This window comes from Callospermophilus lateralis, chromosome 3, assembly GCF_048772815.1.
Source record: "Callospermophilus lateralis isolate mCalLat2 chromosome 3, mCalLat2.hap1, whole genome shotgun sequence".
Classification (NCBI taxonomy): Eukaryota; Metazoa; Chordata; class Mammalia; order Rodentia; family Sciuridae; genus Callospermophilus; species Callospermophilus lateralis.
The window spans coordinates 67,494,928-67,735,944 of NC_135307.1; the positions used below are offsets into that span (position 1 = coordinate 67,494,928).

At 37.3% G+C, this 241,017-nt stretch overlaps 2 protein-coding genes and 1 pseudogene across 5 annotated transcripts in view; 2 read left to right on the forward strand and 1 right to left on the reverse strand.

Annotated features, from left to right (window-relative positions):
• Wdr89 (WD repeat domain 89) overlaps positions 1 to 7,808 on the forward strand; it is a 24,268-nt gene extending 16,460 nt beyond the window's left edge. Inside the window, exon 3 of the mRNA XM_076850389.2 lies at positions 5,996 to 7,808. Coding sequence (XP_076706504.2) covers positions 6,027 to 7,190 — 1,164 coding nt within the window. The 5' untranslated portion in view covers positions 5,996 to 6,026 and the 3' untranslated portion in view covers positions 7,191 to 7,808. The remainder of the gene's footprint in view (positions 1 to 5,995) is intronic.
• A 39,473-nt stretch (positions 7,809 to 47,281) lies between these two features.
• Ppp2r5e (protein phosphatase 2 regulatory subunit B'epsilon) lies at positions 47,282 to 204,094 on the forward strand. Of its 4 annotated transcripts, none has more exons than XM_077109150.1 (14): positions 47,282 to 47,369; positions 50,928 to 51,088; positions 130,417 to 130,613; positions 157,712 to 157,813; positions 164,336 to 164,428; positions 178,508 to 178,638; positions 178,797 to 178,856; positions 179,812 to 179,920; positions 181,507 to 181,560; positions 181,674 to 181,724; positions 183,395 to 183,514; positions 186,441 to 186,568; positions 189,052 to 189,153; positions 199,315 to 204,094. In XM_077109150.1, the coding sequence occupies exons 2-14, from the start codon at positions 50,932 to 50,934 to the stop codon at positions 199,412 to 199,414; spliced, it is 1,404 nt and encodes a 467-aa protein (XP_076965265.1). In that variant the 5' UTR covers positions 47,282 to 47,369; positions 50,928 to 50,931; the 3' UTR covers positions 199,415 to 204,094. The 4 variants fall into 4 exon arrangements, with proteins under 4 accessions (XP_076965265.1, XP_076706505.1, XP_076965264.1 ...); XM_076850390.1 differs by lacking the exon at positions 47,282 to 47,369 and adding an exon at positions 48,080 to 48,689 and having other exon boundaries at positions 50,925 to 51,088; XM_077109149.1 differs by lacking the exon at positions 47,282 to 47,369 and adding an exon at positions 48,080 to 48,689.
• LOC143396158 (small nucleolar RNA SNORA40) lies at positions 68,051 to 68,167 on the reverse strand (annotated as a pseudogene).
• Positions 204,095 to 241,017: the final 36,923 nt, after the last annotated feature.

Genomic DNA, 241,017 nt, shown 5'->3' on the forward strand with positions numbered 1-241,017 from the left:
TAAAACCCTGTCTCAAAATAAATAAAAAAGGACTGAGGATGTAGTTCAGAGGTAAAGCACCCCCTGGGTTCAATCCCCAGTATCCCTCCCCGAAAATGTTGCAGGATGACTGTTCAACAAGTAGTTATTATTTGAAGCCCCAAGGTGTCCATGAGGTATCTTTCTAAATTTCTCCCAGCCACTGCACTATTTACATACCTGAGAATTTTGTATCCCAGTAACAATCCCAACAGCTTCCATGGCTTAGCACCAGGGCACTGCTAGTTTTCTACTATTTCTTGGACTGAAGTAGATAGCTCTTTGAAGGAATTATAGGTCAAGATGAGATATTAGGGGCTGAGGCTGTAGCTCAATGGTAAAGTGCTTGCCTTGTATGTGTGAGGCACTGGGTTCAATCCTTAGTACCACATAAAAATAAATAAAGATACTGTGTGTTAAACTACAACAAAATAAATATTTTTTTAAAAAAGATGAGATATTAGTAATTATTCTACTTCCATTCCCAGAACAGTTAGGTCCAAATTTAAATTGGATATGGTTGGGCGAGCGCCCTACTACTTGAGCCACATCCCCATCCCTCTACCTGTTTCTTTATCTGGACCTTCTCTTATCTCCTCTCAGTGTTGGGAAGGGTATGGACAGCAGTGTATCTGTAGGATTGAAAAGGAAGTAGCAGTAACTTCGCTTTCACTTATGTATTTCTCTTTATTGGTCTCTTTTTGCCTATCTTCATTTACTATCTCCTTTGGTACTCTTCTGTCCCTCCATGTGTGCATGTGTGTGTAGATATGTGTGTGTGTGTGTGTGTGTGTGTGTGTGTGTGTGTGTTCTCATATATCTGTTCTAGTCAGCTTTTTTGCTGCTGTGACCAAAAGACCTGACAATAACTTTGGAAGGGTGGGGTGGGTATTAGGGATTGAACCTTGAAGGGCACTTAGAACTACTGAGCCATTTCGCTAGCCTTTTTTTTTTTTTTTTTTTTAAAGACAAGGTCTAACTGAGTTGCTTCAGGCCCCACTAAATTACTGAGGCTGACCTCAAACTTGAAGTCCTCCTGCCTCAGCTTCCCAAGTTTCAGAGGTTTTAGTTTATAGCTCTAGGCCCAAGGTGTGGCAGAACATGGGAAAAAGGCATGGTGGGGGAAAGCAGTTCTGGACATAGCAATCAGGAAGCAGAAAGAGAGCTGCACTCACTAGGGACAAAATATAAACCCCAGAGGCAAGCCCCCAGTGACCTGCCTCCAATTACTACACAGTTAATCCATGTCAGTGGTTCAATCCACTGATCAGGTTCAAGTCCCATAATCTAATCATTTCACCTCTGTTCTTGCATTGTCTCATACATAAGTTCTTTTTTGGGAGGATACCACATATCTAAACTATAATATTCTCATTTCACCTTCTTAGCTCTCTCTGTAATATTTCTTAAACTGTTGAGATCTAGAATGCTAATTAAGCATTATTTTGTGCATCTAACAAACAGACAAAAAAAAAGATTAAATTCATGGTTAATTTTGTTCTCCACATGTGTTGGTTAGGTTGAGCCATATGAAATTATCAATATCATTTGATCTACAGAAATAGATTTAATCTAATGTTTCTCTAAGCAACTTGCTCAAAAGTAGGATTTGGAGATTGAATGAGTGGTCTGAATGGAAGAGTGAGATATTTATGAGGATTTCTAACGTGAGAACTAGATAGAGCAAGGTACCATTATGATGCAAATACCATTGAACAAAATGGAGACAATTGAGACTTATAGATTGTTTAGTATTTTTCAAGGGCAAGGTTTTGGGAAGAGGGGAGCATAAAAAACCACTTTTGGGGCTGGGGATGTGGCTCAAGCGGTAACGTGCTCGCCTGGCATGTGCGGGGCACTGGGTTTGATCCTCAGCACCACATAAAAATAAAATAAAGATGTTGTGTCCACTGAAAACTAAAAAATAAATATTAAAAAATTCTCTCTCTCAAAAATAAATAAATAAATAGCCGCTTTTGTTTTGGGGTATGGTAGGACACATCCAAGGAGAAATCACCAGTAGACAGTTGGACCTGTGGATTTGTGTATAGATAGATGGGATTGTTCACTGACAGGTGGCAATTGAAAACATGAATGTAAATGAGGTCACCCTGTAATTGTGGACTGAAAAGTTAAATGCACATTTTAGGATATTTTGAATATCTTGTGGTAAAAAATTATGCTAAATGAGTTTTTTCTTCACAAATGTAAAATCTTAGTAGTTTCATTTTGTACTTTGAATGCCTTCATTTTACAAATTCCCATGAGTGGAATTCCCCTGCAAACACAGAGATGCATGCAATGTCCTTTCAGGTTTATTCTGTTGCTCCTAGAACTCTTAGGCTCTTTTATTATTTTTTTTAATTGTATTTTATGTATTTTTAAGTGGTGCTGAGGCTCAAATCCAGTGCCTCACACATGTGAGGCAAGCACTCTACCACTGAGCTGTAGCCCCAGCCCTCAATGACCAGTTTTTAATGGCATAAACAACCATTTTCCTATAATGTTCATTAATAAAACAGGGCTTTTCAAAAATTATTGAATGAATAGTGTAAATTTCACAGCAGATACACATAAATGTAGTTCCTTTTTATAAATTCTTAAGCATAGGAGTAAAAGTTTTCGTTGTGTCTGTAATGTTTCAATTATTTAAATAAAAATTCTGAAGCAAATGTGGCAAAAATGTTAGCATCTGTTAAATCTGGGTATTACATATTTGGGTGTCTGTTATACTTTCTTCTACACCTATTTGTACATTTGAAGTTTTCTGTAATTAAACGATTAAATTTTTAAAATTAATAGAATAGGCAATGTGACAGGGTACAGGAAGGCTTCTTTATGTTGGTTGATGGGGAAGTTCTCTCTGGAGAGGTGACATATACTATGACCTGAATAACAAGAAGGAGTTATTCATGTGGAAAATGTGGAGAAAGAGTATTCCAGGCAGAGAAACAGCTGTTGTTATAGTACTGAGGTAGGAGAAACCATGATACATTCCAGGAAAGAAGCCATTTTAGCCTGTTTGGTTGGAAAACCAACAGTTATGCTGGTAACTATCACAGCATAACTAGTCATTGGTTCTTTAGTCTCGAAATAGTTAAACTGAAGGAAGTTTACTATTTTTAGTTTAATGTAATTCCATAGTTTGTCCATGTAGGGATTATAGACTGACAGGGTAATGTTATTTAAAAAAACAAAAGTATTTCTCAGTGTCAAGTTGGAACAGTTTGGACATCAAAGGCAACAAGCTGGGTGTGGTGGCTTATGCCTGTGGTCCCAGCTGCTTGGGAGACTAAGGCAGGAGCTGCTTAAGCTCAGGAATAACTGGACAAAATAACTAGACCATGTTATGGTTTGTATATGTGAAGTGTCTCCCCAAAGCTCCTATGTTGCTGCAGGAATATACAGAGGTCCAGTGCCTAGATAATAAGAGCTCCATTCACACTGTCCATCCTGGAGACTGGCTGGTAACAGTAAGCAGGGGCTTGTGCCCTGAGAGGGTTCATCTTCCCTGAGAGCCAACCCCTTTCCCACCCCTTCTCTCCTTTCTCTGCTTCCTGACCTCTTTCCTCTACTGGGTCCTTCCCCCATGTTGCACTGCCCCATCTTGGGCCCAGAGCAGTGGAACAGCAATCTTTGGACTGAGACTTCTGAAAATGTGAGCTCCAAATAAACTTTTCCACTTTTTAAGTTGTTCTTGTTGGGTGTTTTGGTTGCAGCAATGAAAAAGCTAATAAATTCCCATCTCAAAAAAAAAAAAAAAAAAAAAAGCAATGAACTATTATACAATTATTAAAAATAATTTCTTAGTGACAATGGAGAGGAAGGGAGGGGCAGAGAGTGAGAATCTTTATAGTTTTCTAGATGAAAGTCAAAATGAGGTAGAAAGAATGATTGAATAACTGCTTAGCAGATCCCAGTATAACTTGACATCATATGCCTCCCTGATGTGATGCAACAAGAAGTAGTGCTGCAGTCCCGCTGCAGCAAAATAACGGGTGGGGGGGGGGACGAACAACTTGTGTAGATTGATACAGCAGGAGTGGGAGCCGTTTATTGTAGGACCAGAGGGGTTTATATATATTACACACATTTTATCTTGATTAACATAAACTAGATACAGCCGTCAACCAATAAGGAATCTCCACACTTAATGGCTCGCTGGCGTTACTTCACAAACCACTTCCTCTGCAAAATGCCAGGCGCCATCTTGACTTGTTTACAGACTCTAACACTTAATATCACCTAAATAGTATCCCTACCCACAGTGTTAAACTGCTATTTAGTCATGAGGAAACAGACACGTCGAGAATGTGGGACATCTTTTGAGACAGTTGGCCTGGACTTTTAAAAAAAAAAGGGATGTGGCTTAGTGGTAAAGCACCCCTGGATTAAATCCCCAGTACCAAGAAAAAAAGCTGTGATAAAGTCACTAGGAGTTCAGACTTTTCTGGCTTTGAACTTTCTCCACATAAACTCTACCAGGGAGAGGCAATCTAGTGTGGTCGTATGAGTTCATTTCCTAAAGACAGAATGTCTGTGTTTAAATACCAGTCCCACCATTTAAAAGTTGCTACTGCCTGAGAAACACTTCTCCAAGATTCTGTCCTGGGGACTTATTAGTTTCCTATGGGGCTATAACAAATGACTATACACTTACTTCAAAGCTTCTTGTTCTGAAGGTCGGAAGTCCAAGGTGGCTATCACTGGACTAAAAGTAAGGTGTCAGTGGACCTGCATTTCCACTTGAATCCTCTGGAGGAGAATGCTTTCTTGCCTTTTCCAGTTTCTAGAGGCTATCTACATTTCTTGGCTTATTACTCCCATCTTAAAAACCAGTGATGTTATATCTCTCTGTGCCTTTCTTTCATGTAACATCTCCCTCTGACACTTCTGTGTTTCTCTTCTACTTTTTAAAAACACTTGTGATTATATTGGGTCTACCCAGATAATCTAGGGTAATCTCCCTATTTTAAGGGCAGCTTTAAATTAGGCTAATTGGCAACCTTAATTCTATCTGCAACCTCATTTCTCCTTTTCCATGTAACCTAACTTATACTCAGATTCCAGGGATTAAGGCATGAACATCTCTGGGGAACTTTTTTTTCCCTCCATAGCCTACACATCCCTGCTAAATTCTTTTTTTTTTTTTTTAATTAATTTTTATTGTAGGTTGTTCAAAACATTACATAGTTCTTGATATATCATATTTCACACTTTGATTCAAGTGGGATATGCGCTCCCATTTTTACCCCATATACAGATTGCAGAATCACTTCAGTTGCACAACCATTGATTTACATATTGCCATTCTGGTGTCTGTTGTATTCTGCTGCCTTTCCTATCCTCTACTATCTCCCCTCCCCCCTCCCCCCTGCTAAATTCTAAAGTTGTATAAGGGACCTGGGGCCAGATGATGATTCACAGTGTTTGCCAATACTGAGGACGGTGAGCAGGACCAATAATTGGGTTTGAACTAAAAGGAACTACTAAGTGATATATATATATATTATATGTATATAATTTATATCTTTTCTTACTAGCTAAGAAATACCTATGGTAAATGCAGCATTAAAGAGTAAATTAGAAGGCAACTGAGTTTTAGTTATATTGTGATAGGGAAATGATTAAAATATTAGAACAGCTTCTATTTCTATTCTGTGCCTTTTTTTTTTTTATTTATTTTTTTTTTTAACTAGGGATCAAACCCAAGGAACTTAACCACTGAGCTAGATCTCCAGCTCTTTTTATTTATGTTGAGACTGGGTCTCACTAAGTTGCTTTAGGACTCTCCCCTAAATTGCTGAGGCTGGCTTTGAATTTTCAACCCTCCTGCCTCAGCCTCCCAAGCTGCTGGGATTACAGACATATGCCACTGTGCCCAGCTGTGTCAATTTTTTTTATTACCTAATTGCAACATTAGAGAAACTAAATTTAATTTAGTTTAATTTTTTTTTTATATATTTCTGTTTTACAGAGTTTTACTATCATTGGATGATACTGTTGATATGGAGAAGATTGAGGAACAATTTTCTAACCTGTATATTGTTAAGCGTTCCTCGGAACCGAAGGAACCCACTTATCTGCTTGACATAGACACATCGAAGACTGTACAAGAAGAAAAAGGAAGCTTGGTTGCTGTTTTATGTTCTAATGGATCAATAAGGATATATGATAAAGAAACTTTAAACATATTACGAGAATTTAATGGATATCCTGGACTTCTTAATGGAGTCAAGTTTGCCAATTCATGTGACAGTGTGTATTCAGCAAGTACTGATGGCACTGTAAAATGTTGGGATGCTCGATTAGCCAGTGAAAAACCTGCTCAGCTGTTCAAGGGGTACACTTCCAATGTTTTCATCAGCTTTGATATCAATTGTAATGATCATGTCATTTGTGCTGGTACAGAAAAAGTAGACGATGATGCATTGTTGGTATTTTGGGATGCAAGATTCAATTCTCAGGGTTTTTCTACTAGTAGAGACCCACTCGGTACATATTCGGAGACACATAGTGATGATATCACTCAAGTACGTTTCCATCCCAGCAATCCCAACATGGTCGTCTCCGGTTCAACTGATGGCTTGGTAAATGTATTTGATATTAGTGTTGATAATGAAGAAGATGCACTAGTTACAACCTGTAACTCAGTGTCATCCGTAAGCTGTATTGGTTGGTCTGGGGAAGATTATAAACAGATTTACTGCATGACACATGATGAAGGATTTTGTTGGTGGGATCTTAATCATTTGAATACTGATGAACCAATTACATGTTTGAACATCCAGGATGTCAGAGAAATAGTTAACGTGAAAGAAGGTAATTTGGACTATTTGATTGGTGGCCTCTATCATAAAAAGATGGACAAATTGTTTGTTATTGGAGGAACAAACACAGGAAGGATTCACTTAATGAACTGCACCACGTCAGGACTGACCCATGTGACTACCCTTCAGGGAGGACATGCCGCCACCGTTCGTTCTTTCTATTGGAATATACAGGATGATTCTCTGCTGACAGGGGGAGAAGATGCACAGTTGTTACTTTGGAAACCTGGAACAGTAGAGAAGATGTTTACAAAGAAAGACAGCATGAAAATAGCATCCTCTGTGCACCAGCGAGTACGCGTTCACAGTAATGATTCTTACAGGAGAAGGAAAAAGCAGTGATGTTGCATTAGGAGTTTCCTTGATAGGTTTCAAAGTTTCAAGTAATGGTTTCTGTCTGTAACCTCTAGTAAGCATGTTTAAACCTTGTATGTAACAAATGAGTTCACAAACAAATCCTGGACAAATGTTGAGAATGGTTTAATTCAAGAGGTCTGTTTGTATTCTAAAATATTTTTAAGCCTCCAGTTGAGTTTTGAAAATCAATGAGTTGGAAGTAAAATTACTGCCTCATTTTAAAGACCCATCTGTTGGGTTAGTAAATGTTGGGTATGAATAGCTCTGATAAGGACTTTTTAGAAGTAGATAGTTGATGAATCTTAAAGAAACAGGTGGTTTGAGCTGTGGATTTTGTTGTTGTTTCGTTTGTTTGTTTTTTTGGACCAGGGATTGTACCAAGGAGTGCTTAACCACTGAGCCAAGTCTTAGCATGCATGAGGCCCTGGGTTCAGTCCTAGCACCCTAAACAAATAAATAGAAATAAAGCATAGGCATTTACCTATAATGATAAAAACATATTTAGTTAATATTTATATTGTTTACTTTTGTCTAAATAGTTGCTGATGAAAAGGAAATTATCTTGTGAAATTCATTTTGACACTCAAAATATAAAAATGTTTGTAATAGGACTATTTTTATTTCAAAATATCCTTTCGGTAATATTTGTGGTAAAATTCTTTTACGGTGTTTCATCTTTAATTTTAACCTTGAAGTTTCGCTTACTGCTAATTTTGTCATTCTTTTAAAAAATATTTCTGTAAAGAATGTTAATAAAAGAAATTGATTATTCTTTTCTCAAGGGTAAGAATATCTTTCTGTAGATACTAGTAATATTGTCATGAAAAACAAGTATTTCATTATATCTCTTTAAATCTTAATTAATAATAACATCTTTGAATCTGTGATACTAGGAGAAAATCAATCAATCTATCTATCTATCTATTTATTTATTTATTTATGGTACTGGGGATTGAACCCAGGGCCTTGTGCATGCAGAGCAAGCACTCTACCAACTGAGCTATATCCCCAGCCCAAGAAAATTTATTTTTATATAGAAAAATATAGCTTACAATTAGGCTGTGATCTAGAGTAGCTCACCTGAGATTACAAAAGAGGTAAGTAATAGTTTAACATATTCAAACTATATAATTAGTTTTCTGTTGTGTGTTTTTTGTGTGGTGCTGGGATCAAATCCAGGGCCTTACAGTTGCTAAGCAAATGCTCTACCTCTGAGCTACAACCTAGGTTCCTTGCTTAATTTTATAAGACCTATGAGGTGTGAATGGTTTTCATATCTTTAAATAGCAGCAAAAGCCAAAAGAGTATTTTGTAACATGTGAAAGCCAAAAGTTAGAGATGATTCAAGTAACCATCAGTAGATGAATGGATAGGCAAAATGTAGTACATCCATTCAGTAGGATGATATTTGGCCATTAAAAAGGAGGAGGCTGGGTGCAGTTGCTCATGCCTGTAATCCCAGTGGCTCTGGAGGCTGAGGCAGGAGGATCATGAGTTCAAAGCCAGCCTCAGCAATTTAGTGAGGTGCTAAGCAACTCAGTGAGACCCTGTCTCTAAGTAAAATACAAAATAGCCTGGGGATGTGGCTCAGTGGTGAATACCCCTGAGTTCAATCCCTGGTACCTACCGCAAAAAAAAAAAAAAAAAAATGAAGAAGAAGAAAGAAAATCTGAGATACTAAAGGAAAAAAAATATATGATACTGAAGGGGAAAAAAAGATTATCTTAATTGATACAGAAAAATACATAGGAAGGTTTTATATCTGTTTAAGAAAAAAATACAAATACCAAGCTAGCAACAGAATGCTTTTTTGTTTTTTCTTTTTTTGTACTAAGGATTGAACCTAGAGGTGCTTTACTACTGAGCCCTTTATATATTTTTATATTGAAGCGGGGTCTCACAAAGTTCCTTAGGGCCAGTTGGGCATGGTGGCACACACCTGTAAGTCCAGCTGCTTAGGAGGATCACGAGTTCAAAGCCAGCCTCAGCAACATTGAGGTGCTAAGCAACTCAGTGAGACCCTGTCTCTAAATAAAATATGAAATAGGGCTGGGGATGTGGCTTAGTGGCCAAGTACCCCTGAATTCAATCCCCTGCCCCCACAAAAAAAAAACCTACACTAACCATTATACTTAATGTGGAAATGCTATATTAAAAGATATTACATATCCTTTAAGAAGTAATAGTTAAATTGCACTATTTTACTGTAGTCAATGTGCTTCAGATACAAGTTGTGTTCAGACTCCTATTGGATTGTTAGAAGGGAAGTGGATAACCTAGGTAATGACATACATTAATTCAACTCTGTTCCAGTATTTACTATGGATCCTACAGAAGGGATACCATGGAGTGAGATGCAGTTGTGTCTTGTAAGAGGTCACAGATTATGAGATAGACACGTTTACATTAAGCATATTTAAATACAGCATCGAAAAATAAATAAATACAGCATCAAAAGAGCTGTAAGTGTTGAGAGCCACAGCCGAAGGGGCCCCAGCAAACTTTCAGACTGCCAGCTGATGAGCTGAAGGGGCCCCAGCAAACTTTCAGACTGCCAGCTGATGATTGGCTCACAGCGGCCCCAGCAACATCTAGCTGATTGGCTCCTCTGCAGTGATGCTCATTGGGCTGTTTCCCTGCCCTTTCAGACCACGGAGCTGCTCATTGGGGGACTTTTTTGGCTCCGCCCATGCGACCCAGCCAATCGGCCTCAAGAGCAGGAGGATTGTGGGAGGAAGAGGTTGTTGGGGTGTGTGGCTTGTGGGAAGCCGGTGGTGGCAGTTGGGCTCTGAGGGTTTTTTCCTGAGGAGCTGTTTTGTTTATCTTGTGTAGTTCTAAAAATAAAGTTAGTTTCTTTTGACAAGTGGCTCCTGAATTGTGCCCAGCCAGACTGCGGCATTTGGTGGCCCGTATGGGGAATATATACCCCTTCCCAATTAATGCATTCTGGTTCTGTCGTAGATGTAAGAATAACCAAACTTGAGTTCTGGATATCACATCTTCTTTTTGGTCTGTAGAAATCGCTTTAGTTAAGCTCTCTGGAATCCAAATCGGCTGCTGTTCTCCCTGTGGAAACACATAAACAGACCCCCGATTCCAGGCAATCACTGGGTCAGGACCTTAGTTAATCTCTCTGGAATCCAAATCGGCTGCTGTTGAAGATTGTTTTAAAATGTGAACAAAAAAGAAGGTTAACCCTGTGGATTTTTGATGGGCTCCCTTCATGCCAGAGAAAAAACTAAAGATGTTATAGCTCATTGCTTACAAAATTTTGCCACTGTGGGCGTTCCAAAACAGTTAAAAACAGATAATGCCCCTGGTTATACTTCTACATCTTTTAAACAATTTTGCTCATCATTTGGCATTACTCATATAACAGGAATCCCATACAATCCACAGGGACAAGGCATAGTTGAAAGAGCTCATCAAACTATTAAAATGTACTTATTAAAGCAAAAAGAAGGAATTGGGAAGGGGTATATATTCCCCGTATGGGCCACCAAATGCCGCAGTCTGGCTGGGCACAATTCAGGAGCCACTTGTCAAAAGAAACTAACTTTATTTTTAGAACCACACAAGATAAACAAAACAGCTCCTCAGGAAAAAACCCTCAGAGCCCAACTGCCACCACCGGCTTCCCACAAGCCACACACCCCAACAACCTCTTCCTCCCACAATCCTCCTGCTCTTGAGGCCGATTGGCTGGGTCGCATGGGCGGAGCCAAAAAAGTCCCCCAATGAGCAGCTCCGTGGTCTGAAAGGGCAGGGAAACAGCCCAATGAGCATCACTGCAGAGGAGCCAATCAGCTAGATGTTGCTGGGGCCGCTGTGAGCCAATCATCAGCTGGCAGTCTGAAAGTTTGCTGGGGCCCCTTCAGCTCATCAGCTGGCAGTCTGAAAGTTTGCTGGGGCCCCTTCGGCTGTGGCTCTCAACATGTAAGCATGAACAAAATGTTGTGTGAAATCCAGATGGCAAAATGCCATAATATGTACAATTGTAGTAGCAATTCACTTCTCTCCTTGGTCGTTTACCATTGTTCACTGTTCTTGCCTTCCTCCCCATCCTTTCTTCTTAAGCCTGCCAGTCAACTTGTTATAGTTGAGCTCTCCCTTTAGTGATCAGAGTTACAGAAGTCTCTGATGGTAATTGATTAAAAGATTTGCTTTGGCGCTGTGCTTGTAGCTCAGTTGTAGCTCATGTAGCACACGAGGCACTGTGTTTGATCCTCAGCATCACATTTTTAAAAATAAGTAAAATAAAGGTAATGTGTCCATCTACAATTTTTTAAAATCTAATAAAAAAGAATAAAGAAATTGGTACCAGGAGTGGGGTCATTGTTGTGACTAACCTGACCATTGGTTCACAAGTCTTTGGAACTGATTTTTCAAAGGAATTTGAAAAAGTTTGGAGATGCATGGTGGAAAAAACTTAAAATATTGTAACCAAGGCTTAATGGGTGGTGCTGGTGATAACCAGAATGTTAAGAGCGTAGCAGACGGTAAAGACTGTCCATGTAGTTTCAGAACAGGGACTCTATTGGAAATAGGACTAGAGACCATTCATATTACATTCTGGCAAAGAACTTATTTACATTTCATCCATGTTCTGAGACTTTGCGTGAGGCTGAATATAAAAGTGATGGACTAGTTAATCTGATGGAGAAAATTTCAAGACAGCAAAGCATTCAGATAGTAGCATGGATTCTGATGACAGCCATATTTACTGTTAGAATCAGGAGCATAAAGCAGACCTTTACAAAGAAAGACAGCACGAAAATAGCTGAAGAATTTTAAAAACTTACAATTTGCCCAGAAAAGTGCATGAAAAACTGGGGCCAAAGGAGGTGTGGCTGATAAAGAGATTTCACTCTCTCTTCTTTCTGGTCGCCATGAATAGAGTAACACCCTTCTACCATGTTCTCCCGCCTCAGCATTCTGCCTTCCTTCAGCCCAGAGCTATCAAGTCACCCAAGCATGGACTGAACCTATAACCCCAAAATAAACTTTTCCTCCTTGAAGTTGTTCTTGTCAGGTATTTCAGTCACACGAAGAACACCACAATTGCCCAGGCTGGTCTGAAACTCATGATCTTCCTGCCAAGCCTCTCAAGTATCTGTAATTACAGGCATGTATCATCACATCCAGATCCTAATATTACTTCTATGAGTCAATCATATTAATTTGTTCTCTTCTTTAAAGACAGGATCATTGGAAAATCCTATCTTCCTTTAAAAAACTGAAAGTTTGGGGCTGGGGATGTGGCCCAAGCGGAAGCGCGCTCGCCTGGCATGCGTGCGGCCAGGGTTCGATCCTCAGCACCACATACAAACAAAGATGTTGTGTCCACCGATAACTAAAAAATAAATATTAATAAAAAAAACAAAACTGAAAGTTTGGGCTGGGGTTGTGGCTTAGTCGTAGAGCGCTTACTTAGCATGTGCGAGGCCCTGGGTTCGATCCTCAGCACCACATAAAACAAATAAACAAAATTGTGCCCAACTACAGCTAAAAAAAAATTAAACAAACAAACTGGAGGTTCAGCCATTGTTGTAAGTAATAACATATCCATCCAATTCTATTAGGTGAATTTCTATGTAAGTTGTTGAAAGCAACTACGTGAGTATTACTTTGTTCACTGTAATTTTACTATTATATTACTGGTCCATTTTTTCTTATAAAAACAAAAAATAAGTGAAATTAGAAATACATATTTCATATATATATATATATATGTTTGCTTTCAGCTACCTCTTACCAGCTGGATTATAGAGTATTCAACCAAGACACAAGTGTGTGAACAGAAAGTTTCATTAGAAATAATTCATTATTTGGGGATGTGGCTTAGTGGTAAAAGCACTTGCCTAGCATGTGTGAGGCCCTGAGTTCAACACCCAGCACTGCCAAAAAAAAAAGGAAATAATTCATTATAAACCAGGCACAGTGGCACATTCTGTAATGCCAGTGGCTCAGGAGGCTGAGGCAGAAGTATTACAAGTTCAAAGCCAGCCTCAGCAAATTAGGAAAGCACAAAGCAATTCAGCAAGAACCTGTGTCTAAATAAAATATTTTAAAAAAGGGTTGGGGTTGTGACTCAGTGGTTAAGCACCCCTGGGTTTAATCCCTGTTACCAAAAAAAAAAAAAAAAAAAAATTCATTATACTTAAACATTTTTGGTTTGAAACTTGGTATTCTACTTGAATTAAACTAACTGATTATTCTAATGGTCATTTTTTTGTTTTTGTTTTTGTTTTTGGGGTACAGGGGATTGTACTCAGGGGTACTCGACCACTGAGCCACATCCCTAGCCCTATTTTGTATTTTATCTAGAAACGGTCTCACTGAGTTGTTTAGAACCTTGCTTTTTTTTTTTTAATACTCACTAGTTAATTGACCTTTATTTTATTTATATGCAGTGCTGAGTTCCTCACACATGCTATGCAAATGCTCTATCACTGTGCCACAAACCCAGCCCTAGAGCCTTACTTTTGCAGAGGCTGGCTTTGAACTCCTGCCTTAGCCTCCTAAACCACTGGGATTATAGGTGCATGCCACCACACCCAGCATTTTTGTGTTTTTAATGCTGAAGTTATTTGAGACACTTTCTGTAATAAAATGATGAGGAGGAAAAATTGATATCACTAAATCTGACATTGAATCAGGTGTTTCTCTTGTGATAAATTATTTGTTTTCAGCTTGGCATCACAAACACCTCCATTTTAAGAGGCTTTTTTTCTCTTTTCATTGTAGAAAAGTTAGGAACATTCCTCAGAACAGTCTTTCCCATCCATCTGGCAAATCTGCAAATAAGAGGTATTCATATGAATTTTGAAAGACAGAAAAGAATGAGACTATTATTATATAAAGATAGGTATAGGCAGATGAATGGACATATGTGAACTTTAAAACACCTTCTAGTTGAGCTTCCAGTGAATCATTTCTTATGCTGTTTTATACCGATTTCAAAGAAGTTTGTGATACTTCCTACAAATTCAAGTGAAGCTCTTATGAACTTTAATATCACCAGTGCAAATGTCTGACATTTGATATCTTAGGAATTACAGTGGTTATTTTAACCTCTAACTCTCTGTATTAAAATCATTCATGGAGTGATGAATCCTCTCAGGTGGAAGACAATATCATCAGACTACACTCAACATCTGATATTCTGTAATAAATACATAGGCACATGAAAAGACAAAACTAACTGAAAATCTATGGGAAAAGTAAAAAAAAAAAAAGCTGATCTAGATATTATCATTGGCAGACAAAGCCTTAATTATTAGATAATATGTATTAAATAGACAATAGATTAGAAGGATGATTATTTTAACATCAAACAATGTTAGTTTTTTTTTTTTCTTTTCTTTTTTAGAACTGGGGATCAAACCCAGGGCTTCATGCATGCGAGGCAAGCAGTTTGCCCCTGAGCTACATCCCAGTCCTTACATCAAACTATACACACACACACACACACACACACACACATCCATATGGACATTTTATCACTGAATTAAGAACTCAGTGAATGAATTTTATATCAGATGTAGAAAAAGACTGTATTAGTGAACTGGAAGACAAGTCAATAAAAAATATACAAAATGCAATAAAGAGAAAAAAAGCCTTAAAAAAGGTTAGGAGACATGTGATACCATAAGTTCTGCCATTTGTATAATTAGAGCTGTAGAAGGAACAGGGAGAGAAAATGTGGGGCAAATCAAGTATCTACAAGGATAATAGCCACGAATTTTTAAAAAATGTCATTGATCCACAGCTTCATTAAATTTAGTATCTCCAAACTGGATAAATACAAAAACAAACAAACAAACAAAAAATGCATGGTTTCATTATCAAATTTCTTAAATCTAGAGGAAGAAAAAGGCAAGCTCCCTTCTCAGCAATAACATTAGGCTAACAACCAACTTAAGAGAAAAACTGGTATCCAGGAGGCAGGAAAGAAAATTCTTAAAATGATAAAACAAGGGGCTGGGGTTATAGCTCAGAGTTAGAGAGCTTGCCTTTCACATGTGAAGCATTGGGTTCGATCCTCAGCACCACATAAAAATAAGTAAATGAAATAAAGATATTGTGTCCATCTTAAGAAAAAACTTTTAAAAAAATGAAAAAACAAAAAATAACCCAGCCAATACAGAATTTTAAGCAGAAAAAAAAATTGTTAAAAAGGAAATTAAGGCTGGGGATACAGGTTAGTTGGTAGAGTGCTTGTCTTGCATGCACAAGGCCTTGGGTTCAATGCCCAGCACCACCAAAAAAAAAAAAAAAAAAAAAAAATTAAAGTGTTTTTTAGACAAACAAATAGAATTACTCATCAGTTGGCCTGCATTAAAAGAAATACTGAGAGCATGGCACAGTGGCCTACATCCATAATCCCAGCAATTCAGGAGGCTGAGGCAGGAGGATCTGAGTTCAAAGCCAGCCTCAGCAATTTATCGAGGCCCTAAGCAACCCTATTTCTATATAAAATATACAAAGTGTTGGGGGTATGGCTCAGGGGTTAAGCATCCTGAGTTCAATCCCTAGTACCAAAATAAAAACAACAACAACAAAAACACTACGAGGGTTATTCAGATAAAAGAAAATGATTTAAGACCAAAACCTAGAAATAAAAAAATAAAAGAGGCTCCAAATAGTAACTGTATGTGTGATAATGGTCCACTTCACCTTTTGAATACAGCCCTCACTGTTTATTTTAAAAGATACATATTTGGGCTGGGGTTGTGGCTCAGAGTTAGAGTACTCGCCTAGCATGTGTGAGGCACTGGGTTCTATCCTCAGCACCCCATAAAAATAAAGGTATTATATTAAAAAATAAAAATAAAAAATAAATATTAAAAAAATTAAAAAATAAATATTAAAAAAAAAGAAAAGCATGTTTTTCTTCTCCTCTTCCTCTCCCTAACCTGTAGGCAGAAAACAAGATTACCTTTTTCCCTCCTGGGGAGAATTATCTGTCTTTCAGCACACACCCATCACAGAAAAGAGATGTCACAGGAAGATCTAGGCAGTGACTATTTCCCAAATTACAAGTGAATTTCAACATACCAGGGTGTACTTGAGACACACACCCTATCCACCCCAGTCTGGGCACACCTGGAATACAGGCTTTGAAGAGCTTCTGTAAAAGCCCTCTCTTCTCCCTTAAGGGCAGAATCATAGCCTCAGGACAGAAGTACCCTGTGTTCCTCCTTTGCCAGCAAAACAAACTTTCTTTTCCCTTTTTTTCTCAAAATTGTATCTTCCTTATTAAATTGGCATTGGGGACAAGAACCAAGCTTTCGATACGATGTGAGAAATATAAATTAAAATTAATTGTAGGTCCAGTGTAGGACATGCTTGTAATCCCAGTTACTTAGCTCCATCCTTGTCCCCATTGCCAATCCAATAACAAGGACAGGCTTTTGAGAAAAAGGAAAAAGAAGGTTTATTGCTTTGCTGGCAAAGGAGAAACACAGGGGACTCCTGTCCCAAAGGCTGTGATTCTGCCCATTAGCAGGAAAAGGAGCTTTTATAGAGGTGATTCTGAGAAAATAAGATTAGGGAGGAGAGATTAGAAAGGAGAAGGTCAAGGAAAAGAAGATCAGAGAGGAGCCACGTGCAGTGGCACAGGCCTGTAATCCCAGCGGCTTGGGAGGCTGAGGCAGGAGGATCATGAGTTCAAAGCCAGCCTCAGCAAAAGTGAGGTGAGACCCTATATCTAAATAAATGAGACCCTATATCTAAATAAAATATAAAATAGGGTTGGGGATGTGGCTCAGTGGTCCTCCCCAATGCCCCTTGGTTCTTCTCCCCAATGCCAATGCCCCTGAGTTCAGTCCCCAGTTAACCCCCACCCCCCCCCAAAAAAAAAATAAAAAGATCAGGGACATCAGGCAGGAGAAGGTTAGGGAAAAGATCAGAGAGGAGAAGTTTAGGTAGGGAAAATATTGGGAGAAAGAAAAAAACATGTAAGTTTCAAAGCCACTGTTATGCTTGAATTCGGAACCCCCAAAAGACCACCAGAGACCAAGATTATTGCGAGCTAGCTCGATCCCCCGCACACATACAGCAACTGGTGATGCTGAGAGGCCCCCAGCCCAGGGTTTGCAGCAATTTTATGCACTCTTTGGGGAAGGCACGGTCCTCACATACATCATAGCATCTCTTAGCAAATCATCACACACCACGGGAAAATCATAAAACAACTCTAAAACATGATTAGCACATTCACTGGCAGGAACAAGTTGGGTAGGGGTGATTGGTTAGTACAAGAGGGGGATTCGTTTGAACTGATTGGTTTAAGCCAAGAGGGGTGTTCGTGCTGAACTACATGGTTTCCCAACACGTTATCAACCACCATAAACTACTAGGAGGGTCATCTGGCATCAGGTATTTTCCCTGTCTCATACTGATTGGTGATTGCTAGGGGGTTGCTATGGGTCCCCACCTAGCCTGACTGAGTCAGGGACACCTGGCTCAGCAGATTTCCTGTTATTTGTAGATAAACAACTCAGCAGGGTGGGTCTGTGCCTAGGGGTGCTTTGTGGGTCTTTCCAAGGACAAAGGTCATGCCCCTTCCTTGGACAGGCTTTGCTCTGAGGTGAAGGCTGGTTTTTCAACAGGATCTTTAAGGGGGACACCTCAGATACAAACCATAATATCCTACGTCAGGCTCCTAAGCTCACATCCATTTCACATTGCAAAATACTTACTCCATCTCCAAGAGTTCCAACAATGCCCAAAAATCCAAGTCCAAAGTCTTCTCAGAGACTCAAGGCAATCCCTGGGTTGTGAGCCCTTATGAACATCAAAAGCAAATTACATATTTCCAATACACAGTGACACAGAGTAAACATTCTTATTCTAAAAGAAAGGAATTGGGATATTGAAAAAAAAAAAAAGGATGAAACCAAGACCTAAATTCAGTGGCACAAACATTTCCTGTAGTTCTGCCTCCATTATGTAGGGCACAAGGTATTGATATGTTCTCTCCAAAGGACATTGGGCAGTTCCACCTCTTTCATCTGGCTGTTTGCTGTGCTCACATGCTATCTTTAGCCAGGCTCCCCAAAATCCCCAGCAGTCAGATGCTTTCCTTGGCAGACAGTTCAGATAACCAGCATCTTTTAGCTTCTTGGGGTCTTGATTCCTGCTTTGGGCTTTATCTTCATGAATTGCCCTCTCAGGGGCAGTCTGCAAGGACTCAGACCCTGCAACACTTTGCCTGGTCACCCAGGCCTTCCTTTGAAATCTTGGTGTAAGCCTCCATGACCCTTTAACTTTAGCATTCAGAATTCCTGCAAAACTAGCACCTGTGGATGAGAAGGGTGAAACAAATTCTTAGACCCCCTCTGTGCAAGAATTTCCCCTTCTATACCCTGGAGCCTGCAAGAGAGTAGGTCTTGCAAATTCCTGAGATATCTTCAAGGTATCTTTCCTCTTGTCACTGTGTAAAGTACTTAGCATTTCTTTAGGCGCTGTCATCTAAAGATCTAAAGCACATTTCCTGGGCCCCAGCTTTACTTGCACTTTTTCAGCCAAACTATGTTTTTAAAATCCCTTAGCTCTTTGGGCTGGGATTGTTGCCTCAGTGGTGGAGCGCTTGCCTAGCTGGAGAGATCTGCTGCACCTGGTGTCCCTGACTCAGTCAGGCTAGGTGGGGACCCATAGCAACCCCCTGGCAGCCAGCAATCAGCATGAGACTGAGAAAATACCTGGGATGCCAGATGACCATCCCAGTAGTTTATGGTGGTTGATAACATGTGATGATTTGCTAAGAGATGCTATGATATATGTGAAGTCCCTGCCTTCCCCAAAGAGTGTATAAAACTGCTGCAAACCCTGGGCTCAGGGCCTTTCAGCGTCACCAGTTGCTGTGTGTACGCAGAGGACCGCAATAAACACCTCTTTGCTGCTTACATCGATCTTAGTCTCTGGTGGTCTTTTGGGGGTCCCAAATTCGAGCATAACACTTTGTTACTGCAGGAATGTTCTGGAGGTGAAGTGACTGGATTGTGAGCTATAGCCTAACCAGTTCATCTGGTTTGAATGGACTGACTGGGTGATAACTATAGGCAGATGGGGCATGGCTGAAGGAGGTGGGTCATGGGGCATGCCTTGGAAGTGTGCATCCTCCCAGCAGCTCCTTCCCCTCCTTTTCTGTTTCTTGGCTGCCATGGGGTAAGCAGCTTTTCCCCACTAGGCCCTTTGGCCATGATGTGCTGCTTGGTTTTGGACCCAGAGCAATGGAGTCAGCTGTCCAGATTAAGCCCTCTAAAACCATGAGCCAAAAGAAACTTTCCCTCATCTAAGTTGTTCAGGTATTTTGGTCACAGTGACACAAAGTTGATTAACACAGATACACTAGAAAGGTCTTGTGGAATTAAAAATACATGTAGAATTAAGATGTATGAAAACAATGAAAAAGACAAGAAGGAAATACATGGAACTTAGGTGTCTGATGTTCTAGGACTGTTAAGAAGTAATAAAAGTAGCAGGGAGTGGTGGCACATGCCTATAATCTCAGCGACTCAGGAGGCTGAAAGTTAGCCTCAGCAATTTAGCAAGGCCTTAAGGAACTTAGTGAGAACCTGTCTCAAAATTAAAAAAAAAAAAAAAAAAAGGCTGGGTATTTGTTTTAGTGGTCGAGAGTGCCCCTGAGTTCAATCCCCAGTACCAAAAAAAAAAAAAAAAAAGTAGCAAAACTAAAGATTTGTTGTAGATCGTAATAAGTTAATATGCATGTTATAATTTATAAGTTAACCACTAAAAGAATAAATACCAATTTAATAGAGGGGGATATAGAATATAAGTAACATTTCATTACTTTTTTTTGAGGGTGGGAAACTGGGGATTGAATTCAGGGGCACAAGACCACTGAGCCACATCCCCAGCCCTATTTTGTATTATATTTTGAGACAGGGTCTCATTCAGTTTTGCTTAGTGCCTCGCTTTTGCTGAGGCTGGCTTTGGACTCAAGATCCTCCTGCCTCAGCCTCCAGAGCCACTGTGATTGCAGGCATGTGTCACCGTGCCTGGCCTCATTTACTTTTTTTAAAGGGAGGAAAGGAGAAGCCAGTGCAATGGTACACACCTGTAATCCCAACGGTTCAGGAGGCTGAAGCAGGAGGATCACAAGTTCTAGGACAGCCTGGACAACTTTGCAAGAGCCTGTCTCAAAATAAAATACAGAGGGCTGGGGATGTACTCAGTGGTAGAGCACTTGCCTCACATGTGTACGGCCCCTGGGTTCCAAGCCCCAGTACTGGCAGATAGGGGTGGGGGCACAAACAAGTAGGTAAAACAGTAAAGAAATAGCATTGTACACATAAGGATTACTAACTTCTTGCCAACTTCCTGAAAAGGAGATGACATTTGAACCCACACCTGAAGAATCAGAGGGAGTTGTTCATTCCAGAGTATTAAAAGAAGTGCATTCCTGGTAGGGGAAACAGCAAATATGCAAACCTGAAGTAGAATGAAAAAGACGTGTATACATTTATGAAAGATAACATATATTGTAGCTCCCACATACCCTCATTTTTCAATGAGAGGCAAAAATATTAGCATATAAGTCACATTTTTGATATTGCAATATGATTCAAGAAACCCCTATTTGAGGTCATTCTCTCTTTCACCACTCTGATTATTCCCTTCTACACAATGAACACAACCTTCACTTTAGTGTTCTTGCTTAATGCTATCTCATTTCTTGAGAATTAATAGAGGGGGATATAGAATACAAATAACAACAAGGATCTTATCCATTGCTGATTGCTATGTCCCTAGCTGATGCTTGATACATTAGTGAATATTTGTAGGTTAACTGAATCTTATAAAACATATATTTCTTTCAGATTTGAAATTAGCAGACTGAATAGCAAGAATAGTTTGTAATTTTGCATTTATCGTGCTCTAAAAGAAAGCATCCCTGTAATTAGACAGTAATATTGGAGAGAAGGGCCACAGGGGAAACAAAGTCAGATTTGAGAAGTTAAACTTAAAAAAAAAAAAAAAAACTAAACTGAACAAACAGAACTCTCAAACATTTTATCCCTTAAGGGAAAAAACTTGGCTAGATGTTAATAATGCAATATAAAAACAAACAGGATTCATTTTTTAATAGTGTTTTGCCTCAGAGAAAAATAAGCCCGGTGTGTTAGTGCATGCCTGTAATCCCAGTGGTTTAGGAGGCTAAGGCAGGAGGATCACAAATTGGAGGTCAGCCTCAGCAACAGCAAGCCCCTAAGCATCTTAGTAAGCCCTGTCTCAAAATAAAAAGGGCTAGAGATGTGGCTTATTAATAAAGCACCTTTGGGTTTAATCCCTAGTACCAAAATTTAAAAGAAAAATGAGCATGGGAGTAAGACAATATAAGTCACATTCCTTTACTAGCAGGGCTTGATTAAACTAGTCTTTCCTTCAAGTCAACTGAACTGTACTCAATGAAGAGTAACTGCTTAAGGTTTTATAACATTCCTAATCATCTGAGATGCTCTAAAAACCATCTTGATCTTATGATATAATAATAAATTATAAATATATACTATTTATATTATATATAATTTTTACTAATCTGTTAGCAACAAAGTTATGACTTTGAATTCTGACACTTTACATGATTAAGAAGAAAATGGGCAATGAAATGCGTAAAACCAGGCAGCGCTGAAGTATAGAGGATATAATGTATGAGGAAAATCAAAGCCAGAAAATTGAGGGCTGATTTGTGGAGCTGAACGATAGACTTACCAAAGGGTCAGTAATTGAAGAACAAATTGATTCAATACAACATTGCTGATGATATTGGCAGAAGATGATATAAAATTTGCCAAATGAACAACAAAAATCATCTGAGATATTTTTTAGTTTCTCCTTTTAATTTTTCTAGGAAGGCCATTTTCTTTTTTTCCTATTTGCCTAAACCATAATTTTTAAAAATAAATTTTAAAAAAGATTTTTTAGTTGTTGATAGACCTTTATTTATTTATGCATGGTGCTAAATGGCAGGCAAATGCGCTACTGCTGAGCCATAGCCTCAGCCCTAAACCATAATTTATTTTTAAGAAATTAAGCCCCTTCTTTATCAAAGATAAGAAGGAATGTCAAACAAGGCAGGTGGTAACTAAGTGCCTACCCTGTGTATCAGGCCAGGTTCTTACTGAGATCTTCCAATCACCCCAAGAAGTAGGTTTATATTATATACAAATGAGAAAGCTGGGCGTTAGAGGGATAAGTTAACTTTCTAAAATGTGACAATTTGAAATTAGATGTGAATCTAGATTAGGCAAAGATAATGGGAGAGAGCAAATAAGACAGCTAAGAGGCCTCTTAGACATTGTACTCATTAGCAAGAGCTTACTCTTCTTTTTTCCTTAAAACATGGATATAAATGCCCATTTTCAGGCTGGGTTTGTGGCTCAGTGGTAGAACTCTTGCCTAGCATGTGTGAAGCACTGGGTTTGATTCTCAGAATCACAATAAATAAATAAATAAATAAATAAATAAATAAATAAATACCATCAAGGAGGGAAATAAAAAAAAGGTCCATTTCCCCCCTTCCAGTGATTGCATATGGTAGAACATTCTATTTGCCTTTTTTATTATTGAGTGATAAGATTGTTTGTATATTCTAGATATAAATCTCTTAAATCCTTTATCAGATAAAATGACTTACAAATATTTTTATTCCCATTTTGTGCCTTGTTTTTTCACTTTCTTGAAGGTGTCCTTTGAAGCACCAAAGTTTTTAAACTTGATGACGTTCAACTTATCCATTTTGCCTTGTACATGCTAGGCAAACTCTACCACTGAGGTATATCTACCACTGGTCCTTTTTTTTCTTTTATTGCTAATGTTTTTGGTGTTAAACTGGTTATTTTTATAAAGATCATCTGATAATGGTCCTTAGATATTGTTTTAAAATGCCTTTTTCATTTTATGTATCCCAAAACCATTTACATAGGATTACCAAGAATAGATACACTTTACAACCAATTTCTTAAAATAAAATTTATCTGCTATCTCAAAGCCTGTAAGATCTCATTGCCATCTGCCCAATCACTTGCCAACTAACTTACTATAAGTTATATAGCTAGAAGAAATTTTGAATGTTTTCACCACAAAGAAATGATAAATGTTTAAGGTGATGAATATGCTAATTACTCTGATTTGATCATTACACAATGTATACATATATGGAAATATCACACTCTACCCCATACATATGTACAATTACATGCCAATTTCAAAAAGAATAAGTTGCAAAGTTTGGGAGTATATTTGGGAAGAGACTGCTATGTTACCATTGATATCATTATAATCTCTGACTTCTCCTTTCTAGAATGTTTGAGCAGGAAGGACTCTGAGAACCCAATGTATCCTGTCCTCTCATTTCATAGATAAGCAAGCCAGAAAAGTTCTGTGATCTCGTTATAGTCACACCTTAGCTCCCAATATAATTGATGATGTCTTGCTGCAACACATTAAGACCTGATGGAGGGCTGGGGATATGGCTCAAGTAGTAGCACGCTCGCCTGGCATGCCTGAGGCACTGGGTTCAATCCTCAGCACCACATACAAATAATATAAAGATGTTATGTCCACCTAAAAAAGCTAAAAAATAAATATTAAAAAAAAAAAAGACCTGATGGATTGGCATGGCCAGGAGTTTAAAGTAGATACTTGAGGAGAAGAGGGGGCTGCAAATTTCCTATTTAAACTAGCTCTGCTTTCCTTCAGTGTTTCAAGAAATATCTTCTGGGAGCTGGGGTTGTAGCTCAGCAGTAGAGCACTTGCCTAGCATATGTAAGGCCCTGGAGTCAATCCTCAGCATCACAAAAAGATAAATAAATAAAATAAAGTTATTGCATCCATCTATAACTACAAAAATATAAATAAATAAATTAATTAATTAATTTTGTTTCTACTTGGGATGCTGAAGCAGAAGGATTGGAGGTTCAAGACATGCCTGGGTAATTAGTAAGACCCTGTCATAAATTTTAAAAAATAAAATAAAATAAAGGGCTGGGAATGTATAGGGATGTAACTTAGTGGTAGGCAAAAAAAGAAAAAAGAAAAGAAAAAGAAAGACCTTGTTTCTAATTCTACATCTAGGCCAATAGCACTACTATTTTGATAGACTATTGTGGCTACCTGAATTGGCTATATATACACAGCAGGAGCTTAGTACAGATTTTATTTCACTCAATATTGATCTATTGTCCTTTGCTGATTCTCTTTCTAAAATCATGCTGGCAAGACATTGTCTCCCTTCCCATTTTTGCTGCAGTTTCTTTGCATTTAAAGAGGAGACATGGGAGGAATGGAGAGGGAGTCTGTTTCTCATAGGTGGTTAGTAAAATGGTCACTGCTGTCCAGGGTTGTCTTTCCATTTCTGAACAATCTCAAAACTCAGTTTATAGAATTGTCAAATTACTGAATCACTGAGTACATGAATAGCATACACAGTCTTACCTTTATGATCTGATATCTTGATTATCTTCCCAGCAGGTGTTCTTCCTGCCTTACACTTTATGAATAAACCAAAAGAAACTACTTAAAACTTCCTGAGTGCACCATGAAAATAATGCATTGGTTTTGTCTTCTAAAAAATAAGCTTAAGTGTATGTGGCATATGTGACATAAATAAATAACTGTCTCCATCAGTTATTCTCCCCTTCCATAATTATAGAACCCCCAATTTTTAGGTGATGTTATGCCCAGAATAAATACTATATTTCCCAGGGTATTTTGCAGTTGATTGTGGTTATAAGATTGTGTTGGAGTAATAGGATGTAGGTGGAAGCTTCTAAGAATTTACATAAAATAACAGTTGTTGAGTGTCCTTTGCCCTCTTTTCTGCTGCCTGAAATATAAAGAGAGAAATGGAACCAATAGAATGGATGGATGGATGGATGGATGGATGGATGAATGGATGGAGAGGGGATATATTAGAGAAATTGACTCACAATCTTATGGCAGGCAAGAAATCCCACAACATGCTATCTGCAAGAAAAACTGGAAAGTAAGTAATATAATTTATTTCAAGTCTGAATGCTTGAGAACCAAGGATGCTGATTGTGTGACTCAGTTCCATGTCAAAACCCTGAGAAAGTGAGGGAACACTGGTGCATGTCCCAGAGTTTGAAGATAGAGTTCTGACAGAGTTTGATAGAGTTTGATAGAGTTCTGATATCCAAGGGCAAGAAAAGAGAGATGTCTCAGCTCTGAGAGAAGAAGAAGGGGAAGAAGAAGGGGGGGAAGAGGGAGAAGGGAGAGAAGATGGGGAGGGGGAATGATGGTATTATTTTCATGGTACACTCAGCAAGTTTTAAGCAGTTTCTTTTGGTTTATTCATAAAGTGTAAGGCAGGAAGAACACCTGCTAGGAAGATAATCAAGAGATCAGATCATAAAGGTAAGACTGTGTATGCTATTCAGTTACAAGACTATAACTGACTCAGTAATTTGATTAATTCTTTTTTTTTTTTTTTTTTTGGTACCTGGGATTGAACCAAGGGGCACTTGACCACTAAGCCACATCCCCAGTCCTATTTTATATTTTATTTAGAGACAGCATCTACCTGAGATGCTTAGTGCCTTGCTTTTGTTGAGGCTGGCTTTGAACTTGTGACCCTCCTGCCTCAGCTACCCAAGCCACTGGGATTTCAGGCGTGTGCTACCACACCCGCTTGATCAATTCTATAAACTGAGTTTTGAGATGGGAGACGGGGGAGGGGAAAGAAGGGGAGGAGGAGTGGGGGGATATGTTCACCTTTCCTCTGCCATTTTGTGCTATCCAGATCGTCTGCTGATGAATGGTTCCTGTCCTTTTTGGATGAGCACAGATTTTCCTTGTTCAGTTCAGTGATTCAAATATCAATCTCTTCTGGAAACACCCTCACAGACACTATTAAGAAGGAAGGCTTTAAAGGGGGCTGGGATTCTGGCTCAGCAGTAGAATGCGAGGCCCTGGGTTCGATCCTCAGCACCACATAAAAATAAATAAACAAAGAAGGAATGCTTTACCAGTTTATCTGTATATCCCTAATCCAGTCAAGTTGACACCTAAAATTAATCATCACACTTGACAAACTCCCATTTATCCTTCAACGCCTAGATCAATAGATTTCCTATACTAGAAACGTTTTCTGATATCCAACAAGGGATTTAATTCCCCCTTTGCTTTATTCTGATTTTTAATCTTGGGCATACTTTTATAGCAAATAATACTTTTTTGTTTATATATTTGTCCTCCTATTAAACCACTTTCTTCACTAAAGCTAAACAAGCAACCACGGGGCTGGGGATATAGCTCAGTTGGTAGAGTTCTTGCCTCACATGCACAAGGACCTGGGTTCCATCCCAGGACCACAAAGGAAAAATAAGCAACCTACAACCTGGACTCCTCCTTTAATTCAAAGTATCACAGCTTACGTAGATTCTGATGGTGCCTTCAAACCTACTGTAGTTCAATATGCCTATCCTACAAACCATTGCTACCTACTCAGATTCTGATGTACCTCTTTGGGTAGGCTTCTCCTTTTCCCCCTCTCCTGGTCTGCGATCAGTTGAGATGAATATGGCTATGGTATGAATATGGTTTAAGTGTATCTCCCAAAGACTGATGTGCTGGAAACTTGGCCCCCAATAAGGTAATGTTGAGAGGTAGTTTCTACAGTTTAGATCTGAGATGTCCCCCTAAGGCCCATATGTGTAAAGGCTCAGCAGTTTGGTGTTACCGGAAAGTGGTGGAAACTTTAATAAGAGATGAGGCCTAGCAAGTTTTTTTTTTTTTTGGGGGGGGGGCAGGTATGACCTCAAAGAGGACTCTGGGATACTGTCTCTCTCTTTGCTTCCTGGCTTCATGAGGTGAGCTGCTGTTCCAACCACACACTTCCTGCCATGACGTACCACCTCACTACAGACTCAAAAGCAGCAGGGCCAACTCACCATGGACTGAAGTCTTTAAAACTATGAGCTAAAATAAACCTTTCCTCTTTATAAACTGATTATTATATCAGGTTTTTGTTACACAATGGAAAGCTGACTAATATAGAGTTGGAAACTTCAAGAAGTGGGCCTAGTGGGAGGTAAGTAATGCCCTTAGGAAGGAGTAATATATTTCTCTTGGAGACCCTGTTTAGTTTCCTTCAGTAGGAGATGGTTATAAAAGGAGTGAGCCTTGTTCCTGGATCTCCGAGGCTTTCTGTCTCATCATGGGATCTCCTCCACATAAGCTGCTGACATTGTGATGTTACTAGAGGCCAAACTGATGGTGCTGCCCGATCTCCAAAACTATAAGCTAAATAAATCTTTAAAAAAAATAAATTTCCCACCCTTGGGTATTTTGTTATCGCGCAGAAAAATGGAAAAAAATATAAGTACCTATTGAGTCAGGCACTGTGGTAGGTGATGCTAAGGAAAAAGGTTTAGTCTCTGTCCTTATGGAGCCTGCAGTGTGCTAGGGGAGACAGATCTTCAAATAATAATAATGGCACACGGTGCAGAAGGAGAAGAGACAAGGGAATGATTCATTCTTTTCTTAGCCACAGGGTATGAAAAGATGATACCTGGCCTGCTGTTTGAAAGAAACATAGTTTATCCAATAGAATGAGAAAAGGAAAGAAAAGGGTAACAGAAGATCAAATGGGCAGAAGGGATGACACGTGCAAAGGCACAGAGACATAAAATACGTGGTTAATTTTAGTCATAAGCATTGGACTCAGGTCTTCCCAAGTTTCTGAACAAACACATTCATAAAACATTTCCTAGGGTGAGGTACCTCTGCAGATGGCTCGTGTCATCTTTTATGTCTTGTTTCTGCACTATTTAAATTCTGAGGACAATGTTTCCTCAAGCCTGTTCCCTAAATTCAATACCACTAGGTAATAGCTGAAATTGTTAATATTACTATTTCTGGGAAAATGTCCCTTAATGCCAATTCAAGGCCTACCATTGACTCATCTTGAAGTTGTGTACATTCCTTCTCAAAGCTCATTCTTTTCTCTAATATTCAGAACATCTGCAAGAATGCCTTATAAAAACTTCCTGGTTACTTTTTATTTTCAGGGGGCAGGTACGGGGCATTGAACTCAGGGGCACTCTACCACTGAGCCACGTCCCCAGTACTATTTTGTATCATATTTAGAGACAGAGTATCACTGAGTGCTTAAAGCCTCGCTAAGTTGCTGAGGCTGGCTTTGAACTCCCAAGGCTCCTGCCTCAGCCTTCTGGGCTGCTGGGATTACAGATGTGCAACACAGCACCCGGCCTGCTTACTTTTTACCTGCCCGTTTTTAGTTACCAACAGGTTCCTCCGCTTCCTGCTTCTGTGTTTAATCCCAGCCTAGGGGCAGTGGTGCATTGGTCTAGCTGGAGTCCATTCTTTTTGATTCTTGTAGCGTCCTCATTAATTGAACTAGACTATATGTGTGAAGTTGCCTCTGTGCCTTCAGATCTCTGCTCCAGGACAGAAAAAAGGATCCTGGGTCCAGGTCAAAAAGGTGGTGGCGGCAGATTCTGCATTTTGGCTTTCTAGGCTGCGAGATCGGTCCTGCCTGCAGGTGGGGTAGCCTGTGTCTGGTGGTGCCCAGGATCCGGAGGGCTTGGCTTGCATGTGGAAGGCCCTCTCTTACTTTATTGCCCTCGGGTGTGGGGGGGTTAGTGTGCGTGTTTGTGTGTGTGTGTGTGTGTGTATGTGTGAGAGAGAGAAGGGGGGGAGGGAGGGAGAGAGAGAATGCTGAATGTTTTCCTTGAGTTGCACCACAGAAAGCATGAGACACCTGAGTTCATGGCCTTTCCTGGTCTCCACATCAGAATCAAGGCCTTCCCCCTGGGAAGATGGTAACCATTCTCTATTCCATAACCCTTAAGTGAATTCACTTCCAACTAGTTGTGAAGATGAATGGAGAATCTGGTCCATTACCCAGGCACTGGGACCACCGCACTGGTTCAGACCATTATTCTATATGAAGATCAAGGAAGTACCAGGTCTTAAGCTCACCTTGCTTGTAACAAATGATGCCCTTTGTATGGATCTTCCATCCCTTTGTGGGGGGGAGATAGCTTAAATAAATAACTTAGATTGAAAAAAAGAAAAAAAGAAACAACAACAACAAAAACATCCTGGCTCCTTAGGACCTTTACAAATAATGTACCTTGTTTCAGAAATTGAATTAAATCCCAGTAGGAAGTTTAACCAAATTTTCTCACCCTGGAGACCCTCAGTGGCTGTGATTCCCACAGAGATCTTACCTTCAGTTGGCTGGATGGAGCTGCAACTCTCTATCTGGCAACTCCTTTTAATGGTGAATTGATTAAAAAAAAAAAAAAAAAAAAAAAAAGACTTAAGGGCCACTCTGGATCTAAGCACTGTCTGGTGCTGCTCTCTCTCTCCTTGCATTGTTCTTTACTCACACCTCTGTTATACGTGTGACATGTCATGAATTTTTATTTCCATTTCTGTTTGTTTCATCTGGTGTATAAGGCTAACAAGTTCAGAAATGAATGTCTCGTCTTTTGAATGCTTATTTTCTTCATGAGATCTTGTTTGTTTGGCCATGACTGATAAGGCCTAAATTAGATTGCTAGACTTCAGTGTCATTTGGACATTTAAATATATGTATTAACAGATACTTAGCTCCTCCCCAATTAGGATTCATTGTCCTCTGTAACAGGATGGTTATTTCGCTTCTCTTTACTGCTGTACCTGTTACAAAGCAATCAATTGCTGACTCCAGCTCTAGGTTTGATCCCCTTCCTGTCATTGTGACCTGAGGTGGTGTCAGAGATAATCCTTGAAAAAAACTTTGTGAGTTAGGAACCATTAATATCCCCACTTTACATATTGAGGAGACAAGGACTTATAGGGATGTTGCTTCTGACTCAAAACTGGAACAAGGAGCTATGCAGGGATGGGAAGTAGTTGGCTCCTGTTAGGATCAGGGCTCATCCTCAGAATCGTATATTTGAGGTAGTCATATGAAGTGGTTAGGAGTGTGAATTTGAGACAGGGCGCGGTGGTGCATGCCTGTAACCCCAGCGGCTCGGGAGGCTGAGACAGGAGGATCCCAAGTTCAAATCCAGCCTCAGCAAAGGTGAGGCACTAATCAACTCACTGGGACTCTGTCTCTAATAAAATAAAAAATTGGGCTGGGGATGTGGCTCAGTAGTTGAGTGCCCCTCCGTTCAATCCCTAGTACCCAAACAAACAAACAAACAAACAAAAAGAGTGTGGACTTGGATGCCAGGTTTCCTAGATTCAAATCCTCTTTATTTCTATGATTTGGGGTGGGGGCAGGAGGGACAAATTAGATAACTTTTCTGGGCTTTAGTTTCTTCGTTTGAAAAAAAAAAAATGGAGGCTGGGTCGTGGCTCAGTGGTAGAGCGCTTGCCTAGCATGTGTGACGCACTCGGTTCAATTCTCACCACCATGTATAAATAAATAAAATAAAGGTCCATCAACAATTGAAAAATTTTTTTTAAATGGGAAAATTAATATCTCTTAATCCCTATCAGTTGTAATAAGAATTAAACCAGTCAATGTGGGTTAAACACTTTTCATAGTGCTGGGGACTCAAAAAGTACTCAGTAAGTGTTGGCCACCACCATTACTGTCATCATCATTGAAACCCAGTTTGCCAGGTAGTGGAAGCCAGATGAAGTCAGATCCAGAGGTATTAGCCATTGATTATGTTATTTGGTACTTGCATAATGCTTTCCAGTCTAAAGAACTTTTGCAATCGTTATCTTGCATGATCCCATCACTGTGACACTTTTGACTAGTACTGACAATTATATCATCTTCATTTTATAGATTCATTCCTTTGATACTATTTATGAAGGAGTCTTATCTATTAGGAACTATGTTCTGAGAATCTGAAGAAGGAAACTCATGGTTCCTGCTCTTATACAAGAATGGTCTTTGGGAGATTTTTCAGGAGACATTTTGCCTCCTGTACTTTGAACTTATATGATTAAAAATGTATCACTTTTAAGGGTTAGGGATATAGTTCATTGGTAAAGTGCTTGTTTAGCATGCTAGAGGCCCTGGGTTCAGTCCCCAGAACAACAACAACAAAAGATACCACTTTTATAGTTAAAAATGAAAAGCTGGTGGTACATGCTCAGGAGGCTGAGGCAGAGGATCACAAGTTCAAAGCCAGCCTCAGCAATTTAGCAAGGTGCTAAGCAACTCAGTAAGACCCTGCCTCTAAATAAAATAGAAAATATAGGGCTGGAGATCTGGTTCAATGGCCGAATGTCCCTGAGTTAAATTCCCAGTACCCCCAACAGCACTCCCTCCCCCCCAAAAAAAAGAAGAAGACAGAAAGAAAGGAAAAAGAAAAGGTAGTGAGAAAAGGAATTTGATGGAGAGGCAGATCTTATTACTATGATCATGCAAATAACTAATTATAATACAGTCATCTCTGTGTAGGAGTAGATAGTGTAGAGAAGGTCAGTGGACATCAAGGAATCTAGAAGAAAAGTCAGGGCTGAGATAGAAATGTTGGGTACAAGTTTGTTTGCCAAATCAATGAAGAGGTGTTAGAGCACAGGAGGTGTGAGTTAAGTATGTTTATACAGTGTTGCTTGATAAAAGTGAGCAGCAAATTATGGAAGTTAAGGCTGGTTCCATAAGTTGCAGTCTGATAATGAAGGAATGTCCTATACAGAGATATTTGGAATTTGCCCTGAGGGCAAATGAAGGAGAGAAACACGGTCAGATTTGTATCTTTCTACTGGTGATGTGGATAATAGGTGATGACAATTTTCTAAAAGTCTAAAGTGGTCAAAGCAGTACCAATTCCTGAAGTCAAGTGTTTTGACCCCAAGTTTAGTTGATTTTCACTTAGCCATGCTGACTCCTCTAAAAGCAATATATTAAAGGTCCTCACTATTTACTGTATTGATTTGCTGGTGTGAATTTAAATTCCTGAATAAGAATAAGAGAAGATTCCACGTTGTCACTAAGCAACCTAAGCTTGTCTTTCATTCCTTTTAGAAGACAAAATAATTTTCTCTTGAATTCAGTCCCTTCATCTGAATGGAAGAGAGTTTACAATTCATTAACTCCTAAAATATGTGCAAGCATAATTTCTACTGAATAATTTGCTCTAGGATCTTTACTGTTTATAAATCTGTGCACTTTTTATTCAGTCTATTTAATGTTTATTAATTCAGTATAATCCCATTTCCTATAGTTCTTTCCCCAAAATTATGCATCCACTCTAAAGATGGAAGGAGAGTAGGAGAGCTTGCTCCCTCCATGAGACAATAACTACTTTCAGTGTGTTGAATTAATTCTCTCTCTGCCCTCATGCGCCGGGTCCCATCAGAGGATGTCAGTCAACCTTGTGATCTCCAATTGGCCATCGAGGAATCTGCTACCAGGTGTGACAATGTTTTTGCTTCCAGTGCTCTCCGCCTGTGGGCAGGAGAGATAGGAAAAGTGGCTCTGTACTGTTAGTACTCTCCTGCCTTTTCCTTCCTAGAGCACAGTTCTACCAACCTGGCAGGACCTTATCATTAGAATTCACAGATTCCCAAACTCCCTATTGCTCATGGTTGGTATGATCTTATGATCAGAGCTTTAGTCTGAATTTGTCTTAGGGATGGTATCATCATTCTGGCAAAAATCATGTCATTGACTGTCTCTTTGCCATCTGTGTTCTACTTCCTGCTTGCTGGGAACAAGAGGTACTATTCTCTGCTCTACACACACCTCCCTCCAGGGTTAAGTTCAATTTCTTAAACTATGCTCAGCAACATGGCTTTTCATTCAGGTACTTACTTGCTCTTCTATCCAATTTTTTTTTTTTTTTTTTTGAGTGTGTGTTATATGCCAGTTCTCTGGGGCATGGTATTGAACAAAACAGGCTCTTCTATCCTGCATCTTCTGCTCTAGTGACCCTGGATATTGGGGGCGGGGGTTGTTAAAAGTGAAGAACAGCTTGTTAACTGAGACTGGGAGGAAATGGAAGTGTCTACAGTTGCCAACAGTGTAATTGATGCATCCTAAGTAAGAAGTTTAAACATATTTTAATGGTTATATATGAGCATGATTGCTATTTTCAATTTAATTAGAGGGAAGGCAATATGCCGCCTGTTACCATGTTGCAGTAGAGTCCATGAGAATGGGCTATTTGTTCAAAAGTGAACATAATTCCTCAAAAAATTAAAAATAGAATTACCATATGATCCAAAAATCCCACTTCTGAATATATACCCAAAAGATTTGAAAGCAGGACTCAAAGAGATATTTGCACACCCATGTTCACTGCAGAATAATCATGACTGTCAGCGGGCAGAAGAGGCCAAGGTGTCTGCAGACAGATGAATGGAGAAAGTGAATGTGGTATACGCATGCAACGAAACATTATTCAGCCTTAAAATTTAAGGAAATCCTGTCACATGCTACAATGTGGATCGACCTTGAAACATTATGCTGAGTGAAACAAACCAATTTCAAAAGGGCAAATATTCTATGATTCCACTTATATGAAACATCTGAAGTAGTCAATGTCATAGAAATGGAAAGTAGAATGGTTGTTCTCAGGGAGGGGCTGGTGGGAGCAAGAAATGTGAAGCTGTTTAATGGTTGTAGAGTTTCAGTTTTGCAACATGAAAAAGATCCAGAGATATGTTATACAATGTGAATATACTACTGAACTGTTCAATTGAAAATGGTTAAGAGGGATCGGGCGCATTGGCACATGCCTATTATCCCAGTGGCTCAAGAGGCTGAGGCAGGAGGATCTAGAGTTCGAAGCCAGTCTCAGCAATTTAGCAAGGCCCTAAATAACTCAGTGATACCCTGTCTCTATAAAATAAAACAAAACAAAACAAAAAAGGGCTGGGGATGTGGCTTAGTGGTTGAGGGCCCCTGAGTTCAATCTCCAGTACCCCCGCAAAAAAAAAAAAAAAAAAAAAAAAAAACCAACAAAAAACAATTAACCATTTTCTTTCTTTTTTTCCTTTTTTCTTTTTGGTACTGGGGATTAAACTCAGGGGCACTCAACCACTGAGCCACATCCCCAGCCCTATTTTGTATTTTATTTAGAGACAGGGTCTCACTGATTTGCTCAAGGCCTCACTTTTTTGAGGCTGGCTTTGAACTCCTGATCCTCCTGTTTCAGCCACCTGAGCTGCTGGGATTACAGGTGTGTGCCACCACACTCAGCAAGAGGGTAAATTTTATGTGGGTTTTATTACCAGGACTAAAAATAAAAATCCAAAATGTTTAAAAATTAGCATGATTAATGGGGAAGCAGCTGTGGATATGGCAGAAAGAATGGTAAACTGATGTCAATTAGAAGGTAGAATTACAGACCTGGCACTATCCATTCCTAGCTGCATAACCTGGCATTTAACCTGCAAGCCTCTTTATCCTGATTGGTAAAATGGAGATCATGCTGCCTACTGCATTGAGTTTTTCAAAGGTTAAATGAGCTGGTGTGTGTGCAAGTTGGCAGACCTCAGGGCCATAGCTGGGCATGGTGAGCTATGGAGGAACTAGCTCCAGTTTCTCTTTTCCAATTTATCCTGGTACTTCCTCTACTTCCGGGCTCCAGATATGGAAAGTGGAATACCTAACTTGGCTGCTGTTCCTTTCACCAGCAACTGCTCTTACTGACTTCTCTCCAGGCAAGTTCTACGTGTTTCCTTTTCCTTATTTTACTTAAACTCAGAGAATCAGAGAGTTTGAAGACAGACATGTGAGGCAAGTGGATGGCAGTGTGAGATAGCGAGATGACTCCTGATGAGGATACAGATGCAGCCCAGGCCAGCCTTTGGAAGAAGGAAAGGTTTGAATAAACAAAACAAGGAGAAGCGGAAGGAAGGGTTCAAATTCTTGGTGGGAGGGAATCTTATAGGCAAAAAAGTTGGAGTGAAAATCAATAAGGAATGCTTGGGGGACAGGAGGATGAGGACACAGTTCTGATATAAAATTTGAGCCTGAGACATGATTGTGGGTGAGACTTGAGTTGCAGGCTGAGGGCACTGGATTTTGTGCAGTGAGGAGCTTAGTCATTTAAGTTTGAGAACAGGAGAGGATCATTCTCAAATTATTCATGGGCTCAAAGTAATTATAGTGAAATTCCAATGGGTTTTTTAGGACAGCTCTACAAAATGATACTGAAATTCAACTAGATGAATCATCAAGTGAGAATAAGAAAAAGAGAAAAGCTGGGTGCAAGCCAGTTATGGTGGCGCATACCTGTAATCCCAGTGGCTTGGGAGGCTGAGGCAGGAGGATTAAGAGTTCAAAGCCAGCCTCAGCAATAGTGAGGCACTAAACAACTCAGTGAGACACTGTCTCTAAATAAAATAAAAATAGGGCTGGGGATGTGGCTCAGTGGTCATGTGTCCCTGAGTTTAATCCCCAATACAAAAACAAAACCAAAAAAAACCCCAAAAAACTGTGTGCAGTGATGTATTCCTGTAATCCCAGCTACTCAAGAGGCTGAGGCAGGAGGATCACAAGTTGGAGTCAAACTGGGAATCTTAGTGAGACTGTCTTAAAATAAAAAAGGCTAAGGATATAGTTTAGTTGGTAGAGTACTTGCCTCACAGACACAAGGCCCTGGGTTCAATCCCCAGCACCACAAAAATAAATAAATAAATAAATAAAAATAAGAAATAAAAAGGGTTGGGGTTGGGGATGTGGCTCAAGCGGTAGCACGCTCGCCTGGCATACGTGCGGCCCGGGTTCGATCCTCAGCACCACATACAAACAAAGATGTTGTGTCCACCAAAAACTAAAAAATAAATATTAAAAAATGAAAAAAAAAAAAAAAGGGTTGAGAGTGTAGCTCTGTAGTAGAATGCTTACTTAGCCTGTGTGAGGCCTTAGGTTCCACCCCTAGTTGTGGGGGCAGGGGAGTGTATAATGAAGAAGAATGTGGTTTGTCAATAAATGATAGCAGGAGAATTGGTTATTTATTAGTTATCAGTTCAGGTTCTTATCACAGACCACAGACACAAATTAATTTAATGTTGATTAGAATTTAGTGAAAAGAAAAATAAAAACAAAAATTAGAAGATAACATAGATAAATGTCTGCTCTGGGTGAATAGTTTTTTTTTTTTTTTTTTTTTAAGCCTTAGAATATCTTAGATACTGCTAGTAGATTGTAAATTGGTACAATTGTTAAGGAAAGCAATTTACTTGGTATCACTTCTACATACACACACTAGACAAACTACAGTATACAAGGAAATGTGCCCGGGAATGTCCACAGCACCACTGTTCAAAGTAGTAAAATGCTGGGAATAACCCAAGCCACACAAACAAGAGGATAAATAAACTACAGAGCATTTATAAATAGAATGCTACACAGCAGTGAGAGTGAGTGATCTAGTGTTCATGTTAATATGGTCAAGTTCAAAACATGATGAGCCTGGTAAAGTGGCTTATACCTGTAATCCCAGAGACTCTGGAGGGTGAGGCAGGGAGATCTCAAGTGTGAGGCTAGCCTGGGCAATTTAGCAAGAATAAAAATAAAAAGGTCTGGGGATGTACCTTAGTGGTAGAAACACCCAAAGTTTAATCCCTAGAACCTTAGAAAACAAGCGAAAAATATGATGTTGAGTGAAAAATTAGGTTATAGAAGAGAACATTCAGTTTAATACCAACTAATAGAATCCTAAAATATAAACACATGGAAACAGCAGAAAGTTCCCCACCTAACATTCATTTTGTGCAATATGACTTCACTGCTCAGACGTAGTGGATTGGACCAGCTGGGCCAGGGTCCCTTTCCCAGAAACTTTGAATTAAAACTAAAGGATTATGGCAGAAAGGATTCAACCCATACCCCAAAGTCTTTACTGTTGTATCCCAGACCTTTTATTTTTCAATTTTTTTTCTAGTTTTCGGTGGACACAATATCTTTATTTTATTTTTATGTGGTGTTGAGGATCCAACCCAGTGCCCTACGCATGCTAGGCGAGTGAGCTACCGCTTGAGTCACAATCCCAGCCTATCCCAGACCTTTTTCTAGGTATTTACAGGGGTTATGTCTACTCTAAATGCCCAGGTTTATTTTGTATACATCTATGTATGTATTTCATAGCTCAGGTTTTCCTAATATAAATAAGATACTACTTTACCTATAATTTTGTGATTTGCTCTTTTTTCACTTAATATCATAAACATTTTCCCATATGATAGACATTTCCTTTATATTTAATGCTTACATAGCATCCCATAGTCTGGATGCACCACAATTTTTTACTATCCTTCAGCTAATACATATTTAGGTTGTTTCTATTTTTTGTTATTAAAATTCTACAATGAATATCCCTGTGAACCTTAGGAATATTTTCGTATGAAAGATTTCCAGGGGGAGAAATTTTTAAGGGAAAGATTTTCTAAGAATTTATGCTTAGCAAAGAAAAAAAATCCCAAAGGCAATAAATTACACTCTTCTATGTAAAATCAATTTACTTCACGTAAATAAATCACAAAGACACTAAAACTGTAATAGAAAAAAAAATAAGCAAAAACACCATTACTCAATTTGCAGAAAAAGAAATACAAATCACTACTAAATCCATGGAAAATATTTTAACTATTTTACCTGTGTAATTAAAGGAATAAGAGTTATAATTAGTTTCAAATATTTGGTCTATAAATGTAGACAAGGTGAGAAAGTGAGTTATAGGGTTGATAATGTGGCAGAACTTTATCAAGAACTCAAAACATTCAGATCCTTAGACTGTTAAATCTACCATCATAGCTGGATGTGGTAGTGCCCACCCGCAATTCCAGAGACTGGGGAGGCTGAGGCAGGAGGATCACAAGTTTAAAGTCAGCCTCAGCAACTTAGCAAGGCCTTAAGCGACTTAGTGAGAACATGTCTCAAAATAAAAAATGGGCTGGAGATGTGGTTCAGTGGTTAAGTGCCCCTGGGTTAAATCCCCAGGACCAAAAATAATAAAATAAAATTATAAATAAATAAATAAAATAAGTCTATTATTTTAGGATTGAGGATGTAGCTTAGTGGTAAAGTGCCCCTGGGTTGAATCCCCAGTATCCAAAACAAACAAATGAAAAACAGAACCCTACTACTCTAAATTTAATTTGAAGAAATAATCAAAGATGTTCTAAGTAGACAACGGGGTGCATTTCAGGGCTCTGGTTTCTTCTCTTTTTTTTTCTCCCCAACTCACATGGAAATGTCAGAATTTATGCTTAGCAATAGAAAAAAATATTTCAAAGGATTCGTTGACCAATTTTTATTTTGTGCAATATGACTATAATACCCTGGCCATAGTTGATTGGACCAGGTAAGGGTATCTTTTCCAGGAAATTTAAATTAAAACTAAAGGATTCTAGGGGCTGAGGTTGTGGCTCAGTGGTATAGTGCTTACCTAGCACATGGGAGGCACTGGGTTCAATCCTCAGCATCACATAAAAATGAAATAAAGATATTGTGTCCACCTACAACTGAAAAATATATTTGAAAAAAACCACAAAACAACTAAAGGATTCTAGTCTAAGTTCTGGCTGTCCTCTTCAGTGGAGGCAATACAAATGTGAGAGCTTGACCTGCCATTTTGTACTACCTAGTCTCACCCCCAAAGAAAGCAAGAGAAGAAGGAAGAAAGTACAATTATGGCAAGGGATAGAGACCAAAAAGGGCCTGAGGCCCCCCCTATCCTGCCACTAGTGTCTGCTTGCTGTGGGTAGGTGCATCCCTGCCCAGAATTTGAATTATATGTTCCTCTCTTGGCTTCCATCAACCCCGGTATGTCCTCAGGAAGGTCCTTGCTGCTCCACCTGAAGAGCAAGAACCCCCAAATCTGTTCAGTACCTTGATATCCCAAAGCATAGAAAGCCAGTAAAGTGAGGGTTCTAATTTCCAATTTTTTATTTGTTTGTAGTTTCCAATTCTGAAGGGAAAAGAGGAGGACATTAATACTGATTTTTATGATTTGGATCTGGTGTGTCCCCTAAAATCTCCTGTGTTAATGCAGGAATATTCAGAGGTGAAATGACCACACTGTGAGAGTAACCTAATCAGTCCATCTTAAAAAGTTTGAATGGACTGCCTAGGTGGCAGGCAGGTGGGCAGCATGGCTAGAGGAGCTAGGTTAATAGGGGTGTGCTCTGGAAGGATTCATCTTCCATTTCTCCTTCCCCCTTCCCTTTCTCTGCTCCCTTGGCTGTCACGAATGAAGAAGCATTCCTCCACTGGGCCCTTTGGCCATGATGTTCTGGATTGCCTTGGACCCAGAGCAATGGCCTCCTCTAACGATAGACTCAACCTCTGGAACTGTGAGCCAAAATAAATTTTCCTTCTCTAAATTGTTCTTGTCAGTTTTTTCAGTCATAGCTGAAAAGCTGACTAACAAACACACTTAGTAAGATGAAAATAAATATTCTACATGGACCACTTTGGATAGTTCCTGGTCCACAGTAAAGAATACCTTAAACAAACAAAAAACAAAGGAAGCATGTCCCAAGCCAGAAGTAAACAAGAGTTCTGAGTGTTACCAATGTCACCTTCTTTTCCTCCCTTTTTATTTTTCCATTTCCCCCTCCTGATCACAAGGTATTGCACCAGGATCCCATAATAATTAGCCCTTGATCATAACATCTTGTAATACCCTAGACTGAGAGCACTTACGGTGTCATAGTCATATTTGAATTTACCCAGAGTGGGTTCCTAAATGTTTAGAATGAATATATGAGAGAATGGTTAAATAAAAGAATGAAAATGTTCATGGTGAAAAAAAAAAAAGAATGAAAATGTGGTTTGAAAAATTCTCCTATATTAAGTATTGAAAATATTTGTAGAAATGTCCTGAGCATCTTGAGGATAATGATTTCTCTTGAAAATTTACTACAATTTGCCTGTGAAGCCAGTGGCTTTTTAGCCAATGATGACTTTTTTTTTTTTTTTCCTTAGGGGTCAGGACAGCTGAGATTTTATGTTTTCAATGAGGCTCATCCAATGCTTGTTTTTCAAAGATACTTTTCCATAAATACTTTGTTCTAGTTGCCAACTAGTTTGTTAACTGGGTCACCAACCTCCCCATTCTGAGAATATAAGCTTTCTTGACTTAGAAATACCATCAAACAGAACATTTTTCAAGTACTGGAGATGACTACTGCCTCTATCCTTGTTTTCAAAGTTCTTTAAACCTAAATTCTCTAGAAAATCTTCTGTTCATTAAGAGGGAGGTTGGTTTGGATCCATTCTGCAACCTAACTCTAGCAGTAAAAAGTGTTTCTCATCAAAGACAGAGTGGAGATTCTTTGTGTTTTGGGAGAGACTTAAGTATCAAGGAAATGTGCTGGAAAGGCTTCATGTTTTCTATATATTCTACACAGCACCATATATAAGTTTTTTTTTTTGGTACCAGGGATTGAACTCAGGGGCACTTAACCATTTAACCATTGAACCACATCTCCAGCCCCAGCACTATATATAAACCATATTATATTGTTTTGAGACTTTCTAGGGGTGGATGGGGTGCAGGGGAGGAAAGGAATTTCACTGCCTGACTTCTAATTTTAACTCCTACTCAAGATTTTCTACTAGATGTATGACCTTGAAAAAGAATCGTAGGCTTCCTGTATCTTTGTTTCAAGATCTGTAAAGTGAGATAATGTTTCTGTTCATGTGTTATTTTGAAGTTTAAACAATATCAAACATATAAAGTACTCGCCAAAGTTCCTGGCTCATAGTTTCCAACAAATGGGAGATCATGGTGGTAATGGGAAGATGGCGTCCATTGTTTCTACTTTCTTTAAGTTATGACCTCATAGAAGATATTTAACCTGTGTATTTTAGTAGTCTTTCCTTCTGTAAGATGGAAATAATAATATTCAGTTGGGGCTGGGGTTGTGGCTCTACTTTAAATCTGAACATTTGCCTCGCATGTTCGAGACCCTGGGTTCGATCCTCAGCACCACATAAAAATAAATAAGTGAAATATAGGTATTGTGTCAAAAAAATAATATTCAATTACTTGGACCCATCATTAGCAAAGAGACAGAGGTTACTTGATATTGTATGAAGAGGTCTGGCTCTTGGAAGTGTTTGAATTGTGATTCTACTAGTTATTAGTTATCTGATATTGGGCAACCTCCCTGATTCTCAAAGATGAAAATAATATGTGCCAGCAGAGTTAAGGCTCAAATTAAATAGTACATATGAAAGTGCACTGCATTGCTATGCAGATGTTTGCAGTTGTAATTACCAGTACCATGTAAGATTATATACATTGATCTTAAATGTTTATTTTGTTTTAGTAACAGTGTGCTCGGGTTTAAATTTGTACCCGCTTTTTGTTGTCTTGCTGTTTTAGAACACTTTAGTTATGATTTACATGTTCATAGATTTTTACCCAATTTTATCACCTTAAAAGCAACGTTCTTTCTCTATACGAGATAGATAAGAGGGCTGGGGTTGTGGCTCAGCAGTAGAGCACTCGCCTAGCTGGTGCAAGGCCCTGGGTTCAATCCTCAGCACCACATAAAAAAATAAATAAAGATAACTACAACTAAAAAATAAATATTAAGAAAAAGAACACTAGCTGTAACTTTCAACTAGATTGAATTATAGAAAATATGACCTTAGTGTTTCAAAAGACAAAGTAAAAAAAAAATAACTTATTCAAAGGCAGTTTGATAAAGAATAGTGATTTTCACATTTGGTAGGTCTCTACACTGTTCCTTTCTTATATATCTGTGTTCCAGAGGGACTTATACAACTCTTCAAGTGTAATTCTTAAGAATATCTACTTTAAATCTGAACTTTAAAAAAAAAAAACCTCACACGAATAAATTAAACTTGATGAGTTACATCAGGAAACAATTCCTGGCAGGTCACTTTAAATGTTTCCCTTTCATGCATAGGATTAGATTTATTTATTTTAAATTTCTGGTACCAAGAATTTAACCCAGGGGCGCTTTACCACTGAGCCATATCTACAGCCCTTTTTATTTTTATTTTTTATTTTTGACACAGGGTCCTGCTGAATTGCTTAGGGCCTCCCTAAATTGCTGAGGCTGACCTTGAACTTGCAATCCTGCTGCCTCAGCCTCCAAGTCACTGTAATTATGGGTGTGGGCTCTTATGCCCAGCAATATTAGATTTAATCTAAATATTTCATTTAGTTCAACTTGTAGAAAACCCCAAGTTCCAGACTTAAAGTAAATTGAAGCATGGAGCAGTTAAGTGACTTGCCTAGGCATTATTATTCAGAATTCTTTGAGTGTAAGTTATAGAAATCCTACTCCACAGCGGATTAAACAAAAAAGGGGAAAAATCTGGTGAGGAGGCTTATATATGGGAAATGAGTTTCATGAATAGCTGAATCCAGCAGTTCCAATAATTGTTAGAACTTGGTGTTTGCTCAAGTTTCTTCCAAGGGTTGGCTTCCTACAGGATGTAGCTTTACCACTTTATAGTCACAAGTAGTTCCAACTTACATGATTTCTCTTTCTCTTTCTTTCCTTCCTTCCTTTCTATATTTCTTTCTTATCCCCTTCCTTCCTTCCTTTCCTTCCTTCCTTCCCAGCAACTGAACCACTGAGCCATATCATTAAGTTGCTTAAGGCCTTGCTAAGTTGCTGGGGCTGATTTTGAATTTGGGATCTTCCTGCCTCAGCCTCCCAAATTGTTGGGATTATAGGCATGCACCACCCCACCTAGCTCCAATTTACATCATTTCTATAGGGGTAAGAAAGCATAAAGAAAAATTTCTAGGTGGATAAAGATCATTAAAAATAATAATAAAATGAAAGATTGTAATAGCAAGTAATAACTAGCAATTTTGAGGAGTTAACATTTGCTAGGCACTAGAGTAAATATATAACTTTACTTAAATCTGATGACTATCCTGTGAATTAGGAAATGTTAGTTTGCTTATTTACGGGTGAGGAAACCAAGTTTGGGAGGAGTGAATAATTTGCCCTAGCTCCTGTCAGAGCTGGATAACCTCTGATCTCAGTCTGTTTTTTTCAGCATGTAAACAGTAAATCTTTAGAAAGGTCCAGTTGATTCTTTTGACTCATGTACCCATTTCTCTGGCGGGAAGAAAGAGGGAAGACTTGTGACCAAGAGTTACTCCAGGATCACATGAAGAATGAGAGAGTGTGGTCCCCAAAGGGAAAAGGGGGTGTGTGGGAAGCATATGGTCATCACACTAATGATGGCTAGACCATCATTAAAGGCAGGGTTAGGATAGAAACTAGAGCTTCAGTCCTAGGGCAGTTCTAGAAGTTATGGTGGGGAAGAAAAATAGGTAAATTTAGAAAAAAAACTAGTTTGAGTCTCTTAAGGAATATAAATTAGAAATGAAGATATAGCTCTGAAATGATGTTAAATCAATTATTTCTTTTTACTTTCAGAAATATATATGAGTATTGTAAAATGAACCCCCTGCTATTGCTAATGAATGCTCCTACATATATTCTATCATTTAGTGAGGAAGTGGATCGAAAGGCATGTCTCTGGTTTCCTTGCTCCTTATTTTCTTCATGCTACAGGAGATATGCCAGAATAAAATTTTGAGGGGAGGGGGAAGAAAGCTTAAGGAAAAATTTCAAGATGGATAAAGAGTATTAAAAATAAGCAAATGGATGATTGTGGCAACAACTAATTATTGAGCAGTTGACATATACTAGGCATTGTAGTAAATGTATAACATTATTTAAATCTGATAACCATCCTATCAGTTAGGAACTGTTAATTTGCTTATTTTTTTAAAAAATATTTTTTTAAATTGTAGATGGACACAATACCTTTATTTTATTTTTATGTGGTGCTGAGGATCGAACCCAGTGCCCTCCACATAAGAGGTGAGCACTCTCTCACTGAGCTACAACCCCAGTCCTAATTTACTTATTTACAGGTGAGGAAACCAAGTTTGGGAGGAGTGAATAATTTGCTCTAGCTCCTGTCAGAGCTGGATAACCTCTGATCTGAGAGTCTGTGTTCTTCTCATAATACTTATAATTAGGCCATTTAATTGTGTAAATTGACTATTTTACAAGCAAAAGTATCGTTTCTGGCACATCATTTTATCCTGTATGAAATAAAGTACTGTTGAAATTGTTTTTCTCTTCTTGTTCCCATTCCCCCAACTTTCCTTCACTCTTAGCAATAGAAGACTGCTCTCCCTGCCTTGACCCTAGTGGGTGACATGGGTCCTCTCCTGAAAACAATTCAAAGGTCCTCTGATAGTCATTTCTGAACTGCAGCTCAAATTGCTAAGTAGAGAATTGGAGTACCTAAGCATTTTAAATCTCAAGCAATAATTATGAACATTAATCATAGAAAGCTACGAAAAAGCTACAATCTTGAAGTACATCCAAAAATGTAGCTGTAATATTTAAATTGTGACCCAAGAAATTCACTGCTGAAAGTATTTCCTAGTGGGTAGATGTGGCTCAAAGAAACAAGATACCAATATTCCTTTTTTACACTAGTTGTGTATATATTTCTTCTTCTTCTTCTTTTTTTTCCTCCCAAAGAAAGCAGCCATTGTCTCAGCTCTTTCACTATTTTTACAACAACCAGCCTCATGTACTCCTATCTTCCACACAACCAATTTGGGCTTCTCTAACTCTGAAGATGGTATCTCATTGATAATTGGTTTTAATGCTACTTCTGTTTATTACCTTAGCCCTTCCTTAGTTCACCAGTCAGCCACCATTTGATTGTCTATGTCTTCTAATCACATGGTCAGCTGGCCAGTAGATTAATAAGCTCAGCTTTCATATCTGGGAAGTGAATATTTTCATTTTATAACAACAAACTGTGTTTTGTCAATAATGTTCTCCCAAATGGTTATAAAATATTTCTTTTCATATAATCTAGAATACAGGTCGCCAAACTTTTTTTTTTCAAAACTTTTTAATCATGCATTCCTGTCAGTATATATTTTTGTGGGTATATTCTTCTAAGTATATGCATATTTGGTCATAAAATACACATATGGTACCATCATATAGCTTATAACAGTCATGATATAGTTATATTTAGGATGCCGTTGTTAATGATAGTAGATGTAAATTTACATTTCAAATAGTCTTCTTGATGATTTTGTTATTGTTTAGCCAAAATTTGGTTGGACTTATTAGATTGTCATTTTAACTTTGAAATGTGGCTGTCAAATATTTGAGGCTAAGCCAGGGTGATGGTGCACGCTTGTAATCTCAGCAGCCTAGGAAACTGAGTCAGGAGGACTCAGCGAGTGATAAGCAACTCAGTGAGACCCTGTCTCTAAATAAAAATACAAAATAGGGCTGGGATGTAGCTCAGTGGTTGAGTACCCCTGAGTTGAATTCCTGGTATGGAGCAGCCTGCCAAATGATACTAAAAGCCTCAGTTCTATCATTTACTTGTTATACATTGTGGTTTCCTTGCAGAAGACACTTGTAATGCCATTTGTCTGTTTTGAGGGTTTAATTAGATCAAACCTAGATAATCTAATCAGTAAATACACTTAATTTAACCCAGAAAACTGCAGTAAATCACAACAGGTTGATGGGGGTTGACTAGATTGGATCACCACTGTCAGCCTCTGGGAATGCGTACCTCTTTCTTTTTCCTAAGGACATCTTATGCTGCTCTTGCCAAGGGACCATTTCATGGACAAAGAGAAGAGCTGTTTGTTTTGTATATATTAGGTGAGCTTAATGCTATTTTTTTAAAGAGCAAAATTAAGCATAAGTAGATTCCCTCTTTTTTTCTCCTGTCCCAAATGGATTGCTTGGCACTATCCTTGGAGTATACACACCCCTAGAATGCATGGACTGCCTTAAGAAATTATTGGTTCAGAAAACAAATTATCACATAGGCAAGGATGTTTCCATTAAAAAAAAATAAAAAACAAAAAACAAACAAACAAACAAAACAAACAAAACCCAAACCCAAAAACCCTGCTAATTTCAGTTGCTCAGCCATTTTATAGAAATGAAATGACTTTGAAATGAATTGTCTTTATAGAGATCCATAATTTGCAAGCAAAACCCTCACTCTACAAAATGTGAAATGTTCTAAGCAACAGCTGTGAGCATTTCAAATATGCACTACTTTTTAACGGTTCAACTGTTGCCAAGGGAAATTGAGTTGGCTTCAAAATCTTTCTTGGTTTTAATTCTACATTTACCCTCAATCAGAGATTGAGGAAATAGGTTCTACTTGGCTGAGTTACCGAACTTTCATGAAGACTGAGGTATGGAAATATAAGTTTCTTGAAGGTAGCAAACAGGCTGGTGGTATTCTATACTTCATCTGGCCTACTGGTAACCATAACTATCGGAGCAAAAATGGCCATAAGTTTATACAGTGGCCAATCATCTGGAGACAGTAGGGGGAGCCGGTTTCCATCTAAGACTCACCTTTTGGCATTTCCCATTTCAGTTTAAAGCAGGAACATATTTCTTTCATGATACAAAAATCATATTTCCACCCGAGTCATTTTTTGGAGCAGGCATATAAATTTGCAACAATTGAGTGTTAGATCGACAAGAGAAACACAAATGCGTTTTTTTTTTTTTTTGGAGGGGGGCTGTCATTTGTATATATGGTACAAAGAACTTTATAATTCCATTCCCTAAGTGTATAGAAAACATGATATAATACTGAAGGGGAAAATTATGCTACAGAACAACACGGTAACATCAAAGGAAGAAAATACCAGAAGGGAGTACACCAAAATGCTTACAGTGGTTATCTTTGAGTTGAGGAATTGTGAATGTTTATTTTTTTATCTGCCCTTCCCCCACTGTCCGAGTTTCAAACAATTGGCGGCTTGATGTTTGTAGTTCGCATTTAGGATTTCTTTCTTTTTTTGCCTCAAAAAATGTATGTAGCATGCATTCAAACAGATGGACAATCCCAGAATATTGTCTGGAAATGCACCATTTTGGCCTAGGGTTCACCAGAGATGCAAGCACATTTGTAAATATTTTTATCACGTGTTCTGGATAGAGGTGAAGTCTTCTTGGTTAAACTGTTAGGAACTCCACTTTCCAATTAAAAGCTCCTACAGTTTGCAGTTGGGTCTTTCCGACGCTGAAGCAGCCAGCTGGCCAATGAGGTGAGCCTGGTGACGGTGTTCCCTTCTGCCTTAACTGAACCCTGGCCACCACGTAGACTGGCAAGGAGCTTCAGGGAGCCCATATTCAAAACAGACATTTAGGGTAAGATGAGGTGAGAGAGAAATTAAAGCGTTAACCAACCCTCGGTCGGGCCCTGGGGGTTTAAATTCCCGTGTCATGCTCAGGCCTCTTTCTACAAGGTTCTGTGGAGAGAGGTGGCTGGGGTTTTTCCCAGCGAGCTTCAAGGGACCCATTTATACTAGCAATGGCACGCTAGCGCGGGCGGGGCACGTCACTGCTTTCTACGCGGCGTGTGGTTCAGTCTTGAATGGGACTAGTCGAGCCCGGAGGGGACACGCTAGCCACTGAATGGGGCGGACTCAGGGCCCAGGGTCTCGCCCACCCCGGCCCTCGGAATCCTCCGGTTGAAGAGGATAGCAGTTCAAGGGTCCCATTGCACGGAGCCTCTCTTGCTGATGTGCCAGTCGCACACCTCCCGGAATTACGGAGCTTCTCCCAGCCAAAGTTACTTTTTTCCCTTCAGCCCACCCAGCCGCTTAGCGGAAGCTGCGGCCGCGCGGCCCGAGCTCGCGGCTGCATCCGGGTCCCTCACGCCTCGGCCCAATCCCCGGCCTCTTCTCTTCCCACCCTCCTGTTTCTCCGCCTCCCCCCGCCGCCAGTCCCTGATCAGCTCTCAGCCGAACATGCTGGCTGGGGAGTGAAGGCAGACGACGGCCAATGAGGTCTCGCTTCCCGTTTGAAGTCTCCAGTGGGCGGGCGCCGGAGGCGGGTGCTGCTGGCTAAGAGGTTCGGTTGAGCGTGTGCCATGGACCCAGCCGCCCGGTGATATTGACAATAGGAGAGAGAGAAAGGGGCATTGACTGGGACCCACCGCGGGTAGCGAACGGCGGCTCTGGCAGCGGCGGCTCCTGCCTCAGCGGCTCCTCCTCCTCCTCCTCCTCCCGACTCCTCTGCCTGCTGCCGCTGCAGATCCAGTCTTCCTCCCTCCCTTCCCCCCCTCCCCACGTCGCCGCCGCCGCCGCTGGGTCCGGGGCTACGAGCTGAGGCGCCGCCCGCCGGGAATGTGAGCGAGGAGCCACCGGCGGAGCCGCAACGGGGTCGGTGCCGATTTGATGGGACGGGCCCGCGGGGGAGGATCGTGAGGCCGCCGCCGCCGCCGCCGCCGCTGCCGCCGGAGCGCTGAGGTTCGGGTCCGGCCCTGAGGCCTAGAAGCGCCGCCACCGCGGAACCGGAGGGACGCCGCACCGGACAGCCGTCGCCCCGGGCTCCCCGCAGCTGCCCGGACCTCCCTCCCCCCTGCACCTCCCGGTTCCACCGCTCGCCCCCTCCGCGGCCCCTTCGCCCTTCTCCCGCCCCTCGAAACCACAGATCATCTTTGGATTCTTCCCCAGAAGCTTCAAGGTAACTTCGTCCCTCCAACACCGCGGCTTGCCCGCTTCCGTTCCTCCTCTCGGTTTTCTTGGGGAACCTGCAGGGTACCGGACTTGGGAAGGCCTGGCCCAGGCAAGCGAGGGGTGCGGTGGGGTGGGGTGCGGGAGAGGGAGCGCCGGTCCCACTTGTCTGATTTACCTGCAGATGTTTCTGAGGCTACCTCATTCACTCTTCCTCCCTCACCCCTTTTTCTCCACCTTTTGAGATTGAAGGCGTTTTCTTGTTCCCCTTTATCCACTGGCCGGGTTGGTGAAAAAGGGGGGTTTGGTGTAGTGAGGAGGATTCTGTAGCAGCGTATCTTTTCCAGGGCTTGGGGTGTAAGTGAGCATCCCTACAGCTAACCCCCCCCCCCCCCCCGCGGGATTATCCTGAGCCTTGGAACTGCCCCGCGCCCGATGCTGAGAGGATGATAAAGCTTCAGGCGCCCTGGCTTAGGTGAAACCTGTTTCCCTGGGCTTTGCACGGACCCGCTGTTCCCTTACATTCAATTCTGCTTGGCTTTTTAGGGTTGATATTCTGACGTTTGTACTGGGTTGCGGGCCTAACTGGCAAATGATTAAAAAAAAAAAAAAAAAGCTACCTTCAGATCGTCCTTAGAGATGGGAGAAGACTAAAGAAGAGATAGAGTGATGGAGGAACAGGATTTAACAGAAGTCTTGTGTTAGGGTTAGAATGAAATCTAAATAATTCACTTGCGAAATTGGAAAATCCGCCCTTAAATTTACAACATACAAATGTGATGTGTCGCTTTTTGCTGATGCAGTCATTTTATTTTAAAGTGAGCATACATTTTCTATACTATTCATAGTTTGCATTTCCATTTTGAATGTCACATTATGTTTAAGGATAGTTAGGTACATTTAAAAACATTTCCTAACTAAAGACTATCAAGGAAGTCTTCAAATTTCAATACCTTGACCTCATAGGTGTCCCCCCATGCTTTTATTTTTACTTTGCCAGAATGCAGGTAATCCAGGTAACTTTTTAGTCTTGCACATTCAGGAAGAAATGTAGAAGTTAAAAAAAAATCTTATGCATTGGAATGACAGATGAGTAATTACATTTCAGTATTTCCCCTGTATGCTTTATTTCTATCCAAGTCTGCCATTAATCTTGCATGGAGCCTCAGTGCCATGGAGATGATGGCATCTGTTTAACTTGGTGAATGAAATTGAGTGTAATGCTTGTTACTTTTAGGGAATAGCCTTCAATAACCTTTATTTTAATTATTTGAGAGGGTTAAAAAAAATAAAAGAACTACTCAGTTCCATTAGTTTGATAGAATGAAATTGATATTTGAACTTCAAAGTCTAAACCTCAAGGAAACTCAACTTGGTTTTCTAAGAAGATTGTGAAGTTATGTTTTCAGTTCACCTTGGTGTGTGGTTTCTAGTGGTTTTGATCATTTTGCTTTAATAACTTAAGATGGATTCATTCAAAAAGAAGACTTCTTTAAAATGATTTTAATTATACCTTTTGTGTGTTTAAAGAAATCTAGTCTGTCCTCATTTGCAGTGTAGTGGTTTATCATAGCAAACACTGCACATTGTATTAAAAGTCATGCTTAGTTTCAGTAATTGTAAATGCACCTTGCTGTGATACATTAGTGTAAATTCTTGAAGTACAGTAAGGGTTTCAGCCCCAGAGTCTATTCATAATATTAAATATGTTAGGAAAATATATCTGTGGGGATTTTTCAGCTGCAGAATAACTCCAAAATTACTTCAAGAATCAGATGAAGAGCTTTCTTTGAGTGAAGTAGTAAAAGCATTTGGATTATGATATTGTTTACATGATAGTAATCTTTTTTCATCAAATTCTTATGTTTTCTCATCTTCCTAAGACTTTCTTTAATTAATTAATTTACTTTTTTTTTTTTTTAAAATGGTACTGGGGTTTAAACCCAGAGATACTTTACCACTGAGCTATACCAACCGTTTTTATTTTTTATTTTGAGATAGGATTTTGCTAAGTTGCTTAGGGCCCTGCTGAGTTGCTGAGGCTTACCTTGAACTTGTGATCCTCCTGCCTCAGTTTTACCAGTTGCTGGGATTATAGGCATGCCTCACCATGTCTGGCTTATTTACTTACTTTAGCACACATTCTTATTTTCATGATTATTATATGTGAGAATTTTAGAATTTGTGTAGCTCACATGTATGCTTCCACCTTGGGAATATTTTTATGATACCTCTTTCTCTTCAGTAGGGATATGTCCTCAGCACCAACTACTCCTCCATCAGTGGATAAAGTAGACGGATTTTCTCGGAAGTCCGTCAGAAAAGCCAGACAGAAGAGGTCACAAAGTTCCTCACAGTTTAGGTCTCAAGGCAAGCCTATTGAATTAACACCTCTGCCGCTGCTAAAAGGTAAGGCTTGTGACCAGGTGATTCTTTTTCAGTGAATCTTTTGTATCTATATAATTTCCTTTTTTTGTACAGTTTCACATCTGTTAAAATTCTGTGTTGCAAGTTGAAAGGGTAGGTGGCTTCAGATATATCAAAGTTACCTGTGGTTGACCAAGTATACCTGTTTTCCTTTTTAAAGAGCTCAATTCAATCTAAATAGCTGTGGACAAGTGAAAAGAAACTTATGCGGAGACTCTCACACTAAGTTAAAAAACTAAATGGCAGAGTCTGGGTCTGTGTTTTTTTTTTTTTTTATCTTTTGCTAACATTTAGGTGGATACGCTATGTACAATGACAGCTACAAACTGTGCTGTCTTAGGAAGTAAAGGAGATGATAATTTATATGAAATGGTTTTGAAAAAAATCTATTTTTAAAAGCCAAATTTACAATTGAGTAATACATTCTTGTTTTCGGAGAGTGAAAATAGACAAAGTATATGATGATCATACTTGCCTAATAGTTTTTTTTGGAGTCCATTAAGAACTGTTATTTTTCTAAATTAGACCTTTGAACTTTTGTTTTAGTATATGGATACTGTTTGTCCCTTTAAATTTTCATCTATTTGCCTCATGTTTATGAATAGACGTTACTTGAAATGATTAGAACAATGACTGTTATAATATGGAAACTCTTCGAATCTACCTTTGAAGATGGAATTTTGTCTGCTGAATACTTGAGTGGGGAGGAAGGGAACATGTAAAACACAATGGACTTGGTAGTTCAGAGGAAATCAGACACTTACTAGTTAATTAATGCACATTTGTTTTCAGATGGTATTATAAGAAAAACTGGAATGTGACTGGAAAGAATCCTCACTGTTTAGGATATTTCAAACTTCTGTTTTTATATTTGTAGTCAGTGGAAACTAAATAAATACTAATATTGTAAAGACGATTTATCTATCATTTAGAAGGCTTTTGCCTATAAAGATTTTGGTGGCCAGAATGACAATAGTTTGTATGAGGTTTCAGAAGGAAAATTAAGGAAAAATTCTGGGATAAAACCACCATGTTTGGGGCTGGGGTTGTGGCTCAATGGCAGAGCACTCAACTAGCATGTGCAAGCCCTGGGTTCAATCCTTAGCACCACACAAATATAAATAAAATAAAGATATTGTGTCCAACTACAACTAAAAAATAAATATTAAAAAAACCACCCATATTTGAAATTCACAGTTGGGAATTGCATTAGAATTGCATTCTATAGTAACATTGAATCTGAAGTAGACATGTAATAGCTATGGTCATCTAGATCTGGTGAAGGTTTATTTTTCGGAAGCCTAGATTAAACTTAGGAGGAGAAGTAATTTTAAAACTTAATTATTATATTAATTTCTCAGGGCTCATGGTAAACTTCTAAGTTAGAATGTAACTGACCACTTATAGCCAAGGTGTTGGTTTTATGGGAAGTGAAAGAGACATGCATGAGAAAAACTTGGACATGTATTAATACTCTGTTATCCCTTTTTTTAAATTGTGTAAAATATAATCTAAAATGTACTATTTTAACCATTTTTAAGTTTGCAGTTCAGTGGCATTGACTATACTAATCTTGTTGTGTAACCATTACCACCATCCATTTTCAGAACCTTTTCATCTTCCCCAACTGAAACTCTTACCCAGTAAACACTAAATTGTTTTCCCCTAACTCTTAGCTCTTGGCAACCACTTCACTACTCTAGGTACCTCCTCTGAGTGGAGTCATGCAATATTTGACTTAGCATAATGTAATTCACTTAGCATAATGTTCTCAAGGTTTACTCATGCTGCAGCATATGTCAGAATTTTATTATTATTATCATTACTATTTTTGGTACTAGGGATTGAACCTGGGGGCACCTTACCTCTGAGCTACATTCCCAGTCCTTTTTATTTTTTATTTTGAGACAGGATCTCACTAGGTTGTTTAGGGCCTCACTAAGTTGCTGAGTAAGTTCTTGAACTTGTGATTTTCCTGCCTCAGCTTCCTGAGTCCCTGGGATTATAGGTGTTACACCATGAGGCTGGGCTAGAATTTTATTTTATTTTTTTAAGGCTAACTAATATTTCGGTATATGTATATATCCCCTATTTGTTAACCCATTTCTTCATTGGTGGACATTTAGGTTGGTTTCACCTTTTTGGCTGTTATGATTAATGCTACTGTGAACATGGGTGTAGAAATATCTGTTCAAGTTCCTGCTTTTATTTGTTTTGGGAACATACTTTGAAATAGAACTGCTGGATCATGTTTAATTTTTTGAGGAATTGCCATACGGTTTTCCAGAACAGCTGCACCATTTTTCATTCTCATCAGCAATGCAAAAGGGTTTTAATTTCTCCACATCCTCTCACACTTGTTGTTTTCTGTTTTATTTTTTCCTAAAAATGGGATGCAAAGTGGCATTTCATTGTGCTTTTGATTTGTGTTTACCTAATGATTAATAATATTGAACATATTTTTTCACATGCTTATTGTCTGTATATGTATCTTTTTCTCAGTTTTAAAAGCAAAGTCTGGTAGTATTAAAAGTTTTCTGAGAACTCTTCTTTCCAAGAATAATATTTTTTGTGAATTTATATATTTTGCCAGCATTGGAGAATTAGAAAACAACAGGACAACACTCACAAACATAGTTCTAGACTGATTAAAAATGATTATTGTGTAGAAAGTATGTTCTGGGTAAATATTCTGGAAAATATTCCATAAATTAGATTTCCATATCCATCTATAAAATAGTAAAGAAGTACAATTAGGTGTAGACTTTGGAAATTTGTATTTGCTCTTAATTTTTATAGTGTATGTAGAAGTTGTTAAATGACCTTTGTTTTCCTTATAGTGGATTCACTTATTTGTGTTTTGTGTTCTTTTTGGAATTAATTTTATATAGTATAGAAAGTTTGTTTTCCAAGGTTTATTTATTTTGGCAATATCTTAGCAAAGACCAGAATAAATTGCATATGCATGCTAAGCAATAGATAATTGATTTCATTTTCTGTAATATTTCTTCCACTAAATTAGAAGGTTTGAGTTAACTTTATTTGGGGTACAATAAAATTGCAATTGTATTTTATGAATTGCTTTAAAGAATAAAGTAAAGGACACATGTCAAGCTCTTTAATTTCAGGAGTGTTTGAATATGAAAATTGTATAAGCATAATAATTGTCTTTAATATGTAATTTTTGAAATTCAGAAATATTAAATATTCATTAACAATCACTTGATTTGTCTGTATTATTGTTTGTATGTTTATTATATGCATCACATTGTTTGACAGACTTATAATACAACATGAATTCTTAGCATCTTAAGTATGTTTCCTGGCAGTATCGTAACATAAAGTGAAGGAAAAGTTTTCTATTTTGCCCTTTTCTAATAGGAGGGGTTTTGAATTTTGCATTATTGTTATTTTCTGTAGACAGTAGCAGCAGCATGTAGTTCTGTATAAATATGTAGGGAATGACTTGGCTCAGCTATGTGTAATGAAATTACATGGTGAACTTTGCAAATATAGACATTTGAATTTTTCTATTTTGATTTACTTCTGACTGTGTTTTTAGAGTGCTAACATTTTTGAATCTGAAGGATTCTTACCTATATTTCCTGATAAGAAAAACCTAGCAGAGGTTTAAACCTTAGGTTTTGGATAAGAAAGACTTGGATGCTTTTCTTTATATCTACACAGCAGGACATGAAGCAGTCTTTGATAGTTATCTAGGTAAGTCTACAGAATAATGACAATCAAACTTAACACTTAGGTAGACACTCTCACTCTCTCACTCTCTCTCTCTCTCTCTCTCTCACACACACACACTCACACACTCTCTCTCTCTCTCTCTCTCTCTCTCTCACACACACACACACACACACACACACACATACACACTCTTAATGAGTAATAATAGTAGTACTTGGTTAGGGGATGTATGTTTTCCTTCTCATCACATTCTCCCTCCTTTCTTTGATTTGAAATGGTTCTATAAGTTTATATTTGAGCAGAATATTTTGAAAACACTACTTCCTTAAAGATGAAATTATAGTGGTGTCATTATTTCTAAACTCACCATTTTGTTTCTGAGACATTTTGTAGGTAGTTTGGACATTTGGTATTAAATGTTGCAACATCTTTGATGACTCGAGGCTCCCCATTCAGCAGAGGGTACTTTTGCCCCTGGGTAGTGATACTCTTCTAATGAAAATACTTTTTTTTTTCCCCCCCTTTTTCTCCTTGCTGGGGATAAAACCCAGGGCTTAGCATATGCTAAACAAGCACTCTACCACTGAGCTACCCCAGCCCCAAAACCACTAAGAAAAATATTTAGGCTTAAGATTCAGCTTACATTCTTATTTTTGAGGGGGACAGTTTGTAAGAATTACAATTTAAAGGTGGTTTTTATGCCTTTCTAATGATTGAAGTCTTGTATTTTTTATCTGCTTTGTGTAGTATAAAACAGGAATGTGCAGTATAATTCTATATTTTTGTAAAGTACTAATGTACTAAGGTGCATTTATAATAACAGTCTCTTAAAGTGTTTTAGTGTTTACCATCTTTATGCTTTGTGATGCGTCTTGGTGCAGGCGAAATTTTATGAGCTTTGTTGGCCTGAAAGAGTCTTAGCTCACCCACAGATGTATTTGTCTTGGGCAAGTGAATTAACTCCTGAAAGTCTTGGTTGTCTATAAAGTGAAGAGGTTGATAAAAATCAATAGATGTGGCAGTGCCACATTCAATAGCTACTAGCTGTTGTTGTTTTATCTGAGAGTTTGGAGTTAGAATATGACTAATACAGAATTATTCTGACATTTTCCTAACAAAAAAATCAAAATTGGAAATTTCTCTGAAAATTATAAACTGGGAGCATAGTTTTGCAGTCATGAACCCTTTTAAACCAAAACATTAAAAAAAAAGTGTAAATGTTTTGAATAGTAAGCTAGATTTTCTAAACAACTTTATCAGATGATTTTCACATATAGCACTGATATATTGTTATTTAGTGTAACTCTATTTTTAACTGTTTTTTTGCATAGGTTAAGTACATGCTTTAAATTTCAAAAGGTACAAAAGGATGTGTAGTGAAAAATCTTCCTCTTGATCTTGTTCTTCTAGTTTCCTTACCCAGAAGCAACTAGTTATAATATTCTTTTATAATAGTTATAGAGATTTTTTTTTTTTATTTATTTCTTAGTTGTAGTTGGACACAATACCTCCATTTTATTTTTATGTGGTGCAGAGGATTGAACCTAGGGCCTCCTACATGCTAGGTGAGCGCTCTACTGCTGATCCACAACCCCGGCCCAAGATTCTTAAATGAACATTTTATATATGTTTGTGTGGGAAGCCATTCTCGCACGTGATTGCACCTCCCTGATTGGGTGTGAGGCGTTCTGGCTAAACTGTGTCTGAACTAATCCCCACCCTTTCTAGGTGCGAGAGCCCATCCGTGTGGGGGTGTGACTGACCATTGACCCTGAGACCAATCACTGACCCTGACCTTGGAATGCTGTCCCCCTCCACCTTCATTGGATGGAAATTTCCCCTGAATTTCTTGTTCCCCAATAAAAGGTCACTCTCTGGCATTCTCTCTCTCTCTCTCTCTCTCTCTCTCTCTCTCTCTCTCTCTCTCCCCCCCCCCCCTTGCTAATTCTGAGTAAGCCTGGCTGCCCCACAGGGGTGGCTCCAGGCAGGAACCAGAGGGAGGGCCATCTCAGACCTGGTCAAAGAAAAAGGTAAATTGAGTTTTGTGTGTTTATTTACGAACCTCTAGTATGAAGCGTGCTGGTCGTGTGGTTGATGTTTGTTTTTTTAAATGGGGCATTCAGTACCATTTTTCAGATTCTCCAGAGCATATCTGACTCAAAATAGTTTGAAAATCATTGATCTTTTGTACCTTGGATTAATGATGTGTCTTCTTTAAATTTTTTTTTTTTTTTTTTTTTTTTTTTTTTTTTAGTTGTAGATAGACACAGTACTTTTATTTCATTTTGTTTTATTTTTATGTGGTGCCAGGGATGGAACCCAGTGCCTCACACAAGCTAGGCAGACACTCTACCACTGAGCTTCAATCCCAGCCCATGTGTTCTTTTTTTTTTTTTTTGGTACTGGGAATTGAACCCAGGGGCACTTAACCACCGAGCCACATCCCCAACCCCTTTTTGTATTTTATTAGAGACAGGGTCTTGCTGAGTTGCTTAGGGCCTCAGTAAGTTGCTGAGGCTGGCTTTGAACTTGCTATCCCTCCTGCCTCAGCCTCCTGAGCCACTGGGATTATAGGTGTGCACCACTGCTCCCGGCATGATGTATGTTCTTTTGGCATCTTTTTTTTTTTTTTTTTTTTTTAAAGAGAGAGAGAGAGAGAGAGAGAGAATCTCTTTTTAAATATCTACTTTTTAGTTTTCGGCGGACACAACATCCCTGCCCGCATGTGGTGCTGAGGATCGAACCCAGGCCGCACGCATGCCAGTCAAGTGCGCCACCGCTTGAGCCACATCCCCAGCCCTTGGCATCTAAATTGGTGTGTGTGTGTGTGTGTGTGTGTGAAAATAATCATAAGCTTTGCTTTTGAACTGGAAGAACATCTGTAAGTTAACATGTTAAAGTTCAGTTTTGTACCCTTTTGAGAGACTGGTAATATGTTTCTTTGGGAGAAAGCATTAAAGATCCTGAATAAATCCAATGCCAAACAATACATTATTTTCATGTGTGAAAGATTACACTTAAAAAAAAAAAAAGATTACACTTAGTTGTAGCAAAGATGTATTTTGTTCACTTTTAGGTGGGAGTATTTTTTCTTTAATATCTTAATAGTTTGTTTCTGTAGTACAGAGAAAATTCCCATATAGTTATGTAGGGAATATATATTCATATTCCATTCTATCTGTATTTGATAATTACAGGTTGAGTACCCCTTAATTGAAATGCTTTGGGACGAGATGTGTTTCTAATTTAGGATATTTTTTGGATTTTGAAATATTTACATATACATTTGTCCCTTGAACAATGTGGGATTTAGAGGTACTCCCTACCTCCTCCCCTATGCAGTTGAGAATCTGAATATAGAATTTAAGAAATATTAAAGCCCTTATTAGTTACTTGGCAATTTGACTTTTAGAAAAATTCAAGTTGGAGATTTTTACTATATATTAAAAATGAACTTTAAAAAAATCTCAACTTGACTAGATATGAAACAATTTAAAAATCCTTAAGAGTGTTTTGAGAAAACTAGGTTCAAAATCAACCAATCTATTATTACTTAAAAGAGCTGTCTTTGGATAAAAATAATAAAAACCTCATGCTACATAGTTAATAGTGATCTTATCTAATTAACTTGCAAAAAGCAAGCACTTCAGGTCTTGAGCTCCCATCTTTATTTTTTGTCTTAGCACTGAGGATTGAACCCAGGTGTGCTCTTCCTTTTTCATTTTTTATTTTGAGACTAGGTCTTGCTAAGTTGCTGAGGCTATCCTTGAACTTGTGATCTACCTGTCTCTGTCTCATCTGCCTTAGCCCCTGTCTCTGATTGCAGATGTGTACCACTGTACCTGGTTTAAGTTCTCATCTTTTTTTCATTTGCTGGAATTTCTTGTTCATTTTGTCATCTTGGGTGATTTGATGATGGTAGCTATGGTAAGGTCACATTTACTCAGCCCCAGTTTACTCAGCTAGGGGAGTGCACGCATACTCAGATGGTGCATATGCTGCCTTCCTCTCTGTCATCTGTGGTGTAGGGTTTTCTGAGCATCTGTGTGAGTCGTTGAAGTTGAGGTTTATGTTTAAGTTAGCTGCTGGCCTGAGGTCTCATCTGTATGATTCCCCGCCCCCCCCCACTTTTTTTTTGGTGGGGGGTACCAGGGATTGAACTGAGGGGCACTCAACCACTGAGCCACATCCCCAGCCTTATTTTGTATTTTATTAGAGATAGGGTCTCACTGAGTTGCTTAGCACCTCACTGTTGCTGAGTCTGGCTTTGAACTTGCGATCCTCCTGTCTTAGCCTCCAGAGCTGCTGGGATTACAGGCGTGGATGATTTCCCTTATTCTCTTCATTTTTTTTTCTCTTCATGCAGTTTTTGGTGAGAAGGGCCCTGTAGAATTGTGGTCTGTAACCCCCAAACCTTCTTCTCCAGTACCTGGCTATTGGCTGTCTCCATCACTCTTCTCCACACAGGAGGGTTGGAGTACTTTGATAGAGGCCCATAGGGACTTCACTTTAATAAGGTGGGAACCTTCACCTGTGGTAAACAAGCATTGTTGGGCTGGCCTTTGGAGCATTTCTGTGTTCTTTTTTCATTCTTACTGTTCTGATAATTGTCTAAAGAACCCCTGTGATGGGCATAGCATCTGTCATAGTTATGGTCTTCTGCATATTTATTGCCTTGAACTAGAACTCCACCTAGGCCTGTAACGTTTGTTACCTCTACATCCTTTTCTCCTTCAGCAACATGAAGCTTCACAGTCTATTACACTGTGCATTTACTTCCTGGAGTTATTCTTTCTGGTAGTCTGGTATACAGGTACATCTGCCTTGGTGTCTTCATCTCATGAAAGCATATCAGTAAAAGTATATCAGTAAAATGTTGAGTTGTTTTACTGCTCCTTCCTTGTAAAGACAGTAGAATGAATCTGACATAACTTTTCCATGTACATATATTGAGTATACCACAGTGTATCTCATCATCATATACATCCACAAGACAGGGATCCTAATTAGAATAAAATATATTCCATGTTTGTATAAATATATCAAGATAGATTTTATTATCATATATAACTAAAATGAATAAATGAAAATTAAGAAAAAATCCAAAACCTTCCTTGTGATGACTTTCTTGTTTCTGTCAGCAATTACTACCCAGCTGCGCTTCCTGTACTGCTGTCCGTGGTGCTGGGCTCAATGTGAGACAGGGTGGGTTGTTGCTGGGGCTTGGCCTTATACTGCTCACACTTATGGTGATGGTGCCTGTGGCCAGCAGGGGTGCTGCTCTTCCTTCTCTGGGCATAATGGCAACTAGGCTGTTGGTTGAGCATAGGACTCTCTGGGGTCAGCTTGCTTCCAAATGAACTTGGTGAATTTTTTTTTTTTTTTGTAGCATTGGGGATTTAACCCAGGGGTGTTCTACCACTCAGCTCCAGCACACACCCCACCCCCCCAACTTAAAAAATTTTTAAAAAAATATAGTTGTTGAGGGACAGTTGTTAATGCTATGCACATCACAGGGGTGCCTTTATTTAATTAATCTATTTATTTTATGTGGTGCTGAGGATCGAACCCAGTGCCTCACACATGCTAGGCAAGTGCTCTGCCAGTGAGCTCCAGCCCCTAGCCCAGCTCCAGCCTTTTTTAATTTTTATTTTGAGACAGGATATCATTAAGCTGTCCTTGAACTTATGATCCTCTTGCCTCTGCCTCCTGAGTCACTGGGATTATAGATGTATGCCACTGCACTCAGCATCAGTATAATTTTGATTGTCCAAAAACCTTGATACTAATGGCATGCTGTACATATTTAATGTTTTGTGTATTATATATGGTGAAAAATACACATGATACATGGGATAACACTTGTCCCCCCCCCCCCCTTTTTGTTTTGATGGGGATTGAACCCAGGGCCTCTTGCATGCTAGGTTGGTGCTCTATTGCTGAGCTGTGTTCCTGATCTAAGATATCACTTTTGATGGCTCCTTGAAGTTTACTGGAGAAAGGCAGTGTTTGCATGGAGGTATCACACAGCTTTAAACCAGTAGTCTCTACTTTTGAGTTCACCGCAGGAAATAGGTTATGGCTCTGAAATTGTTACAGGTGTACTATGGTGAATTTTATGTAGTTTTGTTTTAATACCTCATTTTTATGTTTGTTTTTCTTTCTCTTGACTGTGAATGGTGCCTTGTACATTTGTATTTGTGTGCATAATTCTGATATGTTAACTTTTCATAATTTTGTATATGCTTTATGGTAGTAAATTATAAAATTGAGTATTATATATTTTATGCATTCATGACATACATTTTCCCTCATTTTTTGACATTTCTAGACTATGAGTTTCATCTTTTTAAAAAAAAGTTGTTACAAATCTCCAAAAAAAAAAAAAATTCCTTATGTAAGTGGACCTGCAGAGCTTAAATCAAGGGTCAGCTGTACATAATGAGACCTCTTGGGAATGGGACCCAAGTGTAAACATGAATTTCATTTATGTTTTATGTATACCTCATGCACATGGCCTGAAGATACTTTTATACAATATTTTTAGTGTAAAAGTGTTTTGACTGCAGCCTGTCACATGTATGGAATGGTATGAAGTAAGGTATGGAATTTCCACTGTGTCATCATGTTGGTGTTACAAAAGTTTTAAATTTTGTAGCATTTTTGGATTTCGAATTTTTGGATTAGGGATGCTGGACCTACATTTAGTTCTTAACCTAAGGTTCATGGTTTTGGGTTGGGACAGTGCATTATGGATGGGATTCAAGTTTCCAAGAATCTCCAAAGTTTCCTTCTGTGTGCATTTTTATTTGGAGGAGAGAATTCATCACGTTCATCAAATTCTCAAAGATTTAGCCCTTCCATTCTTTTTCTTTCCCCATAGTTAAGAGCTTTTGATTTAGATTAAAAGATTGAGAATCATTGATTGAGTATTGTGTTTGTTAGTTGTGTGTATGTGTGGACACTCACCATAAAGTGTTATAAGCTGTAAAAAGAAATCATGATATTGGTCTGTCCAGTGTGTAACCAAAACATGGCATATAAATATTGAACTTCCAAATGAATGTTCTCATGAAGGTGAGGTTGTCCTTTTTTACTTAGGACTTTCTTTTCTGACTGCATAGTGTTCCTCAGGTTTTAGCTCAAATGAGACCTCTTCAGGTTTCTTCCTTGATGATCTTTAAGAATAGTCTTCTTAGAGTTTTTGTCATCCTGTTGTTTCTTATCTGAAATTATTTAATCTGTTTGTTCACTTGTATATTATCTTTCTTCCCCCATTAAAAAAATATAATCTTTGGTGTAGAAATCTTATTTTTCTTTGTGGCCTCTATTAGAGTATTGTATATAGTTTGCATTCAATAAATATTTCTTATTAATTGACATCTAGTTGACCAGTTTATTAATAGTAATATAGACACTTATTTTTTCCTTCCTAAATATTAAAACATTTTCCCCCAAGTCCAGGTCAGCTTATTTTAGTAAAATAACATTTTAATGCAAATTTTGTTTTAACTTATAATTTACACCAAATTATGTGGATCTATTTAATAAACCCTTTTTATTTTTAAAGAATCAAATGCTGAGTGTTCACTTAAAATCCCAAGGGTGTTTTGTTTTAAATTTTTTTTTATTCTAGTTATACATGACACTAGAATGCATTTTGACACCTCACGCATTAGTATAACTTCTTATTCTTCTCATTGTACATGATGTAGAGTTAAACCGGTCATGTAATTATATATGCACTTAGGGTCTGAGAATGGTTTTGTGTCCTGATAATTCTTTCATGTTTCAGGTTAAAACATAAAGTGGAATGTTGTGGAGAAAGGATGGAATGAATCTTATGTCCATTACTTTGGGGTTTATCATTTTGTGTTGCAGAGTAAAGATGTTAAGTACAATGAATCCCTTTTCTCTTTTAGTGTTTGGGGTTCAATTATCGGCTAGTCAGATGACCAAACTTCATATAGTTTAAGAGAGATTAGCATATCTGAATATTATAATCGACTTTCAGAGCAGAGTTTTATGGATAATTTTCTCTCATTTGTAAAACTAATAATGTTGGCTTATTAGTAATTAGATTTTGTAGTGCTTGAAAAAGATAAGTAAAATTTCTAGATAATTTCAAAAAGGCTCTGGTGATTTTTTTGTTCACAAAGATGGCATCTTCTTACTATTAAATTTTTTTTCTACTTTTGTTTTTCTTTTAAATAGCCACTTAATTTTTTTTTTAATTTTTAGTTGCAGTTGGACATAACACCTTTATTTTGTTTATTTATATGTGGTGCTCAGAGGATTGAACCCAGTGCCTTGCACGAGCTAGGCGAACGCTTCACCACTGAGCCATAACCCCAGCCTCTTTTTCTACCTTTTTTATTTGAAGATTGTTTGAAAACAAAGATGGAATTTTATTTTCATGTTACAGTAGAATTGAGCATTTAATGAACTTTTTTTTTTTTGGTGTGGGGGATTGAACCCAGAAGCACAAACACTGAGTTACACCCCCAGCCCCTTTTATTTTTTATTTTGAAATAGGGTCATTCTAAATTGCTTAGGTCTTGCTGAGTTGCTGAGGCTGACCTTGAACTTGGAAGTCCTCCTGCCTCAGCTTCCTGAGTCACTGGGATTACAGGCTATAATGAACATCTTAATTGAACAGTATAATTTGCATATATTACTCAAGTAAGGCAGATGGCCTTTTTCAGGTAAGAATGTAAGGCCTGGGGTTACACCTTCTTCCTACCAGGATTTAATTTCTGGGTCTACTATTCACAGCTATTTGACTTTTATGCCTTGATTTTCTTATCTGTAATATTGGGAGAGTAATAGGACGTGTCTCATAGAGTCAGATTAAATGACATGAAACAGGTAAAATATTTAGTTCTGTCTGGGTACATTATATAGAAACTGGAGAATATTAACTACTATAATTATTGGAAAAATTTCACAGGTAAAATATTTAGTTCTGTCTGGGTATATTATAGAAACTGGAGAATATTAACTACTGTAATTATTGGAAAAATTTCACAATAGCAAATCCTTTTTCAGTTTTTTATTTTTTTAATACATAGATTATTCATATTCAAGGAAGAAAAATATGAGCATATAGAGCTGTGAGAATTAGACTTTAAAAAATAAATTTTTGTAGCTGTAGATGGACAGAATGCCTTTATTTTATTTGTTTATTTTTATGTTGTGCTGAGGATCCAACCCAGTGCCTCACACATGCTAGGCAAGCTCTCTACCATTGACCTATAGCCCCAGCCCCGAGAATTAGACTTTTAAAGTAAAAAGGAGAACTAGTTCTTATGGAATAATCTTAGTGTTACTATTCTGTTAATGTCAGTTTCAGACTGACTTCTTGTTTCAGAAATAAGAACCTACAGTGGCTATTACAATTACTATTATTTTTTTAAAGAGAGAGAGAAAGAGAGAGAGAGATTTTTTTTTTTAATATTTATTTTTTAGTTTTCGGCGGACAACATCTTTGTTTGTATGTGGTGCTGAGGATCGAACCCGGGCCACACGCATGCCAGGCGAGTGCGCTACCGCTTGAGCCACATCCTCAGCCCTACAATTATTTTTAAGGGAAATTCCATTTGTAGAGAATGATGAGGTGAAATTATTGTTAGGTAAACTAATATTGGTAATTGTCTGCGAGGGAAGGCTTTCTAGACTTTCCTGTGATTCTTACTTCTACCTAAGTATTTCCCTTACATTTGTGCTAATATACAACTATATAATATACATTAAAATATATACAAACAGATTTCAAAAAGATGATAATGAAGAGTAAAGTAGATGTTCTAATACTTAAGTTTTGCACCTCCTTTTCCTTTGCTTATCCTCCACTGGCCAGGACACAGCTTTGAGATTTTGCTTCAAAGAGAGAACCTTCTGCTGGGTGTGGTGGTGCAAGCCTGTAATCCTGGTCATTTGGGAGGCTGAGGCAGGAGGATGGCAAGTTTGAGGAAGCCTGGATAACGTGGTGAGACCTGTCTTAAAATTTTCAGAAAAAACCTGAGGATATTGCTCAGTGGTAGAGCATTTGTTGAGCATATGTGAGGCCCAGAGTTCAATTCCCAGTACTGCCAAAAATTGAGAGAAAACCTTCTCTTGAGGTTTTAAACCTAAACATGTTAGTTTTGTTGCATTTTGTTTTGAACCACAGAGAGTCAGGAATAGTCAAATGAGAAAACTTGTCTTTTGCCTTTTGCCTTCTTGAGGTTTTTGTCTGGGCTTTTGAGTTTATTATACCTTAAGAAACAAAGTCTGAACTGATACTCCTTACCAGTGTAAGGAGTATCAGACATGGTTCTTAGTTGAGGGTTCATACCTTGAGGGCCCTTGATCCTCTTGAAATTTCAGCCAGTATTTTGGATCTCTGTGCAGACTGACATTTTTCTGGGCAAAGATGTAAAGCTTTCTTTAGATTCTTGAGGAGTTCACCAAAGGCTAGCAATTACTGCTCTGAATGGGAGGGCATCAGTTTTCTCACTTAGAGAGAATTTATTATTATAATCCAGATCTGTATAAGATCTCATGACTAGGAGTTTCTTGTTCTGTAAGTTGTTTCCAGTTTTTAATTTGTTTTGGTACCAAACAGAATTTTAAAAGGTGTTTGAAGATAGAAATTGCTGTGTGACTGCAGTGTAATTATTTGCAGATTTTTTGATCGGTATCATTTGAAAATTTAAGTTGGGTAAATAGGAGTACCAGTGGTAAAATTGAGTGTACCTGTAAAAGAGCATTTTTATCCAGAACAGCTGTGGACCTAGAAGTTGAGAGAGGAAATTCAGGTTGTCTTTGCTGGTAAAGAAATATCTTGGCAGCCTGTGAAGGAGAGAACTAATATCTGTTGGCTCTGCTATGTGCCAGGCAGTGTTCCACATGGTGTCTCATTTAAGCCTTCCAGCAACACCAGTAGCAAGGCGTGTTTGCTGTTAACTGGGAACCAAGGAACTTGCCCACTCCTGCAAAGAGGACTGGGATTGGGACTCCAGGCTCTTCTGGCTCCAAAGCCAGTGCCTTTTCTGTTGTGGCCATTAGCAGTAAAGGTACCCAGATGAGAACTGGAGCTAACCTAGCTCTCACTCATTCTGTGCTGGGATGATGTACTAAATGAATTGTGTTGTATCAGCTCTTGTAAGAACCATGAAAATTGTGAGGAGACTGAAGCAGGAAAGAAATCGGAGAAGAGCCATAGGAACAGCTAACCAGCAACAACGCTCTGGGGGTGATGGGGAAGAGTCATGATACAGTAGCAGACCAGGACTCTGGGTTCCTTGAGCAGGCTGGGTAGGGAGTAGGATGGGGTAGAGAGGGAGAAGATGCTTCTCTGACTCCTATTTGACTCAAGACTGGCCCCATAAAGGCATGACAGCAACAGGGTTGTGCACAAGGGTTTGGTACACTGTGGCAGTGGTGTCCTTTATCATTCATTCATCTTTCTGTCTTTGGGGAACCCACTTATTGTGGGAAGAGGGCTGTGCTCAAGACTGGGCACTAATTCTGGCTTTGTGCATTGAGAAAACTTATTTAACCTCTTTGAGCTTTAATTTCCATTTTTGTAAAATTGAAATCCTATTTCCCCAGGTTGTTGTGTGGAGTAAGGGAGGTAAGGTGGGCAGACTGGGTGATGCATAGTCAGTTGCTTAATAAATATGTGTTCTCTTTCTTTCTGTTTGCCATTGATCTTTTTGAAATCAGCTGTGTGGATCCAGATCTTGTTTAGAATATGCAGTGCGCGCAGCGATGTTAAATTTTAATTTAATTAATTTAGGGTTGCTTGTGCCTAAGACACTGTTCAAAGTAATATGTTAAAAACAGTAAAAAGAACATGGAAAAAGATTGGGACTTGGCATCATTTCAGGTGAAGTACCATCTTCTAATAAGGAAATATAGGCTTTAGAATTGGCCTTTTACCAAGGGCAGAGGGCAGTGTCTGGCAGTGGTAGGGGCTTCTCCTCTGCCATACCTTATGAGGAAATGCAGTGAGAATTCACAGTGAGTTCAGGCTCCTAAGGAGCTATCTTGTCTTAGCATTGTAGAAATCACAGCTGTTGCCTGCCTTCCACATTATAGGCACACAACACTTTTCTTTTTGAATGAATATTTTGAAACCAAGGACATTTATAGGAAAAGGGAAGTTTTTTGATGGTCAAAAGGCTACTGTCAGCCTTTGCCTCATTAAATTAGTTTTTCAGAAAGATACACATGGATCAGAAGGTGTGGTGTTTATCCCTAATTTTGAGCAATAGTCAAAAAAACTTGAAAACAGATTGACACAGGACCTTTTAAGTAAAAAGGAAGTTTTAGTATTCCCCCTTCTGTGCTGTCTTCCATTTAGCTATCTGTCTACATTTACCTTTTCAGCTGTGTCTACAGCTGATAGAACTAACTGGTATGCTGTTTGTTTATTTATTTTTTCCCCTTCCTTCCCTTCCTTTATTTTTTGTTCTGGGAATTGAACTCAAGCCATTGAGCATGTTAGGCAAGTGTTTTTGTACTAAACTAAATCTTCAGCCCCTAAAGTCAATATATTTAAAAAATTATATTGTTTGTTTGCTTATTTATTTATTTACTTATTTTTGAGACAGGGTCTCCCTCTGTTGCCCAGGCTAGTCTCAAACTCCTGAGCTCAAGTGATTCTTCTGAGTAGCTAGGACTATACAGGTTTGTACCACTGCACCAGGCAGGGGTCTGATTTCTTAAAGCAGTTTACTTTTGGATCATTTTTAGAGTAGATGAATCTGCTTAGTTCTCAATGTCTGACACCATTCCTAAACCAGAATGAGTTTAGTCACATTCATTTCTAAACTATCACATTCAAGAGTAGTACAAATCTATGGAATTTTCCATTATCTTCAATCTAGACATTTAAAAAAAAAAAACCCTTGAAGTCCCCTTAAAAATTGGAATATTCAGTCAGTATAACTGAGATTTCACTCTCATCCTAGCTTTTTTTTTGGTCCTGGGGACTGAACCGAGGGGAGCTTTACCACTGAACTATATCCCCAACCCTTTTTATTGTTTATTTTGAGACATGGTTTTGCTGAGTTGCCTGCCAGGCTGGCCTTGGAATTAGAATCCACCTGCCTCAGCCTCCTGAGTATCTAGGATTAACAGAAATGTACAACTGTGTCTGGCTCTTTTTTTTTTTTAGATTATCATCAACAATTCAGTCCTGGCATAATCCTTATGATTATCAATATTCCCATCACTTGGAACTGTCCTGGGTTTCATAATATTCTTCCTTATATGTGTCAAGATTCATATTGAATTCATGGGTTACAAAAAGATTTAGTTTTTGCACCTGTCTATAAGTCTTTGTGTACAAGTTAAAAACTACACCCAAGTGCTACTATGGCCTTTAATGATAACCTGACATTTAATATTGATTTTCATTTTACTCTAAGAAAGCTTAAAGATATTTTAATCATAACCAATTAAAATGAAGTTCTAAAACTCAATCGCTTTAGTCTGGGATGTGGCTGAGTCTTGAGAAATCTGTCTGAAACTTTTCAGCTGTGAGGAACCTGATGTAGCCTTTGGCTGTTGAGAAAACTTTGTACTTTATTTCTCATAGTTCTGCTTTTAAAACATGTGGGACAGAGCTGGGCACACTGGCACACAGCTGTAATCCCAGTGGTTTGGGAGGCTGAGGCAGGAGAATCGTGAATTCAAAGCCAGCCTAAGTAAAAGCTAGGTGCTGAGCAACTCAGATCCTGTCTCTAAATAAAATACAAAATAAAGCTGGGGATGTGGCTCAGTGGCTGAGTGCCCCTGAGTTCAATCCCCAGCATTCCCTCCCTCAAAATGTGGGACAGCTGTATTTCTTTGTATTTACATTTACATCATAACATTGTAAAACATATTTCAAATAATTGTGGAATTTTGGCTTTTCTGGTTTAATGGGATGTTCTATATGTCATATATACTTTTGAGATACTAGAGCTTGGGAATGGTAGATTTCACTTATTCTCTTGAATTATGGGGAGGCTTGATTGTAAAAGATTGTGTGTAAATGGTTTTCAAAGCATGTATGAAGTAAACAACTATGAAAGGAATCTACGTATGAGCTGGTTAATTGAGTCTCCTCCAATGAACTTAAATTCTTTTTTTTTTTTTAAGAGAGAGAGAGAGAGAGAGAGAGAGAGAGAGAGAGAATTTTAATATTTATTTTTTTAGTATTCGGCAGACACAACATCTCTGTTTGTATGTGGTGCTGAGGATTGAACCCGGGCCGCACGCATGGCAGGCGAGCGCGCTACCGCTTGAGCCACATCCCCAGCCCCGAACTTAAATTCTTATTTAAATAATATGCATAATATTTTGTGATCCATTCACTCAACAAAATTCTTTTGAGCTGTTGGTATACTAGACACTGTTTTAGGAGCTTAGTGATAAGCAAAATTGGATGGGTGTCTGTTATTCTAGGAAGAGAAGACATGAATTAACAAAAAGACAATTCCAATAATGCTAAGTTCTACTGGGAAACTTGGGTAACCTCAGGGAAGGCTTCTTGGAGGAAGTGGTATTTATGCTGAAATCTAAAAGATGGAGCATGTAGGTTGATGAGTTTCTTCTCAAGGTCATGAGAGCTGGAGGTCAGAGACTGGGTGGGTTATTAAAGTTGTCAGGGGCCATATAATCCAGGCTGAGGTAGAGAGTTTATCCTTCCTCTTAAGGGCATTTGTAGATCCATAAATAATATAACCACAAAATATATATATTACACATAGACCCCTTGTCAGTTATGAGAAATAACATTTCCTCTCATGTTTATATATTCTTTGTTATGCTTTTTTTCCATGTTCAATGTGATGATTAATAGCATTATTGTGGAAGGTTACTTTGAGATAGTTTTATTGTTGGAGTTGTGATTTTACAAAGTTCTTTTGTCATGATGGCATTATGCTTTTCATATATTATGGTCCTGTGGCTTTTCTGAAAACAAATCAGTCATTGTTTGTTTTAGGGAAAAATGACAATTTTAATTTGAAAATGGAAAAAATGTCTTGTCTTTTTAAAATGTAAGTGAAATTCATCTGTAGGTTTATCTCTGCTGTATAGATGACACTGGGTTATTAAAGTGCATAATTTTAAGTTTTTGGGTGTTTTTAATTTTCTGTGTTATGAATTACTATTTGAATAGTGGGTACAGGAGATTTAATTATGTTTAGAATATTAGAATTAAAATTGTCAGCACCAATTGGAGTTCAATAAATGAGTATAAGCAGTAGTAAAAACATACACAGGCAAAGCAATGAACTTTATGATGTTATGCTTATTGTGAAGGTTAGAGAAATAAATAATTGAAAGTATTTCAAATTTGACAAATGGAATGAAGTTAAAAATTGAACACACCTCCTTGTAATCCCCGTGGCTCAGGAGGTTGAGACAGGAGGATCGCAAGTTCAAAGCCAGCCTTAGCAAAAGTGAGGTGCTAAGCAATTCAGTGAGACCCTGTCTCTAAATAAAATACAAAATAGGGCTGGGGATGTGGCTCATCGGTGGAGTGCCCACCTCTTTGTCACTCACCAATTTAAAATTTTCTTGAAATGTTGTAATGTAAATTATTGAGAGTTATCTCTACTCCATTTTTGTGAGTGGTAAAAATGGAATGGAGTGTGTTTTAGTACCAATGCTAGAAGTGGAACTGGATTTGTGATGGTCTACATATAGAAAAAAGCATCAGCTTTGATTATTTCAGTCTCTGACCTGTGGTAGTCTTAACAAAGTAAATAAAAAGACCATAGAGTCTGGAGTTTTGATAGTTCTTCCATGACCACTTTTATACTTAAATGGTCAATGAATTTCAAAATTATTTTAGTCATAGTTAATTGGACAATGTGCATTCTGGTGAGTACAGATGTATGCTTGATATTAGAATAATCTTGGTGAAATTAGAAAGAATCTTGGTAAAATGTTTCTTTGCAATTTTACTTAGTGGTATATTCTTATTCATTTGTGATAATGTAGTATATTTCACTTACATTTCTTGGTTAGAAGAATATCTCATATATATATTTGAGAAGGCTGTTTACAATTGTGTATTCTCTATTAAAAGAATAATTTCTTGGACTGGGGTTGTAGCTCAGTGGTAGAGTGCTTGCCTAGCACATAGGAGGCACTGGGTTTGATTTTTAGTACCACATAAAAATAAATAAAGATATAGTGTCCATCTACAACTGAAAAAAATAATTAAAAAAGAGAATTATTTCTTCACATCAGAGTATTATAGTTAATGATTTTATACCCTTTCTGTCCATAAATGTGAGGATAATTGACCACGTATTTGCATTTTTCTTGGTGGGCTAATCATGAAGTTTTACTTGATTGATTTAGAGAACATGAGTAGTTAAGAACCTGGTGGTTATGGGGCTGTGGCTGTGGCTCAATGATAGCACACTTGGCTAGCACATGTGAGGCACTGGGTTCGATTCTCAGCACTTCGTATAAATAAATAAAATAAAGGTCTATCAGCAACTAAGACACATTAAAATTAAAAAAAAAGGAAAAAAAAGAACCTGGTAGTTATGAGGAGTGAATGAGTTAGTGTAGCTAATAGTTAGAACATGTCCCAGTTCATGGTAAGTGAGATATATACATATATCTATATTTGTATAAATGTTGTCTTTTTCATTATTGCTGTTATTATCTATTTATAAATACTATTATCTGAGTCTTATTATTTCATTCTCAAGTTGATCTTGTAAAGATGATTTCTTTTTGTATATTTTGTTTAGGAACGTGGGTATTTATTTTTTAAAAAAATTTAGTTCATCTGTTGATTATATAAAATAAAATAATATCACTATTACATTTGCTTGATAAACTTTAAAAAGCATTTAAAAATAATTTTTGAGTGAAGTAACATTTGGAAACTGCCAAAATTAGTATATTACTAAGGACTAGTCTAGCCAAGTGTGAGCTTGATTGCGTCTTGACAGATGTTAAAACGTTGTGTTCACCTGTCTTCCCAACTGGTGTATGTGGTGAGTTGGAGGGGTTAGAGATTGGGAGTTGGATGTATGTGATAATTGTGAAGCATATACTTAGGAAGTAGCTGTTAACATTGCACTTTTATCAAGTGGGAACATTGAAAAAAAAATCTTAAAAAAAAATCTGAAGAAGTTAGAAGGAGTTTTGCAAAACAGTATCTTTGAAGCAGGTGGTTTAGAATATGAGTTTCATGTGTTAATTTTTTTCATCATCTGTGAATTTTTACTTAGTTATTTTTATGCACTGAAATTATGGATTGTGCACATGTAATTTTGATTAGCAGTGAAACCTGTATTTAGTCTTTCTACACTTAAATTATTTTTCTCCAAGGACTGAGGATGTGGCTCAGAGGTTAAGTGCCTTGGTTCAGTCTCCATTAAAAAAAAAAAAAAAAAAAGAATAAAGGCTCAGAGGCTAGAAAGTGAAAGCTTTAGTCATTTTAGGTAAGTACTGTTTGAATCCAGCTTTATTGACGCTTGAGGAGCAGTGTCTGTAGTTTTTTTTTCCTTCTCTGTTCATTAACTTTTTTCCTCAAAATTATAAAATTGATCTTATACTCTCAGAAATGACAATAAGTGAAGAACAATTTTCCAATAATTTTCTCCACAAACTAGAAAACTAACAGAAAATTGTGAAAACAAAACAACTGAAAGTAAATGTACAGAATAAGAATACAGGTACTAAAGATAAGTCTTCTAGAATACATAGTGCAGAAGTGATGCAGCCATCAAAGTTGAACTGAGTAAATGCATTACCTCCACACACACGAGGAAAGGTTGGAGATGTAGTCATTGGCTAGTACAGTTGGCAGCAGCATTTGTAATGATTTTATAGGTGTCAGTCCATAGATAGCCTATTCCCTGGAGAAAAGCAGCTCAGGATATGGAACCAGGAAGGGCATGGGGGTGCGGGGAGGGAGAGATAGAGACAGACAAAGAGGGAGAGGGACAAGACAGATTGTACTGGAAAAATACATTTTGACTTATCTTTTTTTCCTCTTCGTATTTTCCCCTCTCTTAGTTGTTTTGCAGGCTTATTTAGGCTATACAGAACTATAGCCAGGTTAGAAATAGAAGAAGCATCATGGGATGCTAGAGAGGTTGATGATTAAGACACAAAGATGCTTAAAGTTATGGGAAGAGGTTTATTTATTTTTAATTTTTTTAAAAAATATATTTTCTTAGTTGTAAATGGACATAATACCTTTATTTATTCATTTATTTATTTGTTTGTTTTTGGTACTGGGGATTGAACTCAGGGGCACTCAACCACTGAGCCACATCCCCAGCTCTATTTTGTATTTTATTTAGAGACAGGGTCTCACTGAGTTGCTCAGCACCTCACTTTTGCTAAGGCTGGCTTTGAACTCAGGATCTTCCTGTCTCAGCCTCCTGAACTGCTGGGATTACAGGTGTGTACCACCATACGTGGCTATTCTTTTATTTTTATGTAGTGCTGAGCATCGAACCTAGTGTCGGAGATGCTAGGCAATCACTCTATCACTGAGGTACAACTCCAGCCTGGTTAAGAGGTTTATGAGTTAGAAGACATCTTGGAATTGCATCCAGTTTTCCTTGTAAGCTGGGTGATCTTAGTTATACAAATGACCTTCTCAGTGCCTCAGTTTGCTCATCTGTGAAGTGGTGATAATATCTTCCTTTCAGGATTCATTTGAGAGGTAATGTGTGTGAAATTCCCAGAGCAGTACCTGACATGTAGTATGTACTTGCTCATTGACAGTTGTCATTATTCCACCTATGAGGTCAGGGTCCATGACCATTCCCAATGTCTAGGATAGTATCTCCTTACATCCTCACTGCTCAATGAGTACTTGTTGAATGAAACCATCCTTTTTATATTGTATATAAAGCTATACTAATTTTTAGTACAGCATTTTCATTCTTTTTTATTTTCTAGTTTATATCTTAAATGTTCTTTTTTTTTTAATGGTGCTGGGGATTGAACCCAGGGCCTTGTGCATGGGAGGCAAGCACTCTACCAACTGAGCTATATCCCCAGCCCTTAAATATTCTTCTAGAGTTTTTTTTTTTTAAAATTTATAAATAGTGTTTTGTATAAAACATTTGTGTAATCAACTGAGTATAGCTTTAAAGACAAAGGTTTGTGATTGTGACCACCTCCACTAACAGGAAGGTCACGGTGCTTTGGACAGAATAGTCTTTGAAAGGGCTGAGATTGTCACAGGTTGCCTAACACTTGAAAGGCTTTGAGAGGAAGTTTCCTTTTCTAGTTTTATTATCAGTCTCTTCAGCTGTGTCTGATGCTGGCAGTGTCTAGTGTGTACGAGATATGGAATAAAATGTTGATTGAATAAATGAATGTGACAGTGTTTCATATATCAAGATTTAATGGGGTCTTTATTGGGTAGTATTTATTTGATTAGTTTTGAAAAGCAGAAAACAGTATACAGGCATTAAATGAATTTCAGTGCAGCTTTGATAATAAAGCCAACTCAGTATCCTGTCATATCTTGCGCTTAGACTGGATAGGTATTTGCCATTCCTTAAGAATTGTTGCTGGCACTAACGTGGCACTTAGCAGCTCCTTTGTTGAAATCACCATAGGGAACGCTAATCTAGAATCCAGGACCTAAAGAGTGTTGTCTTTATACAGTCTCCTCTGGGTGAGTACATGGAGCATATGTGAGTGGAGGAGTGAGCTACGGGACAGAGGATGGTATTCTAGTACTTTCTCTCACCCTGGCCACTCTTGCCTTATATGGATATATGTCAGTTCAGACACCAGTTCTGGCTCATCATGATTAATGAAAGATAAGCTCTATAAATTTGCTATTCTGGTCTTCGGTGTAGTTTCTCTTTCCTCTTAGATGGACAGCCTGTCTATATTTTTTGTTTAATAAGTGTTCAGGAACTTTAAAAAGCTTCTTTTAATTCTTTAAACAAATGTAACTAAAAAGGAGAAGTTTTTTTAGAAAAGCAAAAATAGTTAAAAAAAAAAAAAAGAAAAAAATGTGAAATGGAAAAGTTTGTGTTTGTTAGGTTAGGAATTCTTTCCTTCTTCTATCTCCAGCCTCTCAACCACCACAATTGTTACTTTTTTTTTTTTTTTAAATACACAGGAAGAATTGAATTATTTTTTGAGAATTTTTGTAATATTTATTTTTTAGTTTTCGGTGGACACAACATATTTATTTTTATGTGGTGCTGAGGATTGAACCCAGTGCCCCACGTATGCCAGGCGAACGCGTTACCGCTTGAGCACCATCCCCAGCCCCAGGAAGAAGTGAATTTTAGGCAATTTGTGCTTCTATCCCTTCACTATGGTGTATAATTAAGAGGTGGCAGGAAGGATATATTGTGGTCCTCTAAATTCTTAACATGAGAAGCATACTTGGTGTTTCATATTTTGGAATGATTTTAAAGTATTTGGGGAGATTTTCTTTATTACTAGAAACCTCATTTTCAGGGTCTTCATTTCTTGAGAAATGCATAATTTGATAAGACTCAGTTTGTCTTTGTGCTTTGTACTTGAAAGTGGTAGGTGCGTGAAATACACTAGTGCATGACCCTGAGAGGCCTTTCTTTGGGGAGTATATATTCAGAAACAGGGGTAATCAGGATCTGTCTCCAGGAATTTTCTTTCTTCCAAGACATTCATTTCCACATGTCAAATATAAACTGGGTCCATAAACTCTGGTGAGTATTTTCATTTAGCCATCCAAACAATTTTGGTTTCAGATCCAAAAAAGGTAATTTCCCCTCACCCCAAGCTATTTAATAGTTAAATTTCCTTTTTTGTTTCTTCTTTGTTTTTTCTTTTTAGGGAGAGTGGGGTCTTACTGCTTCTCTTTGGTGATCATAGATGAGCTATTTGAGAAATCAAGCCATTTTAATGCTTAAACTGAACATCAGAGTTTGGAAAGCTCTGATGGCAGATTACTCATGTGGGACCATTCTCCTTGACCACAGGGGCAGCAAGGGGAGGAAAGAAAAATAATTTATTATTATTTATTTTTTTGAAGTGCTGGAAATGGAACCCAGGGCCTGATACCTAGTAGCAAAAGTACATTGCTGCTGAGCCACATTCCCAGCCCCAGAATTATAAATATATAATAATTTAGTTCTAAAAATTGTAGCATCTGATGATTAGATTTAAAAATAGAAGGAGATTCAAGGAAACTGTAATCATCCTTTTTTTTGTATCAGGGATTGAACTCAGAGACACTCGACCACTGAGCCACATTGTATTTTGTATTTTATTTAGAGACAGGGTCTCACTGAGTTGCTTATCATCTCACTGTTGCTGAGGCTAGCTTTGAACTTGTGATCCTCCTGCCTCAGCCTCCTGAGCCGCTGGTATTAAAGGTGTGCCCCATCGTGCCCAGTTAATAGTGATCAATTTTGAGGTATAGGAATGGGAGATTTTACTTTCTACTTTGACATTAAAAAGGCTAAAAAAGCAGAAGGGTAGTCATGTGTTTTAGATCTGGCTGCTTTCCAACTAATAGAAAGTGAGCAAATTAGTGGTAGCAAAAATATATGAACACTGGTGATCATTAGATTAAGCCTTTATATAGTAAGTTACAATGTGAGGAAAGATTCCTCCTGTAGAGGAGTCTTTCAATACATTGTAAATGCTTATGCTCTATTATTTGAGATATATATGTTTATCTGTCCTTCCATCCTCCATCTACCCCCCCATCATCCTTTTGCCTATCCAACTGTATCAGCTAAGAAAGAGAAGTACAACTTGAGACCTCTTTGACATAATTGGTTTCTTTTCTGTAACGAGAACTAAGTTGTTCATCTATAAAGGTAATGTTGGAAAAGTATTATTTTCGATCTTTGGCAGGAGAGTCAAGTACTTGGTAGTTTTAAGAAATAGTGTGTAGGACTTTAAAAAGTCAATCTGTTGGTATAAAATTTTTTATTCTCAAAGTTTTCTGAAATTCTTAGTTTAGTGATTTCAATGCACAAAGTACTCGGCTTCCTGGTTGTCATACTATACTTTAACGAGCTACACAGTAATTTGTAAATTATGTTCTTTCCTTTTCTACTCATCAGCTCATCAACACCATGCCCATTCTGTGTAAATTTACTTTTAAGATTGAAATTTTGTTTTTTGTGTAATGCCATTAGAGAAATCAAGAGAGCTTAATGGTTTGCATTTGATTTTTAGGATATTTAGTTACTGAATCAGATTTTGCTGCTTAACAACCCCCTGCAAAATTTGGTGGCTTAAAACAACAACCATTTATTTAGCTCACCATTCTGTGGTTTTGAAATTGGGCCTGGGATTAGCTGTGTGATGGATCTTATCTCCTGCAGTCTCACTTATGTACTTGTAGTCAGCTGGCAGTTGATGGCGTCACTCATGTATCTGAGGCTGACTGTTGGTTGGCTGGGGCTGCAGGAGTCCCTGAGCTCTGTGAGTCTTGTTTATCTAGCAGGTTAGGGTGGGCTTCTCCACATGGTGATTGTGCACTTCTTTAGAGCAGCAGGAGAGGTAAAGTGCACATGTGTTAAGCACTTTTCACATTTTTATTTGCATTATGTTTGCTGTTATCTCACTGGCCCAAGCAAGTTATAAGGCCTCTGGAAATTCCAAGGGTAGAAAAAGACTCCCCACTCGTCATAGGAGCAGCTCTAAAACTGTACTACAAATGGCATGAGTATAAGGATGGAAAGAATCTGTGGCCCTTTTTGAAGTCTGCTATAAATGTTCTTGATGGCATCATATCGGTTCAGTGGATATTCTCTATTTTGGACTTATGTAGAATTCAGGGGGCTGGGTTGGTAAAGTGCTTGCCTTGCATGCAAAAGGCCCTGGGTTTCATAACCAGCACCACCACCAAAAAAAAAAAAAAAAAAAAAAAAAGAGAGAAAAGTAAAAAATAACAACAAAAAAAAATCTAGAATTCACTCATTTCTTACTGCATCCTCTGTCACCTCCTAAATCACTATCATCTTTTGCCTCCTAACAGGGTTTCTGCTTCCATCTTTGTCCTTACGCTCTGCCGCACTCCGGCTGCAGCAAACTGGCGGGGGTGGGGGTGGGGGTGGGGGTGGGGGTGGGTGAGGGTGGGTGGGTGGGGGTGGGGGTGGGGTGGGGTGAGGGTGGGTGGGGAGGGGTGGGGGTGGGGGGGGTGAGGGTGGGTGGGGGGGGTGGGGGGGTGGGGTGGGGGGGTGGGGGGTGGGTGAGGAACAACTTGTGTACATTGATAGAGCAGGAGTGGAAGCCGTTTATTGTAGGACAGGAGTGGTATTTATACATTTTACACAGCTTATCTAATTAGCATAAAATAGATACAGCAGTCAACCAATAAGGAATCTCCACACATAATGGCTCGCTTTTGTTACTTCACAAACCACTCCCTCTGGCATTTTGCCAGGCGCCATCCAGACTTGTTTACCGATTCTAACATTTCTCTGGCAAAATACTAGGTGCCATCCTGACTTGTTTACAGACCTTAACAATGCTCCACAGAGCAGCCATGGTAAACTTTTAAAATTAGAACTCAAGTTGGGCATCAATGTAATCCCAGCAACTCAGAAGGCTGGAGCAGGAGGATTGTAAATTGGAGGTCAGCCTCAGCAATTTGTGAGGTCCTAAAGAGTTTAGCCAGACCCTGGCTCAAATAAAAAATGAAAAGGGCCGGGTATGTAGCTAGCTCAGAGGTAAGGTGCTCCTGGGTTTAATCCCCCCCCAAATTAGGTGGTGGCTCCTCCTGATAGCTGAGATGATGGCTGAGTCTCAATCTTGCTGGGCTAGAGACAGCTGATCTCCCCTGTTCTGATGCTCAGCTAGACTAGCCTAATGATCTTAATGAAGGATTCATCCTATCCCTCTTAAAATTTTTAACAGATTTTTAGTTTGATGATATTTTAGTCTTTAGGAATATAATCATTGTATACTTCTTGTTTATGTAAATGCATAAATATATATGGAGTGTGGAACATGGAGCAAATACTCTAAGCTGGACCGTAGAGGCTAAGGTAGTTGTTAATATCTCCTGGTAATCTTGAAATTCCTACAAACCCCAAAGTGATTTTTACTCAGGCCTGTGTATCAAATTGCTTATGTCCCACTGTGCTAAATTTCCTCTGAGCTTTACTTAACCCAGGCATGAAATTGTTGTCCTCTAAGTGTAATTTGTCCCTCACTTGACTTTCCCATAACTGATTATCAGGCTTTGAATCTGGATTCTGTTCATCCACAGTTTACCATATGCAGGCATGTGTTTGTAACATAGCTAGACCACTTATTTGGAATAATGAGATGAATAAGGATGAATAGGAGGAAAGGCACTTTGGCTTCATAAAATAATCTGAATCACAGAATATTTTAAAATAAAGACAATTATGATTTTTTAAAAATTATAGTGCATATGATAGAAAGATATAACTGGGACATGAGCCATGGAAGCAAAATGATGGAAGTATTTTTATTTTATTTATTTTTAATGCTTTCATTAGTGTATTATAGTTATACATAATAGTGGGGTGCATTTTGACATAATCATAGATGTGTGGAATATAATTTGCTCCATTTCAGTCCCCAATGCTTCCTCTTTTCCTTCTCTCCCCTAGTCCTTTTCCTTTACTCTACTGGTCTAATAATGGAAGTATTTATAATTCACAGTGGGATGATCTAAGTTCATCAGCAATTTTTCTTTTTCTTTTTTTTTTTTTTTGTACCAGGGATTGAACTCAGGGACACTTGACTGCTGAGCCATATCCCTAGCCCTATTTTGTATTTAGAGACAGGGTCTCACTGAATTGCTTAACGCCTTGCTAAGTTTCTGAGGCTGGCTTTGAACTCTTCATCCTCCTGCCTCAGCTTTCAGAGCCACTGGGATAACTGGTGTGTACTACTGTGCCCGGCAGCATTATTTATTTGCCTCAGAATTTGAAGAATCTGAGAAATCTAATTTTTTCAAACCTTTGATTGAATTAGTTACTGATTTTCGTATTAAATCCTCCCAATTTGTAAGTATCTGAAAATGTGCTCCTGTGTACTAACTTGTATTGGATTAGAATCATTTTTGAAGTCTAAAATGTAAATTTCGAAGAGGATAAACTGAGACATGAAACTTATTTCTTCTTTTCTCTGGCTATTTTGGGTAATTCTGTTTGGAGCTGTCTCATGATTCAGAAGTGGATGGGTGTGTACTGTGTTTTGTTATCCTAAAGCTGGGTTTTACATTTTGAGACAGGGTATCGCTAAGTCCCTGAGGCAGGCCTGGAATTTGTGATCCTCTTGCTTCAGCTTCTGAAGTTGTTGGAGTTACAGGCGTGAGCCACTGCATCTCCAGCAAGATGGTTGAGTTAGAAAGCTGGGAATCAAAAAAAAAAAAGAAAGCTGGGAATCAAAGCAAATAATTCAGTGAAATGAGGGTGCTGAAAATGACTACAGGGATTATGGAACTGTTCTGGATTCTGGTCTATTATGATAGGAAAGGAAAGGGCTAAGAATATACATTCTGGGGTCAGACCAGCTAAAGTTTTAAATCCACTTGTACTATTTACTTGTTGGAGTGATCTTAGAAAAGTTATTTAACTTTTACCTCTATATGTCTCAGTTTCCTTGGTGGTAAAAAAAAAAAAAAGTGGTGGGGTAGCACAGTTGCATTTTAGGAGTTGTTCTAAAGATTAAATGTTGTGTGTAAGAGGCTAATTACTATCATCACAAAGTAGAACACATAGTAGATGCTAAGGCAGTACGTATTACCTCATATTTAGGGGACATATTTTTCTCAAGAATTCAGGAAAATGATGATACTACAAGGGCTTAAACAGGTACCTAGAGCGTAGTCTTCTATGACATTTTGGCCCCTACAAGAATATGGAATGCAGTTTGTGAGAGGGAAAGAATGAAGGGTAATAGCCAGAGGGAAGAGGTTGCTCAGCATTCACAAAGACTGAAGCTGTTGGGAATAGTCAGTGACATGCTTTGTAGAGGAATGGGCAGGACATTTTGCATGTGTACAGTGGCTCCAAATAAGTATGCAAAGTATGCAAGGAGGGAAAACCCCACACCTGGTAATCAAGGTCAAGAGCTAGATGGGCAGGGAGAGAAACCTTGTGTGTGTAAGAGCATGTGTGTTTGAGAGTGGAGCTGGATGGGCGTTTAACAGCGGGTTTGCAGGCTTGGTTCAGGCAATCACTTTGGATTCCAAGGGCAAATAGAAGCCCTGAAGCTAGATTTCCACAAACAGGAATGATATAAATAAACTAAGGCTGAGAAAGAATCCAGTCGTTCCTGTTGGTTTATGATAGAGGTCTAGTTTCTCAAAGTTAACCAGTCAAGTGCCCGGAGACATAAGAGAATGACACTGTAACTTCTTTGTGAAGTCTAAGTTTTAGTTTAAAAATTTGGGGAGTTTTGCATTTCATAATTGGTTATGAATTGAGTATCCTTTATCTGAAATGCTTGGGACTAGAAGTGTTTTGGATTTCAGATTTTTGAATATTTGCATATGCATAATGAGATATCTTGGAGGATGGAACCCAAGTCTGAACATGAAATTCATTTATGTTTCATATATTCATTATACATATAAAAGATAATTTTATGCACTATTTTTAGTGTGCTTGCTTTTTGACTGACTTGTTACATAGGCCATGTTTGGAATATTCCATTTGTGAGGTCATATTGCACTGAAAATTTTTTGGATTTTCAGATTAGTGCTCAATTTGTGGATTTTTTTTTTTTTTTTCCATTCTAAAAGTTGCTGTTTTTAGTAAAGCTAATTGTTTCAGGGAGGAGTTCCAAGCTTATCCTGTGACTTCTTAAAGGGGTCCCTGAAGGTAACTAGCAATTGGATGGCAGGAAAGATGGGTTTTTAGCAGGGGCTTCCTACTCAAATTTGGATTCTTACGCCCTAAATAACTTCCTAAGGTATCTGAGGAGGTTTTGAAAGCCCATTCATAGTTCTTTATTGCTCAGTGCTTACCTGAGCTACTGAGATTTTTCCTCCCTAGCATGCATTAGCACCTAGAACAGGAAGTAATGGGTGTGTGTTTAATATTCTTGTTCTCTCAGACAGTGTGGTGTTTCTAAGCTGCATTTCTGAGGCAGTTCCTGCTACTCACTCTGTTGACCTCTCTCCACCCTCCCATTTTCTTTTCCCTGGCCTAAAATACCCAATCTCTTTTTGATAGCTTTTATATTTTAACATTTTTAATGAGATATAATTTATATGCCATACAGTTCTCCAACTTACAATGTTTAGTATATTCATAGGGTTGTGCAGCTATTACCATGGTTCAATTTTGGAGCATTTTATCTTCTTAAAAGATTCTTTATCCATTGTTTATCATGCCTCATTCTCCTACCTCTATCCCTGACAACCTTATCCCAAGGCTACTCCTGATCTACTTTCTGTCTGTATAGAATTGGCTATTCTGGACATTTTATATAAGCAGAATAATGTAATATGTGACCCTTTGTGACTAAAGTCTCTCACTTAGCATCTGGTTTTAAAATTTCTTCATGTTTTAGTTTTAGCAGTTTTTTTGTTCCTTTTTTATTGTCAAGTAATATTCCATCATACCCATTTTGTTTATCCATTTATCAGTTGATGAACAATTGGGTTGTTTCCACTTTTTGTTTTTTATGAATAATGCTAGTATGAATGTTCATGTACCAGTTTTGTGGACATAGTTTCAAGTTTGTTTTTGGGTAAACAAAAGAGCAGGATTGCTAGGTCATAAGATAACTCTTTGTTTAACATTTTGAGGAACTACTAAACTGTTTTCCAAAGTTGCTGCACCATTTGGCATTACCACTAGTACTCTCTGAGGGATTGTTTCTCTACAGCCTTGCTAAGCCATGCTCTTTTTTGATTATAGCCATCATTTTTAAAAAAATATATATTTTTTAAGTTGTAGATGGACACAATATCTTTATTTTTTATTTTTATGTGGTGCTGAGGATCGAACCTAGTGCCTCAGGCATAGGAGGCAAATGCTCTACCACTGAGCAACAATCCCTGCCTCAATTATAGCCATCATACTGGGTGTGATTAGCATTTCCTTGACTAACATCTTTTCCTGAGCTTCTTGGCCAATTTGTATATCTTCTTGGAAAAATGTTTATTCAAATCCTTTGCCTTTTTTTTAAGTTACCCCGGGTTAAGAATTCTTTTTGTATTCTGGAGCAAGTCTCTAATCAAAAAGATGACATATGGATATTTTCTGCCACTCAGTGCTTTGTCCTTTCTCTATATACCAATTATCTGTTTTTTCTTTAGTTGACTGTTTTTGTTCATTGCTTTTTTTTTCTTGTGGGTACTGGGGATTGAACTCAGGGGCACTCAGCCACTAAGTCACATCCTCAGGTCTATTTTTGTATTTTATTTAGAGATATGGTCTCACTGAGTTGTTTAGCGCCTTGCTTTTGCTGAGGCTGCCTTCGAACTTGCGATCCTTCTGTCTCAGCCTCCCAAACTGCTGGGATTACAGGTGTTTGTCACTGTACCCAGTTTGCTCATTGCTTTTTTTTTTTTTTTTTAATATTTATTTTTTAGTTGTAGTTGGACACAATACCTTCATTTGTTTGTATGTAGTGCTGAGGATGGAACCCAGGGCCTGTTAGGCGAGTGTGCTACCACTGAGCCACAACGCCAGCCCTGTTCATTGCTTTTTAACCCCTACTGATTTTGAGTTGTTGTATTAAGATTCAGAATACCTGGGTTTTAGTCAGTTTTGCCATGAACATGTCCTGCCACACCAATCTGTGCTCCACAAAAGAGATCTTTTCTTCTGGGCATGATGTATATCTATAATTCCAGTGACCTGGGTTGGGGAATTGAGAAAGGAGGATCACAAGTTTGAGGTCAGCCTCATCAACTTGGTGAGATCCTGTCTTAAATAAAGAGGACTGTGGCTTAGTGTTAAAGTGCCCTTGGGTTCAATACCCCCCCGCCCCTCCCAGATATTTTCCTCAAAAACCCAAGTTGATTATATTATTTCCTCTACACAAACCTTCTTCTGTTTCCTGTCCATGAAAGATAAAATCTAATGCTTTTATTTGGCATTTAAAACTTTTACAGACTGATCCACTCTATTTTTTCAGCGTATCTTCTCTGCACTCCATCTCAAGTTGAAGGTCTCACCTAAATCTAAATCAGTCATATCATTGTCCTATTTCATGACTCTGTGAATTTTTTTTATTCTTCACTGAGAATGCCTTCCACATACCCTACCTCTCTTTATGTAGTAAATACTCTTTTAGAATCTAAAGAAATGTTTATGTTGTACTATGCAGCGTCTGGTGGCCCTTTTGCTGAATGAATGCATGAAATAAACAATACCTTTTCTTGAAAACCTTGCCTGGCTTTTTATGCAAAGTTGTTATTTCCTTGCTTGGATTCCTAAGGTATATATTTCATATTGTAATAACCTTCATATTGATTAGTAATTTATTTATAGTATTTTCTCTTTCACTTGATAACTTGTCCACTGTGTCCCCACCTCAGTTTTTGGCAGGTGTAATGGTACAGTATAAGGTGGTCAGTAAATATCATCTGATAGAATGCTTAAATTGCTCTGTGGAACTCTTGTCAAGTTAAAGGGAACACACTTACTTTAGATTACTGGTTGTTAGTTTTCACGAGCCAGCTTAGATTATAATTGTAGAGTATATTCAGAGGGCTATGAAGACTTAAATGCTCAGTAAAGAATATTCTCCAGTTTGCATTCCAGATTTTATCAGAGACTGTTTGGAGATAGCTGGCACCAAAACCACAGCCTCCTTGCCTGGTTTTTTGAGTGCTGGGAGGGGTGAGTGAATGATGAAGCATTCAGTGTGTGAGCAGGCGGTTATTGTCACTATATTATGATAACATCAGTTCATGTGGATTTCCTCTATTTTAAAGAAATCACCACCAAGTTTAATTATCTTTTTATCTTTAGAGCCATAAAGCTGATTTTAGTAACGTTGGAAACTTCTTTGGGAGTTACAAGATTAGATGATTTTAGTAATGCTTTAAGATTTCTTTCAGAGCATTTTGTACTGGTGCGCTGTTACAATCCCAGCAACTCAGAAGGCTGAGGAAGGAGGATCACAAGCCTTGATACCTTATTGAGGCGGCCTTAAGCAGCTTAACAAGACCCTGACTCAAATAGAAAATTAAAGGGACTATGGAGCGTAGCTCAGTAGTTACGTACCCCTGAGTTCAATCCCTGGGACCAAAAAAAAAAAAAAAAAAATTTTTTTTCTTTTCAGTTCTAAGATTTCACAACTAAAGAGATTGTCTTCCCCATGATACATTTTTTAAATGTTTATTGTTTAGTTATAGTTGGACACAATACCTTTATTTTACTTATTTATTTTTATGTGGTGCTGAGGATTGAATCCAGGACCTTGCACGTGCTAGGTGAGCGCTCTACCGCTGAGCCACAACCTCAGCCCCCCATGATACATTTTTTGATTATATCGATCCTCAATGATTTCTGACTTCTTAACCTAAGTCATACAAAACATAGTATGGTATCATGTGTTTATTCAGCATACTTTGTGCTAGATGCTGCAGTGACAAAAATGACTCAATTTGTTTAACAGTGTTTATTGAACACATTTTAGCTATGCCTGGGGTTAGAGTATGATTAAGATGGGCAAGGAACTTGCACTCTGCAGGTTGTTGCTTTTCATGGGTGTTGGTTTTCCTTCCCCAGTTAGACTATAAGATTTTAATTTTTTCTATTTCATTCCTCTAAACATCTAACATGCTGAGTGAATAGTCCTCAAGAATCACTTGATTGACTTCTTAGATGGAGTTGTTTTGATTGCCAAGAAAAACTCTTCCAAGGAAACAAATGGTGTTTGGAGAAATCAGAACTTTATAATTTGTACAGTAGATATAGGGGCTTAAATGTAAGTGACTGTTCTTGCATTTAAGCCCCTATATTTAAGCCCCTATAGGTAGTATGGTAGGAATAATCTGTCCTTGTGACAGATTGTTTTGGAAAAGAAGTTTGGAAGTAGCTCATAGAATCATTCAGAACTTCTCATACTTTCTGGCACTTTTAAACAGATTTCATTTCTGAATAATGAACTTATGTATTTAGATTTTGGACTCAGAGGACACTGGCATGTGACTTCAGAACTGCCTGCTTAATCAGAACTTCAGAGAGGTTTTTCTGTTTTGCTTTGCTTTGCTCTTAAAACCAGGCCTTTCTTAGTAAAGCCCATTTGGGCCTTAACAGGGTGCTTGAGCTGATTGGGAATTTTTCCAAATGTTTTCCCTCTTATTCATCCATCTGAACCTCTAAATAAGGGCTTTGAAAGCCCTCATACAGTTCTCATAGTTTCATTATATCTAAGAGGAGACAAATTGTTTATGGTTTTCAGCTATGAAATTCATTAAAATATGTAATACTTTAAAATGCTTTAGGTGAAGGATAACAGTAGGAAGTATTAAAACAATATCTTTTAAGACAGTGTCTTTCCTTGCAGTGTAAGTGTGTGATTTTAGTGTACTGTTTTTGCCTTTATTACTTTTTTTTTCTTTTGGTACTAGGATTGAACCCAGGGGCCTTAAGCACTGACCACATACCCAGCCCTTTTTAAAATATTTTATTTAGAGACAGGGTCTTGCTGAGTTGCTTAGGGCCTTGGCAAGTTGCTGATGCTGGCTTTGAACTCGTGATCCTCCTGCCTCAGCTTGACCAGCTGCTGGGATTACAGGTGTGTACTGCCACCATGCCCAGCTGCTTTTATTACTTTCTTATTGTGTTATCTCCTTGCTCTGGAACATATGTTTTTAATTTTTTTTTTTTTTTTGGTGCTGGGGATTGAACCTAGGGCCTTGTACATGTGAGGCAAATGCTCTACCAACTGAGCATTATTCCCAGCCCAAGGAACAGTTGTTTTCAAATCCCACTGTGCAGAAGAATCACCTGAGGAAATGGCTCCAGTTGTTGCTTTTCATCTGTATTTCCTCGTCTTGCTTACTCAGTACATCTTACCTGGGGAGGTACAGGCCAGATGGTTTGGATGCCATGAGTCACAGATTGGCTGTTTATTTGGAAACATCACAATGTTCTTTTCTAATCCTACATGGGCCAGCTGATGCCTCATGCCCCATATTCTTTGATGGCCTACTGCCTTTGCTATATTCATTTTCCCTACAATGGAAATTTATCTTCTATCTCCATAGAACTTGGCCTAGGAGGTGGGCTTCCTAAAAAAATCTTATCTGTCTAATCTAGTTCTCCTTGATGGTGCTTTCCTCCAACCTCTATGCATAGGTAGTCTTATAAAATATTGCCAATTTTCCCTATGTGATCCTAAATTCTTTTAGGTGTTTAGTGTATAATTTTTGATTTATGGTCTGTATTGCTCTTCAGACCATTTCCATTTACTGTTTTGCTATACTAGTTATATATACAGTGTCAGGTTGTACATGGTATACTATATATTTTAAGTCTCTCTCTCTATATATACATATATGTATGTATGTATGTGTGTGTGTGTGTGTGTGTGTATACACACACACAGTTGTAGATGGACATAATACCTTTATTTTACTTATTTATTTTTATATAGTGCTCAGGATGGAACCCAGTGCCTCACACATGCCAGGCAAGCACTCTACCACTGAGCCACAACCCCAGCTCCTACATGGTATAATATTATGTGCAACTTTTGTTGTTGTATTTGAGATGGAGTCTCTCCCTATTTGCCCCTGCTGGTCTTGAACTCATGAGTTAAGGCAATCATCTTGCCTCAGCCTCCAGAGTAGTTGGGACTGCAGGTGTGTATCACCACCCTGGCTTCCTCTCTCTTTAATGTAAAAAATCATCCATTTTACTCTATGAGGTTTTTTTTTCTGGTACCAGGGATTGAACTCAGGAGACAATGGACCACATCCCCAGCCCTACTTTGTATTTTAGAGACAGGGTCTCACTGAATTGCTGAGGCTGGCTTTGAACTTGTGATCATCCTGCCTCAGCCTCCTAAGCCGCTGGGATTACAGGTGTGTGCACTGTGCCTGATTCTATGAAGTTTTAAATGCCTTGAAAGTAGGAATAATCTTAATTTTCTTGTTCTTCATAGCACCCAGTAACTTTTATATTCGGTTTTCTTCTTCTAATGTTTATATTATTTCATATAGTAGAAAAATATGATGATATGATTTATCTTTTAATTAGAAGAATAGATTGTGCTAACAAATGATTTCAGATTGGCCACAGAGCCTTACATTTGTTGAAAAAAAATTTTTATAGAGTTATTTTTTCTACTAGTGTTTTGTATCTGTTACATTTTGATAGGTGTGTAACAAGTAGAACCACTGAAGTTCTATTGATTGAATATTATTTTATGGAATGTGTTAGTTGCTAAAGATTTAAAAAAATATTTTTAGTTGTAAATGGATCTTTTGTTTAATTAATTAATGTATTTATATGTGGTGCTGAGGATTGAACCCAAGGCCTCACACATGCCAGGCAAGTGCTCTCCCACTGAGCCACAACTCCAGCCCTATTGCTAAAGATTCCAGTTAGAACCCTTAAACTAGGTTTTTCTGAATTTTGCCCCCTCAACAACAACAATAACAACAACAACAACAAAAGTCAGAGGCTAGGTATAGAACCCTAGTGGGTTCCATCCTCAGCAGCACACAAAGGAAAAAAAAGTATAAACTGTTAATATGTAAATAGCTGAATGTAGGTATGTGTGTGTTTTACTATAAAAAAGAGTTTTTAAAAGATACAGAAGTCATATATACATACGTGTGTGTGTGTGTGTGTTACTGTAAAAAATACAGGTGAACATTAAAAGAAGATTGTTAACAATCTCATCTCCAGAGATGATAGCCACTTCAAACATATTGGTGTGTATTCTTTAAGCTTTATTTATTTATTTATTTTAGTGTTAGTGGCTCTGTTTTTATGTAATTCTGAATTTATTTCTAAATGGACGAAGAATTTTGGAGGTCTGCTGAGGCAGTAGGTCTGCCTAGGCAGAGGTCTGCCTAGGCAACTTAGTGATACCCTGTCTCTAAGTAAAATATAAAAAGGTCTGAGGATGTGGCTCAGTGATTAAGTGTCCCTGGGATCATTCCCCTGTATTCCTCTCCCACAAAGTTGCACAAGTAGAGAATTTAAACTGCTTCTTCTAATACTAGCAACTTACAGAACCATCTTCTCCATCTTTTCTTCTGATTGTCTAGTTTTGAATAGATGTTACCATTTTCTTTAAGAATAGCTTTATTGAGATACAATTCACACATCACACAGTTCACTCATTTAAAATATATAATTCATTAGTTTTTAGTATATTCACAGAGTTGTATAACTAGAGCCACAATCTAAGTGTAGAACATTTTTATCACTTCTGAAAGAAACCCCAGGTCATTAGCTGTCATTTCCCACTCCTCTATCTACTTTCTCCCCAGCCCCAGGCAACCACCAATCTACTTTCTTTATTTCTATATTTACTTCTTCTGGGCATTTCATGTACTTTTCTACCATCTTTATATATGTGCACATTCTCTGTGTAGATGATAGGGCTACAGTCCATTGATTCAAAACCTGGCTATCCCTCACTCATGCAAGTGTCTCCCTGTGCATTTATCATTTAATTTGTCTCCTTCTTGGTTTCTTAATTTGTATATTAGGAGATAATAATAGTATGTGCATAGAGGGTTATGAGTACAAATGAGTCAACATGCCCAAAGCACTTAAGGCTTTTTCTGGCCCCAGTAAATATCTGTTTTAGCTGCTGTTGTGCTAGGATCTGTCATGCTTCTAATTGATTCATTTTGTAGTCTTCCATATTGGTGTTTGTTTCTGTTGTTAACAGTTAACCTTTCAAGTACGTATATAAAAATTATTCAAATTAGTTTTCATACTGTGTCCTAAATCTTGAGTTTAGAATTTAGTCATTGTACACTATATTCTGTCACAGAGACTTAGTTGGTGAAAAGAATTGCAGCATTTGGCAGTGTAATTATGCATCTTCATTTGGCACCTTGGTGAATTTATTTGAATGAGAGATGATGCACCCATCTGATGTAGTTAAAGTCAAAGTAAATCTAGGGCATTGTTTTTTGAAAACCCATGTTTTATTCTTCATTAAAGTGAGTTTTTTGCTGAGAAGTTGCTTTTGAAATTAATTTTTTAAAAAACACATTTATTGGGCTGGGGATGTGGCTCAAGCGGTAGCGCGCTCGCCTGGCATGCGTGTGGCCCGGGTTCGATCCTCAGCACCACATACAAACAAAGATGTTGTGTCTGCCGAGAACTAAAAAATAAATATTAAAAAAAAAAAATTCTCTTTCTCTCGCTCTCTCCCTCTCTCACTCTCTCTTTAAAAAAAAAATTATTTAAAAAACACACTTATTTCTCAGACATCCCCTGGATCAAAGAGAAAACACATTCTTATAAATCTGACAGTGCCCAAAATATACCCACCACCACCACCTCCTTACACAAGAAAACTACAGATAATTTAAGTGATCTGCCAGCTAGTTCAATGAAGCTTGAGAAATACCTCTTGAAAATAGTAATTTGTTGTCAAAATAATTTTCAATATAAATATGAATCGAATTGAGATTAAAATCTGTGAGAGGGATTGTAAAATATCAGCCAAAAAAACTGAAGTCACTGGGTAGGAACCAGTAGATCTGGGATTAGGACTTGGTACCAGCCTGCTGAATGACCTAGGGCTAGCCACTTATGTTCTCTGGGTGACATTTTTTCTCATCTGTGAAATGAGACAATTGGATTGAAATAGATGGTCTCTTGGGGCTTATCCAGAGGGAAAATTAATTAATTTCTTATAGTTAGAAACAAGATACTACCAACTGTTGATCGGTTCTCTGTGCATTAGTAAAAGAAGGGTATGGAAGAATGTGTATTTTTACTGTACTTTTTTTTGATCTTGTGGTTACTACCATAGCCTTTCTAGCTTCACAGTGAGATAGCTGTTGTATGATTTGTGTTCTTAAATTTATGCCACCATGTATATTCCCTCCTTTTCAGGCAGCTTTGTTTTTAGTTAACTGATGCTCTGGCTGGGTAGTGGAGTTCAGGACTAAATAACCTTCCATTTTTGGTGGTGGAAGTGGAAGTTGGCACCTTCTGTATTCCACTGTGTTTTAGTTTTTTATTTAGAGACAGGGTCTCACTGAGTTGCTAAGTGCCTCACCATTGCTGAGGGTAGCTTTGAACTTGCTATTCTCTTGCCTCAGCCTCCTGAGCCGCTGCAATTACAGGCATGTGCAACTGTGCCCGGCTCCATTGTGTTATGAAACCTTTTTACAAGTAGTTGCATTTCTTAAAAATTACCTGTGAAGTATATGCCTGTATATAAATGATTTTTGTGAAATTTTCATTTTAAATTTGGAATTAGTAGTTTTATGGGGGAAAATCATTGACACCTGACACACAATAACTTTTCACTTAAAATTCCATATATTTATTTTAAAGAATTACTCTGCTTGTAATTGGGAGGTTTTGTATTTCATACTTTCTGACGCTGGTTTCCACTTGTAGGCCACAAAAACTGAAGGGGTATGTGAAGGTATTGTAAGGGACCAGCATTCAAATGAATCCTCAAGTGCAGACTAAATAAATAGTAGGCCTTGGGTGTAAATATTTTTTACATGTGATTAAAAAAGATTTATTTAAAAGTACTTATTTGGTTTATAAAAATATGTCATATTTTCTTTAATTATATTAGTGATGCAGTTGCCATTATATGAAGATCCAAGAAAACCTTTAATCTTTCCAATGAGTCACATACATGAAGTTTACATTTTGTTTTCTTAAACTATGTGAAGAAGTTAGTAAAGTGGTCAGAAGGACCACCTGATATTATACATTCATTTAGATGTAAGTACCTGTTAGGGAGTTTCTGTTGTAAGTACAAAGAAATTGAGAAAATTTAAGCAACCTTTGTTACATAATAAAACATACATTATCTTTTTAACGGATAAAGACCTCTAAGTCCCAAGACAAAAAACATTAAACATTCAGAAAAGCCCACAAGAGTTGGTTGATTTTATCTAGACAGCTTAAGTTATAAAGAAAAGATAGTAACTCCATTTCTGATAAGATGGTTAGTTTTTTTTGACTCGATTGGCATTATGCTCAAAATATAAACTGTAGAAATTAAATTCAGTTACTATCAAAAGTAACAGCCATTATATTATCATTTTGTGAATAAGAAAATGAAATTTGTTGGAATTTGAACAGTAGAGGAATGAGATGCTAAATGATACCACTACCCTAAGTGTGTTTCTGGCCATTAAAGGAACATGTTCTCTGACAGCTTGAATTGATTGATGATTTACCAGTTTCTGGATACACTTTGAGTAGGTTCTTATATTATTCTCAGTTATTTTCCCTGTATTCTGGTAGTTCTATTTGGAGGGGAAGAGGTGTGGTTAAATCCAGAGATGGTACTCACAGTCAGGGAAGAAAATATTGCAGTCTTTTGATGGGGATCCAACATTTGTGAAATCCCATGGAGTCAGTCTTCAGAGCCAGGGTTCTAATTGGCTGATGATTTTCTTTAAAGTTGTTTTGCTTCCTTGCTTTTTTCAAAGGACAGGAAATACTGTCACACCCACATTTATGCATTTCTGTATAAGGTGCTTAGAAATGATATGAGATGGGTATTGTACATTTGTAATAATTACTTGAATAAAGGTCAAAATATCATGGAAAAATGGGAAAACTTAAGTAGGAGAAAAGAGTTTATTTTTACCAATGTAGAATGTTTCATTTAAAAGCAGTTAAACTGACTAGAGCTGTGGATGGGGGAGGGGTTCTGGAGTGGTTTAAAGGTCATCGCTATAATGGTGAGTTGCCTGACATTTTGTTTTGAAGTGTGTTTGCCTGTGTATTTTAGAACCAGAAAAATTTCTTGAAAATTGCCTTTTTCTACTGTGCATCTAGATAAAATCTATTTTATTCCAAATCTAGAGTTAATATTTTAATTTTTTATTAATTGTCAGGTCTGTCAATCTTTCAAACATTTTGCTTCTGTGATTATTTATTCAAGATTTAAGTAGAAGAAGAAAAGTCACATCAATTAGTTTTGATCTTTTAGGTCAATAAATTGAAAAGTAAAATTAGAATCATTTAAATGTACATGTAAAGTTTTGCTAAATTAAACTACTCTGTATGTATGTTCTTAGCTGTTGTTTGCTATGGTTCAAGAGGGCAGCTGGGTGAGGTTTCTTAACTCTTTGAGGTTGATTTGGCAAATTTAATTACCCCTTAAGTGGCTTACTCTTAAGGGTTTAGCAATGTCAGTATAATGTTGATGGATAAATTAGGAATACTGGTACATTCCAATGTATTAGAATAATCCACTAAACTTGATTTATGAAAGTGGTAACATTCACCAAAGCAAGTCTAAGACTTATATTTGAAAATTAAGGTCTGTAGACTTCATATATAAGTCTGGGTCTTAAAAAATATTATAATAGGCTTTAAAAAACACATTTTTTAAATGTTCAGCATCATTAGCAATTAGGGAAATGCCATTGAGAACAACAAATTTTATCTCACACCAGTCAGAATGGTAGCCATCAGAATACAAATAATAGCTGGGCTTGGTGGTGTATGTCTGTAATCCCAGCAGTTTGGGAGGCTAAGAGGAGGATTGCGAGTTCAAAGCCAGCCTCAGCAAAGGTGAGGTGCTAAGCAACTCAGTGAGACCCTGTCACTAAATAAAATACAAAATAGGGTTGGGGATGCCGCTCAGTAGTTGAGTGCCCCTGAGTTCAATCCCCGGTAACACTGCCCCGACCCCCTGCCAAAAAAAAAAAAAAAAAAAAAAGAATACAGATAATAATAGATGCTGGAGAGGATGTGGAAAAACAGGAACACGTAGTGATACATACATACCCATTCTTATAGCAGCACAATTCACAGTAGCCAAACTGTGGAACCAGCCCAGATATCCGTCAGTGGATAAATGGATGAAGAAAATGTGGTGTGTGTGTGTGTGTGTGTGTATGTGTATGTGTATACACATACATATACATACATACATGTATGTATGTATATGTGTGTGTATGTATTTTTTTCAGTCATAAAGAAAAATGAAGTTATGTCCTTTGCAAGAAAATGGACCATTATGTTAAATAAGTCAAACTTAAAAGGTTAAAGGTCATTATGTTTTCATCGTGTGGAAACTAAAGAGGAAAAAGGAGAAGAAAGATGGGGAGGGGTAGATCTAAGGAAAATCAAAGGGAGATCCGTAGAGGAAAGGTACTAAGGAGTTGGAGATAGTGTGTGGGGGGAAGTGCTGGGAAGTGATACTGGTCAAATTATGTTGTTAAATTGTATATTGTGTGCATGTACATATATGTAATAGTAAATCCCATCAGTATGAACAGCTATAATAAAACAATAAAAAAATGTGAGGAAGGGACTAAGGTTGTAGTTCAGTGGTAGAGCATTCACCTAGTGGGTTTAATCCTCAGCACCACATAAACAAAACAAAACAAATAAAATAAAGGTTAAATTCTTTAAAAAAAAACAAGAAAAAGAAAAATAAAGTGGGGAAAAGATAATATGCTTACATCCTTGTTAAAAAAACCAAACAAACCAAATTAGTGTATATTCTTTCAGACTCTTTGATTTGTCTATTATTTTTATACAAATAAGATTGTACTTTTCCCTGTAGTCAGGCTGTCACTGAATATTCTAAGTCCTGTTAATTTTTGTTAGTTGGATGAGTCAGAAAGTGGTATCTAATTTTTATTGTAAAACTATAAAAAGTCCTTTTTTTTTTTTTTTTTAAAAAAAAAAAGAACAAATAACTTGACAATTAGGGACAGGAAATTATCTCTTCTGTGTAGTTGACCATCACTATTGCTGAAGTTGAGAAACCCTGTGCTATAGTTTGGATCTTATGTGTCTCCCAGAGGTCCATGTGTGAAAGCTTGTTCCCTAGAGTGGTGCTATTGTTGGAGGTCATTGGGAGCATGCCCTGGAAGGGGAGAATGAGACCTTAGCCTCTTCCTGTCTTTTTCACTTCCCAATCATGAGGTGAGTGCTTTTGCTCCACTAGTGCTTCTGCTAGGATGTGCTGCGTCAGTACAGGTGCAAAGCAGTGAGGCTAATTGATTATGGATTAAAACCTCCAGAAGTGTGCATCCAAACAAACCTTTTCTAATTATCTCAGGTATTTGTTATAGGGACAGAAAGCTTAACACACTGTGCCCTATACCAAGGAGTTATCTTTTTCCTTAAACTGTTTCTTACTCATTTTTTGTGACTACATGCCAGACTGACTTTTTAGAGTGGCTGGCTAATTTGGTTACCTTTTTGTGTGTGTGCTGGTGAGAAGACTGGCTGAAACTTGGTTACTTTTGAAGACTGTGTTACAGTTTCTAGTTTTAAAAAATATTTTGCTCAGAGACTGAGACCGGCAATTGAGACTGGCAGGTAGTTAGGTAAAGCTTGACAAAGTGAATGAAGCCTGGTTTCTTTTCTGGGTTGTTTAAAGACTTAGCTTCAGAGTTTTGGTAATTTCTGGGTGAGAAGATTGGCTGTCATTACTTTGATAGTAAGTATCTTTCCATTCAGATGCAGAAGTAAAAAAAAATCACTTAACTTAACCCCCAAACCAAAATCAAAACAAAATATCCCAAAATGAAAACAAAACACTTAGTGAGCAAGGTGAGCCTAAAGTAACTATTCTTATTCCACATTTCATGTTTGTACTTGACCTAGAAACCTAACTGGTATGACTGTCCTAATGTGTTTTCAGCGAAGGGGCTGGGAGGGTCCAAAAGAATGTTTTGAGTCATCATATCCTTTTAAAATGCCGAATTCTTTCCATGGGGTTAATTTATACCTCTTATGACCCTTTAAAAAATCTTCACAAGAGGCCTCAGAGCTATAACAACATGGAATGTTGCTTGTTTAGTAGAAGTCTTTCAAAGGACATCTTTATATTTGGCAACATTTCTTCTGTTATCAACCATCATATAAGACAGAAACAGGAATTTTTGAGTTCTTAACTGGAAAGAACAGCCATTTGTGGTAGAGAGTCTCATGAACTTCTTTTTCTTTTGAATGAGAAGGATGCTCATAAATAAATTAGATAGCTCTTCATTTCCCAAGACAATTTAGGTTTAGGTTAATATATGAAGTATATATGAGGGTGTAAAAATTTAGCCATATTTACTTAATATACACCTGTAATTCTTGTTCAGAGATATTAAACTGTTATGTTATTGAAGAACAAAGAGTCATTGAGTTTCTTTTATGGTCATAGAGGAGAAATTTTCTGGGCTACCTAGGCCCAAGGGAATGTAAGTTTGCCCTTTTGTGTTTTGTTGTCTTTCTTTGTTCCCTTTGTTTCTTATCTTGTTTCATGTTCCCCAGTAAAAAATGTGATACAAACCTGAAATGTGAACCACATATATAATTCATATTTCTAGGAGCCAGGTTTAAAAAAATAAAAAAAGGAAACAGATGAAATTAATTTTCATAATATATTTTATTTAATTCATTATATCTAAAATATGGTTGGTTATCTGTTGGTATATGAGGGGGGTTGGTTCCAGTACCGCTGCAGATACCAAAATCCACAGATGCTTAAGTCCCTTATGTAAAATGGCATAATATTTACATGTGACCTATTAATCTCTAGCATACTTGAAATCATCTCTAAATTACTTATACTGTCCAGTGCAGTATAAATGCTATGTGAGTAGTTATTATACTATATCATTTAGGCATTAACAATGAGGAAAAAAGTCTGGACGTGTTCACCATAGGCACAAATTTTTTCCCCCAAATGTTTGTGGTTCAGGGTCCTTGAATCCATGGATATTAATAAACCTATGTGTATGAAAGGCTGATTGTGTTACCTTTTCAACATCTAACTAATATAAAAATGAGTGATTTTACATTCTTGTTTTAATACTGTCTTTGAAATGTTATGTGTGTTTTTGAGTTATAGCATATCACAATTATAGCTAGTTAAATTCGAGTGTTTAGTAGTTGCATGTGGGCCAGCAATTGCCATATTGGATAGCATAATCTTAGTTTATTTCTGCTCCGAAAGAATTTTATACTTAATAGTTACAGGATTTTCAGGCAAAGGTGTTTATATACTAACACACATATAAGAAAAATACATACATTTGTATGTTATAACCTCAATTATTATCTGAAACACCCCAAACATCATGTTTTAGTGTTGTAGTTGATGGCATAAACTGGGATGGGCTTTATTATATTTATAACTGTGCATGCTCCAATTTTTCAGTGATGTGTTCTTTGAAAACAGGTATAGTAGATGAATAAAGCATCATCCAAAAAAGAGGAAAATGACTTTTTATTGAATTAAATTGTAACATATGCTGATATAAACACTTAAAACCTCAGTGTTATCAAGAAGTTTGTTCATTAGTGAAATACAAAAGTTTGCTCTTTGGTGAACAACATTGAGTGATGCTACATAAATTCATGAAGAAAAAAATGGACTCCATTTCCATTAATGACTTTATAAGTTGAAGGTAGGACTAAGTTGGATTTAAACTTCAGTAAATGAAACTTGGAGTTTTGGGACAAAAATGGATTGTATTGATTGAGGTATGTGAGAGGTAGTGACACTTGAATGATGAATCAATGTACTTTTTTTCTTATACTTTTTTTTTTCAGTTGATGCATTGTAGTTGTACATAATGATAGGATTTGTTGTTATATATTTATACATGTACATAATATAACACATAATTTGGCCAGTATCACTCTGAATCAATGTTTTATGCTCAATTTTCATCTTTGAAATGTTCTGTGGTGAGCTTGTATTACTTTTAAGATCAGAAATAAACTCCCAAGGAAAGAAGTCTAAAGGAAAGAAAAATATCTAGATCCCAAACCACTAATAGTACACAAAAGTGAAGAGGTTTGAAGACCTAAATTATAATTATGGTTCTGTCATTAACCATCTAGGTGATTTGGGGTAAGTTTGTTAATGTATATGAGTTTCTGTTGGTTCATTTGCAAAACCAGAGGTTAAAAGTTAGATTCTTTAGATCTTTTTAGTTGCCTATTGGGCAAGGTGTTTTTTTTTTTTTTTTTTTTTTTTAAATAAAAAATGAAGGGAGTTAAAAAATATAAAAATGAAATGAAGGGAGTTAGTAGCTGTTTGTTGCAGGGGCTGGGTACAGTGGGTACAGGTGTGGCTTTATGTGCAACTGTGTTTAAAATAAATTACTTATTATAGAAATGTGGGTTTTAGACAGTTTATCTCTGTTTGTGTTATGTGCTGGTATCATAGGTACTATAGGGACATAGATATAATTAATTTAATTCCAAAAGGGTATATCTTATTGCAACTTGAGGTCAAATTAAGCGCTGTTAAGAGAGGTGTAAGGAAGGGAACAGAAAGGAAGGGAGAAATCATATTAGGCTGAGGTAACAGCTAGGAAAGTCTCTATGGAAGAAGCAACATTTGAGGAGGCATCTGTGAATGGGTGGAGAGGGGGAAGAAGCATCTGATATGACCAGACCAGGGGGATGAAGGCTTGGGTGTTTGAGAAAGGTTCTTGCTGTATTGCCCAGGCTGGCCTAGAACTCAGGGCTCCAGTGATCCTTTTGCCTTAGCTTCTGGAGTGCTGGTACTATAGCTACATGCCACTGCATCCAGCTTATTGTATGAGCTTTTAACTGAGCCATGGTAACCCTAGTTTGACTGGGGTATAGAGTTTATATGGTATAGCAGGGAAGGAGGTACCAGGAAAGCAGGAATGGGATAGGAAAGGAAATGGAAGGGGAGGATGGTGGAGTACTCTTCATCTCATGTGTTGCAGCTTTATATTGTGGTGTGACCCTAACAATGCTGTTAATAAACACTGTGGTGGGTTTTATATTTAGTATGCATGTAATTTAGTACATATCACACAATAAGAATGCTGGTATATATACCTAGTATATATTTGTTTATAGAATGTGAGAGAGAAAGAAAGTAAGGGACAGAGGAGAAGGAAGAAGAGAAAATAAAGAGGAGGTTTGAGAGAGAGAGAGGAGCTAGAATTACAGGTAATTAGGGTACAACTTTTAGAGGAAATGCCTTTAGGGGGTTTCTCTCACACATGTTGGTCATGTTTGTGTGGTTAATACACAATAAAAAATTCTTATATATTAAAATATCTGTAGATTTTTTTATACTTGGAAAAACAAAAAAAAAGAAAACAGGGAAGACGTTATTCACATTTCATAGTCCACCTTGTTGCTAGTATACTTTGATTTGAATAGCAGCCCTACCAACTTGCTTGTGAATCTGAGTGATATCAGGCCAAAAAGAAATTAATGCTTCATTGGATAGAACATTTACTTTTGTAAAAACATGGAAGCTGAAAAAGAAAAAGCTATTTAAAGAAATGACTGTTAAGTTTGGATATAGTAATTGCTCAGGGGAAAGTTTTCTTTCTTTTTTTAAAGTAAGGAGTGCTATGACATCGTTCCTTAATATTGGAATATTGTCAGAAGTGTAATTTCTGAGGTGAGGTGAGCAAGCTTGCCAAGTTTGCTAAGGGCAATTGTTTTTTTCTGTTTAGTATTGCTATAAATTAAAAAATGTCATTGGTGTACATGTGTTTATTATAGATCATTGAAATATTAAGCCATAAAAATTAAACTTTGTGGTGCTGGTTAAATGTTTTTAAACCTCCCTGTATCTTCAATAGCCTGAGAAAACTGTGAAGGACTTTAAAATATACTTTAGAATAGCTTGGCTTTAGAATCTGTGTTTGACCTTGTAAGTTCTGAATATTTCTTTTTGGTTTGAATTATAGTATTATTTCTGTAGTCCTGAAAATGATTTGTAATAGCCTCATACTTGCCGTTGTCTCATTCTTAAGGAGCTGCTTTTAACTCTTGAGTATTTGTGGGTAATGGAATCAGTGCATGCTTAAGACAGATTAAAAAATATTAATAGTAGTGTTAATGCAGGCAAGTTCTTTCTGAAAAAGAGAATGGTTAGAAACTCTTGGTACTCTTTATACTTGATCCCGAGTGTGTCAGGGGAGGGTTACCATCCATTTGGATGCATCCAGTTTCCCCTTTTAGACTATTATGTCTCTGTCTTTAGGCTTGAATTTTCTCTAGTCCAGATTTGCATTTCTAGATATTGGTTGGCACTTCAAATTTAGCATGTGCACATTTCTCCAGCATCTCTTCTTTTGTGATTCACCATTTTAGGGAAATGCACCATGCCTTCTTTTGTGGACTGAATTCCATCTCTCTGGTCCTGAGTTTTTCTGCCAAACCTTCAGTGGCTTTTTGGGCCTCTCCTGCCTTGTCCTCCCATCACTGCTATGCTTTCATTTTTCCTATTGCAGAAGCCCCCAGTAGGTCTCTCTGACTCCAGGTTGGCCCCATTTGAGCTAGCTTTCACAGAGTTGCCTCATGAGTTGATAGGAATGTTCTATGGACTTCCACTATAGAAAATGGAAACCCTTTGACTGCCCCTGCCTCCCTCTCTGAGGCTCCCTATATCCATTTGCAAATTTGGTAGACTAACTGCCAGGAGCTGTCTGGTTTGAATGAATTTGCCTCTTATTCCTCTCTACCTTCACAAGGATGATTCCTTGGCCTGGAGAGCCTGTCTTTCTCTTATGCTTCTGGCCAATTTCTTTGGCTCTCTCAACACTTGGCTCAGATATCATTTATCATAAGTGGAATTGTGTCTTCTTCTCTTCCTTCCCACTTGGCTTTAGTATTCTATGGTACTTATTGCTTTGGTGCCATAATTAGGTGAATATCTTTTTCCCATAAGTCTATGAAGTTATTTTATTTCAAATTGTGACCTTGCCTTTCCTTGTTTCCCTTCCTTATTCTACTTTTTTTTTTTTTTTTTTCTCCATTGCTCTTGTCTTCTTTCAACATACGCTGTAAAGGTCTTCTTGGTAATATTTATTTCTGTACCCTGCTTTAACATAAATTCACTGGGGTAGAGCTCTTCATCTCTTTTGTCTGCTGTTATAGTATCATTGCCTGTTACCGTGTCTCATACTTAAAAAATACAAATGTTTTTGGAAGAAATGTGTATTTGTATGTCCAGGTTCCCACTTCCAGTAGGCATCGGTAAATTGAACTGATGGTGAACAGTTTATTCTATTAGACTTCCTAGGAGATGTCTGCCTGTGCTCCTGTTTGGTACTTAGAAGTACATCTAATTAAATACTTTTAAGGATTTTTTTGTTGTTGTTGTTAGCGGGGATTGAATTTGGGTACTCAACCACTGAGCCATATCCCCAGCCCTGTTTTGTGTTTTATTTAGAGACAGGGTCTCACCGAGTTGCTTAGTGCCTCACTGTTGCTGAGGCTGGCTTTGAACTCAGCGATTCCCCTGTTTCAGCCTCCTAGCTGCTGGGATTACAGGTGTGCTCCGCTTGGATTACAGGTGTGTGCCACTGTGCCCTGCTACTTTTAATGATTTTATGCATTAAAACAAATTCCTTCTTTTGTATAAGTCTGAGGTTCTGTCTATTAGTTTCATATGTCTTATTCTGAGATGCGTTTCACATCCACTCATATAGCCCTCTTTCTTCTATAAGCTAAAACTCAACAACTAAATAACTTAAGACAATATTTCCCTAAAGCTCATGCTTTCAGAATACCATTCATATGGAGTTAGAAATCACATGTGCCCCATGACAGCATATTTCAAGTGTTTTTGCTTGTGTAAGCTTGGAAGAATTTTGCATTTTTGTATTGATTTTGATTTTTTTCACATTTAGATAGTTGCATAGCATGTCATTTCCAGTATATTATAAAGATTATTTAAGAATCTAGACTGTTTCATTCTTAAATATGCAGCCAGAGGAATTTGTTACCACCATCATCTCCTAAACAATGAAAAAGCTCTTTAGCCCTTTTTTAAAATTTTTTTTTCAGTTGTTAATAGAGCTTTATTTTATTTATTTATATGTGTTGCTGAGAATTGAACCCAGTGCCTTCCACATGCCATAAAAGTGCGCTACTGCTGAGCCCCAGCCCCAGCTCTAGCCCTTTCTTGTTGGAAGTTATATTTCTGTTTGACTCTGCAAAATTGTATCAGAATAAAAAACATATTTTATACTTGAAAGTCTTATGATAAACCTTTTCAAAAAAATCAATTTAAGATTAAAAAAAAAAAAAAAAGAAGGACTGGGGATGTGGCTCAAGCGGTAATGTGCTCGCCTGGCATGCGCGGGGCGCTGGGTTCGATCCTTAGCATCACATAAAAATAAAGATGTTGTGTCCACTGAAAACTAAAAAGTAAAAAAAAAAAAAAACCTTCTCTTTCTCTCTCTCTCAATCTCTCTCTCTCTAACAAAAAAAAAAGAAAGAAAGAAAGAAAAAAAAGAAAATGCCTTGCGATCATAAGGCTCTAAATGTTAATTCAGTTCAGAAGAAACAGAACTTGTTGGCATTACCATATAATTCAAACCAAATAAAGCAATTACACATTTTGATAAATGTTAGAAATAAAAATTGAGTATTTATTGGAAATACCTATTAAGGAGGTGAGTAAGGCTGTGCGTCGTCGTCATCTTCTTTTTTTTTTTTTTAATAAACCTTTAGTATTCGGATGAATATTGATTATTTCCAGACTGAGGATTCAGCATCAATTCTATTCCATATCTTTCTTTTTTTCTTCTGTCATTAAAAATCACAAGTCCTATTTATATAAATAAAAGATGGGCATAGTCAGAATTCTATAATTGTAGTGTCATTCAGTCCTTCAAATTGTTTGAGTTATATGTCAAAAATTAATCTATCGCCAAAGATTCTTTTTGATGAAAACAAGTAGACACTCTTTCAATATTGTTGAAAGCAGTGAAACTGCCAGGGTTACAAAATAATTTGCTTTCAATTATTAGTTATTCATTTTCTAAATAGGACATCAGTTTCTCAATTGGCTCTTTGATGAGAGCAAATGAAGTAAGCTGTGCTAAGGTTGGGGATCAGTGACTGGTGTGTCTCTCCCTTTCATAAAGTGGTAAATGGAAGATTTTAAAAGGGGAGCTGGAAAAGGAGTCTCTCAGCTCAGTCTCCAACAAGATTTCAGGCAGATGGGTTTTAAGAAGGAATAAAAAAGAGAATTAAACTTTAGAAATGGATTTTCTTTTAATGATCTATGGTGAAGGATTGGCAAAGGCTGTTTAAAGGCTGTTGAAGCTGAGTGGTGGGTATGTCAGGGATTATACTTTCTACTTATGAGTATATTTAAATATTTACATAATAAAAAGTAACCAAAGCAACAATTCGCTTTGGAAAGTGTTACTATATGAACGTTCCAGTTTGAGGATCATTTTCTTTGATACCACTGATAACATTAGTCACAGTGCCCTAATTCATTTATTTTTTAGTTTTCTGCGTACACAACATCTTTGTTTGTATGTGGCGCTGAGGATCGAACCCGGCCCGCCAGCATGCCAGGCGAGCACGCTACCGCTTGAGCCACATCCCCAGCCCTTAAATGAATTAATATTTAAAAATTTCCCTGTTTTACTTTCTAATTTGATAAATATGGATAGATTTAATCCACATTTAAAGCTCTTTGGAGTCCTTGATAATTTTGAATAATGTAGTACCCTGAGACCAAAAGATTGAAAATTGCTGTCCTAGAATTTCCTGGTATTTTAGTTACATGTTAGTTTAATTTCTTTAATTTTTTAAAAATTATCAGGATATTAAACATTTAATGTATTTTTTTTTTTTTTTTTTTTTTGTGGTGCTGGGGATTAAACCCAGGTGTATATAAGGCAAGCACTCTACCAACTGCTCTATATCGCCAGGAATATTTTTTTTTTTGCTTTGAATTATTTTTTGCTTGTGTAAGTATCATATGTCCATAACTTAAAACAATATTCTTGTTTTTGTGACTAGCCTCTGAATTTTTTTTGTCAGAGATCTCATTAAAGAACTTTACCCTTGGTGGTCTTGAATACCTAATGTACACTTAGCTTTGATACTTCCAGCTTCACCTGAAGAATTGCAGAAATGTTGTACGATTATTTTGTGGTAATTTACAAAAGAATTAATGATGCTCAGAAATGACCATAAGTAATTTTTATGTTAGGTTTTGAAAGGGTTGCTGGAAAAAGAGGCCCTCAGTTTAATCTCAGACAGGATTTCAGGCTGATAGGTTTTAAGAAGGAGTACATAAGGAATTTAAAAACTTTGGAAATGGATTTCCTTAAAATGACCTATGGTGAAAAATCTGTGGCAAAGGCTGTTGAAAGGCTATTGAAGCTGTTAAGTAATTTTTATGTTTCGAATGACACTACTTAACCGCTATAGTTTGAATCTGGAGTGGCTCCCAAAGGCCTGTGTGTTTAATAAGACTTGGTTGCCAGCCTGTGATGCTATTAAGAGGTGGTAGAACTTTTAGGAAGTAGAACCTAGTGGAAATAAGTTAGGTCATTGGGGTTGTGCCTTTGAAGGAGGTATTGGTATCCTGGTCCTTCTCTTTCTCTTTTATTCCTGGTAGCCCTGAGTTGAACAGAGCTCTTCCATGAGCTGCTACCATGATATACTGTGCCACCAGAGGCCCAGAGTGACAGGACCAAGCAGTCATGACTGAAACCTCCTTTAAATCGATCATCTTAGGTATTTTGTCACAATAACAGAAAGTTGCTCAACATGTAAGCCATAGGATTTTAGTTTGACCTGAGTTTTGTAGGGTGACTTGCTTAGTGCAATTCTGTATGTATTTTTTTCAAAAGCCCTAGACTTTAAGTGGGTACTGTGATTGTATTCTTCCTAACCAATAGATTGAACTTACTTTCTGGTGGATTTTTTTCTTCATGAATTTTGATATACGTACGTATACAATGGAGATCTCATTTAATTAATATACTTCATTTTACCTTTATTGGAAAATAGAAGATTGCATAAAAATTGAACTTTCTTGGAAAATCTAGGATGGTATTTTTCTAATTTTTTGATATTTGCAGTAAAGAATTTATTTTACATCCTGACTTTAGTACGTGCATACATATACATTAGTGTAAAAGTGCACATATGACCAAAAGAAAAATTAAATGATGGGCTGGGTATGTGGCTCTGTGTAGAGTACTTACCTAGCATGTGCAAGGCCTTTGGTTCAATCCCTAGGATTACACACACACACTCACAAACATACTCACAAACACACACATAGTAAAATGAAGTAGACCTTTTTCAGTAGGCTATTGTATTGTATTAGATGAAAGAACCTATGTAGCTTATGGCTATCTTACGTTTCTACTTTTCTTTGAAAGGGCCTGCCTTAAAATTAGTCTTTGAATTTATTTGACAGTTGACTTTTATAGGTAATACGTCTAACTTCTCTTTTTTTCACTTTTTCCTTATTCCCTCTTCCCTTCCCCTTCTATCTCCTTTCTCTGCCACTGTTTTACTATGCTTTGTTTCCCTCCCTTCTCTCTTTTTTCTTTCTGTTTCTCTTCCTTTCTCCCCTCACTTCCTCCCTTCCTTCTTTCCTCCCTTCCTTCTTTCCTTCTTCAAAAATAATCAAGTAAGTTGATAGAAAAAGACATTTTAATACAAAGATTTGGGCAGACATCATTTAAATTGACTTTCTTTTTATTCTGGAAATGTTGTTTGTAGATCTGTTTTTTTCTCCTCTGATTTCCTTATTTTTTCAGTGTTTTCATTTTGTATGATTGTGGGAGATTCAATAACACTTGTAAAAAATTATTATTTATTGAGTGAGTCTCACGTGCCAGACATGGTTCTAAGCACTTGAGAAAGCACAGTCTTTGGTGCAGGGTTTTTCTCTGTCATTGTGACCTTGGGCAAAATACTTGGTCTCTACATGTCTCAGTTTTTCTATTTGTGAAGTGTGATGCCATGATATAATTTCTGCAAGGCATATAGAACATTGCCTGTCTCACTATAAAGATTCAGTGTATGTCAGCTGCTCTTATTTAATTTTTTTATCATTAAAGCAGGTTGGCAGTTCTTGACACGTATTGAGTACTCAGTGAGTTGTAGTTGTTTGTATTATTTAATATTACTATATTTTACTTTTGCTTTTAAATGGTATGTTATTGAGTTTGGCTGAGGCAAATGTGAAATAGTATTTTGTATGTTTTCTTAATTTTTCAATGAGAATTTTTTTAATGAAATGGTGCAGAAGCTGATGCTTCATGGCTGTGATTATCATATTTAGTAGATACTGTGGCCTTCATAAAGGATATTCCTAAGAATATCCCATTATTTAAATGGGAGTGGAGAGAAGATTTAGTCCTTGTAAATAACCACTTTAAAATGGAGATATAAGGGGCTGGGGTTGTGGCTCAGTGGCAGAGCACTTGTGAAGCACTGGGTTCGATCCTCAGCACCACATATAAATAAATAAAAAATAAAGGTACATCAACAAGTAAAAAATATTTTTTAAAAAATGGAGATATAGCCCAGGTGTGGTGGCATGTGCCTGAAATCTCAATGGCTTGGAAGGCAGGAGGATCATGAATTGAAAGCCAGCCTCAGCAAAAGAAAGTCACTAAGCAACTCATTGAGACCGTCTCTAAATAAAATACAAAATAGGGCTGGGAATGTGGCTCCCTGAGTTGAATCCCCAGTACCAAAAAAGTGTATGGGGGCATGTATGTGTGCGTGCATGTGTGTTTTAAAGTCCTATAACAAAAGACTAATATTTTATGGTCCAAACGATTCATCCTGTTCTTGTTTTCAGTTATTAGTGGACACTTGTCAGAGTAAAGCAGCTTTATGTTTTGTTATGTTCGTGTTAAATATGTGATCTTATTTATGAGTATCATGAAAAGTACTTTATGGATTTCCTTGTTAATGGGGTTGAAAGTACTTGAAATTCTAAGAAATAATGGTAGCACAGTGTCTATAATGATTTATATGCCAGCAGTCTATGAGTTCTGTGTGTTTATTAAGATAAAGTATAGCCACATAATCAATGATTTATCAGTTGGCTTTATAATAACACACCAGTGTAGTGGAGTGTTCAGTGCTTCTGAACTGATAGTCATCTAATGATTAATATATTACTTGAGTAGATAGTTTGAGTGTGGCTTAAAAATCAGAGTATGGTATGTGATACGTGAACCAATTCTAGCAGGGATTTGAAACCTCTTTATTGAGGGACATATTAATAAAAATTTAAGTGGAAGGAACACTTGTAAGCACTTTTAACCTACAAGATATAGATAGGCTTGAATGTGGCTCTGGTTACCTATAGTGTGTATAATTTTGAACAAATCATGCATTTTTGGTGTACTGGATATTTCCTTGATTGCAAAATGAGTATCAAAGCTAGTGAGCCTTGTTCACAAGGTTGTTTGAATCAGTGATTGAAATAATACATTTTGAGGATGCTTGAAAACTTTTGGTACTCTACAAATGTAAATTAATGTTCTTTCTACTTTCAAATGCAAGAGCATTGTTTGGGGAGTGTTTTGACACCAGTTTGTGTTTATGGCTTTAATTTTTTTTTATATGTTGATGGAGCTTTATTTTATTCAATTATTTATATGTAGTGCTAAGAATCGAACCCAGTGCCTCCCACATGCTAAGCAGGTGCTCTACCACTGAGCCACAACCCTAGTCCTATGGCTTTAATCTTTTTGCTTTTTGTTTAGGTTCATCAATGGCCAGTATAAGCCTTAAGTTTCATAATCCTCTATTTTTTTTTGACCACTAATTGCAATGAAGAATGAATGTATTTAACTCTGGATATATGGACATGTGCATGTGATAGCAGTGCTGTTCATGACACTGTAGTAAGTATTTGTCAGCATTTCCATTTTGAATTTCATTTTGGCTGGTCCCTGTCCCCCTCATTTTAGCTTGGCTTTCCTGTGGGATAAAATTATAGGGCCTGAATGTTTTAGAAGGAAACTTTTTTCCTTCTTTAGTAATGAATGTGTGCTATTAAAAAAGAAAAAAACTGATAACATTTTATCACAGAAGTTTTAAAAACCAGTTTATGTAACTTTCTTTAAATCATTATGTAAATTTCTTTAAATCATTAAAATTAAATATTGTGACTTCATATTTAGAAACATTTTTATGTTATTATAGTTTTGCCTCCTAAAATTATCATTCTTCAATGTGTCATTCAAATTTAAAATTATAATTTTTGTAAACTAATTTTATGATATAAAGAACCAGTGACATATTGAACACCTAAGTACCCATTCGAAGTTAAGATAGTGTAAACTGCTTGTAGCTTATAAACTTCCTTAGACTTTCATCAGTAAATGTGTCTTCGTTCTGTATATTAGTAAAGTGTGTTAGAGATATAATACTCTTTATGCTCACAGACTCTCTTCTAATGAATGTCTTGTGGTATCAGGTGCTCTAGTTTTAGATAACTTGTTGAATCACCACCTGACCCAAGACCTCTACTCAAAGCAGTAATCTGCACCAAAGGCTCTACCCAACAGATGAGATTATCATGGTGTTCCAGTTAGAATCTGTCTTTAGGGAAGTTTGGGTTTGACAAAGATCAGCTGAAGTCAAGAACAGAAGCTGAAAGTTATGAGAAAATGAAGCAAGCAAACAAACAAAAAAAGTAGCGATGGGGAAGTTGATCATCCTTTATCATTGCTTCACTGAAATTATTCTCATTAGGGCTGTCTCCAAATGGGTACGTGTCTGTCAACAGCAGGTGATCTTGCCCATATTCTCCTTAGGGGAAACATATTCTTTTTTTGCTTGGGTGACATTACTCGGGTTTTCTTCCTACCTTTTCCTTTTTTTTTTCATTCTCTTCCTTGGCTCTTCGTCTGCTCAGCTTGTTTTAGATTACTTCAGGGCTTGTGGCTTACTCTCTGCACTTACCATAGGCAGTCACATCTATCCCTTTGGCTTCAAGTCCATTCCATACACTATTGGTTCCACTTTGACCCTTTAAGTGCTGTTTTTTTATTTACAGTTGCTGACTGAGCATTTCCATGTCTTAACCATCTCTTAACGTGTTCTCAGTGAAGCACCTGATTTCCTCTACCAAGTAATTTCTTCCCTTTTACTTGATGGCCCCTCTATTCATCCAGAGGTACAAACCAGACAATAAATTCTTCTTTTACTTCTATACCCTTTCCTCAGAATAGCATCTATCAGCAAGTACAGTCAATTTTATTTCCATTATGTATCTCTACTTTGTCTACTTTGTTTTCAGTCATTATTGTGACTTTTGCCATTGGCCTTCTATGTAGCAGTAGTCTCCTAACTGGTTTTCCTACTTTTTATCTTCCCTCCTTTTATTCTTTCCACCCCTAGTGACCAGAGTAATCTTTATAACAATCCAGATTATATATTGTATTTCTCCCTCAGGCTTTAATGCTGTAATGGTTTCTCACTGCACGTGGAATTAAATCTAAACTCTTCCCTTGCTTTTCTTTCTTTCTTTCTTTTTTTTTTTTACTGCATTAACTTTATTTTATTTTTAAAAACACTGTTCTAGTGAAATTTGTTTTTATTTTCCTCTTTTTTTTATTGGTTGTTTAAAACATTACAAAGCTCTTGACATATCATATTTCATACATTAGATTCAAGTGGGTTATGAACTCCCATTTTTACCCCAAATACAGATTGCAGAATCATATCGGTTACACATCCACATTTTTACATAATGCCCTATTAGTAACTGTTGTAGCTTGCTTTTCTTATTCTATTTTCACCTTGGCTTTTTATTTTTTCCTTTTCTTCTTGTCTTTCATTCTTCTCTCTTTCTTTTTGAATCTAGGGCCTTGCGCATACTAAGCAAGTGCTCTACCACTGAGTTATACCCCCAAACTTTCACCTTGGCTTTTCACACAATTTTTCTGACAATATAATTAATTAAAATTTAATATTAAAATCCAATATGTGGATTAAAATTCAAGTTTTCTAAAAACTTGAATGAGCTTGTCACCCACCCCATCCCTTTTTTTCTCCCCTTAATTTAATAAAATTCATAACAAAAATCACAGCTAGTTTTTTTCTAGTTCCCTCAAGCTTTGATTTTCTTACATTTCTCAGACCTCTTTGAGGGCTTTGGATTGTCTCATTAGCATTAGGGAGAGAAAAGCTTTTACTCTTGTGTCTCCAAGTTACACTGTTAGCACTGGAACTGGCTAAGAAGCTTTACTTCTTATTTTTGGTAACACTGTATCTTCTTGGTTCTCTGTCCCATTGCATACAGAGCTTTCAGCCTCACTGAGTTTTCTTTATCTTTTTTTTCTGAATTACCCTATGGTTTCATTTTTAACCTTTTGTTCTTAGTTTGCCGTTTGCTCTCTGAGTTTATCCATTTCCATGATTTGAGCTTTCACCTCTGGGATTCCTATTCCCTAGGTTAGTCCCCTATTTCCAATCTTACCTTAAAATTTTTTTCTTCTGTCTGATGCCTTGGAGTTATCTCACACTCAGTTGTCTAAAGACTAAAACTTCTGAACTTCTCTGATAAACTAACTTTTCTGGTGATATCATTTTTAGCACTATCATCATTCTCTCAACCTGGAAACATTAGAAATTTTTGACTATCTTTTCCATTATGGCTAATGTGTGGTGTCCCGTCCCCCCACCCCCTCCCGTTTTTTGCCTTCTAAATGTATCTTAGACGCCTTGTATTCTTTCTTGGCCATCAGCTCAATATAGGCCCTCTTTAGGCTTGGTTTTGGTGACAGTGTTTTAGTTAGTTTGATTGTCTCTCTTCAGACACCTGTAAAACACTTCTTCATTATGTTTGCTTGTGCCCAAATTTCTCTATTTTTAGCTAAATGATACTCACATTACACAACATTTTTCCAAATCCATCATGGCCAAATAATTTCTCTTTTTACCAAGGTGCTTCTGATTCTTCACTCTGGTTTCCTACTACTTCCAGTCAACTCTGCCTTACACATGTGTATCCTCTCTCATTTCCCCTACAATGTGCTTATTTCACTTATGTGCTATTTCTGCCTCAAATGTACTTGTGCCTTCCCTTTGTTTATTCCTTGCCCTACTCATGCTTTACTTCATTCCAGTCTTGAGCTGTGAGCAGCTTAGCCTACCCGGATGTCTTCTTGTAAGCTGTGATAATGATAATTCAAGTTTGAACACTCAATTAGACTCCACATATCAAAATTTAGAAGGTCTGTCAGGTGTTCTGGAACAAAATGAAACAATGAAACCTCTGTATAGTTACATTTCCCTGAAGAATAAATTAAATCCAAACAAAGAATGTTGAAATCTTTGAAACAAGTCAGTTTAGGTGCACAGGAGAATGTTGGAAGGCCAGAGAAAACTTGAGATTATTTTTTGAGAGTTTTAACATCAACATAAAGGGATTCTTTAAACATTAAGAGAAATAATAAGCCAGTTGGAGACTCTGGTCACCTTGGTAGTTGCATTTTGCTTGGTACAAAAAGAACATAGATGAATAAATGTATGTCTGCCTTGGTCTGTGTTAAAGAGTCTATTAAAAAGATTAACCTTTTTAAGTGGTTCCTTCAGTGCACATTATAGTATTAGATGAAAAAAATATAAGTGGTTATTGATAAATCCATTCAGGTTACTCTTTCACAGAAGTGGTGTACTGTGTACAGGCCCATTTCCAGCTGTGTGATGGTGGGTAAGTTATTAAACATTTCTGTAACTCAATCTCCTATATGTAAAATTATCCTATATACAATAATATCTATCACACAGCAATGTGGAAAGGATGATAGGAGTTAGTTTGTGTAAACTGTTTAGAATAGGGACTGCTACAGAATAAATGCTTACTAAGTTATTACTATTATTGTATTATATGTGATATGACTGGGAAAAGATGACTCATTTTCAGAAAGAACTATTCTGAAATAAGAAATGGCTCTTGAGACTGTGAGTTCTTTTTTTCATAACTGACCTACCTCAGTGACTTGTATTTACTTTGGTATATACACTGATTAACAAATATCTTTTGACATTGTTTATAGTATTAAAGATCCTAAAATGGCAGATTGTCTATCAGAGGCCATCATATTTTTAATTAAGGATAGATTCTGAAAAATACACCATTGAGGATTATGTGAATGAGGATCTTCTGGCTCCTCCGGATGTGGGAACCATATGTACACAAAGCATCGGATTTCATCTGAAGTTTGAAATGTACACATTTCCATTCCTACAGAATATATACTCTCCATTCCTACAGATAGCCTGGTGCATATTTTTTCGGATTTATGTAATATGAGAATTTCTGGAATATAGATGTCTTTCAAAGTAAGACTCTCCTGAGTTTGCTGCATTTTGCCCTTTGCAAGGAGACATCATGTCTGTCATCAATATCCAGTGCTTCATAGCATGAGTGTTTTGACTTTAGGGAGTGTAAAAAGTAGCTCAAAGCTATTGCTGGGTCAACTTTTTGTTATCATGGTAATTCAGTGTTTAAGCAAGCAATGTTAATTGCTCAAACTTCAAAATGAGATATTTTCTTTTTTACCAAGGTAATTAAGAAAAAATTGATGATAAAGACTTTGCCTTATGCGCTTGAGACCAGAGTAGGTGTGACTGGAGAGGCTTCAAATAATCTGCCTGTTTGATGCTTGAAATTTTCATTTTTAAAACTATCCCTTTGGATGATGCCATTTTGTTATTGTTACTCTGCAGTTCTTGTGATAGTATAGATGCACTTAGCCCTTTAGCAGTTATTGTAACAACTACCACATTAGGCAAGGCAGTTTTTTTTTTTTTTTTTTTTAAAGTGTGGGCAGGATGTGATTGTGATGAAAGTATTTGTGTGTGGCTTGGAGGATTGGAGGTGAGCTATATAAAGGAAGACGGGGGATGAGGAGGACAAATTCTTTGTCCTGCAGTTTAAATTCCTGCTATCACATATACCTGTCTTAAATAAATGTTGAGGAAGGGTTCCATTTTGATCAAGTTCATCATACCTTCTGGTTCTGTGTCGTGCAGCTGCTTATACACCCTAGCATTGATTCATAATAATAAAAACTGAATATCTTGAAACCTCAGTTTTCTTTATTTAAAATGGGAATATTAAACCTACCTTGCAGGATTTTTGCAAAGCTTCAATAAAAAGACACTTAGGAGTATCCTACCCTATAATATTGTGTATCCATGGTAGGTGCTGTTTTCCTTCTTGTTTCTGAACTTGGTCCATGAAATTTATATGTAAATGAAGGCATTTTTTTGCTTTTTATTTATGTATGCCAATTTTGCTTCCCACCAGGCTATAATTTTTTGAGAGCAACTATTATTTATTTTTCATTCTCTACACAGCATAGAGTTTTATAATACCTTGTATCTTTTCTTAGAGTGCAAGTCATTTATTTAATGACTGCTTAATTAGATTCTCCTTTGGATCTGTAAGCTTCTTGAAGGCTAGACTCTTGTTTGGTTTTGCTCCGTAATATATATTTGAGGCCTAGCCTGTGCCTGGCATGTAAAAATGTGTTCTGCAAATATTTGTGGAATGAATGAATGAATGCATGATTTAGTTAAAACATGGTAGATTCTAATCTGATACTTATTCTGGGAAGATTGAAACTATCATATTCCTTCCAGGTTTAGCCTGAAGCCATAAGAAGGCTATTAAAAGTATAGAATTTTAGCTAAGATCTTCGCTCTTTAAATAACTGGGTATATGAAAGAGAAAAGAGGTTTACAAAATACTTTGAAGTGATTCAGTATTTTATATTGTTTTAGTGGGAGGTCAATAATGTTTGTTTTGAATATGTTGTTGTAAAAACTTTTTAAGTGTAAATTATTATTACTACTTTTAGGAAATAATTATAAGTATTAATATCCTTGAGTACTGATACTAATTTAAAATTTACACTCAAGGGTGAAGATGTTGAACATTGCTTGTTTGTTTCTTTCCCTTGTATAAATCTAATTCTGTGGGAAGGAAACTTTGGGGATGTATGAGAATTGGTATGTCCTGGGATTGGCAATGCTCCTATTGTTGAATTCTTAATAAATCTTTGCTTCTTTGTCCCAAATGCTCAGTTTATCTGCCATTCATTCATCCAAATGCTCATTGTCTTTGCCTTTCAGGATTTTGACACGATGCTGATTTATGTCCTGACAGCTGAATCTTTTCACATTAAGTCAGCACCTTCACCTTTCCTCTAATCATATTACAATTCTGAAGTAATCTTACAGGTTATTAGTAGGTCAAGCTCAACATTTTTTTTTTTCTTCAAATATGGTTTATCCAATTGGACACACAGGAAAGAGGGAAAACCCTATATGTTTACTTGTTCATTGTGTTTTTTTCCCTTATCAGTTATATATGACAGCAGAATGCATTTTGATTCATTGTATACAAACGGAGCACAGTTTTTCACTTCTTTTGCTGTACATGAAGCAGAGTCACACCATTTGTTCAATCATACATGTATCTAGGATAATGATGCCTTGTCTGTCTCATTCCACCATTTTTGCTACCCCCATGCCCATGCTACTCCCTCCCCTTTTGCCCAATCCAAAGTTCTTTCATTCATCCCTTGCCTCCCTCCTGCTTATGGATCAGCATTCATTTCTCAGAGAAAACATTCGGCCTTTGGTTTTTTTGGGATTGGCTTACTTTGCTTAGCTGTTCATTGTTCTTTTGAAGGATGACATTTATTGAACATTTTCCACATTCTAGACAGTGTATGAAATATTTTATGTATTATCTCATGAAATCTTGAGCTGTCCCTAATAGAACTAATATTCTTAAATTCATTTTTGTAGAGCATACTTAAGCTTGGCAATGCTTTAAAAAAATTTTTTTTTGTAGTCTTATGCCTTTATTTCATGTATTTTTATGTGGTGCTAAGGATTGAATCCAGTGCCTCACACATGCTAGACAAGTGCTCTGCCACTGAGCTACAGCCCTCACCCTTACCATTGCTTTTTAAAAACATTAATTTATCAGCTAAATTTTATTGAGCACCAAGTGTGTTTTAGACATACTTCCATGTGTTTTTATTTTCATTTGCTCATTTAATTCTTAAGTCAACATTGTGAAGTAGGTACTATTTCTTATGCCCTGATTTACACATGAGGAAAGGCACAGAGAAGCAAGGCCATTCTTGGAATCCAGACACTCTAACTCTGTATCCATCGTCTCAGCATTTGTACTACATTACTCAAAATTGCTCAGCAGGTACATAGTGGTGCCTTATTAGGATTGTGCATGGCCCAGAGTACTACCTTTGCCATCTGGAAGAATGCAAAATAGGTTTCTGTTTTCCTCCAAGTTCCCAATTATGCTGAAAGCAATCTAATTTGTTTGACATCTGAAAACTTTCTTTGATGTTTTTCCAGAATGACAGTTGACAGACTTTTGTGAGAGTGGACTTTGTTGTCCATCTTGGTTTTAATTTTATTACATTTAATAAGACAAACTCAAATTTCTCATATTTGGTCTCGCTCCTTAAGTGAAAAATATGGTAATGAACAGCAATATGTTTTCTAAAAGGGAAAGTCATTTTCATTATAACTGAAGAGAAAATGTTCATACTACTCAGTTGACATGTTTGGCTAAGTCCTAGAGTCCCACATTGGACATAGAATGCTGAATTACATCAAGATACCAGAAAAGACTTTTCTTAGAAATGCATTATTAGCATACACATCTTTAGATTTTAGTACCTCCTCCTATCTTCAGACGTAGTGTTTTGTGGCTACGGAGCCAGCAGCATAGAAGGAATTTACTTTGTAAATATTTCAGTTGAAGCTAGTGTCAAATCTTACTATTCAATGTTTTGAAATATTAAGCTTTCCAGGCACATTCACTGCCTTTTGAAAATCTTTGTATTACTGTTTTCCAAGTTTTGATTTTGGAACCATACACTCACATTTATATACACCTCTCTATATATTTAAGTACACACGTAGAAGTTTCTCTTTATAGTTTTATGCTTGAATTCTACTGGTTCTAAACACACTAAGAAATAAACTTTATTTTTCTTAATATATCTCAGACTTGAATTCTCAACTCATTTATGGGCTTGCATTTGTATATAATTTGTATTAACATTTTTAAAAATTATTTATTTATTTATTTTAGTCATTGATGGACCTCTATTATTTATTTATTTAAAAAGTATCTTTATTTCATTTTTTATTTATTTTTACATGGTGCTCAGGATCAAACCCAGTACCTCATGCATGCAAGGCAAGTGCTCTACTACTGAGCCATAGCCCTGGCTCCATCTGTTTTTTATTTATAAGTGGTGCTGAGAATCCAACCCAGTGCCTCACACATTCGAGGCAGGTGTTCTACAACTGAGCCACAACCCCAGCCCTGTATTGATATTTTTTTGCATGAAGCATAGGATATTTCCATAACTAGGGTACTGTACTACATGCTATCATGGATTTTATTGCCCAGATTATGACTTTAATTATAAATCTACACTCTTTTTTACTTTTGGGATTAGAGACTATTTCACTATATTACAGTCCTATGTCACTCCCAGGAGCTTAGGGTCTCATCTTCCAAGCTCCCATCTGAGGACCAAGAATAGCATCTCTCTTTTTTTTTTTTTTTATTGGTTATTCAAAACATTACAAAGATTGCAGAATCACATTGGTTACACATCCACATTTTTACATAATACCATAATAGTAACTGTTGTATTCTGCTACCTTTCCTATCCTCTACTATCCCCCCTCCCCTCCCCTCCCATCTTCTCTCTCTACCCCATCTACTGTAATTCATTTCTCTCCTTATTTTTTTCCCATTCCCCTCACAAACTCTTATATGTAATTTTGTATAACAATGAGGGTCTCCTTCCATTTCCATGCAATTTCCCTTTTCACTCCCTTTCCCTCCCACTTCATGACTCTGCTTAATGTTAATCTTTTCCTCCTGCTCTTCCTCCCTGCTCTGTTCTTGGTTGCTCTCATTATATCAAAGAAGACATTTGGCATTTGTTTTTTAGGGATTGGCTAGCTTCACTTAGCATAATCTGCTCTAATGCCATCCATTTCCCTGCAAATTCCATGATTTTGTCATTTCTTATTGCTGCGTAGTACTCCATTGTGTATAAATGCCACATTTTTTTTATTCATTCATCTATTGAGGGGCATCGGGGTTGGTTCCACAGTCTAGCTATTGTGAATTGTGCTGCTATGAACATCGATGTGGCAGTATCCCTGTAGTATGCTCTTTTGAGGTCTTCAGGGAATAGTCCGAGAAGGGCAATAGCTGGGTCAAATGGTGGTTCCATTCCCAGCTTTCCCAGGAATCTCCATACTGCTTTCCATATTGGCCTCACCATTTTGCATTCCCACCAGCAATGTACACGAGTACCCTTTTCCCCACATCCTTGCCAGCACTTGTTATTGTTCGATTCATAATGGCTGCCAATCTTACTGGAGTGAGATGGTATCTTAGGGTGGTTTTGATTTGCATTTCTCTGACTGCTAGAGATGGTGAGCATTTTTTCATGTACTTGTTGATTGATTGTATGTCCTCCTCTGAGAAGTGTCTGTTCAGGTCTTTGGCCCATTTGTTGATTGGGTTATTTGTTTTCTTATTGTTTAATTTTTTGAGTTCTTTGTATACTCTGGATATTAGGGCTCTATCTGAAGTGTGAGGAGTTAAAATTTGTTCCCATGATGTAGGCTCCCTATTTACCTCTCTTATTGTTTCTCTTGCTGAGAAAAAACTTTTTAGTTTAAGTAAGTCCCATTTGTTGATTCTTGTTATTAACTCTTGTGCTGTGGGTGTCCTATTAAGGAATTTGGAGCCCGACCCCACAATATGTAGATCGGAGCCAACCTTTTCATCTATCAGACGCATAGTCTCTGATTTGATATCAAGGTCCTTGATCCATTTTGAGTTAACTTTTGTGCATGGTGAGAGGAGGGGATTCAGTTTCATTTTGTTGCATATGGATTTCCAGTTTTCCCAGCACCATTTGTTGAAGATGCTATCCTTCCTCCATTGCATGCTTTTAGCCCCTTTATCGAATATAAGATAGTTGTAATTTTGTGGATTGGTTTCTGTGTCCTCTATTCTATACCATTGGTCCACCCACCTGTTTTGGTACCAGTACCATGCTGTTTTTGTTACTATTGCTTTGTAGTACAGTTTGAAATCTGGTATCGCTACACCTCCTGATTTACACTTCCTGCTTAGAATTGTTTTTGCTAAGAATAGCATCTCTAAGCTGGCATTACGTCATTGGATTGACTGATCTATCTTTCTTTCTTTCTTTCTTTTTTATTTATTTTTTGGTATTTTAAACATTTAATAAAAAGCTTAATGGTGCCTTTGAGTGGTAGCGACTATTAAGTTGTAATTAATAGACGGTGGGCTTAATTGATGTTAATGTGATGCCTATCTAATTTGTTTTTAACTTCAAATCATCCTGTTAAAATAGCTGCAAGTTCATCTCATTTTGAATGATTTGCATTGGTGTTAATCTCAAAACAAAGGAAAGTACATAGGCCATTTTTATCCCTTGTAGACGTAATCTCTTGGGAGAGGGTCCTCAATTAACTTGTGTTCTTTTATTGTGATTTTGTGTGTGCACGTATGATATTTAGCTGAATGTTGAGTGCTTGCTGAAAATCTTTAATTCCACTAATTTCATTTCTTTAAAAAAATTTTTTTTTGTAGTTGTAGATGGATAGAATGCCTTTATTTTTATCTGGTGCTGAGGATCAAACCCAGTGCCTCATGCATGCTAGGCAGTCGCATTGCCACTGAGCTACAGCCCCAGCCCATAATTTATTTCTTTATAACAGTCATATAAGTAAAAATAGTCTTTTTTGAAGAGTTTCTTGTTGCTCATACTTCTGAAGCTCAGTGAAAATTGGACTTCACTGATGCTCTTGGGCACATCTAGAGAGTTTGCTCTGTTCCTTTTTATCAGTTTATGATTTTATGATTTGCTTCTTGTCTTATGAGAAGACAAATTATGATTATTTGCAGGTTATAAGTAGATAGCCTTTTTAAACGAGAATAAAATTTTAACAAAAATGTATTTCTAGAAAGATTTCAAAATTTATTTTCTAAATGCTTTTAAAATAATTTTAAAGGTATGCTAAAAATAAATATGAGTAATTCTCTCCAGAAGGTAGTCTTAACATCAGTTATAAAAGAGGAAATTGATTCCATTCTGTATTGAAGATGCTTGATAAATGTTTGTCAAAGAAATATTTTTTGTGAAAAATAGTTCCTTATAAATGGCTTTTATTTAATCTCACTTAACCGTGTAAAAGATATTTTTTCAGTTTTATAGATAAGGAAACAATACTGAGAGACACAAGTGGCTCTACTAAATAATCTATTCACTATTTAGTTAACTGTGAAGGAGTGATTCTATTCCAGAACAGATTCTATTCCAGAGCTCAGGATAGAGTCTGTATAGCATTTCAGGAGGCCCAAGGTAGTCTTGCTGCCATTAGTCTCTTGCTCTTCTTCCCTCATCTCCCTCATTTTACTTGGTAGCTCCAGCCACATGTACTTCTTTGCTCATTCTCATATTCATAAGCATGTTTCTTCCTTCCAGGCTACCACTTGCTCTTCCTCTGCTCAGGGATGCTTTCTCCAGACATCCTTTTTTGCTGACATCGCACTTCATCTCCTTCAAATATTTGCTGAAGTGTTATCTTCCAGGTGAACAGTCTGTTTAAAATTGTACCCTATAAGCCAGGTGCGGTGGCACACACCTGAAATCCTAGCGATTTGGGAGGCTGAGACAGGAGGATCATGAGTTCAAAGATGATGGCAGGATGCTAAACAACTCAGTGAGACCCTCTCTCTAAATAAAATACAAAATAGGGCTGGAGATGTGGCTCAGTGATGGAGTGCCCCTAAGTTCAACCCCCATCTGCACACCAGTATTCGAAGTCTGCTTTGCCTCACACACTATTTTTCCCCATAGCATATGTCACATATTTATTTATTTTTTAGTTGATATTATTTGTCTCCTCCTGTTAAATTACAAGCTCAGGATGTTTTCTCCCCACTGCCATATCCCAGTAGTGGTCCTTAGTGGGTGTGTTGTGAACATTTGGTGAATGAGTGAATTTGGTGAATGAGTGCAAAGCCTTTGCATTAGGGCTTTCCATTTTTCACTTATTAATAAGTGCAACAAAATTCAGGTTGTTTTTTCAATGGAGGGCACTTTTAATTCATGCTTCTTCACCAATTATTAATGTTGTGTATTTATCTTCATTTTGAATTTTTTTCTTATATCCCTAAATATAAACCATTCTGTTTATTCTTAAAAGTCAGCTAGAATTTTTAAATACAGTGTTAGAAAACAAGGTATTATTTTACTGGATATTAGTAGGGGGGAGATAGTTCAAAGAACTGTATATTTTAATTTTTTTTAGTTATGTTTTTTCCCAACTAAGCTGGCCTGTCTCATCTTTTTCTTTGGTATTGGGATTGAATACAGGGACACTTAACACTTCCTCAGCCCTTTTATTTTTATTTTATTTTGAGATGGGATCTTTCAGAGTTGCTTAGGGCCTCACTTAAGTTGCAGGGGTTGACTTTGAACTCATAATCCTCCTGCCTCAGCCTCCTGAGTCACTGGGATTGCAGGCATGCGCCACTGCCCCTCCCCTTTTCTACCCCATCTTTTGCATCATAAATGTTGTGTCATTAAAAATCATCCTTTTCAATCCCTAGTACTGCCAACAAAACAACACAAAACAAACCTAGTTTTTAAATTTGCACTTAAGGACTTTTTGAATTAATGTATTAGGAAGTAATACATTATACTTTTTTCTTTAGTATAATTTTATTTCTAGAGAAATAAGTTCTAATTTAAAATTGAATACATGGGGAAATAAGATTCAATGTCTATTTACTTACTCAACTAGTATTTATTGTATATTTAGTATATTCTAGAAACTCCTACCAGGGACTGAGAATTAAAAGGCAAATAAGACATGTGAGGTGCTGGTTTAAAAAAAGGAAAAAAAAAAAAATCAAGGTCTGCCTTTGTGCTCAGTGGTACAGAGACCCTGCCTGTTGTGTGTAAGGCATCGGGTTCAATTCTTAGCACTGCATATAAATAAACAACAACAACAACAAAAAAAATCACAGTATAATGTGGCAAATGGTCAAGTGGAGATATGTACAAGTTTTGTGGTAATTTTGTATTACAGTTTTTAAGGGCTACATGGCTTCCATTCCTATACTGTGGAACATATAGTTATCTTCTCAGCTTTAAATATAATTGAAACTAGCTTGCTGATTATGCTTCTAGCAAAAGCGGGAAACAGGAGCTAATGTGACACAGGATTTGCATTAATGGGCAAAGTGAAAAGTAAGGAGAGGGAATGGTCCAGGTAGAAAATATAGGTAGATAATACATAAGTGTGCATGCACTTGTCTTCTCTCCCCCTCCCTTCCTCCCTCTCTCCTTTCCTCCCTCCCTCTCCCTCCCTTCCTCCTTCCCTCCTTCCCCCTCTCCTTCCCTCTGTCTCCCTCTCCTAAGGAATTTTTGTTGTTATTTTAAAGGTCTTTTCTCAGGGTCTGGTGGTGCATGCTTGGAATCTCAGCTACTCAATCGGCTAAGGCAGGAGGATGGCAAGTTCTAGGCCAGCCTTGGTTACTTATACCCTGTTTTGAGAGGGAGGTAAAAAAAAAGAAAAACAGCTGGCAGCTGGGGTTGGGGATGACTGGAATTGTTGCTGAGTGGAGCCTGTGGGTTCAATCCCTAGTACCATCATGGGGCAGGGAGTGTTTTTCTTTTTATAAAACTATAGTGAAAATAAATTATGACCAGTTTTTTTTTTTTTTTAAATGCCTAACCTGGAGGAGAAATAAAAAATGGCAACTTACTTTTTTTGGTTAATTTACTAGTATATAAAGTCCTCAAAGGAGGAAACCACTGATATAGATACTGTAGAATACTGTATAAGTCTTGCAGCCTTCTTTGGCATAGCCCAGCAAGCTCCAGGAATTTCTCATGTTCAAAAGGCCTTTTCTCTGTGCTGCTGATGTTTCCAACCCTGGAATAAGACCTTAGGAAATGAATTAATAATAGAGACTTTGACCTGGTGACTCAGAGGCTTTGGTGGCTCATGTCCTGCGGTGAGTTTGGTAGCAGGAAAGTAATTTTCACCTGTAATTAGGAGTTGGTCAGTTTCTTGTGTTGACAAATTTCATTAACTACCTTGGCATTAGTACATAACACATGAGAAATAGCAAAGTGTTGAAAACAAATATTTATCAGGAGTGAGTGTGTGTGTGTGTGTGTTTTATGTGTGTATGTATTTCTGTGCATACTGTGTGCTTATACATTCCCTCTGTTTACTTTGATTGGAACATAATGTCAGAATAACATGAAAAACCTGAATCATGTGGTTTTGCTTCTGAGGCTGCCATACTTGTCTGCAATAGTAGTGACCTTTGGGTTTTGCTTATAAATCAGAGTGTGTGTATTTGTTAGCTTTTGGAAAATGGAACTGGATAGCTCCATGAAAGAATAATAATAAACACATGTTGATTATTTTTGCTGGGAAAAATAGTTAATATATTATTATTAAAAAATTAAGTTTATCCACCTATATTTGTTCACTTATTTAGGGTTGTTTTATTCCATTTTGTTTTAAAGCGTCCAAGTATTTGAAGAAACATCTATTAAATTTTCCATCACTATCTATTTATCTATCTATTTATTTATTTATTTTAGCAATGCTGGGAATTGAATCCAAGGTTGCTTTACCACTGAAGCTATATCTCCAACCCTTTTTACTTTTTATTTTGAGACAGGGTCTTAATAGTTGGCTAGGCTGGTCTTAAACATGTAAATTTCCTGCCTCAGCCTCTCAAGTTGCTGGGGATTATAGGCATGTGCCAATGTATATGCTTCCTTTACTTTTAGATTGGCAGTGAAAGCATATTTATAGCTCCAGTGGTGGTAATGATGGCTGTTAGTCACTGTTATTTATCATAGCCATCATGGATATTATTGTTGTTAGTATGGACCCTGGGATAAGACTACTTGGGATCAGATACTGACTGTAGCTGTGTGAATTGGGTAGGTGAGTTAGCTGTTCTGGGCATCAGTTTCTTCATCTGAAAAACTGGAATATTAATAGTTGCCACTAACAAATAATTTGAGGACTAACTTATTACAGTGCTTTATAAGAGTAAGTGTATATTATTACTGTCATTGCCATTCTTTTTACCTTGAAACTTTGGTACTGGCCTTTTCTACTTTTCTTTTTTTGGGGGGTGGGGTAGTGGTGGTGGTACTATAGATTGAACCCAGAGCTAGCCTTGTGCACGGTATGTAAACACTCTACTACTAAGTCACATCCCCAGACCCTTCCTCTCTGAAAAATTTTTTTGAATCAGGGTCTCACTAAGTTTTTTATGCTGGCCTCCAACTTGTTATTCCCCCTGCTTGAGCTTCCTGAGTAGGTGGGATTACAGGTGTGCCTCCATGTTCAGCTGGTCTCATGCTTTTTGATACTGCTGTATTTGTGCTAGCCTTTCTGTGAGATCTGTAGGACAAGTGTGTGCTAATAATTAATGAAGTGTTTGCAAGCTTTCTAATGGATTGGCAAGAGTTCTAAAAGCAGCCAAGTCTTCATTTACTGTTTTATAGCCAGGGTCAATAAAAACTGCTCTCACAGTTACAGATGGTTCAGGGGGCCTTCCTTAGCTTGGAAACTGAAAGTTTCACTGTCAATTTTAAATAAGCTGAAAGAGAAAGAATTTCAAAGGTAGAGGGGATGAAAGAAGATTTTTAAGTTCTTGCTCTAAAAATAGTGGTTTTTCAACCCTAGCCACACAGTGAAATCACCTGAGGTGATATAACTTGTGGCAATGAAAAAACACCACCATCACCATCATCCAACAGCAAATATTTTTGAACCTACTAATTTGAATATAGTAACAAAGTAATTGAAATGTTCAGGAATTTAATACTTATTTTAGTTAATAGGTTGGTTTGGGGTTAGTTTCTTATTTGCTTATGTTTGTTGAATTTTCCTATATGATTCAAATGTCATGTTTGGATCCAGTTCCTAGGACATGATACCTAATTTTATTATTTGATTCATTATGAAGATTTACAGTTATCTCCTTGTTTTGATGAAATATTGTTGGTCAGATCTGTGACTTATCAGGTGTCAAAAGCAGTAAAATAAGGTTCTTTTAAGATTTCCTACACAAAGGAATGGCTTTTGCCTGTGTCTGTGTTTAGAGATAACATAAATTGTACAGACCACAGAGACATAATTATTTTACCACATGTAATGGTGTATTCTTGCTTTAGTCTCCCAAGGTTCTAGTATTTTAATACTAAGCATCTTCTTAGACCTGAGATATTATTCTTAATTTTTTGTAAATATAGATTCGTGTGTTTTATGTAAGTAAAATTTTCATGGATTTTGTTAAAGTTTATTAAGGGTTGTGTGAGGGACTTATAGCATACATGGACACCTCAAGGCAAAGTTCTAAAGGTTAGGGTGGCAGGGCTAAGAGATCATAGTTTCCACGCATATTCTGTGTTGATCCCAATTTTTTTTTTTAAGTTGGAGAAATGGAAGTAAAGGGGTTGAGTGATTAATATCTTAGAATGCTTTGAAGTGAAAAGTGTTCTTAATTTAGAAGGATTGTATTTTAGCTCTTTTGGATAGAAATGTTACAAATATAATTTATAAATATATTAATATATAATTTAAAAATATATTTCATTGAATAACAGATATTGTTCATTAGGGGGTTATGAATAATGTTATGGTTTAGCTTCCAATGCAAACATCTATGGAAATGTTTATTCCACAGCTGATGGAAATATTTACTTTTACTATATTTCCCCACATATTTTTAATAGCTATCAGTAAGTTACTAGCCCACATCTTTGTTTGTTTTATTTTTTTTTTGGCGCCAGGGGTTGAACTTAGGGGTACTCTACCACTGAACCATATCCCCAGCCCTAGTTTGTATTGTATTTAGAGACAGGGTTTTACTGAGTTGCTTAGTGCCTTGCCATTGCTGAGGCTGGCATTGAACTCATGATGCTCCTGTCTCAGCCTCCCAAGCCGCTGGGATTACAGGTGTGTGCCACTGTGCCCAGCTTAGCCCACATATTTTTAAAAAATTAATAAAAAAAAAATGGTGTAGCTGGGGTTGTGGCTCAATAGTAGAGCTCTTGCCTAGCACATGTGGGGCCCTGGTTTTGATCCTCAGTACCACATAATAATAAATAAATAATGAAAAATAATAAAAAATTGGCTTTGTTGTTATCATACTATGGCTAATAAATACAGTGATATGTACCTTCTTTATTGGCATATTTGCAAGTGTGAACTTAAATTCTGATTTTTCAGTAACTTAAGTTGATTGAAGTCTAATAGCACTAAAACTAAAGACACCAAACTCCTATTTTATTTATTTTTTCTTTTGCTGCTTATTTGTTTCTCAAATTGCCAATGCTTTTCAAAGTTCTGATTGAGCCAAGCCTCAAGAGCAAGTGAGCTGACCTTGGATCCATGGTCTTGTGTCCTAAACATTAGATAGGATAGAATAATGGGAGTTAATGACTAGGGAATAATAAACTTTTGCAAATGGTAAGTAACAACCAACCTTTTAAGTCATAATGAGGGAAAAGGGAGTTCTCTTTCTCAAACTTGTTATGATCTGTGGGCCAGGGAGAGGGGCTGTGGTTAAAAACATATGGATCTTGCAGTCTGTTCTTTATATACAAGGAGAATCTTTGCCATTGAATCTGAATTTGTACTCTTCTTTGCTCTTGAATTCTGTGTTCATTTTTTCATTGCTTATCACACTTGTAAATTTTGAAGTTATTTGTGTACAAACACTTGAAGGGGTAGTAGTCATTTTCTCTGTCTTATTGTTGACAGTTGTTAGGATGCTGGGAGGTGATGATCTAAAATGCATATGGAAAACATGATTAATGCTAAAAAGGAGAGTAAGACAATGGCTGGGCATGGTGGTACACGCCTGTAATCTCAGTGGCTCAGGAGGCTGAGACAGGAGGATCCTGAGTTCAAAGCCAGCCTCAGCAACTGAGTGAGGTCCTAGCAACTCAGTGAGACCTTGTCTCTAAATAAAATACAAAACAGGGCTGGGGATGTGTCTCAGTGGCTGAGTGCCTCTGAGTTCAATCCCCGTACCACCACCACCAAAATACCAAACCAAACCAAAACAACAAAACCACCACCACAACAAAACACAATACAGTGAGAAATACAACTTAGTTTGTCCCTACACTCTTTTCTTGGATGGGAAGCATATTCTGGAAATCTGTCTACTTGTTCTTCCAGATTAGTGGAGTCTGACCTGATATGTTCTTACCATCTGTGATGATTGGATCAATTATTCTCCCCTTTAAACACATACTAACATTGGATGGATAGTCATTGTGCTAATGACATTTGTGGTATTACAAAACCACTTATTGATTCTTCGTTGTTTATGATATGATTCTGTGGGATTCTTCTTCCCAGGGGCAGGCTGGCTTTTGTAGGCCAGTTCCATTGAAAGAAAGAAGTATCCACTGCCTGGTTTGCTTGGGGAGTCTGTGATGACCTTTAATTTTCTTTTTTTTTTTTTTTTTTCCATGTATTAGTTTTTTTTTTCCTCTTTTTTTAAAATTTTTATTATTGGTTGGTCAAAACATTACATAGTGCTTGACATATCATATTTCATACATTTGATTCAAGTGGGTTATGAACTCCCATTTTTACCCCTTATACAGATTGCAGAATCTCATCGGTTACACATTCACTGTTTTACATATCGCCATACTAGTGTCTGATGTATTCTGTTGCCTTTCCTATCCTCTACTATCCCCCCTCCCCTCCCCTCCCAACTTCTCTCTCTACCCCATCTACTGTAATTCATTTCTCCCTCTTGTTTTTTTTTCCCCTTTCCCCTCACTTCCTCTTATATGTAATTTTGTATAACAATGAGGGTCTCCTTCCATTACCTTTAATTTTCTTTTAAGTTACTTCAGAAGTGACTTTCAGGTGACTTGGATTTGGGAGGTGGGTAGCTAGTGTTATTTATTTAATGCAGTGTGATTGGAATCTGCTTTCTGTCATTTATGAGATTTTCTTTATGGCTCAGTAACTGATCCTTTTAATAAATGTTTCTTTAGAAAGAATATTTATATCTACTTCTGGAACCAGTTCCATAATACTAAACTTCTTTAATTTTATTGAAACTCTTGGGACTACTCAGAGTGTACCTTCTCTGACCCCTGGCCTGTTCTACCTTTTAATTCTACCTTCAGAGCCCACAGGGGCTAGGTAGATGAGAGGAGGGGGCTTGGGAGCAGCAGAGCTAGAGGGAGGAGGGATGACAATCCAAGGGCCAACTATTACTGGTACTTGCTTGGAGCAATTGTGTTTTTTGTTTTGTTTTTAAAGAGATAGTCTTGCTATGTTGTCCAGGATAGCTTGAACTTCTATACTTAAGCCATCCACCTGCTTCACCTACTTACTCACTTTGTCCTTCCTACTAGCTGGAACTATGGGTAAACTCCACCACACTTGGCTCTTGGAGTGTTTTGATAGTTAGTTCATCCTTCCCCTGAATGAAATAGTTTCCTTCTTTTCCTTTTTAAATTGTTACTATTAAAGGAATTGTCTGTTTAAGGGACCACCCCACCTCTGGCCCGCACCACCCCAGCTTTTGGTTGTTCTTGACTGCTCAAGTTCTTCAATTTAATGGAGTTCATTTTAAAAGAATTTAGTGTGTGATAAAGGATGATAAAGAATAACTTTGGCTCTGCATGTTAACCTCTGGAGAATGGTCTAGAGGGGAGATTGCCCACACGCCCCATCCCCCTCATTTTCTGGAATATGATATCACTCTGGCCTTTGATTGTGTTTGAATGGTACATGGTGATGATGAGTCTAGGCCTGGAGCCAGATTGCCTGTGTTTGACTCCTGTCTTCAATGCTTTTTAGCTGTATGACTATGGGCAGATTACTGAAGCAATCTCTATCTTGGTTTATTCATCTGTTAAACTTGAAATAGTACTTACTGTGTAGGGTTGTTGTAGATATTAATCAAAATGTAATATGTGTAAGTGTTTAGAATTGTACATAGTAAGTATACTAACTCTGTTCAATAAATGTACGCTTATTATCATTATTCCATTTGGCAAGTGGTTAGCCTGGTTCTCATTTGTTTATGACATGCCAGTTTGCATAAATAAAGGATAAACTCCAATTGCCTGACATTAAAAAGGATCTAAATGTTAACTGCTTGAATTTTTTGACTTGCTAAATAAATGAATCTCTTGATTGTTATTGCAGTAACCACAAACATTAATTGTTGTTACTGCTTAAATGTTGATTTACTCTCAGAAAGGCTATCATTTATAGATGTTTTGTAATTCTTATGTGCTGTGTTTTAAGGAGTTCTCCATGTGAGTGATCTGATTTTTAGGTTTTATGAAAGTTATGATATCAAAAGTTGCAATTTTCCCTGAAGATTTTAACCTTTAACTAATACCCCATTTAATAAGCTTTTTCTTATTCCCTTTACAGCATCAAAACTCCATTCAGTTTCAGGATCTGGAGTCTGGACCATGGTGGTCCTGTGCATGTAATTAGATACTGGTTAAGACTATATACACTCATATTCATAAGCAGCTGTATTTAGTTTTTGCTTATTTATTTATTTTAAACACCTGATCAGGTAGCACTTAAAGAGAAAGCTTGATCTGACTATGTTTGGTTCTTATGGTCCCAAGCTAGATTTTAAAAATGATTCATTTTAGGAGCACAGAATAAGTATATATTATGCCTTAAATCCAAAGTATTTGATTATAAGTATATTAAGCCACTGGGAACCTTTGGGGGGTTGGGGGTAGAGTGAAACTCTCTGTTTAACAATTACTATATTTACAACTTGTTTATGCTGAGAGTAGTGGTGATACCTTCAAATGCATTTATTACTCCTTGTTCCCTAATATTCTTTGGAAAAGATCTGTTTTCCTTTCAGCTAGGTTTAACCTTAGCAGTCAGTGTTTGGGGGGAATTGTCTATGAGGTCCAGGGTGGCTTGGTTAGTTCTCTGTCACTTGGGTTGTGGGATATGGGTAGGGGATGGGAGTTAATGGAGCTAGTCATATGGATCATGTGTAAAACAGGCCTAGGCTAGTTTCCATTCCGCTCTATTGGGGCTCTTGGTTGTAAGGTGGGTTCTAGATGATGTAACATTCTCCTTCAGAGAGCGGATGGCCTACGCTGTGAAGCCACTGTATAGCATTTACTGGAAGATTGACAACTGAGGATGGTTGTTAGTGACTGCCCAAACACTGTTAAAATCCTTCTGAAGTAGTACAAAGGGAACCTGGGTGTATGGCTAGAGACCTGGGCATTGTGCCCAGCTCCATAGTTCATTCATTGTGTTCATCTCAATGACTGTGCCTGCTTTTCTTATTGAAAAATGAAGAATAACCATGCTACCTGCTTACCTCAAAGATGTTCTGAGGATTAATGAGTTAATTGCCTTGGATAAAGGCAGCAGAGCCTATGTGGGTCATAATTTCATTGCCTCTCCAGTGATGCTCCAGTTTGGGGAAATAAAATAGTAGAAAAGATAGGAGTGGATTTGGTTCTCTGTAGCTCAATTGTGTATTTCAAATCCAATTGTAGGTCAGATTCCTTTCTAGCTGGAGAATTTTAATTAACCTAAAATTTCTTACATTTTTTTTTTTTTTAAACCAAGCCAAATGTCTGACCTGCTGTTTGTTTTAAAAAAGAACAGATGTCTATTCTGACAACATATTAATAAAGACATTAGTAGTTTTTTTCCCAATGTAAGGGAAAAAGGTGGATCAAAAGAGAGTGTAGATGAAGGGAATTTTCTCTTATTTTCCTACTACTGGTGTGCTCTTTTTTGTTTTCATTTTTACTTATTTGTTTTTGTACCTAGAATTGAACCCAGGGGCACTTTACCACTGTGCCACATCTCCATCCCTTTTTATTTTTAAGATTTAAATTTTTTAAAATTTATATCACTAAGTTGCTTAGGGCCTTGCTAAATTGCTGAGATTGGTTTTGAACTTGTGATCCTTTTGCCTCAGCCACTGGGATTGCAGGTATGTGCCACCATACTGTTTAGTGTGCTCTTTTTTTGGAGAGTTGTTATTATTTTTTTTTTTTTTTCATTTTTTGGGGGCGGGGGTTTCAAGTGTCTTTGACAAAGAAACTTCATGAAAATCAAGCAAAAACAAAACAAAATAAGAACACACACAATAATTGCTTTAAATATCAAGGGTGTCAGCATGAAATTAAAATGGATAGACTGACATTTCTGCTTTGAATTTTTTTAGTAAAACTAATTTAAACCAACAGTGAAAACTTCTGGCTTTACCTTATGAGGAAGAATTTGACATTTTTCAGTGTTTTTGGATTTATGGGTATTGACATCAGGGTTATTTTTTTGTTGTTAAAATTTGCTTCAAATTTTAATGGCTAATGGCTCTTGGGATTTTAGTCAATCTTTGGTTGCAGAATAGCAACCAAAGTCAATTGTGTTGGTGCATTATAGTTTTCAGAGTCAAGATCTCTGAAATAGTGTATATGTTATCCCCTCCCCCCATGTGTAACTGTTAAAAAGAACACTATTGTCATGTGAATTCTTATTCTTTTGAGCTTGCTTTTGAAGTAAATTTCGTAGAGAATTCCTGTTACTTAGAAATTGATGACAGACTTACACCATTTCCTTTTTTTTTCTTAGACGTTCCAACCTCAGAGCAGCCTGAACTGTTCCTAAAGAAACTTCAGCAGTGCTGTGTCATTTTTGACTTCATGGACACGCTATCTGATCTTAAAATGAAAGAATACAAGCGCTCCACTCTTAATGAACTGGTGGACTACATTACAATAAGCAGAGGCTGTTTGACAGAGCAGACTTACCCTGAAGTAGTTAGAATGGTGAGTTTCTTTTTTTCGCCGCTGACACTTTTAAGCATCTTCCATAGCGACTCACAAATGTATTTATTACAGAGTGAGGTCATTGGAGGTTACCTCCACAAATGAGAACCAACGTTCTGAGAGCTAAGCAAAAGTAGTCGGCACAATACTAGAATCTGAAGAGCATGATTTCATGAGGATGAAATCCAGAACTTTTCAACTACAACAGCATTGAAGGAATCAGTGACTTCAAAATATGAAGCCAAGATTGCCAGGGTATTATTGGATTTCTGGCCTTTCAAAAAGAAAAGACACAGGAGAGTCAACCCAAGTTTTAGATCTGTGTTTGAAAAATATTCAAGCCTGTTGGATGTCTTTCTTTTTTTCTCATCCCCATTCATTGTGGTATATTTGAAATGGCTTTACACTTAATAAAAATTGTGATTGTAGGGCTGGGGATGTGACTCAAGCGGTAATGCTCTTGCCTAGCATGCGCCAGGCGCTGGGTTCGATCCTCAGCACCACATACAATTAAAATAAAGATATTGTGTCCATCAAAAACTGAAAAATAAATATTTTAAAAAAATTGTGATGGTATACTCTAGTACAACCCTCTCTTGGCTTTAGAACTAATCATTCTCTTTATAGTCTCCTTGAAATCAGGAGTGATTCCTTTCACGATTTTAGGACATTGTGTTACACTTTGTATGTTTATTAGGAATTATAGGAAGAAACCTTAGTATAATGTGAGTAATTCTTATTGTGTCAGTAGTTATATTAGTCTTTCAAAAGTTGAGCCAAAATATGATTGTTAGATTTCTTTTGGAAGATTGCCTTCCTTGACATCTCAGAAGATCTTGGATCTAGAAACTATTTGCTATTTGGTGGTCGGTGGAATGGAGGGTAAGGCTGGTGTATTGACTTGTAAAATTAACCTGTGGAGGTAACGGGTCAGTGCATCATTGGGAAGCCCATTAGGGGAATTGGCATGTTCTCATATACTACTGAACATCTATCTAGCTTCATTATTTAGGATTCAATAGGAGCAAAAAAGAGACATTTGTGATGGAGTAGATATAGTTAGAAATGATAATTCAGATCTGGGAAGGGGCTTGAATTATCTCAGCTTGAGAAACTGATGTATGAAGATCATTTCAAAACTGCCAAATATGCCCCTCAGATCTATATATGAATGTATGTTGGAGTTGTTAATTTGCAAGGATATAGAGCTGCAGTGTTTTGTAAATTACTATCACTGTAGCTCTTGAGCAGTACTTCTCAACCTGGAGAAGTTTTACTTCACAGGGGACATTTGGCAACGTTGAGACGTTTTTGGTAGTCACAACCAGGGAGAGCAAGTAGGAGGATGTGTTCAGTATCTAGTGGCTAGCAGTGCTACTAGAAGAAGTCTTACAGGGCAGCCACACAACTAAGAATTACCTGGTCCCAAATGTCAGTAGTTCCATTGTTGAGAATCCTGCTCTTGTATGCATGCAGGCTTTCTAAATCTCTTATCCTAATATTCAGGATTTTCTGTAGTCTCTTGCCTTCTGTAGAGCACAGTCCCTTTGTTTTATGTAGCAGTATCCTCAGTCAACAGATGTATGTATGTTTATAACTTTTTCCTAAATCTTCCCATTGATAATTTATGAATATATAAGCATATACAAGCATATTTGTGTAAGTATTGTCAAATTTTGTAAGCACACAAGTGATGGTATAACACATACCTTTTCTGCACCTTGCTTTTTTCGCTTAGCAATATATAATATATATCATACATCTAAAGCTACCATTTTTTTTTTTTTTTAAAGAGAGAGTGGGAGAGAGAGAGAGAGAATTTTTTAATATTTATTTTTTAGTTCTCGGCGGACACAACATCTTTGTTTGTATGTGGTGCTGAGGATCGAACCCGGACCGCACGCATGCCAGGCAAGCGCACTACCGCTTGAGCCACATCCCCAGCCCATGCTGCCATTTTTTTTTTAACCAACTACACTATATTTCATTTTATGAATATACCATATTATGAATATACCACTTTAACCAGTGCCCCATGAAGAAGCTCATAAACACATGAGTTTGCCCTTGTATGAAAATATCTGTATATTTGTTTATTCATTTTTAAAGATTTTATTTTTTTTAGAGCAGTTTTATGATTACATAGAGGGATGTCCAGGGATTTCCCATATATCCCTGCTCCGCACAGGGATAGCTTCCCCCACCATAGTGGTACATTTTTTTTTTAAAATATTTTTTTAGTTGTAGTTGGATACAACACCTTTATTTTATTATTTGTTTAATGTGTTGCTGAGGATTGAACCCAGTGCCTTGCATGTGCTAGGCAAAGACTCTACCACTGAGCTACAATCCCAGCCCCCATAGTGGTACATTTGTTATAATCAATGAAACTTGCACTGGCACACCATAATCACCCAGAGTTCATTGTTTAATTAGGATTCATACTTGGTATTATCTATTCTTTGTGTTTGGACCAATAACGTAATGACACGTATCTGTCATTATATTATCATACAGAGTGTTTTCTCTGCCCTGAAAATCCACTGTGTTCTGCCTTTTCATTACCATCCCCACCCCCAACTCCTTGGCAACCACTGATCTTTTTTTACTATCTTCATAGTTTTGCCTTTTTCAGAGTGTTACATAGTTGGAATCATACAGTATATACTCTTTTTAAATTGGCTTCTTTACTTAGTAATATGCATTAAGTTTCCTTCATTTCTTTTCATTGCTTGATAGCTCATGCTTTTTAGTGTTGAATACTATTTCATTGTGGGGTGTACAACAGTTTATGTATTCACCTATGAAGGACAACTTGGTTGCTTCTATGTTTGGGCAGTTATGAATAAAACTTCTATGAACATCCACATGCACGCAGTCTTTTGTATAGCCATACGTTTTTCAACTCTTTTTTGAGTAAACAGCAAGGAGTGCAATTGCTGGATCTTATGGCAGCAATTATGTTTGGTTTTCTAAGAAACTGCCAAACTGTCTTTCAGAGTGGCTGCTCCATTTTGCATTCCCAACCAGCAATGAGTGAGAGAGTTCCTGTTGCTCCACATCCTCTCCAGCATTTGGTGTTGACTTGTTTTTTTAATAGCCTATTTTGGGCCCATCATATATCCTTCAGCCCCTGCCTCCAATTCTCATTTTCCCTTCAAGGGCTTGTTTACAGTGCTGCCACTGTTTCAAAAGCCTAGTGTTTGCTTCTTCCTTGAAGTTCTCTGCTTCTTGGCAACCCACCCTTCTGGAATTTGTTTGTTTTATCCTTTCACACATTTATCTAGTTTTTCTAATTAGACTGCAAGTACTCCTTGGGAAGAGCTGTGTCTTGCATACCTTTGTGGCTTCCATAATGCCTACTAGCCCAGGCCTAATTGAAATTTGTTGAATAAATTCCTTCTTAAAAAGTAAGCATTTCAGACTCTCAAATTATGAGTAAGATATTGGATATCACTGGATTATATTCAGTTTTTAAACCCAGTATTTTGCATAATCCTAAAAATTATTTCAGTTTTATTAACCAGCTTGGCCTTAAACTAGCTTTAATATCCTGAGAGACTATTTTCTCATCTCCTTCATTCCCTTCTCCCCACCCCAAAAGACTCCTGTCTTTTATGTGTGTTTTGAAATGTACTTGAATTCTGCCTTAGGAGGTCTTGAAATTGTAGTATGCATGCTGTTCTAAGGCATTAGAAAATTAGCTTTCTGTATGTTAGCTTAAGGTTCTCAGAAATACATTCATTTTTCATAGCAGATGACCTACAAAATTATTAGTTAATAATTTTTATATGGTACTTAGACTCTCTGGGGGCATTTATACAAAAGGAGGTATTTGGAGAGAGTAGAAAGAGAAAGGACTTAGGAACCACACTGACCTGGGCTGAAGGGCCAGCTCTGCCTGTCTTGTACTTGCTTCATCACTGTTAGTGAGGGATTTTATCTTTGGGACCCTCAGTTTTTGTGTAGTGCTAGGAGTCCATAGGTTTGGGGGAAGGATGGTCATAAGTCATAGTCTCTCCCACCCACTTCATAAATATTCTACCTAAATAACATGCCTGTGCTTTGTTTGCATATCAAGGGTCTTGCTAACTCAGATACACACACAGTTTAACAGTTTACTTAAAGCTTAATAGGAAGACTGGAAACTAAGTCTTCATTGATGTGCCCTACTTATATTTTGCAACCCCTTCATATGTATAGAAATTCTGGTGCTGTTCACTTTCCTCGTCTATGTCTTACCTGCCTTTTGGGGGGTTTTGTATGTAAAGCTTTTAGAACAGTGCCTAACATGACAAGAATTCAATAATATTTTTCCGTTTTAATAATTTTGTTATTAGATATTTGATTTTACAATCATTGGTGGAACTCATGATTTCTGTGGACTTAAAATGTTCTTTCAGATACATGTGTCATTTTCCATTGCCTTAGTGGTTCTCAGATTCCCTAATTCCAGGATGATCTGGCTTATTAAAAATTACTGTTCTCATCTCTTCCTCATTCTTGGTACTATAGAATAAAACTACTTAACTAGGATTAGTGAAGAAAATGTTAGTATTTTAAATGCAGTATCAATGAAGTGATGGCTGAGTTTCATTAGGCCAAAATGGATACTGACTTATAATGACATGGTATGGTGGGCATCAACATCAGAAGCTCATCCAACTTGATGGGAACCCGTACTTTGAGAGCTGGTATTCCTGTTGATGGGAAATGAAGTGACTGGTGAAACCAATTTGTGAGTTGTTTTAATGAAGCCTGGATAATACCTATAGACGGCTAGGAAAAAAACCCAACTCTTTTGTGAGTAAACAAAACGTAACAAAATAGTACATAACTTACCCACAGAAAATTAGTGTGGGGATAGTGGAAAGAGCTACAGAAAATGAATGTGGAAGCCACTGTCCTCATTTTTTACCTTCCATTTATCTAGCAGTGAGACCTTAGCTAAGTAATTTCTTCTTTTAGTCTCATTTTCTCTATTAGAAGGAATTGATGATGATGTCTTAGATCCTTCCAACTCTGAAAACTGCCAACTCTATTGATAAACATAATCTAAGTTTTAATTTATGATGGATTCTGCCTTTAAGTTTAGAAATTATTGTTTGAAGTATATGCTTAGGTAAGTGGTATGTTTCATGTATTTCTCATGGGGTCATATCTAATGGGAAAATAAGAACCTTTAAGTGTGTGTGTCACTTTATACTTTTTTTGGTTCTGTTGTCAGTATTCATTTGAAAGATTTCTTATAATTTTTGGTTCTCCTAGTAATCTTGTGTAAATTTTTATTTACTCAAATCTGAAATCTGTATATTTTATGTTCTTTATATTTGCACATCTTTTTCAAAAATATTTCTATTGGGGATACTTCAAATGTGAGATGAGTTCTTATTGGTGAAGACATTGTTTTGTTACTTTCAGGTAGTATTTATTAAATGGCTTACTGCCATTCTTTTGCATTTTAATGATTTAAGAAAGATGGCCTTGGGGCTAGGGTTGTGGCTCAGTGGTAGAGTGCTTGCCTAGCACATGTGAGGCACTGGCTTCAATTCTCAGCACCACATATAAATAAATGGATAAAATAAAGGTCCATCAACTTAAAAAAAAAAAGATGGCCTTGCTCTGCCAAAGAGCTCACAATATGAAGGAGAGAACACTCTTATAATTACCTAATTAGATTTTTTCATATGTACACTCAGAAGTATATGCAAGGCAAGAAAGGAGTAGAGAGAGTGGGGTGGTTGATTATTAGTATATAAGGTGATCAAGGAGACTTTATAGAATGAGTGAAGCCTTAGTAGGATATTAAGATTGTGTGTGTTTTCCAAGTGTTGAAATGAAAAAAATTATATGATACAAAGGAATTCCCAAACCACATGGTGGATACAGGGAAACACTAGGAGTGCTGTGTTGTTACAGCAGTAAGAGGGATAGAAAGGGATTGTGTGTGTGTGTGTGTGTGTGTGTGTGTGTGTGTGTGTGTTGGGGAGCAGGAGGAAGTGAATGGTGGCAGCTGAAGATTTCCACATAAGATTCTGAAAGAATCTCAGAGATAGTGGAAAACCACTGAAAAACTTGAACCAGGGGACTGATATGGTCAGATTTGCATTATAATGGCCGTGGGCAGATAGATTGGAAGGGGCTGAAAATGGAAAACATAGAGGAATCATTTAGGGGAGGAGGAGTATTACAGAAGATGTGGAATACAAACTAGCATCAGTGAGGAAGTAGAGGAGAGGAGGGATAACACTTGGGTTAAGAATGTCTAAGTGGTAAATGCTTGCTTTTGTGTAAGAAAGGTTTAGCACTATGGAAAGCAGGTTTTAGTAGAAGCCAAGGAGTTGATTTTTGATATGTTGATATTGAGGTTCCCCTGAGAGACCTAGATGCAGAGAGATGGAAATGGAGAGTGATAATTGTCAGCATGGAGTAGGGCAGGGGAGAGAAAGACCAATGATTGAACTCCAGATGTTACCATAGAATCACTATGTTTCATTGCAGTGGTACAGGAGATTGAGAGTGGATGACATGAGGAAGTTGATATGGTGATGATAGGTAGATTGCTCCCACAATAGTCATACTATCTTCATTAGAGTAAAATTCTATCATTTCCCTTTTACAGAAAGTATTCAGCCTTATCACATGGTCATTGCTATTATTGTTTACCTATTTTTTTAAAAAAAATATTTATTTTTTAGTTTTAAGTGGACACAATATCTTTATTTTATTTTTTTTTATGTGGTGCTGAGGATCGAACCCAGTGCCTTGTACGTGCTAGATGAGCGCTCTACCACTGAGCCACAACCCCAGCCCCCTATCTTGTTTTTTATGTCATGGGCTTGTCTTCATTTCAAAGTCTGCCTTACTCCCAGTCTAGTAAAATCTGTATACAACTCAAATTGTAGAACATGTGATTTTTCCAAAGTTATTGTATTTTCAATAAAATATGGTGAAGGGTTGTTTTTTTTTCTGTTGAGTGTTTCCTTGAGTCTTTTATATGTTTCTTGGCCCTTATTAGCTTTGTTTTTTTCCCCACTCTGAAATTATATTCTGTAACTTGGTTATCTAAGTGCCTTATCTTTTATGAATTCTTTGATTTAACTGAAATCATAGTTCTCATTAGCCTTTTAATAGAATAATATGGTGTTGTGGGAGATTATGTAGTCACAATTAAAGATCTCAAAGTCTGCCTACACATATTCTTTTTTTTTTTTTTTTAAAGAGAGAAGGAGAGAGAGAGAATTTTAATATTTATTTTTTAGTTTTTGGCGGACACAACATCTTTGTTTGTTTGTGGTGCTGAGGATCGAACCCGGGCTGCACGCATGCCAGGCGAGCGCGCTACCACTTGAGCCACATCCCCAGCCCTACACATATTCTTAGAGTCTTTGTTAACTCCACTACATGTGCTATTGGCTGAAGGACAGAGGATTTCTTTCCATAAGATCACAACTATCTAAATGTAGCTTCGGGAATGATAACTACCAGGGAAAAATGGGAACTTTTCATTTTTTCTCTTCCTGCATCTGATTAGAAAAATAACTATATATCCTGGCTAGAATTTGCCTTGGAGGTAATTTTTTGGATTCAAAGAAATTACAGGCTAGGGTTGGGGCTATAGCTCCAACCTAGCATGTATGAGACACTGGGTTAGCAGTACATAAAATAAACAAATGAAAGTATGCTATCCATCTACAACTACCAAAAAAACAAAAAAAAAAAAAAAGAAGAAGAAATTACAGGCTAAAAGTAATGGAGGAGAATTGAGTGATAGCTGAGAAGGGCATTTAGTAACTGAAGTTATTGGGAAATTTTGAGGATAGGATAAATCTAAAGAGATAGGACCTCAGAATTAGATTAGAAATTTTAGATTTCCTTAGTGCATAGGAAAAAGGTTAAGATTTAATAATGAAAGGTACCCAAAGACATTTTTAAAAGGAGATAGGAAGAAGTCACTGCTTGGGATTGGGAGCTGATTGTTAGCATTTGTAATTTGTCAGAGGGTAGAGAAACTGGTAGATACTTTGTTCTTTCCTAAATTACTGTCTTAAACTTTCCCTCTGTGCTACTCTAGTTAATGTTCATTTAACAATATTTACTTAGCATCTTAGGGTGCCCATAGATTGGTTTCATGTGGTCAGTGAACCCTCTGATATTGACAGCAAACTTTTGTAAATTCTGTTAGTATTTTTGTGGGAGAAAAATCACTTGCTTCTGATTCAACTTTCAGAGGTATATCTGACTCCAAAATTGTTTGATTTTTGCCATGTATGCAGTAAACATCTATGCTAGGTGTTGCTTAGTTTGAAAAAGATTAGAAAGGAGTATGGTTCTTCCATTTATGTCAACAACTAAAGATGAAAATGAATTTCCCGAATGACTTCACCAGTGAAACCATCTGGGCCTGGGGTTTTCTCTGTGGGAAGGTTTTTGGTAGTGAATTCAATTTCTTAAATACATATTTGACTGTTCAGATTTTCTGTTTTATCTTATGTCGGTTCTGGTAAACTGTTATATTACACAGATTAGAGTTTTAGTTCTATTCAATTCTTAGAAACTGTTTACAAAGATGTGTAGTAATAAAAGAGGATTGCCAGCTCTTATGTACTTTTTATTAGCAGCATAATAATCTGGCAACTGTAGTGCATGAATTAATTCGATCTTCACAACAACCCTGAGATAAGTACTATTATAGATACCACTTTATAGATAGGGAAAGGAAGTAGAGAAGTTAAAAAACTTGTCCAAAGCCATGCCACTCACCTGGGTAAATGAGCTTTGAATCCCGAAAGTGTGGCTCTAGATACCATACTTTAGCTACTCAGCCATAATGTGTCCCTGTAATCATTCTTCATAGTAAAAATGAGGACTGAGCTGAGGTTGTAGCTCAGTGGTAGAGCACTTGCCTAACATGTGCTGGGCCTTGAGTTTGATCCTCCAGTGTGCACATATGTTCATGCATGTGCGTGCATGCGCATGCACACACAAACAGGACTAAAGCCCTAAAGGTTGGACTCTTGCCTTTGTACTGTTTTGTTTTTCCTTTTCCCTTGAGCTGTTCTAAATAGATGAAAAGTCTTTCCCTGTATCTCCTTCCGCTTCTGACAAGGCCAGTTTAAATAGTAGGCTCTGGAGTTAAATGTTAATTTTGGCTTAAGAAACAGCTTCCCCTTTACTCCCTTTCTTCTCACCATCTTACCACCCTATACACTAACTTTACATTGCCTCTTTGTTATTCTTAAATTGATAACACTTCCTCTCAGCTTTTCCACCTACCCTACCAGTCTCTTCCTAGTATGGGAAAGTACATATTGATTTGGGTTAAGGAGGAGCCCAGGAGGAGGGCTTTGCTGTTCAAAACACCACTCTCTTCCACCTAAACTACAGTTCTTGAGATGATTCTGTTCCCTAAGTTCACATGCTTCCTCATGCCACTCGCCTCCCTGTCCCATCATTAGAAGTTCCAAAGAAGATGCTTCTCTGCCTAAATGTGCTCTGCATGTAGCTCTATTAGCTGGGTGATGTGCAGTCTTACTTGTGGTTGACTTGGTTGAACTTACAAGAGTCAGAAGGAAATTCAAAAGGCCAGTGTATGAAGTTAGAGTGAGAAAAGCCACTTCTCAGTAGACAGCTGTTAGCATATATAGTCGACTATCTAAATTTGTTGGTTCTGCATCCCTTCCACCAACAACTGCAGATAGAAAATATTTGTGAAAAACCTGCATCTGCACTGAACATGTACAGACTTTCCCCCTTGTCTTTACCCAAAAAAATATAACAAGTATTCACATGGCATTTGCATTATATTAGGTATTATAAGTAATCCAGATATGATTTAAAGTATATGGAAGGATGTTTGTAGGTTATATGCAAACACTATACCATTTTATATAAGGGATTTGAGCATCTGCAGATTTTGCGTCCATGGAGGGGTCCTAGAACCAATCCCCCATAGACACCCAAAGATTATATTTGAACTATGCCTTCTCACCCTGCAGGCATGCTGTTGGGACAGACAAGGAATTCTTAAGTTGGTTACTCAGCCTGGATTTGGAGCAAGGGGCGTTAAGTGATTTGAATGATGACTTGCACATCATTATTCCACCTCTAATCCTTAGAAGCACTTGATATATGTACAACCTGCTTTTCCTTTTTATTCTCCTGCTTGGATAAGAGATACAAATAGACCTGGATTCAACTTAGTCACTTAGTTGTGTGATCTTGAGAAAATTGTTGTGAAAATTAAAATATGAAAAATGCTTAGCACAGTTGTCATTATTCATGGTACCACCTTTGATACCTCTGATAAAACTACCTTTTCCTTTAGGTAGATTTACATATATATATAATTTTTATAGTGAAGTTTTACTGGCCTGTAAGTTTGGGGGTTTTTTTGGTCATCTTTGAGATGACTTCTTGGCTTTTGATTTTAAACTTACCCTTTGGGAAATTTCATTTCAGGTTTTCAAATTTTAAAATTTATTATTATTATTTTTTTGGTCGAAGAGAACTCCCTATAAATCTGCATGGGCCCATGTGTTTATATATGTAGACTGCCCTTAGTTTACCAAAATAAAAATTTTCATGTTTCTACTACATTAGTAATTTACCATTTCTCTCCTGTAAGAATTCTCTCTTAAGGAATTTGACAGTGGTTTAAAAGTGTTTAGTTTTAATTTAAATGTGCTAAAGAGAGGGTTTTTATTCAGGAAGCAAGTATTTTCTTCATTTACAAGCTGTAGTTCTTCTGGCTTAACCGCTTTAAAGGTTGTTCAAAGTTTTCAATATACTTAAAATTGTTTGACAGCTGTGACTTGTCTAGTGCTAATATATCCAATAATATCATCTAAGTGTAATAAGAATACTCGCCTTCTGTCTCCAGCCCTCCCCCATGAACTGGCAGAAGAATTTGCAGGGTAAGTTATAGTATTGCATTTACATTTTGGTGTTTCTTTTTTTCCTACCTTTTAATTTAACTTTGAAGTGAACATGTGGTTTAGGGGCTTAGGCAATGCTTCTGGAAAAATCTTATCAAGAAAATGAATGATAAAGTGATTAACAAATATTGCCTGTGGTATGTATAAAAGGTCTTAGATAATCTGTACAAACGAACCAAGCAGTAGAATTGATTGCCTCTCTGCTGAGAGAGAGAAATGGGAAAGGGGTTTGTTAATTGTCTAAGGAGTAAACTAGTTGCATCATAGTGATGTATTATTAGTTGGGGAAAGTTGCAGAAACCTAGTGTCCTCAATGTAGAATTCTTTTCATATATATATGTTTAACTGTAGATGGACACAATACCTTTTTATTTTGGTGGTGCTGGGGATTTAACCCAGGGCTTTATGCATGTGAAGCAAACGCTCTACCAACTGAGCTATATTCCCAGCCTTGTGAATGTGGAATTCTTGATTAGAATTAAGATTAGACTGTGGTATACACCTGTAATTCTAGCTACTGGGGAAACTGAGTCAGAGGAGGATCATAAGTTTGTAGCCAGCCTCTGCAATTTAATGAGATTCTGTCTCAAAATAAAAAATGCACAGGGCCCTGGGTTCAATCCCCAGCACCAATAAACAAACAAATAAAACAACCAAGCAAGAAAAGAAAAGAGCAGGTCATTTCCAGGAGGTAGTTGACAGCTGAACAATATTTAAAGCCAAACTTGATCTGTAAATGAAGAAGAAGAAAAAAAAGAAAAATAAAAGAAATATGTATCCATTATCTACTGACTTATTAGGTGAAAGTTGCTTCTGCAAAGTGGAAAGAAGATAAGGCATTTTGAGAATAAAAACACAATTACATTGTTAAATAGAGGGAGGCAGTAGAGAAAAGAATGGGATGAGTTCTGGCAAGGAAGAATGTAGTTATTAGAGCAAGGGATGACAGGTACAGGAAAGGATGTTTCTAAGTGAAAACAAGACTGGCTATAATTACCTGAGAAGTTGGACAGCCATTTTTTTTTTTTTTTTAATAAAATGGATAAACAAGCTGTACTGGAGAATATGATGTTTCTGGACCCTTTGGATAAATAGTTAACAAGTAGATTGAGGTGCTTAATGGGCAGCCTTGGAATGCTGTGGAATTGCCCTTCCTGCAGAAGTTAAATCCTTTAGGAGAATAGGGTAAAACACCATCTGGGATAATGCAGGCTTTTTCCTTTTGAGGGACTTTTGCCTTTTTCTCTTAGAAAAGTTTGAAAAATTTGTTAAATTTCTACAACATAGAGCTGGAAAATTGAGTTTTGTATTTGTGCTGCTCTCCCCCACTTCCCCTCCCCTCCCCTCCCATCACTTCTTTCTACCCAATCTAATGTGACACACTCCCCCCCCCCCACATTGTCATACATGTATAACGTTGAGGGTCTCCTTCCATCTTCTGTGCAATTCCCCTTCTCCCTCCCCTTCCCTCCCACATCTCTTTGTGCTGCTCTTAATAACAAAGTGGGGAAACTGTTGTATCCTTACTGGGAAGGGTATGAGTAGTAGTTATTTGAGACACAGAATATTCAAAAAGCAGTGATGTTTAAAAGCACATTTAAAATGTAAGCTAACAGGGACTGTGGGCAGTCCCTATCCCTGAGAGCCCTCTCTTAGTTTCCTTCAGAGGAATTTTAATTTCAGAGGAATTAACCTGCTCTCTAAGATGAAAGTAACACACGTCAACTGTCCTCCCTTGGAGTGGTATGACTTCCCCAATTTATTATGAGCAGTAAATTTTGAGTAAGGAGGCTGTTAATTTATAGACAGACTCTGTAGTCACATATAGGTCAGGTGCATTTTAATTACTCACCAATCAGTTCAGGGCTTTTTGTTTTACTAATGAGAAGTTACAGAGACAGTCATACCAACTCCTGAGTAAGAGACAGTGACAGTTTTGACAGTATTTCCTGTTTATTTTTAGTGATTTCAAATAAGAACCCATACCCAGTAGCCAGAATTATACATTAGGAGCTTCATGTGTTTTGTGTATGCTTTTTTAAAGTCAAAATTCAAGACCTTTAATTTTTCGTGGAGTATTAGCTGATTTTTGAACTGTGAAATGTTCAAAACTGCCATTCAGAATTTGTGTTCTCATAAAAGCCCTGTGTTGTTATTGTTTTATCACCTTGTGCACTTTATAAATCACTTTCTTCACCAGATTTAGTAATTTTCTGGGATTTAGGATCCATTGTACACAGATTGTAAAGTGCAGTAAAACCCTAGAATCGTAATGCTAGTGAGTATGGGAGGCACCAGTGTGTGACTAACATGAGGCCCCTGTGCTGTATTTACACTGTAAGCACTATGACTGTTGCAGTGTTTACATCTCTTATTTTTGGATTCTAAGATTTAATATCAACAGTCTTCACTTTTGGATCCACTGCTACATTTCCAGTTTTGGAGAGAGTGCAATATAATTGTTGTTTCTGTGTGAAATGTCATTTTCCTGTGATAGTTTTGTATGGGGAATAACAGACTCTAGAAAGTTAATGTAACATTATGGTCATCATTTCATCAGAAGAAAAGATGTCTGAGCAATGTTTAATCTTGAAATAGAAGTCTACTGGAATAGAGGATTTTTAGTTGGAATTTGGGAGTAATGAGGTGGAGAGGCAGGGATGGGTCTAGGTTAGAGAGAGTTGGGCAAGCCAAATAGAGAAAGTTAGACATAATCTTCTCAATAGTGAGCAGAAAGTTATAAGAGGTTTTGAATAGACATGGAATACAAATAATATTCTTACTTTTCATTTGTTAGCTCCTATAAGAAAACTTTTGCTCCTTTAAGGAGAATAAGACTGGCATTTTTTTAAAAAATATTTTTTAGTTGTAGTTGGACATTATGCCTTTATTTCATTTATTTTTATGTGCTGCTGAGGATCAAATCCAAGGCCTTGCACATTCTAGGCGAGCGCTCTACCACTGAGTCACAACCCCAGTCCAAGACTGGCATTTTAACCCAAGATGATGGATAGTTGAGGTCTCTTGTCATTACCTTGTCAGGAAGATGAAATGGAAAAGAAAATGTAAAGAAACTCTCCTCCTATATTTATTTCCCCAGGATCATCAAAGAAAGAAAGAAAAATCACTGATGGTTCATTATTTAAATTCAATTATTGTTCACATTTTGGCCAATTCTTTCCATTTTTTAAAATGAGTTTTCCCTTTATTATTATTATTTTTTAAATTAAACATATTTAATATACAATAAAGGTGTTTGTGTGTGTGTGTGTGTGTGTGTGTGTGTGTGTGTGTGTTTGGTACTTGCTTTTGAACCCAGGGAGCCCAACCACTGAGCCACATCCCCAGCCTTTTTTTATATTTTATTTAGAGACAGGACCTCACTGAGTTAGTTGCTTAGGACCTCAGCCTTTGGGCTGCTGGGTTACAGGCATGAGCCACCATGCCCAGCTGTAATAATGTTTTAAGAATAGGTCCTTGGTGGTGAATGTTTGATGAATTTAATAATTGAATGCACTCATAATATGCATTACCTCGGTGAGATCTAGAATATTGCCATCACCACAGAAAATTTGCTTATACCCTTTTCCTGTTTTTCCTAATATTAATATAAATTTAATTTAGATTCTTTAAAAATATTTCTGTAGCATTATGATGTAAACATGCTTTCATGTAATTAAATATTTTTTAAAAAATATTCTGTGGCTGCCATTATTATTTTTTTAAAGATCTTTTTTGATATGGGCACAATGTCTTTATTTATTTTCATGTGGTGCTGAGGATCGAACCCAGTGCCTTACATGTGCAAGGCAATCGCTCTGCCGTTGAGCTACAATCTCAGCCCCGATGGCTGCCATTATTTATCATTGTTTACTTAACTATTTTTCTATTTTGGGATATTTAAACAATCTTCAGATTCCCACTATGAGAAGTAATAGCACCATAAACATCAATCATTTTTAAGCAATCATACAACTTATTGAGAGATTGTTTATAGTAGGAAAAGGAAAAGAAGAGTTAAAGACACCTTCAAAGGTTTACAAGAATAGTGACCCATCAGAAGAATGAGAAGGTGGGAATTCTCCTTTAGGAATTAGTGGAGGTCAGTGGGGAAAAATTGGTTTTAACCAGACCAAAGTTGAGGTGGTAGTGAGATGTCATTGCTGCTCTGTGTGGTAATTTGAAATAAAGGACTTTAGGAATTTAAATATCCATGTGTTCTGGAAACAGGCCATAGTGGAAAAGTTGATAGAAAACTGAGTATTAAAAAAAGAAGAGCAGTTTACCAAGGATTGAACCTTGCTCTACTTAGAGTTTTAGTGGTGATTTTTTTTTTTTTTTTTTGGTGTGTGTGTGTGTGTATTTGTTCATTGGATAAAATGAAGACTTGGAGGCATTCATTTGAATTCTGTACTCAATACCCTGAGATCCTGAATCTACTTTAATACCTATACTTTCTACTAATGTGGTTGATGCTAATTCTGAGAAAGAAAGCTGATGTGGATTTCTTGTTTTGCCTTGGCTAAAATGAGAGTAGCTGCCATTTGAGTTTCTTGCTATTCTGCTAGACTTATTCCACTAAAAAGGGATTGACATACTTGTGTAAGGAAATGAAATTACTTCAATTAGCAGAAGTTACTGGAGAATGGAAGAAATAATTTAATAGGAAATAATTATTAAATTTTGAGTAAATAGAGTGGATTGAATAGATATACGTGTTTACTTTAACTCTTTGATATCTCATCAAATTATTGAAAAGATGTAAAACCCTTAAGAAAAAGCAAAATGGAGAGATCTCAGAATAAAACATTTTGTTAACAAGCAAATGGACTGTGGTCACTACCTTAAATGATCAGAGAAAGCTGAACCTGAAGCAGCAGCAGGGGAAATCTGGAAATAAGGCAAGTCATACCACCTGACTCTAAGGTGGTATGCAGAAATGCACCTCTCATAAAAAGTGCATAGGGATGAAAACAGGCAATGTGGTGGAGAGTTTGTATAAGTGGCCAGAACTGCTGATCCCACCCCACTCTTCATAAACGAAGTTGCAAGGTGACTGTTCCTTCCAAATCTGTGTAAAAGACTGCAGGCTTACTATCTGGAGAAGTTAAACTGGGAAGAATCTGGACTTGGGACATTAGGCATAACTGAGAACAGTGGGTATTTTTCTGAATGTGGAGGGCTACTTTGTGATGATATTTTCACCACTAAGCTCACAGATTGTGGATGAGTCAGGAGATAGATGATTCTTCTTTGAAGGACTCAAAATGCCCAGGAGCAAAGACCTAAAGACACTTGTTAAAAGGGAATTCTTAGGGTGATGGTGGTCAGGAATTAGCTCAGTTAATCTTACTACAGGTAAGCCCACCAGTCTCCTACCGACAGAGCCCTCATCTTAAATATCATTGTATGTGGCACTGAGGTTAAGAGCACAGAGTTTTGGAGTTTTGAGTCCTCTTTCCTGACACTATTGTGATGTTAATTCAATTAATTAGTTTTATCTGATTTTGAACTATATATAAAGTGAATTAAACAATATGTTTTATTTTTAAGGGCAGTATAGTTATACATAACAGTAGGATTCATTTGGACATATTCTTAAATGCATATAACATAGTTTTCTCCATTTCAATTCCCACTGCTACTGCTTTCACTTTATTCTTCCCTCCCTTGATCCCCTTCCTCTGTGATATAATTTTTGAGGGTATCTGCTTTCTTTAATTCAACATTGTATGTATGAAATACATCCTGTTTGTTACCTTGCTGTAGCTTATTTTCTGTTTTATTATATGCATGTATTATAGTTTATGTATTTCTTTTCACTGTTCAGTGAGCACCTAGGTTGTTTTCAGTTGTGGGCTGTTATGAATACTGCTTCTGTGGACTTTCTTAAGGAGAGTTGACATTAATGGTGGCTGAACATGAAGAGGAACCCAGCAATGTCTTTACATTGGAATCCTCCCTCACCTTTTCCTGCCTTGGGGCATCTCTGACATCTGATGAGCACGCCACAGGTCAAGGAGGGAGGAACAGAAGAAAGTCCTTTTCTTCACTCACTTTCTCCCTTTTGTCCTTTTACAGTGAAATGTTGACATATTGCTTAAAACGGCTTTGTGTTTACATTTGATCTGTATTCAAGTTCTATTGATTCTCTATTCTTGCTCTCTGAGGACAGATTCCTTTTTTTTTTCTTCTTCCCAGTTGACAGTTCTCTCATTCTTCTGAATGAAATCCAGCATCTAGAGGGATCAAATTATTTGCAGAAACAATCAGTACATGTAAAATCCAGTTGTACAAATTCATCACAACAATTATCAACTGAAGGCTCCTCCTGTTACCAATAGCAGCAGTAACAGTGAAAACAGATTTCTTTTCTTTGTTTGGTCTGTATGAATCTACACATTGACAAAAACAAGTGTGATAAAAAAGAAATACTTAATAAAGGAAAAACAGGTTAAAATGATATATTCTAGCTGAGTGTGGTGGCACATGCCTATAATCCCAGTGGCACAAGAGGCTGAGGCAGGAGTTCAAAGCCAATCTTAGCAATGGTGAGGCACTAAGCAACTCAGTAAGACCCTGTCTCTAAATAAAATACGAAACAGGGCTGGGGATGTGGCTCAGTACCTGAGTGCTCCTGAGTTCAATCCCTGGTAGCCCTCCCCCAACCCCTAACCCCCCCACCAAAATGATATATTCTTTGCAAGTTAGGAAAATAGTACATGCCAAAAATGGAATATTAATATTCAATATTGTTTTTGAATATGGGCTATGTTACTTAAAAATTCTAGTTGGGCAATATGGGTTTTTAAAAAAAATTTTTTTAAGTTTTCTTTTTATTCAATTACCTGTTAAGCTTCTTTTTCTCATTTTTAGGAAGTTCTGCTTTGTTTTAGAAATCAAATAAATAGTCACTATATCCTAGTAAGCCAGCTAATCCAGAATTAAAGTATAACTATGCATGTGTAACACTAACATTGTAATCATTCACTAGAAATCTTTTAAATCTTCTTTTATATTTTCAGATGTCATAAAACAAATCTTACAGCTGTCAAAAATGCATGTTTCCTAGCCCCACGCAAACCATGCACTGTGTATTTGGTTCAGTAAGTTTTGTCTCAAAGGTATGGAGCTTTGTTCACAAATGCATTTTTATGCTAAAAATGGGAACAACCTTGCTTTAGTGGCTTGACCACACCCAGGCACCACAGTGTTTGAAATAGTCAGTGTGCTGCTTCAGCATGCATTGTGATAAACAAGGACACAGTGGTGATTGTTTTGGCACAGGGAATCACATTTAACTCAAGTCAACATGTTTGGAATAATAACTTCTGTTAATTATTTTCTGAAAATTATGATTGTATTTATAATATTACATAAAAGTTATAATATTTAGTCTGTTAGACAGTAAAGTTAGAACTGTAGTAGAGGGCCAAAGCCCAGGAAATAGCCAAATTGATTTGATTAAATTTTTGCTCCTTAGAATAGTGTGCTAAGGACATGCCATTATGCAAGAATAAAGTATTTTGATGCTTCCACAAGTTTAGGTTACTTTTAGATAGTTGTGATCATTCATATTGATAGCAAGGTTTATAAAGAGAGTTTAGACTGAGCCTGAAATGGAAAACTACAGTAGATTTACTGTGGTAATTAAAAGACATAGTTTGACTTTGGAAATTATTGATTGAATGAATTGGTCAGTAAATTAAAATAGGTGCTAATTGAAAACTTGATGTTTAGCCCACGACCAGCACCAGCTTCATGAATGAAGATTCGAAACGTGAGAAATCTCTAGGGAGTTTTGAATTAAAGAGACAAGACTCTAATTACTTTTAAACCAGCTCCAGGACAGCTCCTCCTAGCTCCAGCCTCCAACCACCTATTATGGTAGTGAGGCTACTGAAGAGGCTAGCAAGAGAGAGAGAACACGCCAGGGAGTGGACTTTTATTGAGGAACAAAAAATTCTGGGGAAAATCCCATCCAATGAAGATTAAGGGGGGCAGCATCCCAAGGTCAGGGACGACAATTGGGTCTTCGGGGTGGAGGCCAGACTCGCCTCCAGACTTGCTTCCACATCTGAGAAGGGTGGGGAAAGCTCTGGACACAAGATGTGCCTAAGCGCCTCTCACCCAACCAGGGAGATAAATCACGTGTGAGGATAGCCTCCCACATTGATGTTTTTGCCATTTGTTTCCTAATCAGACGGCATCTTAAAAGATATTTATCTCCATTTGATTGTAAGCCCCTTAAGCATAGCTACTGTGGAATCTTTCTACCTTTTTTAAATTTACCATAAATTATTTATCTATAATTAATTTAAAGAGATTGAGGGTCGGGTTTGAAAGTTACTGTTGGGGTCATTAAAAGTTCTGAAGCTTGGCAGTATGGAGATTCCTCAGAAAACTTGGAGTGGAACCACCATTTGACCCAGCTATCTCAATTCTCGGTTTATACCCAAAGGACTTAAAAATCAGCATACTACAGTAATGCAGCCACATCAATGTTTATAGCAGCTCAATTCACAATAACTACACTATGAAACCAACCTAGGTGTCCTTCAGTAGATGAATGGATAAAGAAAATTTGGTGTATACTCAATGGAATATTACTCAGCTTTAAAGAAGAGAGAAATTATGGCATTTACCAGTGCTAAGTGAAATAAGCCAGTCCCAAGAAACCAAAGGCCGAATGTTTTCTCTAATATGTGGATGCTAGTTCACAATAGGTGGGGGGGCACTAGAGATGAATAGCGTTACATTAGATTAGGTAGAGGGAGGAGAAGGGAGGGCATGTGGGGATAGGAGAGATAGTAGAATACATAGCCATTATAATTTATGTATATATGTGACTGCTTGACCAATATGGTTCTACAACATGTATACTCAGAAAAATGAGAAATTGTATCCCATCTGTGTATGATATATCAAAGTGCATAAATGCATTCTACTGTCATGTATACCTAATTAAAAAATTAGTAAAAAAAAATGCAAAAAAATTCTGAAGCTTGGTGTTACCAAAAGCAACTTGGCATTATATGAATTTTGTTTATTATTTTTATCTTGGCAAATTTTGTTAGTTCTCATTTTTAGAGTTCAATATTTAATAGAAATCTTATTATTTGAAAAGTCTTATGTTCAGTTATCTAATTTAAGATTTAAGTCTTCCACATATTGTTTGTTTCAGATGTAACTGTTTTTAAAGATTGGTATCCATGGTAAATGTTGATGAACTCCTATGAGATTGCCTGTTTTCTTTGAAAATCTAGTTTTAACAATATTTACTTAGATTTATTGTTAGTGTTAACATAAAATATTTGAGAATAAAGCATGGTAACTTAGCTTTAACATTGAATTTACTGAGTTTTCCCTGTGGTTGTAGATAAAATTATTTTTTTATTTTTATTTTTTTTCAGTATACAATGGATTAGTGAATGAACAAGTTGGATGAAAAAACAGAGAGGGGTATCACTGAAATTGTTACTTGAGTGAGGAGAAGCAATGGCACCTTTTAGTTTGCTCGAATGTTCTCTGTTTAACATCATTCCTATAATGCTTTTTTGTTAGAAAATTTATTTTTTAGGTATAATCTTAAGAAAATTCATTTTATGATTCTGTTGTCATTTCTTTTGCTTTTATAATTGATAAGTTTGTTATGTAATTGTTTGAAATTATAATTTCATAGATAAAGGGGGGGATGTTTTGGGGGTCAACGAGTTTTATCTGTTTTATCCAAGACAGACAATGAATGCCCAGTCATCTAGAAAATATACTATAAAGCACAAAGATGATGATTTTAGTCTGATTTGTTATTCTGTGGTACAAGGGGTCCCTCAATCAATTATATTACATGCGTGCTTTAGCAATATGTTAGCAGACATGTTAGCAGATTGCCTGCTAAAAGATATATAACTAAAGGAAATTTAGAGTATTTATTAAGTTTTAAAAACTCTCAGTATATTTTGTCCTTCCTTTTTGTTTTGTTTGGTATTAGTCTTGGCAGATATTTGGTGAGTAGCTACTAGATAATTGTCACACTGTTCTCCTATAATGTGTTAGATCTTTGCTAGTTATTTTCTCTAAACAACAATAGTAATAACAAAATGCCTACTAAAGTCATGGTGTAAAATTTGTAGTTTCAATGGAGATAAAGGGGTTGTGGACAGTGAATTATTTTTTTCTGTAGTAATTTTAAATAACTGGACATTTAGTAGTTGTATTTTGCTGTTACAGGTACAAAAGTTTTACCTTATTTAGTCAAAAGTTGATCAAAATATGCCTAAACACTTCTTCCTTTTTTGTTTACTAGGCCATAAACTTGGAAACTCCATGCCATTTCACCTTTTGGCCAAATCTTTGAGATTTATGTTTTTGCACCACAGTTAATAATTGACAGCAGTAAACCTAAAATACTGGAGTAATAACAGAGAGCCAGGCTTTTAGAGCAAAGAGCCATTTGGTTTTATCACTTGCCTGTAATACTTAATTTAATATCTACTTAATATTAAGAAGTTCTTAATATTAGTGTAATTTTAGGGTTGCCAGATTTAGCAAATAAAAATTCAGGGCACCTAGTTAAATTTTGATTTCAGGTAGTGAAAACATTTTTTAGTGTAAGACTGTCCCAAATATTGCATGGAACAATCTTAAAAATTATTTGCTGTTTATCTGAAATTGAGATTTAACTGATGTTGTGAATTTTATATGGCAACACTAGTTATTTCTATGTATTGTATATGAGGTGCCAAGTGTTGAGAGATGAGTAAGAAGCCCTTCAGGGGCTTAAAAATCTAATTGGGGGAGACTAGAAGAAGGTATGCAAAGAAGAGCAATACCAAAGTTGGAGACCTTGCAGTAATGAAGGTGTTTGACAAACACAGTGATACAGTTTCTTGTTAATGCTGAGATGGGTCATCAGGTAGGTAAACAGTGCCTGTAGGTACTTTTGAGTGGAACCTGGAGACCAAAAACCCAAGGAGCAGATGGAACAGGAGAGAAGAGAAAATGAGAATATAATAGAAATGATAAAAAGAAGTGGGGGAAGTCAGAGAAAAAGGAGAGAAATAGAGAAGCTAAGGTTCAACCATGGTTGCGAGGGCCAGGCTGGGGTGGATTTGGTGTTTCAGAGAAGGAACCCTGAGATTCTTCCTGCCCTCTCTGCTATCTTGCAGAACTCAAATCTTTTTGCACCTCTGTTTCCTGTTTGTAAGGAAAAGGAGTGGATGAGAGTCTCAAACCTGACCCGATTCTAGAAAGTTGGCAGCTGAGTTCCTAATCTTAGGATTTCTACCTTTGAAGAAGTGTTTTCCAGGTTTTAACACCTGTTCCTCCCATACTCTTCAGCCTTGCCTCTGTCCTTATAGTCACTTTTTGGAGGTCAAGCCAATACCTTTAAGTCTTTAGTTTGATTCCAATGTATGGTGTTTATCTTTGGAATGAAAATAAACTGGACTTTCTCAAAGACATTTCTTAAATTGTCTTTGTACTAACACCAACATAAATTAAAAATAAAAGAGTTGAAAATAAATTCTAATGTTTTTTCTTTTGTTCATTTTTGATAACCTGTTCCTGAATAACAAAAAGCTTAGGAATAGAGTCTAATATATTTTGATATATTATGGAGGCAGTTTCCAACTTCGGAAATAACCTTAATGCATTTCAGTCTTGCCTCATAGACTCATTATAAAACTTTTGTGTGCTGGGGAGGGATGCCAGCGGTTTCTTGTGGTTATGATACATTTGCATAAACATGCAGCTACCATTACCTATTTAATGATTTGTTCAACCCTGGACTTTAAATAATAAATGGCTGCAGGTGATAAAGGACAATTTTAATGGGACTGAGTCTCCTGTTTGAGACAGTGGGTTTTAACCTGTTTTAGATACTGGAATTATTTTGTAAATCTGAAAAGGCATTGGTCCTGTCTGCAAATAGGATGCACATACAAGCTGTTGTAGATGAAGGAGGGAATTTAGAGGCAATTCCACACACCTCCCACACCAGCTGCCTGTTCATCTATGGATGACTTGGTTTTGAGTTTGTGATTTTGGAGCTCAACTATACAGTTAAATAGGTCCATACTTTCAGTACTTAAGCCATTCATTCATGAGCTATTAAGTTCTAAGGCATAGTAGAATCGGGTTTTTAGCTCTTTATGGATGATAGTCTTCTATAACAAATTTAAGAGTCTGTTTTCATCATGAAATGAGAAGTGTGATTCATGTGTTAAGTTTCTAGCTTACACTTTTTTTTAAAATACATTTTTTAGTTGTAGATAGACACAGTACCTTCATTTATGTTTATGTGGTGCTCAGGATTGAACTCAGTGCTTCACACCTGGGTGCAAGTGCTCTACCACTAAGCCATAACCCCAGCCCTCTAACTTACACTTTTTAAAAATTTTGGTGGTGCTGGGAATTGAACCCAGGGCCTCATGCTGCTCGGCAAGCACTGTACCACTGAACTACATCCCCAACCCTAACTTACACTGTTTAAAGATTTAGAATTTATTTGGTGTGTCCCAAGAGGAATAACAGCAACTATCTAGTTTATCATCCATATTTCTTTTACTTCAATACGACTTTTAATTTACCTTTACATTTTTTATAGTCACACAGCTTTCAGTTGTCTTTCCATCTAAATCTTTTTATTATAAACTTTTTTTGTGCTTCCATATTGCTATAATCTTTAATGCTGAGTTGATGTATGTGTGTGATGCAGGATTAAAAGGTTATTTCAATTTTATGTTTTATGTTGTAATTTTATGTTGCAAATGACAACTTTAAGTAGCCTTTTCAGTCTTGTTTTAGATTAGTTTCTTAGGGTGGATTCTCAAGGATGGAAGTAATGACTCATTTATTTCATGGCATTTTCTGAAGCACCTACCATGATGTCCCAGGATGGACCAAAGGTTTGGCCATTTACTTGATACTTGATATGCTTTGTTATTCTTTCCCATTGGTAAAGAGGTCTTCTTTACCAGTGTAGTCAGCTCCGAATTGTCTCACCTGGTGAATATTTAAAAATAAATATAGTAAAGCATGGCAGGGAAGTTCCAGCTAAAGAAATAGCTGTGTGTCTCTATACCTACTGTTAAAATTATTTACACAACCTGGTCTCCTTTTGATGTGATAGCTGAGAGATGAAACTTTGATCAAATTAGACTGTACTTAACCTAGATTTATTAAAATCATCTAGAAAACTTTAAATTGAAATTTAAAGTTTTAAAGCAAAATCACAATACACAATTTTATTAATATATATGAAATTTTATTTTGTGAATATTTGTTGAATGCGAAGTATAAGGAAAAAAATGTGTTGCATATTCTTGGTCAGTTCTTCATGAGTAAGAAGAGATGGATCAGTAAACAAGTAGTTGCTGCCATCCATGCTGAGCACTGTCACTGTGTTTGTATGTCCAAGGGTACTTTCTTGGTCTTTTACCCAGATTTTTCACTATAGAAAAGTTCCCCCCCCCTTCCATGGTTTACTATCATGCATTGGAAAAAGAAAAAAAAAACTTGTTAAAGAGTACAGTACATCTAAATTACTTGGGATGAAAACTCAGTTTTTGTAATACATGTATAGTTTAATGAGGATTCAAAATTGACTGGTTGAAGGAAGTTGTAGGTGGATGGTTATGTGCTATGTCACTGGTTTCTTCACAAACGTAATTTCTAATAATTATTAGAAGGGGCAAAAATAATACAACTGAGCATACTTGCTTCATTAGCCATAGCAATAACGTAATTTAATATGATCCCCTTTTTTTCTGTCTTTCAAACTAAAGAGCAAAAACATGTGTCTCCTTATTCACTCTGGAAATCTTGAAAATCTAGGTCCCCAAGTAATTCTGCAGGTTATTGATTGCAACTTGGGAGTTTAACAGGGGTGCATTGTTTTCTTGGTGTTGAATTGGGGATGCTGGTAGTACATATTTTACAGGGCTATCAAATCCAGTAGCTACTGCTCTGTGTTCACCTTAGCCTCAGAAGCACTGGTTGCTGTTTTCTTCTTAAAACATTTTCTCTCAGCTCTGGAGACCCCCAAACTCTGGTGCTTCTCTCCCTGCTCCTTTTCATTTGTTGTTCTTGGCTGTCCTTCTACTGCATTTCTAATTATAGGGTGCTTAAGGTCCCTTTCCTTTCTTTCCCTCATTTGTCTGTTCCCTGTGGCTTTAGATATTGTCTATATGCTGGTGAGTCTTTATATGCCTCCATCCCTGACCTGTCTACTTCAGAAGTCCAGATTCATATGTATGGTTGTCTACTAGATATTGCTGCTTTAATACATCCCTAGATGAAACCTCTGGATCTTTCCATCAAAACAAGCATGCAAAGAAAGAAAGCTTTTGCCTTTCCTAGTTCTCTCCACTTTGGGTAAATAGCCTTGAAACTATGACTCATCCTTCATTCTTTTCTTTCTTTCACTTTATGCATCTAAGCCTGTAGCAGCTATTACCTCCAGAAATCTATATCATGTTTCCTCTGCTGCTGTCCTATTCTAAGCCAACATTATCTCTTGTCACAGCAACAGCCAGCTTGTCACCTTTTTGTTCATTCTATAAATAGCTACTGGAGTGATTTTTTTTTTTAAAGCAAAAATCAGATGATGTCATATATCTATTTTAAGATCTCTACTATTTTCCCATAGCATGTAAAATAAAATCTTATTTTTGGAGCTTACACATCTGAGTTTAGTTTCCATAGCTAGGAAATGGAGGCATTGTGACTTTAACTAGAATATAATTACCACAAGGGGCATGGATTATTTTATTTATTTTTAGTACCAGGGATTGAACCCAGGGACATTTAACCAGTAAGCCATATCCCCAATCCCACTTTAAAAAAAATTTTTTTTAACTTTTTTTTGGTGGTGGTGGGTGTACCAGGGATTGAACTCAGGGGCACTTGACCACTGAGCCACATCCCCAGCCCAATTTGGTATTTTATTTAGAAATAGAGTCTCACTGAAATGCTCAGCACCTCGCTTTTGCTGAGGCTGGCCTTGAGCTCATGATCCTCCTGTTTCAGCCTTCTGAGCAGCTGGGATTACAGTTGTGGGCCATTATACCCAGACAGGCATGATTTTTTTTTTGTCTTCTTCTTTCATGATCATTTTTCTTGTGCCGAGAACAGTGTGTGCACATAATGGACACTTAATAAATGCTTTTTGGGGTGAATAAACACATTCTGCTTATATGGAGCCCCCAGAACTTTTCTTCTTTTCTCTTTCAAAGTATTGTATTATAGCTCAGCATATCTGCATAACTTAGAAAGTCCATGGAAGACTTCCAATGTAATGTCTCTCTCTCTTTCACCTTCTATACATATTTCTCCTAACCCCATGGTTTATTTATCAGATCAGAAGATATTTGGGTCATTGGGAGAAGATAGGTTAGTATATAGGATACAAAATAACATGGAAATTAAATAAGCATTTAACTTTAGAAATACAGTTGTAGTAGATATGATAAATTTTTACTCTTTATCACCCTGTTTCTACAGTCATCAATATACGGCTGTTCTTTGAACAACTAGCATTTAATTTGGACATTGCCTATGACTAAAGAATGTCTAGTTTTAAAGCATAGATCTACTTTATCCTGGGCATCATTACTATTTTGGTAAACCAATAGAGGACAAATTAGGTATCATTTTAAGGATATTAGAAATGTCCTGAAATACCTTTTATATTTGTGTGTCTGTGTGTGCACGTGTGTGTGCATGAGTGCATGCATGTGTATATGTGAATGCCTGAAATTTGATCATTAGCTCAACTATAAATTTGTAAATTGTGAATAAGGCAGAGAAGGAAAGTACTTGTAGCCCATCAACAGTTATTTATGTCGTACTGTAATGAGGTTAATTAGAAGCATGCTTGATTGCTAAGTAACCAGGAACAGGCTTTGATGGGAAGTCTAGAATCACAGGGACCTGGGATGGGGATTGCTAACTAAGGACAAGTAATATTATTCAAGAGGGTAGGAAGGTGCTGCACTAAACTTTGCCTTTGAGGCATTTTTAGCTTCAAAACCTATGGAACGAAATCCCTACTCCAGTTTGGTGCTCCCACACCTTGTCATCTGGGTTTCCTTTGGCTGGCCACAAGTAAATCTGCCCAGGAGGTGCTTCCAGCTAACTCTGATGCTTGTTTACTTTTAGGTATCTTGCAATATATTCAGAACTCTCCCTCCTAGTGACAGCAATGAATTTGATCCAGAAGAAGATGAACCTACCCTTGAGGCATCGTGGCCACATTTACAGGTACTTTGAATTATCCTGTGTTTCAAAGGAAAGATCCATTAACTCGTTCATTGATTCACATGGGAATTCCTTGAAGGCCTTTGTTCACCAAGAAGTTAAATTAGAATATATTGATGAGAAAACTGAAGAATGCTTTTTGTTTCCCACTTTTCATAATTAGGATATAAACATAATAAAATAATTTTATTGCAGTGCTTTCGTGTGGGCTTCCCCATGTTATAGGTCCAGCCAGTATTTCTTATTCTTTTTTTAGAGCTTATTTGTGATCCTACACACTGGAATTTTAAACATGAACAGAACTGTTTTTACATTAATATTAGTTGTATGTGATTAGTTCACAGAGTACATGTATCATTTTTAGCAGTTAATGCCCTGGGGAGTTTGTGTGTCTTGTCTTTGTGATAACCACAAATGTGTTTCTTTAGTCCAGAAGGGCACATCCCAACTGCAATCACTATTTCTTCCCCAGGTTGTAAGAAGGAGAAGCAGCAGAGTGAAAACATGGCCTGTTTTGTTCTGGTGCACTGAGAAGGCCAAGTTGCCCAATCATAATCTTACTCTGGGATGGGTTAGGGGTATCACTATACCTATTTTTCTAGCACCGGCCCCATCTGTATTGTATACCTGGTCATTTTCCAGCTTGTCCTTTCTCTGCTGCATTCTCTCAAGGCCATAATTTCTCAAGAGAATAGAATAAGGAGATTTGAATGTATCAAGCCCCAAAGTCATGTTTCTGTCTATCAGAAAGTCTACAGTGGCTGGGGAGACAAATGGCAAGGAGGAACAATATGGAGAGAAGGAGTAGAACCCTGTACATCTCCACCCCTAGCAGAATTCTCTGCTGCTTTGTAGAAGTGTGCTGATGGTTACTAGTTGACATTTTGGAGAGCTGAGGACTGTGCAGCAGAGAGATGAAGCTTAGATCTAGACATGCTTTTGAATTTACATTTTTCCCCACTTGAGAATTTTTTACGTAAATTTACAACTTGGGCCTGTCCTGCTTTGGCAGCTCCTGGTTGCTACAGGTATGTATGTATGCTCTTTCTCCTAATTACATAAGAGCTCTCCGAGCTGTTTTTTACTTAGGCATGTGATACATATATATTCCTATTACCAATGCCAAGATTGGTAGATAAATTAGTTAAGACACTGTGGTCGTTCAATTAAAATTTTTTTTAAAAATTTTTATTTTATTTTATTTATTTGGCACTGAAGATTGAACCCAGGGATGCTTAACCACTGAGCTACATCCCCAGCCCAAGTTTCTTAGGGCCTGGCTAAGTTGCTGAGGCTGCCTTTGAACTTGTGATTCTTCTGCCTCAGCCTCCTGAATTGCTGGAATTACAGGCATGTGCCACTGTGCCCATCAATGTTTTATTTTTTTAAAAGATGCCAGACATACTATTTGTAGTCTAAGATATTTGTAAAATAATTTATGCATTTCATAGGTATATCCCAGATTGTGACAAAATCCAAAACAAACTCTTTTGAATGGGTGGACTTCTTGTTCTGTTATATTCTTATTGCTTGGCTCCAGTTCACTGAGTTGCAATTTAGTTTGAAAGTTTTAGGTCTTTTTTTTTTTTTTAAAGAAAATCTCCTTGAGGAAGGCCCACATCTTATGGTAGAAAATACACAGAGATCCTCAAAACTTCAACTTACTGTTTTCTCTATATTCCAAAGAAGAGGTCACTCTTGCCATTTAGAAGAGCATTTTGAACACTTTAAATCATCATTACATAGATATAAGTTTCTCCAAAAGTACAATAAAGTTGAATAACTCAGTATTTCAGATAATCCTTCCCTTAGTGAATGACTCTTATATAGGACCAAATTAATTTCTCAAGTTATTAAACTAAGTTTGCCACCCCCAATTTTAGCCTACACTGTGGGAGTATTAATCATTAGTTCATCTGAAACCCTAAAACCAAAGCAACACTGAAAGATGGTGATAACAAACCATTTCAAATAGACTAGTTTCATCTGTTTTGACACCCTGTTCAAGCCTATAATCCATCAGGTCCCGTCTTTAGCTCAGGGGGAGGTATGACTGAGTAAGGCTGGATTAACTGAAGGAAATTTACTTTTAAAATTCACAAATTGTCCTTCATTCATAGTAAAGGTCAGGCCAGAAAGCGCACTGTTACCTTCATTTATCTGTTGCTTTATGGATATCTTTGTATAGGGTCCTGGCATGTCTCAAGAGGCTGGTGTTTCCTTTGTGTAGTCTTCCTGCACTGATTAGTCCCGTTTCCAGTTTCATTGAGAGGTGGTTTTAACTGAGAGAGAGCACTCATTGAAAATTTCAGAAATTTTTTTTTCTATGCACTATAGGTCATTTGTGTCATAGTCACCCATGACTAAATTTAATAGTTTACTTTTTTTAAAAAAATATCTATTTTCTATTTACAGGTGGACACGATATCTTTATTTTTAATTTTTTTTTAAAAATGTGGTGCTGAGGATCAAACCCAGTGCCTCACACATGCCAGAGGAGCGCTCTACCTCTGAGCTACAACCCCAGCCCCAATAGTTTACTTTTTAATTGATCCAGTAGTCTCTTTTTTCTGACCAAAACATAGCATGATTTTAGATTTTTTTCACTTTTTCTTAACTTCATAATTAGTAATATGCTTCCTCTTCTGGACCATATTTTTTATAAGGAGGCACAGTAAAAATATCTAAGAATGGTAGTAGCTAACAACAAAATTACATTGAGATCTAATTATTGGGTGGTTGGCCAGGCTCATTGCCCAGTGACTATTCCTGCATACCTCTTCTTTGTTTTAAATTTGTGGTCCATACAAAATTAATGATAATAAAAAAAATCATTGATCTTTGGAGATATTTTAAAATATACATGATATTAAATTCACAATTTTTTACTTCTTATATGTCAAGATGTTACTTGATCTCCTATCTGTATTGATGTCTTTTTAAACTCAGTTACCTTGGTTATTATTTATGTGTTTTCTGAAATTAGGTCTGTTTTTCCAGCGGAGTACAATTTTGCAGGACTTCTGTTTGTAATTAAGAAATTGTAGTGCTTTATACTTGAGACTGAAAAACATGGATGCTGAATTCTTGTTGTTTAGATTGCTTGGAGATTCCTCTTATGTGAACTTGAAAAGTAATTTATTTCCCGTAGTCTTTCCCTTTAGAAACTCAAGGGAGTTTTTTGTTTTTGTTTTTGTTTTAAAATTTTTTAGTTGTATATGGACACAATACATTTATTTTGTTTATTTAGTTTTATGTGGTGCTGGAGATCGACCCCAGGGCTCTACCACTGAGCTACAACCCCAGCCCCTCAAGGGAGATTTCTGATTCCAAGGTTTAATCTCTTTCTTAAGTGCACAACACATTTATTTATGCTTATTAATAAATGTGTCTGAAGTGTTTCCACGAGATTTCTGATTCCAAGGTTTAATCTCTTTCTTAAGTGCACAACACATTTATTTATGCTTATTAATAAATGTGTCTGAAGTGTTTCCACGAAACTATTTTAAACTACAACTGCTTTCAAGGGACATGAGGGGAGAGCACACTCTGCCATTTCCTCTGGAAACCTTTGCTGGCTAGGTCAGCCCTGAAAGATGAGAATTTTTTTACCTTGTGAGAGTGAAGAGACATTCTGTTTGTAAAGTCAAGTCTGAAGGCACAAGGCTGCTGTAGAAAGCATTTAAATCAATGATAATCTGCAGATTCTTAGTGGGGCCTGACACTTGATTTCCAGCGGACTTCAAGGTCAATACTGTGTTACTTGACCTTTTCACTGAGTTGACTATTCATTGTTTGTAGTATTTGTTGTAAAAGTAATGATGGTTAAGATTGTGGTTGCCTGATCAAGTAGTTATTGTTTTCCTTACTGCCACATATTTCTTGTTTAAAAAAAAAAAAAAGCCAATTTTATTTGAGAAAGTCCTTGAAGAAGTAGTAAAAATTGGTAATTTTATTAAATTTTAGCTCTTGGGCATAAACCCTTTGTTTATTTAGTTGTAGTTGGACACAATACCTTTATTTTGTTTTTATGTGGTGCTGAGGATCGAACCCAGGGCCTTGCACATACTAGACGATGCTGAGCCACAACCCCAGCCCCTTAAAAACTTTTTGTATGATGAAATTGAAATCTGCATAAATCACATGGCTGAAGTTGGTGGGCTATCTTATGGAAAGACACTTGGATAATTTTTTTTTTTTTAAGAGAGTGTGAAAGAGAGAGAGAGAGAGAGAGAGAGAGAGAGAGAGAGAGAGGGAGGGAGGGAGGGAGGGAGAGAATTTTTTAATATTTATTTTTTAGTTTTCAGCAGACACAACATCTTTGTTTGTATGTGGTGCTGAGGATCGAACCCGGGCCGCACGCATGCCAGGCGACCGCTTGAGCCACATCCCCAGCCCACACTTGGATAATTTTTTGAGCTTCAGGCTGAACTACTGTTTTTTTCATGAAACATCATTTTTATTTGAAGGAGCAGCTAACAACAACAACAACTATGGCTATTAAGACGGGTGTATTTGATGGATATATTCTCTAAAACAAGGAAACTAGTTGGCAACATTTATTTTCACTGATAGAATTAGAGCAGTCAAAGTAAAATTTAGAAATAGAATTTCAGAAAATTTGTATCTGTCTTATGTCACTTTGAGTATTACCACTTCCCAAAGTTTAAAGACTGAAGCAAGGGGGATATAATATGATTTCTTTCTTTCTTTCTTTTTTTTTTTAAAGAATAAAATTTAATGAAATGTGAAAGCCTTTGAAAGGTCTGCCTAACTCTGTGAACTGATACTTTCCAGTTGGCAAATGAATGTTAGGAAGCCATACATGGATAAAGGGCCATTCAAAATGCAAGACAGAGGATTAGATTTTAGTGTAACAAAGTATGAAAAGTTCATTGATAGCATTTCAGATTCCATGTTGCAGCTAATTTTTAAGAAATGAAAATTTGTTGAGTTTTGGTGTAGTATGGGGGGAAATATCCACAGTTTTATGAAAAGACTCAATGATTCTCCGTTTTCCAACTTCTATACTGTTTAAGGATTGATAGGGTTTTTAAAAAACTTACTTTTACTAAAAAAATACATCACAACAGATTGAACACAGAAGCAGGTGAGAATGTGTCTTTTATTAAGCTAGCCATTAAAGAGATTTGCTAAAATATAAAATAATACTTCTTAATAACTTTTTGGAAAATAGTATTGTTCATAAAAACATACTTACATTAACATGTAATGCATTTTATTGTTTTAAAAATTAATATTAAAATTGTCTTTTTCTAATTATATTTAAATATAAAGACTAATTATACACAATTTATACATATATCTCAAATAAAAGCTTTCAGGGGTCCTTGTTACTTATTACTAATGGTAAAGAGTAAGACTGATATATTTGCAAATGCTTTAGGCAATATGAGGGTAAATCTGTGTGTGTTATTTGCTGTGCAGAAAGCTTTCTGTGTAATATCACGTTTAACCTTAGGGCTTATCACCTTCATTATAAAACTGAAGAAAAGTTTCAGAGAAAGTAACTTGCTTCGGATTACATAGTAAGGAATAGAGTAAAGCTTTTTTAGTTCAGTGTCTGTCTGAAAAAAAGCTCTGGTTTTGATATATTGTTGTATAGTATACCAGCATCTAATAGAACTTTTAACATAGATTTATTACTCAAAGAAAGATAATAAACTGTAATTCTTCACTGTTTATCAAAACAGTTATTGGAGGTTTCTTCTTTGCAGCTGAGAATATTCTTATTCTTTATTAAATGAGAATATTGCTTACACCACCATGTTAATTGGAGGAGTGTAAATTGCCTTACATTCTTTGAAGGAAATTTAGCCATAAGTATCAAAAATTCTGAATGTTTGCATATCTTTTGACCTAGCATTTCTACTTTTAGAAATATTTTTACTTGTGAAATAATTGAAGAAGCACACCCTGATATATGTTCTATGATGTACATTGTGGTATGATTTGATAGAGAATTCAGAGACTACTTAAATGTCTAAGCATAGGAGATAGGTTAAATTAATTATGAATAATAGAATTATTTATTATAAATTATAATGATCTACTTAAATCTACTAAGAATGATGGTTTAGATATTATTGATATAAATTGTTCATAGTGCATTGTTTAAATGGCAAAAGTAGTTTACCATACTATGTAAAGATATATTTATAGTATATTGATGTGTTGTAGAAGGAGGTTTAAAATTAAAATAACAGTCTCTGAATGGTAAGATTAATGGAGAATTTTTATTTCCTTTTTTTGGCTTTGTTTCCTAATTTTTAACTTTGAAAGGTTTAAAACAAAAACAGAAGGAGCTGTGAGCCACAAACCAAACCAAACAAAAAACCTAGCTTGGCTCATTAATATCCACCCCCCTCCAACCCCATAATGTTTAAGGTGCTATCAGTTATCAGTTCTGGCATAACAGGCTAGCATTACTATTTTTAATATTATTCCTATTGAATTATATTATTCTTAGTGAATTATAACTTGAAATTAATATGTTTGTTGCAGCTTGTATATGAATTTTTCATACGATTTTTGGAAAGCCAAGAATTTCAACCCAGCATTGCCAAAAAATACATAGATCAGAAATTTGTATTACAGGTAAGCAAATTCTTATAACTGTGTGTATTTGTTTTTCAGTTGTTAATACTTTGTCTCATTTTTTCTTGGATGTTTGTTAAAAAACAACTCACACTAGCATTATATCACCTCATAAACACACATACACACACATGTACACATAAATTTCTGTTACTGTCTATTTAAAGTAATAGGCACCTCACTTTAAAAATCTTTTAAAAATTTAAAAATCTTCACTTTTTGAAACCTTTTTTTCTTTTTTGGTGCCAAGGATTGAACCTGTGTCCTTGTGTATGCTAAGCATGTGCTTCACCACTAAGCTACATCCCCAGCCTTGAAACAAAATTAAAAAATCCATACAAAACTTACACTAACCTTTTGCAAAGCATGCTTGAATAAATGCACAAATGTAACATATTTCTAGATGGGAAAACTTGCCATCATAAAGTTGTCCATATAATCTCCAAGTTAATTATATATTTAGTGCAGTTCTAATTAAAATTCCAGTAGCTTTTTTATTTGAAATTTTTAGAGTTCATGAAATAAATTTTTGAGACAGATGATTGATGATAGGATACTTTACCTATTAGATAATAAAATAATTCATTTCTCAGCACTACAAAAAATAAATAAATAAAACATACTATGAAGTCACTTAATTAAAACTGTGGTTTTTGAACAGAAAAATGGAGCATAATAGAAGCTTGGGTGGAAGAAGACTCTTTTGAGTATGTTCTAAGAAGATATACTAATAAATAATAGATGTTATATAGGCAGCAAATTGCTATAAGTTCTGAAGAGGAAACCTGGTAGTATTCTGTCAAAATTAAATTTTGACCCAGCAAGTCCATGAGAAGTATTCAGTTGTGTGTACAAAAATAAACATAAATATACTGAATGTATTGTTTTTAATAATTATTATAAAATTGGAAACAATAATTCCTCAGCAGGAGTTAATTGAAAAAACTGGACATTCACACAGTGAAATATGCATCAATAAAAAGAATATGACAGAGTTACACAGGCTTGTTTTTTCTTTTTAATATTTTATTTGTTTTAGTTAGTTACACATGACAGTAAAATGCACTTATATACTTTGACATATCATACATAGATGGGATATAGTTTCTCATTTTTCTGAGTATACATATTGTAGAATCATATTGGTCATACAGTCATTTATATATATATATAGTAATAATGTCTGTTTCATTCTACTATGTTTCTTATCCCCACATCCTCTCCTTCCACTTCTCTCTACCTAATCTAAGGTAGCACTGTTCTTCTTTTTTTTTTTTTTTTGCATTACAATTCTTAATACACATATATACCACAATTTTTGTATCTCTGTTTGTATATAAAGTATGTTGACACCCAATTCAAGTCTTCCTACATGTACTTTGGATAATGATGTCCATCACATTCCACCATCCTTGCTAATCCCCTGCCCCCTCCCTTTCCCTCCCACCCCTCTTCCCTATCTAGAATTCACAGGCTTGTTTTTTAAGTGAAGCATGCATGCTCTAGAACATGATAGGTTTTGAGCCTTCATCTGTTATTTTAGGGAAAAAGGAATGTTTGTAATTTTTGTCTTAGTCTGTTTGTACTACAACAACGGAACATGTTGGTTCCCCCCTTATCCATGAAAGATGTGTTCCAAGAGTCCCCAGTGGATGCCTGAAACTGCAGATAGTACTGAACTTTATACACAAACAATATATTGCAAAGACAGTTAATCTGATAACCCAGACGGCTACTAAGTGATGAATGAGTGGGTATCCTCTATAGTGTGGATATGTTGGACAAAAAATGATTCACATTTGGGCAGGATGAAGTGGGATGTTTAGGTTTTTCATATGCTGTTCAGAATGGCATGCAATTTAAAACTAATTGTTTTTGGAATTCCATTTAATATTTTTAGATCAGGATTGTCTATGGGTAGCTGAAATGAAAAGCCGCTTAACGGGGGACTGCTGTACCTGAGTTGGATGATTTATGAAGAACAGGAATTTATTTCTCATAGTTTTAGAAACTAGGAAGTCCAAGGTCAGGGTGTTAGCATCTGGTGAGGGTCTTACTGTGTCCTTAGATGGCAGAAGACAGAAAAGACTAGAGAGTTAACCTGTTTGTGCAGTCACTTTAGAGAGGCATCAATCCATTCCTGAGGGTGGAACCCTTATGACCTAAACACTTCCCGAAAGAATTCACCTAATAATTTTGCATTGGGAATTGAGTTCCCACAAGGTGAATTTTGGGGGATTCATGCAGATCATAGCAGTATGCATTATGATTTTGGAAGGAGATAAACAAGATTGTTAATTGTCTGGAAGGGCATAATTATGTGTGATTGTCACTTTCTATTTCATATACATACACACATATATACTTGTAACTGAAAAATAATGAACATATATATTATAATCGATAAGAATTGTAAACATATTTCAATTTCAAGTACATTCTCTTCTTTTATTGTTTTTCAGTTTTCATAAACCTGAGCATGAATTTGTGCATTAGCTTTTATAAGCCTTTTTTTTTTGGTAGGACCGTGTGAACCATTCTTTTATGTTCAATATTCATTTTACTCCTTCCTTTTGGCATTTGAATATGTTCTTTTAAAATCTGAAGCTCACAAGAAAGCTTCCTGTATTGTCTCAAGAGTCTTTTCAATACTTTGAATTTTTCTTTCCCATCAGGAAGCAGTATAGATTGGAGGTGTAGAGGTTGGCTTGAACTCAGAATCTGACATTTTTCATTGTGTGACCTTGGGCAAGTTATATAACTTCTTTGTGTCTCAGTTTCCTTATCTGGAAAGTAGATGCAAAATATTCTTAATATGGTTTAGATCATAAAGTTTTAGAGATGTAGAGTGAATATCTTATATTAACACTTAAAATAGTTACTGATACAGGTAAGTGGTCAGTAAATGTTGTGCTGTTCTGTTACTAGTATTTTTATTAAGATCTGTTCTTGTTTTGAGAACATACTTTAGCTGTATTTTCTTAAATAGCTTTAGTCTGAAGCCAAACAATGTTTTCTATCATGTCTTACCATGTGTTCTATGAATTATTTGATATCTCTTATCCTAAAAATCATTGGTACCCTTTGGCGTTCTATTTATATGGTTCTTCTTGGGCTGTCAGGACCTTTCATGTGTTATGTATGGTCTCTCATATCCCTGGATTCTTACTATTCAATGTTGCCAATCAGTTTCTTCCAATAGATATTGGAAATGAATGTTAATTAACGCCAGGAGCATGTAAATTATAATATGTGAAAGCCAGAGGACAGACAAGTGATATATAATGAAGTAGTCTTGGTATGATCAAAGGGAATGCTAGAAACTAGTAATTGGAGAGAGTGGGCTCTACTGCTGGTCGCCATTCTCACTAACCAGCCAAGTGTTTCTGGATCTTCAAGTTTTTCAGGAGAAGCTGGAAATCTATATTGTGTATGAGCCAGACAAAACAGCTGGTTGTTTTTTTTTTTTTTTTTTTCCATACAAGGATTTTGAATGTCCTTATTTGAAGGACATTCATTGGTTTTTATGCCTTGCCTACTGGAATTTCTTTGTGATTTTTATTAAATCTAGATTTACATAACCTTTAGCATTTTTCATGCACTCATCTAAGGCTTTACATAAGAAGGCTGTCAGACACTTTTCAGATAATCAATTCTTTGAATAGTGCCCTTGTGCCTATGATAATGTTGATTTTAGACTTACATAACTTGGTGAACTGCCTTCTGAGCTAGAAGTTCAAGTTGTAGACTACTCTAGGTTATGGATCAATTTTGTCTGTTCTCAATAGAGATTATTTTTATCTGTGTCAGAAGGGTTGGGTTTCTTTAAGTTTCTCCCTACTTTTCCTTTAGAAACAAATAAGTTGCCAAACCTTGAATTATTTCATTGGGTGAATTATTATGGTCAGAGTTTTAGCAGCATATTTCTAAAGATTGCTTTCAACCACTCTGCAAATCTGAAAAACAGTGGTTGCTAAGAGACATACAATTCAAGTATCCCCATAAACATATGTATTGCTGGCGATTGCTGTTTAGTAATTTGTATTTCACATTTACAGTTATATTTAGCTGAAAGGTGCTGTAATTATCATGCACATTATGCAAATAATCCAACCTGTCCTTAAAGATGACCTTTTGTTATTGTTTTTGTAAATATTCAAGACAAATTGGACATGACACAAATCAAGCTGTTAAAAAATTTAAAGTTCTTGGGCTGGGGTTGTGACTCAGTGGTAGAGCGCTGGCTTAGCACGTACGAGGCCCTAGTTCGATCCTCAGCACCACATAAAAATAAAAAAATGAAATGAATATTAAAAAAAATAAAGTTCTGAACTGAAATAAATTCTACAAAGCCTTGAGTTTTAGCTCCAATAAAAGTTATTTTTCCAAACAAGTTCCTCGAATATGTCAAAATGTTTACATTACTCTCTCAGATCATATAGCAAATCAAACTTTAGTGAAATTTATTTATGCCTGAAATTTTATTAGATAGCCAGTAGTGGTTAGCAGTAAATTGTCTGATCCTGTCCTGTCCAATATTTGACTTCAAAACCTTAAAAAAGGGAGTTGCTGCTCTGGCTCCTGCATCCAGATATAGCTTCATGGTCACACAATATATGCAGTTGTGTCAGTACTCTGAGTGGAAGGGACTTGTGCTTGGTTTAATGCTCTGCTGTGGTTGTTTTGAAATTATTAATACTGTATGTTCATTTTACCCTGGGCCCCATGAACTTTGTAGCTGATCTCTGTCTGCATCTCACTAGTGTATCATTTAGTACAACAGCTCTTTTTCAAATGCTGTCCAAATTGTCCTAAAATTTTAAATCACAAGGCATTCTTAAATCAGCTTGAATACTAAAGAAAGAGAGGGAGGATAGACTTATCTACTGTTTTGAAAGAATTCCTGAAATTAGGAGAACAGAGTGACTTGGTAGAGTTGTTCATATTTGTATGTCTTTCATCTTTGAAAATTTTATACTTCATTTCCATAGGGGTCTTGACATCAAAATTGGTAGAATCTTTTGATCCTTGTCCTCACTATACTTTCTCATTGGTTGCCCTTCATTTTTTATAGGGGTTTCCTTGACTCTTGATTCATTGGAGTTGGGCTACCATTGGCTCTTGTTTCTTGATTCTGGGCTGTTCTTAGTTTTTAGGTGTTAGAAAAAGTTAATATTGCTGACAAAGCCAGAAATGTGGAGGTCTAATTTTAGTGTTTTTTGTCGATTTGGATGAAAACATTTAGAATACCAATTTTAATGATTATTTACTTAAAGATTTCTGATATTCTTTAAAATCTTACATTATATGAAGCAGGGCAATTATTGTTCTATTGTAGTAGAAGGCAGCCTGATGTTTTACTTGAAATCTTTTGCTCTCAGTGACTTTTGAAAATATTTTTTTATTAAAAGAGTAATGTCTACTTTGAAATTCAAATGTATAGTTTATAAAGAAAAGTAACAATCTTCTGCCTCATCCTTCCCATTTCCTGGAAAGTCTTTCAGACATTAAATCTTCTGGATTCTAGTCTATAGATTTATTTGATTTATTAACTCCATATTTCTAAATACTATGCTTATATTGCTGTTTCTTGATTTTTCATTTTAGATTTTATCTGTAGTTGACAGATAAAATCTAAAATGAAAAAACAAGAAACAGCAATATAAGAAATATATAATATTAGAAATTATTATATATTTTTCTCTGTATTTCCCCCCTCCATATCCAGTGTAGTTGTGCTTCCACAGTCCTAGGTGGAGACCTGACTCTGGGGATCCAATAAATCAGGTCTGGCCACTTGTTCCAAAAACCAAACAGAAAAGGTAGTATTATCAGTGTAGCTATGCTGGGAAGACAAGGGACCCTTGTCTTTAAGGGAGGGACTGACAATGACCCGGAGGCTTTAGGAAAGGGGTATGAGGGCAAGGGTTAAGACAACCTGGAGGCTTTTCACAGCTGCCAAAGCAGGTAATCTTGATCAGGTTTGATCTGTCCATCATCTCAGGATTGGCCAGGTGGGGGCCTCATCTCCGAGGCTGCCTGGAGGGTAGCTTCCGCTTAATAAGATCTTTATAGAATCAGATATTATCCTAGAATCCAAGGAAATGCAGACTGAAGGAGACAGATGCAAAAATGGAGGCAAAATTGTCAAGTCTATTTTTAAAAAATATTTTAGGAATACAGTAGCTTTATTTATTTATTTTATGTGGTACTGAGGATCAAACCCAGAGCCTCACATTTGCAAGGCAGGTGCTCCACCACTGAGCCACAACCCCTGCCTAAGATGTCAAGTCTTTAGTCCTGCTTTTTTTTTTTTTTTTTTTTTTTTTAATATATTTGTTTGTAGGTGAACACAATAACCTTTTATTTTATTTTATTTTATTTTATGTGGTGCTGAGGATCAAACCCAGTGCCTTATGCGTACTAGGCAAGTGCTCTACCGCTGAGCCACAACCCCAGCCCCTGCTTTTATCCATCCATTGGACATTTGTAGGCAAAAATGAAGAGTCTTAAGTCCTTTTTTACAGTTACATCACAAATTTCAACTAAATCAAAGTATTGTGTTTACTTTAGCATGATTGTATACATGTTGTTCATACTCAAAGCACATCTTTCTTCCCCTCCTCTCCTCTCCCCTCTCCTCCCCTCCCCTCTCCTCCCCTTCCCACAAAATAAAACAAAACCCTGGAACTAATAGTTGCCTTATTGCAGAGCAAGACCATATTCAGAGCTGAAAAGACTGTAGAGCTGCAAAGGTCCTTAGTCACTGGTTCTTTGTGATCACACCAGAAGGATTTCAGATAAATAACTCAGGGTAGCAGGCATGAATTTATTAGAAAGGATAGGAAAAGAAAAAAGAGAGAATATTCTCAAGGGAGAAAGAGAGAAAGTGGGTCCCCTCAGAGAGAACAGGGACAGCACTCCCTTCCTGCCCTCTTGTTTTATTGGGGGTTTCAGAGAAGTTTCCAAAGAATCTCACCCAGGACATTTCTTGACTTCTGACTGACAGCAGGATCACATCAGACTTGTATCCACTGTGCATGGTTTACCCCATGTAGGGAGATTTTACTATTATAATAACATGTTAAATATCCAGTTCTAATTGAAACTTAGTCTTAGAGATTTTATGGTTGGGGAGCTTTGCTTCTAGTTATCCTGTTTCCCTGCATTTGGATTCTGGTCTGTGTAAAGGGCATAAAAGTCTCCCTTCAAGGGCAGACTGTACCCTGCTTATCAGGGGGAAGTTCTTAGACTAGTATTCTCAAGTCAGAGAGGGCCAGAGCAGCCTCAGGCAAATTGCCTTTCGAAAGAAAGGATGTGGGCTCAGCATGTGAGTCCAGTCCATGGAACATCCTACAACCTCATGTTCCCACTGCCCACGTTACCACCTATCAGCCATATATTTGCTTGCTTTCCTATGTGTTGGTCACTAATTTATCCCCTAGTTCTCTGAGATGACCAGATAGCTCTTCTCAGTGTGGCATATACATCAGCTAATGTATTAGCTCTCCCCCCATCCTTCTTCTCCCTTAGAGACCTCCTCCTGGAAGCTCTGTTCATCCTGCTCTAATTGTACTGGTGGCATCCCCCTAGGCTGTATCTGTTGTGGTCATCCTGAGACTTCCTTTGCCACTCTTCTGGGCCATGCCTTTTCTTTCTTAACTTTTTCTCTTTCTAGATAATTCCTAAGAAAGCATGAATGAGATGTTAATTTTCACGGAGTGCTTGTATGAAAACAACTTTATTCTGCCCACATACTTGATTAACATTTTGGGTAGGTATAAATTTATATCATTCTACTCATCTACTACAGAAATTGTTCCATTGACTTTTAGCTTCCATTTTTGAATCAAGAAGGTGTGGGCCAGCAGAATGCCTTATCCTTTACAATGATCAGTTTTCTCTGTAACCTTTTGAGATCTTCTCTTTGTTCCCAAGTCCATAGACTTCAAAGTGACATTCCTTAGTGTGGGTCTTCATTCATTGTGTATAGCATCCAGTGAGCTATATCTATACATCTTTTTTCTTTTTCCCTTGGAAAATTGCGTTGAATTGATGTCTTCCTCAGATAATTTTCTTCTCTGTTTTCTGTCCCTGTGATTCTCTGGATAACTTTTTACTAATGTATCAGAATTTCTGGATCAACCTTTGATTTTTTGTATGCTATTTCTTTGGTTTTACTTCTGAGGAGGTAGATTTGCTAATTTTAATGTTCTAGTCCTTCTGAAATTTTTATTCACATTATATTTTCAATTTCTAAAAGCTCTTTTCAATTTTCTAAATGTTTATCTGTAATAGCACTGTTTTTGTTTCAGGGATCCAATGTATTTGTTTTGTCTCTGAGACTGTTAGAGGTTCCTTTTTGCAGTTTTTTTCTACTCCTTGCATTGTGTCTGTTTCCTCTTGAGTTTCCTAAATTTGTTTTGTTTTCTGGTCTTTTATGTTATAATTCTGGTGATTCTTGATCTTATAGTCATCATTACATATTATTTCATCAAAAAGTTAATTGGAACCTGTGTGTGTGTGTGTGTGTGTGTGTGTGTGTATGCACGCATGCATGTGCCCACAGGTGTATATATTTGTGTGACACTTAGCAGCTGGTGACTTTCAATGGGATAATTTGGCAAGGATCTTACCTTTTTTACTGAGAACCCTTCAGATGTTGGTTTATCTGAAGGTCTTTCCTCTTCAGGCTATTAGTTTCCCCAAAAAGAGATCTTTTGATTTCTTGCCTTATCCAAAATTGAGAGCCTAATTAGGGAAGGATGGAAAAGATCTTACTCTTAAGTATGCAGGGTTTTATTTAATCTTGTTATTTTCAGTAAATGCTTTATTAGCAGTATGTGAAGCTCCAAGAGTAGATACTTGGTCATTTATTCTTTCTAGACTTAAATGGAGGTCTTTGTAATGCTGCATGGGACAGGGATCCAGGGGGCTCGTGTCTCCTTCTACAGACTTTGAACCAGTCCTCCTGTTTTTATATTTCTCATATACTGATTGTCAAATATATCTGCATGCCTTCAATTCTTAAGCCTTTAAGACTCTGATGTAAATTGGCATGCTCATTGTTAGCTTTCCTCCCTTCCTACAAAATGGAAAAACACTTAGCAGAATGGTGTGACAGAAATCCTAAGATGGTTACCTCTTGTCATCTACTGCCAATCTGAAAAATCTGCAAGCATGTCTGATCTGCTGTCCTCTGGTCTTCTCTGCTCTTTGGGTTTATTCCATTGTTTTTCTTTCAGTGTCATTTCAGGGAGGTTTTATGAGGAAAGTTTCAGTTCCCCATGTCTAACTGGAAGGCATGGTCCTCCTCATTTCACTATAGGTTTATTATGATATTCAAATAAGGATTCTTTGGCTAAAACACTATGCAATTCATCCTTGTTAGCTTCAGGAAAGGTGCTTTTTTTCTTTTTAATTTTGAAGTCAGCATGTTGACAGCTCTGTCTTTGCTCTTTAATCACCTTGGAACTCTTGTTTTTCTTTTGACAACAAATTGCCTGTTATATTGTGGATGGCACAGTTCACCTAGGCATTTATAAATGTCAAGTTAATATTTCTTATTGGTTTTTCTGTTACATTTGTGTTTTATTACAGAAATCCACTTTTGTATCTATGCTTATTATACTTTCTCTTTTGTCTTATACATCATAAAATCATCAAAATTATGTTCTGTAGAGCACGAGAAAAGTAGTTTAATATTGTAGTTCATCTTCCTTTCTCATAGAACAGGATACAATTAATATTTGTGCCTTGTAAATGACTAATTTGAGACCTGGTGATATCTTTGAGAACTGTCTTAGCTTTTTGTCACTGTGGACCTATTTTGTGGCACAACGTTATGATGGGGAGCATGTAGCAGAGCAAAGCTGCTTCCTTCATGTCTGCTGGGAAGGTAAGAGAGCATGAGAATGCTTAAGAGCTTGAGTGAGAGCACAAGCCAGCAACCAGGGACCATTAGGACACACCCCCGGAACTAGCTCCCTTGAACTAGGTTCCACCTCCTCCTGTTTCCGTCCTCTCTTAGTTGTCCATTCAGCTCTGAATCCATAATGGACTAATTCAGTGATGAGGTTAAAGTCCTAACCATTACAAGAACTTAATGAAAACTTTAGTTAAATAATTTTTATTTAATGATATGTTTATTAAACTCTTAAGATTAACTTCATAAGCATAGTTGATTCAAGTTTTACTAAGATTACACCCCCTCAAACCTTCTCTTATGTTGACTGCAAATTAGTCATTAAGCCCTTTTGCAACACTTAAAAACAGAAACCAAATGAAAAAATAGAACTTGAAAAATTAATCATTTCTATTAATAAGGAATGAAACGGGGTGGGTCAGATACCTTTTGTCAATTTGAGCAAGTTCATAGATAAAGATATACTGAGTCCATCTGGGTCTTCTGGGTTTTTTTGCAGGGGGGTGGTAGGGTTGGGTGGGGCGGCTGTGGGATTCTAGGCCTCTCTTTTGTACATGAAATGTTTTAACTTGCTCATTGCCTCTCATAGTAAGCTCCAAGTTCGTTCAACACTTTGTGTGTGCCCAGCAACAAGAACCATCCCTGGCATGTGGAAAGAACACTACTAAAGGGTCAGAAAGATGACAGGTGTTATTAACAGCATCTTCTATCCGATAGGTTGCTGGTGAGGGTGTGTACTATTGAATCTTTCATGAACATTGCTATAGTTTTGTGTGCCCCTCAAGGCTTGGTTCCCTGGGTGTAGCCTAATAGAATGTCTGTAAGTCATTTGAGGTGTGCTTTTGGAAGGGATTATGGGACACCAGTCTCGCCCTCTTCTCTGGTTAGAGACTTAATTATATACTTGCTCCCACATAATTGATATCTACACCATGAGGTGATGCCATCATCAAGGGGTGGCCCTGGTCATAGAGTCTTGTGCTATGCTGTTTGGCCTTTTAGCCTCTAAAACTATGAGCTAAATAAACCTTTTCCTCTTAGTATCCTGTGTTGAGTATTTTATTATAGTGATGAAGAATTGATAAATACAAACACTCTTGCCCTACTCCACTCTTGGGTCAGCCTGGATATCATTTCCTCTAGAAGCCTTCCCTGTCACTGCACTTCTTCCAAGTAGAGTAGTTAGGTCTCTTATGCAATTATACAGCTTACCGAACTATTTGTGCTATTTATTCACCTGTGTCCCTCATTAGACTAGGCTCTGCAAAAGCAGATTGTATCTATCTAAACCATTATTGTATCCCTGGCTCCTTGGCCATTGGCTGCCAATACATATTTACCTGAAATACTCATTTTATTTTAAACAAATGGATGGCACTGTAGAACCAAAAATAATGTCCCATTTTACTTCCCATTTTGGGGAAGACTACCCTTCAGTTTGTGCTTCCTGCCATGTTTGAAGGATCATTTTCACAGTTTTTTCATTTGAAGAAAAGCATCATACTGAAGCACATTCATTTTATTACCACCCACTTAGTTATGCTTTTGCTGTCAATCTCAGCCTCATATTTTAACCACTTGAATTGTGCTTATGCATGTCTTGATAGTTTTTGATATAGATGTTAGTCTGCTTTCATTTGTGTGCTGCCTATATGTTCTTGAAATGTTTTGCTATAAAAGATATTACTTTTCTTTAAAAGCAATGGTAATGAATGTATTTTAAAACTCAGATCAATTTCTAAGTTTGTTCTTTAGCCAGAGGGACTTGCCCACTGTCATTTTAAAAAGAAACAGGTTATTGAGTTATAGTTTACATGACATAAAGTCACCATTTTACAGTTTACAGTTCATTGGTTTTTAGTATATTTACAGAGTTGTGCAGCTATTACCACCATATAATTGTAGATATCCCCCAAACAAACCTGTACCCATTAGTAGTCACTTCCCATTGTACTTCTTTGTCTACGGATTTGCCTATTCTGGGTATTTCATATAAATGGAATCATACATGATATGGCTTTTGTGTTGGCTCCTTTTCCTAAGCATGATGTTTGAAAGGTTCATCCATGTTGTAATAATAATATGATACACACTACTTTTTTTCCTTTTATGACTGAATAGTATTCCATTGTATCACATATTATCTGTCTCTTTATCAGTTGATGGACATTTGGGTTGTTTCATCTTTTGACTGTTTCAAATGTTGCTACTATGAACAAAGTTTTTGTATGAATATATCTGACTTCAGTTCTTTTGATTGTACACCTAGGAGTGATGTTGTTTCATCATATAGCAACTAGAAATTTTGAGGAACTGTCACACTGTTTTCCAAAATGCCTATTACCATTTTACATTCTTATGAACAAATTGGATCCCTTACATATTGTTTCTTTGTTTGCCAAGACTCTTTATCACCCCCCCTTTTTAATTAGAGCTGTCAAATAAGTAGTATTTTCTTCTTTTGCATTTCTGTAGTGATTAGTGAAATATATAACTTTCATGTGTCTTTTAGCCATTTGTATACATTCTTTGTGATTTGTCTGTTCAAAAACTGTCCTTTTTCTATTTTTGCAATGAACTCACATCTTTAGGTTTAATTATCCATTTTGAGTTGACTATACGGTGTGGGGTAGGGATCTAGGTTTATTCTTTTGTGTGTGGAAATCCAATTGTTATCAGAATAGTTGAAAAGACTATTCTTTCTGCATTGAGTTATCTTGGCATCCTCACTGAAAATTGTTTGACTGTGACTGTAAATTTGAGGGATTATTTTGGGATCCTCAGTTCTATTCTGTGATCTGCCTGTCTGTCCTGACAGTATCACACTCTGTCAGTTACTGGAAGCTTTACACTAAGTTTTAAAATTGAAAAGTTTCCCTCATAAGATTGTTTTGGTTCTCCTGGGTATTTTCACATAAATTACAGGATCAACTAGTTGATTTCTGTAAAGTCAAAGCATTTGACAGGGAATGAGTTGAATCTGTAGTGTACACTGTCATTTGACCTGAGCCTTAGCTCATTTTCTCTTTTGGGCTATGTCTTGAAGGCATGGATCTCATTATGAGTATGTGGATATGATATTATCAGGATTCTATTATTAATTTAAGATTATAAAGGATTGAGAACATAAATATGTTATTCACTTATAACATATATACTAAAACAATAAATATTCATTCTGATGACTGTTTTTTTTTCTTTTTAAAAAGTTTTTATTATTAGTTATTCAAAACATTACATAGTTCTTGACATATCATATTTCATACATTTGATTCAAGTGGGTTATGAACCAGTTTTATAATGAGCATACTCATGTAACAAGAACCCAGATCTAAAAAGAATATTACAAGTATCACTGGGGCCTTTTTTTCCCCCTTTCTTTGTGGGATTGAACTATCTAGTTCAGTCTCAAATTTAATATGAAAAACTGAAGAGCATTTTAGACAGTTTACCAAATGGCATTCTTCCTAAAAGAATAACTGGGCCCTTCAACAGATGAATGGATAAAGAAAATGTGGTATATATACACAATGAACTATTAGAACCCAAGTCCTTGTGCCTGCAAAGCAAGCATTCTACCAACTGAGCTACCCAGCCCTCACTGGAGACTTTGGATATTTTACCTTATGTTCTGGTAGAGCTGAAAGTTTATCCTAACCGTATATTTGGAACATAAGATTAGTAGGTAACATAAACACTGTTTTGAGGTTATGGACTTCAGGCCTTGACTGGGTTCTGATCCTAACTCTACTACTTATTATCTCTGATACCATGGGGAAGTTACTTAACCTTTCTATACCTCAGTTTTCTTGTCTGTAAAACTGACATATAAAAACTACTTCATTGGGAGAATTCAGATGTGTAGATTGCTTAGAAAAGTGCCTGATGATTATAGTAAATGCTATGTGTGTTGGCTATTATTATTAATGTTATTGTTATTATTGTGTTTCTGTTCACTGCAATAGAAGCCCTTTGTCTGACTTGTTTATCACTATATTCCTGGATTAACACAGTGTTTGGCGCATAATAGATGGTAAATACTTTTGTTGAGTAAGGAAGAAATGAAGGAGGGATTTTAAATAATGAATGATCATATGCCTAAATTCTTCCCTGAAGCAGCTTTTGACAGCTGTACTGTCTTTCATTTCCCACAGCTTTTGGAGCTATTTGACAGTGAAGACCCTCGGGAACGAGACTACTTAAAAACAGTTCTACACAGAATTTATGGCAAGTTTCTTGGTCTTAGAGCATTTATCCGAAAACAGATTAACAATATTTTTCTAAGGTAAGTGGAGTGTGGGGAATCGGGAGATGCAAAGTTGATGTTTTTATAGAAATACTAAATAAGCCTCCAATATTTGAACATAGTGTACTGACTATTCCAACTCACTTCCTTCCTTTCCTCCTTCCTTTCCTGTCCTCTCCTCTCTCTTCTGTTTTAAGGTTTGTTTATGAAACAGAACACTTCAATGGTGTAGCTGAACTTCTGGAAATATTAGGAAGGTAAGCTCTTTCTATGTAATTACTTATCTCAGGTGAATATTATTCTGAAGATTGGGTTCAGTTGGCACAGAGAAATGCTGGCCTAGGTCTCTTACTGTATATACCCTGGGTCTCTCTCATTTGTGCCTAGCATGTTTCCCACTGACTCTAAAAGACACTATTTCCTCTTCCTCTTGTTCCATAATTATGCATTGCTCAATCCTCTGGAATGACTGAAAAAGTCAAAAGTTCATTTATTACTATAGAGATAATATATCTAATAGTAGTCAGGCCAGTCACACCAAAACATTCTATTCTATAAGCATAGTTTCTAGGCTACCCCTCCTTTGCCATATCTGTTGAAAGCAAGTTTATAATAGATTGGGAAAATTGGCCATTTTCAGTGGAACTATGTACCCAGGTGTAGTTCTGGAACAGCTGCTGCCTGGCATATTGGAACAAATTGAAAAGACACATCCTAATGTTGCCAGACATTGGGATAACTTAGTTTTTCCTCTTGATATGAGGAGAAAAAGAAAGTGAAACTCACCCAATTTTCTCCCATTGACCTCCCAAGGTTGGCCAGAGATTTCAGGAATAAGAAGGAATAATATCTGGAAAAGGAAAGAGATATATTAAAGGAGGAAGTTAGCAAAGCAGGCATCATATGGGGAAGATAAAGAAGGAGGAAGGAAAAAGTTAGGGCTTTTTATAAAAATCTTTTGGAAACCACTGGACTAGTTTTAAGAGCACTGTAGCCTTTGTTGGGTGATCATAAGCAAATTCACTTCTCTTAAACTTCCTTCCTACTTAAATGAACTCTTTGAAGTAACTAAAAAGTCTTGAATGCCACTGGTTTTGGTTATGGTTCTGGACAAACAACTGATTAATACTTAACCAGGCTCACAGAACAGTTTCTTTTGGTCTTACGTGTTGTGGTAACATTGCTAATTTGTGTCTCTTTTCTTTTTCCTAGTATTATCAATGGCTTTGCTTTACCTCTTAAGGCAGAACACAAACAGTTTCTGGTGAAAGTGTTGATCCCTTTACACACTGTCAGGAGCTTATCACTCTTCCACGCCCAGGTAGAATTTTAAAGTGCAATTACTTTTGAAGCAAGATAAAAAGTTTGCAAACTCAGTGGTTTTGATATTGATATTACCTTTATTAAAAAAAAAACAAGTCTCATTAAAGTTAAAAAATACTCCCTGATGATAATTAGAATGTATAAATTATTTTTTCTGTTTACAGAAGAACTGTGGGAATATTTATAAGGTGGGAGCAGCTGGTGTTCAGTCTTGTTTTTTTTTTTTTGTGATGATTTTCCCAAGTTCACACAGATATTGAACATATTGCCTACAATAGAATGTATGTGGGCTCTTCAGATTCAGATCTTTGGACATTGTGTAATAATTTTTTTAATGTTCTTGAATATTTTGTTCTACCTTACTTTGCATTGGTTGATTAGTTGCCCTTTTGTCCCCTCTTCTACTTTATTCACCATTTCTTTTTCACTTTGCACACAGAAATGAACATTCTCACAAGTAAACAAGTTTTCAAAATTTTTACTTTTTTTTTTAAACCTTCATTACTTTAGAAAGCATATTCCCATCTTGTCCCCATTCTAGTTTCTGTGTGAACACTGCCTTGCATGGTAAGCATGTCACTAGAAGGCAGATGATCTAGGGGTATTTTTAATTTTAGTATTTCAAACCTCTGATTCCCTTCTCCTTCCAGTGGAAATGCTATTAGTTTACATAAAAATGTAGCAATTTTGTACATAATGTTTCTCTTTAAATGTGAAAATCTGTTTTGAGGAAAAATTAATCCATTATATTTCTAATTTAGAATACTATCAAAATGTTGGTGTTTGTGAGGGTGGATTTCTTGTTTAAGAATCTTGACAAGCCCTTCACACATATTGCCATTTATTTTTGTAATGGGCTATCACATTTTGTGTCATTTAAAAGAATTTTTTCTTAGATATATTAGCATCAGATTGGGACTCTGCATTTCTCTAGGTTCTTAACTGTGACAGGTACAGCCTTTTATCTCTTTGTGAAATTGTTAGTTTGTGCTTGCCATTGCAGGCAACCAGCTGGGTCTTGAGAAAGTTCCTACCTCCCCTGTAGGATTCTTCTGAAAAGCACAGTAAAACCTAGTACTATTGATGTTAGCAAAAAGAGAAAGAAAGCCCATGAGATAAGCCCTAATAGTATGTAAATGTGATATTTTCAGAATATACTGAATGTAATGTTTCACTTCTGCTTTTCATTAGCTGCAGATGCTTCATATCTCAATACTCTTAAAAAAAAAAAATTCTCTTGGAACCTTTTTAGTGTTTGTCTTTGGCTAGAAAAAGTAGCTTTTAGTTGAGTATTATGTCGCGCTCCTGTAGTCCCTACTCAGAAGGCTGAGGAAGGAGGATCACTTGAACCCAGAAATTCAAGACCAACCTGGGCAACACAGTGTAGCCAGACCTTGTCTTTTTTTGAAAAAGAGCTTTATATTTTGCTTGATATATTTTATTTTTATGATAGTTAAAATGAGTTCATAGTGCAATTAAGACCAGAGTCTGGAGACATTTTAGGAAGTTTTAATACTCTCTCTATATTTTGAGCCATTAGTATAAAGAGTTCACAATTTTGTCTTTCATATTTTGTTTCTTCAGTTGGCATATTGTATAGTCCAGTTTCTGGAGAAAGATCCTTCACTCACAGAACCAGTAAGTAATGTTTTTTTCCTCTCAATTCAGAACTTAACTTTAAGAAAAATAATTTTTCCTGAAAGTAGTAGGAAAAATTAAATGCCACATGTTTTTTTCTCCTTTCTTATTAGGTTATTAGGGGATTAATGAAATTTTGGCCTAAAACATGCAGTCAAAAAGAGGTAAGTGCTTAGTGTCAAGGAGTAGCAATAGCTTAATAAGTGCTTTGCCAAGTGCCAGGCATTGAGCTAAATATGTAAATATACATCATCCAAAGCTCATTTGTAGCTCTATGAGGCAGGACTGTCCATCTCCTTTCATTAATAATGAAATTGAGGCTTAGAAGGGAAGGAAGTAACCCACTCAAGCACACTAAGAACAGGTAAGTTGATCAGAAACCACCTCCCTAACTCCTGATCATGAGGCTTTTATCCACTGTGTTGCTCGGTCTCAGGTAACCCCAGATGAGGTCCCATTTATATGTTCAGTTGTCAATTCTGTTGTTCCCTTTCTAGTCATTCCCTTCGTAGTATGTAGATTTTGCTGTTACTATAGATGCCATAGCAAACTTGTCACATGCTTTTTAAAACACAGTATGGATGGGATCTTAATATGTATAATCTTAAATTATATAATAGCCTTTAGTTTCATTCACAAGTAGCTCTAGAAGGTTCTGACCTACAGTCATTTGCATCTTTGCTGAGACCTAAGCAGGAACAACACAGTGTGAGGTTTTGGGAAGTGAATCCTCAAGCATGCAGCTTAGAGGTGAGCCTAACTGAATCTGCCCCAGATGTTTAGTCTCTCTGCTGAAAGGTTGAAACTACGTGGAACCTGGTCTAGAAACCAAGTTCAGCTGTTAGGTTTATATTTTGTGAGAATTTTAGGTAAACTTTTATGTGTGTCTTGACAAATGGCAGGGGTTCAAGCCCTGCTTTATGCAATTTCAAAAAGTCATCTAATTTCTTGATATCTGTTAGGTAAAATTAAACTGTGCATTGCTACCCTAGAGCATTGCAAGATATGCCAGCAGTTTCTTATCTCATGTTTTAATTGCATATTTTTTTCTCCAGTTATTTTCTGTGGTTAAATAGGTAACAACTGTTTTTTATTTCTATCATTTTTTTCATTATATATAATATAATTGACCAAATCAACTATTATTCTTGTTCCATCTTATAACCTAATAGTGCTGGTCTCTAGGCACATAGTGCTGAAGCCATGAGATTCACTGTGCTCGCTAGAGAGCTTATGTGTATGTGTGCAAGTACATAGAATGGGGTCAGTGTTTGTTGACAGGTTTATGTGATACCTTCATGTGGGTGAGTTTGCTCATTTGTGTTGTTCATATGACTTTTTTCTATTCTGTTAATTGGTGTATCCTATAGGAGTACTTACTGCAGTAGCAGAGAACACATTCGCTTGGCAGATGATTGCCTGCACCACTGTGTATTTCTACTTGTCCATACCATAGGCCTCCCTCCCATTGTTTGAAAAAAGGGTGGGGTAAGAGAGGTGGAGATAGCTAGGTTGCTAGCAGTAGATAGGAAAGCCTGCTGGGAGAGTCCTGTTTCCCAGAGGCCAGGTGCAGTATGTGAGTGCTCCTATTTCCTGGCATGTGTAGGAGTAGACTGCTTTTTTCAAGCTTGGTTGGATTCTGTTTTCAGTGTTGTAGGGAACTTTTGACATATATCCTATGGTATGAATTCTTTGTAAAATGGGATATTGCATGTTTAGGTTTGGTTTTATGTGTGTGTTTTTCTTAAAGTGGGGTGAACTATCATTAATCATCAACAATCATGTTGATTTTTAAATTAAGTGCCTCTCATTTATGTTTTGCTTCTACTTATAGGTCATGTTCCTTGGGGAGCTGGAAGAAATTTTGGATGTGATTGAACCTTCACAATTTGTTAAAATTCAAGAACCTTTGTTTAAACAAATTGCCAAGTGTGTATCTAGTCCCCATTTTCAGGTTGGTAGTAAAGAGGACATGAGCCAGAGTGTCCTGTAGAACATGAATTGTTTTGGTTAGATTTCACTTGTCTTGAAGGAGATGTAATGAATGACAGCTGCTTTAAAAAAAAAAATTATTATTTTTTGTTTGTTGTTTTATTTGCTGCTTTTTATTTGAATTTTCTCACGTAACAGTTCTTAACAGCCACCCTATCTTGAGCACCTGTTGCCTAATGGCTACTGTAATGGTGCCTTCTTGAATTCCTAAATACCCCGCAAGGAAGGCATTCTGTTTTTTGTTTGTTTGTTTGTTTTTTTAAACAGATTTACAGATAGGAATAACTTATCTCAGGGAAATTACTGAGTACGAAGTGGGCTGGTTGGGTTCTTGAATCTATTAGAAGACTAAATAATACTTAGGAGAAAAAAAAAAAATGACCCTAACATTCTTTCTATATTGTGCTAGATGCTTTATGTACATTATTAATAAACTTTACATTATCCTCTGAGGCTCTTTTCCATTTTTTGGATGAGGCTCAGAGAATGCTTTGCATGAAGTTCCAAATTAATAGAGCATGGAGTTAAATTTTGATCTTAACTGTAGCTTCTTGCTGAAGCCCATGACCCTCACATGGCCTGCTCTGCCTCCTTGTGGCCACTCAGGGAGAACACGGGGGAGGCCGACCTTGACATCTGCTTTCAATAGTGGAGCCCTTGCTGCAGTGCTATGGAACCCACATAGGAGAAAAAAAATGGAAATCAGGGTTGAAAACATGTTTTTTTTTTTATCCCCTGGCTGTCTCACTGAAGATCCATCTTACAAACCTAGAGGATTGACTGCTTGTCACTTTGAAGAGATTGTTCAGATTGTGGTTTGCAGCACAAAAGCACATTTCAAATGGAGTCATTTGATGGGAACTTTCCCTTTAGTTGTCATTATCCAGCAGAAGCAGAGAGGTTGGCTCTTGCTGTTTTAATTTTTTTTTTAACTGTAGATGAACACAATGCTTTTATTTTATTTACTTATTTTTATGTGGTACTAAGAATCAAACCCAGTGCCTCACACATGCTAGGCAAGTGCTCTACCACTGAGCCACAACTCCAGCCCTGTTGTTTTAATTTTTGACGTAGAGATGCATCATTTTGTCGAAGCAGCAATCTTATAAGAATCTAATGTTTGTGCTACAAAGAAAGTGGAAGAAAACAAGTAGAGACCATTACATGAACTATTGAGGTGACATAATACATATCTGGATAAAAATAGAAAACTGCAGAACAGTATATAGATGATTTGCATATTGCACCTGTAATGCTCAAACATCTGGATTATTCACCTTGTTTTTTCCTTTTCATCAGGATGTTCGGTGTAAAAGAGGTCAAGGAACCAGGTTTTCTTTTAAATGAGTATCACTGGGGAGGTTTAAATGATGCTCAGAAGCTTAGAAAGGAGAGATAATGTCTATGGTAGCACAGGCTGCCATAACAAAATAGCACTGATTAAGTGGCTTAAACACAGATTCATTTTCTCATAGTTCTGGAGGCTGGAAAGCTGAAATCAGAGTGGTAGCATGGTTGGTTTCTGGTGAAGTCCTGCTTTCTGGCATGCACATTGCCTCCTTACTCTGTCCTCACATGGCCTTTGTTTGGTATATATAGATAGATAATTCATTCACTGCAGACTATTTATTCTGCTCACTCTTCTGGTAGTTTTAAAAATGGTATCTGATACAGCCTCTGTCACAGTTTATATTGGATAGGATCATAGATGCCTCCTTCCCCTACCAGGCTATCAACACCTTAGGGATAACAAAGTAAGAAAGTTAAGAGCAGAGACTTGGGATCCTGTTACTTGTTAGCCATGTGCCCCTGAGCTAATGGCTTATTCTTCTCCAAGTCTTAGTTTCCTCATCTGCAAAATAGAAATAATGGTACCAACTCTGTTGGTTGTAAAGTTTAAAAGGAGTGGAACACTTAGCGCAGTAACTGGCATATAGTAAACATTCAGTAATGATTGCTTTCTCTGTATTCTTAGGGTTTAGCACCTAGTGAATCCTAGCAATTTTCTTGGACCAAGTGAAATAATCCAAATGGAAAGATTCTGATTTTTCAGTCTATTGGTAGGGTCATCTTGTACCATTTTTGTCTCTTGTAAGACATAATTTCTTAATCTGTATGAATTCATAAAATCTAAGATGAGCAACTCAGGCCCAACAGACCAAATAAGAATAAATTGGTAACATGGTGGGCAGAGACTAGAAATCTAAGAGAGCAAGCTAATGTTGGTGCAGCCAGTGCCTCTGAGTCCAGAAACTAAGCAGCCATCTTTAAGCATTAAGCATCCACAGCTTTAAGCATTTACTAGCAGTATGATTTTGGATAGATTACCTGATCTCTCTAAACCTCTTGAAACCTACTTCTTGGATGTTGGTGAGGATAGTACATTGTACCTGCAGTGCAGGCTCATTGTCTGGCCACAGGAGGTGCTTAGTGAACATGGTTGCTCTACAGGGATGGGCACCTGTGGATTTTCCTGTGCATCTGTTGCTGAATACCAACCATATGCTAGGCCATGTGGTTGCTCTGAAGTATGTGGGACGAGAGAGGTGAGCCAGGAAAGGGGATCTGTAAGATGGGGTCAAGTGATGGGAAAATATGCAGTATGCAAAGGTAGTGTAAAGATATTTGGAATGTGAGAGCTGTGTAGGGGAAAATGTGGAATCAGATGAGATGGGTAAAATTAAAGGAGAATATAAATAACAGGAAAAACAGTATTTTTTGCCTTCTCTTAATTAATGAACTACTTTGCAACTTTTAGAGATTTTAAATCCACAAAAATGTAAAATGTGATTAACATTTAATTTTTACTTTCGATTGAATGATTTTAAAATATTTTTATTTGGAAAGATTATAACTTATTATATCGTTATCTTTTTCTTTTCCCAAAGGTGGCAGAAAGGGCACTCTATTATTGGAATAATGAATACATCATGAGTTTGATAGAAGAAAACTCTAATGTCATCCTTCCCATCATGTTTTCCAGTCTTTATAGGATTTCAAAAGAACATTGGAATCCGTAGGTTTTTGATTTCTTTCTCCCCCCTCTCCTTCCTTCTTCCTCTTTTGCATAATAAAATGTCTTGAATGCTCACTGTGTGCCAAATGATGTACTTGTTGCTAAAGACAGATATATGAGAAGATAAAATTCCTACTTTTAGGAATTTGTGGACTGGTTGGGAGACTCTGAGGTAAATAGATATTTTAACAAAATGGCACTGTTTTTACTTGTAAGTCTTTGTGACCTGTCTATGAAGGTATATATTTTTGGGATACTCTGAAACTGAGAGATTTCAGAGTGGGTGATGGGTAGCAGTCCATAAATCTTCCAAAAATTTGGGATGGGAAAATCCCTTTCAAACAGGGGCCCATCCATCACATAAGAAGACACAAAGATGTAAAAGCACCTGTCAAGTTCTGAGACCTGTGAGGTTGGGAGGATTAAAGCTCAGTGTCTTTGGGCCAGGGTGCTGGAAGATGAGGTTAGAAAAGGGAGTTAGGTGGGGGCTGTGGTGTCATACGCCTGTAATCCCAGCAACTCAGGAGGCTGAGGCAGAGGATCACAAGTTCAAGGCTAGCCTCAGCTACTTAGCAAGGTTCTAAGAAACTTAGCAAGATCCTGTGTCAAAATAAAAATATACAGAGGGCTGGGATGTGGCTCAGTGGTTAAGCACCCCTGGGTTCAATCTCCGGTACCCCACCCCACCCCCAGAAAAAAAGAAAGAAAGAGGAATTAGGCCTACATGAATCCTAACTAAGTAGTTGATAAGGAGATACTGAAGGGTTTCAAAGAGGGAAGTCATCTGAGTAGATTTGCATTTTATAGCAAGGTCTATTTTTAAATAACTCAATTATTAGACATATTCTATGGGGGGGGACTTTAGAATCTTCAAGAAATTTAATCCAGCCCTATGAATGTTAAAACATTCTCTATTTGAATTGCTTTACTTATTTTATATAGAACAGAAGGAAAATTTAATATAGAATTAAAGAATTAATAGATGTATTTGTGTGTTTTTTAAAAATTTGCATGTTATTGTAAAATATCACATTTGTTCATTTTCAAACTTGCCAAATTTGAAAATAGTACTTGCAAAAATAAAGGAATGGTAAACAGTTAAGTCTTATTATATCTTGAGGACCTCGAGAGTAGTGTTTGGGAATGTCTGTTACTGCTCAGCATTTGGTGCTTCTCCATCACTCCCCTTGAGAGGAAGGTCAATCTGGAACCTTAACAGAAATGACCGTAAGTTTTCCTTTTAATGGATACAGGACAGACACTACTCAGTAACTACTTTCTTATAAATGTTTTGAAAAAAATCAGACTTATTTTTTTTAATATATTAATTTTACCAATGTCATCTTAGTAGTATTGAGAGCACATTTGTTGCAAGATGGAAATAACATTGTATATTTTTGTGAAGGGTAAAGCTATTTAGATTCTAGTATGAGGCTGTCAAACCCATCATGACACAGTTCTCACATTGTCCAAGAGCTTATTCTTCCATTAATAAAATGGGTCATGGGCTGGGATTGTGGCTCAGCGGTAGAGTGCTCGCCTAGCACTTGCGGGACCCAGGTTCGATTCTCAGCACCACATAAAAATAAAGGCATTTTGTTAAAAAAGGATGGGTCAGAATTTTGACTGTTTAGTTTTATATGTTATATAACTAACAATGACCATCACCACCAGCTTGCCAGTTATCTGTCTTGTCAGCATCAGTATTGGATCAGCAAAGGAGCTGAGCAGAGTAGATGGATTATTGATGCAAATCACAACTGGGAAAAAAATGAACATTTAGTATGAATGTGTGTGTATGTTACGTATATACATAGATGTTTGCGTATATCTGTGTATGTGATTTGTTTTCATGGGTACAGCTTCTGGTTTTGATTTTATGTATATTACTTTAAAATTTTTTGTAGCTTCAGGTCTCTAAGGTTAGTCCTACCATAGATAGATGTTTATTTTTAGGGTGAAGTTGCTGTATTTTATTTATTTTGGGTACTGGGGATTGAACTCAGGGGCACTTGACTTCCAGCCCTATTTTGTATTTTATTCAGAGATAGCACTGAGTTGCTTAGTGCCTAACTTGTGCTGAGGCTGGCTTTGAATTTGTGATCCTCTTGCCTCAGCTTCCTGAACTGCTGGGATTACAGGTGTGTACCACTGCTCCCGGCTGAAGTTGCCTTTTGGTGAAACAAAGTTATCAGGTAGCCATGGGAAATCTATTCTGGGTACCAGTAATTAGAAGGGTAAAATTAGATTTTTCCTCCCTACTTTTTCCATCCCCCTCAGAAAGATCTTGCCTCGAACAGTAAAGAATTTAAATCCCTTTATGTGGAAGTGAACTACAGGTCATTTCTAGTTGTTCCAACTATAAAGGGATGAAAACCGTTTGCATTTGAGCTCATTCAGACAAAAGTTGTGCTTTCGTTTTCTTCATTCAGCATCCCATTATGTAAGACTAACCAATATGTTCCCTTTTCTCTGCTTCACAGGGCTATTGTGGCGTTAGTGTACAATGTGTTGAAGGCATTTATGGAAATGAACAGCACCATGTTTGATGAGCTGACAGCCACATACAAGTCAGATCGTCAGCGGTAACTTTTTAAAGCTTTTTTGTCTGTAGTGCATTAAACTATTGAGTTCTTTCCTTGTTCTTTACTGAAGTTGCCTAGTTGTACCCAAATCATAGCCAGCACACTTTTGTTTATTTAGATTTTCATTTTTGCATGCTTATTAGCTGTGTCATTATTAGTGTTCCACTGAATAATAAAGCTTTCTGACAGTTTCATTTTGATAAAGCCTGCTTTCCTCCCTTTATTTCAGTTCTGCCTCAGGGTTAAGAGCCTGGCACATAACTGGTATTTCAGGCCCACATAAGGAGACCATCAGGTAGTTTGCCATCTGGATTCACTCCCATTCCTAACTTGCTTGGACTAGAATTGGGCTGATATTGTATTTCACTCCAGCAGCAGGAAGGATGAAGCACCATCATCTGGTTTTTTGGTGCAGATATTACCTCTATTCTAGAATCCAACAAATTCATTACAATTTGAAGGCAGTGAGAAGAATGTGAAGGTTCATAATCTGTATTAGATGAATCTTAATATGTTTGAGACCATAAAGGAGAAAAATTAGTGGACACCTGTAGTAGATGCTTATGGCTTAGTAAAGCCTTTCTTGACTTCCTTTACACAATTCTCCTGTTTTGTTATTTGTTGTCCAATATGTCCAACTTTCCAAAAGACATAAATAGGAAAATTAAGGAGTCTGGAGAACTCTTAGTAGTTTGGGCCTCTGATTTGACTTTGACCACCAAGAAGCAAATGTAAGCTTTCTAGATCACAAAACCATGGATTTCAGAGGTGCATGTGAATGTTCAGACCCAGGACCTTACTGAACCTTCTGGATAAAAGCCTGCATTTCCTTGCTTTTTTGCTTTGCCTGATTTTGAATGTATTACACGTGTTTTATTGATAAAAAGAGCAGTGAGGGGAAAGATTTGGTGGCAGAGGGCAAAGGACCATTGTATTGATATATATTTTTTTAAATCACCAGGGATGGGGCTTATGAAAAACAAGTTTATTTTAGAATGTGGCAAGTATTAGCAACAAGCAGAGTCTGAGATTTTTTTTACTACAATATTGGGATAGATATCATTTATAGGATATGTCATGCCACACTTGTAATGTAAATAACGTTTTCCCTTTTTCATTGGTGCATTATAATTATACACAATAGGAGATTTGTTGTTTCATATTTATATACGCAAATAACTTTAAATTCGCTCTATTAGCAGTTGTTGCAAATCATTAAATTTTTAATGACTCTCCATGCCCCAAACATAAATTGAAATCTTTAAAAATGTTAGCTAAGGGCACATTGTAATACCATGATACAACATTAAAGAGTGTGTAGTGCATAGCATTTGACTTTTAGAGCCTACTTGATAACCTACTTGATTAAGGATTAAATCTATATTATCAATAATATTGAAAGGGCTGAGGGTGTAGCTCAGTAGTAGAACACTTGCCTAGCATGTGCAACACAATGTATTCAATTCCAGCATGCCAAATGAAAAAAAAAGGTATTGAAGAACTTATTTCTAAAATATTAAAATTAATTGGCTCATATTGAATGAATAATGAAACTTTTATTACTACTTATGATCTAACTAAATAGTCAAATCTCTTTAAAAGATAAGAATTAACCAAGGGGAGCAAGAATAGATAAATTTTGATAATCTGGCATAACAAAGTGAATTTTTTTATAGTGAGTAGACTTCCTAAATGAGATAAAGATTATTTATTTATTTACTTACTTACATTTATGGTACTTAAGAACCCAGGGGTGCTTAACCACTGAGCAACACCCCCAGTCCCCTTTTTAATCATTTAGAGACAGGGTCTTACTGAGTTGCTTAGGGCCTTGATACCGGAGCTCCTGGGATTATAGGCATGTGCCACTGCACCTGTCTGAGAAAGATTATTATTATAATTTTTTTTTGCATTTTTAAAAATTTATTTATTCATTTTTGCATTACAATTCTTAATACAACATTATATCATAATTTATCATATCTATGATTATATATAAGGTATGTTGATATCAAATTCACATCTTCATACATGTATTTTGTATAATGATGAGGGTCTCCTTTCACCATCCATGCTATTCCCCTTCTCCCTCCATTTCCCTCCCACCCCTATTCCCTATCTAGAGGTAATCTTCCTCCTTTGCTCTCCCTCCCAACCCCATTTTGAGTCACCTCCCTTATATCAGAGAAGACATTTGGCATTTGGTTTTTTGGGATTGGCTAACTTCACTTAGCATAATCTTCTCTAATGCCATCCATTTCCCTGCAAATGCCATGATCTTATTCTTCTTTATTGCTGAGTAATATTTTATTGTGTATAAATGTCACGTTTTTTAAACTCATTCATCCACTGAAGGACATCTAGGTTGGCTCCACAGTTTAGCTATTGTGAATTGTGCTACTATAAACATTGATGTGGCTGTGTCCCTGTAATATGCTGTTTTTAGGTCCTTTGGGTATAGTCCGAGAAGAGGAATAGCTGGGTTAAATGGTGGTTCCATTCCCAGTTTTCCAAGGAATTTCCATATTGCACCAATTTGCAGTCCCACCAGCAGCATATGAGTGTACCTTTTCCCTGCATCCTCTCCAGCACTTGTTGTTTGTCTTCATAATGGCTGCCACTCTTACTGGAGTGAGGTGGTGTCTTAGAGTAGTTTTAATTTGCATTTCTCTGATTGCTAGAGATGATGGGCATCTTTTCGTATATTTGTTGATTGATTGTATATCCTCTTCTGAGAAGTGTCTGTTCAGGTCCTTGGCCCATTTGTTGATTGGGTTATTTGATTTTTTGGTGTTTAACCTTTGAAGTTCTTTGTATACCCTAGAGATTAGAGCGCTATCTGTTGTGTGAAGGGTAAAAATTTGTTCCCAGGATGTAAGCTCCCTATTCACCTCACATATTATTTCTCTTGCTGATAAAAAACTTTTTACTTTGAATTCATTGCATTTGTTGATTCTTGGTTTTAATTCTTGTGCTATCAGTATCTTATTAAGGAAATTGGGGCCTAGCCCCATGTGATGGAGATTAGGGCCTACTTTTTCTTCTGTTAGACGCAGAGTCTCTGGTTTAATTCCTAGATCCTTGATCCATTTTGATTTAACTTTTGTGCATGGTGAGAGAGAGGGATTCAATTTCATTTTGTTGCATATGGATTTCCAGTTTTCCCAACACCATTTGTTGAAGATGCTATCCTTCCTCCAGTGCATGCTTTTGGCACCTTTGTCTAATATAAGGTAGTTGTAGTTTTGTGGGTTAGTCTCTGTGTCCTCTATCCTGTACCATTGGTCCACCAGCCTGTTTTGGTGCCAGTACCATGCTGTTTTTGTTACTATTGCTCTGTAGTATAGTTTAAGATCTGGTATAACGATATCACCTGTTTCACTCTTCCAGCTTAGAATTGCTTTAGCTATTCTGGGTCTCTTATTTTTCCAGATGAATTTCATGATTGCTTTTTCTATTTCTATGAGGAATGCCATTGGGATTTTGATCGGAATTGCATTGAACCTGTATAGTGCTTTTGGTAGTATGGTCATTTTAATAATATTAATTCTGCCTATCCATGAGCAAGGTAGATCTTTCCATCTTCTAAGGTCTTCTTCTATTTCTCTCTTTAGGGTTCTATAGTTTTTATTGTAAAGATCTTTCACCTGTTTTGTTAGTTGATTCCCAAGTATTTTATTCTTTTTGAAGATATTGTGAATGGGATAGTTTTCCTCATTTCCTTTTCAGAGGATTTGTTACTGATACACAGAAATGCCTTTGATTTATGGATGTTGATTTTTCCTGCCACTTTGCTGAATTCATTTACTAGTTCTAGTAAAGTTTCTTGGTAGAGTTTTTTGGGTCTTCTAGGTATAGAATCATATCATCCGCAAATAGTGCTAGTTTAAAGTTCTTCTTTTCCTATAGATATTCCTTTAATTTCTTTCATCTGTCTAATTGCTCTGGCCAGTATGTCCACTATGTTGAATAGAAGTGGTGAGAGAGGGCATCCCTGTCTTGTTCCAGATTTTAGAGGGAATGCCTTCAGTTTTTCTCCGTTTAGAATGATGCTGGCCTGAGGCTTAGCGTAGATAGCATTTATAATATTAATGGCTGGGATGAATCCACTTGATCATAGGGCAAGATCTTTTTGATATGTTTTTGTATCCGATTTGCCAGAATTTTATTGAGGATTTTTGCATCTATATTCATTAGAGATATTGGTCTGAAGTTTTCTTTCTTTGAGGTGTCTTTATCTGGTTTTGGAATCAGGGTGATATTGGCCCCGTAGAATGAATTTGGAAGTACTCCCTCTTTTTCTATTTCCTGAAATAGATTGTAGAGTATTGGAATTAGTTCTTCTTTAAAGGTTTTGTAAAACTTGGCTTTATATCCGTCTGGTCCTGGGCTTTTCTTGGTTGGTAATCTTTTGATGGCTTCTTCTATTTCCTCACTTGATATTGGTCTGTTTAAGTTGTGTATATCTTCCTGACTCAATCTGGGCAGATCATATGACTTAAGGAATTTATCAATGCCTTCACTATCTTCTACTTTATTAGAGTATAAGGTTTCGAAATAATTTCTAATTATCTTCTGTATTTCTGTAGTGTCTGTTGTGATATTGCCTTTTTCATCACGTATGCTAGTAATTTTGGTTCTCTTCTCTTCGTTAGCATGGCTAAGGGTCTGTCAATCTTATTTATTTTTTCAAAGAACCAACTTTTGATTTTGTCAATTTTTTCAATTGTTTCTTTTGTTTCGATTTAATTGATTTCAGCTCTGATTTAAATTATTTCTTGCCTTCTACTGCATTTGCTGATTTGTTCTTTTTTTTCTAGGGCTTTGAGATGTAGTGTGAGGTCATTTATTTGTTGGCTTTTTCTTCTTTTAAGGAATGAACTCCATGCAATGAATTTTCCCTCTTAGTACTGCTTTCAGAGTCCCAGAGATTTTGATATGTTGTGTCTGAGTTTTCATTTACCTCTAAGAATTTTTTAATTTTCTCCTTGATGTCTTCTGTAACCCATTGTTCATTCAGTAGCATATTGTTCATTCTCCGTGTGATGTAGGAATTTTTCTTCCTTATTTTATCGTTGATTTCCAATTTCATTCCATTATGATTGGATAAAATGCATGGTAGTATCTCTACTCCTTTGTATTTGCTAAGAGTTGCCCTGTGACTTAATATATGGTCTATTTTTGAGAAGGATCCATGTGCTGCTGAGAAAAAAGTGTATCTGCTTGATGTTGGTTGATATATTCGATTAAGTCTAAGTTATTAATTATGTTATTGAGTTCTATAGTTGCTTTATTCAACTTTTGTTTGGAAGATCTGTCCAGTGGTAAGAGAGGTGTGTTAAAATCACCCATGATTATTGTGTTGTGGTCTATTTGACTCCTGAACTTGAGAAGAGTTTGTTTGATGAACATAGCTTCACCATTGTTTGGGGCATATATATTAATGATTGTTATGTCTTGTTGGTGTATGGTTCCTTTGAGCAGTATGTAGTGTCCTTCTTTATCCCTTTTGATTAACTTAGGCTTGAAGTCTGTTTTATTTGATATGAGTATAGACACCCCTACTTGCTTCCGAGGTCCTTTTCCTATCAGATTAGTCTCCTGTAGGCAGCATATTGTTGGATCTTTTTTTAAAATCCAGTCTACTAGCCTATGTCTTTTGATTGGTGAGTTTAAGCCATTAACATTTAGGGTTACTATTGAGATATGGTGTGTATTTCCAGCCATATTTATTTATTTTTGTTATTTAACTTGATTTGTTTTTACTCTTTGATTAGTTTTTCCTTTACTGTACTACTTCCCACTGTTGGTTTTCATTGTTATTTTTCATTTTCTCTTCATGTAATGTTTCGCCAAGGATGTTTTGAAGCGCCGGGTTTCTAGCTTCAAATTCTTTTAACTTTTGTTTATCATGGAAGGTTTTTATTTCATCTTCAAACCTGAAGCTTAATTTTGCTGGATACAAGATTCTTGGTTGGAACCCATTATCTTTCAGCGTTTGAAATATGTTGTTCTAGGATCTTCTAGCTTTCAGAGTCTGTGTTGAAAGATCAGCCATTAACCTAATTGGTTTACCCCTAAATGTAATCTGCTTCCTTTTTCTTGTGGCTTTTAAAATTCTCTCCTTATTCCGTATGTTGGGCATCTTCATTATAATGTGTCTTGATGTGGGTCTCTTGTGATTTTTGCACATTTGGCGTCCTGTGGGCTTCTAGGATTTGGATTTCTGTTTCATTCTTCATGTCTCGAAAGTTTTCTAATATTATTTCATTGAACAGATTGCTCATTCCTTTGGTTTGGACCTCTATAGCTTCCTGTATCCCAATAACTCTTAAATTTGGTCTCTTCATGCTATCCTATATTTCTTGGATGTTCTGCTTGTGGTTTCTTATCAGTCTCGCTGTGCTATCTACACTCCTTTCGAGATGATATACTTTGTCTTCATTGTCTAATGTTCTATCTTCTAAGCGTTCTACTCTGCTGGTGATACTCTCATTTGAATTTTTAATTTGGTTTATTATTTCCTTCATTTCCAAGATTTCTGTTTGTTGTTGTTGTGTTTTTTTTGTTTTTTTGTTTTTGTTTTTTTTTTTTTGTATAACCTCTGTCTCCCTTTAGAGCTGATCTTTTGCTTCTTGGATTTGTTTATATAATTCCTGGTCAATCCTGAAATCTTTATCTAACATTCCTTCTGCTGCAGATGTTACCTCTTCTAATGTTGAATTGTCCTGTATCGTTTGTGGTCCTTTCTTTCCTTGTCTTTTAATACTGCTCACGTTTCTTTCCAGCTCTGTGTGACTGTTGTGTTAATGTTTTTCCCCTATATATTTATATTGCTCTTGATAGTTCCAAAAGCTCTCTGGTCAGCTGCAGAACCGTGCTGGTTGTCACGCCTACCGATAGATGGCAAGTAACATTTTCCAAAATGGATTCCATCTGTTTCCCACATAGGGTGTTTGGTGAGGTGGAGGGTGCTGGGGTGACCTTGTGCTGTGTCCACAGCTCTATCTGGTGACCCACAACCAAAGCCTCTGCATTCTGCGCCCTGAACTTAGGCTTCTGGATGACCGTCCACTCTTCCTGGACTCACACAGAAGGCCTATAGCAGTTCTCTTTCCTTTGCATCCTCTAGCATGGAAGTGGGGAGAGATTTTCACTTACATGGTGCTTTTATTTAAAAAAATTGTTGCACTGAGAAACTCCAAACCTGGTTCCAGCAGCCCTCCACCATATAGACAGGAGCCCCACCACAAGAGCCTCCCTCAGGCTACAAGATGGATGGGTACACGAGCATGGAGCCTAAAGATTATTTTAAAGGAAGAGCAATATCTTGGTCAAATGAGCTATAAGCCATTATACAAAACAAATGAATACTTTTGTCCCTCCATAGATTTGGGAGTAGGAAAAGAGAATGAAGAGATTTATTTGGTAGTGTCAAAGAAGAACTGAATGAAAGATTTCAGTATGGATGGCCAAGAAGTTAATAGTTTCAGTTCAGAACATATTTTTAATTATTAGAAATCTAAAAATGGTGGGTAGAATAAGTATTTAACATCGTTAGATACATATGCGAACATTGGTTCTATGTAAAATTGAAGTTGGAAGAGAATTTGACAACATCTCCAACATGACAATGTGGTTAGATTTTGAAATTCCCACCTATAGTGATAGGTGGGAGAAAGTGGGGAAGAATAAGGGTGACAGTAAATATGTTTGTATTTACAATTTTTGAAGCTAAAGTTGTCAGTATGAAGACTTTATTATAACTCAGCATAAATTTCATCTGGGAAAAAAGCCCACAAGACAAATTGGACTGAATGCCTTAAAAGTGCTGATCAAAACATGAGTGAAGTAGTTCAGTAAGACGAGAAAAGTGTTGTCAATATGTAGTTTAAACTGCAAGTTAGGGTGATGTGAACCTGACGTATGTTGAGCTGTTTTTCAGTTCAATAACATTCCCAGGCCCTTGCTTACCATCCCCTTTTCCTTCTTTATAAAAGAGGTAAAATGTATTAAAACTCAGTAGGATCTATAGATTAATTTATATGTGCTCAAATTGGCCCCTGAGAACATTTATTTAGATTAATATTATTCAAAAACTGTATTGAGAAACAGAAAGTGATAATTTTCAAGAGAGCTTGCTTATAGTGAAGAATCTGGATGATTGGAGGATTATCTCATCTTGCTCCTTATTACCCTGTAAAGGCAATTTTTCAGGGTTAAAATTAAGAACTAGATAACTCTTTGAAAATGATCGTGTCCACTGAAATTCATATTATGCAAATTGCATTTGAGATAGCTGAAATCAATAGTAAACAAGGCCTAAGTTATCAAAATAGCAATTATGAAACAGATTTTATCTATCCTATTGTGTAATTTAATATTTCTGCAAGATTCAGTGGAATAAGAACATAAAGTTACTTAGGTTTCTCTAGAGGATTTTTTTTTGGGGGGGTGAAGAGTGTGAAGATAAATATCTGTTGCTATAGAAATAAGTAATGACTTTTCCAAAATTTTGGTGATAACATAAAAAGTGTGAGGCATTGGAATTATGTAGAAATTTCACTTAACCTATATGAATTTCTCTTTTAGTGAAAAATTGTGCTGTGGCTGAAGTTAAATCTTTGCAAAATTAGATTGTGTAGAGAGATCAATTCTCCCATGCCTGAGATGGCAGAGCTACCATTTTCAGAAATTATTTGAATTCATATGCTTTTTATTGGCTCACTGCAACATGAGAAAACTAGGGATTAGTGTAATGATTTTTTTCCCCCCCAGCAGAGTTTGAACCCAGGGGTGCTTAACCGCAGAGCCACATCCCCAGCTCTTTTTTGTGTGTTTTTTAGAAACAGGGTCTCACTGAGCTGCTTAGGTCCTGGCTAAGTTGCTGAGGCTGGCTTTAAACTTATAATACTCCTGCTTCAGCCTTCCAAACCATTGGGTTATAGGCATCAGCCAATGTGCCTGGCTGAATTATTTTTAATACATATGAATTTATATAAAATTTATAAGATAGGCATGTTCTTTGATTATGTACTCCCCACTTGGTTGATATTTAAAACATCTTTCCTTATTTTAAAATATATGTTAGTTTAAAATGCCTTTGTCTATGTAAAATTTATTGACCCTATTTTGTGTTGCCTGTTTTTTGGTAAAATTTCCCAAATAATGAAAGTCTAGAAGTCTGGAAATCACTAGTAAAATTGGTATTGAACCAAATTTGAAGTCTCAGTAATTTAAAAAAATAATTATATATATATGAACAAAGTTCCATTCAGATCAATAATTAAAACTAAAATCACAAGTTTTCAGACACTGCCAAAGAATTTGAATATACATGGCCTAGGAAAAATTGATATGAAGAACAGAGAATATCACCTTGTATGAGTGTCATTTCTGGTATTATTTGTGTGGGGGAGGGGTAATGGAGATTGAACTCAGAGGTACTGGACCACTGAGCCACATCCCCTATATCCTATGTTATATTTTATTAAGAGACAGGGTCTCACTGAGTTTTTTAGCACCTCGCTTTTGCTGAGTCTAACTTTGAACTCTAGATCCTCCTGCCTCAGCCTCCTGAGCCACTGGGATTACAGGCATGTACCATACCAGCATCCTTTTTGAGAATCTATTTGTGGACAAAGAGAAAGTTAGATTCCCTAGGTCCCATGTTAAAATCACTCAGTGCCCTTGGTTTTAGAATAACTGATATACATAAATCATCCTGATTTTTGTTTCTGTATTAAGCTAAATAAAATGGGAATTTTTTTGAAATCTTAGTCTTTTTATTTTTTATTTTTTTTGTTGATCACGGACATCCATCTATTTATTTATTTATTTATATATCATGCTGAGAATGGAACTCAGTGCTTCACACATACTAGGCAAGCTCTTTATCTCTGAGCCAAAACCCCAGCCCTAAAATAGTCTTTTTCAGTTCTTTTCATTAGTACTACTGTTGTGTATATACGTTTTTAAATGTCATAAAAAAAAAAACCTATTAGAAAGACAAACCAAAAATTAAAACCTACAAGCTTAACGTCAAACTTTTCAAAGACATTTATAACATACCTTAGGGATAATATGTGAAGGGGCAGTTATTGTTGAACAATCTCTTTAAACCTTCTCAGCTGTTTACATTGTGTTCTGTTTCTTTCCCAGTGAGAAAAAGAAAGAAAAAGAGCGTGAAGAATTATGGAAAAAATTGGAGGATCTGGAGTTAAAGAGAGGTCTTAGACGTGATGGGATAATTCCAACTTAACAAAAATATGACAGCAAATTTACTAACCTGTGGAGTCACATTTATGTAGTAGAAGATGGAGCAACAGTTTTCTGTATTGTGCAACTTTACAGTAGATTTCACATTTGTTTCATTATTACAACAGCACTGTATATACCTGTCTGTAAGTAAAGGAAAAAAATAAGGACTTCAATCCAAAGTTTGGACAGTAGATGGACTTCTCAGAACTTTGCAAACATAATCATTGTTCTAACCCTCTTATAAAAGAAAAAAAAACAAAAAAGCAGTCTTCAAAGATCTGTTGATGAAATTGCTATGTTAAAATTCCATATCAGGAGTTCTTATTTATCACTAGCAGAGAGTATGATACAATTTTCAAATGTGAACAATCTTAAATTTAGCTTGTCTTTCTGCTAAGCTGTTAAATGTATTTATAGTAAAGGAAGAAAAAAAAAAAGACTGTCATTTCCTTATAAGTTTGTATAACATCTTCCTCTGGATAACTTGACTGTAATTTGACATTTTTCCTTTTGCACATCTTCATGAGTTGAATGTCCATGTGGAATGGGACCCTGAATTTTAAAGGTCCCAGATGAAAGTTTTGTCTGCTGGGGTGAACATCTTTCCAGTAACCAGGTAGTCCTGGTACTCCTTTAGTTTTAAAATTAGGAGTAAAAAGAGAAGAGGTGATAAAGATAGTAGGGAAGGGAATTTTGGATTCATGCATCAGTTTATGGTGAATCCAAATCAATGTCTTGAATCCTTTGAAAACAGGCACTGGGACATCACAGGCTTCAGTACCTGACCAGTATTAGTTGTGTACATCATTGAACTTAATATACCAGAGACATTTTAGAAATGTCAGAAAGACATCCTTTTTGGACCATATGAAATAAAGACAAACACTAAACAATAAAACCATGAAATTGATCGCCAGGATTGCGAATCTAATTGGGAAAAGAGTTGAGCAAACAGCTTGGACTGTTTGGAGTTGTTGCCTTACTTTTTAATATGTATTTATAAAGTATTCCAGCAAAAGAGGATGTAGCCTCTGGAAAAAAAACAAACATGTTACAGTGTTTTTTGTAGATTCTCGTTCTATATCTCATCACAGCGCCAGCCCTGTTTTTAGCCGGAAAGGATTCAGGATAAACATTATGCATTCTGAATTGGATGCATATTCCTAACTACTGTATTTGTTACCAAAAGTGGTTCTACAAATGCTACTGAAAAAAAGCTGGAAATTCCTAATGTCCTGAGTATTAATAATAAAGTTTAAAAATGCTTTTATATCAAAGGTGCATCGTGACCAAATTGTTTGAGAAAAAAAACAAAAAACAAAATCTAGGGCTGTATTATAGATAGATCTTATTGGCTCTCTGCTTTGTATTAAAAGAAGAATCTTACAACTTGGGTAGGTAAATTGCTGATAAAACTTGTGTACATCATGTACTTACCTAATGTGGTTGCATTATTATGTATGAAAAGATATGTTTTATGATTCGTTTCTAGGATGCTTTTGCTTTTTATGGACATGGCAGCAGTGAGTTGATAATCTTAAACCATTTCCAGCAGTGTTCATGGTACAGAGCTCATCCTCTGTTCATATGTTAAGTTGTGATAGTAGCAAACATGAACATATGAACTATTGTTGCTCTCAGTAGAAATACAATATAAATATGGGCTTGTATATTTTCTTCCTTCCATTGAAATATAAAGTAGAATATACAGTTTTATTGTTTCTAAGAAAAAGGGAAAAAAATAGCCGCTGACCTTTCTCCCCTATGAAATGTTTCCAGATTATTAGGTCATTGTGTGTACATAAAAGTCAGCTGATTATGAATATTATCATCTAGGTAATTGTAAAAAAAAAAAAAAGTGAATCAAAAACAAAATTTGGCATTGTTATTCCTAAAAACATACAGCAGTAAAAAAAAAAAAAAAGTCATATGCATCACTAACACAACATGGTTTAATGGAATGGATAGTTTTTAAAATTTTTTTTAAACAAACAAAAAGGAACATTGATGGGGATTTAGTATAGTGTTGGCAGAGGCTGCCCAAAATGAAACAACTTGCTTCAACAGTGTTGGAACAAAGGTGCAAGTTCAAATACTAATTATAAAAATAAATTTATAACAAATCTTTTCTTTAGCCCTTTTGGTTTTAGCCCTTCCCAGTTTTGACTCTGCATTACAGTTATTTTTTATGTATAAACTTTTATTTGCCATTAATTCATCTTTTAGATGGAAGGCATTAAAATCACAGGTTTATGAAGAATCTCTGCCCATCAGAATGAAATGAGAAAGCCTAGTTTTCCTTTTTGCACCTTACCCTGCCTCAGAGTTGAGGTGAATATGACCCAGCTATCCTTGGTGTCAGTTTTGTATGTTGATCATTCCAAAATGAGAAGAATAAAGCCAAGTTTTAGACATATATAAAGAAGCAATTAGAACTACCTGTTGAAAATTAATAGGGCAACTTCTGAGAAGAAACACTGTCTTTTTTTTTTTTTAAAACTGAAAGTGACAATGTGACATTTGTCATGTTGTGTGCGGTGACACGGAGTAATTTAGGTAATCTGACTGTTGCACTATGTGACATATTTAAGGACGTACTTGCTGCATTTGCAGCAGCCCTCTCTCTATCCCTTCCCGCAATTCTGCTGTTGCTGCAACTTGAGTTAATTGTGACAAATGCATCTTTGTGTTATGTTTTGTTTGCTTCATAGTTTTCAGAACTATATATAAATATATTTTTTAAATAGCAAATATTTGTCGTTAGTGAGTGATGATCACTCCAACCTTATCCCTACCATATTGGTTTCAGGGGTAGGAGTAAGAGTGTCCTTGGAAGAAAAAATATACACACAACCCTGTGGTTTAGAATGATGCTGAGGCCTTAGGCTGTGGGCCCAGAACAATTATGTGAGTGAAGTGACCCATCTCCTTTGAATCAAGCATGCATTCCTTTTTCTTATTGTACAAGTGTCCCCAGTTGTTCGCCTTCAGTGTTTAGTTTTTGTCCTTTTCAAGTTTGTTATATTTTGCTCTCCCTAACATCTGTTTTTTAATAAAAGAAAAAAATTAAAAAAATAAATAATACCCTTGATGCCGCTGGATACTCACAAGCAGGGTTAAGCTCCTTCATCTTGGGCTTCTTTGCCTAAATGGAAGGATTTCATTGATTTTGTACCTCCTCCTATGCGTGGGGCATTCCAGGGTGCAGAGCCAAGAATTGCTTGTAGTTGCACCTGCTATACCTAAATGTATAGCCCTAGGCTCAATCACACTATGGAAAGAAAAAAAAAAGTATATTTAGAGCTTTAAAAGCTTTTTTATTTTTTTGTGGGGATAGGGGTGGGGTGGGAAAGGGATGTATGGATGTTAGGATGTTATTGGCATTTTTAAGTGTTCCAGGGTTTTGTTTTGTTGTTGTTAATGTTCCTGTTTTCCCCCCATTAATTGGATGCACTGACCTTGCCCAGGAAATGAAGAGATTCTCTCTTTGATGCTGTTACCAATGTTATCACAAAGTGACAGTCACCTGTAGCAAAAAGGTGGCACCAGACATGATCAGTGATGTTTTATTTGCACATGAATATTTTTATTTTTGTATTCTGGCTCAGCTGCTTCTCTGAGTGGAGTTAAGGAATGAGCCACAAAGGATTTTTGTAAAAGGTATATTGGCAATGCATTTTATATTCCTCTATATTTAATTTTGAAAATCTAAAAGAAGGATTGCGCATCTTGAGAGAAAGTTGAGTAAACTTTGATCTAGTGGAATGTTAATTTGTGCTGCTTCTTGTGCACGATAGCAGCAGTAGTATCTCTTTTGGAAATGAACATCCCATATTATGATGTCTATGAATATAGGTTTCCTTTTCTTCTCTCCCTCTTTCTTTCTCTCCCCCTTCCACCTTTCTCCTTCCTCCTTGCTCTCCTCCCTCCCCTGTATCTTTTTCTATTTCTTTCATCTCTCTTAGCTCTTCTCCCCTTCCCTTTCTTTACTTTTATTTTTATTTTTTGAAATCACTTATTGTAAATAAGTTGTAATCCAAACCTCATGTATCAATGGGGAACTTTCAAATATAAATATTAACAATACATCTTCTGGTTGTGGTCTGATTTTTGAATGAAGTATAATGAGAATGATATGTCCATTGCTTTTAGTTTGAGGATTTTGCTTCAGCTTCATAAATCTTTGGTATTTTAGTACTTCATTGTTTTAGCAGGAGAGGGCAGCAAAAGTTCATTTTCTCTGTTAGTAAAGCTGTTGTTCTTGATTGGTTTTAAACTTAGTTGTGAGTGTGTATGTATTTTTTTTTTTTAAAAAAAAAACAGCATCTGTTTGTAGGTAGATGTAAAAATGAAACATTTTTGATATGAAAAGTTACATATGAAAATTATAGACTGGTTCAACCAGACAGTGAAGACTTCTGATCCACGTCAAAGTGAAAACAAGGCTACAAAAAAATTTTCCAGCTCTGGCTAAAACATGCTACATTTTTTTCCAAACATGATGAAATGCAAGCTGTCTTTTTGGAATTTAAAATGTTCTTTGGAAATGATTTACTTCCTTCATAGTGGTAATAGAAACAAAAAGAAGGTGCTCCCAAAAAGCAATGTAACTTCCCCTTTCACAGCTGTGTGAGAGGTTCTGTACTGTGGGTGCATCACAATAAAGCAGCAGTGAAGAGTTTCCAGGTGCCTGGCTGTTTCTGTTTGTTTCTGAAGTCATACAGATGAGATGGATTTGGTGAACTTGAAGTCACTGGGTTTGGTGCATTCAGGCTTTTATTTTGAGAAAATCAGTTCACGACAAGGGGTATGTAATAATGGGGAATGGTCCAATCTTTTGCTGTGTATTAAACACTCCAAAAGAGTGGCTTCAAACAATGACAATTACTTATTCTGTTCACTAATCTATAGTTTGGCAATGACTAGGCAAGCAGGTCTTGTCTCTGATCCTCAGTATCATCTGGGTGTCTCAAATGGGGCAGAAGAATTTATTTTCAGTACCAACATGGCTCACTCAGATGGCTGGTAAGTTGGTGCTGACTTGGCTAGGAGTTTACCAGTTGTTTCAGGTCCCCCTTACAGTACTTCCTTATTGGGCTTCCTCAGTATGGCAGCTGGGTGTTAAACTCACAAGCTGCCATGCTTTGAGGCCTTGTCCCAGACAAATCTTCATCTCCATCATATTCCATCAGTCACAGCCTGAGTCAAGTGGTGGGGACACAGACTCAATGTGAATCCTTGAGAGGGTGTGAAATATTTTGCAGGCATCTTTATTATAGAATAGTTTATATGTAAAGCATTTGATTTAGGTGTGATATATTCTCTTAATTATATCAAGTTTGGAACCATGTGGAGTTAAAACAGTTAATGTTTCATATTCATTCTGGGAAGAGGAGGGAAAAGCTCTTAAAAGTCAAGCAGTTTTGTATTTCAAAGCATAACCTTTTGTAGGATCTGAAGATCAACTTCTTGGCAATTCAAAAGAAGAAACTTGTACCAAAATATTTTAGAATTCAGAGTTTTAAGAGACAACTTCAACAGATCCATTGCATAATGTCTCCTCCTGCCTGTAAATAATTACCAAAATGGAGACAAAGTAAATTCACTGTTCAATTCCTAATTCCCAGATTTTTACATAAGTGTGTATACTAGAGGTTTCTAATAGATTATTTCACTTTAGGCACTTTTTTAAAAAAGCAAACTGAAGTATGGGTTAGCTAAGGGGAATTAAAATTTTATTTTTTCCCTGATTATGGTATAAAAGCTCCTATGAAAGTGTGAATCTAAATCTGGGTTTTCTGTGCTCCAGTGGTTGATTTGTTGATCCTTATTCCAGAATCACACCGTCATGATTACCATAGCTTGCTCTTAAATCATGTTATCTATGCCCCTTCTATTTTGTCTTTCAAGATTACTCTCAATGTTTTAGGTCCTTTGTATTTCTACCATTTAGAAGCAGGGTACCAACTTCTATAAAGAAAATAAATGCCATTGGAATTGGGATTACATCAAATCTACAATTTTGGGAAGAATTGACATTTTGATAATACTGAGTCTTAAAATCTGCATTTGTTTGAATGTGTCCCCCCAAAAGAATGTGTTGGAAACAATCACAAACAAATTTGGAGGGTGGGGCCCAATGGGAGGCACTCGGACATGAGGACTTCACACTCACAAATGGATTAATACTGTTATCACAGGAGTGAATTCATTATAAAAGGGCAAGTTCAGTCCCCTTCTCTTTCTCTCTTGTTCCCTCTCTCACCCTCTTGTTTTGTCACGGGATGATGCAGCATGAAGGCCCTCGCCAGATGCAAGCACCTTGAAATTGGATTTTCCAGCCTCCAGAACTGTGAGAAATAAATTTCTTCTCTTCATAAATTACCTAGGGTGTACTGTGACAACATATGACATAATGAGCATGGTATATCTTCATTTATTGAGTCTTTATTTTTTTTCTCAGCAGTATTCTCAGCAATATTGCTACCTTCAGTGTAGAGGTCTTATATATCTTTTTTGAAGGTATCAATGAAATTGGTTTTTAATTTTATTTTTCAATTGTTTGCTGCTGTTATGTAACAATACAGATGATTTTGTATATTAACTGACATTGTCAAGCCTAGCTAAATTATTTAATACTTTATTGCTTCAATAATACTTAATTATTACTTTAATAACACTTAAAAATGTCATATGGTTGCAGTCATCATTTCTATCTAGTGCCAAAATACTTCTATCAGCCCCCAAAGGAAACTCAGTACCATAAACAGTCATTCCCTGTTCTTCCCTCAGTCCTGGGTAACCATTAATCTGCTTTCTGTCTTTTAATTCATATAAATGGAATCATACAATATGTGACCTTTTTGTGTCTAGCTTCTTTCACTTAGTGTAATGTTTTGAAGTTCATTCATGTTGTAGCATGAATTGATACTTCATTATTTCATATGGATGAATCATATTCCATTGTGTGGATAATCCCATATTTGTTTATTCATCCCACCAGCTGATGGACATTTAGGTCATTTCTACCTTACAGCTACTGTGAATAGTGCTGCCATGAACATTCATTGTTTATGAATACTTCTTTTTAATTCTGGGTGTTTTTTGTAGGCGTGAAATTGCTGTTTAACCTTTTGAGGAATTGCCATGCTTTTTCTATAGCAGCTGCCCTGTTTTACATTCTGGCCTGCAGAAAGGTTCTAACTTCTCCATATCTTTGCACTAATTTTTTTCTTAATATTTATTTTTTAGTTGTAGTTGTCAATAACTTTATTTTATTTATTTATTTGTATGTGGTGCCGAGGATCGAACCCAGGGCCTCACATGTGCTAGGCAAGCACTCTACTGCTGAGCCACAACCCCAGACCCCTGTGCACTGATTTTTAAAAAATTTTTTTTAGTTGTAGGTGGACCAAATACCTCTATTTTATTTTTTAATATGTAGTACTGAGGATCAAACCCAGTGCCTCACACATGCTAGGTGAGCACTATACCACTGAGCTACAAACCAGTTCCTGCTCTGTTATTTTTTAATATTTATTATTATTGTCACTGTCATCTTGGTATGCTGTTCATTTAAAAAAAAAAAAAAAAAAAACTTTTTCCAATCCATTGTTCTTCCAGTTGAATAACTTTAATTGACCTATCTTTAAAGTTCTTTCTACTGGTATTTTTGTTGATTCTTAATTACCCATCTGGTCATCTTCAGTTTCTGTTTCTCAGTTGAGACTGTGTATCTCTTCGTTTGCTGTATGTTTTTCTAAACATCACTAAGTAGTAACTCATAAAAATTCTTATTTTCAAATTCTGACATTGTCATCTCAGGGTTTGTCTGTTTTTAATAGTCTTTTTCTTGGGAATTTGTCACATTTTCCTAGTTCTTCATGTGTTGAGCAGTTTTGGATTTTATCTTGGTAATCTTGAATATTATACCATGGAAGCTCTGGATTTTATATATTCCTTTGAAGAATATTGATTATTTTGCTTTAGCAAACAGTTAACTTAGAAGCATTCAAAATGCAAACTCCTCTGGGGCTGCAGCTCCCACTTCAGTTCTTGACCCTTCTTCAGAGTTTGTTCCATGCATGCAGAGATCAGGAGTTAGCCTTAGATTTGGGCTTTTAAAAAATCCTGGGTTCTTCCTCTGGATTCTGTCTTTCTTGGGAGGACCCCCCCTCCCTTACTTTCCAGTGGCTATGGTTGTACTGAACTCTATTGTTTGCTTCTTCAGATCAGATGGACTGGTTTTCTGTTGATATTCTGCTTCACATAAGGTTGACCCTCAGCCTAGAGCCCATAAAAGTAGAAAACCAGTATCACCCTTTCTTCTAAGAGTTGACTTCCTTCTGGAATAGATTTTCCTCCAGACTATGCCTCTGACTGCTCTCCTGGTGAGTTCATAGGTACCATTCCCCCAGCTTCCCCTTATGTTAACATCTATAGCCAATAGGACATTATTCCTTGGTACAGCTATCTTAGATACAGTGCTATTAACATACAGAACTTATTCTTGTTTCACCAATCTTTCCATTGATGTGCCTCTTCTCTTCCAGATTCCAGTTGAGACTATATTTAGTTCTTATGTCTCCCTCAGTCTCTTCACTCTGTGATGGTTCCTCAGTCTCATCTTTCCTACCTGTCACTTTTGAACTTTTCTTTAGTTCAACTTTCAGTTGTTTCTTAGGAAGTTTCTCAAATTGGGCTTTTCTGATGTTTTCTCGTGATTACATTGAAGTTATGCATTATTTGGAAGGATGTTTTAGATGTGATGTACTTCTCAGTGCATGATATCAGGGAGTAAATACATGATATCCCTGTAAATTACTGGGGATTTTAACGTTAGTCGTTTGCTAAAGTTCTAAAGACAGGACTTTTTTCACTGTAAAATTACTGTTTCCTTTTATGATTACTAAATAATTAGGGTGAAATACTTTATGACCATGCAAATATCTGTTTAAGCTGTTGTCCACTAACCTTTAGTATAGTGTTCTAAATGGTGATTTTTCTATTTCTCTCATTTCTAATAAATTTATTAATTGTTTTTCTATAAAGAAGACTAGTTGCTTCTTCCTTATTTATTCACATTTATTTATATCTATATGGACTTATAAATATTTTGTCTTTTGGATTATAATCTAGTACTGTCACCATTTTGTTTTTTCAAGTTCCAACCTTGGCCATCGGGAGTTTTTAGGTTGACTCCTATGATGTTTTGATGTGCTCCCTCCATCTCTCTTTTAAGCACTTTCTTTCTTTTGTCACCACAAAATGCTTTAGGCTCATTCTGTATTTTCCCTGCCCGAACCTCAGGATTAACCAGTTCTTTAATAAGTCAGCAGTTTATTCCTTTATTGATGAACAGTCATTGTCTACTTGCCAATTAAGGGGCATCTGCATTGTTTCCAACTTTTGGTATTATGAGTAAAGCTACTATAAACAATGTGGGCCACTGTGTGAAACCCAAGTTTTTGTTTTTTTCCTGCTCTTTGATAGATACCTTTGATAGATACCCAGATCAAGGTATAGCCACCTCTGAGTGTCCATCAGAAAAGATTCTCATTAAGGTAGGTGCTTGTGAAATGTTCAAAACATGAGGAATAAGAAGACATTCTAAAAACTTTAACTGGGAGGTAAAAGCATCATATTTAAGAAATTAAGAATCAGAATGACAAATCAATTGTAAGAGATTTTAGACATAAGAGTATTCAGAAAATTTACTTCTCATGCATTTTTTCCATATTTTTGGGAATGAAGGTATTTGTTGTTATGTATTTGTACATGCACACAATGTAACAATATAATTTGGCCCATATCATTCTTATGCATTTTACTTCGGTTCAGAACTGCTTGAGGATCTATTTCAGCAAAACAAAAAGAGTAAAACAAGAAAGCAGAAGAAACAGGATCCAGGAAACAGTGGAACAAAGGTAAATTGAATTGTTGTCAAGCAGGCCTGGAGAGCACTAGCGCAGACTGGAGCAGGGGAAGAACAGCTCTGGAAGTCAAGAAAAAATGGTGAGAGGGACTTGGTAGAAAAAGTGATGTAACATATGGAAAGGATTAATGACATGTAGATGGCAGATAGGGTAAGAGAAAAGGAGAGCTAATTAGAGACTCCTGGGGAATGAACAGCTTTAAAGGGAGAAAATGTAATCACAGTATATTACTGGACTGACAGGAGAATATTTACACAGTCACATTACCACAAACTGATTACTGATTTAATTAAAATTGGTGCAATAACTGTATTAAGATGAGAAAGGAGAGGTAGGAGGTACAAGTGAGCTAAATTAATAGATAATGTCTGTAGAGTTGCTAAATCAAGAAATAGCAATATAAGCAAATTGGAAATGTGGGAGTAATTGCTGACAGCTTAAGTTAAAATTAGTTAAAAGTAGTCAAAAGGGGAGAGAAGACAGGATCACACTAAGGAGGCATATTATCTTTTACTAAAATCTCAATACCTAAAAAATAGGTTAAATAAATGATTTACATTCTTTTTTCCAAAGCTCAGTGTAGCAGTCCTTATATGACCTCAACGGCAGGTTGACACATGCCTGTTGATGTAAAGGGCTTTCTCCGAGGCTAGCATGATTACATCTATAACGACAAGGCAGATCCAGGTCAAGTATCAAGAAATAATGGGTTTGACCCTACCTCAATTTATAACTAGTTTTGTTGTTGTTTTTTCAGCTTTTGAGAATGCAGGGGGCAAAAATTGATCTGTGCCATTGTGTTGATTATATTGTAGGTTAAAAGAAACCTGGCACAAATAACCTCCTAGCTTGCCTGAATGAAGAAAAGTGAACATTAAATGAAGTTAATAAGTTAGAAGCTGACAAGCAAGTTCACTGACACAAAAGGGATATTATCACCATCCCCGTTGCACTTTAGCACCTTGAGTGTCTCAGACAATAGTGCCTTCACATAACCAAAGAGGGTTCTGAGGTGTCAAGGGATGATGATGGAGCAAATTGAGCTTGTGGAATCCCAGAGGAAGGCCAGTTTCTTTGTAAGAACTCCAGCACTATTTCTTGAGAAAACCCAGTGCTGGCTCCAGGAGTAATGTCTATGTCTGGGAAGGGGCCTTGCGAAGTGCCTGAGAGAGGGCCACCAAGGGCGGTAGAGGAGCTTCATTGCTTCTGCATACTGTAAACCTAAAAGCCAAAGGTCACTAGGCATCCTTGTGGGGTCTCAGTACGCCTCCCTCTTAATGACAATTGGCTGAGGAATTATCAAAGAGAAACCTCTGAAGATCCATGAACAGTTTAGGTAAATTACAGTCAGTGGGGAAGGGGAGGGCTGTGCTGGGGAGAATCATTTTAAAAGCACATACAATTTGGGAGGCTTTATTTTCATTAAGAAAGCGTGAATTCTTTCATTCTTACTGTTGATTGAAATGTAGATATCCTAGCAAAAAAAAAATGTGCATGTGTCATACATGAACAGCTTGCTGAAGTTTTACTGATTTCTTTATAAAGATAAAAACAGGAAACCAGAGTGTCTAGAATACAGGTTAGGAGAGACTATATTCTGCACTGTCACCATCTAGTGACAGAAGGCTGCCATGTTCCAGGGTGTGCCTGATGGCCAACCGTGGCTGCATCTCCCTGGAATCTTCTCTATTATTAGGACTATTAAGGATTTCCTTGGGTGTGACCCCCTGTGGTTATACCCACAGTGCCTGACACCCTGGCCAATTGTGAGGTTGCACCAAGCCACACCTGGGAATGTTAGAGAAGTTCTTCAGGCCCAATTATTAAAGTAAGGAATAAGTATAAAGACCTTACTATGGTTTTTCCAGGAAACTCAGTTTATTTCCATCCCATCATTCATTACTGATTCAGACAAGTGAAAGAAAGCCTGAAGAAAAGTCAGTGAATTGTTCTAAATGCCAGATCATCTGACTCCCTTTCCTAAGGCCTTTCCATGACTACCTGATACACAAGGAATAAAACCATATTCTCTACCAGTCTTCCTGGTGCCAAGTTACCTGGTGCTGTCCAAGGTGTTTCCTTATTCACTTGTCCAGGTCCTGCTGTCCCGATCCTGTTTCTTGATCATGCCTTCAGGCCCTTGTACTTATTGTTTCCTCTGCTCTAGTCATTTTGTGTGGTTAGCTTTTCACTTTTTTCTTTCTTTTGCTTATGCATGACTCTGACCTATCTAAAACAGAATCTCTTCTCCCAGATCAGTCCCATCTCACCATCTTATTCATTGCCTGAATAGCTTATCACAGCTTGAACTACCTTTTATTTATTTGCTTATTTGCTCACTTGCCTCTTGACTACCTCCCCTTTCTAGAACATCAACTCTAGAAGGCCAAGACTCAATTTCTTATTCAGGGCTATAACCCAGCCCCTAAAATAATAATGCCTTGCACATGGCTGGTGCTTAGTAAGCATGTCCTTACTTAGTATGCAAGAATAAATGGTATGCATAATAAACATATACTAGGCTGAGGTATTTTCAAGGTGAGCCCACATCTTTCTCCTTTGGAAGCCCCCATGGGTCCTTGAAGACGTTGGATATGCTACTTTCAGACTCCTGGAAAGCCCACCACCAGGTTATTAAATTCTTGATTAGTTAACTATTGCTACAAAATCATTTACCACAAACTTGGCAACTTAAAACACATTTATTTTCTTATACTTTCTGTGGATTAGGAGTCTAGGCATGGCTTAGCTGGATCTGCTTCTTGGGACCTATCATGAGGTTGCCGTCAAGGAAACCAAGGTTTTTTTCTACAAGGACTAACAGGAAGGCTCTGCTTCTAAGTTCTCATAATTATTGGCAGAATTTAGTTCCTTGCAATTATAAGATGGAGGACCTCGGTTCCTGGCTGGCCATTAGCTGAGTGCTATTCTTAGCCTCTGGCCAGTTGTTGGCCAAAGCCTTTTCTTAGTTTCTTGCTGGGGGACCTTCCCAGCATGGCTGCCTGCTACATGAAGGAAGCTAGGAGTTCACTAGCAAGATGGTCATTGCCATGTTATGTGATGTAATCCCAGAAGTGACAGATCATCACTTTCAGCCATAAGTTCAGGCTGAAATCAAAGGGAGGGAATTACACAAGAATCTGAATACAAGAAGTGGGGATCATTGTGGGCCATCTTGGAATCTGTCCCCCATACTCTGCTCTCTGACTCTTAATGATTCAATTTCTTCTGCATGTTTTTCCCATATTCCTCCTAGGGCCAACTGTCTCATTCCATTACAGTCTCTGTTCAAAGTCTAGAACCTCATTTGTATAAATCAGGAACCTCGCTCTGGGTGAAGTATCCCTGACTCTTTTGAGTTTTCGAAACTAGAGAAACAAGTTATCACCCTGTTCCCCAGCATGCAATTTTGTACTAGTCATAGGATAAGAACCGTAGGAGATGGGGGTACAAAGGAGTTCTGGGAATAATTCTCTTTGGCTCTTGGCTTTGTCCTCTTGAGGTGGTGGTTCCACCCTCTGGACCATTCACCCTTTTTTATATACTAGGTAGCAAACACACACAGCTTGGTAGACTTGTCAGCTTGCTTCCTGAAGGAGGAGCTGGGGGCTCCACATGCCCCTTTTAGTTTGTAGTATCTCTGTTCCCTTTCAGTCCAAGATGGCATTGTTTTTGCTGACATGACTTTCTTCAAAACATTGTAGGTTTCTGTGTATTTCATGGGGGCTCCCATCACTCAAAAAAAGCCATGCCTCCAGATCTTTTTGAGATAACCCTTTCTACCTTGTGCTCTTGCTGAGGTGGCTGAGGGACAAGGGTTCGAAGTTTCCTACTGTCCCTCTGACACGATTAAGAGGATCTGTGAGGTACACATTTAATGTCTTGAAAGGCTTCTTTGTGTGCCTGAAAACGACTCTGATCCTCTAATCTGTCTTGAATTTTTTTTAATATTTTTATTTTTTAGTTGTAGTTGGGCACAATACCTTTATTTTATTTATTTTTATGTGGTGCTGAGGATCGAACTCAGGGCCTCGCATGTGCTAGGTGAGCGCTTTGCCGCTGAGCCACAACCCCAGCCCCCTGTCTTGAGATTTTAATGACAGGCTATGTAGTCTCACTCTTGGATTTTTCTCCATGCTATATTTTCCTGAGAGTGGTAATAAGAAACTAAAATTAATAATATTAGTATCTTTTGCCATCTTGAAAGTTTAATAACTTTCAAAGTAATTAAGTCTTATTTTTTTGGTTGTTCACCTCGTTTCCCTTAATTTATGTCTCCTCATATACTACAAGTAATAAGGAGATACTAGGGAGTACTTTCTTCACTTTGCTTGGAAATTGCTTTCACTAAGTGATGAAGGTCATTCCTTAATGTTTTGCTTTCTGTAAAACCACAGGATACAACTTTGCTAAGTTTCTGCCACTGCACAGCAAGCATTTCCCTCTCTCTTGCAAGAACTTGTTCTTTATTTCCTTCTCGCTTCCTTCTAAGCTTTCACAAGCAGCCTCCTCATAGCACTCTTTCTATTAGCACTCTTTCTGAGCCAATCTAGGTTTATTTTCTACTATACAACTCAAAACTTTTGTAGCCTCTGCCCAATCTCATAGCCATTCTCACTTTTGGGGGCACTCTCTATTGATAGGCCTGTGCAGGCTGCTCACGAAGCTGGGGTAAGGGAAGTTAACATTTGGTTCACCTTGATTCTCAAAGCATTGAGTGAAAACTTACTATTCTTCCAACAGGGTGTCAGGTGTAAGAAAAGCTATTTGGTGATAGTTATCTTTTGGGGGCAAGGATGATGCTGATGTCCTGAACTTGTTATTCCATCACCACAGACAGGTTTATTTTCCCTGCACATTTATATGCATTTTTTCAGTATCCCTGGTGAGTAAGTAGGATGAATTGAATTCCTTGAAGCCAAGCCACTGGATATAGATTCTGGGGCTATTGGGAAATATTAGCATCAAGGAAGACACAATTGGGTGAGAGTGGCTTAGGGGAGATTAGGGATGGAACATTTGGAGATGGGCTTGTGCTTCATGATTCCAACCCATCTGGAGATGTGGACTACCCAGCAGGCCCTGGGACCTCCAGCAGTCTGACCTTAAAGCAGATGAGCAGTTCCTGTGATGCCTGTCCCCTGGAGTGGTAGCCAGGGCACAAACATCCTGACACATGATAAAGAAGCTTCAGGCTGGCAAACCCTCCTGGCAACACTATAGCTTCTAAAAAGCAGTGTTGTCAGTGGGTACCATTTCTTATGTCCACTCCTGGGGTTGCATCCTGAAGAGAAGCCTTGAGATCCCAGCTGGGGGCCTCCCACAGCTCAGGAGTACTGCTTGACATTCATACTTGGCCCCTACTAATCTGATATATTTCTCTATAGCACATACTAAAATGACAAATCCATAGGCATTCCAGTTCCCTGAGGATCATGCTTGTCAAACTTGGTATGTATCTCACGAGCTTAATTCAGCATGATGTCATGAATGCCATGGGCATGTCCTTATATCTTGGTGTCCTTGCATCTCGGTTGACTGACTGAATCATTCTGCATGGGAAATTGCTATTGCATGAGCAACGTCCATTTTTATAGAAGTTTCTGTTTCATTCAGGTAAATATATTTCTTAGTTCTAGCCAAGATCCTGACCTCTACTGTTAATGTGAATGTATTTTCTTCCTCTTTTGAAGGATTCATACTTCTCTCATCTCTTAGAGAGTTTCTTTCAGTCATGGTATCCCTTCCTTGTATTTACCTCTTGGAAGCCTTTGTCCAACATCCTAATCAACTAAATTAAAACCTGTTAACTGTTTTCCTTTTGGGGGTGAATAGGAAAGAGAAATCCCAGGGACAAAGTTATATGGGTAACAATATTTTTTAGGTGATGTGACACATAGGCAGTCGTGAAGTATCAGGCTAAGTAGAAAATTCAACTTCGTTAAAGGAAGATTCAGAAAGCCACTTAATTATTTTATTCACTTTTTAAGAGTGGGTTCATATTCAGGTAAAATGACATCTTATTATTTCTGATCATCCAGCCTGGACGAGCTTAGCAGAGGCAAGCTTACTGTTTGTCTCTGCTTGACTCCTCCATGAGCAGCTGTACTCTCCTCTATTCTTCTGGAGCAGTGGGTTGAATGTTGGTCCTCCAACAGATGTGGCCACAAAGAACCTGTGAACATGACCTTGTTTGGAATGGGTCATTGCAGATGTACTTAAATTAATGGTTTTGAGATCATCCTGGTTTTAGGGTGGGCTTAAATTCCATGAAAGGTACCCTTGTAAGAGAAAGAGGGAGAAACACAGAGAGAGAAGAGAAGGTGCTCTGAAGACAGCGACAAAGAATGGAGTTGTGAAGGAATGCCAAGGGTTGCCAGCCACTTTCAGAAGCTAAGAGAAGGGACGAAACGGATTCTTTCTCATGGGCTCCAGAAGAAACCAACCTGGCGGACACCTTGCTTTTGGACTTCTAACCTCCAGGACTCTGAGAGAATAAATTATGGTTGTGATCATTTGTAATGACAGTACTAGAAAACAAATGAACAAGGCATGAGGCAGAGATGTGAAGTGTTGGTATTTGCAGTATCATTTGGTATGATCTTTGTTCCCTTCAAGGAAAAGGACTGGAGATCAGACAAGACTTATCTAGAACTGGTTTCAGGGGCCCAGAGTGGCTATTATAAGGCCTTTGAAACCAAAGGAAGCCAAGACAGAGGCCGAAGGCTGCTTTGACCCAATAATATCAGGTATTTGCTTGAAATATGACCAGAGGAATATGTTTCTCTGAGGAGAGATGAGTCCGTGCTGCTGGGACAAGATTTATTTGTCCTTAGATAATTTGGAGGGAACACAATTATAACCACTGCTGGTGGAAAGAATTGGAAACTACCATTTTCCACTCATTTGGAGAATTGGAATATATACTTTTCCCCCTTGGGAGCCATAAAAAAAATTGTACAAGTAATGCCAGTCAGAACAGAGTTACCCAGGCCCATTCTGGAAATATTTGCATTAAGAATTATTGATCTTGGGCTGGGGATGTGGCTCAAGTGGTAGCGCGCTCGCCTGGTCCGGGTTCGATCCTCAGCACCATATACAAAGATGTTGTGTCCGCCGAAAACTGAAAAATAAATATTAAAAAAAATTGTCTCTCTCTCTCTCTTAAAAAAAAAAAAGATTCATTGATCTAATGCTTTGGCAGAGTTCCTCTTAGCCCCCAAGTTGCTATAACTTTGTGAGATAGAAGTTAGGAGCTAGATGATTATTAATTAGTATTATTATTACTATTATTGTACTGGGGGATTGAACCAGGACTTGGTGCATGCTAAGCAAGTGCTCTGCCTTTGAGCTACATTCCTGCTTCTGAATTATTTGATATTTCACCATCTAGAGTCCTCTAAAAATACAGGCACATCCTGATCCCTTCAGGGAAAAATATTTGGAAATAGTTAATAGAGGAGAAAAAAATGGCTGATCTTAATTCCTGGTCAGCCATGATGGAGAATCTATGGACTTTCCTAATGATATTGGCAGAGCTTCTGGAGGGGCCAGAAGATCTGAGTTCTAGTCCCAGACAAGCTCATAGATATGTTGTCTTCTCTGAGCTAGAATAGTTTACTAGAAGCAAAGGATAACAAGCCCAGACTCATGGCCATGAGAATGGGTCCCAATTTCAGCTGTACTACTAATTTGGTACCATTATTAGGTTATTTCAATTGTCCAAAATACCAGAACCCCATTCCTACCCTTGGGAAAATCCAGATCTAATCTCCTACCCCTTTCCTAGGCTTTCAAATCCCTTCATCATACTGTAATGGAGGTTCTGCCAGGAGCTTGGATGTCCACTGGAGAAGGTACAAGCAGAGCAGATTGGTATCAGGTGGTGATGGTGCTAGACCTGTCCAGGATGATGGTGACCTGGTCTGTCCAGGGCCAACTAGTGTCATCTGGAGCAGGTCAGCCTAGCTCTGCTAATGACAGCCTATTCTCCAGCTTTCCCCCTCATTTCTCTTAAGTCTGGCAATGTTGGTTTCTGTTGCTTATACAACTGTGTAATTTTGTGTAAATAATACTATAAGATTAAGCTTCTTGGAGTTCTAGAATGAAAGATTGGAAGCTGAAGGACTCAAGGGGCTGACTGTGGGGTTAGAATACAAGCATGCTCACATTTCCTCTTAATCAGGAGGTGAAAGATGAGGTTTAAAAGCAGTGTAGTTTGTTATTCATTGCAGTGTGCTTTGTGGTAACAGAAGATTAAAGACAAGGAAGCAATAGAGGACAAGTTGGAATATACTGAAGTTGACATGTAATGAGTTTATTATTGTCCCTTTAAAATGAACTAGTAGTTCCATGCTTTATAAAATTCTCAAGGATTAATTTCCACTATGGTAAATATTGAGAAAAAACTCTTGGGATCCTCAAAAACTTTTGGAAGTCTCAATAATTTTAAAGAGAATAATGGGATCCTATGACCAAGGAGTTTGAGAAACTTCACCAGACAGTGACTTCACCAAAAAGCTTGTGTTCATTCATGTGTAATGCAGGATTTCTATTATACTGAGTAATTTCATGTAATAAAGTCTTTAAAAATTCTCAGTTGAAGTGAAGCCTAAGCTAATATGTATATAGGGCAAAGAATGATCTAGACATTTAAAGTTTTAAATATTTCTCTTAATAGTATAATATTCCCTTTTCCTATAAAGTGGGGTTAATATTACAAACTCCTGAGGTTACAGGGAATAGATGGCATATGTAAAACACATGGCTTCACTTGTCCCTCAGTGGCTTTGATTATTATTTTTCAAGTGAACATGTTGGCTTAGCTGGGTGTTCTATTCCTCTCTGATGGCTTTGCTAACACTTGCCTATGTGGTTGCAGAGTCCTTCATCTTTCCTCCTCCTCATCAAATAAAAATTTCATGTACGGAGTATTTTTAGACATTTTTCCTCCTGCTCCATGAGAAGAATGAGTCGAATTTGCAATCCCTGAGTAATCACTGTTGTTGCTTTTGGAAAAAAGAAAAAAAGTAATAAAGCCTGTTACAGAATGTTTCTTAGGGAGTGCTGGAAAACCCTTCATGATACCACATTATCCTAAAATTATCTTGGAACCCCAGTGAATTTGAGTGACACGTTCCTAATGGGAGAGATTATAGAAGTCTTTTAGTGCATTGAGAAATCCCTATTCACAACCTTTCTTTTTTCCTTTACTTGACACATGATTCCTAAAAACCATTACTATTACTACTATTTTCTGTTCTTTTCAGATTCATCTACAACCTCGCTCAAAGATTCGTAGCTTTGATGTCTGAGATTTTGGAACAGTCTGTGGCTCATTATTTTGACTAGAAACCAGATCATGAAATTTGTGTTTGGCTTAACTACCAGGGAAAAGAGTGCAGAAAGATGAGCCACATGTCTGCTCCTTTGATCAAATTTCATGGTTATGAATAATAGAAATCCTGGTTTAGCTGAAGAGTTGACCAAACAGCATAGTTACCTTGTTAACTCTGAAGCAAGTAAACATGTCTCTCTGTCATCTGTGATTTTTTGAAACAGAGGCATTTTTTCAAAGTTTAATGTTTTAATGATGACATTTAATTGACAGCTTATGAACATGAATTGGTAGAAGGCTAATTATCTAAGAGATACTTTGGGAATAGCTGGAGAATGTTCCATTAATATGTAAATATCCTTAAGGAGACTTTCCCAGGATCCAGCCATGGAAATGGATGAGAACTGCCCCACCCCACCCCACCTGCAGGAGAAAAACTGAATAATGGACTTGGGAGAAACTTACTTAAAGGTCAACTTTTCCATATTATCTTAGTCTCTTAAATTGGCTTTATCCAGGCACTGGTTGGATTTATTGTAGCAGGATTATTGGGGGAGTCTTCCTTTTTTGTCTTCTTTCTCTTACTTCCTGATATTTGCCTATTTCATTAACACCAAAAGGATGAAGACGACACAGAAGAAACTCACAGCAAGCGGAGAGTCTGAAGGTTATTGTTAGCTCCACTTTTCTTGGTTATAAGATGGGAATTTAATATTCCCTACTCCACAGGATCGTCCTGAGGTTTAAAACAGATGATATGTGCAAAGTGTCCAGCATGGTTCCTGGTACAAAGTAAGACTAACAAATATGAATCATAAACCATTTCATGTGAATTTGTTTTGTTGTCTGGGTTTGAATATTGACTGAAATGAGGCTTAGATTTTATGTTTCCATATATCTCTCCTGAATTTGTTTATCAGGGATTTCCTCATGAACCAACTCCCAGTGATTGTGCTTCTGAACTTTCTAACATAAAGACATGAATATTTCAGTTTTAATCAATGACATACTCGCTCCTTGTCACAGCAGTGGACTGTGATGAGAGGCTGCAGGTAAGGAATTCCTTCCTGTTGGTCTTATTGTATCAAAAGGGATGGGGCTGCAACTAACAGTGAACAATAACTTACAAATGAGAACATTTATAAATTTAGGCATCTGAGGACTGGTTAATTTAGTGCATCAGTGAGACCCAGGGACTTTATTCTCACCACTCCCCTGTCCTTATCACACTGACTTTCATTCACAGGCTTGTCCCCTCCTGCATGCAAGATGGCTGCCATAGATCCTGGCATCATGCCCTCATCCTACTGAATCGTGAAGGAAGAGAACCTATAGGTCTCTTTTCATCAGAAAGGAAACACTTTTCTAGAAGTCTCCAAGGAGACAGCCCTGTCTTGGCTTGAATTCTCTGTATGAAGAGCATGAGTCAAAGTTTTAGATTTTAAAGGATGGAGCAAAGGAAACAGTGAAGAACCCAAATAGGTAACAAAGATGAAAATCCTCTTGTCTGAACCTCCATGTGCATGGGTACACATGTGCATGCTTGCATGTGTACCCATGGTGGTGTGTGAATTCATCCATTTCATTCATTTGTACATGAAGTCAATAATATTGAGCATCTACTATGTTGGGTGCTGGGGATTCAAAGATGAATGTAACATATCTCTTGATGCAAGAATCCTGTGGACTGTCAGCCCTCTCCTGTCCCTTGCTGCCTCATCTGATTCACACACCTGTCTCATTTTCTTCCCACATTGAGGGCAAGGGTGTTCTCAAGCCTCCAGTGTTCCAGCTGGCCTGAAGGCCTCCTAATCTGGGCTCAGTTTGACACTATTCTTTCTGTACTCTTGCTGACCTGGGCCACTGACAGCTTCTGAACACTCTTGTAGACCTGGGAACCAGTATCTCTGCAGAAGTATAGCTTCAGGCTTGTCTGGGTCTTTTTGCAGTTTGGCTATCTACACCCAATTCAAGCCCTCAGTGTCTTAGGTGAGTGTATTAAAACTTACTCATTTTCTGTGAACTCCCAGTATATGTCCATCCTCTCTCTGGATTGCTTTCCAATTTAGAGAAAAAAAATTTACACCATGAAATGCATAATTCCTAAACTTCTTGTTGGTCCCTCATTGGAAAATCCACTTGCTCTTTTATTGGACTCTATTTTGGTACCACATCATTGACCTTCAATAAGGAACAACATGAGGTACAACCTAAGTGCTTAAGCTTTTCTTCTTCTTTTGCTACTAGGGATTGACCCCAGGGATGCTCTACCACTAAACTACATCCTAAGTTCTTTTTATTTTGAGATGGGGTCTCACTTAATAGGCTGAGGCTGGACTTGAACTTGAGATCCTCCTGTCTCAGCCTCCTGAGTAGTTGGAATTACAGGAGTGTGCTACCACACCTGGCTCAGTACTTAGATTTTTTCTAAGGAGATGATGTGAGAATCACAGTTCACTACATCACACACTTAATGAGGGAAAATGAGGGAAGTCTCTTAGTGTTAAGAACAGCTATGATTATTTTGAGCAACTTAATGTCATATATATTACATGAAAATGTATCTATTTCATCTATCATTTATTATCTATTGTCTATCTATCCATCTATCACCTCTTTATGGATATTTAAGTCTTCACCAGAACTTTGTTTTGGATAAAAGGAATCTCAGAGTTAAATTTGCACTTTATTGTAGCTTGCGAGCAGGTATGCACATGTCAACTATATACACAGGAACACATTCCAGAAAGGGATCTGGCAATTTGGTTCAGGAAGAACCAAAGGAGCATTTTTGAGGCAAAGGGAGCCAGGGGCTGTAAGTCTAGTACCTAGAGTCTGCTCCCAGCTCTGCCCCTTGCGGCTGGTGTGTTAATCTAGTTCCATGGCTAGTAATCTAGTATTGTGCATCTTTGAGTCTACCCTTCCTTCTCATTCATGGCAAAATCAGTAACTTGTTTTTCATGAAGTATCTTATAAATGCTGGGTAACATTGGGGTTCATGTCATGGGAATATCAAAAGTCATTTGAAGAAGACACTCTTGCAGGGCAATTAGAAGACAACAACAACAACAAAAAAAAAACTTAAAGTTTTATCTTTTCTGTTAGAAACAAAAGGCTTGTATTTGCTCTGGGTGGTGTTCCATCCTCTAGCATGGGAAGACTAGTGGGGCTGCCTCAACTGCTAATTACAAAGAAAATAAATCATGAGGGATTTAAAGCATCGCAGTGAAGGAGTCACAATGAAACAAAATGATCAAATCTCTCTCAGGGACCATTTGTTAGAAGTCAGCTTCTGTTTTTGCAGAAAGTGAAATAAGATATTATAATATTATTCAGATAAAAGACAATATTTTGGAGACTTTTCAATTTTTCCATATGGCTCTATTTCCTCAGAAATTACCTTGATGCAAGAGTTGTAATGGAGCAAACTTTTAATCAAACCATTAGTTTAACACTTCAGGGTATCTGCCTGGTAGAGAGTTTTCAGAAATTTACAACCTTACTCATTTTGCAGATAAAATATTTTCTCCTGCATTGAATTGCTATTTATTCATATTGCTGGAACATGAATTTAACGACCTTTAGTTCTTTGTAGGAATATTTTGCTTTCTAGATGTTTTTGTGTTTTGATACCGCTCGAGAATCCTACTGTATCTGAAGTGTGTTTTGCTGTTTTCATTTCCTTCTCCCAAGGAAAAGGTGTGTTTAGCTTTCTTTCTCCCAGGGCTCAGGCTTTCCTGGGAGGAAACATTTTGAGGAAACTCCCTCACTGAAGTGTGGTGTTTGACTCAAGAACTGTCCCCGCAAAATGATTGTGTTTTGAGATCCTGAGAGGCCACTGGAAAGTTTACTCTATCAGAAAGATTTCCCTGGGCCTGGCATGGTTGTGCATGCCTGTAATCCCAGCGACTCTGGAGGTTGAGACAAGAGGATTTTAAGTTTGAGGCCAGCCCCAGCAATTTAACCAGACTATCTCAAAATTAAAAATAACAGGTCTGGGGATGTAATTCAGTGGCATAGAGTTCTGGGTTCAATCCCTAGTACTGAAAGAAAAGTAAAAAAAAGAAGGAAAGAAAGAATAGGGAAAGGAAAGTTAAAGAAAAAGGAAGGGAAGGAAACAAAGAAGTTTCCTGGGATTTGAGGAGTTTCTTTGGAGTCTGAAAACTGTAGTGATCATGTTTTCCCTCTCTGTCCAGACTCCATTTCCTCTACTTCCTACTTCTTACACAACCCTGATGCCCTTCTCTGGTGGTGAGGCCTGTTTGACGTGATCCAATCATGGGATACCAGTGATTGGTTCAGGAGCAGGCCTATGAACTAAGGGTAACCAATCAGAATGTAGGGAATGACATCTCATTCTAAAGAGATTCTTTCTCTCTGGAACTCTGTGGCTCCAGTTGTTGCTGCAGCTATTTTGTGACCTCAAGGGCATCTTCTGTGTGAAGGCAAACTGATATGTGCAAGAGGGAAGAACTGAGAAGAAAAGCCAAAGCCTTGCTTTTTGCTGAAGCCCACTCTACCTCTGAGATTTTGCTATGCAAGACGATGAATTTCCTAATTGTTTAAATCTAGTGTCAAGCTTTCTCTTGCTTCAACCACACATTTAACCTATTCCTACTACCTGCCAGGTGCCATCTCAGGTTCTGGTGTGTGCAGCAGTGAACTGTATTGTAAAAAGCATTTAACCTCATGAAACTTACTTTCTGGTAGCAGAGAAAACAATACGTGTATAAATATGTAATATGTCAAGTCATAAAGAAAGGTGGAAGGTAGAGCGCTGAGGTGTCCAATGTGTGATAAGCATGCTCTTTGAGACAGTATGGTCACATAAGCAAATAAAGTGAGAGAGGGAGCCATTGTAGCACTTGAGGAAAGAACTTGCCAGGCAGGTTCAAAGTTTTCAAGTTCCCAGCTTAGGGGTTCCAAGGCAGGAATGTCCTTGGCATGTTTCAGAAACATCCAGGAGGTTGGTGGTAAGAAGAAAGCAACTGTGAGCATACATAGGTCGTCCTTGGAGGACAGAGTAGGGACTAGGAATTGTCTATGTGCTGGGAAACTATGGGGGAATTTTGAGAATAGGAGTTATTTGTGGCCCAGGGCATCCAAAAACAGTACAGAAATAAAGCAGGTTAAATCTGAAGACAAAATCTGTAAAAACCACATAATCTCTTGGTAGCATAGATTGTTTCAAGCCTTCATTGGTCATTATATCCATTTAGTCTCCAAAGGACTCATCACACCAACTACCTGTTGCTGAGTTTTTTATAGTTTTGAATAATCAAAACTCCGTATAACTACATATGTAGATACATATGTGTGTATATATACATGACATTGAGAAAGAATTTTTCAGGAATAACTTGTATTCATTTAATCACATGCTTCTGCAGCCTGTGCTGAGATGACATCATGTGTTTTTCTTCCTTTGATGCATTAATATGGATCATTATATGAACATATTTCCTGTCACTGAATCATCCTTGCACTTCTGGAATAAACCCAAATTGGCCATAATATATCATTTGTTTAATATATTGCTGAATTCAATTTGTTAATATTTTATTTAGCATTTTTACGTCAGTCTTCATAAGAAAAATAAGATTATAGCTTTCTTATCTGGGGTTTTAAAATCTGATTTAGTATAGTGTCTTTGTAAACAGAATTGGGATGTTTTCCTCTCTGGGATTGTTTAGTGTCATAATTTTCTTTTCCTGGAGGTTTGAGATAATTCAGTTTTTGTGGTTAACACAATCTACTTACCTTAAAAAAAATCAATGATAATTTTTCATAGAATTTTCCAGGTTTTGTCTACAGGCTTGCATAATTGTTAAACAGAGGTAGTTACACATTTGTTATGTATGGTTTTGCATTCTGATTTTCCCCCTTAACCTTATATCAGATGTTCTTCCATATTCTACAGTTCTTATAATTTTAATTGAGGAATACTGTTCTATCGATCGACCATACCATAGTTTCCTATCTTTGCCCAAGTAGGTAGGATATCTCCTTTCGCTATTTTTGTAAAATCATACTGTGATAAATATATTCTGCATAAGATGTATGCTATTTATTTTTTTATTTTGTGGTACTAAAGACTATTCTCATTTTAAGTTCTTTTCCTTTAGAGTAATGGTCAGGAATGGGAGAGTAGAAGACTTTCTATGACTTTTGAGACCTATGGACAAATGATATATATATTCAGTTATTAAGTGTACAATGGCACCATGAACATCTTTTGCCCAACTTGGGGAAGGGAGGGTGATGAGGACAGGGCTTTCCTTAAGACCCTGACCATCCCATGGAGAGTCCAGGGTTGATTTAGTCACTGTCATTTCTCAGGTGTTCTCAGAGTCCTGAGTTTTAAATGAAGCCCCTGGCCCAAGTCTGCTTTGTCCTACCAACTGAAGCCAAAGCCCTAACTCATCCCTGTTTGTTTTGTTTTACTCTTTAGTTAGTGTTGATTGAGCTCTTGTAACAGGCAAAGCATAGACCCCCGACTGCATTGGTTTTGAGTTAGTTACCCAGCAAGGTGGGCTGGCCAGGGAATGGGAGATTTGTAGGCCAAAGGAGCAAGAGCCTGCCTTGCCTGGCACCCTCCTTTCAAAGACAAAATGCCTTATTCTTTACTTCCTTTCCAACTCTCCCATTTCATGACTATAAATACAGATCACTATCTTCTGAGTAGCTGGCTTAAGGGAAGGGAGAAAAACCTTGGCTCTCTGTCACTGAGCTTGTGGTTCTTGCCTGGTGAATCTGTCAAAAAACAAAATACCACTTGCTGCCTTTGCAAAGAAGACCACTTATTTTTTGTGAAATCAAAGTACTTTGTAACCCGTCAGTAAACTGTCCCCAGGAAGAGGTTCATCTGAAATAGCCACAGCTTTATAAACTCTCTTCTAGCAGGGGTGATCGAAAGGCAATTGCTCCAGGGAGGGTTGAGCAGGATCCATGGGAGAGCAGAAACTGGTCAAGACCATGCCTGTGGTTCTAATGTTTAGTTCAGGTGAACCAGGGAAATCCAGAAGCTGAAAATATTCCTGTTTTCATAATGAGGAAGGGAAGCACATGATAAAGTCTAGAAACCAGATTTTAATTATTTTGATTGATACATAGTAACTATACATATTTATGGGGTCCATTGTGGCATTCAATACAGGTATGCAATGTACAATGATCAGATTATGGCAACCGGCATCCCTTATCACCTCAAACATTTCTTATTTCTTTGTGTTGATAATATTCAAAGTCTTCTTTTTGTGGGGAAGTACTAGGGATTGAACTCAGGGGCACTCAACCACAGAGCCACATCCAGCCCTATTTTGTATTTTATTAAGAGACAGGGTCTCACTGAGCCTTGACATTGCTGAGGCTAGCTTTGAACTTGCAATCCTCCTGCTTTAGCCTCCCGAACTGCTGGGATTATAGGCGTACACCACTGTGCCCGGCTCAAAGTCTTCTTACTCACCCTTTTGAAAAATACAATCAAGGGCTGGGGATGTGGCTCAAGTGGTAGCGCGCTCGCCTGGCATGCGTGCGGCCCAGGTTCGATTCTCAGCACCACATACAAACAAAGATGTTGTATCCGCCAATAACTAAAAAAAAAAAAATTCTCTCTCTCTCTCTCCTCTCTCTCTCTCTTTAAAAAAATAAAAAAAAATACAATCAATAGTTGTTAACCACAGTTTTCTTACTGTGCCATAGAACACTAAGTTATTCCTCCTATTCAGCTGTATCTCCTGCACCCAGTAACCATCCTTATTCCATCTCTTCTCCCCCAATTCCCTTCATAGGCTCTGCTAAGCCCTATTCTATAGAAAACCAGATTTCTGCTCTGAAATAAGAGAAAGAGGGGCAGAGACAAGAGGTGTGTTCTTTCTTAGATAAAAATTCTTGAATCATGTGCTAAGACTCATACTTTGTTAATTTGAAGCATGTTAGACTTGCTGTTTTTCTGCGTCTTCAAGAAATTATAGAATATACAATCATTATTTAGTCAGCATGTATTAAGCATATAAATATTCTTAGTTGTGCATTTGAACCTGTGGATAATAAATCAAATAAAATTTGGTCTCCACCTTCAAATCAATTATGTCTAATGTGGGGCAATAATACATGGACTAAAAAATTAGGTTTTTTGGGTGGTGGAATGGTGGGATCCTAAGGGGGTAAACACTTGGGCCAGGGTTAGCTGGGTGCTAAGCTGTTGGGCTCCTCATTCAACTTCTTGTCCCTTTTCTTTACTGCACATCTTCCCTGGGAGATCTTGTTTTCATCCCCAAGGACTCCACAACCTCCACATGCAAATGGCACGGTTGTCTTTTCCCCCCCGCCCCCGACCTCTCTCTGGATCACAGACCTGCATGTTCCCATGAAGAGGCATGTCTATTCCAGTGTCTGACAGATATCTCAAAGTTAGCACAAGTAAGCTCCACTATCCCCAAACCAGTTCCCCCCAGGTTCCCTGCTGGACAGTGGTGCAGTTGCCTACCTAGCTGTCAATACCCGATGGGCTGCCTGAGATACTGCTCCTTCTTCTTCCTTTATAACCGTATCCTATTGAGTCCACCTCCCTGTTAGATTTTGGTTGCTCCCTCCCCTTTTACCCACCAATCTCACCCTCCATCATCTACCACACATGCTTCAGCCCTCTGGTTGGAGGGATCTACTTACAACTCTCATCTGATCATGCTACTTCTGAACACACATGAAATCCTCTAGTGTGTTCCTAGTGGATCCTTGCCCTTGCTTGCCTCTGGGTGTACCCTCCATCTCCTGTCACGTTGCCCTACCTGAATGACTTTCAATTCCCTGAGTTTTCTTCACTGTTGAGTCCTTAAATATGCTTTGCCCAGAATGCCTTTTTTATTCTCTGTACACATTCAATCCTAAGTCTTCGCTTGCTCAGAAGATGTGCCTTCTCTCCCTCCCATGACTAGGTTAGGTGCCTCTCCAAATCCACAGTCCCCTTTGCACATTTCTATCACAGTGTTTATCACTGTTGTAATTTTTGGCTTATCTGCTCCTGTAGACTAAGAGCTCCTCAATGGTAGGGACTGTACCAATCACTACAATGGTGCTCAGTAGATAACCTCAGGGTGATATTGTTGAAAGAGACAGTGAAACCCCCACATGCAGTGAATATGTTCATGGATCTAGACCACGCAAATGGCCTTCTAATAGGGCTTAAGAACTTCCTGCAGGGGCTGGGGATGTGGCTCAAGCGGTAGCGTGCTCGCCTGGCATGCGTGCGACCCGGGTTCGATCCTCAGCACCACATACAGGCAAAGATGTTGTGTCCGCCAAATACTAAAAAATAAATATTAAAATTCTCTCTCAGTCTTTTTTTTTTTTTTTAAAAAGAACTTTCTGCAGAACTATTGCTAGTGAATTTTTGAGACAGGGCAGCAAGGGAACCAAGAGATCAACAAATGCTGCCCAAATTAAAAAAAAAAAAAAAAACATCAGAAGATGAGTTATTGAAATTAGAAAGGTAATCTTGATGTGAGTATGAGTAGTTAGGGAGGCAATACTCCTTGACAGTCAACATGAGCTCACCAAAAAGTCATGTTGAACTCAAAAAGTTTTAAAACATTTTTATATCATATTTTATTTATTTATTTTAAAATATGTGTGTGTGTGTGTATATGTATGTATGTATGTATATATTTAGTTGTAGGTGGACACAATACCTTTATTTTGTTTTTATGTAGTGCTAAGGATCAAACCCCCTCATGCATGCCAGGCAAGTGCTCTACCACTGAGCCCCAGCCCCAGCCCTATATTTTATTGTTTTAGGAGATGGGGTCTCGGGCTGGGGTGATAGCTCAATGGTAAAGTGCTTGCCTAGAACATGTGAGGCACTTGATCCGATCCTCAATACCACATATAAATAAATAAAATAAAGGTATTGTGTTCATCTACAATTAAAAATATAATTAAAAAAAGAAAGAAAAGATGGGGTCTCACTGTTCAGAAAAACGTGTAAAATGTTCAACAATACCTTTTTTGGCATAATGTAAGAGCGCCAACATATGTGGTAGGTACTTGATATTCCAGGAGCTCTGTTTGTGGCCCAATCTGTTCTTGTTTTAAAAAAAATATTGATTTTTTTTTAGTTGTAGTTAGACACAATACCTTTATTTCACTTATATATTTTTATATGGTGCTGAGGATCAAAACCATGATCTTGCACGTGCAAGGTGAGTGCTCTACCACTAAGCCACAACCCCAGCCCCGCAATCTGTTCTTTCTACACCTTCCCTTCTTCCTTTGAATCTCTTCAGGAAGTTAGAGTCATTAACAAGTATTTTTAAAAAGAGTTGAATGAATGGAAACTACTTTGTTAGGGATTCAGAGAATATGTTGCGTATTTGCTGTGTTCCCTTTTTTTTATGAGGCCATCTGTAGGGCCTTGGTGTGAGACCTTTGGATAGGAAAAAAGAAAAGATTATAAGAACTTGGTTTTCCCTCTCACTTTTATTTTAAAATATGAAAAAATTTTAGCAAAGAAATATGTTACATGGTTAAAAATTCAAGTGCTATACCAAGAATTAAAACAAAGCATAACATTCTCTGTCTCTATTCTACCTACCTCCAAGATCAGCTATCCAGGGGCAAAAATATCTTCAACTCTTTTTTGGCTGTTTCTCTTGTAATTTACATCTCCATTTTCAAATATTCATGTACTCTTATTTATAGATGTATAAATTTTAGACATTATCTATTCCATTTGATGGATGTTGGGGGAGCAGGATAAGCCAGGGTTTGGTGGTTTAATAGGTCAGCAGTTCATTTCCCCTTTTCCATCCTTCAAATGCAGGTATACTTCTTCCCCAGTTTGGATTTGTTGCTTTCTAAGCCTGCTGTACACCTATTATTTCTGGACTTCTCTTCAACTTTCTCCAGTCTTAGAGTCCAGATTCCTAGATTAAATGTTTTCTTCTTCCCTTATTTACTTCCTTTCTAGTTTACACTATTTGGCATAATGTAAGAGAAAAGGTATGTTGAATACAATTTTTGAGATTTTTCTTGTCAGATATTTCTTTTCTTTTGGTAAAGGGGATTGAATCCAGGGGTACTCAACCATGGAGCCACATCCTCAATCCTTTTTTCTGTTTTATTTAGAGACAGGGTCTCACTGAATTGCTTAGGGCCTATCTAACTTGCTAAGGCTGGCCTTGATTTTGCAGTCCTCCTGAGCCACTGGGATTACAGTCATGTGCCATTGCACCTGGCAAATAATTCATTATTGTACTCTCACACTCAACTGAAAGTTTGGCTGGGTATAGAATTCTAAGGTAAAAACAGTTTCCATTAGAACCTTGGAAGGTATTGATCAGTATTACAGTGAAGGGAACAATGGTGGGAACATACTATGTTCACTAATTGTATTCCATCTTCTCGGGTATACAGGCCAACCTCACTCCTTGGCCTTGTTTGCAGTTAGATCAAGGCCATGAGACTGAGTTTTGGCCAATGGAACATGGGTAGAAGCTCTATGCTAGTTCGAGGCTTACACAATTCTATAGTAGTTCTCATCCCCTTCCATGGTGATGCAGGCCACATCTCCAAGATGGTGACACCATAAGCTGGCTCCTCCCTCCCTAAGTGATGGCAGAGTCTTGTTCACGGCTTCTGCTAACCGTGAGCCATTTTACTGTGTTAAATTATTGATATTTTAGGGCTGTTTTTAGCTGATCCTAATTCGTGAATAAGTCCTCTGCTGTTCTCACTCAAGTTCCTTTTCTATATGAGGAACACAGCATGGGTATGACATTTGGACATGTTCATGAAGGATAAGTAGGAATCTTTTGGACAGAGCAGTATAAGCCAGGGCACAGTGGTGTAACAGAGCAGAGTGAGCCCAAAGAACAGAGAAATCCATGCAACAAGTCATTCATTCATTCACATATCAAGTGTCTATTAGACATTAGGTATAATTACTAGGGAATAGAGAGAAAATTTCCCCATCTGGATTAATGGCAGAAATAGAAATATAAACATTTTAAAATAATATTTAAATACTACAAGAGCAATATAACATAGTGGCTAAGGGCACAAGCTCTGAACACATAGTCTTTAAGTTCAAATTCTGGCTCCAACACTTTCAGCAGTAAGATCTTGGCAAGTTATTTGACTTCAGTTTCTTTGTATTTAAAATCGAGACGACATTGTAACATTATTGTTATGAGGATTAAGAGAGATGATGCAATATAAAGCTTTATCTGTATTGAACACAGAGCGCAACTTTAAAAATATTAGCTGTTATTATTATCGTTGAGTGTGTATGGACATAGACTGATGCTTAGCTGGGAAAGACTTTTTGTAAGTTATGTCAAGGTGGTGTTAGGGCTATAGACATTAGAGATTATTCTAGAGAGAAATAATAATTTCCAAAGAGGACAGCATTTCCTAAACTCTTGTAAGTCCATTATATGGTTAGACTCAATAAGATGCTGGAGTGCATTTGCTGGTTCTTAATTTTATTGATACTGCCTTCAAAGTTTAGAGTGCAAAGTTGAATCCCCAAGGCCAATGTGAATCAAATTTGTTCCTTTCTCAATACATCTTAGGCTACTTGTGATTTGATTTCCTGTTTGGAGACATTTGAATGTAGTCAAGGGATTACAGACTACCTGGGCTGGAAGGGGCTTGGAAATGCTCTCTTCCAACAAAAAAAAGCCAAAAAGCAAAGGTGCTTTCTAGATAAAGAAGATGAGACTCAAAATGGGTGGTTGATTTTCTGCCATCAACAGTGCTCCTGGCAGTAATTGTTGGTGTTTGGGAATAATAAGTAGTCCTGTTCTTCTGCTTGCTCAGAGCTTGGAAAAAAGAAAGTGAGATGTGAGGATCTGACAGGAGAAGAAAAAAATATTGACTTTCTTATTGAGTGAAGTCAAATTAGAGAGTACAGCTTGATAGGCAGTCAGATTGGCCTTTGCCCTGAGTTGAACCTGCATAATTTATAGATGCTGGTGGTTGTCCACCCTACAGAAGTTCCCTGCCTTGCTCCCTGGCCAGCAGACCTGGTCCCCAACTCTCCAGGCTGAAATGCTTGTGGTCTCTCTCATTCTCAGCCTCCCTGACAGCAGGTCACCACTAGGTGACCTGACCCTGCCCAATGTTATTAATGAGAAAATCTGCATTAAAAAGTAAAAGTTATTAAAGAAAAAAAATATGCAGGAAACTTCTGTTAGACCTTTTCTTTCTTAAAAGAGAGATGCTTGTGACAAGATGCTATCTTCCCTTTATTCTCTTTCATTTCTGTTTTTGGACATTGTGGCTTCAGGACACCAAGTCTGAGCTGGGAGGCTTGTCAACACTTGTGGGTGGCAGAGCAGAAAACAGGGAAGCACCTGGGTGTTGGATGATGTTGTCGAGCAGCAACACCATACTCGATCTTCCCGACCCTGGGCTTCTTGTTATTTAAACTTAAAAACCTTCAGTGGCTGGTACTTATACCTTGCAGCCCAATCCATCCCAATGTAGACCAGACTGCGGGATGCTGAACCACTGTGACCATTTTCATTCCCCCAATCTCATCAATCAGGTAGGAAACTAAGGTAGGAGTGTGGAACTGAGAGACAGAGGCCAAATAGTCCCTCTTTGTTTCTTTTGCCTGTCGGGGAAAAATAAGTATGGAGATAAGTCTCCTGTCCACCCCACCCCCCCGCCCAAGCTTGATCATAACACTGGAAGGAAAAGATGAGCATCTAAAAGAGCACTACAATTTTTAAAAAATCAAGTCTTAGATCTATATTTTTGTCTGGTAAATAGAGTTGAACCGAGCCTCTGTGTGTGTGTGTATTCTGCCGGTATTCCTAAAGCTTCACACTTTGGGCTCAAGCTGCCACAGGCCTTGTCCATCTTCAAGGCAATTCAAAAAACAGAGCATTAACAAGAGCGCCAGGCATGCCTGAAATAGGCATTTTGTTTCCAGAGCCCTGGATAAGAACAATGCAAAAAGGATGAATCTAGTGGCGACATCTTTGAGGCACAGTAATTTCATTATGAAGTTTCCTTCTTTACTTTTGCCCCTGAGGGTAGAGGATTATGACAATTATGTTATTGCCCATCAGGCTGTCAGAAAAGCCCAAAATCTTTTTTTTTTTTTAATCCCAACAGAGCTACAGAATAGCAACGTGATGGAAGCAAATAGCTGTCTGTCAATCAAATCTAATTTCCATACTCTCTGCATTTCCTTGATGAGATAGTTCAAGTTGCAAAGAGGGAAAAATGCTTAGTTTTTATCTCCCTAAGTAATGGACATTAGTAATAAAACCCAACCAAATTGAGCAAGGTACCAACAAGTGCCAAGAGGCAGATAAGTGTCCACACAGGCGAATCTGTTCACATTGGTGTGGGTGGAAGTGACCAGGTTTAATGTCCTGTGTGGGAAAGGAGGTGAGGGAGAGTGGGTGCTGACCTAGCTGCCTGGGCCAGGGCTTCCAGGGTCCCTGCTGTCTGGGTGAGTACATGCTGTACAAATGCTGCACTACCTCATAGCTCCAGCCATTCCATGGTGACACCCATACTGGCCCACTAGGTTCTCATTTAGATCCGGGGAGACAAATCTTGTCAGACTAACGGTTCACTTTTCTGGAAATTGATGTCAAACTTTCATGGAGACTGACAAAGTTTTAAATCAGGAGAAAAATGTTTGGTGTTGTCCACAATCATTTGAGTTATTTGTTCATTTACTTAGATGTTGATTGCTCACTGTGGGCAGGCACTGGGGACATAAGGGTGAGCAGGAAGTCATACACAGCTACGTGGAGCCAGTGGTCCAGTAGATTCAGAGACAAGTGAGCGTTGGTGATGAGGTGATGTGAAGGAGACACGATAGGAGAGGCGCTCGGGATCACGGGTGGCATGGGCGCCCAGTTCAGACTTGGAGGATCAGAGGGACTTTCCAAGGGAGGCAGTGCTAAGCCAGGTCCCAGATGATAGGTGGGGGTGATATAGAGGAAGAAGTTTTGACAAGGAAAGGGCAGATGTCAAGGCCAGAGGCGAGAGGGTGATGAGCTGGGGGCGGGGGGGAGAGGCTGAGGAGCCTCTTTTATCCTGAGTACCCAGGGTCAATGAAGAGTTTCAGCCAGAATTTACCGACTAGGGTCAGCGTCACATTTACAAAAGAAGATTCTAGCTCTAGGGGACCAAGATAAGGAGTCAGAGGTATCAGTAAGAAGGGTCTTCAATGTTTCTGAATTAGGGAGACTGAGTCTCCAGGTGTTCAGGAGAAAGAACTGACGAGCTGTGTGTGTGTGTGTGTGTGTGTGTGTGTGTGTGTCTGGGTGCAGGATATGTCACAGGACCGTGTCTAGAATGAATCCAGTGGTATCATTTACAGAGATGGAAAATGCAAGATGAAGGTGTCAGGAAGGGGTCTGAAGAGAAAGACAGTGGGCTTTGTTTGGAACATAAGGACATCGGGGTGTTTCTGTGACCTCCGAGTAAGGAGCAGAAGTGGATGGTGAGGACATCAGTGAATGATACTGGATGTTGAAGTGCTTCCCACTGGGGGCTTAGGCTGTGTGATTGGGCCTTTGTTGGTTTTTCCATCAGGGCTTGTTAACTCAGTCATGGGATTGAGGCTTTTACATTGCTCGGCTCTTAAATCTCCACCTACCTGTCTCTAATCTTGGCCATCATTACAAAGGAGAGTCACTGATTTCAACAGACAATGATTCCAGGACCCCAGAGCCACAGCAGTAGGCAGAACTGGACCTCAGATCAGTCTTAAAAATGCTGCTGTTCAATATACTCACCGCCCTTATGGCTTTAGGGCCTCTTTTGGTATTTTCCTTCTCCTTAGTCTTTGCCCTTCCAGCTTGGGTGATATTTTTTTCCCCCCAATTCTATCCTTTATGATGAAATCGCTCCATCTTTTTGATTATATCAGTTTCCCTTCTCTGGACCTGATTATTATTCTGGCCTCGTTGCTCACTAAATGTCAGGGCCCTCTCTACTTGGGAGGAATCTCTCTGATTCAATTGGATGCAGCCTCTTCAGCGATGTTAAGGTAAGAAGCAGTGATTCAGTCAGGCAAACGGGCATGTTTCCAAAGATGGAGAGTCTCAAGGAAGTCATCAGGCTCAGCAGATCAGAAATCATCGTTCTGGATAAATAAGCATTTTGATACATTCTGAAAAACATTCTGTTTCATGGACTCCTTGCTGCTAAGCTTTGAAACTTTACGTGAACAACAGCCTGGGCTCAGCTGGCGTGGGTTCAGATATTTCTGTAAGGCTGACCTAATAATCCCCTTATGGGTTTCTTGTAGGAACAAAGTGTCGGAAGCTGCCAGATATAGCCAAAATTAGGCAGACCAAGCTAAGTTTGAATCCTAGTTCCATCACCTACTAGCTGGGAGGTGTGGAGAATTTGCTTAACCTCTCTGGGCCTCAGTTTCCTCATCATGAAGGGTAGGATTTATAGGATTTTGTTGTGGAAAAATTAATAAATATGCCATATGAAAAGGGTCTGGAAGGAATTTTGATGAGCATAACACTGTCCACCATGACAGCCACGATGCATAGCTCTTGAGCACTTGAATGCAACTACTGTGAATGAGGTGTGCTGCTGATTATATGTGCTATTGATGCACCGCAGACTCCAGAGGCTTAGTACATCAAACAAAGGATGTCAAGGGTATAAAATAGTTCACCAGTAGCTGTTTATGTTAATTACATGTTAAAATGTAAACATTTTGGAGAATATTGGGTTAAATAAGATCAATTTTATTTTGATCACACTGGGATTAAGTATTGAAATGCATCTCACCTGTTTCATGTTTCCTTTTTAATGTGGCTACTGGAAAATTTAATACTCCCTTTATGGCTTGAGTGCTGCCTCTGCGGTCAATGTGGGATTATCCTGAAGGTTGTCTAACATTTACAGCTTGGGTCAAGCACTCTCCCTAGCTGGTCTCTGCTCCAGTCTCTCATCCCTCTGAGGCCACAGGTTCTCCCACAGTTCCCAATCTGCACTCCACCAGTGGCTGCCCTCCCTCCTCTTCCCTGACTCTTCCTGAGCTCACACCATGCTGCACCATTATGAACTGAGAACTCGCTGTGTCTTCAGTGATTCATTCAACAAATGGTTTTTGATACTTAACTGTCAGCCAGACAGTTTTCTAGCCATTGGGGAAATAGCAGTGGACAAGACAAAGGCCCTGATCTATAGTGGGTTCCTCTGCTTGGAATGAGTATCTTCTCACTTTCCTTCAGTGTCATCTCTCTAGGAAATTTCTCCCAACAACATATCTTCCCACCCCCATGCTTGAGCGTCCATAGATCCTATTTTCACTTTTATAATAGCATTTATCACATTTTACATTGTGTTGATATTTTAAAATCAAATCATTTTGAGGTAATGCAGTTGTAAGAGATAACACAGAGAGTCCATGTACCCAGCATCCAGTTTTCCTTAATGATAACATCTTGTAAACTATAGTACAATATCACAACCAAGCTCTTGACATTGATATAATTTCTGGTCTTTTTCAGATGTCCTGTTTTACTTGTATTTGTGTGTGTGCATTTATCTCTATACATTTTTGTTTTATGTTTCCTTCATGTGTCCACCACCATAGTCCAGAGAATACTTCCATCAACACAAAAATCCTAATGTTGCCCTTTCATAACCATGCCCCATCCCTCCAGACTCCAGCCCTCCTTAATCCTGGGCAAACACTAATTTGTTCTTCATTTGTTTGTCATTTCAAGAATTTACAATAATGCAGTCACGTAGTAAGTAACCTTTCAGGATTAGTTTTTTAAACTCAGCATAACTCCTGAGACATTCATCTATTTGTTTTTCCTTTGGTGATGCTGGGGATTGAACTCAGGACCTGTGCATGCCAGGCAAGGGCTCTACCATTGGGCTAAACCCACAGTCCATGTTCATCTAAATTGTTGTGTGTTCTTTCCCTTTTATTGGTGAGTAGTGTCCCATGGCATGGGTACACCACAGTTTGCTTAACCATTCACCTGTTGAAGGATACCTTAGCAGTATCTAGGTTTGGGCTTTTATGAATAAAGCTGCTTTGAATGAGGAGAGGTGTTCTTTTTTTTTTTTTTTCTTTTCTTCATGTGGACATAAGTTTCCATTTCTCTGGGATAAATGACCAAGAATGCAATTTCTTAGTCATATGCATGCTGATTTATTTATCATCTTTACTAGGTATTGGCTCTTTGAGGTTGGGTTCTTAGCTCTATGCATATTTACATCATATCTAATTGTTATGTATGTGGCATATGGTAAGACTCAATGAAATGATCAATAATATATGGAAGGATGAAAAAAAGGAAGGAAGAGAGAAAGAAACAAAATCTATGATTACTGTTCATTAGCTCTTCCCACCCTCAAGCTGTCCAACAACATTATCTTTCAAATTTTTTTTTTTTAGAGAGAGAGAGAGAGAGAGAGAATTTTTTAATATTTTATTATTTTTCAGTTCTTGGCGGACACAACATCTTTGTTTGTATGTGGTGCTGAGGATCGAACCCGGGCCGCATGCATGCCAGGCGAGCGCGCTACCGCTTGAGCCACATCCCCAGCCCCTCAATTTTTTCTTATGAACCCATTGACCCTAGAACAATACAGTGCCTGGCACACAGTAGTTGCTTAATATGTATTTATTAAATGATGTAACGAATACTCTGGAGAGTGGACCAGCTCTTCTTTCCTTTTCTCCCTCTTCCCATCACCCTACTCCATCACCTGTGCTCAGCAATGGGCACAAACAGACACGTATGCATACTCTGGGGCCTCGATCCCAGGACTTTTCAGGAACAAACTCAATAGCTAACAAATGAAGTGCTGTTGCTTCAAAGCTTGCTAACAACAACTTTGGCCTTGTCTGTGTGACTACTTGGGGAATTACAAATGAGGGGTTTGGGGACCCAGCAGCTTTGCAGACTCATTCCAATGAGAATACAGGATGCACTTGAAATGAAGAATGCTTCTTTGTGACTCATTAAACTCCTCTCTGTTCTTCTCTATTAGGCATGTGTCTGCCATGCCCTGCAAATCTATGACACTCCAAAGTGGAAGAGTCAGGCAGAAATAAAAACATTTCACTTCAGCGCCTAAACCATGTGCCCTTTAATTTGCAATAAATCTGTGACAACCGACAGATACTTCTTTCAGACACTCGTGGAGAAAGGCTTGACTTGTCCTAGTAAATCAGACACAGGCTTCATTATTTTTAGTCTCGTTGAAAAAATGTTACCATGGAAACAACACCATCATCTAGGGCAAATGTTATCTCTTTAAGTCAATAACACGAGGAACTGAGCCACAAATACCTAGTGCTTTCAGAGGAAGAAATGGCTTTCCAATAAGATTAATTTCTTTTGCGTCTTCACCATTCATCTTCATTTGCAAACCCAGAAGTTTTCTTCCCCTGTAAATAAGAGAGATTAAAAGCAATGTACAACTCTGCAAGATCCAAGGCTGACCTTTCTTGTACCTGTTTGAAGAAAATCATTAATTCTATTAGTTCCTTGAAAGTTGTAGCTTTGCTTGTGGCTTTTAATTTACCCACAGGAGGCATAATGGTAATGAATTTGACCCTTGGGCAGAGCATTGTGCTTTCTGAGAGGAAAATGGGGAAAGCCACCTTGGAGCAGGAGAAGCTTTCTGTGCTCTTAAGGGACCATTTTAAGGGAAGCAGCAAACAACTTATTTCCTCTGGGCCTTCCCTTGGTGCCTGCAGAACATGGGGGTGGGGTGCTCAGTAAGTGTTGGTGGCTTAGTCAGTTGGACCCCATATTTAGTCAAAACTGAAATTCTTTGTTAGTATTTGTGAAGATTTATTAATATATTGAATTTTGCAACTATGATAAATTTGCACCCCACCCCCAAAGTATAAAAAATTTGGACCTTAAAAATTAAATCTAATCCTTCAAGCTTTTTTCCTACCAAAAAAAATGTTAATTTTAGTGTCAGATCAAAGCACCACAGATTGAGTGGGGGAAGCAAGTTGGGACACCCTTGGCCTTGTTTTGGAGTGCTGCTGAGGTCTTACAGTCCCCAAACACTTTGTGTCCTCTATTCTCAGACATACATTTCCCCCCACATCTAATACCATTGAAATCAGGGTAATAACTGTTGGTGTGACCAAATTTTCTCTTGGCAGCTTTTGATTTCTTATAATGGTGGTGCAGTTCCTGGGAAGGAAAGAGACGCGCCTGTGAGCACTGGGATGTGCACGTGACCCCTGCCAAGGAGGTGTTTTAATGTGTGGGAAGCTGAGGCTCAGAAAGGTTACAAGACTTGTCCAAGATAGCAAGTTGGTAATGGCAGAGTCAAGATTTGAACCCAAATTGGATGACTTTATTGTAGTCAAATGACCCCTCAGATTTTCCATCTGATTTGCCCTCAGTTTGTTCTGTTCATAAAAGAGTTTACAAATCCTTAAATTTGGGGGCTGGGAAGCACCTTATAAGTCATAGGGTTCAATCAGCCATGTTACAGGTGAGGAAAGTGAGGCTGAGAGAAGCAACTCACCAAAGGTAAAGGAAGTCGTGCCACTGAGAATCAGCACGGCTGGGCCAGGAACAGGAGATTTTCAAGCTCTTTCAATGCCTCCATCCCCAGGACACAGTGAGGCCCCTGGGGACAGGCTCAGGTGCTCAGCCACTCCTTCTGGGCACTGACACTCTGCTCATTCCTCCTCTGTTGTCCTGTTCTCCCAGACCTCAAGATGATCGCTCACAACAACCCCTCTCTATTAGTCCATTTCTTGTTGCCAATAACACAATACCATAGGGTAAGCGAATTATTAAAATAATAATAATAATAATAATAATAATAATAATAATAATAATACTTTGGCTTCCAGTTCTGGAGATGCAAAGTCAAGAGGCTGCATCTGGTAATGGTCTTCTTTTTATCAGAATCCCATGGTGACACAGGACATCACACGGCAAGAGATGGGGAATGTACATGCAGATGTGTGTCCTCTGGTTTCTCTCTCTCTCATAAAGCCACGAGAATTCAATCATGGGGGCTCCACTCATATGACCTTATCTCATCGGATCACCTCCTGAAGGCCTCACCTCTAAACACCTGAGTCAGATTAAGTTTTTACCTTCTTAATATCTCACAATGGGGATTACATTTTAATGCCCAAACTCGTGGGGGGCATATTCAAACCACATCCAGGCCTTAGCACCACTTCTCCCCTTTCTTTACCCCTAGTGAACCTGTGTCTTCTGATTTGTCCTCCAAGGTGATAATGAATCCATGTGAAGATGATCATGGAGCACAGTGAGGGAGGCTTCTCCCCGGCCTGTGCTTGGAGATGTTATTTATATCTTTGCTGCCTAAAGAAAGCAAGAAGCTTAGTATAACTGGAAAAGGTGGCAGGTGCACAGACCATGGTACCGAGATATCCTGTAGGAACCAGGGCCCTAAGCAGCCTTTGCAGTCATGCTGCCACCTCTCACTTTGCCTGTGGAGGGGTGCATGGCATAGCAGAGGGCAAGGATTGCAAAAGGTGCCATCCATACACCACTGCCCTTTTCTGCAGCCATAATGCGTCTGAGAAGCCACTGTTCTCTGCCTGCAGAATGATTTCAGTCACCTTCTTAATGCAGTGTTCCAGACAGCTACTTGAATTGACAGTAGTTGGTTACAGAGATGAAATAAACCCAGTTGCTTTCCCTAGTGTTGTTGAAGGCTTTGGAAGTAGGCAGGTTACAAGATAACCGAGTCTCTACTTCTCCCAATGTAAAAAGGAGAAATGATAATTGACTTACACAAATTTTTGGAAGGTGTAGAGATACTGTATTTAAGAGCACAGAGACTGCTGGTGCCTGGTAGGGAACAGATACTTATTATTGTAAGGTTAATGCTGATGGGGCAGAAGGCAAGGATGCCAGAGCTCTGCTTTGTAAGGCGGCTGGGAATGGTGAAAGGAAGCTGCTCTTGACATCCTTTTGTTGCCTGTCTTTATTTTGTGATATGCAGACCTAAGTACATATGTTTCAGGTCTAAGAGGCTTGAGTAGCTCTCTTCAGAAATGGTTCTCAATGTGCAGCTAACTCTTCGCCTAGCAAGACAGGGAGATCACACCATGCAGCAGTCTGTCCCCATGGTGCCCCAGTTCTGTGTATGCTACTCATGGGCTGAAGGGCCACAGAAAGTCCTTTATTTCAAGCCTAATTCCACTGTTTTAAAAATACATATGGTAATCAGATTCTGGAGACAGGGGCAGTACATTGATGAACTCACTGAGTGTTGCTATATGTTTTAAAAATCCAAAACTTATATGAATACATTTACTTAAGGAATAACTTTCTTTGCAAAAAATAAAGATGCTTT

Bases quoted from the DNA above. Each gene is read 5' to 3' on its own strand.
- Ppp2r5e (XM_077109150.1), top strand. From the start codon at position 50,932: ATGTCCTCAGCACCAACTACTCCTCCATCAGTGGATAAAGTAGACGGA. The intron at 51,089-130,416 runs GTAAGGCTTGTG...TTTTTTTCTTAG, and splicing joins ACCTCTGCCGCTGCTAAAAG to ACGTTCCAACCTCAGAGCAG. The intron at 130,614-157,711 runs GTGAGTTTCTTT...GTTTACTTTTAG, and splicing joins ACCCTGAAGTAGTTAGAATG to GTATCTTGCAATATATTCAG.